Below are 231518 nucleotides of genomic sequence, written 5' to 3'. Positions count from 1 at the left end.
TGTACAGCACGGGAAAAGCAATCAAAATTCAGGCAAGTGGGATGTCACAGGGTAATAAAAACTGTAGGATGATGTGATCATAAAGCAAACTATGCTTAGTACACAGACAGATCATGCCTGCAGCAGTCCAGATCTCAACATTTTTGGGTAAGTTGCCCAGAAATTGCCCATTACATATAATTGAATAAAACATACTTTCTTTCACCTACTAGCAATTCTTGCGTGCAGCTTTCTAGGCCTTTGTCTTTAGGATTTATCCTGAAGGAAGGGGACTGTACAGAAGCTAAAGCCTTATACTGTTCCAGTTTGGAATGGTTTAGTATTAAAATCTTACAAACTGTATTTTCCTCAGACTCTCCTAATGGCAGTAAAAGGAATCAAGCAGCCACAGCAGAATCAGACTGTTCCAGAACACGTGCCATATGGTTTTCCATTAACTTTAATACACTGAGGCATGTCAGTCCAGGTAGAAAACTGAGCTTTCTGAAATAAGCCTATTTAGGTCAACATGTCAAAGAAATTAAATTCTTTTTGGTTGCAGTTATTTTTGGTGAAAACCTGCTAACTGTGAAAAAATTTCCAATTGTCAGGATTGAGTAGTGTGTTTATTTGAATCTGAGGTTCTACTCTAATGGAATTTTCTTATTTATTTATTTTAAAAAAATACAAATGCTGAAAACTATTTTAATTCTACTGTTTGGTTGAGCATATAAACACAGCTGTATGGAAATTCAGTGTGGTGGTTCCCACAGCAACAGTAGTCCCACCACAGAACACACAACAATATTCTTAATTTTCTTCTGAAACTGAAAATCTACCATTGTCTGTAAAAAAATTTGAGTGATTTCACATGCACAGTGAGAGATATATTTTTGAAGGAACAGAACTATGGAATTTTGAGCTTCAGTAGTCTTTCATTTCTCATCTATAATTTCCCATTAAGATAGTGTTTTGTACCACTGTATTTCTATAGAACATGACAACAGTTCCTTTACAGGCACTTATTTTTGTAGTATCTTGAATGTGGAGATCAAAGTGATTAATGGATTCCATTTCACTGCAGAAGTACTAAAGAGAATGCTTCCTTCGATGACTTCTGTAATCAGGTTTAATTAAACCAATTTTTTGTACTTCACAAAATGAGATTCATATATTTATTTGAATGTAACTATAGTCATTTAATTAAATCATTAGCAATCACAGAGATGACATTATTAGTTCAAGCGCACTTAGCGTGCATTTTAGCTTGAGGCAAAGCCATGGGCTAAAATCAAGACAGGCACCTAATTCTTTTTCCATTTCATTAACATAAAATCTTGTGAATGCAGCATATTATTATTGTAGCCTGAGTTGTAACAAGCTCTAGCAAATTTCCCCAAGACTGGAATCCGATGTGCTGGGCCTAAGAGCTTCTTGGAAGAGAGAGCTCCCGACAGGCACAGGTCATAGTTTAAGCAGGTAATAGAAATAAGGAATATAAAGAAAAACAGGCAGCTGCAGCTCCCAAACCTGCTGCTGGTCACAGCATATCTTCAGATGATCAGGTATTATACAGTAGTCAATGTGCCCTCCACCAACTCCACAGGACTTGTGAACTTTCCCTCTCAAACGCAAATTCACACTTTTATAGCCATTTGTTGTTTCCCTGCCTATATTTTGTTAAACTGAAAGGTTTGGCATTATTACTAATGTGAAAAACTTGAGAGTGAGGGTTAGTGTAAAGTTGTTGCTTTGTCATCTTTCTTTTATTCTGTGTCCTTATGCCATTGAGATATTCACTGGATTTCCCTTGATTTCAGTGCAATGGGACTGAAATAATAATGTGGAGGTGAATTGGATGCAGATATTACTCCTAATGAGCAGTAGAAATCTTATTTCTGCTAGATGAGCATCAGAAAAAAGAAGAATATCTTGTAGTGAAAGACACTCTAGAAAGACAAAATTGTTTCCAGTAGGGCTTTTCAGGACTGTATTGTATGGAAACTGTTGCCTCATGGTGTCTCAGTTCAGAGCCCCAGTGCCAACAAATGCCACGTGCTCCTGCTGGGCAGTCAAAATCTCCCAAACAAATGGTTATTAGGGCATAGAAGAGTTCCTAGAGGAGATGCAGTTTTTGTATTGCCACAGTCCAGTCCTAATTAGTGTTACAAAATGTGCTGTCTTTGAGGTGGGAGAGCAGATAAAGACATCTGAGAGACAAGGATTGGGGCCAGAAGCCAAATTGCAAAGTATTAGTGTGCTAGTGTGGGAATGATATTAAGAGGGTTTTCCTAGGAGCTGGAAAGACCCACAGGGAAAAGTGGGATACTTGGCTGTGGAGGTCTTGGACATGAGTGTACTATACTGGCAGTTTATTTCAATTCTCTCATTTGCAATTTATGAATAGATGAAAAGAGCAACTAAAACCAAAATAAAAGTGCAATTGCCTTTTTCAGTCTTCATTAGCATTCTCCTCTTGAACAGATGGGGCCTCACTGGATATTCTTATGTTAAGTTTTGTTTCATTCTGGGCAATATTATGGTTTTTTAATTATCTAGTAGACTTAATTTTATAGATGGAGTATCTGAATTGTCATAATAAAAAGCTTAGAGCTCGGAGAAAAACATCTTCTTCACGTCAACTTAAAATTCACCCGAAATTTATATTGTTTCTGAAACCAAGGCCATGCCTAAAAAAATACTCATTGTGATTTACAGACCACATCTGCTCTAAGACCATCACTCCTGTTTCCTTACCAGTTTAAAAATCAGCTTCTTTTCCAAAGTGGTTGCTGAGATTTACAGACACAGAACATGTTTGCAAAATTTGCACCAACCTTACTGTCTTCAGGTGCATGTGCTACTGCTCTTTATATTTTGCTGTTTGATTGGTCTGTAAGAGGGAGGAAAACACAAGGATTGAGATAGGCAAGCAGTAAATTTAGACTTTTTTTTCTTTCCCATTTTTGTTTTGTTTCGTTTTGTTTGTTTGATGTGATTGCAGTTATTTATATTCATGGACATGATTAAAAGTTTTTTGTGTTGTCATACCAGGTGTAACTTTTAAACAAATACTTCAAAAAGCAGAAAAATTCCGGAAAATCAAAACTACACTTGTGAAATTTGGCAAATATTTTCTTTAAGAAAAAGAAGTGGAAATGTTAAAATGTTAGATTTAATGTTTCATTATGAAGCTGACATCTGAGATGTCATTTGAACGTGTAGTTTAAATAATATCAGTAGGTAAATGAGGCTGTACATTTATAAGTAAAACATCTATTTTTGAGTCAAATTAACTGTTTTAACTGTCTTCCTTTTATTGGAGTCCAAAATAATGTTGGCATCTAAAATGTTTAACGTTGAATCAAATTTCTTTCAGAATACTTTTTTTTCTTTCAGCTATCAAACCAAAAATTATTTTCTCTGAGAGAGCAGGGAGATGTGATAACCATACACTCTTTGATGTTGGGAATGCAGGATGAGAAAGAGGCAGGAAAAAAATATATTTTTCTTCCTCATTTTTCTTATTACAGTTTGACCTTTGCGATTGCTGCAGCCCCATTTTATGGAGAAAGTGTTCATCATCGTGAGATCTGTTCTGTCAGTTATACCAAACACTGGCTTTTTTCAAAAAATCCTGACAGACATCCATAATTCAAAACACATAATAAAAAGACAACGAACTACTGCAGTGCTTGAGTTTTGCAAAGATACTTGACTAATACTTGCCCAAGTAAATGAAGATGGTGTGCAAAAGGCAGGATTTGGGACAAGATGATTATTAATCACTGTTTTACTAATAGACATTTTCTAGAAAACACGAATCTTAGATTTTGAGTAGCCTCGAGAGGGAGAAGAGTAGGAAGGTATCTTGGAAAGAATTAAGATTAATTCTGTCTTGGGGCAAGTGGTTAGAAGTCAGGTATTAGTCTGGAGTCCTGAGTGCCCAACACACTCTTCTTATATCATACAGACTATTGCAAAGACAAAAAATGAGGCTAAAATTAACCCACTGGGCATAGAAGAACTTATATAGGGTAATCCCACCTCTAGTCTCTCACAACTGCATTTTTGAGGACCAAATTAGTTCTGTTTCACATGGGAGCACCTATAAAAATGCTCCTGTTGTGAATGAGGGGTTAGGTGGCTTAAAGAATCACCATCAAATGTATTGGCAAGAAGTAGGTTTTAATATAAATTTGTGAAATCACACTTTAACAGAATTCTGTGGCAAGATTCTCTACTACTACTTACTTCTGTACTCTACTACTTACTACATAGATGAAGCATACAAAGGAAAATCAAATTAGAAGCAACTTTAAATTACTTAGATGGAGACTGGGGATGCAAAAGGGTAAGGGTACAAAGGATATGGGTGCAAAATGAAAGGGTGCAAAAGAGTTTAACGGGACTTAATAATTGTCTAATTTAATATTTATCACAGATAACTTCCATATCTACTGTTTTGAACAAGGTAGTGAAATGGGCTTAAGAGTTCATTTGGCCCAGTATGTTTAAATTGTGATATATATTTTGTCAATGATTTGAGCGAGATTTGTATACCAGCTCCCAGTATATACACCTAATATGCACATAACTATTAGAATAAGACCTGTGACTTTCAGCTGCTGCATCTTCCAGACTTTCAGCTGTGGATTGCAGATACTGCCTTATCTGGAACCTGCAACAATTAGAGCAAGTGTGACACCTTCTCTCTTATACAGCACAAAAATGTTTAATAATTTTCCTGCTATTTCTGGAGAAATATGTTTCTCTACAAAACTTTCTTTTTTTTTACAGAGGTTTTTTACTACTTATAGAGCAGTATATGATCTGTTAGTTTTTATGTATTTTTCATTTTTTATCTCCCTTTGAAGGTAACTGCTACGGTGAGGACTTCAGTGGGAGAAACTTTGTGCCAGTACCTGGGTAAAAGCTATCTATGGTTGAAAGACTGCAGTATCTGCTTTTGATTTGTTTTGCTTAGAGGCATTTGTGATTGTTTCAGTGTCCTGCTGCCCAAATAATGTAATGTAATATTTAAATCCCTGTTCTACTTCTCCTCAAGCTTGGTTTGAAGTATGTATTTGTATGGAGGCCTCAGGCTCACAAGCACAAAACAACAACAGGGAATCCAAGATATCCTTTGGCCATCCAAGGACTGGTCTTTGGCATCTTTGCATGGTTTGGTTCTTGGGGGAGAACATCTTACTTGGGGGAGCTCAGTACCAGTGGTTTAGATTACACTGATCCTACATGAGGCAGAGAAGGAATTCGATGCCAGACAACGGAGCATCAGTTTACCTTTTTGAACCTGGAGAGAGCCTGTTGCAGTGTGTTCTAGTTCAGTGTTCCATAATTGCACACAAACGTGGATATAGATGGAGAGAGTGAAGCTTAACTCATTGCCAATTTTTTTCTTCTTTCTCTACATGCAAAGGAATTCCACTCACAGAGCAGGTAGGCCAAGGGAAGAGAGCCATAGGTTCAGCTCAGGAAACTTGAACTCCAGCTGTAGTAACTTGTCCCATATGTAAGGCAAAGCACTTCTGTTTCTCAGGCTGTACTTTTCCAGTATTGAAAGTAACTACAGTGGTATTAATGTGCACTGCAAAGCACTTGGCACATTCCAACAGTGGGTATCCTAAGCTAGGTGTTGCTATTACTGGGAGCAAGCTGCCAGGGCAAATGGAGTGAACTGCTAGAACTCCAAGTTATTACTGGAGCTAAGAATGAAATGTGGTTCACTAGTTTTCAGTCCCTTTTTCCTATCTGGTATTTTAATGGCAAATATCTGATTTATGTTTCTGGAGCCTCTCTTCTGACCTGCACTGTTCTGAATCTGACTCTCCTCTTTCATTTTCTAGCCTGCCAACATGCAGGCTTTCTTCTTGAGCTACAGCAGTGCCTCTCCTGAGAGGCACGTGGCCAGCATGGGCCCCCAGACAAGGCTGTCTTCCTTGTAACTCATGTGGTTATTAAACATCAGTGAACCCCTCATGTTTCCCAAGGATCTATGTGGGTACTGAGGAGCCTTTGAAGAATTACTGTTGCCTCTACGAGCCACAAATTTGTTCTCTGTATGAAGCTATGGCAGAGTTGTTTTAATTCTGGATGAAAGGTCTTTTCTGCTGGAAATCTGGTATTGCCTGCCAATAAATAAGACAGAAATTCGGAATTCCCAGACTGTTCCTACCATATTACAGATCTGGCCTCTTCAGCTGTATTCTTGGCATTCTTCCTTACCATAAAGTGTGTGAACATCTTGTCATACTCACTAAACCAGGACTTTGAGAAACATACTGGAATATTCATCAAGGGAAAAAATGTATCTTGAAAATATGCACATCTTGAATAAAGCATTTATTTTTGAAAGAGATGGAATAAAACCCTTTCATCTCTTGTAGTCGATTTATTAATATTGTTTTTTTTTTGCCTTTCATAATGAAAAGGAGTGGGTTTGTTTTAGCTTTACTGTATTCAAATTACCCTGTAGATTGGGGACAGTTTTATTCTTAGTTTGAAACGTGGTATAGGGAGCATTCACAATGAAATCATGTTAATAAGTATAGCATTATTAAAGACTTATATAAAATAAAAGAGAAGCTAGCTGTTCCTTCTCTGTCTACTTTAAATCCAGAAAAATAACGTAGATACTGCTATGGTAACCAGAACTGAGTATTCTACTAAGACTAAATTTATACTGCTCCCCTTGTTTCTTTACCTTGTTTGTGGCTGTTGAATTTCAAGAACGTAAAGCTTTCAGATGAGGACTCCAGGGCCAAACTAACCCTTTGGTTTAAAAAATAAAATTAAATGCTGTCATAATTCTGCATGAGTCTTTTAGCATTTTTTTTTTTTTTTGAAAAGAGTTTTTCTGCCTTGGTTTTCCTGTTCACATTTCTGTCTTTCTTTGTAGTCCTCTTTGGCTCAGTGAATATTTAATTACATACCCAAATGAAACAGTTCCAGCAGGAGAGAGGCAGACTCTATAAAGTCTACTGCTAATATTATAGCTTCCTTTTAAAAAAATACACTGAATTTATAATTCTGGTGACAAGATATATTTGACCACGACTCACAAAGGTCTGATACTTCCCTCTCAAATGCCAGTTATGTGTTTTCTGTCCCTTCTAGCTTTCACACTAAAAACCTTTCACAGAGAAGAGTAGTTTTTGTTCCTGTTTCTATGTGGAATGGACCATTTAATCTGCCCTTGAACTTAATCATGCTGCTAAGTGCCACGTCACAGACACAGGTAAGAGCCTCTGTATGGTAAGGGAAACTGTGTGAACTCATATTCAGGGCACTGACCCAAACAGAAGGGGATATGAATCTTTCTCTCCCATGTTCCTCCCCACCAGGCTATTATTTTAAGGGGGAAATTCTAGTTTTTGGAGAGCCTGCATTTTCCGGAAGAAGAAAGTTCAATATTCGACCAGAAACAGAAATTACACATTAGTTATCTCAGCAGTTACATAGAAGGCCTAAAAAAAGTATTTTCTTCATTCAAAAGAGGGTAGTTAGATATTTCCCTCAGGACGTATTTGCTTGGTAGGTTACCTGTGTGGATGGAAGCTTTTACTTACTGGTACTTTCCAGTCAACCACTGTTCCAAGCCTCTTTGGACATGACTATACACCTTTTACCATAGAAGCTGATGAAAATTCCAGAGAAGTATGTTACTAGGAGGGGGCGAGGGGGTAAATTCTCTACTCTGTCTATCTGGGCTCCTTTCCAACTCTTGTTATGCACAATTGGAATAACTCCAAGTGGAGGACAGTAATACAACTTCTACTGTCTAAATATAGCTGCCTTATTTAAGGGGTTTGTACCTCATTTCCACATGTTACCTCAGCATTTAATAAGCACAGAGTGTCTTGGTAGGCTCCTGGCCAGCACTGTCCTCTGCAAAATGCATTACTAACTAGCAAACAGGAGTGTGTTAGCTTAGGTCTCTTAACTTCCTTACACAAGAATCCAGCTTGAACAACTGAGGTTAGTCTGTGCAAATATGCAGCAATTATTGTCCTCTTGTTGCTCCAGAAAACAGTCCACATTCAATTCCAGAACATACAGGAAGGAAATGCACCTGCCCCCTGACCATTTTAGTGGCCTTCCACAAAGCTCACTTCATTTTTTGAGTGTATTTAATTTGCTGTGTTGGCCTCCTAGCCAGCTGCAGGTAACAAGTCTGACTAACTGGTGTGTCTGCCCTCTATGGTACAGTATAAATGTGCCCTGGTATTGCCATATTGGCACTGGGAACAGATGTCTGTATCTGACAGCTGCTCCCTCGGGTGGTTGGAAAAAGGGCAGCCATCAGCTCTGCCTTCATTCCTTTGGTGTGCTCTGGTCCCATGCTCTGTCAGGAGTAGGCAATACTGGTAGTGGACAGGTATAATTTGCTTCTTAGAGGAAGTTGTATCTTTCTGTATTTGCCCTGCTTTCAGACAAGTGTTAATGCTGTAACACTGCTGTGTAAACTCCTGAATAACCCAGTACACGGCTTCTTGGATACCAATTGTTTATTGGGACAGGGGATGTGCCAAGGTTTCTATAAAATGATGTTGGCCAGAGGCTCCATATTTTGATAGTAGAGAAGCATGAGTCCCAAAGTCTTGACTGTTTCCCTTGCAGCTGGAATAACTGCTGCCCATTGTCTTCATTGGTAGCACAACAGCACAGAAGTAGTGGCTTTAGGGGAGGGCATGATGCTGTTATCTGTACCAACATGGGTATGTTTATTTTTTTTAGGTAGCCTGCTGGCTGGCTTAAAGTAGAAAAAGCAGTGAAAATTTTATCAGCTGAAATTTCTCTGTATGAGCGGTTGCACAGGATCATTTCTTGCAGCGGCACGGTTTCAGTGTGTGAGAAATCTCTGCTGCTCACTGAAGTGTGGTACTTGGAAAGGGAGTAACTCCATACCTTTAGAGGAAGAGTAACATCCTCCTCACCACCGAGTATTCCTGTTGTGGAATACAAATGAAGGTTTACAGCTGGTCATTCAGTAAAGCTTATTAGAGTGAGCTTCATTAGCTCTTTTGTATGATTTTGCTAAAGGCTAAGCAGTACTCTTTATGTCTTTGTTACTTTTTGCGCATGCTTGTATATAGTCTAAATATAGGAACCCAGAGACATGGAACTGGTTACAGAAGACACAGCTGTGGAGTTATTATTTACAATCAAATTAGAGAAAAAGGACAATTGAAGGGAACAGAGACCCCACTAATGACTGCTGGGAGCTTTGATTGAAATACTGTTTTTTCTTATAGCCAAATGTATCATCAAGAGAGACACAATTCTGTGTGGTGGCTTTATTATTGGAGTACTAGATTATGTTGTTTTTTCTTTGCCAAAATTTACTTTTTATCTATGTTGTTTTCCCTTTTATACATCTACTGTCTCATATTAATCTGTTGCTTTTATTTTTCTTATCTTCTTTCTCCCATAAATTGCTGGATTTCACTGTGGTACTCTAAAATGAAAAGAGTCTAAACCCAGCATTCCCCTTCCTTAGTCAAAACCAAACTGCAGAGCTGGTACCACAGAAATGAAACATCACTTTTCCAAATCAGTGATGTCAACCCATCATGTCACTGGCTGATGATGAGTCTCAAAGACTAACTTTGACATCCTAAGAAAGCACAAGTTCTGGGTATATGGTTATTTTAAGCTCACCTTCTTATTCTTCAAGTCTGTTGAGCAAAATTCTCCCAGATGCCTCTGTATCACCATGTTGACTTCATGCACATTTTTTCACAGCAGTATCCAGTGGTGCTCCTGTCCTTTAACACCCTCATTTCAGGTTGTATTTAACACTCTGCTGCAACCTACTGATGCTCCGAGGAACTACATATTGGGCAATCCGTCCTCAGCCCCACCCAAGCATAAGGTTTAAAATAATTGAAACAGTCCATTTTCAGCACTTGTGGCATCATTATTTGGAGGGGAATGTTCTTCTATTTTGGCATTTCTATATTTGAAAGTTTCCTATAATGCAAACTTACAGTGAGTTACTGGTTCTGAAAATGGCTGTCAAGTTTGATGAGCACAGCAGGATGAAGAGATTATAAAGCCACTAACATGCAGAATTGTTTCCTTCACTGTTACATGCTTTCCAGAGCTTCAGTAAGTTGTCAGAATTTATGCAGAACGATTAATAAAATCAGCTTTGATAACAGTTAGTAAACACTCACTCACCGTGCAGGAGGAACTGCTCTGTTAAGCTACTGAGAATGATAATATGTATAGAAGGTTAAGCAGAGTTCCTCTCTAAGATACCTTAATACTGAGGTGCTGGGGGTTTTACTTGTTCTAGCATGACGATTACTTTGTGCCCTGTTAGTGGTTTGTCTCCATAAGCTGTGCAAAGATAGACTGGAATTCTCAAAGGCACATAGCTGCTAAGCCTTGTTAATTCTAGTAGAAATGGGGAACCCAACGCTGAGCTGGTGCAAGAGACAGGGAGATAACTGTTCTGGCTGGACAGCTAAAGTGATGGGTGATTAAGAATATGACTGGTAAGTGTTAGGATAAGACTAACAAGCAGGATGTCTAGCAAAGATCTACCACAGATACCTCTACAAAGATGATAGGTAGATGAGGAAATATCCAAATTCAACTTTCAAATTATACTGTATGTGCTGATAGGGGATGATGGGAGCTAAAGCACGTGATTATAAGGAAAATGTGTTAAAGAAGGGTGACTAAATAAGTGGAAAAGGTAACTCTGGACTTGGCGCTTTGGATCTACACCCCAGTAGTTGTACTTTATGGTGTGTTTTTGAGTGACTAGAGCATCAGTGCTGTGTGTCTTTCTTTACATACTGTCTGCATGTTGCACCTGACTGAAGTCTGTCCTTGAATCAAGGCTCTCCCTAGTGGGAAGGGAAGGACTTGATGAAAGGGCAGACTCTAGAGTAGTGGTTGTTAGAAGGTCTTGGGCTGTGGATTATCCACTAATTATGTGGATTATTAGTGCCACATATGGAAGGTCCTTGGGATCACATTGCCACAGCCCAGTGGAAGAGGCAGGGTCTGGCAGGAAGTAGTGACACAGTCAGTGTTTCTGCAAGTCTCTTTAAATGCCAGTTTGCAAGTCACCAAGCTGGTCACACTCATTGCTAGTGGAGGGTAATCACATGTTCTGGGGATCAGCCTAGAACACCAGTTACTCTTCAAAATGAAGTCAGTGTTAGTCAAAGGATCTGGGAAAGCTCATAGTCTCCCAGAAGCTGTCCTAGTGTACTTCATTTAAATCAGCTCCCAAATTATAGACTATGAAAATTACTCCAGAGAGTTTCATGCTTTCTAGTCCAGTGTACTTGAACAGGAGCTGAGGAAAAAAAAATAGCATAGAGAAAACCTTGAAAGATAAGCGTTGCTCTCCTGATCTGACTTCATCAGTCTACTGAGTCACATTCAAGTTCAAGTCTCAGACCTCAAGAGGGAGCTCATAAATACTCTACTGGGTAACTTATTTTGCCTTTCACATTTGAACTAAAAAAATTTCTCATTTTAGGGCCACACAGATCACTAATCTTAACTGTAGTTCTTTGTCCTATGTCTAATTTTTACATGTTAAATCCATCACAGTGTTATTGAGTTGTGTGAAGACCTTTGGAATAGCAGAGCCCGATCTGGAGCTGATTTATGTTCCTACACACTCAGCATTAGTCAGAGAATGAGAACATGCTTCTGTAGTTCCTATAACAGACACCAGAAAAGAAAGAAGGAAGAGGCATTTTTTAGGTTTAGTCTGAAAGGAGAATGCAACAGTCTGCCTCCACACCAGAGAGGGGACACGGGCACTTCCTTCCAGTGATCCTTACCTGCACTAGTTTTCCCTGATTGTTGGGTCTGTCAGAAATGAGGGTGCTCAGCATTTCGTACAGGTCCACCTCACCATCTCAAGACCTAATGCTGGCACACTTTGACTTGCCAATCACAATCACCTCCGCCGATCAGACCTTGCTGTCGGCCCAGCAGTGATTTCCTAGGAAGAGCCCGATGTGATAGGTTTGCTATTAATTGTTGTTTGGCTCAGCCCACACACTGAGCCCACTCAAGATACGGCACATAACGTTATTCCTTTTCTGAAGACTGCCTTCAAGGAGCTGAAGCCAGCAGCCTGTACCTCTCTGAGGGGTTATATTAAGAAGTCTGTCTGGCATCGTGTTAAGTGTGGAAAGCAGTAAGTTGGATGGAAACATAAAGGAAGTGGTTTACAGACCATGTGCTCCAAAGGGAGAGCTCATGTGAGTGTAGTTGCAGGATCGTTGTGGGTCTGGAAGGCGGCCAAGGAGTGGCAGCCAAGGGTGGCTTGAAAAGTCCTGTTCTTCCCACAGTACTTCCATGCCCTGCTGCCTGCTTACATATCTGAGCCTGAGACGTTCTTTGCTCATTTTGGTATCAATAACCAAACCAAAGTAAACCAGTTATTTCCCTATTTGGACCTCCAAGTGTCTGTTCTGCACAGAATGGTCTGGAGGATGAAAAGCTCCCAAAGGGGAACAATAGAAGTTCAATAGGCTGTGAATGGCTTGAGTAAGAAGAACTAGGATACAGAGGTATGAAATACTGTATTAGTTCTGGGGAGTGGGAGCCTCTCCATAATATTCTCTAAAGGGAAGATGATGCTTTAATTTAACACTGGCAGTGGAAGATGGATTATCTGAATACTTGGAGGAAATTGTGTGAAGAGATGAGTTAAGAGCTATTAATCAACAAGGACTGCTAAATTGAAACAAATGCAATCCAATATACTTCAGACTGTCCTGGGCACCAGAACACTTACACAGATTGGGATCACAAGAAAATAATTTATGCTGGAGAAGTTTCAACCCAGGAGGAAATTATAAGCATATGTTTTGGGGCAGCTGTAACCTAGAGCATTGTGGAATATGATTCTTAGTAATTAATATTGCAAAAGCAAGGACACCAGCATCTGCAGTGCTACCTTTAGTATATTAGCAAATTACTCTTAGTAATAGGAGCACTCTTAGATAACAGAGGAGTTTGAGCCTAACGCTGGCAAATTAGTTATTAGATCAGAGAGAGTGTCCTGCTGATTAGACAAAATGGCTGAATACAAATAGGATAGACAATGCATTATATAGATGGAAAATACATTAGAAGAATGTTAAACATATGGAAAGCATTTTAAGACTGTGAAGGGGGAAAATGGCTGGATCAAATCTGAAGTAAAATATGTACTGTGTGAGGCATAAGAGTTTTGAAGTTAAAGAAAGACCTTAAAATTCATGGTTTATGCCTTTGTTCTTTTCTTTCTTTCTTCACTTCCTTATAAAATAACTGCTTTTATGGGAACACCCAGGTCACAACCAGGCACAGAGTAGTGTCAGCCTATGGCTGCAGCTGCGCCAAGTGTCTCTTCCTTCCCACTTCTGAAGCAGTAGGACTTCTCTTTCCCCCCTGTGCCACCCTGCACCCAGCCCAGCTTTCCCAATTAGTGTGATTTGCATGTTTTGCAAGCACAATTATATAGTACTTAGACTTCTACTGAAGAGCTGAGAGAGGGATGGAATTTCATTTTGGAAATAAGGAGGACTTTAAGTCTGTGAAAGAAAAGAATGCCTGCAAATTGTTCACAGGTGGAAAAAGATGTCCTAAAAACACAAAGCTTGTGGATAGACTGTTGGTAATGGCTTACACCTTCCTTAAGAACATGCAGCAAATCTGGCAGAGAAGATGATGTATGCATTTTTCTAGGCCACTGACTCTAGATAAATGTTCTAATGTTTGCCTTTCTGAAAAAGCAGTTGTAGTACCACAGACCATTGTTTCTTTCCCATTTTTTCTCTTGAAAACAGAGTGCCAAGTAATTTAAAATCTCTGTCTGTTTGGAGGATACTAAGAGTTAGCAGGAAGTGACACCACTCTGCCTGTTAAATTCCAAGCCTATGGGCTTTCCTGGAGGGTCTGCTGACAATCAGCTGCGTCTGAACACCACAGCAATTTAAAACTAGTGCCCAAAAAGGGATTTGCCACCCAGCATGCAACCAGCTGGGGCTTGGGTGACTGAAGTGCAAAGTTGTGATCCTGCAAACCCTGCCAAACTGCTGCTGAAGCATCTGAGCAACACAACCAGCCCTGCTCAGCTGGGTAATGGGTCTAATAACAAGTTCCTCAGAGCACATGGAGTGCACAGGAACAGAGTCAGCTGTGGCTAAGTGTTCGTGTCAAGACACTTTTCTTAAGCGAAAGATATTCAGAAATTCCTTGTCCTAAATTGTCCTCTTTAAACCATTTTGCCTTTTGGTATTTTGCATTTGGACTGATTGTGTAGAAAATAGTGGATTAGAAAAGTTTTTCCCCTTCTTGACAGATTTCAAACCCATGTTTCCCATTCCTTTGGCTATACTGTCAGCATCAGGAACTCCTCTCTCTTGGTGAAGCCTTACTATTGTACAAAACCAATTCAGATCTCTGAAAATACAGAAAAGAGAACATATACCAAAAAAATAGTGAACATATCCTTGTATTTTGGCATTCTACAAGAATGCAGAAGTATTCTATGTCAAATAGTACAGCTGCTTTTTTAACTGGATTTTGATCCTGTCCAAAGTAATTCACTATTGTTTTTGCAATAAAAATCCATGCCAAGGCTGAAACCCCAAAGTTCCACTAACTGGCAGACACAGAAATAAAGAATATCTAGAAACCCGAACACCTGTTAACTTGAAACATAGATATGATCAATGCTTTAGCTCTCAAGTGGCTGAGCTGTGCTAGATTCCTTTCAGCCCTTCTGTGCAATTTCCACTCATGGACAAATACAGTGCTGGCTACAAACTGGAGAAAAGTGTATGTGGTGGTCTCAGTAGGTGACATGCTCAATATTCCTTGTAAAACAGACAGATTTTGACCTTAACAGGAACATAACAAACTTGTATTGTTTGTTCCTTGATGCTATTCCTTAACACAGTTCTACAGAAATTGTTTTGTCTATTGCTCTATCTCCTTATTTAGCTACTTTGGATAGGTACATCACTGATTAGATGTTTCTGCCCATTTTACTACTTTGAACCTGTGCCTAACTCTCTTCTCCCCTCCAGGCCTCTGCTTCCACTCTGGACCTTTACCCTGTATTTGCCCTCAGCAGATGAGACAAAAACAGCAGAGCATAAAAATCTCACTGACCAACAATGGAATTTAACACCACTTAAAGTTGAAATACTTGACTGCTACTTCCCTACAAAATTAACATTCAGAAGACTTTGACTCTGCTGGTCTCCTGCTGCTGTCTAAACTTATACCAGTGCCCTAAGTGATCACATTTTGGCTTCTTGAGATGCCCCAGAGTCTCCCATTTTAGGCAGTATTGAAGTACCAGTGCACAAAAGTAATGCTTAGACCCTTTTAAGATTCACAGTTTTCATCCTTCTGACTTACTCACCTGCAGAGCACAGTCTGCCTGAAAGATTGAGGCATGGTTTTTGTGGAGAGCATCCCTCAGCAGTGAAAGGAAACAGCATGCGCACCTCATCCAGCAGCTCCATGGCTAGGGCATGCATCTGAAATGCTGGAAAGCCCAGCTCAGCTTTCTGTTCAGGAGTTCATATGAATCCCTCTCTCCCAGGATGAAGCCCTAATCTCTGTCTATGGGTTGAGATATTCAGCCTACAGACCAGAGTGCCTGCAGCACAGCAAGACATTACGGTCTGCAGCACCTTTCCACTTCTCCTGGGGATTCTTCAGTCCCTTATTACTGTGTGTTTGTCACTAAAAAGCAGTGGGGTTCTGGAGCTGCACTTGGACATGGGCACAGGCTGGGCAGAGGACGTGGGAGAGATGGGAGCATATGACCTCGAGCAATAGACTGCAGCAATAGAAAGCTGGAATACTGCTGCCTTTTAGGTGTGTGCAGCAATCAAATAAGAACTGAGACAGAGAGGGCCTGAAAAACTAGAGGTACTGGCAATTACTCAGAAGAGGAGAGGCATATAAATCTGTGAGGGGGTTTTGCATCTTGTTTCTTCTCTGTGCACTGTGTAACCCAGTTTGCCTGATCTGTCAAAGCATTTGCATTCAGGCAGTGAAATTTTCTTCTTTGACAGACCAGCTGACCTTCCAGGGCAGGGTCGTGCTATATCTGATATGAGGCACACTCACAACACATTACCACGTGACATTCTCATGAACAGACTAAGGCAGCAGGCTCTAGATGAAATCATCATTAGCTGAGTACACAGCCAGTTGAAAACTGTCCAAAGGTTAGGTGTCAATTGGCTGGCTAAAACAGAAGGACACTTCAAGAGAAAGCTGTCCTCAGCTTTACTGTAATTAACATCCTCACTGCTCATGTAAGAGTAGAACAAAGATTGTCTGTTAACATTTATAGACAACGCTGTGCAGGGAAGGGTTGCAGTGCTTAGATTCAGAAAATAACAGTATTCAGACATTTAAGAAATGGTCTGAAACTCATCACCTGGCATTCAGCCCAGGTCCAAAACATTGCATTTTGGAGATATTAGGGGTCCAAATACGAAACAGAAGAGTAACCAGGTAAGCAGCAGAAAGATACAGGCGTGTCTGGTACCTAGATAGGAGCACCAAGATGGTGATGTTATTGTAAAGGTAAATCTCCAAGTGATGAGAGAATCTAGAGAGCTTAGTCCAGGGAGAAAAAAAGGCAGAGGGTATGGGACATAACACCAACCCCTGGAGATATCCTTGGCCCTGCCTCCAAAAAAAAAGGTAAACTAGATGAACTTTCATGACCTCTATGACTATACGTGCCTTTTCTACACAAAGGCTTCTTTACCCAATCTGAGGCAAGTTGAGGTAAAAAGAGAATATAAAATGGAATAAATAATGACAAGTGAATTGGGGTTTTAGTATTAATGGATTATTAATTTTCTTTCTGATTTAATCATCTAATTGTAACTTTCACTATAGGTGGGAAACCATTTACAGGGATAGAGTTTTTTCTCCCACCTGTGACTAATCAGCTGGCAAAAACTCAAGTGTCACCCCCCAAAGCGAAATCTGTGTAGGGAGAGAGCTTTAAAGAGGGACTTTACAGTGTGAGCCTATGGGGAGGCAATGACTGTAATATCCATGGTTTTGTTTATGGCATGTGTTATGCCTGATTTGCATGCATCATTCCACTTCTGTGTAAGTGTGATTTGATGAGACAGTGGGCCTAGAAGTTTTAAGCTGTTGGGGTCCACATAAAACAACATTCAAGGACACAGTCGGGGACTCCCTGCATGTTAAACTGGGAGTTCAGAGAACTATAATTGTTAACGTGCCATTAGTCATAAATAATTACATTCTAGTCATAAAAGTAATCCTGATGTTAGCCCCTGATGTTTTTGTTATTATCTCTCAAAGGTGTTAATAAGCATCACAGATTCCTGTCATCTTAAGGCTGAGCAGGGAAGAAAAGTCTTATTCCAAAGTTGAAGAAATGACCTTAAGGAAGACAGAGCAACTGAGAAAACAGAGCAGCAGTCTAATTGTGATGGGCCCAGAGGTGCAGCCAAAGCCACCTGGACAGTGTACTATGGAGGCAGATCCTGATGCTAGAGACTTATTTTTAGATTTTGATATCTGGCTACTAAGCCTGCTGCTCTGGGAGAAATACACACACCGTAAATGCCTGTGTGCATATGCAGCATCAAGTCCCAGGTAGTACATTAATGCAGCCTGTAATACTTGTATTTTCTGATGGTTTTAGGGCTCCTTTAGGTGTTAGCATTTAAAGCTGTGTCTTTTTTCAGCTTTCTGAATGTTGTCTTCTTTTAAGAACTGTTGTTTATAAAACCTTCTCTGAACAGTACCTGCTGCTGGTAGAGCTTGTAGTGCCAAAGTGTTCCAGTTTTCCTGTCCCATCAACTCTCCAAATGTGGGTAGAATAATTTCTGTTTCCTTGTCTCTGGTCCACCCATGAGTCATTCCCAGTAGCTTGTTGCCTTATAAACTCATGAGCAACAGCAGGTCTATAATGGAACCTCATTTAGGCCTGGATGCTACAGTGACCCGTCACAGCTAATAATAAGGGTTAAGTAAGTAAATTTGAAAAAACAGGTGATTTATTATTATGGGCAAAATGGGTTTATTATGAGGGCAAAAGCTGGACCAAGAACATTCTGCATGACTGTTTCCACTGTAGGAGGTAACATGGAAAGCCTCCTTTTAAACTTGGTTTTCTGCACCTGGGGAAATGAGGGACTCTGTGTTCCACTGCACAGATCGTACAGTAAAAGGTATTATATATATATAAAAGGAGGTGGTAATTATTGTAAAAATCTTCTCTTGGATGTTATGGCTACATCTTCCCCCCCGCCACTTTAATTTAACATCTGTGGAAGTCAAATGAGAATATGTGTGTACATTTCAGGAGAGAGTTTGTCCCTCATATTGAAAATATACTTCAGTAGTAAGTAAGTTGGAATCTTTTTGCTTATGCAGCGGGGAATGTGAGAGTCCAGTGAAGTTAGTGGATTTTGTCCTATTAACTTTAATGAGATTTAGTCAGTCTCAATAACGTGATCGACTACATGTCGATGGTAACAGCGTTACTATCGACTAAAATCAAGAATCTGATAACAGCTTCAGAGTACAGTTGCAAGCCAGTTTTAACACTCTTCTCTAATTACATGAAGTATATAGTTACCCTAAGCAGAGTACTTCTTCTTCCACCTTGTTGAATGTGTTTATTTATGAGTACAGAAAAAGGAGAGATATGTTGGCACCTGCCATTGTTACAGTCCATGGGGTAGAATTATTTTACCTTGTCTGATGCTGGCAAAAGTTCCTGTTCAGATTTTCAGTTGGTCTCCATGGGTAGCTGTCTCCATAAGATGTTATGTAGCTATGGTGCCCATCTGTGCTTTCATTTTATATCAAATTACTTTCTAATATTAGGTTTTTTGTACTCTGTTACTGTTAAGAACTTTTATTTATAGATGTTACCATACACCCTAAAAATTCAAGAAATCCATCAGAAGGCATTTGATTCTCCAATGTGTAATATGCTCACACAGCCTGCTGCTTTCATTTGCACCATATGAGTTACAATCTGAACTTGACTGAGTTAAAATCTGAACTCCCAAATTGGCCTTATTGCTGGATAGGTGAAAAGGAATTTTGTTTAAAATAAAATTATTTTTAGTTTATTATGTATCTAAATTTAAATTAAAATTAAGCCTGTTGCCAATCTATTGTTGCTGTTTGTAAACATCGAGTGATTGCTTGAAGATGTACAAACTTTGTGTGGTGCAAGAAAATCAGACACAGTGGCAGGTTCTATACTTACAGAAACTAGATTAAACTCTGGATTTTTGCTTACATAAATTGGTTATAATCAGCTTCTAGGCAAAGAGTTTATATTTCAGTGATGACTGTTTCCTGCATCCTTGTGAGTTGTTGAGATTTTTTTTTATATATTTTACCTGTTTGTGACTACATAGGAGGGGGGCAGGGAATATAATTATTTCCCTTTTTATTCTACAAGCTCCTCTGTAAGGGAAGAACAAAGCAGTAAACTTTGGCAAAATAAACCCTAGAAAGTAGATTTCAGAATGCCTGTTTACATTTTTTTTCTGACACATGTTTATGGTGTAGCACTTTGTTCAATTCTTCTGACTCAGAAGTGGAGGTGGGACCAAGAGTGTTCTAGCTTGAAAAAGGCAGGTCTGTGGATGTTTCACAGAATGCCAGATTACATCCATTTAAGTGTTTTCCACAACTAAACCAGCTCTGGCAATAGTGTTTTTGCAGTGTCCAGATGAGATTACAGAGAGGCTGTGGGAGACGTCTTAAACTTTTCTGCATTTTGGTGGCAAAGTGAGTGGGGAGACTTGGTCTCACTGTGAGCGCTTGTGTGTGTAGCTAAACCAAAAGTGGTTTCAGTTACTTTGTGTGACAGGCAGGAGGAGAAATAGAGAACAAAACTTACCCCAAACCCACATGATGTGACCATGTTTCTACTCTGAGGAACAGGGCTTAAGAGCTGGTGTGTGTTTGTACCAGGGACTAGACTGCACTGGAGGCAGAGAAGCCTGATGTGGCTTAGCCAGATAGTCCTGGGGGCTTGGGCTGGTGCTGTGGGGTCCCAGTCATTTTTCTGGCATGGTGGTAGAACAGCAGTGTAAGAGGGAGCAGAGGAAAGGCCTCTGCTTTTCCTGTAACATTTGAGGACAATTCCTTCACCTGCACAGGTAGAATTCAATGGTAAGGAGAAGGCAAAGACACAGGGAGAAGCCACAGGCTGTGGTTTCTGGCTGTAGTCAGGGATGTGCGAGATGGTGGATGCATTCCCTGTTCAATCTCTCCCACAAGCTGAGTGCTCTGACAGTAAACTCCAGCAGGCAGATTTGCATCTGCTCTTCTGGTTTTTTGCTGAAGTGGAGCAAGAAAAAAAAATATATTCTTTCTCCACAAAGGAAGGTACTGAATCCTGTCCCACACATTTATCCTTTTCACTCCTGTTCAGCCATGCAGAATTTCCAGTCTCCAGTGCAGTTGTTTCCCACCAGGGCAGCAGTACTTCCCTATAGGCATCTTTCTGCATCCCAAGCAAGCACCACATGAAGTAGGCAGTGGTAGGCTCAGCCATTACTTCCTGCTGGTCTGAACTGGACCTCTACTCTATTGAAACCTTTATTAAAATGTCTGAACTATATCCTGGGCTTTCTGCCTTACTTCCATTGCCTGCTTCATTCTTTGGTTATGGTTATTGTCTCCCTTTTCATAGGAGTTGGCAGCATTTGCAGTGCCCAAGAGGTTTGGCAGAGGTAAAGACAGGTTGGCTGGTTTTGCTGTTTATTTTTATACCATAGACCTTATAGTCTATGTGCTCTGCATTTTCATGAAGGAAAAGACATTTGTGCAGCATCTGCTTGTAAAAAAGGAAGATATGACAAAGCATGCAGCTTTCACCCAAGAGCATTACCCATTCAATTATGGTTGCATTCGTGTCTCACCTCAGTTCATTTCCACTGGGAATTTGTACCTATGGGGTAGCAGGCCAAATGCATTTTAAAATAAAATTTAGAGGTCATGAGACCTATCCTATTTATCATTTCAGGCAGTAGAAAAATCAAGCAGACTGTGTGTTTAGAAAAGAAAAAGAAGGCTCCTGGAATGCAATCCTCAATGCCAAGTACACTTTGTATAGAGTATCATGGAAAAACAGCATTTAAAAATGGAAAGGTCAGGATTTTGACCTGGTTGACTTCCACAAATGGTAAAATATGCTTACTGTGGAAGAAGAGTATGTGCTATTGAGGTATGGGACATAAAAGTGAGAATTAATAGTGTGAAGACAGTTAATCTTGCCTTTAGTATCATCTATAAGTTCAGTGAAAAATGTGCAGGTGGAGCTCTTACTAAAAGTTTCAAGTTGCTCTGAATATTCCTAAATGAAGACTGTGATCACAGTCTAAGGAATTACCTTAAGCTTCTGTCATTTTATATTTAAATTTTCGAACAAAAGAGATGGCTCTAATGGTGCACACTTGTCAAGTGCTACATGGAAGAGGCAGAATTTCTACTTTAAAATGGAAAAGCCTGCTTGACCTGTAGTTTTATTTTTATATTCACTTTCACCAATGCAAAATATGACATAGCTCTGCTTTTCATGACAGTGGACCTCAGCCTATTTACAAATGGGTTGGTGTCGCAATTAAATCATGCATGACACTGTATCAGTTGTACCAAATGGACTCTCTGCAATGTATGTTTAATGTAATTGATAATGGAGTAATATTTTGAAATTGAGAACACATCAGTCATCCAGTGATTAAGCTAAACTTGAAATTGATTTGACATGATTTTCCTTGCAGCTTCCATGTTAGAATTTTATGAGAATTTCTAAAATGAACCAAATGACTCAGCAGAGAGAGGACGTGAAGAATGAGTCTTAGAAGGGCTGCAGTGCTCAGGGCTGCCATGCTTGAGAATTCATAACAGCTTTGCAGACTGAAAGGTTTAAACACCAAACTTGTTATTTTCTGCACACTTAAAAAAAGCACTCTGAATTTAAAGATATCTGCAGTCTTGTGGGTGCCAGAGCACTTGCAGGATGAGTGTCTTGTCAATCACTGAGTAATGCTTCTGCTCCATAAAGGTGCTTAAATACGTGTGAATCTTCTCCTAAGAGGCTAATACAGCTGTCCCAAATTCAAGGGTTTAGTTTTGCACAGCTGAAGTGAAAAGAACAATTCTTTTATGTTCTAGCTAGGTATTTGTAATGCTGTTCTTAATGCAGTGTTTGAATGTCTTATAAACAGTATTGCTCCTACACTTGTACCATATTGAAGGGGAAAGTATTGAAATCATTTATTGGGAGAATGATTTAGTGGGAACTACACAGCTGATCACAAAATGGAATACAGTATTTAGATGAAAACTTTTAGTGAAACTCCAGATCTGAATGAGGCTGATAAACAGTTTAGAATTATTTAAATCATTAAATTAGTATTAATTCCTTTTGTTCTTACAAAGATTTACCTAAAGCCATATCTATCCTTGTTAGTCATTTGGACCTTGTGAATTAAAGATTTGAACACCTTTAAACTACATCCATGGTGAGGATGTAGTCTTTCCCATGTTCCAGAGGAAAGTCAGACAAAGATAAATTCTGCAGAATAGGAATCAACTCAGGTATCCAGACTATTGCCTTAACCATTAGGTAGTGCCCTCTTTACAGTTAGCATTATACAAGTTTAAAAGCGGTCTAACAGTGCCACATAAAAACTGTCAGTAAATTTTATGCCTATTCACGAAGTAAAGCCACGTTTCCCAAAAGAAAACTGTTTTGGATGAACAAATACTTCTTGTCATACAAAATTTGGAGGTGCAGGATGGGAGAGAAGTGTGCCTCTGGAGTTCAAATATGAATGAGGTCAGATCTACGTGACATACTCAATTTTTCTGGTTACTTATGTGATTTCATGTCCTGGTCAGAGATACCATAAATATGTATCCATTGTTTCCATTGAAATTGTGTACTTGAATACTATGGTGGTCTTTCAACATAGCAGATTTTTTTTTCCCCTGCAGTGTTCTATTCTTCTCAACTTCTTATAATTAGCACTCTAAAAGGACTAGAATTCTGCCCCTGCAATGTAAATAAATATGTTAGATTTAGTTGTTTGTAGTTGAGGAAAAATATTCTGACCTTGCTGAACCTGTAAAACACCTACAAAGCCTGTCTTCTACAAGCAGTGTGTTTTCCAGTAATAAGTCTTTATAAAGAGGATCAATGTTTGCCTGATGTTTGAGGTTTACACTTAATTACCTACTTGATCCTGATTCATTAAAGACACACATATGTTAATTGATTAACAAAAACAGTTCCACTCAGTCAGTTGTAGCTCTTCAATGATGAACCTACATCCTTAAAAATCTAGCAGAAACAGTAAAATTTATATAGAAAGCATACATAGAGTAGATCATAGTAGGAAGCTTGAAATATTTAGAGCCATCCTGTAACTCTCTTACGTGCCTTGCTAAAATAGCCCTATTGATGCCAACAAAGGCAGGTGCCCGTGAGTGAGTTGTATGTCATGTTCTGCAGGTAGCAGAATCATTAAATATTGTGCAATGCTGTCATTTGTAACAAACCAGACGGAGTGGGAATTAGTTGGGAAGTGAATAGCGAGGTCTTAAAAGTTTCTAAATTGCTGGACCAATCTAAAAGGCACTTGCATTTAGAATCACCTTAAAAGAGTCAACTTTCTTATGGTATCAGTAGCAATGGAGGTTGCTAAATTCCATGTTTTGGAAATAGCTGCATCAGCAGATAGTGACACTTAAAATTGTACTATAAGCTAAGAAGGGCCACAGGGACAGGAGGATGCATTTCGTTGCACACAGGAAAAATTTCAAAGCCTAAGAGAAAATGAAGCTACATTATACAGTACATTTCTGGGTTTTGCACCTCAGATAATAAAAAGCCACAGCAGTTAGTTTCATTTTACAGTTACTGTGTGCTGATAATAGGACAGAACTGCAGTTGTGGTCAGCAACAGAAGAGGCAGCAGCAGGGGGAAGACATTATGTCAATGAAAAAAATGTTTGTCTTGAAATTTGTGTGCATCAGCTTAGAGGAATAAGAAATACAGTGACTTTTTCACTAATCAAATTAATGACCATTTAAGGGACAAAGAAAATATTTAAACACTACACTTGAGAGTAACCTGTTGGCATGAACTGGAATTCCCAGATAATGACATCAGATCTCTGCATTAGAAAACTAAGACCACATACTCGGTAACCTTGCCAGTACAGGTATATAAAATGACACATTTCTGTAATCTGCTTCAAAAGGCAGTACTAGAAATGTTAAATTACCAAACATGTTAAAGCAAACCTAACCAGAGTTTCACTATCTTTTGTTTTTCTGTATGGCTGTGGGAAATGACCACTGGGGGATCTGATTCTTTAATACATTTTTGAGAAAGTGAAACTATTGTCTATTCGAGCTCACACACAGTTGTGAATGAAAATAGTTTTCATGCTCTTGCTAAACAGAGAAAACTCATATGGTCTTGCTATTTAATGTAACTGCAAATGGAAGGTTTTGCTTCTGGTTAGCAGTGGTATTGAAACAAAATTTTTCCTAACATTCTTGAACTTTAAGCAAAAGTTCAGTTAGAAACCCAGTCCAAACAGTTACTGTCAGCCATTATATTCTATGCTAAAATTGCTCTCCATCAGTGATGCTACAATCCTCTACCTCCTGGGATCAATCTTAAGTAGTTGTAGGAATAGACTTCAAACTCATGTTGTAAGAATGACTTCTTTCTATAAATCCAGGTCTCCAGCCCAAGACTTACTGAATATACAAGGTTACAACTCTGCTGTTGTTGCCATTTTACTAGTACCAAATACATGTTTATCAAGCTAACAGTTTTTTAAAGGTGGAGAACTAACAGCTATAGATAGCATAGACACTTTTTTAGCAAAACCACACTAGGGGTTGCTCAAAATCTAATGGAAAGCCTCTTAATAAGTACAGTGGCCTTGTGTAACAACTGACTGAAATGTGAAAACTAAAAAACTTCTTAAATACAGAGGAACTGGGAAACAAACCAAAACAAGTACTTTTGCATAATAGCTATTTGGTAAACAACCACATGCATGTAAAATCCTGGACACTTGTGCTTTGCACTGTGTGTAACAATTTGAGAGGCAGCAGACTCAGCTCATCTTTGACAGAGCTCCTTTCCCAGACTAACACCAAATGTTTACTTAAGAGGAAGATAATAAAAAATGTGTTATATTTAATCCAACTGCACTTTTTTTGCTCTTTATTTCAGTATTTGTGGATATTTCTTGTTTTCCTGCAGCCTTGAAAATGTTTGTGGTGTAGAAACAGCTGGCTCTTTCATTTCTTGATGTCTGCTAACAGATCTCAGCAGCCAACTGCTCACTGAGACAAGTATCTGTATATTCGCTCAACCCCTAGCTCGCCCATGAGTAGTTGTGAAGGGAGAAGCATTGTAGAGCACAGGCTGTTATTGCCTGACCACAGACCTGACCACATCTGAGCATGAGTAACAGCACTGTGCCCAAAGCCAGGGATGGCCGGAGGTTCCTGACCTGGATTATGTGATGATTTTCTTAAAATCATTTTCCAGAACATACATGCACATGTCAAATAGAAGAAACCATTAATTTTCTTTATTCTTTCTCACCAATGCAATGTGCATTTTCTTTGCTGCCTGCAACAAATTGGCAGTCAAATTTGTCATAAATTACATCCTTGTGTTGAGGCAGAATGCTTCCCTGGTAACTGAGGCTACTTACTCTTCTTTTTTCTTTCTTTGCAACATCGGACTGCATTTTCCTAAAATAAGCCTTACATGGATTGTTTGCAAAGTGAATGGAGTCTTCTTTTCCATCTTGCAGTGGCTTTTTGCGTCAAATTTCTCAAGAGCAAGAAGACTTTTCCAATCCAGTAATACTTTCTTACTGAGCTTTAGCTCCAAGCAAATGTCATCTCCAAGTTATTATAACACCTGTTGAACAACAGAAACGTCTAGAATAATGTCTTTAATAGTTTTAAGCCAATTCTGGGGCACTTAACATTTCAGATAATTCACTTTATAGGGAAATATTTACTTTGCAGAGGAATACTTAAACTCTGCACTATGATGTCATGTTATCATTGCTGCATTATTATCTTCAGTTAACTTGGAGGACAGTAGTAGGAACCATGCAGAAGCTGCAGTGAATTCATATCACACTGCTACCTGCTGTGTCTTACAGCCAGCTGCCTCCAAACAGGCAGTGTGCTCCTGGGGCAGGACATAAGCCAGAAGTTCTTGCAACATTTAATTCCCCAATACAACAGTCTAACTAAATGTTAACTGACCCTCTTGGGTGTTATGTCTTAGCACCTTTCCAGCTTCATCAGAGCGATGTTGCTCTCACAGGTGTGCAGCATCATTGCCTTTCAAGGATCACAGCTGAAGTTCTTCAGGTTTGATTTCAATTTCTTTTTATAGGGATTGCCATGCAGTCAGATGTGTGATCTCTCATGGCTGTCTCCTTTTCCACGTCTGCCAGTGTTAACCGAATAAGGAAAATTCTGCACCACAGAGGAGAATGTAAGTGTTCTTGTGCAAAGACATTAAGACACAGCTCTCACAGCAATCCTGTGTTTTCCACATTGCAGCTTGGTGTTAATGCATAAAGCTGTATTCCTGCTAACAGAAGGTGTGATCACTCTGCTGGGGGGCAGAACTGTGACTATTGTGTAACTTCGGTGGGCTTAAATGGCTAAACTTAATTGTGAATTGGCTGAGTTTTCCCTACTGAAGAAATAGGCATGTCACGCCAGCTGGCAGGACTGGGAGACATCCAGCCTCACTCCGTGCAGGGTCTACAGCAACCCTTGCTGCCTGGAGGATGCTTCCTACCAGCTCCAAGGACGATGGGTGTGACCAGAGAGTTGATTTCTCATGGAACCAGGGTCCCGTTTCACACGGTGAGGAGGGGTTCCCACCTTGGCGAGCGGTTAACACCAAGAGTAGCTCTTGCCCTGTCGAACCAAACGAGCATCCTTTGGTGGTGACCACATACACGGAGAGAGAGGTACCTGCGCTGGCCCTTCTCGGGCTCCCGCCCCGGCCCCGCAGCTGCCCCCGGGGGCCCCCATCTCCCTCTGGGTGCGGAGCCGCCCCGGAGCAGCCGGGGCGGGCACGGGACCATCCCCGCGGCGCCGTCCCGGGGCCCGCCGCGCACATGGCCAGCGAGCGCGGCGGGGGCGCGACGCTCCCCCGGGGAGGGTCCGCGATCCCGGCGGCGGCAGCGGGAGGCCCCCGCCCCGCACACCTCCCCCGCGCGGGGGGAGCGGGAGGGAAACCCCCAGTTCCGCTTCCTGACGGCGCCGCGGCCCGGGCGGGGAGCGGCGGCCGGAGCGCGGGGCTGCCGGCGCCCATGGCCGGCGAGCGGACGCGGCGCTTCACGCGGAGCCTCCTGCGGCCGGGGCAGGCGGCGGAGCTGCGGCACAGCGCGGCCGCCGCCGCCGCCAGCGGGCGGCTGCAGCTGCGGGTGAGTGCGGGGGGAGCGCCCGGCGGGATTGCGGGCAGCGGGACCGCCCGGCGGGCACCGGCCCAGGTGCGAAGCGCGCTCGGGAGCCGACAGGGGCGCGGCACGGCGGCAGCCCCGGGGCGGGGGGCGCAGCGCTGGGTCCCCCCGGCCCGCCCGGAGCAGCCCGCGGGCAGCGCCGCGACAGCGGAGCCGCTCGACTGGTGCTGCGGTGCTCCGGTTCGCGCCTCCCCGCGCCGATGCTGCGGACGGCGGCTGGCGGCCCTCGCTCCCCTCGGGGGTGAATGCCAGCTGCCCGGCATACTCCCTTCGGCTTCGCCCGTTTTCTTCTCCTTTGGCTGCGCGTCGCAGGGGCAGACGCAGTGAATCCCGGAGAGCGCACTGCCCCTGTGCCAGCACAAGCGCCGGTGCTCGGGGGCCGGGACAGAGGCTCCGGCTGCCCCGGTGTGTGCCAGTCACGTGAGTTATCGGTGCTGCACAGCCCGTGTGTAACCATCGCTACTGAGATGCGTGTGCGCTCCTGGTGATTTCCACTGGAAACCCCACGGAGGAAGCCTGAAATGGCACAGAAACACTGACTCCGCTCTTCCTAGCAGCGTTCGTTTCTAAAACGCTTTGCGTTCAGCCCGTGTCTCTCCATCAGTGGAATAGCACAAAAGGGCTGTAAACTGTTACCACAGTATTTTCTCTTCCCTTTGCACACTTGTATGTAAGTCCTTAGCTGATAGGGATAAACGTTGAATTGTTAGGGTTCACAGAGAAATATTGACTAGCCTTTTCAAATCGCTAGGCATTTATGAGTCATTTATTAGCCATTTTTATATTAAGTTCCCTTTGGACTTAAAGCTATGTGAAAGGAGAGATATATGACTCCTTCTTAGATGATTAAGCATATTATTTCTGTGAATCATTTTAATTCAGATAGATATTTTCCTTTTCTAGTTTTTCAGGCAACACAGTTCATGAGATAGACTAAAAGGCTGAAAGAGAGAAAGTTGTAAGTGAAAGGTCATCATTCACCAAAGTTTACCCCAGTGCCTAAATGCAATGCATTCTCTGCGTAAAAGTACAGGAAGTAAGTTTCAACTGTATTCCCATAAAGTTAGTGGGCATTTTCCATCTGAGGTGTCTCACCCAGTACAAATGAAGAGCAGAGCTAAAATGACTGCTGTGCTTGGAGACAGCAGCCAGTTCAGGTTCCTACCTATCTGTACACCAAATGTGAGTTGTTTTCTTTACCTCACTGGATTTGAAGTGCTTTTGCAGTCAGCTTTGAAGGTCTTCATAAAGCATTCTCAAACTTGTGGCATGTGAAAGCTTAAAAGAGCTTACTTGTTTCTCCTGACTTCCCACAAATCTTGTATGTGATATCTTGTCAAATCCTGAAGTCTGTTCAACTGCACTGCCAACAGATTTTTGTGGTCCTGCCCTCTGGGCACAGAGGTCAGAATTTGGCCCATGGTCAAACAGGATATACTGTGCTGATGAAGTTTTGGTGGAAACTTTCTAGGAACCATCATGGTTGGTTTGGGCTCTTACCAAACACTGTGCTGAGTAGTTGTCCCCTAAGAGGGTCCATGTACTGGCTAAACTATTGTATTGTCTCATTGCATCTTAAATGAAATTCTGTTAGAGGTATATTTTACTCTGCTATGTCTCTGCTGCAAGAATGCAGAAGAATAACAGAATGAAATTGATGAAGCAAATCTGAATTTGATGGTCTGGTTCCCTTGAGAAGAGTGGGGGTTTTAATGTGTTGCTAACAAATCTTATACTGCTAACTTAAGAATATAGTATTTAATTACTGCTCCTGTATTTGCATTGTATTTTATTCAATCTGTCTTTAAAACATCGAGACTTCAGTTGTTGGGTGACAAAAGTCATCTGCCACTTCTGAGAGTCTAACTTCCTGTTGAGTGATGAAACATACTGGTGCTGGATTTCATCAGGGCTTTTGATTCAATATCTGAGGCAAATGCAGTCAGTTCTGCAAAGATGGTCTTTTAAAGATGTTGAAGTTAAAATTTGAAGATACCAGGCAAAATTCTGGTTTCAGTTATACCGCTCAGTGGGAGCACTTAGGGACTTCCAGATGTTGTGTTTTATTCACCAGCAGGCACGATGGTTCTGAAGTCTGGGTTCCTTGCTGTGTTGAATATGTACGGCTCTGGGGAACTTAATGAAGTTACCATCTTTTTACCATACTTTTTTGGGCTGCCAGTAATGTTGTCTGTGAAAGGCAAAGTTTTATGAAATACTTTATGCTGAGGATTCATGATGGATTACAAAGCAGCTGCCTTCAGGGTTAAATCTTTTCATGCTGCATCAGCTAAGAATGAGCAGAATTAACCATTATATCTTGGCTAACTAGGTTTGCAGCTTTGGGGCTGCCATGTAGAGCTGTGATGCTCTGTACTGGGCAGTGATTGTTGCCTTTGGATCCATAACATCTGGCCTCTGTGCCTTGCACATGGGACACTGGGTTGGTGCAGCCATTTTTGTAAATTGTTTTGTTGCTATTGAAAAAAGTCCCACAGGACCTGAAATTTCTGGCTGAACTTGAGCTGGCTTTTTGTACCAAATATACCAGATATTCTTGCAGAAGAGAAAAATTGGGTGTATTCAGGGAGGTGTATTGGTTCTGAATGCATCTTGCCCTGGATGTATCAGCACCTTATATTCCAGTTCTATTAAATCTGGCTTGTGTTGGAGTGTCCTGAAATTTGGCACAGCTGCTGTCAAGACTATGCAAAGAATTGGCCCCTACAAAGTAGGGGAAGTGTAAAGGTGTAATATGTAAAGAATTAAGCTTTCTGGTACTGCTTTTGCATATGCCCTGTATTGAATTGCAGCTGGACCTCTGTTAGTAGAATTTGAACAGCACCCATGCTCGAAGTTGTTCATGTCTTAGAAGTTTGGTAAGAGCCCAGGGATCAAATGTCTAAACTATCTTAGAGAAAAGTGTAGTGTTGTGTCTTTTAGCTCTTTTCTGTCTTCATATAGATTGCTTCTTCTTTTGCGTACTTTACATTTACTTTTGCTGATATTTATCCATTTAATAGGTGAAAAACAGTTGCTAGTATTCAGCACACAAATCTGTTTGTTGAAAGAAAAAGGTGTGATGATCAGGAAAAATGCGTTGGCAAAAGTAAGGATGTTTGCCATTGGGTGTTGTATCTGCAGTGCCCTGAAAGATAGAGAGTGAAACAGAGGTTGAGAGTGGAATATATGTGTGTATAGTGCTGGTGGGGGGTCATAACTGCAGTGCTTTGCCATAAGTGACACATTCTACATTAATTACCCAACTCTTCAGCAGGTGGAAGGAGTGGTGTTAGTGGTGTGTGGCAGTACTTCAGGTGGTTTCCATAAGTGCCTTGCTAAGCTTTCAAGTAGGAATAGCAATTCACCGAACTAGCCAGTGAAACAGATCAGTATCATCTAGAAGGTGAATAATTTATTGTATTTTGAAACTTGGTTGTGAAATTCTTTGTCTCTCCTAATAGAAAACGCTTGTTTGAAAGTTGCTTTATGAACACTCACTGCCACTGCCCAGGAGAGCTGAATAGCTGTGCACAAAAAAGGGAAATTAATATGTCTATAACTGCAGCAATGTTTTACTGGAAGTTTTTAAAATGGGGATGGGCCAGTCAGTGCTCCTTGAAATCAGCTTGCTAGCTGCTTAGCTAATACTAAACTTCATGTTATGCTATTATTTCCAGGTCTCAATTAATTTGGCTAAGTACTGCTGGCTGCAGTCCTCATCCTTTACATAAAGTATTGTGACACTCTTTTTATAAAAAAGCTGCGGCGGGTCTTGCTCTTCGTCTCTCTCCCATAGTTAAACAAGTTAATAGTAGTCTGGAATTGGGCTGTTGCTCCACATGTCTTTTTTTTGGCAGAGGTTTCTTTCCATCACTCTGCAGCCAAGCACAGAGTAGTGGTGTCCAATCGCTGAGTACTGGCAGTCTCTCTCAAGTGGAAGGCTGGATTACATGGCTCTCTCTTCCTTGCAAAATGGGTTTCTCTCCTTTTTACGTTGGCTGGGGCCGCTATACTTCCTCCCTGAAAGAATAGATTCGCTTAGTTTCCAGTGTGTATTTTATGTAGCATGTTCTTAGTTTCCAGTGTGTATTTTATGTAGCATGTTCTTTACAAATAAGAAAGTCTCTATTTGTAGTTGTATATTTCTAGTTTTGTATAGGTAATAAAGTGGTTTGTGACTTCAGTGGTGTACTGTAGTCTCTCAAGAAGAGTCGGGTATTGTTTCCAGTCTCACAAAGAGCAACCACTGCCTTAACAGAGCATACTCTGTAGGACCATGTTGCATGGCCTTGTTGCATGATCATGCTTGAATTGGACTTTCATGTTGTGAAAGAAATGACACTGAAAACCTCGTCTGTTGTGAAGCTACGATGTTAACTGAGCTATTTCAAAGACAGACACTGGGGCTGCGAAAGGCTCCCTTTCTTCTGAGGATGTTCTGATGTCTACTGTCCAGGGTTAACCCAAGTAAGGCATTTATACAGACAGTGAGTACACCACTCTATACAAAATAGACTCTGTATGCTTGTACATGGGTGTGCTGCACTGGTTTGGTTTGTTCAGGGCAGACAACTTGCCAGGCATATTTAGAATGTTAGCAACCTTCTGGGAATGTAGTGCAACGTGGAAGTACTAAACAACTTGTTTATATTTGAAATTTACCTGTGAACTCTGTTCATGAATCTACACTCAAAAATCTATCTTTCATTAATATCCTGTGCAATATCCCTTACCTGGTCAAGGACAAGGCCCGTGTTATTTGCAAGTAGTCTCCCTTCTCTACAATTTTTTTTTTTTTAATTATTTTGAAGTGTCCGATGAGTAATTTTGTAGCTGTTTTTTGGCTGGAGTATCCCAAGGACACTTCGTCTGGCCCTGGCAAGGATCTGATTGCTTTCAGCTGGCTGCTGGAACCCAGATGTAAGGGCAAACCAAGCAAAGGGCACAGGCAAGAATGCATCACTTGCACATTCTCCAGCTGCTAGGCTCCCTCCTCTGCAGGCAGACAAAAGGGGCAAAGTCTGCTCCTGAGCAATTCTGGGAACTTCATCTGAGACTGGTGCTGCGGATTAAATTGATGCAGAAATGAGGAAAAGGAGATAAGAGAGTCTCAGAGAGGGTGGAGACGGAGAAGGGAGGAAAATGGTTTAGAAAGAAGTTAAAGGCATTGCAGAAAATGGGGGAGAAGAGAAAAGACTTTGTGGGGAAAGAGAGACTGAAGAAGACAATAAAACGAAGGAAAGAAACAAAAAGAGCTGCAAGAAAGATACCTCAGGTTGGTGAATAACTTCTGTAAATAAGCCCTTAATATGCAACCGAGGGCAGTCATTTGGTAGGTAGGGAGACCCAGGCACTTGGATTTAAATGCAGAGTTTTTACTGTTGTCTTGCATCTGTCACTTAACTAACGCTTTGTTTTAAATTTGTGGGAAGTGAGTCAGCTTGAGTAACTCAAAATGCTCTCAGTTTATAGAAGTTGCATTAACTTTTTTGTTTTTGCTTACGAGGTTAAATGAGGGAACTTGGGAGGGGGAAGGAACAGGAGTAGAGAAGAGAATCTGGAAAATTAAGCCTTGTATTGGCTTTGGAAGAGGATGGATATGCAGAGAGGTTTAATATTGTTGTAGTTTATAAAAGGCAGTTCTGCAGTGCATATGTCACTTCCAGAAGTCAAAACATGTTTGTAACTTTTCTAGTACAAGGTCAAAAGCCTATGAAGTAGTGACACAGATGTGATTATTACACAAATAATGAAGACTTGCTTGCTGTGTGCATAATGTTTCCAACTTAGGATTGCCTGCATTTCACTGAACTCAACAGTAGTTTTCTGAATCTACATTATACTTGCTGTGTGTTTTATACCGTGTATTCTTATTGTAGCAAATGCCAACTTTATCCCTGTTTATGTTGATAAGAAAAAGAAAACACCAGGAGCTAACTGCCCAAGGTCATGCAATAAATCTATGGTAAAAACCATAGAAAGATTCCCTCTAAATTTATCCACATCACAGGCTATCCTACCCCTTATGGATGAATAATTTGCCTGGCTTCATAGTCTGCCCTGCTGTTCTCATTACTGACATGGGCAAATTTTTCCCTCTCTTGTAAAATATAAGAAAACTGAAGGCTGCCTGCCCTTTGTGTGCTTGTGTAGTTTAAATGACTTCAGCTCACGTTGTTCCTTTCTGGGCAGAACACAAACAGGCTCCAAATACCAGTGTAATAGGAGGGTATTGAGCTGCATTAGTGCTAAATGGTGATGTGTGTCAGTGAAGCCTTCCGGAGCTGGGAAGGTTTTCTCTACTTCTACTTCTCTTTTTTTTTTTTTTTTTTTTTTTTTTACTTCTCTTTTTTTTTTTTTTTTTTTTTTTTTCCCACCCCTTCCTTTCCATCCTCTCTTTTTTACACTGGGCACACAAGGCAGTAGTCTACTATTTTTTCTCCTTCATGTCAGTGGTGCATTATCACAACCTAAATGCATTGCTTAAGTATATTTTGAGTAGATTATTCATCATTTCTTTCACTAGTATTTTCTTCATGATGCATGCAGGAAGGACTTCAGTGTTGCTTCTTTGTTCTTCAGTTTTACACAGTGCTTTGCAAACACAAGGAGAGAGTTCCCTTGGAGCACTGGGGATGGATGGTACTGCCCGGCCTCTCCTCTCTAGCATGTACTCTGGGAGTTAATATACAGCCTCTTTGCCTGGGTACTGTAATGTTACTTTTCAGCTGGAACCCAAATACTGCATGTTTTGGAACACAGTGTAATGTTTTGAGATGACATAAGGTAGATGTGCTTTAAGCTTGTATAAAAATACATCAGATGAGGAAATCTGATAAATTTGTGACATGCGCCGGTTCATACTGTGCAAACAGCAGTGTGAACTGTAGCTACTGTCATTAGGATCCCAGGCAAATACAGGGAAATGGAAATGGATACCTCCTTGCAACAGGAGTCTTCTGTTGCCTCCATGAAACAAGATTTTATCTTTGCAGACTCAAAGAAAAAAAATCTCAAAAATTGAAAAAGATATACTGTATTATGTTTTAAATTACTAATTCACTCATTATTAAGCAACAATTAGCTTACTACTAGATTTTCTTCCCACTATTGTTATGGTGCAGTTGTGTATAATGTGCATTGTACAGAAGTTTAGTCAACATTGTCGTGATTTTCTTAACTCGAGTGTAGTTCCCTGCTTCTGACTTCATGTAGTATGGAGGAAGTACAAAGCAATTCTGTCACTGAGTATGAAATGGACTCTTCAGGTAGGAGAGTAATGTTTGTTGACTTAAAGCAAACATGATTTTAGCTTACTTTGACATGTTGACCTAAATTAAATGATGTAGATATAATGAAATTTAATGAAAGCAGTGGAATTGGATATGATAGAGGGGAAAAAAAAGCTTCCTTTTTCATGTATTACTGTTTATCAGGAGGAGTAGTACAGAAATGTTCTCTCTGAAGCTGGAATTACTAGTATGTTGAGAACAGCAAGGAGGAAAGAAAATCTATTATCTTTGGATTTTAGTTTTTGAACTCTTATCATCTAAATGCATTGCTTGCCCATGCACATTTACTGCTAGATGTACCTGCTTTGGCAATTTGGAGTAGGTTGATGTATGTCAGCTGATTTTGAGGAGTGTACTTTGAATTTACAGGCAAGAATGAGATTCTGGACTCTCAGGTATCTCATAACACATGCCTCTGCTTCTCTTAGGGCTAAGTTAAAAGGTCACCACAGAGGAAGCACAGTGGCTCTGCAGAAAAGGCCTAGAAACATCTTATTTCCAAAAGCTGTCTGAAAGCTCAACTAAGGGTTAAATGTGACTGTGTTTTGGTGCAAGTTCCTCAGTGATCTTTGTTCTAGATCAGGCTTTTCTCTTGTTTTGGGGTATGAGGTTGATATGGTTTGAAGAAAATGCATTTTTAAAGTGTTAGAAAGTTCTCCTGTGATCTGAGTTTTTGCCGGTCTCTAGGGCAATTTTGAGAGCTTTGTAAACTTTACGGGATTTCAAATGCTGCCCTCCCCACTCAAATGCCTCTGACTCCCAAAAAAATTGTCCATTAAAATTTAAACCATAGTTTTGTGTTTTGCGTGAGTTAGAGGAGTCCTTTAATAGTTGTGGAGGGTCACCAGCAGTTTTCCTGTGTCACTTCTGTGAACTGCTTTGTATTTCTTCTAATATCTAGGATTAGTTCTTCTTGCCTTTCTTCTGATCAGTTTTCTGTTTGCTCTGTGACTAGAATTAATGCAGTATAGGACCAGTAAAATGCTTATCACTTGAAAGCTCTGAAGGACAGCCTAGTTGGGATTAGTGTGGGCCTTTGCCTCTGTGGGCTTGTGATGCTGGGCACAAGCCCTGCTTTTCTTGCACCTCCTCAGTTCTTCCCCTGGTTCCCCTCCCTCCTGCCCATGAGCTGTTCCCCTGCTGTTTCCTTTCTGTCCTAGACCCTCTCTCTGTTCTCTCTTATGTCTGGTTTATGTTGGACTTTTAGACAGATCCAAGTGTTCGTAGAGTATTTTGATACCTGTGCAAGTATTTGCTGGGGAGTGGGGGGGGGGGAAGCGACTTGGGACCTTCTACTCCTTTGTGGAGTGACTGAGCAGAAGGAATTGTCTTCATCCTGGCTCCAGGGTGCTCCTGGCTCCTCAGTGTGGTGTGCTTGCTGCAGCTGCAGGGCGGGAGAGGTGAGCACACTGGGGTGCTCTGGTGTGCAGATGATGTGTCCCCTGAGGTGCATGGCAGAAGGGATGCAAGGAGAGGCAGGGCAAAGACTGCTGTGGCACCTTCTGGCCACAGTGGCATGTAACAAAGCCTGAAACTACTTTTACCATCCCTTTCTTCTTCTGTGAGACACTCGTTGCAGCTTCCTCCTTACCTACTCTCCACCCCCTGCCTTCTTGCCCTCTTAGCCCTGAGCAAGCTCTGGCAGCCCTGGGACAATCCAAGCAAAAAAGTCAACAGAACAGATGAGAAAGAGGCTGCTTATACCCAGATATTGTGCAAAATACATGTGCAGTTTGAGGGAGGGCTGGATGCCAGTCCTCCCTGTCTCCGTTCTCTCCCCTTTGGAAGCAAATACAGCACTGCTTTCCATGCTATGAGTAGGCACAGGAGAAAGGATTCAGGGCTTGTTGAGTCTGAGTGAAAGTGATGGTCTGAAGTCAGCCTGGGTGCTATTGATTGGACTATGCTGGTTTAGATAATAAGTCATCTTTGGAGTCCGTCCCGTGGAAGAACTTTCTCGGTTGCTGTGCAAGTACCATGGCACAGGCCAGGCTTGATGTCTTTTGTTAGGAATGCCTCTGTTGCATTTCACACGCCATAAATAACTTGTGGTATTTGTAGCAATCTCAGTCTCTCTTTGAAGATAGAATTGTACAGCCTTTCTTTCCTGGCTTCTTTTTTTCCTTCTATTTTTGTTAGTTAGAAAAGCCTCAAAAGTGGTCTCAAGTCTTAAAAGTGGTTCAGGGGCCTAAATTTGGCCGTCCTTGGGATCGAACTGTTTCATGGCTTTGAACTTAAGACTGTATGGAACGAAATACATGAAAGTTCATCGTACAGAACTACTGTGCATTGATAGGGAGAGACCTTGGTAAAACATGTTCAGGGTCATACCTCTGATTCTGTGTGCAGAGAGAAAGGGAATGATGAGTAAGTATTAAAAGCAGTAATGAGCAGACTTTGATATTTATTCTAGAATATCATGTGGTCTGTATCTTTTGTATTCACATATTTGCAATGCATACTAAAATATGTGCTGAGCTATCATGTTTGTATTGTCAGTATATAGGCAAACTTTTTTCCTTCCATTCATGTGTAGCAGGTGGACTTCCAGCAGTGGATAACGAGCAATTACAGTAGCAATGCTGGTCTGAAAGCAAGTTACTAAAAAGCATCTGCCTGTTTCAAAGCTCCCGTCTCCGTGAGGCAACAGTTGCCTTTAACATGAGTAACAGTCGGTTTTCTCTTGGAGCTGTGTGATTTCACACTGCTTCTGTTCTGCGGACAGCCTTCCATTAAACAACTAAAATTGCAAGCACTGGTGGAAACTAAGTCATGCAACATTAAGTAGGGTTGAATTATACTGGTCTTTGCAGTGCTGCATGAATTTATCCTATTGGTTCTCCAGAATTAGTGACAACTGTTTTGCAGGTTTGTTAGGAGAACCTACCAAACAGAAATTCAGGAGATGCATGAACAGAAAGTTAGCTTATCCTCTTTCCTGGTCAAATACTAACCTGTGGTTTAAAAGCAACATTATGAAATCCCTAATATAAACAAAAACCCCCTTGCAGTCAAGTTAGATGATTACTTTTCTTCAGGTATCTCTCAGAAACCTCCTGTTTTGTCTTTTTATGTTTCAAATAAATACCCAGTCATTACTGTGTTTCTGTGGAATTTGAAAAAGAATTGAAGATCATGAAACACACCAAATCCAGGTGGTTTAAGTCTGGTTTGGAAATGGAAGAAGATGGGATGATTATTTTGATGATTTTTTTTTTTTTTTTAAGTGTAACAATGATAGTTCCAGCTTGCTGTGAATGTTGGCAATGAAATATTTTTTGGCCTTCTATGTATCCTTTCTCCAGAAAGGGTGAGGGGAAAACTTTGCTGCGGAGTTTCCAGTGGATGTTACCAGTTACTTGTGTTGCACTAAGCAGGATGAGCAGTAGTACAGTGGGACACAAAAACTGACCTGCTTTGATATGAAGTTTATCTCCTTTTATTCTTTCATTTTTTTAAAGTTGTTCTTGCAGTGAAAACCCTTCAGATTCACTAGGCATGGCCTGTATGTTGCAATTAAATATTATTTTACTCTCATTTTTTTATTCGTGGATCTGCCCACTCCTTACTTTTCTGCCCTCACCCCTTCCAGTCTTCAGTCCTTGTTTCTCTTTGTGTTTCTCCCACTTGTCTCTGAGCCTCTGTTAATGCCCCTCTGTGCAGGGAACAGTATGTCAGTTGTCTGTCAGGCACCCTATCTTTGCTTGCCATCCACGCCACATTAAACCCACTTCTTCCAGGAATGCTCCTTGCAAGTTTTTCAAATGGATAATCTCTCTACTCCTTCTCTTCACTAAACAGCTGTCCCGTGCTGTTCTGCCCAGCTGCACCTCTTGCCCCAGTACTGGCAATTGAAAGTCTTTGGGTTTGTTAATAGGCCTCTCTCCCAGCTCCAGTGCAATGTTTTACATTGAACAAATGGGTTTGTATTGATAATGGCTAGTTGAATTCACTAGGTAAAATATAATTCAAATAACATTTACTCTTCTTGAGAGAAGAACCTTTCCCATGTCTGTTTCCTTAAAGGATTTCTGTACTAATGGTTCCCAGTTCAGTGTAGTGTGGAAGACAACTCTCTGTCTTGATGTGTGAATATATCAATAGATTTATATATATTTTAAAATTGACTTAGGTAAATAGCTAGCTGCCGGGGCTAATATTGGTTTCCTTTGAATAATGTGGCATGCTTGATTTGTTGGAGGTTTTAAGAAGAGATAACTTGTCATTTAAATTCCATGCTGATGGCTACTGAGATGTGCTAGAACAAGGTATAAGGGTTTCTCTCCCTGGTCTTTGTGCCCTGACAATTCTGGTTTCCTGTTTCCTACCACTACTTCCTACTATGTATTTTAGAAGAGCCTGATTCCTAATCCTAAAGGTTCCAGCAGGGATTCAGATATGAAAATGTGAGTTTCTTTATTGTGGGGAAGATTTTCTGCGATCAAGAATGGCAGTCAGCAAATTACTTATAAGTGAAGCTTGAAAAGCTGAAGTATGAATCCTGTATGGTGCACAGTGAGTTGCTGCTTAGTGTGTAACTGTATCTAACATTGCCCCCAGCAGCATGGCTCGAACCCACCTTGCATAGTTTGCAATTCGGCTGGTAAGCCTTGGCTGTGTCGCTGGTGTGGAGCAGTTCTGCTTTAGGAGGGGAGATGAAAGGAAGCTCCCTGGCAAGGAACAGCAGCAAAAAGGACCTTGCCATTTTACCCAGAAAAAGCAGCTGCAGTTTTACAAAAGGACACACATCAACTGACTGCTGACAGTTAAAAAGTTGAAACATTTAAAAACAAGAAGTCCTTTTATGTGTGGTTGTTAATAGTTTAAAATACAAGAAATACAGGAATTAAAGCTAAAGAAATTAAATTTTATTTCCTTATGTATGAAAATAAATTCCTTTTTCCCTCTCACTTGTTTCTTTCCTTGCCACCCTTTCTTTTCCTTCTCTCTTCCCCTCTTCCTTCCCTCTTTATTTATTTAGAGGCTTAGATATGTTTTCATATGATGCTACAGTACTTAGGTAGATGGTACTAAATGGGAATATTTAAGGAGACGATGATAATCTTTTCCCTTGTCTGTCAAATGTGGCTGTTAAGGGTGAGCCTTTGAATCACTAATGTCTGGAGCTGCTTAGAAATCCTCCTGTTTGTTTCTTTAGCTGTTTTTTGGGGGAGGGTGTGAGGTGGTTAGGTGTGTGTTATGGAGTGTGTCTCTTTTAAGTCCAGTTAAATGCTGGGTTTTGATTAAAAAACTTTGTGTACTGATGCAGCTGTGCCTCAAGGGGAACTCCGTGTAGATGGATGCCTTTAGTACCAAAAGCCTAGCTCATTAGCATACCAGTCTCCTCTAATTCTTGCTTATGAAGATTTTTTTCCTTTCTAAAAGAAAAATATGTTGAAATAATAGGCAACTTATGATTTAATTCATTTAATTGCTGTTATTTAGGGTAAAGAAGATAAGGCAAGAGAATAGTCTGATTTCTTTGGCCTGTGTCAGAGCTTCAGGTGTGCCCCATAACCAGTATGCCAAACAAATCCTACTGCCATTAGCTAACAAGGACAATTTAAAAAATATTTTTCTCTGTCATAGGGATACAAAAATAAACAAAAATTGAACCATGACTGGGGAATAATACATTCTCATTACTATTTCCATGGGTTCAGCTTCGGAGACTTTTTAGGTTTTTCATGTTTGTCTGTAAGATAACAGGAATATAACCTAGCAAAGTGCAAGTGCTAATGGTATAACTGCTTTTAGACAGTTTGGCAGGAAACACTGTTTCCTGTTCTGTTTGTTCTGTTGACTTTCTCATAAATATTAACCCGTCTGGGGCTTCAATGTTTGTCGTTACAGTGATACAGGCAATGTCAGTAGCAGCCAAATTTAAATGTCTTTATTCCTTTAAATAGCTTGAACAGGTTCTGGTAAAAAAAAAAATATATAGAATTACCCTGGAATTCTTTTGATTGCAGTCTAACATCTTCAGGTTTTTGTCTGCATTGTCAACTTGAAAGTGGAACTAGATTTACCTTTAAAGTATGGGCTCATGCTGGTGTGGTTTGCTTTTCTGAATCAGGTCAGAGCTTCCAGAAGTCAGGTATTACAGGCAGATCCCAGGTTCTTCAGCACTCCAACATCAAATAATAAGTGTAGTGCCATTTGATGTGCTTTCCAGATCACCAGATAGATTTATATTTGGCATAGGATGATAGATCCATCTTCTCTTACTTTCTTGAGATGAATTTTATCCTTGTCTCTTGAGACCCCAAGCAAGTGCTATCACAGGCCAAGGGCATCAAGGTCCCTTCCAACCCAAGAGGTGAACTACTTTTAACCTTTCACCATGCCTGTTCTCTTGGCTGGCAGTCATGTGAACCCTGATTGAGCAGGATGTCTTTACTTGGTTAGGGTAGTACCTCCTACCAGGGTGCAGCAGCCTTTTTGGGGTTGGCATTCAGGCTCGTGGATTTTTCAAATCAGATGCTGATATGTGAGATTTGAAAGCCAGAGGGTGCTGCTTCCCAGAGTGGTGAGATCTGCTGCTAAGTTTGTGCTGGGTGAAGGACATCTCTAGGTGTCTCTCTGGAAATGCTGTGGCTTCTATTCCCTGGTCCTTATGTGTGCCACCAGCACTCTGCCCCAGCAGCCTCCTCAGTAAATTGCCAGCCTGATCTTTTGTGAAGAGCAGTCGTGTTGAATTTAGCATTGCTACATCAGGAGTAAGACACTGATACTGCGAGTGAGTAATTGTAACCAAGTCTGCCCTTATGCCTGACAGTGTCTGTTTGGCTGTGTGGGCAAGCTTTATTTAGATGTAACTGTTCCTAATTTGCTCAGCTGCTTGACAAAAGCATAACTGACAGCAAGGTGAGAGTTCTGTTCACTGCAACTCTGTGTTACTGTGAAATAATTGTAACATTATGTAGAAAGTGATAAATGACCATTAACTTCTGACTTTAATTAGAGCACTAATTATATATTGGAGTAAATGTCAGCAGAAATTAACAATGGCTATCTCTGTATTTAAATTTTTATCTGAATTTTAAGAGAAAGTTGAGAATATTTTTCCTTGGTGTGTAAAAAGGGTATGTTTAAAGGGAATCTAGATGTATCATCATGTTTTCACTTGGATATTGCTCGTTCTAATGAAAGGTTTGGCAGCATAGACAGCCAGAGTGTTGAATTCCTTAAAAAAGAACAATAAAACAATCTTTAGGGTTAAAGTTCGTGTGTGTAGTCTGTAACATTTAAATAATTTACATATGCATTTGCACTTTTTCAGCTGGAGTTACTTAAGAATATAACCCTTTTGAATGCCCAGCTGTCAGCAGAAGAATGAGGGGGTGGTTCAGGAAGCTGGTCATCTATTTAAAAATCTAATTGCATGTTCTATGCAGGGAACTGCTTGCCTCCCTGAAATAAACACATTGTGAGTGTAAATAACTATGATTTCTTGAAAAGCATTATCTGGCTGATTTGTTCTTTATTTCCTGCTTGATTGGTAAGTCCTGAAAGACTAAACAGAGAAGAAGTCAATGTTTGGGTACTACCTAGAATTACTTGGATCCCTTGGAAGTTTGTTTGAGATGGGTCATAATAAAATAGAGAATGACATCACTTCTGTTATATACTAGATAATTTTCTTTTTAGTAATACTCTAAAATGGTTCTATAAGAACAGGATTTTTTTTATAAATAACACTTATTTTTTTAAAAAAAGTCAACAGCAGAATCTATTAAGACTTTAATAATAAAAACAAGTTACTTGCAAACAGACACTTCAATCAGTGAGAATGAAAACTCTGCACATATGTGTATTTATTTCATAATTTCTACTCATATTTTAATCTCCTTTGGACTTCAGTATTAGTCTTTCAAAACACACATGTTACTAATCAAAATATTATTCTTCTAAAGATTTTTTTCCTGAAATACCAACCAGAGAACATGTTTATAGAGACTGTGTTACAACTTAACAAATACAGGCCAAACAACTTACAGTTGGGCTGGTTTTGCTTATTTTGTATTTTATTGAATTAAGAGCCTTGTGGATGTGAATGTTAATTGTAACCAGCAACTAAGGTTCGTTGGTTCTAGATTTTGTATTATTTTATTCTCTTCTGGAGGTCAAGTAAAAGAAAGGGAGTGAAATCCTGACAAGAGACACGAAATGAAAACCACATGTTGTACAGAAAAGCTGTCCAGGGGACAGAACACCACAGCGTCACTCATGAGCTGCTACAATAGCTGTTACTGGGTTTGGTACAGTGAGCACATTATTCTGCTGTGAAAAAAGCACAGCAATATTTGTTTCTAAAAGGTGCAGGATGCTTTTTGGTTGGTGTTCGTTTGATTTTTTTTTTTGTTTGTTTGTTTGTTTTGTTTTGCCTTTTGAGGTGCTTTTTCCTTTCCATGGTGATAAGGGCAAAGCTGTGGTTTCCAGGCATTTCCCGAGGTGGGGTGTGAGCAGTAGCAGAGGAGCTGTGTGGGTTGCTCCAGGTGTATCCTTTCTGAAAGGGCCACGGCATCCCACTGAGCACTGTTGGTCCGAGGGACCTTGTCTCTTTTGCATGCTGTTGTATGGGTGGTCTCACTGCTCCCTTTTGGAACCTGGACTTTCTGACCAGTGTAAAAGCAGGAAGAATATGAGCCTCCCTGAGCTTCTAGGTGTGCTAAGAAAGGAAAGGTTTTGGGGCTAATCAACCCCCACATTGTAATCAAGAGAATAACTTCTGTTACAGCGTCTGGCACTATCTATTCACAGATCCCATTTCTTTTAAATGACCTGTCATGCGAAGGCTGATTTTTATGCCAGTAGGATTCTGTGTAGGTGGATTTCTGTGTAGAAATTCATCATTTGCCCCATGTGCTTTAGCCCAAGAAGTGTCATGGTTAGGAGACGTGATCAAACAGGGAAAAGCTGCTTGGCTTGGACCTGTCAGGTTTGGGTGGGTTTTTTTAGCAATGTGTAAACAAACAAACAAAAAACCCAAGGCACTTCTGTAATATTTATAGCCTGAAAAACTTTCAGACTCTTTATTTTGGAGAAAACTGCCATTGGATTCTTGGCACTGATAAGAAAAAAGAAGAATCCGAAGCCACATTATTATACTGCTAGTGGAAATAATCTGTATTCTTCCTGTGAGATCTTTTCTGACAGATAAAAGGATACATCTGCAGCTTCTCTGTTTGGGGGAGTGGGGTTACGGGGGAGCAGCACCTGAGACAACACAGTTTTTGCTGGGCCCTGTATGCCCAAATTTTACTTTGCATTTCCTTTCTTACTTTATCCACATTTTGTGCCTAATTTTCCATCTTGCAGCTGTAGAAGCTTACGCTCGCAAATTGAATGAGATTGTTCCTTTTGGTTCCTTGCTTCTGGCTGAACTCTTTGCATACGCCTCAAAGTGAAATTGCCTTGAAATAATAAGCAGGAATTATACAGCTGACTTAGAGTTGAAAGAAGCCTGATTGGGAGCCTCTTTTGTTCGTTTCTGTGTTAGGTTAGGAATGGAGCCTTCTGTGAAGTGAAATTGTATGGCCTAAATAGCCAGTTTATTGTCCCTTGCCTCTGGTCTTTGTGTCAGCCTTTGGTTTAAGTGGCTCTTCTGCTTCGGTTGTGTTTGGGGCTCTCTCAGGCAGGGCACGAATTTGGGATCTGGTTTGTTTGGGTGAATAAGCTGTGTTCTTACACACCCATGGAATAACTTAGTTTGGTAGGGGCTTATGGAGGTTGTCAAGTCCAGCTCCCTGTTCAAAGCAATTCCAGAGAGATGCAGTTACTCCAGCCCCTGTCCACTTCAGTGTTGAGACTCTCCAAGGATGGAGATCCCACAGTCTCTATGACACCCTTGCATTATATCCAGGACTACATTGAACTCAGCTCATGCTGGTGTCATATTGGTAGTTGATGATCATTTTGGCATTGGTCTCTGCTTTCAGCTCTTCCTCCTTTATTTTCACCTGCCAAATGCCCAGCTTGGAGCAGGAATTCTTACCTTCAAGGCATTTGATGTCTTGAATTAAAAATTTATTAAATTAGTTTGGAATGCTTTAGGCAACTAAGCTCCTGGCTCCTTGGGACAGCCCATCATTTTAGTGAGGAAGTTTGGAAAGGGCTTTCTTGGCTTGAAAATCCGAAAGCCTTCTGTGAACAGCATGTGCAGAGCTGGGAATTGCTGCTGATCTCGATCACATGTGTAGTCTGACTTGGAGGCAGAAGGTGTTGGATACAACTCTTGTCCTGTCAGTCTGGCTTCTGAGGGAGAGAAGAAGGGAGAGAAATAAAGTGTATCAAAAGTGGGAGGCAAGAGATGAGCCAATGTAGCCTCTCTGACTTGACTTCATATACAGGGAAAAAAATCGTGGGTTTTGGTTTGTTTTTATTTTTAATGCAGACAAATAAAAAATGTACTTGGCTCCCAGGCAGTTATTTTAAATGCTGATATACTAAAGAATGGGAGACTGTGCCATCAAAGTTAACTGTCTCTGCATAAAACACAGTTATGTGCTGGGGAAAAAGTTATTGTGACTCCAGGTAGAGACTGAGACCACAGGTCTGTGATGCTGCTGAAATTCTGTGTATGAGGACATCAGGGTTCCAGTGAAGGAGACAGTAGAGTGAGGTCTTGTGTCGTCTGTCTTGGCATAGAGCCTGGATGGCCATTCCTCAACATGTGCCATCCAGGCTCCCACTGAGTGCCACACTTCAGTTCTCAATTTGCAATCAATACAGTCCTGCTTCTCTAGCTTATCTGGTGTGGCCTGAGTTTATAGCTGTCTTGTGTAAGCTGTTAGGATTTGTGTGTGAAGCCTGACCCATTCATTTAGTTCCTGATCCCACTCTTTCTTGACAATAAGCCATTAAAATTTTTCTTTGTAAAACAATATGAAAAACATTAAAAGAAATAATTAATTTATCTCATTTAAATTCCTACCTCAAATTTTAAGGCATGTCCATTTTTTCCTACACAAGTGAGTTGTTTTAAAACTCGAGGAGTATATGAGTAGATAGGAGTGGGCCAAGAAATACCTTCCTTTGCAGGCTCTCATGTGACCTGGAAAAGAGAAATCTTTTCAAAGAGTTAGAGGCTGAAAGTGGTCTGGTTAAGGAGCAGTTCTGGTTTTAGTTATCTGTTCTCAGCTGGGTTTTAAGTAGAAAGATGTCATTGGTTTAGAGTGGAGGCAAATTTGAATAAGAAATACATTTTCTAACAAGATATCACAGTCCTAAAATTCTGCTTTACTCCACATTTAGGTGGTCTTTTTGAAAGTAACTACAGAGTCTCTGTATTTGTACTTGCTTTGTATTTTTAACCTGTATTTGAACAGAAATACTAGTTTTGGATTATGGCAAGCTGTGGCTCTTACAGAAGTAGAGAATAGGTTGCACATCCTGAAGATGAGGTGTCAGCCATGCAGGTTTCTATGGCTCTTGGCCAAAGTTTGTGAATGTGAGGGAGAGTTTTTCAGTGTTTTTTTAGGCTCTTTATTATATTTTGAAGAATTGGCATTTTATTAAACCACTGAGCTGTTCAGGCCATTTAACATAGAGAACATTGTTGTACAAACAACACCTCATCCAAACCCACATCTTGCTCTTAAAACCTCATTATTGTTTTTTCTCTATGCCAGTTTTGGTTTTCAAACTCTCTCCCGTTTGGTTAGTGAAACGGAAATTGCCTGGAAACAGGATCAGCTGCTGATAATGCTGTTTGAGGGGTTGTGTGCTAGTTGAATGTGGATCTTTCTGAAAGAAGGTAATAATTTGCTACTAGTTCTTTTGGGGAAGCAGTGGAGTGGTGGTTATTTTTTTATGGCTTATTTGTAAAATCTTTGTTTCAAAAGTTTCAGCTCAGCCAGAGTTGTAACTTATGGTGAAAATTCTTCACAGAGTTAATGCATTATGTTTTTATTTAACTGTGTGGCAGAGAAAGGATGAATTTTGGTAACTCCAAGTAATTCACTACCACTTTTATGAGATAATAAAAGTTCTTTTTTAAAACAAACAAACATTTTCTTTGTAAGTTAAGTAGTTATTTTTTCTGGTTTGAAGTCAAATGTTTATTTTTCCTGTTAGATGTTTAAGGAAACCACAACAATGCTCTTAGCTGCTCTTTGGAATATTGTGTTCTAGGTCCAGAAGCCACTGAAGTGCATTGAAATAAGGAGGTTTCCATCACCATCTATGGTCTGCAGTTCTCCCATTTCATTTAATCTGAGAATAATCCCACTGATCTCACAGAGGTTGAAATTCTGGAAAACTACCTATCAAAGTGAGGAGTTACTTGAAAACCAGCAGGGTGCTTCACCTGGCTTGGAAATAAGAATGTGAAAACTATTTATATGCAAGTTATAAATTCATTTCACTTTTTGTGTAAAGAGAGTATTCTGAGAAACCCCTTTAGGGGTTGAAGCTCCAGACATGTGGGATTCTAGACTAGCTTCTGTCATTAGCCTGTTGGAAATCCTTTCATCAGTCTTTTTTGTAATTTTTCCTCTATTTTCTTATTTGTCAAGTGGTTGCAATTTGTTGATGCCATCAGTAAACTGCTGTGGGATCTAATGGGAAAAACCTCTGTATTTTGGCCACATACAAGTGTGGTAGTAATTAAGAGTCCTCCACACAGCTTCTGTGTAATATTTTCCACCAGACATCAACATGAAAGAGCAAAGAAATATTGAGAAGACAAAGGCAGCAGTGGCACATGCAGTCATATTTCTGTGGTTATCTGACTTTTTTTTTTTTTTCCTCCCGTGTCCCTATGTGATGGTTTCCATTTTCAGCAGGTAAAGGCAGGAAACGGCACTTGTGAATTGGTCTTTCATATACTACTCCCTAGAGGGTGCCAGACACCTACTTTCTGCAGCCCAGTGCACTCTGCAGCCGGGTGACACTGCAGCGATTGTGGCAGTGCTGGGATGTTTCTGACTTGCATGGTGTGAGCAGCACTTGCTGCTGGAAGGTACGATGGACAGAAATGAAGTGACTGAATGGTTCAAGAACCTCTTGTATAGTTTTAAACATATACTCTCGTTTGTGAGTTTTTGCTGACTGTAACTTACTATGTTAGGAATTGTTTGTGTTGGTCAAGGATAACTTTGTGAGAAGGAAACACGATTTCAAAGATGAAAAAGCTGCGTATCATTCAGGAGTTGTGCTGACCAGTTACTGCAGCAGAAACCTGCTTTCCCAAGTCACTAGGGAGAAACTGAAGAAATACAAAGCCTATGTGCTGCTACTCTTAGTCACCTGCTCTGCTGTTTGAGACCTCAGTGGTTCTGATGTGTAACCATTTTGCAGCAACATTTTGAAATACAGTGCATGAATGTTTTGAAATGAGTGAAAGAGAGTATATTATGAGTGGAAGGCACAGATGCTACTTATGGCTTCTATCACCTGTGAGTGCATAAGCTTTCTTTGAAATATATGCAGGGTCCCCATGTATGCTTTAAAGCTTTTTTATTTTTTTTTTCTCTTCTCAAAACATGTGGTACTAGTGGTTCAACCTAGTGCTGCATAGCCTCTTGTAGGCCACTGGGCTGGATATGAAAGATTTGGGGACTACCCCTTGGAAGAGAAGACCAGGCAGCTCCTTGAAAATGGATTCTTGTAGTTCTCCAGACCTCCGTGAGCAGCAGACAGAGAACAGGAGGTGCTGTTGGAAATGCTGCTTCTGTGGCAGTGAGAGATACCCCTGTAACATGGAATCCACTACACTGCTCTAGGGCTACAGTCATTAGAAAAAGTGCATGGAAAGACCTGAGCTTATACTCAGGTAATGTGTACTTATGATTTTTCCTCAGGCATCAAATGTACAAGGAAAGGAGGCCCATTAATGAGCATTCTGTCATTAAGCAGACTGCCATGAAGACCTCTTGGAGTACTTCACCTGTCTGATCTGGGTCTCAGTGCTGGTTCCTTGGAGGCTGGTTAGGATTCCACTGTTTGTTTTTAAGTAGCAGAGCATTAAGAGAGACTTTCAAACGTGGGTGCACTTTCTTCCCTCTGCTTTCCTTGTAAGTGCCTCCAAGCCTTTATGAAAACAAATACTGGAGACAAAGACCTTCAATGTCTTTAAGGAAAATTCCTTTGCTAAGAAGATAATGTGTATCAGCCCTTTTTGGTTTTGGAGGGATGATGTGGGTGATGTTAAAATGCTAAAGTGCTGAGAGATGGCACTATAGCTCACCAAAATATGAGTGATCCTCATTTGCATCAAGGGAGAGACTATAATTTTGTTGTTGTATCTTGCTGCAAATGTTTGTCTGCTACTTGAATAGGCCAGACCTTAAGAGAAGTTTTACTATAACTGTCTACACGTGGAGCTGTGAGTGAGAGCCACTGGCTACATTGCTTTTGTACTGTTGGGATAGCACATCATCATCTGTACCAGAATGATGTATGTGGAATAGTAACTCATGTAGGACAGCCTTGAAAACCTGGAAGACTTGCTCTACCCTTCCCAAAAGAGCAATTCATACTTTAAAGCGGTCAGGGCTTGCAGGGGGTTCTGACTCATCTGAGTGCTGTGCATCTCTGTGTGTACCAGTACATCACCTGGACTAGAACCACCCCGAGCTCTCTCTGGTGGAGCTGAGTGAGGTAAACAGCTCACCTGGCAAGTTTCTGTGCTACCTCTGAGAGATTTTCAGTGAATGGACAGTGTTTTACCAGTTTATTGACCCCTTGGAGTTTAGGTGAATGTCCTGTGAGTTGGCTATGGAGTGCCAGCAGCTTTGTATAAACCCGCTTTACACCAGCAAGTACCTTGCTCAGCTGCACACTTGGACATCCTTTGGTAACTTGTAATGGTGGAAGGAGCCTTATCACCTGTAACAGTGCAGTTCTTGCTATTTGTACTGCTGTGCTGTCTTAGTTCCTGCTAATGGCTTGAGGCTTTTGTGGGCCAGACTGAACACACTGTTGTAAACAGTTCCAGGGGTGTTCCTGTTTATGTGGATGGCTCCTGTGCTCACCCGTGTCATTGCTGCTGTAGGATTGTCACACTACAAGAGCTTCTGTGTGACTTCTCAGTACGTGTCATGCAAACACATCTTGGAGAAGGGGGGCTTATTTTCCAGAGGATAAAAAAATAATATTGTCATCATGTCAGCTTAGATGAGTCTTTACAAAAGGTTCTTCTAACCTGCAGCCATCTGCCTTTCTTAAGAAGAATGCAACCCCCCCTTTGGGGTTAGAAGGAAGGATCAGTGTTTAATTTGTAGAGTCATTCTCTCACTAAAGGAACTCCTCCAAGAGCTGCCTTTTTGCCTTCCTGTTTAAAGCCCTCAGCTGAAGAGCAAAATACCAATAGGTTGTATCCTGTTCATTCAGATCACAGCAATTCAAATGCCACAAAGAGAAAGGAAAACTAATGGAATAAAGAAAGCTGAGGAAAGGAAAACAACTTTTAATGCAGTGTGCTAATGGGGTATGAAATAGGTGTGTAAGAAAATGTTTGGTGGCATCTTTAGGAAGCCTTGCAGCCTGCAGGAACAGAAATATGGAACACTGAGGAAGAAAAATAACCCAGTGCTTGGAAGAGAGCAGGGTTACTCTCTGCTGCAGACTTCCTGCTAGAGAAGGTTTACCTCTTCAGGCCCTGACTGCCCTTCTGCAGAGCTGGTATCTCTTTCATGTGGAAGCTGAGGCTGGATGATGGATAGCTGTTAGCTTGAGGATCCAGATGCCTTTGAACTGTGCTTTCTTATCACGGACTTTGTGATAAGAAGTGTGACCCACTTCTGTTCCTGCACAGCTCTGCTGTTACGCAGACACAGCCCTTGGAGCTGCCAAGGACTGGGTCACTGAACTCCTCTGGGTTAAAACAACCATCTTACCTGTCTAACTATTGTGGGTAGTTTTGTTTTGTTTTGTTCTTCACTGAGTTACCTTTAGTGGTCTGCTTTGCAACCTGTTACCATAAACCATCGTGCTCGTGTTACATGGCTCCTTAGCATAGCTAAAATGATGGTGGCTAAGAATGGAGTGGGAGTGAGTAGTGGAAGGCTTCTAGTGTGGGTATTCCTTAGCCCAGCATTGCTGCCAAACTCTTCGTAATGAGGAATTAAGGAGTTGCTTGCACAAAGGAGTATTTTGCTTCCCAGGGGATTTCACTGAATTTTGCTTCTGGATTAAAGTGCTAATTAACACAAAATAGTGCTTGATGCTTCACTGCAAGAGTAACTAACACTGTTGATAGTTGGTGTATAAGCATAACGTATGCTAATGAGATCCCTACCTTTGTAAAACAAAGCTGTTGATACTCTGTGTGTGTCTAGGCATTTTTAGTGGGCTGTAAGTTTCTGGTTTCTTTTCCAGTGATACCTCATATTTCTGTGAGATTTCCTTAAAACAGAAGGGGTTTTTTAGCTCTTCAGTGGTTTCTTTTCCCCTGTGCATTAGCTGTTTTTCAGTTCTTGAATTTTGATCAAGAGCTGGAGGCTACTTTTAGCTGGCTTTGGTTTGTTAGTTTACTTGCTTTCAGACTAAGTGTCATTTTTCTCTCAGAAGAGACAAAATGCCAAGACTGTGTCATTCCTCCTTGTATCTAATAATAGCTTAATCCACAAATAATTGTAATGAAGTCACTTGAGCCACTGGCAGACAATAGTTTGATCTAAAGACCACTGGAATGAATGGGATTCCTCATGGAGAACGAAGTGCAGCTTTGGTTCAAGCCCCAGGGTGCTATTCCATGTACACGTGCATGCACGTGTGACAGTGTTGGGCTGTGCTATGGAAACCAAATTTCATAAAATTCCCTGCCAACTCTCCCAGCTGAGCACTGGTGAGGAAAAGAGGATGCTGTACAGACGGGAGATGCGTTAGTGGCCCCCAAGGTGGGAGAGCAGTTGCCATAACAGCCAGCAACAGATGTTACCCAGGACGGTATTGCTGCTGCTGGAATTAGGGTAGGAATGGATGTCTCCCAGCTGCCAAGGGCATCCTTTGTGTGGCCAAGGTGTCAGTCACACTTCTGGAGTAGGCAGGGGACTGATGAAAACATAAACAATAGCAGCAGCAGCAGCAGGGTTGCTGATTTGGTGCAGAAATTACCCAGCTGTGCCACTGTGCTCTTGTAATCGCATTAGGAAAGTCAACCAAACAAGCATGATACGAGGCCCTCTCTGCAGGGTTTGCTGGTGGAGAGGCAGATGCATCCCTGAAGTGTGTGAAGTCTGTGTCTAGTGAGATCCAAGGGGGAGGAGCTGGGTAGGTGCATTGGCAGGGCTGTGGGTCAGTTTGTGCAGTGCCTGCCAGTGCTGCTATTTTCCATATGCACTCAAAGCAGTTTGCTCTAAAGAAATAAAGGCAAGAAATAAAGACAATGAGCTTGTTGCTTTTAAAGAACAAATCTAAAGGATTTACCGTTTCTGGGAAATGGTTTAATTAGAATTATGACGTCTTTTGCCAGATGCTGAGCAATTAAACTCTAGTCAACCCCAGAAAAGGTACTTCTATGAAAAATTTTCAGTGCAATTCCTGACTGGGGTTGTGAAGAGGAGTATTATTTACCAATATCTCATTAACAGACATTATAAGGTTGCTTATGCCGCCATTGGAATTTATGACAAAACTCTCATGGCCTTGATTAGAAATCAAAACCTTTTGATGCAAGGTAAATATGGTTTTGGGTGCACATGTAATAAAGTTATACATATTAGCTTAAAAGCAGCTGCTCTGGAAACCCTATTGGAAATTCTTAGTTTTCCTAATGTGTAGCAGAAATCCATTTTCTGTAGGTATTTTTAGTGCTAAACTTCCTTTCCTGTGCTATTATCTTACACTCTCCTGCATTAGCGCTTACTGTGTTTCCAGGTCAGCCATGTGATTGCTGAGCATCCCTGCCTGCTTTTTGAATGACTTGTCAGGCAGGAGCCAGAGAGGCAAGTTGTTAGTGCTGGCTGCCGGCAGCAGCTTCTCCCAGCCTGGATCCCCATTGATAACACACTAAAACACTCTCCTCTTCCCCTTATTAGAAAGTCATTGCTGTGTGGTTCAGTGTCAGACCCTGTCAGCAGAGCCCCTCTGTGCAGATGTAAAAATGTGTTACTCTGCAGAAGGCACACGTGTGTGGGTACACAAAACAACCCCACTGTTGAGAGGCATTTCAGAGCTGCACACTGCTGGTTCCATTAAGCCATGGCTATTTTAGCATGAGCTGGATGAAGCAGACCAGATTTCTGCTTTTTTACCACTTGTTACATTTACAACTCAAATGAACTTGCTGTGCTTCAGAAAATTGCAAAAAATGGTGAAAAAAACCCAGTCCAGTTCCCTCAGTGAGCTTAAGTATGTCTCTTTTTTTCTTTCTTTTTTTTTTTTTGTGGTAAAAAACCCTTAGGCAAAGTATTTTAAAAGCAGCAGTGCTGATAATGAAAGCTAATAACTTTCCAGCTATTTGCTGTTTTGCTACATATGACTTTTTTAAAAGGGTATTTAAACTGATCCTGCCAGTTGTTGTGGATGCCTCTGTGTGCGTTTAGTGAACAGCTGGCTCTTTTGAACTGGGAATTTTAATACTTTCAGTTCCATGAAACTGGAATTGGAGGAGGCGGCTGATTTGTACAAGGGAGGGAGCACATTTTCTCATGCGAATTCAGAAGCAGGGAGGGAGGGACAGAGAGGAAAGCATCATAATATTGCGTGTGTTTCTGTTTCAGTGGATCAAATCTTTCCTCTGTCTGCATCCAAGCTTATTTGGTTGTGATCAGATGATCAGGGCTCAAGGAAGCGATTGGAGAGCGAGCTGGCTGCAGCTGCACTGTAGGCTGTTTTCAGGGACAAGGAGCCACTGTTTTTCAAACACAGCATAAACATAGAAGTTATTTTGTAGGCTTCAGGATGCAGATATGGGTTGTGCTGCCAGCATTGTTCTGCTCCAAGCCTTTCGTTCTGTGGTACAGAGGAACTGTCCACATATCTGCAGGCGACGACGACGAGAGGAGTTGTCACATGAAATTCTGCCGCTGGATAGCGATGATGAAATGAGCAGACCCAGGACTCTCATCATAATGGTATGGTATACTTTAATCAAGAGGGAGAGGTGACAGAATTATTATTACAGATGTTATGTGATTATTTTTTTCCTGTATGTATTCATAGAGAAAGAGCATTGACAGGCAATTTGTCACTGTACATTAGTTTGCTGGTAGATTTGCTGTATCTGTTGTCAAACATAGCTGAAATGTTACTTTGTAGGTGAAGCTGTGAGCTGCACATAACCTCTGTGTAAAGTAAATATTCTGTTGTTTAATTGTTGGTGCGTTTTACTGCTGTTTGTGAGATAGGCAGCACTGGAGCCTGTAGTGTGGTTTGTTTTATTTCAGACTTGGAATTCCAAAGAGCAGACAGCTTAGGAAATGTTTACTAAGTCTGTTCATCATAAAAACAAAAACAAAGCCAAGAAAAACAAAACAAAACTTTACTTGCACCCAGGATGCAGTTGGAATTTATATTAAGTTGTATGCAAATAAACTCCCATATATCTTTGCCTCAAACAGTTTGCAGCAGTAAAATGTTTGCTGGATCATTTCTTTCCAATTTAGTGAGTTGCCTCCGTTCTTTAATGAAAGAGGGTTTGAAAGGCTCAGTCTTCGAGCGTCATTTTCTTTCTGAATTAAACTGGATTATTTTTATTTTGTGGTGGGAATATAATAAGCACTATAGGTTTATTAGGAATAAGTGACAGGGTTGTTCCTCATTGTAAATCGCTTTTTCAGAATGAGGAATACTGCTTAGTTACTGCTCTTCTTTGCCAAACACACATATGGTGAACATTTCCAGAACCCTGGAGTGGTTTGCGTCTGAGATGGCAATGATTTACTACTCTGTGGCTCTCACTTGATAAAAATATTACCAAGACACTGAAAATAATATTTTTGCCACTTTATCAGGACACATTTAAGTGGTAGAGATTTGGTTTTTTTCTATGTAAAATGTATTTTGATGAAGTCCAAAGCACACCCCTTGATACCCCACTCTCACAGAGGGCCATAACTTAGTTGTAAAGAGATGATGGTGGCATTACAGAATTTAATAGCTTTCCTGAACAGTTGGTTTGAACAGAGCATTGCTGCTCATACAGAGGTGTGTGGTGCAGTCACGGCAACTATAGTAGTAATGACCCAATCTCAGCAGTGCTTTATGTATCAGCTGAGGGTATTATCCAGTGCATGGGGGAGCCTAATGGTCATAATGAGGAAGGGCATGGATTTCATCATCATGAGGCTAATGTTTAAGCTCCTTTTGCTCTAAAAGTATCTGTATCTATACAACAAACTTTTTTTTTTTTCCACTTAATGGTTAAGTAAATGACCTCAACAGCATTTAAACAGATAAATGTCTCCTTCCTGGTAGTAATTTCAAGCATAATGAAGTGAGAAATGTCTGGAAGCATGTCTGAGTATGGATCATCTGTGCAACTTGCTCCAGTCATGGAAGAAAAGGGTAGTCTTGGGTGTTGTGGCAGCAAACACTGTATCAGCCTCCCCATACCCAGAAGGAGTTTTCAGCAGCTTGAATTGCAGGGTTTTTTTGGTAAGTCCTGGGAGATCAGGTTTCCAAGAGCTACTGCAAAGACCCCTGGGCTCTCAGGAAAGTGATGCTTTACTCTGCAGTGTGGAGGGAGCTGTGGAAACTTCCACTACCCTGCAGAGTTGAGGATACCCAAAGGAGGGGCATTCTGGTCAAGATGGTCTATCACTGGATGTGAGCTTTCAGGGATCCCCTCATGGCCTCAAAAGCATCCACCCATTGTACTAACAGGGGCTTATGTTTTCTGTAGCAGTGGTTAATGCACTGCTGTTTGTCCTGTCAAAAGGCTGCCCTTCCCAGGAGCTTCGTGGGATCATTTTCTCCCTCTCAACCCTTTTCAGAAGAAAAGGATGAACGGTTCAGCCCTGTCAGAAGGCTGGGGTAGGTGTAGGCAGGTGCTTTGGAGGAAAACTGCTGGGCTGGGGATGATCTGGGGAAATGGTCTTTCTTTACACATCTTTCTTTTTGGGATGTGTATTATTACTGCACCTCATTGTCTTGAAACAGTTAATTACGTAACAATCTAAATGAATTTGCTATTCAGCTTCACAGTTAGGCTTAGTAATGATGTGGAGACCTAGTGGGATGAGAAGAAAGTAGTGCTTCAGAGCAGTTTGTGGCAGAATGGATGGTCCTCTTTCTGGTGGAACTCATGTTACTTGAAACAGCAGCGTGAAAGAGGGCTGGAGGCCTTAATAAAACACGTTGTGGTCCTAACAGATTCGTTTTTTCCCCTTGGTCTGTTGTAGATCACTGAGGTTTATGTGTGGATAGTGCAGTGGAGGCAGTTATGTAGACGAGCAAAGAAGTGTTTAGTTCTCAGTGTCATTATGCACATTGTGCAGATGCCAGGAGCTAAACTGATCCCAGCAGGTTACTGTCTGAAGGCAGTGAGTAATTGGAGTGCCCAAAGAAGAGAGGTGAGGAAATCCCAAAATGCAGAATACCTGAGATGCATTGACAGGCCTGGGTGTGATTGCCAGCTGCATTTGGTTCCTGTCAGCTGAAGATCTGGCATTTTGTCATTTCGTGCCTTCAGATGAAACGGTCTTCCTCTTTGTAGCTTGTGTGCCACTGGCTATATGCTCACTGCTGAGAGTGTTAGTATTTGGTATTGATTTCAGGAGATAAACTATGCCTTCTATTCAAACAGCTTTTTCAAGTCACCAGACTGTTGTGTGTTCTTGCAAGTTTGCCTGTCCCGTGTGAAGCAAAAGTAACATCTTAGTGTTGCCTTCATGAAGAAAGCAACCCTGAATCAGAGATAACAGAAGTCTAAACCAAAATTCTTATACTAAGTATACAGCTCTATAGGTGTGCCCCATTTTGCTTTGTTAATCACTGAAGGGGAACATCCTTGTAGGATATTCTTCTAGGAATTGTGGTTTTGCCAGTGGGACTCCAAGCAGGGGATGGTGTGGGTGCACTCCACAAGAAAAGAAAGGAAGAAGGCCCACACACAGCCTCCAGCTATTGCTTAATGGCCACCTACTAATCACTGTATGAAACCTTTAGGCATCACAGCAGGTAGTTCTAGCATTCTAGTCCTTTCAGAAAGTGAGGATTGATGTCTTTATTCACAGACATTTTTTTTCCTCTTCAGTCTGTTAGTTTAGAAATCTGGTTTTACCCTTGGGCAAGACAGATAAATCATCTGTTTTAGAACTGGGCTGTCTTGCCTGGATCCACAAAACTGGGAGAGCTGTTCGAAAGAGAAAACTGAAAATGCTCTGACAATTTCTATTGTGTATCATCATCTCTTGGATGAAATCCTGGGTGTTGCCAGAGACATGCAAAATAAATGTCCAAACAACCTCTAACATGCTATACAAGTTGAATCAATTTGTTCAGTGACTCTGCATTTGATAGACCCTTGTTGTTTTCTGTGCTTTTAAGAGCATGTCTGCAAGAGCTAGTTTTCAAAATAAGTCCATAAGATGGTGAGGTTTGAGATATTAGAAACCCTTATAGAGTGAATACAAATGACTGTGCATGCTGCTTCTGCAAGAAAAAGGAGAAGAGAAAGATGCCTGGAGGAAGAAAATGTAGTACATGGGATTATGTGGAACTGTTTGGTGTTTTAAAGGAGGACAATAACATTCAGGTTGGTCTGCCTTTGGAACTTGTGACTTGAAGTTGAGCTATATCTAGTAGGTCATTCTTCGGTTTTTTTCATGTGGTTTATTATGAACTGAGGCAGCTGAGATTTGTGTGATAAGAGCAAAGCGTATTTGAGGATATAATCCTCCTCACCACCCCCACCCCGCCTGCCCTTGGAATAAACCACATAAAAATGTAAAAAATGTTTTGCACTTTGAATAAAATACTGTAACTTGAGCTGACATATTATTTGAATGCAGCAACAGCAATATTCATTCACTTCATTAATGCTACCCAAGCTGCTTCTTAGGCCACTTAGTTTGTAAATGGATTTTTACTCTTTTAAAAGCAGTAGAGACAACAGAAGAGAAACAAACAGAGAATTTTTCCATCATCTAGTACTAAAGTTTGCCTCTAGAATTGTGTTCTTTAATTTTGTTGCATGATCTGTGTTAGTTTTCTGCTTCTATGTGAAATAATTCAGTGCACTCATTTCCTCATTTGTATGCTTTTCCCTACTGAAGGTCTGTAGCGTATGCATGTAAGTGCTATCAATGGATGACAACTCTCAGAATTGCAAGATCTCTGACTCATGGCATACTGTTTTTGTAGGTAGGAATGCGTCTGTGTGTACACAAATGGGGAGGACTTGCTGCGGCTTTTGGAGGCAGGCATGAGACTCAGCTCTGGGAAGAGAAGGGTGTTCTCTTCCTGCAGTGTCTTGGAGAAAGGATTGTCTTTGCAAAGCCAGACTACCCAAGGCTGTGAAGTTGAAAAAAAAATATTTAAAATCTTCATATCTTTTTAGCTTAAGTCAGAAGCTTCAATGTGTAATACATTTTCAAGCAACAATAAACATATGTAGCTGCATTTGACTTTAACTTCCACTTTGGTGCTTGACCTCAGCAGGAACAGAAACAGACCCGTGTTTGAATAAATGAATAACTTCGGAGTGTAAAGAGGAAAAGTAGTAAGTGATGCACAAAATGCAGTTCTGCTTCAGAGCCGTTTTTTGCCACTGCTCTTGTTACCTTTGCAACTTCTTTGCCCAGTGCCCACCAGGCCTGTGAGTAACTGCAGTGATGTCCAGCCCTTCCCCTCAGCTCCTCTGCTCTGGTGGGGTCAGAAGGGCTCAGCACCATCACCAGCACAGCAGCAGAGAAGGGACAGTGTCCAACACTGCTCTTCAGAAAGATGCTGGGTTTGGTTTGGTGTTTACCAGTTTAGACAGCAGCTACGGCTCTGGGTGTGGTTTCTTATATACGGAGGGGAGTGAGCCCAAGATGTGGGTCTGTTTTCATTCTTGACTCCCAGGAACATTTAAAGTATGCATATGGATCAGAAAGAGATGGTGTTAAAAATGGTCTTTTTCCACTGAGCAAACCTTCTCCATTTGACTTTAGTACTCTGAGCAGCAATGTTTTGTATTGCTTTCAGTTCTTATTAGTGTTGCAGCAACATGTGTAGTATGACAGTATGTGGAATGTGATTACTGTGAATGTGTTAACCAAATTTCTGTGACAGCTTATGAAAGTGTGGACTGAAAGCAATAAAGTGGTGCAAATATCCTCCTACATAAGAGCAATTTATTCTTTTTCTTTTTTTAAAGAAAAAAAAAGAGAGAGAGAGAAACAAGCTATTTATTTGTAAGCAATGCATACCTGAAAGAGTAGGGTATAAATTAAAGAGGTGCAGAAAAGTCTTTGTAAGTAACAGTCCTTGGGAGTACTTTGGGAAGGCTTTGTGATTTATGCATTTGACAAAAATCACAATGTAAGATGTGTGTGCGTGGTCAAAATGCTTCTTGGCAGAGAAGAAAGTTGACCTATAGAAAGGCAGTGGCACTAGATTAAAGCCAAGAAGGCAAAGAGAGAAACAAATACGCACAAGAAAAGCAGGAAAAAACACATTTCAGGTTTTTCAGGCTTTGGCCAACAGCAGCCACACTGCTCTGTGTCATAAGCACATATGTAAACAAAACTATGCACACATATGGTTGATTTGTCCCAGTTTTGTCTGTAATGCTCTGCAGTTCTGCTTGGGTCTAGCTCTGATGGGCTGTAGCAAATGCAAGCTTTCCATATTTCCCTTGATCATTTTGCTCTTTGGATCATCCTACAGAGGAAGGTAGGAGTTAAGAAAAGAATCCCAATGGTCTGTTTAGTCCAGGATTTTGGGATTGTGTGATCTATGGTTGTAGGAACCTGGAGCTGTGTACCAGTGGTACCCTCATACACCAAGTCAGCCATGAGCATAGATTTTCCATTTATGTTTGTCTGCTTTCCTGTGTTTACCACAATATTAAATACTTGAATGAATTATAAAGAAAATATTAGCTCTGAGTAATAATTAAGATATTAACATGGATTTAAATGCCAAGTGCTAGGCATGGGATGAACCATCTAAAATTAACAAAATAATATCTTTGAAGTTCTGAAGAGTTCAAGAAGATGCTTTGAAATGTATTTCACACAGAATTTAGTAGAGGTATTTTGTTTCCTGCTGTCAGTAGACAGCGTAGTGTTGAACAAAAATATAAAAGATATATATGTGTATTTGGAACCAGCAGCCTTTAGGCCTGTTTTCAGAGTAATTCTATGAGTTTTTTATCCACATCTTGGGCTGCACAAGTAGTTCCAGACTCACAAATTGGTTCAAATAATTTGGTCTTTTGCTTCCCACAGTGAGGTTTTGGTGCTGGGATGTGTGGCTGCTCCAGGCATTATGCTGACCAGGCTGTGTGGGTGGATTGAGTTGATAGTTAATATCTACAGAAATGGACTAGAAACACAGATACTACCTACTGCAGGGTCTTGGCTGAGGAGCAGGGTTGTCCCACGCTGCTCAAGCTCCATTACAAGGAGCATAATCTCCATTAGCTGTGGAATTGCTGTCTGTAGCTCACAGGAGGCTGGTTGGGGCAGCATAGACAGTATGTAGAGCCAGAAGGGTGCAGAAATCCACCCGTGATGCTTGGTGCACACCCCTGGCACACCTCAGGTGTTTGCACTGCATTGCCAGCGTGGGTGCCTGTGGTGATGTGCAGCTGGAGCACTGCCCTGTGCCACAGGGCAGCTGGAGAGCCTCTGGCTGGGAAGGTGAGTGGCAGCCTGGTGGCAGCAGCGCTTGTCATCTTAACATGTGTGCTCTGTCCTTGGCTCGGGCTCTGGTAGATTGTTCTCTTTGGCTGAATTAGGGTGAGTTGCAGCTGGTTCAAGAAGAGTACAAAGGCACAGTATATTAAGCTCATGCTTTCAGAAAATTATATTAGTGCCAGTCTTCAGCCCTTACCTCTCACTGGCCTTAACTCACTGCTGGCTGCAGCACTGAGAGCTGGGCTGGGCTTTATTTTTTTGTGCCGTTGTCAATACAGATCCTCCGAGTAGCACTGAACTGGATTTAAGTGCATATAACTGAGTCCAGAGTCTATTTCAGACCTCTGGCTACGAACACGGGGATATTGATTTAGCTTGGAAACAACTATGCCCTGTAAGAGGTATGCTGAGTGAGGAAGGGAGCCATAAAGACACTGGGGCCCTTGGAGAACGCCGGCCAACCAAAAGTACTGCCAAAGTAAAAGCTGCTGGGAGAGGCAAAGGGAGGAGGGAGAGCTGTCGAGGCAAAGACAGTGTGTAAGAGAGGAAGAGTTTAGTGATGAAAGAGAGAAGTCAGGTGGAAAACGCAGTTTCTTGTCAACTGAAATTATTTAGTCACACTACTGTTAAACTTTGGTCAGATATTTGATTTTTGAGGGCTAGCTACCACTGTTCTATGTTGACATATCAAGATATTTTGATGCTGCTTTTTCTTCCCCCCTTGTTCTTATCAAAAGCTTTGCTTTTGCTTCACAGTGAGTATGCCTCTTCCTACTGAATTTAAACTCTCCTCCCTTGCCCTTCTTCCACTTCTTCCTTCCCAAAGTGGAAAACCATCTTCAGCTTTGACTTCAGCATAAAACACTCCATTCCCCTTTGGGGTGGACTGGAAATCTGAATGGAGTGTGACAGATATGTTCCTGATATTTCTCACTTTCATGAAGTTTCTTTTTTACAACAGCAGTCTTAATACACTTGTTCTAAACCTAGTTTAAATAAATCAGAATTCCAGATTAGGACATCTCAGACAAAGGCCTTATGCAAAGCTTCATTGCTCATGAGACAGAGATATATCTCTGAGCCTTTATGCTTCCTATTCTTCCATTTATCAGAATTATTTGGTTTTAATGTATGTGGAAAGTCTTTGTTGCTCCATAGCCTCTCCAGTAACCCCTGGGCAGCAAAGCAAGGTCACGTGGCAACAGGAGTCATTTCACTTCATAGCAGCTGCTGAACCATTCCACCATCAGCTGTGGCAGAAAGCTAAACTGGGGAGTAGATACTGTGAGTACATCTGCAGCGTAAACTGAAGTGTGATTAACTGTGTGCTGTGAAACCTGGTGTGGGTAGCTTTGGTGTTCTTATTTTTGTCTGTGCATCTTAGGGGGGTTGCCACCTGATTTCTAAAACCTCTCAAGAGATTCTGACTTCTAGATTACATTTCCTGAATCATCCAAGGTTTTGATGAAAGGCAGCACTGCTTCATGACTAGCAGATGACTACTGTCATCATGTGTATGAATACAGACTAGTTCTGGCTTGTGATACCTCCTGTACCTTAAGGGCAACGGGGCAAACACAGAATTTGGTTTCTAAGTCTTCAGCTTATCTCAGTCTGTCAGCTAGTATTAACTGGCAGCTCTACTTTTGTGAGGGGGGGAAAAAAAAAGAATTCTCTGCAGAATCAGTACTCAAGTAACTGCACTCTTGTTCACTGCAGTACTGTTGTGTTAGGAACACAGGAACAGGTGTGTTATCTTTAGCGTGTTTGGAGCCAAGGAAGATGAAGGAAAATGGACTGTCTAGGAAAGACAGGAACAGTTCCTGGTCTTTTAGATTTTGAATCACTTCCTTGAATAATGAAGGCTTCCAGCTTGAATTAGTGATTGGAGTGAGAAATACCATGGTAGGGAAAGGATTAGAATTCAGCATCAAAAAGCATGTCACATGAATACTTCAGGATGTTTTGGGTGGCAAAGGTCTGACATCATCTCAGGGCACTATTCCAAGTCTAATCCAGCTGAAACTGGCTCAGACCATGGACCCTGATCTCCTATGCTGAGGTGTGGTAACTATACATATGTGCACATATTTCTAGTCAGAAAGAAACTGATTCCTTCATTGTTCTGGGGCTCAATTATTTCAGTTTTGCTAGGACTCTTATTTTTAAATTCTGTAAGTAAATATATTCTATAAAAATGTGCTTTTTTTGTCCTGCTAATTTGGTGCCTCTTCGGAACAAAATGCTATTTTCTGTCTAAACAGAAAGAAATTGTGTGCAATATCTTACTTCAACAATTGCAGTCTGTTAATAATTATTGCCAATTTGTGGTTAGCTTAAAAAATAATAGATTCTCTGTGTGTGGTTTTCAATGAAAAATAGCTATTGTAATGTTTGTCAGACTTCTTTCTGCCTCAGGGATCACTCTGAATACAGTGTATGGAACCAAATGAATGGAATACTTCGTGCCTTTGGTGTTTGTTTTTCCTCACTTCTCATCTGTCAACTGCTGTGCTCATTTTCTTTTCATTAGCATTGATACTTGCTGGAAGATGAGATGGCCAGATTCAGTTCTCAGTTAAATGTGTGCAAATCCAGCAGAATAAGGTTTTGACTTCATGCAGTAAAGTGGATCAGAAGGGTAATTCTGTGCTGCTTGCGTGTTTCTCTTCCCAAAAAAAGAGATCGTGAAGTTAGAGTGGAAAATGTGTGTGGCCTTGCTGGATCAGTCAGTGGTTAGCTCTGAAACTGGGATGTTGGGAGCTGAACATCATGCCACCAATCATTTGTAACTTTCTTTGGCTTTTCAGTAAGTGTTTTGGTGTTACCTTGATGTTTTCCATAGGTTGTGACTTATAAGCTAAAATTAGCTTTTTCAGAGGGTAAGCCTTAACAGTAAAGAGATTAATTACTTAAGTGTAGATTCCTGGAACCAGATGCTCCACTGTCGTCTTTTGAGATGTTTCTCCCATTAGTAAATTATGTGCAAACATTCATTGCAACTATCTCTATAGGAGATCTGATCTTAATGGGATTACAGAGAAGTTCTGGAGAGAAACTAATCTTGGAATTGGGCCTATTCTTTCTTATTTTTGGATACTGTTGGCTTGAAGGTAAAGAGTAAGAAGTGCTCACACAGCTGATCTGCACTTCTTTCTTTTCAGTGCCTTAGCCCTTTCCCTGTCTGTAACCCATTCTCCCACATGCTTGAGGAGGAGCCTTTTCTCGTCTCCTTAGAGCTCCTAGAAGAAGCAATGAGGTGGAGTATCCAGCTGCCTGTTTGGTCTCTCCACCTGCCAGCTGGCACTTGTACCTGGCTTTGCTCATTCCAGCTGTGACTCTTTTGGCTTTTGCAGTGCTCAAGTCCTTCTAGATATTGACCACCATCAGCTCTTTGGTTCTAAACAATAGCACAGTCCTTAAGGAGGTGCAGTGATCTAAGCAGTTACCTAATAGCTTGTTTGTTGCCAGGAATGTCCGGTTCTTTTGGCCTTTCAGCCTTGCAGTTGGGTCTCCTTTCATCTTTTAACTGTCCTGTTATGAAAGAAACCAAGTCCCTCCTGGTCTGTCTGCTCCCAGGTGTTGTGCATGTGCTCCATAACACATCCTCCAGATGAATGTGAGCATCAGTGGGTCGGAGATACAGGGAGAGTAATCCCAGCCTTGAATCTGGTACATCCAGCTGGAAGCATTCGCTGTTTCTTTGCAGACTTTTAATGAATACATTTTCCAGTATTTCAGATGCACAATATGTTTTTTTGTTCATGATGCGTCTGGTTCTTCATGATGACCATTTGCCCCTTGTAGCACCTGATTTTGTTTGTGCTGACAGTGTAGCAAAGACGTCAGTTGGGGAAGGACTCGTGACTGGAGTGTTTGTGCATCTGTCACCTGCTTTTGTTCAGAAACTCTCTGACCAAGCAGCTCTGACAGATAGCATGCTCATTCCTCAAACTCTTGTGTAAATGCAAAATATTTTAGCAGAATGTATGGGAGTATAGAGAAAACTCATGAACACAGTTTGATCTGAAAAACTATTTGAAAATAATAGAAATGTTTGCTGACACGGGCTTAATTCTGCTTTTTATATAAAAGATAGAAGTGAATCCAAGCCTGGAATTGTACCAATATGTTTTTGCCTTTCCTCTCCAAATCTAATTGAAACTGTAAATATCGGTTAATAAAATGTAATTCTGAAACATTTTCACTGTATGAAAAAGCCAATTCTTGAAGAATGCACCAAACCAGACCTGCCCAAATGAAATGTCTGAGATATGAGTTGACATAAAAGTTTGTACCAGCTCCCACTGAGAAGTTTCTTTACACAGTATTTTTAAGCTGCCAAAAGCTTTTGTACATGCTAAGTGCTTGCCAATTTTCCTTTTTTAAATGAACTCAAAGGCAATTTTAAGTTACATGAGCCTGAAGAAAGAATATGAATTGGTGGCTAAACATTGCCTTTTGTAAATTGCATTCAAAAGACAACTGTATTTCTTGGAAATATTTTCAAAAAAGGATTTGTTCCTTGAGTCAGGCCGCGTCTGCAGTGTTTCAGTGTTTCAGGCAGAACAAGGAGCTGAGTGAGGAGGGACTGCGGCAAACTCTGCTTTATTTCCCATCCACATCCCTTTCTGGTGCTTGTTTATGCCTGGCTATAGTGTGTATTTGTAGGAAATCAGAAGTTAACCTCTTAGTGTCTGATTTCCTGAGCAATCATTTTGTTTCCAGCTCAAATGGCACTTAGTAGAAATAAGAGTCAGGATGTTCCAGCTATTTCTACAGTAAGAGGGGAATTTTTTGGACTTTCCAGAATTTCCATATTAAAAAAAAACCCTAGAACTTTCAAATTAAAAAAAGAACTCTTGGTACAGAGTCAGATTGTTGGTGACCAGTTTAAGGTTGATGATAAGGCAAGAGTGAAGGTCCAAAGAATTGTCTTTGCACGTTGGACACAAAGAGCAAGACGTGGGAGTGGGGAGAAACACCAGGGGAAGAATACTGGCTTGCACTCATCCCATCAGAGAAAATCACCCAAAGCAGGCTAAAGAGGAGGAATTACTATGATTCAGCTCTCTGCCTTGCAGAGGCTGGGACCTGGAAGCTTAGAGCAGCTTTACTGTGTTAAGAATGACATAGTTTTGGTCCTGTTTTCCAGCTCACTGAGAAATCATAAATAAATTTTGCTTTTTGATCTGTCCTTGGATAGAAGAGTTCCATAGCAACTTCTTGGGAGGGCTTTAATACCTCATACAATTCGAAACAGACTTACTGGAATTGGAAAATTACAGAGAAGGGCGAGGAAGATCAGCAAAATTAGTCCATGACTACATATGTACATAAAGACTAGGCCTGGACTGGCCTGAAAAATAACTGAAGGGATATGATGAAAGCCATAAAAATCAAGAATGATCAGAGGCTTTGCTAGCATTTTTTTCTTTCAACATTGAGACAAATGAAGTAGGAATCATCAAATTAAACTAATAGGGGGCAAGTTTGTGAGGAAAAAATTACAGAATTAATATTAAAACTGGATTTGCTTGCCACAAAATGTGTAAGTTTGATGGATGACTGAAAAAATTTCATGAGAGACAAGTCTTTTAGAACTAATGAATATGCTGGTGCCATCTCAGGCTGGGAACATGCATGAGTGCAAACTGAGAGTATTCAGGAGAAACACTGTTATACTGATGTGTTCTGTACTTTGACATAAGCATCTGTAGACTCACACAGGTGCAGAAATCTGGGTTAAATCCTACATGTTACAACCGTGCTTCCATAAACTGGAATTTAGTGTGACCTCCAGGTGAACATTTGTACTTTGTTTGCTACTGAAATAGCACTGCACTTGGCGTGGTCTTGCCTCCTACACATGGCAAATACGTGGGCTTGGTTGCTTCTGCTCCCTTGAATTATTTTGCATTTGTTGCAGGTTACAGTCCCTGTGTGTTGCAGGTTTGCTGGTGTGTGGTTCCGTGTCTGTGTGTCAGGACCCACAGCAGCCCACTGGATATTCCTTTGCTGTGAGGTTGGGATAACTGAAGGAGTAGAACTTGATGGATTATATTATATCTCTTTTTTGCCAGGGTTGGGTTATATTTAGTTTAAATGACTTTACACAGGCTTTCACGAACTGTAGGGCTCTCCCAGGGACCCTAACCACTGCTACTTCGGTATTTTCCTTGAGTTTTTTAACCTGCTTGTTTTGGTAATACTGAAGATTGAGTATTTGTTCTAAGTCTCAATTAGGATTAGCAGTTTTTAATTAAGAAATTTTTTTAAAAGGCATGGAAAGGTGAAACAATTCTCTGGGTCTGTGGAAAGTTGTGTCAGAGTAGGAAATACCATCTCAGATGTTGGCAGTGTCTATTCCACTATGCTGTTTTGTTTTCTGTGTTCCAGGAAAACAGAAAGAGAATGACAATGTCAAAGGGATGCAAGTTGTCTTTTTCTCCTTCTCATATAGCAAATTTAACTAATGTAAATCTGACTTGCAGGGTTTTATACTTCACTCCCTTTTTATTTTTTTTTTTTTGCTAAAATAAGAAAGTAATCTTGCTTATCTGCCTTTGAAATTTGTGTGCTTTTTTATCTCTTCCAAAATGCCATTATTTAACTTTCAGTTATAGGATCCAGCTGATGAATTATTACATGCAGTTGCTTTCTCAATTGCTTAAGATACCCACAGGCACTAGAAGAGAGTTGGCAGGAATCTGTGACATTGAATATATGTTACAAATATGTGGTATCAAACACAAAAACAGTTGTACAGTCAGCTTGCACACGTATGGAAGGGAGTGTGTTTTAGTACTTAAAAGAAAAAAAAATAAAAAACCAGTGAAGAGGATTCCAGGGTATTTTATATCAATATTATGTCATTGTAGATGTTGATTGTGACCTTGAGTAAATGAGTGAGTTGCCCAACCTCCTTTTGCTTCAGTTATTCCAGCTGGAAAATTGGGTGAAAATGTGGATTCTCTTTATAAACCAGATGTCTGCTCTGGGCTTTTCTTGGTAAAGAAAATGAAAAATCATTTCTGCAGCATAGCATAGACATGAATAACAAGGATTAAAATTGCAATCAAAAAAGCATGCAGCAGAAGCCCAAGTCACAGCTGCATTGATATGTCTGGAGATAGTGTAAATTAAGATGATTTAAATTATTTAATCACCTTTCCTGGCCCTTCATCACTATGTGTGTTGTTATCAAGGGCTGATTCCAATCCATGTAAATGAAAACAAAAGGGGTAATGTTTATTTGAAATTTCCCAGTGGACGAAAGTAAAGAAGAAATTAAAGTAATTGCATATTTTGCTTTTGTACACATCAGCAGGACAACATTGCTAATGGAAAGTTTATTCTTCCAACCTGATTGCCGGCGTAAGAAGCAGCGTTTTATTTGCTTAGAGAGAGTAAGTGCAGCCCTATTTCTACCCAACCTGTGCAAAGCCAGCCGGGACAGCAGCCTGTGGTGACTGAGCTCAGCTGTGCTCTCAGTGAGTCTACAGTGCCAGTGTGCCCCTGGGACTCTGGCACTTGCAAAGGGGACCAGCTGGCAGCACCACAGCAGTACCAGTGCCCCTACTCTTTCTGCTCCCCCCGTGGCTCCTGTCTCCCGAGGGCTGGCGGGGTTAGGTGAGGAACAGCCGCACACATGAGAGCTGTGATCGTGGTGTTCTGTAAGTGATAACATGTGGTCGTTGCTGGAGGCTTCAGGGTTGTCTCCAGTAGGTTCTCCAAGGCCCTTGTCAGCCTTGTGGCAAGGGAACGTGTCATATTCGTGTTGGGTGCAGGTGGGTTTCCAGCTTGAGAAGCTGCTGGAATGGTGCTGCTGTTCTTGAAGGGTGAGCTGATAGAGATACTGCAGTGGCAAAGACAGAGTGGGACAGTGTGTGCAGGGGAAGCAGCATTCCTAGGCTGTGGAGGAGGAAGGGACTGCTTCTGGGTCAGCCAAGCCTGCTTCCCAAACAGGAGGACAACAAGACATTCCATAGGAGCTGTAAAATCAGCAAAGGGGTAAATGGCTTTTTGAGCATGGACATTATTAATAAGCTCTTGTGAGTGCTTACATGGTTGAGGTGATGAAATGGCCCTTGAGCACGGCGTGAGATCAGGCTGGGAACTGCCAGATTGCCCTGCCAAGGCCTTCTCCTCAACCCCCCCAGGAACCCCTCCAGCCACGGGTGAATTGCTCTGGCAAGGCACGAAGAGACTGGCACGTTCGACCTGGGGACGGCTCCTGTCACCACCAGTTCAGCTGGAGGGGCTGTTTTAGCCTTTCACACAGGGCAAAGAAATACAGCAGCCTCTCATAAACGTGTTCTGCATGAGTGCACTAATATCTGGGGCATGAAACAAAGGTGAGGGCACGCAGGGAGGAATCGCTGAGATCAGCACACTGTCCAGCTGGGAAGAAAAGAAGTGGATTGACATAGGTGGAGTCTCTGACATCAGGGACTGATATCTGGAAAGATCTGTTAGCAGAGCTCTGACAGATATAAGGGCTGCTTTTCATGGATATTTATGCAGGGGGACTGTCTCCCTGCCTTGGAGAGCTCACCTTGTGTGCTGATGTTGTTTTAACTGTGATGAATTCCCAGCCCTTTGCCTGGTCAGAGCTAACTGTATGGATGTGTGGGCAAAATGCAAGCATCAGCTATTCTAAAGGCTTTGTGGAGTGTTTGTGTGCAAGGCTTGATGTATCAGCTTAAGTTGTTAGGCCATAGGTGGAGTCATATTTCTCAAAAAACAATGTCATTTGCTTGCAGTTGATACAGTACCAGAGTGACTTTGCAAATGGTTGCTTCAGATGTCGTTTTTCTAACTCAATTTTTTTACCTTTATGTTTACATTGTTTTGGTTTCGTATTTTTCCTTTATTTTTTTAATTTTTTTTTTAAAGGACATTTTCAAAGCACAGACCAACACTGAGCATTTAATTCCAAAATACGATCTCTTCTTGGTTTGATTTGTTTTTTGATTTTTGATGGGGGAGGAGGAAGAGAGGGAATGTTCAGTCTTTGACAATGGGATTGGGATGGAGGTCGCTAGTACTTTCTGTTGTTTTTGTTAGGTGCTAGTAAAAACCACCTATCTTTTTCTGGCCCAGTGTAGTAATTTGCTTTACCTGTCCACCATGAAGCTTTTGGGAAGTGCAGTTTTCAGTCACAGTCACAAACCACCCCAGAGCACACGCTATTGCCGATGCCTGGACAATGCAGGTAAGATGAGTGTGTGATGTCCAGTCATTGTCGCCTCAGCTTTAGTCTCACTGTCCCATTAGTAGATTTTTGGCACTTGTATCTGAAAAAACACATTCAGTGTGTTGCCACTCAGTACAATCAATTTCCTAGCGGGCACTGTGACAGCAGAAAGGACAGCACGTTGGATCTGATGTGTCTGGCTTTGTCCAAACATAACTCACTTCTGGCAGCATTGCCCTGTTCAGGTTGTGACAGACAGCGATGGGGGACTTGCTGGGGGATTGACACTGAAGACAAGATGAGGCATATACAAAAAGCAGCAATAGTATGTGTACTGGCACTGCCTGCATGCTGCGGGGTATGAACTGCGTTAATCTCATTATTGGCCTCAGAAGTTGAGTATGCCAGCTAGGTCTCCAAGTTTTGAAAAAATAACGTAAAAAATTAAAATTAAAACCCCCAGAATCTAAAGGGCTCTTTGTGACCCACTCCAGGGTACCTTGTTTTTCTTCTCCCCAGTATTTGAGCTGAGAGCTGCCTGCCCACCATGTGATAATGGCATGGTCACAAAGTGCAGGATTGTCTCTGTTTCTGCCCAGGGGCCGGGTGTTGGGCAGGGCTGGCATCCTTTGGTTTTTCTTCAACGACTTTATTGCTGTGGTTCTACCAAGAACTGTGACTTGCTGGAAATGCCACAAGTCATTCAAGGGAGGTAGGCAGGTTCTTATCTGCACTGTGCCAAGTGGTGAAACGTTAAGTGTGTTGGACAGATCTCTCCGTACTGGTCTATTCTGCAAAGACTGTATGAATGGCAGTGTCACTGTCATCACAGTGGTCTTAGTTTATACATGAAGCAAGTCTTATTATGAGATGCTTGTGTTTCATTTCAGAATTTAATTTTAGAATAGGTGTAATAGGCACTTGGTGCAGCTTGTTCCAGCAAAAGGAGTTTTCTTGCTTGTTCATAAAACTGTCTCTCAAATCTGTGAAGCAAAGGCCCGAGTCACGATTAGGTGTGTAATGACTGTGGGTGTGCAATTATTTATATATACACTGGCATAAGTCAAGACTATGTTTTTGAGTTGCACTGTTTGTACATGTCACCATTGCTTCTGGACAGAAGTCCTGAGCTGAAGTGAAGCATTCATTCCCTGAAATTTGCTATGAATTCGATGTTTACATGAGATTTTTTTTTCTGCTCTAAATTTGGTGGGGACAGGGAGAGACAGGGAAGAGGAATGTCCGTGTGAGCAACTGAAGCATCACTTCTCGATCCTTCTTCGTTGGAGTTGGTAGATTTTATTATTTTAGAAGTACAATACAGTGAATTCAGTATTTGCTATACAGCAACTCAAATATTCAACATGTTTTGGGGTGTCTTTTATGCTAGCTGAAGATAAACACTTTAGGAACTGAATTTTTTTTTATCTTTCTATGGCTGCTAGCAAAGCATTAGTGAAATACATTTCCCAATGACCTACTGTAGAAGTGGATTAGTTGCGTTCAATTTTTTTTACATATATTACAATTCAAACTGAAGTAAATTATCTAAGACAGTGAATAGATCTAGAAGGAAAATGAGAAGCTCTAGAGGAAATGTAGGAAAAGGGAATTTAAGGTTCTTTAATAACTTGTGACCCCTGTTAGAACACTTAATGCTAGTGGCTTTGCAACAAAAGGAATGCATAGCTATTCCTTAGCTGGAGTAGAGATATCAAATGTTACTATTTTTCTTATCTAGATATTATAAGTTTCTGAGAAATGCTGGGAGCAGATGAACATGTCCCACAAAGACAGCAGAGCAGAAGGCAATTAAACACTAAATTAACTACCTTACATAACTTATCGTTTTCTGAAAGGCTTCAGCACCCTTATTTTGACTATATGAATTGGGTACAGCAGTTCACAAATGTAAACCAAGGCTTGTGGTTTTCCTATGACCAAATACCTCTTTTCTTGGGATAGGCTGGGGTATGGATAATACTTCTTGCCTTATACATAGTAGTTCTGAATTTAAAAGCAGCACAGGAGCTTTATTCTTATTAACTGATTTTATTTTCATCTTAAACTACTCAGGACCTTTAACTGAAGAGGTAGAGAAGTCTTGAGGAGAAATTAGGAAATCTTTTAGTCACGCTGATGCTAATGAAGTTTGCTTTGTACTTCTGCTACAGGACAAAGCATTATGAGACACTTGAATGGTTTTGTTATTCCCCATTACAAGTGTAGAGGGATTTGCATTCAAAACAGATCTAAGAAAGTGGAGTCTTTATTTGCAGTTGTTTACTATTACTTTGGTTCATATCTCTGCGTGAATGCTGTAGCTTATTTGTTATTTCATTACTTCAACCTTTTAATGCCTTGGTGTTGAGAAAATGCAATGCTAACTGCCTTTAGCATTGTTCACAAAAGTCTGTCTGTCAGAGATATGGAAATAAATGAGGATTAATAGTATTAGGAATGAAAATCCTTCTGACAAAAGATACTCAGTGGAGTAAACTGGATAAGGACCAGCTGGAAACTTGAACCTAAGTTCATATTTTGTATTATTTTGGAGTAATACAAGTTCATTAAAGTTTCAGGAAGCACTAGTGACCCTTATCTCAGTGGAAAGGACAACCTGGAGGGGCCAGTCAATGCTGCAGGAGGCAGGAAGCTGGGAGAGAGCCTTCCCAAGTAAAGCAAAGATGGAGCTCTGCTTGTTCTGTGTGCCAGTTACAGCAAGGAATGGATAGGCAAAGGAGCCTCTGAGAGGAACTGATACCTGCCTAAAGTGAAGCCAGCAGAGCTGATGATTCCAGCGTTAAATTTAACTTCTGGCAAGGGCCTCTCATCTTGGCAGCCACGTTCACTGTGTTATATGAGAGGCACCAGGGCCTCCAGTATAGATAGTGTGGTAGTTTGAGAAAAAACAAGGGTGATTCCAACTTGGTTAATGTTGTGGTTCTATACTGGTAGCCACTTGAAATGTCTGCATACCTTGGCAAAGGGTTTCTGTTGTCCTTTCTGTTTTCTAGTGCTAGACACAGATGGTTTTTATCCCTAAGTAGGAGTACAGTGAAATCTGTCTTAAGCAGTCGCACAGCAGACTGGTAACAGTTTAAAGGAGGTGATCTTCTCAGAAGCAAAGCTGAATGACAAAGATAACAATGAGATGGGGCTTTAATTCATGAAGTTGTACCATGTTTTAACAGTGGGAGAGGAAAGCAAACTGATCAGACCGATGTGGTTTTATAGTGCTCAGGTCAGACACGCTGGGCTCGGTGTGACTGTTCTCCTGGCTCGGAAATCCAGCATATGGAACAATCCTTGGAACTTCTGCAGAGGTTTGTTACTTTGGATCAAATGTAATGCTGAATCAAATTTCTAATGCTGAGAAACGTGTGAAAGAGTTCATAGAATTCAGAATTATTTGTTAGAAAGAAAAAGAACAGAAAATGTCACTCAGGATAAAGCTGCAGATCTCAGAGTACTTAATTGAAACAAGTTGTGGAAAAGATGCTTATTGTCCAATTTGCAAAAAATCCAGAATGAGAAAGCAAAAAAACTATCACTTTGTCTTAGTTATGCACACAGATATTAAATAAAACTAAAAACCCAATGCATGCCACATAAAAGCTGTGTGTATAGGGGAGTGTAGCATTGCTGCTGCAGCAGGATGAATCCTCAGCTGGAACAAAGAAGAAAAGGTTCTGTGTGTGTGTATGAACATGTGTGGGCACTGAGGGGGTTTGTTCGGTTTTGAAAGACCTTTATGCCCTGCCAGCCTTCAGACAGCCAAGCACAGAGTGAGTCTCCTACCTTAATTAAGAATAGTTTGATTTGACCATGTCACTGCTCCCATTGCCACTGCAGTTCTGAGGCACTGAGTGAGGGGCTTCTAGCCTGTCAAGGTGCTGCTGGGATTGCCCCTGTAGCAGGGTAGCAGAGAAAAGGAGCTGCTGGGATTGCTGTGTAGGGTAGTGGGATGGGAGAGCTGCTGAGATGGCTCCTGTGTGGGGCATCTGGGGAGCAGGCTCTGTCTGGCAGCTTTACTTTCCCCTGAAGTGGAAGCAGGGCGAAGCAACCAGTTTCTTAGTTGCCAGGTTGCAAGCCTTTCTAAAACCAGGTTTCCACAAGACAAAAATGCATTTTGGATATACCAGCATATAAATTTCTCTATTTTCCACTTTTTACAACTGTCTGCAAATTTAGGAATTTGCAGGGTGCTTCCTCTTATTGATGTTTCCTGCCATTTTGAAAGGGGAACTGCTACCTTGGTCCAAAAGCAGAGATGGGCCCTGGCAGCACAAACCTGTCACTGTGTGCTCAGTGGTTGAAGTCTGCTGCCAAGGGGCTCAGGAGGAGGTGGCTGTTCTGTGAATGACTTTTTTTGGCTTGCAGATGCACATGAAGCAAGAGTGCAGTTGTTTAGGCTTTCAAATCAGAGAGGGTGGTGAGGAGAAAGGATGTGATGGTGTTTCAGACAAAGATAGATTTTCAGTTGCAGTGTTTTTTCTACAACTTCCTATTTCAATTTGCATTACAGGTGGGGGCTGGGTGTATTTATGGTTTAATGAGACACTCTCGCCTTAATAGCACAATATTATTCACAGGAAGAAATGAGTTATTGCTGGTTTTCTTCTTCTTTCTGTTCAGTTACTGTGGATACAGCATGTAACTTTTAGACATACTTCCCCCTTGAACAGTGTACGCAGCTTCCAGTTGTTGTGCTGAAGCTGCTGAAGAAAGGAGGTTAAAGGAGCATAGTTTTTAAAGAGAGATTTGTTTGGTGCTTAATTCCTGCGGATACAATGAGCTTTCGTGGGAGATTCAGAAAGGAGTCCAGTGAACTGCGGAAGAAGAGAAGGACCACTAGGCGAGTGAATCAAGGAGAAATTCACAGATTAAGCTGTGTGAGTATCAACCCCTTCTTTCCCCTGTTCTGCAAAATTGCCAAGAAATTGCAGGTCAAACACCCTTCATGCTACACAGAGGAAAGCGTAGGATTTATTTCTCGGTGTGTATGTAGGATTGACCGAGTCTCATTCAATCTGTGTGATGAGACTCTGAATGCTGGAGAATGATTACCAGAGTCTGAGACTGAAGCACAGGGAGTTCAGGAGTTTACAGAACTCAGGTGCATTTGGGAAACTTATAGACTCTCTGACACCTCACAGAAAGTGTCTGGTAGTTCCATGAAAATCCATAACGCTGCTTCTGGAGTAGAAAGTTAGTCTGTGCTGTTTCGGATTTCATGATCTCTGATGGGCATCTCTCAAGGCCAGGAAGAGGAGGAAGACACTGTCCTTCTGCAGTACAGGGAGCAAATGGAAAAGCTCCAGAACCCTTGGTTGAAAGCTGGAGCGAGATTCTGCCCCACGAGCTAGATGGCAGTTTTGCCAGTAATGGCTTTGGGCCAGGACTGAACCTCCTGAAACTCCACCATGGGCCCCTGTGAAGCTCACATTAACTGCCTTGTGCCTAAGCTTTACTGACTGAAACTAAAACTGCAGATAAGTTTAGGTAAAACGCTTAGAGCCTGCTGTTGGGGAGTCTTAGGCAAGTACTGGTTTTCAGTGTATTCTCTTAACTTGAGAGACTACTTTAAATCATAAAACATGTAATGGTTTTCCCAAGAAGAAGCAATGAATCCTTTTCTTCAACACAAGAGGTGTTTAGTTTTCTTCTGTAGTTTTGTACATCCAATTACAAACTGTGTTTGCATGTGCATGCTGAGGGCTCTTTCAAGGCTATTGTGCATGTCCAGTGTAACAGGATCAGTGATAATATGCCAAGGAAGAGCATTTTCATTAACTTTTTTAAATAGGAAGGAAAAGAACTTTGCAGTTGTAACACTTGGTCACAAAGATACTTTGTGGTTCATCTAGTAGGGTGCTTGGGTTTTGCTTGTGACTAGCTGCTATTTTGGACTTGTATTTTGTATGGAAGTGGATCTTTTTGACAAGGCTACTGTGCGGTGTAGTTCCTGCTGCCCTGAGCTATTGGCATACAGTCCAAGACACCATGTTTAAACTTCATGGTCTTGGGCTCTCAGAATGAATGCTGGTGGTGCTGCTGAAAGCATCTAACCTTGGCAGTTCACGGGACTTTGGTAGAAGCTAGGCACTGCTAGCTTGACTTCTCCTCTTAAATCCTGGTTAGAAGGGATTTTTTTCATTAATGTACAGATTCTGACTATACTTTAGTGCTCACCAGAAGTGGTTAAAGTCTTACAGGAAAGTATGGCTGGAAATAAAGCCCAAATAGTAACAATAAGCCAGCAGCCTGCCTGCACATAAAGAGAAATATAATTGTTCCTTTTTGCCTGTATCCTCTGATAACAGAAACTGAGTGTTCAGTTTAGTGGTGTCAAAGAACCTTTAACTTTTATTGATTCTTAGAAATCACAACAGTGTATCATAGTTTGACCTAAAACTTAGAGGCTTGTAACCCTGTGCCTGTTGCATTTAATTGGAAATAGGCAACGTGCCTTTTTCATCAGAGGCTTTTGGATCACACTGCATTTGCCCAGATGTGGATGGCTGCTGTGTGTCTGGGACATAACTCAGCTTTTCAGGGGAATCTGTGCTGATTTCTGTTCTTTTTCAGACATAGGATGGGGTCACTGTGTCATATTATTCTGTGAATGTATTTCTCAATAGCTTGTTTAGCCTTAGGAAATGCAGGCATACTTGGCTTTACTTTTGTGACTTGCAATCTATGTCTTTCTACCCAATATTTCATAATTGGAGCATGTTAAATCTTTGGCCTACAGGCACTTTTTGCTATCAACCAGCAGCCAGTTTCTCCTTCATGCATCAGTCCTCCAATGCTGCAGATTTCAAAGTGGTGTCACTGCCACTGCAGCTGTAAAGGTTTTTGTATGTGGGGACCTTACCCAGAGAGTGCATTTCTTCATATACTACACGTATACCTGTGTTCTCTGTAGATGGACTGTATCATTTTCTGGAAGCTCCATTTTTTGTAAGACAAATTCTCTGATTAGCTTTAATTGATTGTAGGTTGTTGACTGAGCTCAGTGTGGCTGACCAGATTTTGCTCTCATTTACATCCTGTGTGTGTAAATGCCTTGATAGCCAGATAATTGATTGGGTGGGGAGTTGATGTCAAGGAAACAATAACAATTTTAATGTCATGGTGAGAGATGAGTTTATAATGGCCATGTATAGATGATACCAATTTTTACAGATAAAGCCTCTGTGGAAATACAATAATTTACTCAGATATATAGCGTGAGAAATATCTCTGACTTGTGAAGAGATAAGTGACTATAGTGTAGGTAGAGAAAGAGGGTTATTCACTGAGTAAAATGAAGTGGAACAGCATATATGAGATTTTGCCCCATGGGGCAGTGACTTATTACTAAGTACTCTAGAAGTCAAATGGTATTTTTTCTAAAGTTTGTTTAGAGCTAATGCAAACATTTTTCTTGGTTGTTTTTGCTTCAGGGACTTCTGAAGTGGTTGAGCCCTTTTCAAAACTATTTGCTCAGCAGACAGGTCTAGGTCTTCATACATCTAAATTTTAGGTTTGAATTGAAAATGTACAATGGATGTTTGCTTGTGTGCTGCATTACGACTTCATCAGACATGCAATAGTGATCAAAGTCTTCAGCATCGGAACACGATAAGAGCTTTCCCTTCAGTCCTTGAAAAGCAAACTCTCCTATGCACTCTAAAGACAAAGTCTACTAAAAAGAAATCTTTATTTTCAAAGTAAATAAAACTGTTTTTAAAGACAATTTTGTGCTGTGCACAGCATTATGTAAAATATACCCCATTTTAGCAGCAGGTTTGTGCTGGATGATCCTGATGGAGGAGCAGGTGAGGTAGGATCACCCGGCATATCCTTCCTTTTGTACATTCCCTGAGCCTGTACACAGATGACCGTGGGTAGATCACTCCATCTCCCCTTTTCATCCAGTTTACGCAAACAGAGGGGACTGGTTTGCCTGTTGCTGTAACTAATTCTGTGTAGTGTCAGAACTGGGGTTCTACCTTTGCTAGGAGGGTCATCTGAGTGCCACGTAAGGGTAAAAACTGGGAGTATCTTTTCTTATATGTAGACTTTCCTGAGACTACAGTGACTGTATATGTGCAGTTATCTGTATATACCTCTGTGTGTGTGTGTGTGTGTGTGTGTGTGTGTGTGACAGACTCAGAAGTGCTGTCTACATAAACTTTATACTGGAAGCTTAAAAGCTTTGGTCAAATCCAGTACCTGCAGGTTGCAGGCTGGTTTTGTTAAGGTTTCTGCTTGCAGCCATGACTCTGTCCACCTGAGACCATGCTAGAAAAAAGCGAACATGAAGCAAAGCATGTTTACAGAACAGCTGACCTAGACTCACTTCAGCATCCCCTTTGTGGTGACAGGGCACTTCTCCTTCCCTGGGGTGCAGTAATCATTAACAAGGCAAGTGGCTGGGTAGAACACTCCAGCTCTATTGGCAGCTCCTCTCTGCTCTCCCACAGCTTCATCCCTTTTGCCCAGTCCCCTTCCACCACATCCTACCTGTCTGTTCAGATGTCTGCATGAAGAGGAGTGAATTGCATCTTTGGCTTTTGCTTGCTTTCTTTATGAATAGACTCAGTGTGGTACCTTCAAAGAAAGCCTTTTGTTGCTAAAACTGTACTTTTTTTTTTTTCCTGGTTAAGGTCAGGTAAGGGGAGAGAAAGTGGCTGAGTGTTGCCAGGTTAGAGGTCTGTGTAAATTAAACTTTAAAAAAAAACACCTTATGATGCTTTACAAAACTTTCTTGTTTTTCCCCTGAAGTGACCTATGGGCAAATATTTAGTCTAGGCTTCAGAAGTCCTCACAATTTAAAAGCTGTCATTTTTGACATTTTGAAAAGCCAACTGATTAAATTTAATTTTAAAACTTAGCAGTTTTATTAGAGGTCTTGTCAGGGGCTGATTTTAATAGTTGTATGATTAAATGAAACTTGTTTATCTCCTTCCTAAAAAGAGTTTCCAGATACTGCATAAACAGAGAGGACAAGTAAGTTGTTGTCTTGTTACCTTGAATATTTTCTGCAGACTGTACTGATAATTTTATCCAGTGCCTTAAGTGACAAGTGCTAGTCCATAAAGATATACATGCCTGTGCATATACATTCCAGATTCAGAAAGCACCACAGAGAGGCTACAGTGTCAGGTGCATAATCATGGATGAGAAACATAATTCAGGAAATGCTTATGATTAAGCAGAGAATAGCACAAACCATCCCCTCTCTCTCCCCAGCTGGATGCTCTGCTGAGGCAACCGTCCTGTGTGGCTTGAACATTTTAACTGTGAGTGGGATGGTGTTATGAGGCCTAGAACTTTTAAAATTCATAACGAAAGCAACGATAAATTCTAACTTGGGAAATAAGAGGTATTAGAAAGAGTAGGTCACTCCCAGTTGCCTGAGAACAGATCTCTGTGGTTTGAGCAGCCGTAACCGTGGTCGCTCCTTGGTCGGCTTACTGGAGAAGCTACGTGTGCCACTGAAGGTTCTGATGGCTCCAGCTGGCCCATCAGTTAAAATGAAGGTTTTCTGAGTTAGCTCATCCAGATGAGAGGTGTTTCAATTTTTCAAATATTTAACACGCTGAGTTCTCTTACAGTAACTTTTAAAGCTGGAAAATATACAACATAGATCTTTATAAGTTTTGACCCAAAAAACAATGGGAATGTAGGCAGTTAGGATTCATCCTACCCCAGCTGTATTTGTACAAAGTAAGTATCATTTAGTCACGCAGGTCCCTTATTGGTGTCAATCAGAATTTTTGTTGAATAAAGAGGCTTTAATGAATGAAAATTACTTTTCACTTTCATTATTCCCAGCAGGGTCTCCAACAGGTTTCGTTGCTTTTGCTCTGCCTGAGCTGATGGGTACTAGAGCGTCTTGGCAATTTCCGAATCACTAGGAATTGGGGGGTTGAATTCTTTGTAATCCCTTGCTGTTTTCTCTGTGGCAGAATTGTGTGGGAACTGGCAATCCCCTTAATGAAATTTATTGGCACGTTGGCTTCACTGCTGCCACTGAAGAGTGTATCAGTTGTGCTGTGCAGCCCTGACTGGATTCTTTCCAAATAAAATTCTCCAAGTTTTACTGAAAGTCATGACAAATGAAGCATATTGGACCTGACAAGTGAGTGTATTTTAGGCTGGAAGAGAGGGGTATGTAAAAAAAAATTTTCTTTGTTCCACTAATTTTAATAAATCTGTTGACTATGTTTCACACTGAGCCAAAGGAAGCCTTTGTAATGTGGCCAGAGAGTTTGTTGACTGTGAATAGATGCAGAATAGGCCAAGCAATCATAAAAAGGAGATCTGAATCAAAAAGAGAGGCCATCTGCCTGCTGGTTCTGGCTGTGCCTCCCTGTCCATTCCCCAAATACCTTTTGCAGACGTTGAATTGCCTCTCCTGTGCTTGAAATGTAAAATTTATTTTCCTTAAAGGAAATCTATAACACGATGCAGACTGCGTTGGGAGTGGAGAGAGGGGTTGAGAGCATTTTGAGTGGGTAAGACCTGTCACTCCCAGCTCAGCTGCTTGAGGGTGTTGGGGACACCATAATCCCCACGTGGCTGCTCTGTCTCTGCTCACTGGGTACAAATGCTGCCACGGGAGCCACTGCCAGGAGCACTCTGGATCTCAGGCTGCTCACCCATGGTCTCTGGTGGTGGGGGGGAAAAAGGTGCACTCAGTGGAGATATCCTTCCCATGGTGCCCACCCCAGGCACCAAACTGCTCTATTGTCTCATAGAGACATACCTTGGTCCTACAAAAATGCAAAAGTTTTGGTGATTCTATAAAAACCAAATTGATTTCTAGCCTCAGCTTAATCTCCTTGAGTATTTAGGATTTGTGACTGTCACATCTCAGAGCTGCTGGACAGTCTGTGTCACTAGTATGTCTGAAGACAGGGTTAAATTCAGCATTTACAATACACCTCCACCAAAAGTCATGGAGTCGTGGCTGCTCTTTAGCTTCATTTCAGACATGTTTGACAAAGAAATATTCAATTGAATTTGGCCTGCCCTGGTGGAATATAATTAACTACATATATTAACCATATAAAAAAAGGACGTGTTATGTCAGAGACAGAGTATTTAACTGGGGAAAGGAAGAACAAAAAAAGTGTGAAAATCACTTCACATTGATGCCATCCTGGAAAGTGATTTAATTTACTGTTGTGGGTTTTAGTAGAATTGGGTTTGGTTAATAATATTAAGAAGTCTATAAAAATAAAGGAAGGCAATGCTGTTATTTTAGTAAGTGGCCCTTTCTCTTGTAAGTCTGCCCATTTCAGTATTTCAAATGTGTAGTAGAATGAATTGAAATTTTAGACAAGCCATAGCTTGGATGAAGTATAAAATCAGAGTCTTGCTTGATCTTGACCAATCTGGCCATCATAATTGTTTTGACTCTCTTTATGAACATGCAGTGGATCCTCCTGTCACAGAGGTACTTTAGTCCAGGTAACTGAAGTCCATCAGCTTAAATTCTTTGTGTTTATCTGTTTCTTTAATTTTTTTCTTCCTGGCATGTGGAAGAGAAGGAATTTATTTAAACATCTATATTAAATGCAATAAATTTTAGATACTTTGGATTCATTGTCAGAATAATATGTCATTGAAGCATTAGAAAATCACAACATTTGGTCTACTTTATTTTTAGGATGGGGAAGTGCTTGGGATGACTATCCAGAGACTATTGGTCTCAGTTACATCATTTCCTCCTTTGGGGAGTGTTCACAGAAATAGGACTTTAGGAGGATGATACATAGTTATGAAGAGAAGATGGGTGTAAGCATCAGTGCACAATGACTGTGCAGCTGGCAGCAAGCCAGGTACCATATCTGATTCTGTAACATCATTTATATGAATATTTTTGCTCATTACTACTGTGGAAAAATAATGCTTTTGTACCTAGACCAGAAGATGATGGCAATGAAGCCATATATCACCGGTGGAATCTGGGCTGATTTACCTGTGTGAAATTAAATAGAGATTATTCTCCTGTGGTGTTGACTCCAATGTTCATTTAACAGCTTTTCAGTATCCCAAAAGAGTTTCGAAAAGTTGGCTCACCAAAATTCAAAACTACATGCCACAACACTGTCAGGGTGTGAAGTAAATGATACTGCTGAGATTGTTGTAGCAGGTGAGGAGTCAGAGAGTGCCTTTTTACTAGATGTATTCACAACTGTTTCAGCACAACTAAATTCATTACTCACTTGAGATGGAGAATATAAAAAGCATTATAAAAATCCAAGCCAGCATAATTCAATCTTGGCTCAGATTGCCAAGTTGGCCTGTTTCCAAAAAGAACAGACAAGTTAAATTGAGAAGAGGCAGCACTATGGTTATTAAATTAGCTTTAAATCAGCCCTACTCATTTACAGATCTCTGCTAGTGCTTGCAGGCAGAATTTGCTAATCCCAACATCACTGCTTCTGTCTGCCTGTGAGGAGAAAACTGAGCATCCATCCCGCAGCTTCTAGAGATAAACTAGAGATAACCAGCTGCGACTTCCCATCAAAACTGCAACACTAAGCATTGCAGTGCTGAGCTTTGCCAAGTTCAAAGTACCAGCTCTGCAAAGCATGGAGTCAGTGTCCACAGTACCTAGTCTTATGGTCTGTAAGAACATGCAGAATTGATGAAGAGAGGCGTCGTGTTTATTATATCAGCATGCTTGTTGTTGGCAGGGAATGGACTAGATGATCTCTGCAGCCACTGTATTGACAAGGATGCCCTATTACTTGCATCTCTGATTTATGGGAGTTGGCATAATACAGTATTGCATTTTATACAGGATTTTGCTGTAATGCCATAGAAGGAAGAAAGTAATTTTTATTGCATCAGTAGAAAAACATCACCGTTAATATTGATGTGCTTTGCTGAAAAGTTCTGCAGTAAATTTGATAATGTCACACCTACCTACATTTATTTCAGATGTGTAATCTTTCTCAAAAGACTTCTCTGTTAACATCTGTTAGAATGTTTCCCTCAGATCATGCCCTTTGCAGCACTGAGAGTAAGAGAATTAGTGCCGTGGGAACAGTGATGTTCATGCACTTGCTGTGTTTCTCTGCTTCAGGGTTTTCTTGAGTAGTATTCTTGTCTCATGTAAATGACCTTGTAGCTGCCAAGGAGAAGTTTTCCCCTGGAGTGTTTCAGCAGCTATCAGGAGTGGCTTTCTGAGCATTGCCAGTTTCTGAAGAGCAAAGCAAGGGCAATGTTACATAGCTTACCCTGCCTCCACCTGCATCCCAACATCTGTGTGATGTTAATTTTGAAGGAGATGTAGTTATGTTCACCCCAACCTTACAGGGATTTCCAGGGGGAAGAAGGAATACCTCTTAGTTCTGCAATAAGAGTAGTTTCCACGGCCATAGAGAACCTGCAAATGCTAGGACTTTTTATGGGATCTCCCCATATTTCAAGAGAAGTCTCGAGATTTCTGGGATTTCCCAGCTCTTCCATGGTCTTTGACTTCAGTAGAAAGGTGTCTATTTATGTCATTTGTTTACTTAATGATTTTTTGAACTTTTGAAAGCTGGCATTCATGATGTTTCCAAGAAGCATCTGACCAAGATTAATATTGTATTGACACGTCTACTTTGAGTGGACAGTTATGATATCAGTGGCATATCTGACTTATTACAAGTTGATATTGTTGCAAAACCATTAGCCTGGCAGTATCAGCTCTGGGAAGGGGGCGTTCTCAGTGTGATGTCACAAACTTTCTGCAGAAAATGTTCTTGTTTTAGTGAAACCACTGTACAGGAAAAATGCCTCAGTGAAACACTGGTGCCTCATAAATGTCAGTGCATGTATATTTTCACTTTTACTTTGAGTTTTCCTGTAAGTGGTTGCTATAAGGTTTCCTACTGAAGGTAACAATTACACTACTTACAAGTTTGCTTTCTGCTAAATTTAAACTGAATGAACTTTATTCAGACCTGGGCATCATTACCAAAATGAGTGGTACAGCATAGAGGTGCACTGGTGTTTTCTCTTCATGGTTTCAACTCCTTGAAGCTTGTGTTTATAGAGGAATATTTAATACATAGATACAATGATAGATTTAATGATGGAGAGTCTAAAACTCCTGTTGAAAGGATACTGCAGTGAGTTATATGTAATTTGAAAGGGAACAAGAACAAGCTGTGCATGGTGACATGGTCAGATGACCCCATTAAGTTCCTGTGGGAAACCACTGTCGTCAAACTACACACTGAAATCTCTCTGAAGAATATGGCAACTACTCAGCCCGAGAGCTTCTTGAGCAGGGCTGGATAATTATGTGTCAACTGGTGCAGACCAGGGCCAAGTATCTACTTGAGACAGTTTAAGGTGCTGTGGCTGGGGGTCATATGAAGTCTCACGTGTCCTAGTAGGGCTCCTTGTCTTACCTGAACATCACACAACCAGTGTGATGTCACAGAATCTAAATTAAACATTAAAGCAGTTTCTTCCCATGTTGCCTAGAGAAACTGTGGTTGCCCCATACCTGGAAGTGTTCGAGGCCAGGTTGTATGGGACTATTTGTTCTATTTCTTACTATTATGTGTTGGTCTTGCCTGTCTTTTACAATTCTTTAATATCTCAGCATCAGCAGATAGTGCTTTTGGCCTGTGAATGCTAAACACTAATGATTTCAGAAGTTTATTAACTCTTAAGCTGACAAGCAGGACTGTGAGAGTTAATAGACTGAGAAGAGAGGTAATAGACTGAACTGTTGAAGGAGCAGTTCTGACTTTTTTAATTGTCTCTCCATCCTTTGATGGAGCTTTGATGCTTTGAGCAGGGAATTGGAGTGGATGGCTTGCAGAGGACCTGAGTTGTTCTGTGATTCTAACATCAGCTGCTCAGCAATTGAATAACCTTCTAGGAACATGTGTATCCCACTGTTTTAATCTAATTTGTGTGGTTGAGTTACTGATACATAATTAAACTTTTCATAGATGCGTTTGATGCCAAAGGGAGTCTTGAACTCAAAATAGAAGGGTAACAGTGTTTACAAGAGCTGGAGAGAAATCTTGAGATGGCTGTGATGACTAAAAAAATGGAACTCTTTAGAACAAAGTCAAAAGAGAAGGACTTTTATATTTGAACCATTGTATGTATAATGGACCATATGTGGATTTTATATATGTATATACATATATAAAAAAATTCAGGTATGGTCCTTTATATATATATATAAAAAAAAATCAAATACAGTGGACAATCATGAGATTGTCTTGGAGAAATTTGTTTTATGGAGGTGTCAAAGCTTTCTTTTTCAGCACATCTTGGTTTTGATTTAGGGAAGAGGGAGGGAAACTTGATATTAATGTGGATAGCCCAATGCAAGAACAGTGGGTAAAATACCACTTGCTTAAGGTCCACTATTGCGTCAGACTGAAGGACTGTTCAGCAGAAGTGTTTCTGCATTTGCTTTTCACTAGTGTCCTTTTTCACTCTTATCACCTGCTTTTCCATCCCTCCTGACAGTTCTCTTGTCCCTTCTCACTCACTCTTTCTGATACTTACATCTTTAAATTAAGCAAATGTTGTGACTCGAATACTTGACTTCATTTGTTTAATGTATTCTAGCATGTCAGACAGGCTTCTCTTTTTCTATTTTTGGGTTGTATTTCAAGACATTGTGACTTCAGTTTTCTTTGGTGGTTCCTGTGGTGGTTTCTTACTTTACTGCTATTTCAGGCAATAATAGAGTACTATTACCATGATACTACTCCTGTTTCTGACAAGAAAGATCATGGGGGTGGATGCCAGATAGTTTATTCCAGGAGAATAATCTTGGATTATTACCAACTAAAACAATATGGTGGCATTCACAAGCTACCAGCAGTTCAAAAGGTGGGACTGTGTGAGACAGTGAAAAAATTAGTAGGTTTCTTATTCTAAAACATATTAGCTCAAAGTCGTATCTATGTTCATTTCAAACTGTGTCTGTCAATTTGCCTGCAAGTATTTATGGGGAAAGAGAGAGAATTCCTGAGAATGCCAGGTAAGTTAATGTGGTGGGTTTAGTCTCTGTAATGAGCTGACAGATTGCTCTGGAATTATCAGATGGAGAGAGGCTGTTACAACTGGCAGAACTTCCTTACTTCCACTCTCTTGCATGAGTTCAGCTACAACAAACTGAGAAGACTGGGGTGAGGAGAGTAATTATTCATGCTCTGGTGTATAAAAGGAAAAATATAGCAGATCGCAGTTTATGAGAGGGAAGGAAGGCAAATTTGGATGTAGAGAGTTTACTTGATTTTTATTTTTTTTTCCAAAGCAGGAAAAACCCAAACTCTTGGAGCCTCTGGATTATGAAGCTGTTATCACAGAAATTGAAAAAAGTATTGGGGACAGCCAGTTTAAGGATCTGATATTATTCCCTGATGATGACTTTTCAGTAAGTACAAGACAAATATGTGTTATTCTTTTCCTTTGGTTCATCTGTTAATTTATTTTATCTCCATTGCTAGAGGGAGAGCCAGAAGTTGTCCAAGGGCTCTCTAATATTTTCTTAATTCATGCTTAATGTTTACTTCCCTCCCACTGAATTCACTTGTTTTTGTTGGGTTTTTTCCTTTGACATTTTTATGTGCGTGACTTTACTATTCAGGATTAGATAAAGCTCGAAGCCCTGGTTGTTCCCAAATATATTTTGGGAACTCACTAAACATGTTATTCCATAACGTATACTTGTCTGTTTACTCAGCACAGTGGTAGTTTGGCCAGTGCTAGAATCTCTCCCTACTGTTATAGTAGTCTAATTTAGTCTAATTTAATCTGTAACTTCTGATCCCATTCTGTTTTGATGTATTTGGCCACTAGAGTCCCTGGTGCTGAGGAAGGCTCCCATGGGTGGGACACTGACAGGCAGTGGATCTCAGACCCCACAGCCATGGAGCTGCCTGACCTCATCCTGGGCTCTCCATTGCTTGTCCTGCCAAACTGCAAAAAAACTGAGAACCTGGAAGTCCAGGGCAGCTCTCCCAGTGGCAGTGTGGGGCGGCTCAGGAGGGCAGGAGTTGCCTGCTGGGCAGCTGGGGAGGTGCATTGCCAGGCAAGTGCGCGGGCATCGCACAGCAACTTCTTCAAAATCAACCCATCTTTGTCAAATATTTAGGTTTTGATGAATAGGCATTCTCTAATGGAAATACATTTCAATTTTGTGACCAATTGTAACTGCTGTGTGAGGGCCCTTCCCATCAGCTCATGGCACTGCTACTGTCCTTCGAGGCCAGCTTAATCTTATCAACTGCTTTGTTTTACTAAATGGCTCTATTTCCTTGGTGGCATTAGCTGAGTTAATGTGCTCATGGGATTGAGAGAAAACTAAACAGAATAGATTTCCTCATTATCGTTAATTCCTTTATCCATTTTGCACATTTGTCAATTTATGAAATTGAAATTCAGCATTACAAAGCTGACTAGACATACTGTGTGCTGTCACAAGGCCCTTGAGCCCTTTGATTTAGAGTAACTGAGTTCAAGTCCACAGAGCAAACCCTCTCAGTGAAAGAATCACATCCTACTGCTGAAGCTCTGTCTGTCAAGCATATTTTCATAGCCTTACTTTTATTTCATTTTGAGCAGTTGTTGCCTGGATTTTAGTAGCTACTTCTATTTTGTTTTGTCTGTGTTATGCTTTGCAACTATTCGGCATAATCTATTTAAATTTAAAAAAAATAATAAGTAAAAAGATGAAGACAGGTGAGAGAGGTACTTGCATGGTAGAGGTGACCTGTACTCACAGAAGAGCAGGGGTAGGGTCCATATCCTGGCGATAAATCTCTCTCATCTTTGTTATCCTCTGTCGAAGTCAGCGGCAGTAACAAGAGCCTCTGCCCCCAGACAGGACTGCAGAGCTTCCGTACCAGGCAAGTTTTCCAGTTGCAGAGTCTCTATTTATAGGCCTGCTCTGTCCTGCTGAAATATCACCTGTGTGCAAAAGTCGGGGTCAGCCATTTGAGTAGAAAGAGATCCACATCTGACTGAATTAGGAGGTGCTCAGGCTGGCTCTGAGTGGTATTTAACGTGATAATGCCCCAGGAAATGGTGGACACTGTTTAACTTATGATTGCACTTGCTGCAGACTTCGTGGCTCAGTGTTGATACAACCCCAATTTGGGCCCATAAAGTGAGCAAATCCTATGGACAAAATGGTCATGCCTTCCTTATAACTCTCCTGCCTGCCCAAAGCCCAGTTTCCATTTCAGAAAAAGCATGTTAGCTCAGCTTCTTCTGTTCCTGGATCTTGTGAACAAATTTCCCTTCCATTGCTGTGCTGTGAAACAATGGCCAGTGGACATTTCTGCAGCAATACATCAATACAGCACTTACACTGTACTTCTTGGTGGTAGTGAGATGGAGTTGATGGGCTTCCTGTTGTGCTCATAGAAAAGGCAAGCTTGTTAGTGATGCTGGTACTTTTGCATCCTCATCATTGGGTTACTGTGCTTCCTTCACCTTCTGTTCCCCATACCTGGCCACACTCTCCCTTGACAAATGGAACTGCTGCTGTCTGGCAGTCCTATTTCTCAGTTCTCTTCTACATGTTTTCCAGAAGGGAGGCCATGAAAGAGGTGTGACACCTGCCTTCAAATTGGTCTTCCTCTCATCTTTAACCTCTCACATCTTAGTCTTGCCCAGTTTCATTGTACTTCTACTCCTAAGCACTGTCATATTTTCAAGCAAAAAAAGCTGTATCCTTTAATGAGTATTTTTTCATCCTTTCTTCATGTCACCATCCTTTGGAATTCCCTAAACACTCAGCACCCTCTTTTTAAATCTCTCCAGAATCTCGAGTCTTGCATAAAATCATGGATACTCTCCCTTAGTGACAACAGGCTCAGCACCCCTTTGCTAGTACCTTTGCTTGTGTGGAGGTTTGGTAACTAAATATATGTAAATGGTATGTTGATAAATAGAAGTTAATTGTCTTAAAAAGGTAGCTTAAAGTATTTAATAGGCACTCCAATTTGGTATGATATAAAGCATGTTAAAACTCTCTGGGTCATGCAAATTTGTTCCTTCTTCTCTCCCTATGTATGATTCTTTTTAAATCTCTGTTCGAGGAATGGAACTCAGACTTTTTTAAACTGTGTGTAGAAGTGTGACCAAATGCCTGGTTTTGAACCTGCAATAGAAACAATAATTAATTGCCTAAATTTAGGACCAGGTGTAAGATGGCAAAGCTTGCCTGCATAGTGCAAAACCTAATGAAGTTCAGTCTGATATGCTTCTGACTCTTCTGGGCTTTTGAAAGCCCACCTGGGTGCCCTGTTCCCTCTAAGTATCACAGAGGCCTTAGAACAAGAGGGGCTGAGTTGTGCTGTTGCTGGTCCTTGCCATCACTGCAGGTGTGACTGTTTCCAGGCTTCTTTTTTTTTAGCTCTGAACAAGAAAGAGCCAAAATGTCTCTGATTTTCAGGTTGTGAAACCTCTGCTATCTAGATACTGTGCAGGGACAAAAGATGATCATTTGGATACAGAACTTCATAACAGAATCAGATACATCTTTAAGGGGAGAGAGCAAGAGTGGGAAAGGGCACTGCCTCTTCACATGAAACATGTGTGCCATAGGGGCAGCTTGAAGCACAGGCCTTGGAGCCTCCTTGGAAATACCTCTGTAACCATGACTTATTTCTGAGATCAGAAGGGTTGTACTGGTGAGATCACGGTTTATTTTCAGTAGCACATGAATTAGCTCCCACTTTCCCATGTGACAAGCAGTATCTGCTCATTCTTAGAGGAGTAGAAGTTGAGTCCATTACTCTCATGACTAATAGTACATGGGTGTTCTTGACGTGCAGGTTCACATCGTCCGGCAGGAGCAGGAGAGTGAGAGGTATCTACAGTTCTAGGGACGCACTCCAGCTGTTTAAGTAGAGACAGCTAATGCAGTCAGCAAAGCAAGCTGTGGGCAAAGCTTAGCCTCTCACACGGAGTGTGATTTAGGCAGTGATGCTGCAAAATCCGTCCTTTAAATGTGCTATGTGCTTGCTCTCCTTTCGCTTTGCCCCACACACGTACCTCCATGGTGAGGTCTGTGCTGGGACAGCAGACCAGCAGTTTGTCAGGGGGCCTCTGCACGGTGGTATTTGTACAGCATAGTTGCACCTTAGACTACATTTTAATTTAATGGACTAACTCATTGCAGGGTTTTGTAACATTAAGTAAATCTGTTTACTTGGATGAAAATGGGGCTGAGCAGCTTTTCTTTAGAGAGAGATCGAATCTAAACATTAACAGAGAGGGACGTGTCTGCCTGTGTGTGGTTAGCTCTCTTAGGAGGGCAGCCTTTGCAGGAAGTAAATACCATCATTGTTGATGCATCCGTCAAAAGATTTAACCACTGGTAACAGACTTTCAGACTAAAAGCTATTTAGAATAGATTCAGATTGAAAATGTTTGAAATGGCTAATGGAGTTTGAACTCCGATTTCAAATGCTAAATTCACCATGTCACTGGAAAGTAGTCACTGCCTGAAAACATTTTTCGTAATTAGTTGTCGATAAGGAGCAATATTAACTTCTGTGTTTCGCTGTAAAAGGTGGATGTAGCAATAGAAGGTGCTTAGTGAAATTGCATCTTATAACTCATCCAACACCTGGGGCCAACATCTTATGCAAATGTGACAGCCTGGCAATGCCAGAAATCATGGTTGGATATAGGATATTTATATAAAATAGATTAAAAATAATTCAGAAGAATTATAGAATTGAATGTTTTAGGCTGATACCTGCATTATTTGATTAGTTTGCATGCACAAATGATAGGGTAATTGGCCTCTGGTTTGAACAGAAAATTGCTGTGATTGCCTAAACATTAGAAAATTAGGCTGCATTCACAGCACATTTATAAATACTGAATTTTCTAAATAGAATCCTTTATTTTGTTGATGACTGATGCTATGCCTGATCAGCCTTTAAGAGCATTTAACTTTGGAAGTAATCGTGTATGAACAGGAAGTGCCTTTGTGGCCTTTTGCAGCTAAGTGGTTAAACATAACTAATTCTCAGAAGGGAAGTGCTTTGTAGTTTTTAACACAAGGTTAAATATAACAATATACAACATTTTCCATGTCCCAATTCTTTGTAAATAAGCCTGTGATGTTCTTTGTTAAAGTCTACAAACGCACAAGCCCAGTGTTACCTGATTTCTCAGGTTTGCACGGCTGTGTTTCTGTCTTTCAAGTGTGGTCTTCTTAAGGACAGTGGGGGAAAGTACCACAGGCAAAACAGTGGGGTTACAAGGCTTGTTCAGCTACAGTCTTTTTAACAGGCTGTGTAAGAGGAGGGAGGCACAATGGCCCCATTAGGTAAATGTTAACTGTCTTGCTCAGTGTGTTGATATCAGTTGACAATAAGTGTTGTACTAGGTAAAGAAGTTGACCTGCTGTGTCTGATCTATAAAAAAGATGCTGGAAACTATCTTCTATGTGGGGCAGATAAGCTTTACTGTGGGTGAACAGGACAGGTTGTTGGTGTCTTTGAAGCTTATTCACCATCGTGACAGGGTCAGTGTGAGGTACAGAGTACATCACATATCTCTTCTCCTGTGGCCTCCCACTCTGCCTTAGTCTGGGAACAACAGATCTTCAGCAGTGGTGTGTGTGCTGGAAGGACAGTGTGCGTGTTTTGTGGCTGCTGCTGCCGGCTGCAGGGTCCCAGCCCGGGGAAGAGCTCCATCTGATGGGCCACAGGGACACCCATGGGTTTTCAGCTGTGCTTGGGGATTGTGTCTTCTTGTGACTGCCTAAAAATCGGGACTTAAAATGTCACGTATGTGTGAAGTAAAAGTAACAAGGTGCATTCCGGAGATTGTGGGTACTGCTGGGAAGTCCCTAAGCAACCAAGGATTCAGACATCTGTTACTAAATGTGGCCTGAAAATTCATACTTCTCCATCTGCTGTCTCTTTTACTCATAGACTAAATGATTGTGTAAATCACTTCACATAGAGTTGGTAACACAGCTGGGTAGAGCCCAAGAACTCACCCTTAGGAAACTGTGTTTGGTTTGTTCAGAAGAACAGAATGTTTTTCACTTTCTGGTGACTATGAGGCACTGTCGTTATTCATGAGAGCCAGAGTGTTTTAATCATGTATCCTGAGCTCTCCAGATGAAACCAAAAAGTTTGGGGAATCCCATGATATTTCTGTCTCAGTGATACATACCTTTCTTTCACAATTACTCACTTAGAAAGGGATGGGGGGGAAATCAGAGTGGTCTGTGTAAGCTCTAAGGAAAAATGCAGTCAATAATCTGCAGGCAGTTGTCATGTAGAGTTTGGGTGCTTCAATTTATAGAGGAAAAACATCACCTTTTAACCTGAGACTTTTTAGTCTGAGAAGATAGGAAGGAGAGCCTCCAGGGGCACAGTAGACACTGCAAGCTGCTTCATGGTATTATTAAGCAGTGGTTCTTCATATTAAACCAGCTGTATGCCATAGGCCTTCTTCTGGAATTCATGTGCCTTTCTGTAGTGGAAGAGAAAATGAACTTGGGAGGTCAGACTTGTCTGGGTTTCTGTCTTGAGTGACAGAGTTACTGCATTGCAACTGAGAGCATAATCTGGGCTGCTGGGGTTTGATTTTGGTTTTTTTACCCTCTTATGGCAGAGAAAATAAGTGGGACACATCTGTAGCTTAGTTGAAAATACCCCAAAGCTTCCTCCTGTGAGCCTTTTGCAAAGTGGCTGCGTTGCCTGACCCCAGCATGGGAGCCCTGGGTCACACACAGGAGCACTGCTGGTGGCCCTGGCCTCTCGTTGGCCTGCTGGGAATTAAGGGAAGCTTGGCTCCTTGTGGAGAACTTCTGGAGATCCACTTCTCTGTGTGGTTTCCTGCTGTGGGGCCTGACAAACCAGCTCAGTCAGCAGCTGCTTTCAAAAAAAGGGACTAATCTGTGCAGCTCCTGTGGAGCCTAGAAGAAAGCTGCAGGCTGTGCCAGGAGTCCCTTGTCAGCCCTGCCCTGCTGCCTGTGCCCATGGGGGCAAGTGTCCCTCTGAGAAGCTGCTGCCTGGTTCCCCTTGCTTTTGACCATCAAACTGTCCTGTGACCCTCCTGTTGTTGGGAGGACTCTGCTCCTCTCTTCTTGCAAAAGAGTCAAAGCTTTTACTGCTGTCTCCATGTTCCTTGACTAAAAGGAATGAGATTCAGAAATGGAGAACACAAGTATCACTGTTGGATTTGGCATATATTTCAGGGAGAGGATGTAAGGAAGACTTGATGACTTTTATTATCAGAAACTTAGGAGACTGAAGCAAGTTTGTGTGGAACAATTTTATTCCCAGAAATCTGTTCGAACTCTGCTCTTGCTTGTAATTAATGCTTTAGTTGATAGTATTGAGTAGTGTGTGTGGGCAGGGTTGCAGTTGTTGGTATGCATGTGTTGTTGGCTGCATGACAAATTGAAAAAATGCAAGCCATGATAACAAGGTTCTTAACCTTTTCATGAGACAAAACTGCTGTTCTGTCACTTTGACTAAATTGCATATTTTTTGTTTATTGCCAGATAGACACAGTTTCACTGGAAATCAGGACACTGTATCCTTCTGTACCTGAAGATGCAGAACAAAAAGCAGAAAATTTATTTGTTAGAGAGGTAAGTATCTAGTGTGTATATCCTTTAATTTTAAACAAAACCAAGGGTTTGGGGGAGGCTTGCTATGATTATAATTAACATCTTTTTTCTCTCAGTATGCTTTCAGTGATTTGAATCATATTTGAATTTTGAAGGCCAGAAGGAGGGGGAGGGTTAACGGCATATCTGTAGTTGACTATTCTGAGATGCTTGTATCTAGAAAAATTTCAAATGCACTGATCAGCTGTCATTGTACTGTTTTCCAGCTGCATTCCCTGTCACTACTAGTTCACTGATATTGGTGTTGGCATTTTTACATGAGTACTGATTACTGGTGATCTGAGTGCTCTTTGCACTTTGAAAATATTGATATCTTTCAAAAAAAAGATAACTAATTGGCACTGGTTTAGACTCTTAAGAGTTATTACGAAGTGCATATCTCGTTTGGAGGCGTACACACAGCTATCTGAAGAGTAGGTACACCATGAAGGATGTGTAGGGGGTTATATCTATGGTCAGTATTTAGAGTCTGTTCTCCCTTTGCAGTAGAAAGTTGAACAAAAAGTTCTTCCATGACTGTTAGAGCCTCACCAGGAGTGAATAATTGCTCTACCTTTAAAAAACACCTATGGTTGTATTGTTTACGTACCTGATCTTGGATTGTAGGAGAAGATTGCTCATCCTGCTGCCTAAGGAACATGTCAGGTTGTCACCGGTATTATCACTTCAAAGGACATTAGAGATGCTGGTTACACTGTTCAGAGGAATCTACTTTAAATGGCTCCCTGAACCGTCTTCATCTTCCACTACAGATGTAAAATACACAGTGTGTATTAAACACGGTTTATGAAACCAAATTTTCAGTCAGCTTCTACAAGGAGTTTAATTCCAAGCATTTATAACTAGCCTATAATATGTACGTTCTCTACCTTTGTTTCACAGATTGGGATTTTTCATACCTGAATTTCTGATTTGAAAAAATATTTCATATGTGCTACAACTGCAAGAAAATGTGTAGAGGAAAAGTCAATTGAAGACAAACACAGGGTTTGAAAAACATAAAGTCCAAGACTAGGCAGAAATGTAGCTGTTGAATTGTATGCAATGTGACATTTTACAGGCTGGCTCTATTTCTTTTCAGCAGGTCTAAAAAGAGCAGTAACAATTTACTGCCAGCTCAGATTGCCTGAACTTTGCTGTCTTTCTTAATCTGACAGCAGGGTTAAAAGATAACATAGCTCATGGAATTATCTACCTTCCCAGAAGCCTCACTGCCCTTTCAGCACTTTGGGGTCTGCTTTTTACTTCAAGGTTCCACAAGATGCAAGGCCAGCATTGTGCTCATGGCTTTACAAAGAAAGTGGTGGGTCTAAAAATGGAACCTAGTACACAGAGTCTGGGAATCATTAAGCTGAGTACTCCAAGGGGGTGCTAATGACAACCTGGTAAAATACATATTGAGCACATCTATTAGCTTTCTCTGCAATACCAGTGAGCCAAGGAGAAGGGGAGAGAGGAGCTATGCAGTGGAAAAAAACCAGTACTACAGGACTAAGCCTGTGCATGTAATAGGAGCAGTAAGACCCTGTTTTAAAGTACTAATGCATATGTTCCATTTTGCCACAAAGCCAAAATCTATATATACGTATATATATATGTATGTATGTATATATGTAATAAATTAAATTCCAGGAAGAGGATGGTTTCTAGTTGAAAATTAAGTAAAACTGAGCATGGGGTTCTGTGAAGATCTGTGATTGTTGTCCACTGCAGCAATCATATGAATGTGTACTGACCCAGCAGAAACCTGTTGTGTTCCTAGTGGGTGTTCAGCACTTCTGGATGGATGTGCAGGAGTGGAGTTTGTGGCCTTCACTTTTTTTTTTTTTTTTTTTTGGAACCGTGAAAAAGCCAATGCTTTACTCATTGAAGGAGTCTCTTCTTTCTTCAAATATAGTACGGTATCATGAACAGTGGAAGTCCATCTTGTACACACTTTACTCTCTGTTGGTCACCTGGACTTGTTACAACCCAGAATCAAACGCCTAATTCCCAATCAGACTGGGGGGGGAAGATATACAAAGGCAATGTACAGCTTCATCTTGCTGAAGCCATTTTAGGAACAGTTGTCTCTGACTGTTCACTTATGTTACACTATCTCAGTGCTTTAGCAAGTTGAGACACAAAGACGTGGAGTGAGTTGGTAAACTGCAAAGGAAGAGTCTGCTCTTGGAGGTGAAACTAATTTTCTTTACATGGTGCAGTGTGAAGACATGGTACTGAAATTATTTCAAGAACTCAGATCCATGATCTCTTGTCTCGTTCTTTGTTGGCTTCCAGATGGTCTTGTCTACAAGGGCTGTCAAAAGTCTGTGATAATGCCTTAAAATCCTGTTTCTTCCTAGGTGTTCGTTTCTCACTGGTGACAGTAGAAAAGCTTTACTTCCATCTCTAGATCTTTCATTGCTAGAGTCCTTCAAGGATGAGGGGTTTTTTCCTTAGCCCTCACCAAGATCCATACGTAAGACAGCTTGGGAATTTGATCACATTTCCCTTCCTCAAGTGACTGTAAACAGTACTTAAGGAAGCCATGATGACTCAGTTGCCTGTGCAGTATCCATATGTGGACTCAAGAGAGCAGACAAGCCAGATGAAGGAAGATGAGGCTGATGTTGCTGAGGAAAACTTTCAGTATCGGTGGTGTTTGCTGTCAAAGGTTTTTACCTCTAGCTGTCTATTCAGTTTTCTTAATGCTGCTTTTAGATTCCTCAGGAACTAAAAACTTTCACTGTTGGAGATACTCAGATGTTATGGCAATGGGTAAGGCAGAAGAATTCATTTTAAATTAAGATGTCTGACCATCTATCTCTGTGTTTTTCTGAAACTGTAATATGAAAATTTAAAAAATAAAATGAAAGTGATAAACAGTCTTTGATAAGTATTTTCTGCATGCAAAGAGAATAAATATTTTACATCTTATGATTTATTAATATCTGAGTCCATTTGTTAATTCATACCGAATTATTAGCTATATTTTAAAGGTAATACTTTGTGAATTGGTTGTTCTTATACCTGTAGTTGTCTTAGGATGTTTTTCTTGTGGACTTTTCCACCTTAACTTTTCTTAGGCAGGAGGAGCCTGATGAACTAAATTAGGTTCCAAGAAAAGAGAAGTTTCCAGAAACTTATAAAGCCAGAATTAAATTGTCTTCAGTGGGTTGGGGTTTTTTTAAGTATTCCTGGCTTCCTCGAATTCTGTACTTTCATCATGCTGTGTCCTTCCAAATTCTGAAATTTCTTACTCCGAACAGAGTCAGCTGCACATTTGCTGTATTTATGCCAGTCAGCATTGTCCTCATGGTCCATAATTTTGGCAAATAGAAACATTCACTCCACAAGAAACAAAATAAAATTCTTCCTTTTAGAAGGAATTCCTAATATCACCCTTCCCAACTCTTTATCCTGAATATTTGGATCAAATGTCAATTCTTTGGATTTCATTTGGAAATATAAGGATATAGTGCATTTTGCAATTCAAAGTATTATTTAGTTTGAGGAGCTTAAGCTACCTAATGGCAACATATTCAATCCCATATTGGCTTACATCAAGTCAATATTTTCAGGAAGCATGTGGGCATGTGAACAGACATACCCGCTCTTGTGATATTTATATCTATAGGAATGAAATTCTAGGTAGTTATGAAATAAAAATCCAGAAAGTAAATAAATATTAGCTGTCAACTGTCCTTTATGAAATGAGTTTAAGCCAGATGATCCTTCTAGAAATGATAGGTGCTACTTGGATGAGTTTTTGGGAAGCCTGTTTGCAGAGGGGCTGGCCCTGTGGATGAGGAGGAGTGTGTAGGAGCTGTGCAGGGGCAGAAGGAGTAAGCTTCCTAGGTAAAAAACACAACATCAAAATGGAATAACAGTGTAGGAATATTGAAATTTCATTTGATGAATGATGTAGTTACTTTTGTTACATGTACAGTATTCATGTGGATGTCTCTGAATTTTCCTGTGAGGGTTTTCTAGATGTGCAAGTGGGAGTTGTCACTTGTAGTAACCTTGTAGAGCCCTTGCCATTCGTCTAGGGGATTTTTTATTTGAGATTTTGCAAGTTGGGTCTATAGGATCTGTAAGTAATTATTAAACATGAGTTTTATTAATCACAATGTTAGAAGAGCCACAGCCCCCTGTATAACTTCTGAAAGTTGTCCTGTGTCCATAAAGTTGATTTCTGAGGCTTTTTGATTTGAAGGCTAATCTGCATTGCTCTTACCTCTTTCAAAATTAAATTAAAATGGGAACTCCTGTTGGTAGATGTCACCCAGAAAGTTTTGTTATTGCTCCTCGCAGTGTAAATTTCCCCAACTTCAAAATCAAAGTTTTTTCAGTACTTGGGAGAGCTGTGGTGTCAGGAAATAATATGTTACTAAAGAATAGTCATTCTTTTGATAGCACAAAAGGTAAACACTTTTTAAAAATGTTTGATACTTTAAAACAATAGTGTGTTTTAATGTTTTGGTTTGTTACATGGCTCTGTCATTGGACTTTACTGTATGTGTGAACTGTGGTGTTTTGGGAGCAGTTTTGAGAGGTCCAGGTTGGAGGCAGCTCGTTGTGATGCAGCCATGCTTGTCATGGGCATAAGGAATCTGGGGTAGGCCTGGGTGGAGGGCTGAATTTCAAACCAGGGTGATCTCACCACCTTCCACCTTCCCAAATCCCAGCACACTGGCTTTGGTTGTTACAGCAGAGGTCAGAGGAGGGAGGAGCAGTTGGGAAGGCTCTATGAGCAGAGCCATGCATGTCACGGGAAGAGCACAGAGCCATCCTGCAGCTTTTCCTCTGGCACTGTGTCCACAGCTCTGGAAGGTCTTGGCTTTCTGTTTCCAAGCTCTTGCATAGGCTTGCCATGCCCTGTTCAACATCTCTTGTTTTCCACCTCAGAAACAGCCCCTCTTCCAGAGGGAGTGAGGGGGTAGAGTTGCCCTACGCATGGAGTTCTTCTGCAAGAAGCCCAGTTGTTTCATAAATTACTTTTATCATATATTCATCTCTATTTCTGAAGGCCACATACCTCGTGCTATCTTAGAGAGCATGTAAGCAGGGGTGTTGCCTTTAGATGTGTCAAGGTGTTTGCTTCATTTGTATTTCTCTCACTTCCCATTCCCTTTTTTTTATATTTTTTTTTTCTTTTTTTTTTCCCCCTCCAAAAGGTTCATTTCCATTGCAGGGTAAGTCTTTTTTAGTGCCTTTTTCCCAGTGGTAGCCATCATGCTGTCATCACCAGAGCCAAAGTTAAGAAGTTACAGGTGGAAAAATCTTGCAGGATTGTCTGTCTCTCTAAGGAAAAATTAAGCCCTCTGGGCAGCAAGAAAAAAAAAGTAAAGACCTGAGTTTGATAGGGCCCTTGGGAATGGGCTGTGCAGCCTGCCTGGTTAACAGAGTTCATGTAAATGTGTGCCAGCCCTCCCACATCCCGAAGCTTCCATTTCTCCATCTACATTTTTCCTCCCCCACAGTTCACTTGAGCTCAACAGACCTTGCGTTGGTGCCTCTGCTCTTTGCCAGAAACATTAGGATCCAGCTGTGGCCTCTTGATGAAATTTCTGCCTCTAGAAAAGTTTTTCTTACTCCTCAATTCAGGTTTCCAGATACTTTTCCTGATTGTTAAAATTCCATTTTCCAATAATAATTTCCAATTATAAAAAATCTTTGTAAGTCAGTACAGTCAGCAGCAGTATTTCGAGTTGGGATATTCTGAAGAGAAAGTGCTGTATCCTTTTTTTGGTGTTAATTCTTAAGCTAGATCTAGTTTCCCCACAGCAAGCTAGTTCAAAAACAGTGGTAGCTGTTGCATTGGGCTGGCTTGTCTTCTGTGAATTTACTGAATGATACTTGAATGTGCTGCTTTGTCCCCTTTGATTTTTATTTTGATTAGCTTTTTCTTGGAGGAGCACAGTAAACCTTTATAGTTATAAGCTAAAACACTGTGGCCTGCTCTATATGTAATTTACAACTGCTTTTTTGAACACATCAGCCTATAATGATTGCAATAAAAGCCTACATTGAAAATTCTCTCTGGGCTTTAATTGCATCTGTAAGTAGAATATTCAGTAATGGATGTACCACAGGAGAAAAGTAGTCCTTTCTGTAGAAGGTTCAGTTGGTTTATGTTTGCTAAGGAGAAAGTGAGTGATGTGTGAATTGGAGGGTCTGTGCTCACCCTCACAACATTCAATGAGCTTTTCACTGGCTTACATAGAACAGAGCGTATGTTGCTCTTGTAGGAGTATTCTTACAGGCCAGGTGACTATCACAGCGTTTTAACACAAATACAAGAGTGACCAAGTCATTTTATGAAGAATCACAAAATAGAAAGGTTGAGGTTTAGTGGGCTTTTTTTTTTGCTCCTCTACTCAAAGGCAAAGTGCAAACAACACTGGAGTGCGGTAGGAACATGGTTGTCAGGGTTAACTTTGGGCCTGACCCTGCCAGGTGCAGAGTGAGTCAATTATAATGCCATAATATTGTGTTCATTCTTGGAGAATATGTGATTATATTGTCTAACAGTCACACTTTATTCTACATCCTATTAGATAATGATTGCTTGTGTCAGATGAGAAGGTAGGTACTAGATCCATGTGGAATGTGTTTACTGCCTTTGGTTGTGCTGAGCTGCTCAGTTCAGTGTTGAGGAGGGAGAGAAGTGCCTATAAATGTGCACCCACTTCCTTACTGCCTTTTCCATACTCTAAACCAAAGAAAGATGTCCTAGAAGACCGTGAATTCACAGATGGCTTCCTAAAACAATTTGTGGCTACTTACTCTGCATAATTTCCACAAGACTTAAAGACTTAACTGGTTTGTTAACCAGTGCTAAGTAATTTAGAAAGCACCACCATTAAGTTCTCAGCCCGTCCCAGATTTGTTCCAGCAGCCTGATAATCTCCTCTCTGCCCCTCTACCCTCATGGGCACTTCAGAAGAGTGGGAATAGTCATGTTTGAAGGAGTCCTGTCCCTTTATTGCCTCTTCTTCTACTTTCTCTGCATAGCTTTTGGCTTTTAGATACCTTTGATTTATCCTTTAATCCATTCTGTTTGTCTCCTGGAGTCTCATCTTTCCCACACCTTTCTGTGAGATTGTCTTTCCCATTTCCACCTCAGATTCCTTTCAATGCTGCTACTTCTTTCTCTACTGTAGATCTCCATCCTTGTCCTTTCTGACATGCCTCCTTTTCCCTATGGTCTTGGGCAGCAACTTCTGCTGTTATGTTGTAGGCTGTATCTCTCTTTCTTTCTTTCCATCTTATGTGGGCTGGTGCAAATTTTCAGGTGGAGTGTGGGGAGAAAATAATACAATACTGGGGTAAATTCTTCAGTATACTGTACAAATACCAGGTTGCAATTTACACTCTGTATGAAGAATCACTGGAAATCCTGGCATTGTGTCATTTTTCTTGTAGTTGTGTACCTTAGCAGTAGCTGTACATATCTCATGCATCTCGTTGCCTTTCAAAATGTCATGTTGGCTTTAGCTGCATTGAAAAAAGTTCTGCATCTAGTAAATAGCACAGTTATTCTGGTCTATTTGACAGCATAGCCAAGCCCTTCAGTATATTTTTTTGTTCAGGTCTGTTTTCCTTATTTAAGGGAGATTGATATACTAAGAGCAATTTCCAAAGGTGAATGCAAAACCAGTGAGAAGTTATTTAGATAATAAAATCTAAAAGATGATGAGATGACTGAGCAAATTCAGTGTGGAAGGGAAAATGAGACTGGTGAAAAACAATAATCCTATTAATATATTCCTGAGTGTTATTAAGAGGTTAAAGATCAATCCTTAAGGTCAGAACAAGAAGCAGAGGGCTTGTGCTGCAACAATAGGGAATAAAAGGAGTAGGGCAAATGTATTTACAGTGGAAGACTTAGGTAATGAAACAGGATGCAAACAAAAAACGTATAATCAATGTCCATGAAGGAAGTCAGGCCTGAACTAGGTAGTGTCTTTTAATGCAGTAAGTATATAATTTAATGATGCTTCCTAGAGAGCAGATGAGAATCAGTAAAGCATGTTAAATTGCTATCAGCCCCCTCCTCCATCTTTTATGATTCAGTGCATTTGATTTAAAAGGGAAATTATGCTTTAAAATATGGAAACATATGACTCTGGCTTTCCTTTAAGAACTGTGCACCCAGCTATAAAAGAGAAGAATATGTTCTCTAGCACAAAGGACTCCCTGAGATCTTTATTAGTTCTCTAGCCTTCTTGAGTCTAAACACTTGTAGTAATTTTATTGTTGTTTTTTGTGTTTCTTCTCTTTAGGCTTGTAAATACTACAGTTCCCAGTGGCATGTTGTGAACTACAAATATGAACAGTATTCAGAAGACTTTCGACACTTACCACAGTAAGATCTAGCATAAGTTCTTCCTTTTTTTTTTATTTTTTCTCTTTAGGTTGGTGTCATTTGCTAAGCTTTGCCCATATTTGCACTTTCCTTTGTCTCATAAGCTCTGCTTGTTTTACTGTGTTTTTAGTGCCTTGCATCTTTAAAAAGGGGAAGAAAAGGTCCTTTAGAAAAGTTCAAGACTCTGCAGAATTCAGTAGTATCAACAAACCCCATTAGTGCTGATTCAAATCCTTAGAACTGTATTTGCGTATTCAAAGCACAGTTGATATGGGAAAGGTGGCTTTTTGTTTTCCTTAATAATGCATAAATGTCACTCACCTTCAGCTGTGATTAATTCTCCTTTTAGTTACCCTGTGTAACAGAGAGTAGGATTTCAGTGTTTTATAGCTGCACTGTACAGAACTGGGTGCAGTGTGTGCAGCACTGATGAGGCTGTAGAGATGTGCAGGTGTCAGGGTAGGTGGACTTCCCTCCTGTTCTTGGAGGCAGAACATTAAAATCAGCGTAATGGTGTTGGGAGGAGCAAAAACAAGTTCCTTGACTTGAGTGGAAAGAAATTAAGAATCTGGTGCTCATTTCTACATGTGTGAGTTTCTACCCATGCTCCTGTTTCTGGAAGGTTTGTATTCTGTGCACTCAGGATGGTTTTGGGAGTAGTTAGCAAAATCACTGAATGCCAAAACGAGCTGTGTTACTGCTTCCTTTCCTGGAATTTGAGTCATTAAAATCACATACTGGATGAAAAAGTTTTTTGCATGTGCATAACACAGGAATGGGTGCTCCAGGCTTGGGTTGGATGGAAACTAGTATTAGCTATATTGCTTCAGGAACTGATAAACCGATTCTTATGACCCCTTTAGATGCTGTGTTCAGAGGGTTTTGTGCTTCAAGCCTTCCCTCAGACCTGCATTTGCTCTTGTATGTTGGTATTTTTATGAACAGTGGATGTGGTAGTACAAAAAGCCATTAAGAGCAGTTTTGCTAATCAGAGATTATAAACATACAATTTCTTAAGTACCCGGTGTGCTGATTGTTTTAGAAAATTAATGCATTTAGTGCTCAAGAAAAACATTTGCAGCACAGCAGTTTTTTACTTAACCTGAAACATCTTCACTCATGAAATATGCATTTGACAGATGTGGTTGCATTACTCTGCACAAAAGTACATTTTAGCTGATTACATACATCCTCTTTTGTGAAGGGTATTTTAATATGGTGCTTAAATGTGATTTGCTTTCATGAGTTCGTGCTCCAGGGATACTCTGCTGTCTTGCATCGCACTTTTTTCCCCCTTGCATAGAGGATTGTAATGAAGCAAGATCTTGTTGTGTCTTGTATCACAACATAGCACTTAAAAGTGATTTGGATACCACAGTGGTTGATGTTTCAGGCACAAAGTTATAGCATGTGTGTCTGCATTTTTTTTGCTGAAAGTTACCATGGCTTTTGAGCTTAGCCTACCTTAAATAGAGCTAATTTGAGGTCCACCTCGTTTCATACCATTCCTAGCCTCTTCAACCTTGATTTCCATGTACATGTTATGAAGTTTGGTGTTCTAGACTAAATCTTCTCTTGAAAAATAAAGTGGCTGTATTGTCATTGTATTGTATCTCACTGTTTATAGGTCTGGATGCCCAGTTTTCACAGTGTTTTGTTTGATTTGTGCAGAACTGCTGTTGTACTGTCAGAAATCTGAGTATATTCTTGTATCAGTTCCTTTATAGGAAGTTGTATTGGGGAACATTGGATGCCTGTTAAGTGTTTAGCTTTGCATCATGGGAAAGGAACATCATTTGCAACACCAGATCTAACTGTGGCTAAAGTAATTCCATTCACTGAGGGTGTGCTAATCTCTCCTGTGGGCTTTTCCATTTATAACGAGCAAACTGGACTCAGCAGCCTTCGGCAATGCTGGAGGACTTCGTACTTGGCTGTACTTGAGGCCATGCTGTGTTGTTTCACACAGTCATACAACATGTCAAGTAATGGCTACATGATGTAGCAGATTTTTATCAAAGATATTCTTTCTGAATGCTGACCTTTTCTGATTGGAAAGCAGTTGCAGTGTGATGCTGACCACCTGGGGCAGGCACTGAGTACTCAGTGTGTCCCTGGTGTGATTCCAGCAAAGCTGTGGCACCGGGGAAGAGCTCAACACCATGTGCATGACACGACCAAAATATTTAGCTGTTGCTTTAGTTTTTCTCTGAGTCTGTTCCTCCTTGGAGATTTTTCTCAGGTCTTTCTACCCCTTAAATTCCTCTCTGTGAACTCTCACTACCTCTTTTTACACTGTATTTTATGCTTTGTGCTGGTGTGTTCTTGCTTCTTGAGCAAGTGGAAGAGTAGAGGAAGAAAAGGAGTTGCTTAGTGTGTGCTGTGGTGACAGTCTGTCTGGGAACAGAAATAGTCATTAGCAAGATTTTTGCTGTTGTTCATAGAAAACCTGGAATGTTTGGTAGATATTTCAGGCCTGGCACCTTGGAATTCCGCATCTTTGTATAGGTCTGAAGAGGCAGTAGGCAGAGAAAAAGAGGGTATACTGAACAGGATCGTGTGCTTACCATGCTTTATCTGCCTGCCCTAGAATGATGATTAGGATACCCAAAAGGATTCCCATCCAAGGAAGGGAAATATCTTCTATGAAGAATGACACAGAAGTCTGAGTGGATGAATGTTTCATGGGTGGTTAGAGAGATCTGACACCTGAAGCAGCAGTGGTCTGTCCTTATCTAAGTCTTTTATAGCTCTGCCGAGGGGACAGAAGGATTTCCTTATTTCAGAGAAACTCCCAGTGTACCCAGACTTGTGGAAGGGCTGTGGTTCCATGGGACAGGCTCACTGTCTGCACATGGAGCAGCAGAGAGGGGCAGAGTGAAGGCTCAGCACCCCACTAATCCAGGAGATTTCTGACTCCTTCTTTCAAAGGGATTAGGGATTGGGGATTTGTTTTGTTGGTTCTTTTTGTTTTTAAAGTAGCTGATTACTTGTCCTGATACTGCTACAGGTATCAGGGAGTGCAGTGAAGTTACCTGTCCGTGTATGGCCAGAGGGCATTGGTAAATCTGCCTACACATCACCTCAAGAGCATTGCAGTGCACTTTAGCTCTGAATAATGAATAAGACAATGGAATTTTTGTTTAAAAATGTGAAGGCTTGCATGTTGTTTTTTTTAGTAAAAGTTGGGATTTGGCTTGGGGTTTTTGGTTTGGAGTTCTTTCGAGTGGGAGGGAGTGTTTGTGTAAGGATTTTTAACAGCAGTCCTTGGTTGCACTAAAAAACATGCAGTGAATTTCCATCACAAATATTCTGAGTATTAACACTTTTACAGATGTGAAAGGTGCCAATAGATTGTAAATGTTCCTTTTATTCAAAATATTGATCAGTTGTTTACATTAAAATGCAAAACTGGAACAAACTGAGGAAAGGATAAAACACTCCTGTGTTCTGTGTGTGCTTATGGTGGGGTAGGCACATCAGGAGAACACTGGCTTTGAAATGGGAAAGTGAAGACAAATAGATATTGCTCATTACTCTGATCTTCCAAATCTGTAACTGAATTATGAAGCTATGTAGAAGCTTTAAGATGAAAATTCTAATGTTCTTTTTGCTTATAAAAAGCTATCGAAGACTTCAGTGTCATTCATTTGATAGCCTTAAATGGGATATCTCTTTGGAAGTTGTTTCAGATTTGTCACCCATTGTGGTGGAAGAGCAGTGAAGAGAACAGGAACTGGTATTTCATCATTTGTTTAGAACAGTTGCAACTTCATAGTTTTGGGGAAAAAAAAAATAGATGTGGCTTAAGAAAGAAGCTGTATTTTAAAACTAGTGATTTTTAAAGGAGACAGTAGGATCACAGCAATAGGTGTACTGACATTGCCGTGGGAGCTCGGGATGGTTACCTCCCTCAAATAGCAAGTACACAATTATTTTTAATAAATAAAATTTTTTCTCCCCTCCCAGAAGTGAATGTAGACCAGAGAAACTGCCATCACATTCCTTTGAAATCGATCATGAAGATGTGGATAAGGATGAAGTATGTATTCTGTTTTTTGGTGGTTTGATTTTTTTTTTTCCCTGGGAAAGAGTTATTTATTGTTTTAATATCAAATGAAGAATGATAATTGAGGCTCATTATCTTCTATAAAGTATTTCATATTTTAAATAACTCTGAAATTAATGGAATGGCTTTGTCCCTTATTTCATCCTGTGCATGGGAGGCATATTAATAACATCTTATTTTAAAAGGAATGAGAGGGTGATTTGTTATCAAGCAGATATTCACACATTACAGTTGTCTTTCGTCTTAGAATCCAGAAAGCAAGTCCATGCAATATTAATCATTTCTTCCATACAGGATACAACATCCCACTCATCTTCAAAAGGTGGTGGTGGTGGTGGAGGAGGAGGAGGATTAGCAGCCGGAGTTTACAAGTCTGGATGGCTTTATAAAGGGAATTTCAACAGCACTGTAAACAATAGCATTACTGTTCGGGTAAGGAGACAGCATTATTCTTTCCTTATTCCAGTTGGATTTATATCCCCCACAGAAGCACACTTGTTTTCCATTATCATTTAGCTGTTTATATCTCATGTTTGATTACATTATTTTTAATGATAGTGAAGTAATATTGTGGTGTCTGCAAAACAGTGCAGTCAGGAGTTGCCTATTATGTAAACCCTGTGAGTAAAATATCAGTGAAAATAATTTGCAGCACAACAATTTTCATTTTTCTTTTTTCCCGCCACTTCAGTCATTCAAAAAGCGCTACTTCCAGCTGACACAGTTGTCAGATAACTCATATATTATGAATTTTTATAAAGATGAAAAAATATCGAAGGAGCCAAAGGGATGTATTTTCTTGGATTCTTGTACGGGAGTTGTACAGGTAAGTTCCAGTTTGTTTCACTGTATTGTTTGGGGTCTTGGCTACATTTTAAAAGGCAAGCAGAAGAACACGTACAGTAATGAAATAGTGTCTCATTAGCAGTTTCAGGAAACAAGAGCACCATTGATTTTGCTCTTTAAATTGATGAGAGTGCTCAGACTGACACATTGCAAAAGCACAGCTGAATTATGGTAGCAGATCATGCTTATGCTCTTTATGCATGGCACACATGAGAAAAAATACTGTGAAATGTTACTTTTCACTGAAATTATTTTCTTAGATGTCAGATTTTACCCTATGCTTACTAAGAGCATGCTTGCCTATTGTGGGGTAAAGAGATTCAGGTTACAAAGCATTGGCTGTTGGGCAAGTGGAAAATTAATCTTGTATCTTGAGCCTTTTTGAAGATCATCACTTTTGGAGGTGATAGAGAGTCTTAATGTCAGCAGGTAGGACAGAACCTTGTTGTTTGTTGTGGCTCGGAAAAATGAATAGCCAGAAATGTTTAACACAACCTTTTTTTTTTTTTTTTTTTTTACTTCTGCTGCCCCTAAGATTGAGTTCTTAACATTTTTCCTCCATCTTGTTCTGCCTTTCCTATAATTCTATTAGTATATCTCTATTTTTAATTTTTTTTTAATTCTAAACAAGATGTTATCTTGAATAGTATGTGACTATTGATTGATCTAATCCAATGTGCCACTGAATAAGGAAATTCCTTTTTTTTTATCTATACTTTATTCTTTACTGCTTAACCAGTAAAGATTGGTAACAGTGCTAAGTGCAGGCTGATGTGAAAGACAGTTGCTTTGAAAGACACTTTTCAGGTAGTGCAGGGGAAGACCCCTGATAAACACGAGGTTTTGTCGGTTGTGAAGTCTCTCCTTCATCCCTAAACCCTTTTGAAGCAAGAAAAACAATCGGTCAGTAACTCGCTCTGCGAACAAATACTTGCTCACAGTCCCTAGCAGTCCCCAGCTCTGTGGGCAGTGACCATTCCCCCTGTGTAGTTCAATAGGGTGTTTCTTTTCCCAACAAGGTATGGAAGAGGATGGAGATAAATACATAGCAAGACAGTGATGTTTGCTGGTACCGGTCCATTGGCTTGAAAGACCCTAATAGGGAACTTAGAAATGTAGCAGAAGCTGTAGAGGATATTTTTATACAGAAATCCTGTTTAGAAATTACTGATTGCTGCTGCTTGCTGGCAGCAAGTGCTTTCTTTTAAGGGAGGGTCTCAGCCAGAGCTCTAGTCCAGCCCTGAACATCTCTGTAGTGTGGTTTTACTTACAGATTTAATGCTGTCCCAGTGGATGCTCATTCTGCTGTGATGGTGTGTCTTGACTGCAAGATTTCTGGCCTTTTTGAATAACATCTGAGAAAAAAGCTCAAAAAACCTTTGAAATTCCCCTCCTTCTGAATTTTTGACAGCTACCTTCTAAATCTGCAGTGTTCATCCAAATTGCCCCAGACTGGTTGAACAGTGTGTTCTCCTCTTGCCCACCCGCAGACATTCATTTCCGTGCTTATTCTTTGATTGACACTTAATATGGAATGCACAAATTTATGAGCTATCTTCACTAGCAGGAAGTTAAAATCTTAGCCAAGGGGGTACTAGGTTAAATATGATCAGCTATCAAAGTCCGTGATGAACTTAGAATCATAGGTCTGAAAACCAAAACCTGGCTTAGAGCTACCATAAACAGGGAGGCCATATAATGTGGAGAAAGAGTTAGGTAAAACTGAATATTTAGCAAAAAAATGTGATACAAAAGTTCTAATTTAATAAGTTTTAATACCACTATAAATTGTTTAACTCTGTATGAATGACTTTGAGCTCCTGTTTGATAGAGGTTGAATAGCTAAATTGTAGTAAACATCCTGGAGAAATCATCTCCAGATAAAATACTAAATGCTCCCAGAAAAATTTTGTAATTTTGGAAGAATGACCCTGCAGGCATTAGGCTTAGCCTGATATTTCATTTATAGCTCATTCATAGTTTCTTTTTGAGTCTTGTATTATTTCCTCCTAGAAGAAATTTTTAAACTTGAAATTAAGTGTTGAAGATTACAGGTCAGCCTCAAGGTCCACATACCATATGGAAGGAGTTATAGAGGAGCAAACTGAAAAATGGTACTCTTTTTTTTTCCTGTTAACTGATCAGGAAGAAAATAGTTGGCCTTAGATTTGAAACAAAGACTTTGCTGTAGATCTCATCTGCTTGCCAGAAGTCTGAAGTGCAGATGGAAAAGTGGATATTGAAGTTTTCCTGCCCTGATGTTCTTAAGATTCAGCATGTGAGATGTATTGCTGTATTAGATAATGTCTGATAGTGTTTCAGTACCTGACTTAAAAGATCATGGCCATGCTATAAGGGGAAGTACATAATATAGACAGTAAATGTATTCATTTTAAATGTTCTGTGTACTTTCTGGAGATAAATTGAAACATAGCATTTTTATTTATAGATTGTACATAAACTGGTGTACGTAATACACTTTACAAATAATCTATCTTTTAAAAAAAGGCCACTCCTAAGATTCTTGGCATAGTTTTGTTCAACTTCTAGCTCTTGGTCAAGGCCTCATGTTATATATGTAGCAGGTTTTAGTGAAATTTTAGTTCCTGTTTTACATTAGTTTGAACATATGATTGGAGAATTAGAGTGATTTCAGGATCAAGAAAAATATTGAACACCCAAGAACCAATTGCTACAAAACCCAACTCTATTTTTAACCCTGTGTTTGATGAGCTAAAATTTATATCCCAGAAAGAATATTCACCTCCATAAAGTACTGAAGAGGAAAGCTATTTCCTATTAAGAGAATTTCCAGTAGCAGAACTAAAAAATAACACGCAGGCACACATATACACACACAGAGTCCCAGGTCAGTTTGAAAAGCCAAGATCTGTCTGACTCTGTTGACCCAAGTAGCTCCAGAAGAAGTAGTTCAATCTTAACTGATTCCTGATCTGGGTCATGACCTGCAATATAAGAACTGGAGCAAGTGATTAGCAACAGATTGGGTAGGAATCTTCTAAATCATCTCTGCTGCTGGAAAAAAATGTTCATGGAACTTGATTCTCAGTGTCTTGAGTTTTCAGTCTCCTCCCCTGCTAATCAGTATCAGATTTTGCCTCTGTTGCTCTTAAATAAAAGTATCACTATCATCTCACCATCTGGCTTAGAAACTTCTTAGAACCTTGTTGATATAGGACCCTACAGAAAAATAGTTACAATATGCAGAATTACAGGAGACCACTGTCATTTTTTTTGGGACTGTTAATGAAGAAAAATAAAATTGAGTGAAATGGCCAGTTATTAATTTTTTTTTCCTTTGTCACAATCACTCCAAGGTTAGATCTGTCAGCAAAGTTGTGGCAGTTTTGTGGAATACTGAAATCAAAATGGTGGCAGTGATGTCCGTAGTCAGTAGTTTTAAAAATTCGATGAAGTATTCAGGGGTAGGATTTGTCAGTGTTCTTTCAGATTTAAGCAAGGAGGAAGATGCAACTGCTTCCTTAAGACTGAGAGATATATGCCTCACTGATTTGATAAATGTGAATAATGAAGCACATTGTATTAGATCACATCACTTTGTTTAATTTTATTGAGCTGTTTCAGTAACTAAGTACCTGTTAATTCTTATGACAGAAATTAATGGATTAACCATCTACTGCAGGTAAAATCCGGTGATGCAGAGCAGAGCTCCAAACTCAATCTATTCCCAGTATACTGGGCATGTGTTCTTGTTCTGTACTTGAAAAGGACACCATTGCAATGACTGATCAGTACTATACCTCAGCTTTTGCCTTTTGTAAAGAATTGTTGAGATCCCCTTAGTTGTTTTTAAAATCCTTCTAAAATAAAGGTAGAGGTGGGAAGTACCCATTGTAATCTTTTATTGTGCAGGAATTTGTCTTGTTGCAATCTTCTGGAAAGTCCTGTTCCCACTGAGCAAATGTTTGCATGACTTTGGTTTGTCTTTCTGAGAGTCTGGTGTGCTGGTAAGGTATAGGAGACTTGTTCTTTAGAGCTGTTCTCTTCAGACAGCTTTGACTTGTGTAGCAGTGCTATACTTTGCCTTCAAAGGTCTTTTATTATTCCACTTGGGAGGTATTCCTTTCTGTGGTATTGTCCAGTCTTCCCTTTTTATGGCTAAATAGAAGATGTATGTTTGGCCACAGATGCACAACAACTCAAGAAAAAATTGACTTAAACTTATGTTAATATTGCACTACTTGGATTTTCTTTAAAGCCACAGAAGTTTGCCTGAATGTTATTTTTAAGAAGTGGCCATATACAAGTCCATCTTATGGATGCCTTTTTCACTACCTTTTTATAATGGTTCTAGTGTTTATTTTTTCTTTTCCTTTTGTTCCAACAGAATAACAGGCTTAGGAAACATGCCTTTGAACTGAAAATGAATGACCTCACATATTTTGTGCTGGCAGCTGAAAATGAGCAGGATATGGATGACTGGATTTTCACTCTCAACAAAATCCTGCAAATAAATCCAGAGGGAGCCATTCAGGAGAGGAAAAGTGCAGATCTCACTGATCTGAAACTTGGTAAGAGTAAATAGTCTCTTGTGTTGTTAGGGGTTTTTTTAATCAAATGCAAAAAATGAAACTTTCAGATATCAGTATTGAATCATTTTAACTGCCTGAGTCTGTAATGGATTCTGTACCTGCTGCTTCGTCAGAAATCAATACCAGTCTTGGCAGTCCCTGAGCAATGTCAGCTAACTCCCCACAGATCATTTTCAAAAGGCTGGAGGGGAGGTAAAACTGCTCCCCACAAAGTCAGCAGGAGCAACGTGGCTCTGTTTTGCATATACAGCTCTTTTTCAAATTTAGTCCTTTCTGTCAGTGATCTTGCTAGTACTTTGTGTTTTACTGTCCTGGGAATCTGAAGGTTTTAAAGAGTTTTGTGATGGAGAGAGGTCAGATTATTTCTTTTTCCAGCATTATGTTTTCTTTAAAAATATGGAGTATTATAAAAAATAATAATCCCAGCTGTGGTATATTGCTCTTTCCTGAAAGTTTATTAACTTTTCATTTCTTGCTTTTTTGAGTTTGCATATTAATATGCTTTTGCTGTGGAAGAAAGAATTGGATGTTCTGTTATACTGTACTCTTCATGTGGCAGTAACTCATTCCTCCACGTAATAAATCCATGTTCAGTTTGGATGAGCCCCAGCTGAAATTCTAAGACTGAAAACACTTGAAACCTTAATACAGATTTGAACTGTGTGTGCTCTGAGCTGAGTCAAAGCTTCAAATCCACATGCATCTGACTCTTAGGGAAGTTCAGAGCTAATTGAACTCCTTAGCCTGATGTTTATAATAAGGTCTGATTTCGGAAGGACAGGATGCTCTTCATATAGCCAAAGACATTTTTATAACTTGGAGGCAAAAGAGTCTTGCACTTCAGAATCAGAGAAGTACTTTTGAAAATCCCACCCACAGGGGATATTAATGAAACAGGAAGAAATATGTGCATAAAAGGTCAAAAACACAGGCTAACAGAAAACAGAAGTTTCTACTGGTAAAAAGACCCTAGTAACAAGCAACTGGAATGTGCTATCGGGTTAACTTGTCAAAAGGCATGATGCTTTCTTGGCAGAAGAGCCCTAAATGGCTGTAATGACTTATCTCACATGAGGCTGAACTACCTCGTGAAAAGAGAGCAGTCCCTGGTGAGCTGAGTAAAGCACAGGGCTTGCTGTACAGTGCTGTTTTCTGGATCCATAGATTTGCAGCTCACAGAGTCAGGACTGCATCCCTCTCGTTCCCAAACCAAAGTCTTTTAGTTGACATAACCCTTGATGTTGCATCAGAAAAGACTGAGAGAGGAAGGTCTTTGTTGTGGGCATGAATGTTTGTCGTGGATGAATGTCTTGGATGTTTCATTGAATAGAGTCAGGCCTCTTGTTTGGAGGCTTAAACATAGACTAAGTTACAGTAAGCAGCAGTGGGAAGTGGGGTTGAGGAGGACAGAAGTTTACATTAGTATCACTTCCATTTGTTAGCCTGATGAGACTAAAAGGCATGAAAAGAAATAGCATGAGAATAGGTTCTTTTGTTCTTTTAAACGCAGTGGTAATAGCAAGAATAATAAAACAATCTTTATTTTTTTTCTTCTCTTCAAGACCCTGCAGAAGTTTCTGTGAATTATGATTGCTCTCAGGAAGAGACAGATTCTTCAGAGAACACCTTGCACCCAGACTTTGCAAAAGTAATGGATATTATATTTATCTTTACAAGTTTACTGGAAAGAACTTCCTAGGTGAAAAATGCCTGCCAATAGGTGATCATTAATATTATGAAAGGTTCAAAAACATAGCACAGCCCATTGCAATTATTAGAGATACGACAAATGACCGGAATAACTTTCTTTCTGAACAAATTATTGTTTTGTTTAAGTGAGAAAATCTTCACTAGATGTAAAGAGGTGCTTCACAGAGAAGTTCAATTTAGACCTATGAAGTCAGTAAGGGTCTGGTCCCTGCAGTTATCTGTGAAATACTGCTCATCTTAAATGCACTTCAGAAGAGATTGGCCCTTAGAGAGTCAAGATTTCCCGTGTGACTAGCAAAGAAACAAGCTCTGAACTGCTCATTGCCTTCTGTAACTTCATTGAAAGGCACATGTACTGTCAGGGGAGGCATTTTGTGCTCTGGATCTCATAAACTGCTTCATGTGGATGAGATAATTGTCGACAGTGCTAAGAAGCTTTTTAATGAAAAGCTAGATTGGAAATGCTTCACTGCTCCCCCTTCTGCCCTCCCCTGGCACAAGTGTTTTTCTATGGGGCTTGTTGCTGGGGTTTTTTTCCCTTCGACTTGCAAATCTCTAAAATAATTTTGGTGCACCAATCCACCATTCTGACCTTTTACCCAATGGATAGCATACACGAACATGCATGAACTTGAATTATTTATTTGATCTATTTTGGGATTTCTTAGAAGTATCACGGCCTGAAAATCCCTACTTCACAAGCAAAGAGTGCTTCAAGGCACTTTGGGATAACTGCTGCAGAAGCGGGAAGTGTCGTTACAAGTGAAACATTGATTGTTCATTTAGAAGTCTAACAACTCTATGGATTTCTGTTCTTGTGCAGAAAACTAATTTATTGTCTGTCACCACAGTATATCACAGAAACAGAAGAAACAGTGAAAGCTTCTCGAAATACAGAGCGACTAAACCTTTTCTCTTTGGATCCTGATATAGCAGTAAGCGATTTTTAAGTTTGTTTTTTTTTTTTTTAAATTCTTCGAACTTTTAAAGTACAGGTGATCTAGCTAACTGGGTTAGCTAAGTCACCAGAGTGGATTGTAGTTCAGCAAGCAGCTGGGTATACCCAGGACTTCAGCTTTGAACGGAGAGGGAAGCTGTCTCTAGTCCATTAAGATTTCTGTATAAGCTCTACACATATTTGTTTGCAGAGTGGTTGAGGATGGCAGTGACCTCTGGAGGTCATCTAGTCCAGTTGAGCTAAGCTTTGAATTAGCTTAAAGCAAGCATTAAAGCAAACTGAAAATATTACAAGATCAGAACCTTCTCTAAGACTGGCAGTGTTACAAGAACAGTGTTCTTACTGTTATTCTTTACATGGAATTTGATTACACAACCATAAATTGATATAAAAACCAGTGGGAAGGTACAGATGAAGGTATGCATAATGTTTAGTGTCAGGATTCAAAGAACATTATTTCTTGCACTGAATGTAATTTAAATGGAAATTTTATTTTAGTTGAACAGAAGGCTTAAGTAACAATGGGATCACTATATATTCAAACTTGAACCTGTTATCAACAAACTGTAACACCATTATTAGAAAATATTAATCGAATTGAAATAGTGGTGTGGTATATAAGTAAGGGTAAAGGACGGGAGAGGTCTGAAATCTCATTCTAAAATTTGGCATTAAAAGTCTGAAAATAGGAGGGTGTTTAAGCTGTATGAAGAAATTAAGAGCTAAAGTTTCAGAAACAGTAAGTAAACAAGAAAAAAATCTGTTCTAAAATTAGAAGAAACCTAATTTTAATTCCTAATTCTGCCTCTGACGTTATTTATGTCCTCAGGCAATCTTTTTGGTTTGTTTTGTAATCTATAAATTAGAAATAACACTCATTTACTATAGTAATATGAAGAGACCAGCAGTGGCTTTTTGAGGTTTTCAGGTGCTTCTTCAGTGATTGTCAAGACCTTTAAAAAACTTACTTAGTTCTGGAATACAATGCCTTTTCCAGTGTATAACAAATTGGCCAACTTATTTCAGGCACTGAATCCTCAGAAAAAGGAGTTTCCAGGGACAAACTTGGTGATAAAGCCATTTGAAGAAAAGCCTGCAAAGAGGATCCTGATAACTTGCAAATCCCTCAGTTTGAACCTCCAGGCCTGTGTTACTGAAAATGAAAATGATCCTTCAACCAACGTAAGCTTTTCTTATTTCCCTGTGATTTTTCTCTTTCCTTTTTTTTTCCCCTCTCTTTCCATGCCCTTATTACTTTGGAAAGAGAAAGGGAAGGGAAACCTGTATCACACACACACAGAGCATCCACTCCTCCTCCCCTGACTATCCCTTTGGATTGAATAATGAAACTGATTAACTTTTCATTAGACATTTTGATTTAGATTGCAGACTTTTAACTACATTTCAGTGGAGAATTAAAAATCATTGAGGGTTCTTAACAATTGCTATAACAAAAACAAGTTTAAACTGCCAAGACCTATTTATCAGTTGCTGGTGAACTGGGGATTTTTTTTTTTTTTTCAGAGAGAGACCAGGAATGAAGCAGATTAAATTACAGAAGAGAAGGCAAAATAGAAAGGACAGGATGCTCATCTAGTGGAAAAAATCCTGCTAAAACAGGACAAAACAGAAAATTTTGCTTATTCTTACTGTAAGATAAAAAGACAGGGAAAAATGAGATGTAGATATCAGTCTATAGCTTTTAGTTCTCCTCTGAAGCAGGAAAATTTTGAGACATGAATGTCCTGGCAACTCAGCTTTCATATTACATATGAGACATTGATTTGTTTGTTGATTTGTTTGTTTTTCATTTGAAGATGACCTCTACAGCGAGTCCCTGTTCAGCATGTTGTGATCAATACCTTTTTTTGGCAGGCTGGAATAACTGTTTAAATAAAGTGATGGTAACTGTACCAAGGGCATGCAATATTCAGCACAGAGACTGAAAAGACATAAAACATTGTACCTGCTACACATTGTTTTTTATCTCCAAAGTTCTAAGATTCTGATTTCTGGACAGCTCCGGTGGTGCTATTCTGAGCCTGATGTGTTCTGTCAGAACCACGGATGCTCTTTGGAGGTTACTCTCAGTCATAGGACTGAATGCCCTGGTCCTATGCCATAGAATAAATGGGCACTGTCAGAGTGGTTTGAATGCTCTTGGTTTCCCAGCAAAATGGAACATGTGTTTCCCACAGGATAATACACCCACGCTTTTGTGTTGAGCCAGTAAACATTTTTCATCTACTTACGTTTGTCATCTTTGTGCCTCATTCCTGACGATCCCTGGAAAGCCCACCCTCACTCTTCCTTCTTTTATAGTGACTCTGAATCTACATTTTAAAAATCCTGTAATGTGTTTTCTGGGGCTCTATTAATTTATTCTAACAATTAATTATCTGTGACAAATACGTTTGGTTTTGATTCTGTAAGTTTCTAAAGATATCAATTCCTATTCTGGCACCCTGTTAACAAACTATCTTTAAAAGCCCCTAAAATCACATGATTGAAACTAATTTGGGTGGGGGTGTGTGTGAGCCTGTGTTTTTAATGCATCTCATAATTTGTAAATATTTATTTGCTTTCTTTTTTTCTAGTTGTGAAAACCTATTAAAGGATAGACTTTACCCTCATCCTCTTAGTTACCACTGTATTATGTTTCTGGTATTTTCTCCAGGTAGAGCCTTTCTTTGTGAGTGTGGCACTGTATGATGTCAGGGATGGCAGGAAGATCTCTGCTGATTTTCATGTGGATTTGAACCACCCCCTCGTCAGACAGATGATTTCAGGTTCCTCCTGTTCATTAGAAAATGGCACAGTTGAAAATATTGACTCAAATGAAATGGAAGAACCACAGGTCAAAGGGTTCCCAGAAGAATGGCTGAAATACCCAAAACAGGTATTCCACATGTGACTTATTTTAGTTCTGTAGTATTCATTTTCATTGGAGAATTTTTGTATGCTACCAGTGGTTCTTGTTTTCAAGAAAATTCTTTTTGTGTGTCAGTGGAACTTGTATACAGATGCTTGATTTCTGAGCTCCCTGTATAAACTTTAAGACTATTTACAATCAAAACTTTGATAGAAGTTAGTGTCTCATTTGAAGAAACCACCCATATTTCCTGTGCTCTTTGGGTCCATTTGCTGTCCTCTCCTAACCAGTCAAACAAAATCACAACTCAAAACAACACCAAGATGCTGCATTAATCTCAAAGTGCTTCCACATTCTCACTGCTGTAAGCTGTATGCTGAAACACTAGGTATTACCTTTTTTTCTCCCTTTCATTCCCCTGAGGTATGACTGATTTAGGGTAGCTTTTAAGTACTGTCCAAGAGGAACAGTTAGGTCAGGCAGTGCTAACATGGTCACACTGCCTTTTGACTTGAGTCAGTCTGTTTGCAAAGTGCTGCATGAGCATAAGCTTCCTTCAGCACTAGCACAAAGATTTTATTTTCTCTCTGGCTGTATTGAATATGTAGAGATAATAATCCTTAATAATGCCTTCTGAATTTGCTTTGTTATTGTTTCCATCAACAGGGAGCACTGGCAGTATTTAGTTTCTTCAGTATTGCTGTAACTTTTTAACTGTTTCCCCTTTTATCCACAGGCTCTTTTCTCCATAAGTAATCCTCATTCTGAGATCGTACTAGTGGCAAAAATAGAAAAGGTGCTTACAGGAAACATTGCCAGCAGTGCTGAACCTTACATTAAGAATCCTGATTCTTTTAAGGTAATGTAACAGGAACATCACTTCCTTCTTTGTAAGCTGCAGCCTGTTGGAAGCTGAAGGCATTCCAAATTGTGCCGATGAATCTCAGCAGTGTGTGGCTGCTGAACAGGACAAGCTCCCAGGAGGCCCACGCTTCAGAAAGCAAATGTCCAAGTTCCATTGACTAAATGAATGAAGGACCATTTTGTCTGCAACATGCAAATGCATTCATTGTACATTGCTATGCCAGTTATGACTTGGCAGAGAGGTATTCTTTTTCAGCAATCTTTTATGAGCTAGGGAACTTTGTACACATGCAAATTTGGGGTAGGCACCTGTTTGTCTGTGAGAGCAGGCACTGCACCTGCATTGGGTACATCACAGAAAACTGGAATAACAACTGTAATGCAGTTCTGACTAAGGGAGTGGTGACAGGGTTTAGTTTGACAGCAGCATCATACTTGTCTTGTGTTGTCTTTGCCGTGCACCTGGAATCTTTGTTATGGACAGTATCAGGCTGAATTATTTTAGGGACACTATAGCCTCTTCAGCAGAGGAGTACCAGGATGTACTCTGTGCAGCATTTAAGATGTTAGAATGATATTGATGAAATAATTCACACTTCCTTTTTTGTAGTGTGCACAGAAGGTGTTAAAATCCAATAAGCAGTTCTGCAGCAAGCTGGGGAAATACCGTATGCCATTTGCTTGGTCAGTGAGGTATGTATTTGCTCTTTTCATGATTTTATAAGCATCTTATAGCTTATTCTGTCCCTGGATTTCTGTCCTTTTGTTCTTTTCCACTTTTTCTGCCTGAAGCTAAGCAAAGCTTTCTGCCTGGTCCAGGACCCCAGAAGATCCTGCAGCTTTATTATTTCATTGCCCTATTTTTCTCACAGCTAAACGTCAGTTACTTTCTCATTAAATGTTACTGTGGGGGAATCTTTTCTTCAGATATGTAGTGAAGTTGCCAGGGAGTAGCAAAGGTAGCTGACAGAATACCAATTTATCGTGAGCTCCACATTCATTGAGTGCTAAAAATTACCAAAGAGATTTCAAAGTCACAGTCCTCACAAGAATTTCCTGCAAAGATAATTATGGTCTGAAATATAGTTGCAGTGGCTACTCAGAAAGTAGGTGCACAGGTATGAAGCTCTGTTCTGGTTATGATGCTTGTCAAGTTTTAAGAAAAATCTATCTAAGGATTTGAAGTGCCTTGGGGGTGATGTTGAGGGATTGTGGTTCAGGTAGTCTCGCATTTTTTGTGGTTAGTAGGTGATGGAGAACTTGTATTTTCTTGTTTGGCAGGTCAGTTGGATTTTATGTCAGGTCAGTGACATAACTGACAATAATGAATTTTTGTTCTTCCTCTCTCTCCTCCTGTGTAATTTCTTGCTGGTCTCACCTCAAGATTGAGGCACTCCTGTGCCTTTTGATCACCTTTTACCAAATATGCCTTTTTTTCTGTTTGTTCTCCCTTCAAATTTCCATGTAATTCCTTTTGCTCTCCTCTCCCTTTTTTCCTTCTCAGTCTTCTGTAATTTCTACAACTTATTGCTGCCCTGGCATGAGAAAGCTCCCTGACTGAGACACTCCTTTGTGTCCCTGTGACAGCTCTCCCTTCTTTCTGCCATGCACAGAGCAGGGACTACAAATTTTTATATTCCCTATAAAAGGGAAATCTGTCAATTGCCAAGTGAAAACATTCCTTCTCCTCTGTGGCTTCTGTTCTCACAGTAGCAGGCCAGGTGGAGAGCTGCCTGAAGTTGTAGGGAGAAAGAAAGAGCAAGTGCTAGGTGAAAAAGTCACATTGTGGTATCGCCCATGACTATGAGAGAGAGCTCTGTGTACCTCCAGTGTGGAGTGTGGAGCACCAGGATTGCACAGATTCCCATGACATGTGTGGGGGAAAGCTTGTGATTTTAGAATATGGTGCTTAGATTGCAAAGAGGAAAACATGCTGTGAGGTATGGCCATTTGAAGAGTTCATTTATTTTTTATTGACATACTTTTTTGTCAATATCCAGTTAGATAGGAGAGGTAAGTGCATGCTTGCTCGAGTGAAAGGCAGATAATGTGTTCTGATCTGTCATCTCAAGCTCAAGGATACTCATAAATATTTACTACTGTGTAGCCAAAGGACCATTCATCAAAATCATATTGATGAGTTGACAGAGCCACTTTCACCTTGTAATGGACTATAAAATGGCAAGAGGTGCAGGCTTGGCACCAGACTGACTTGAGACTTCTTATTAACTCTGTCCTCCCTGCCTGTGGTCTGTGGTGATGTCCTGCAGCTCGGTCCTTGCTGTAGCTATCTTTAGGTACAACAATGATTTTAACTAGTTCAGGGTCTGGCTAGGCACTCGTGCATGTGGAGAAGGCTAGAACATTCTTTCACACCTTCAGCAAATCTTGCTGAGAATAAAATACAGAAAGGTTTTCTCCTCTTTTTGAAAGAAGTGCATTTTTCTTTTATAGGATTCTGCAGGTGTCAATCCCTAGTTGCCTGTAGAACTGTAGCTGCAGGTCTGCATTTGCTCTGCCTAAGGGAAGACTTAACAGACATGAGTGAAGTTCTGCTGCTATCCCTGTGAGGGATAGCACCATAAATGCCCGTCAAACTAGGGTGCACTGAGAGAATTCAGATTCTGCACTCATTTACGTCTGCTTGTGTATTAACATTACTCAGAACTGACTTTGGTAAAAGAAAAGTATAATTTGGCCCTATAAAATCTATTTCTATTTCCACATCTTGAAAATAGAAGTTTCCACATGAGGCTATCGCACTACAGGGGAAAAAACGGTTTGGCTGTGATAAATAGCAAAACCCTGGTTTGGAAATGTGTTTTCCAGCTAGTTCATTCTGGCATTAACCACACTCCTGTTTTTGTGTGGAAATTTTCCCTCCTTTAAAGCATTACAGATGGCCACAGAGTGATTTTTACGTATACATTCAGCAAGCCAAAATCTTGACAGTTGAGTATTGTGCATGAGACTGAAACTCTTAATTAGCTCATGTGGCACCAGTTTGTTAGCCTTGCTCAAAAGTATGACTCAGGGTTCTTCTCTGATTTCTCACTGGAGTTGGTGGGATCTGGTGTCTGTGTTCTCTTGCAGGTATAATTACAGTATGTGTTAGAATTACAGTGTGTCAGAGCCTCATATTCCTGCCAGAACTGCCAAAGTTTGCAAATATGTACCTGAGATACATATTGTAGATGTGGGGGGAAGTTTCATTCACTGAGATTAGGTTTTACACTTTTATTCCTTCAAACCTTCTCCACCCTCGTAAGCATCATGTTTTAGAGCCTAATATTTGAATCCTTCAGTAGCTTGTGCAGCTGCCGATTCAGTTCTCAGCTGGTGTAGGTTGATGTAGCTGAAGGCAGTGAGGCTGCATTGATTTCCAGTAGCTGCAGATCTCACACCGAATGTCTAACCCTGGAGGTGAGCGATTTTTCCACAAACCATAAACCACTACTTCAAAAGTACTTCTTTTGATGTTAAATTATGAACAATGTATTGGTTTTCTGTGCTCAAAGAATTTTTAGGATTGTGGATTATCAGCTAACAATGTCAGAAGAGTAGAATCATATAAGCACTTTAAGTACTGAGATGATGTTTCAGTTTCTTTAGTGTAATCTATTTATTTGTTTTCCCCTACATTACCACCCTTAGAATCTCTCCAAGATTTTATTTGTGTGAAATTTTCCTTATTAAAATATCTCTAGTAATTCTTATTAATTAATTAATTAATTCTTATTAATATCTAGTAATTCTTATTAAAATATCTCTAGTAATATCTCTTGCCTGACAGTAAGACATTGTTACTCTCTTAGACAAATATCAGACTCCTGGACTGTAGCAGTTTCTAATGCATTTCCTTTTTTTGGTGTGACAGTTGTCATTCTCAAATGCTTTCAGTATGTTCACTGTGACAAGGAGCACTCTTGCTCCACATGCAAGGATCTAACAAAACATGGGACTGTGGTTATTTAGCTGCAGCTGTAATACATTGAGTACTTGCTGCTCTGGCAATTCTTCAGTTTTGACGAACCCGGGCAATGGAGACACCAGTACAGTTTGACCAGCAGAAAGTCATCTAACTCTTCTCTGAGGGCATAAAATACAGCTTTTTAAGGAGGGTTATGTTGTTTTCCATGGACATCTAAGTTGCTCATGTAGTAGTAAGAACTTTACATAAATGGAGTATTGTGTGCAAGTTGGAGAGATGGAAATACTTCGCTGTTTTGTAGTGGTTTCATGACCTTAATTTTGTCCTGGGTGCATTATTTAGGCTGGAATATGCTGCTGAACTGATGAGGAGCAGTTCTAGAGGTAAAGCATATGATACCCAGGGAGCACTGATGATGAAGAGCAATAGTTGTGGGCAGAATGACTCTGTTAAGCCCTTCTGACTCCAAACCAGTGTGGCCAGAAAGAAGGAGTGGATGATTGTGGAATGGTATGGGTTGGAAGAGACCTTAAAGATCATGAAGCTGTGTCCTTGAGCCTCCTGAAAGGCAGTGCTCAGTACCACTGATCCAGAGTGAGCTACTTTCAGGTTTTTTTAACTTTTACACTAACATCCTCAGCCCTTCCTTGGTGAGCAGTGCTGAGCAGTGGTTTGCTTGGTGTCAGAGCCTGCCCTGGAATTAGTTAATAAGCTCCAGCAGAGCCTGGGTTTGCTCAGCATCACACTGCAGAGCCCAGTGGCACAGCGGAAATCACTCACCAAATGTTTTAGTCCTCTCTGTTAGTCTGGAGGTGGAAGCAGTGCTGAGTCCAAGAAACATCATAGTGTCACCAATACTGTAATAATTATTAAAGCTTATCTTTTTTCTTTTCTTTCCTTTTTTTTTTTTTGACAGCAGTTTGATAGGATTTGTAAAGTAAGTGGTGGCTGCCAGAAATTAGGTCTGGTTTCTCATTAATAACTTAAGATCTTTGACACAGAGTGTTGGTGTGGACCTTATTTCCCTCTAATAGCTGGAGGCAAAAATCTGATAGAGTTGATTATTCTCTACAGTTGCAAAGAAATGAAATAGGGCAGCTTCTCTCAATTAAGTTAAGATACAGTGCATTTATACTTATACTTGGAATCCTCTTCCAAAGGTTTGCTCTGTTATTTTGCATCTGGCAACAATTTGTCTTGGCATCAATTCTTCTTCTCACTGGCAGTGGAACAGAGAAGTAAATTAAGGAAGCAAGATTGGCCAAATGATTCACAGAACAGCACTTAGTGTCAAGAACATTTTACTTTTGTTAAGCAATGTTTTTTCATACTACAGTTGAATCCAAGGTTCGTTAATTTGGATAGCTGTTACATTATCCGGTCCAGCCAGCATGTGTGATACTTGGGGATATACAAAGGGCACTGGAATGTCTTAATTAAATCTTGAAAGTGTCAATGAGCAGGAATGGAAATATCTGGAAATGTTTTCCTGTGCACACAACAGCTGATATTTATTGTTCTCAGTTATAGATTTTTAACACTTCATTTGGCACTTTGTAGCTGGTTCACCAAAAATTCAGTTGGTGCTCCACAAACCTGTTTTGTGAAGAAAAGTAAGCTGCAGTGAGTTGGTGTCTTGCTCCTGGAGGGCACAGGACAGAATTAATGCATAGGAACATTCATTGAGGTCTCTAACCTGGTTCTGCAAAAGCATTTCTTTGTGTGGTAGGATATGGCGGTTGGGATTTGACAGCTTGCTATGATTTCTCTTATTTAAAATTGTAATGATTTTCCTTGGATAATAACTTCTTGGACAAAGCTACCTATTGAGGTTGTGAATTCTTCAAAATGTTTCCTACAAATGAGGAGTCAGGCTCTTTATTGAAGTGAGGAGTCATGTCCTTGATGGGTGGGAAGGATGGTGAGGTGCCATCAGGTGCAGGGTCCTGGCTCTCAGCCGGGGCTGGTCTCTCTGGGCTGGAGAAGGCAGCCTTGCAGCCAGGCCCATGGAGGGCTAGTTGGGAGCAGAGAGCTGCCTCCAATGAGGAGCTGCGCGCTTCCAGCTTTCCAAAGTGAGACTAAGCTACAGAAGAGGGGGGAAAAGTGGTGGATGTGGAGCTAGATGGTGATCTGTGCCAGCACTAAACCCCAGCGACTCCTGGCTGTGAGCGGTGCCACTGCACTGGCGTCAGTGGGGACCCTGCATCACGTGAGATCAAACCAGGTCTCAAGCCTTTGCAGGGCTGGGACTGCACATGGAAGTAAACTGAAATTGTCTGTGCTCCTGCAAATATACAGCTCAGCAGGGCTTCCTTGTGTGAAGATCGGCAGGGAGCCCTTGAATTTGTGTAAGAATTGACGTCATAACCTCGTTAAAAGATTACATGACAGTTTCAAATGTTCAAACATACGGGTGAGTGCTTATGAACATGTCACTTTTCTTTCTTTATAGACCAGTGTTTAAAGATAATCAGGGAAATGTTGACAGAGACTCCCGATTCTCACCTTTATTCAGGCAAGAAAGTAATAAGATTTCCATGGAAGATTTGATGAAACTAATAGCAGAATACAGAAGGTAAGGAAAAATGTTTAATTTGCTTTAAAAAAGAATAAAAACTTTATAAAGCAGTGCAGAATAATTTTCACTGTTTTTTTTTCTTCATTTAACACAGAGTGCCAAACTGACCATATTAAATTATTTTAAATTAGTGTTTTTCACATTAAGCTATTACCTGCCAAAGGGTGCTTTAGGTTGGACTTTCCAGGAAAACTGAAACGTCATTTGGCACATTAATAAATGCTAGTATAAGCTAAAGATAGTGTTTCCTTAAATTAGCTTCTGTCAGGGGAGAAGTAACTTACTTTAAGTAAAGTAACCTACTTTACTGCAGGTGAAGTAACCAACAAAGGAACATTATCTCAGGGGAAAAAAAATGAAGAAAATAGAAAAAAGGAGAGAGAGAAGTTAAAAACATTCTTTATAGGTTTCCCCACTCCTTGCTTTTGTTTTTTTGAGTCTCCATTACAAACTGAAGAGTGGACATTGAAAGGAAAACCATGTCAAAATGTTTGACAGTGTGTAAATCAGCGAACAGCAGTTTGGCTGGATAGTCTTCCACACAGGTATAAATCAGGTTAATCCTGAGAGCCTATGTTTATGCTGGATAAGTGACATGAGAATTGAACCATGAATTCCTTCTTGTCCCTTCTACTCTAAATGTGCCTAAAAATGAATTAATCTAAATAACTTCTGTTCCATTTGTATTAAAAAGATCACAGAAAGATTGAATGTCAGCTACAGGGAATGGATCAAGCCCACAACTTGCCACGCCTTCTGACTGGTCAGGAAACTTTACTGAAATTCTCTTTGCCCTTAGCAGTCACCACTGCTGTGTTTGTCTCTCTAAAGCATCTCCTAATAAGAGAAATTTAGCATCATGGTTTTGGCACTTCTCAGATTTCTTGGGCACAAGGAATACATCTTGCTCCCTTTTCATGGCACTTGCAGAAGCCATGTTGCTGTGGGCTCCTCTCATCCCAGTGCTCATTGAATTCCTTTTAGGGAACATTTGATTCAGATTTTAGAAAGAAAAAGTAGGTGAGTTAAATCTATAAGGATTGGTTCACCAGTTTTTTCCTCTTCTACAAAATAATATTGCTTGCAAAGAGAAGGCAGGAATGAGAACAAGGAAAAAAAAAACCACAAAACATCATACTTCTTTTCTGCTGTTACATTTAATTTTAACTTAATAGCCAATAGATGTATGTGAAATGTGTTTAATATATATTTCTATCTTAAATCAGGGTCTGGTTTTCATTTTAAATCAATTCCTGTGGTGGGTCTCATCTCCATTGTTCTAATTTTCTAAAATGTTTTCATTTCTGTCCTTGCAGAGCAGAGAAGATTAGCAAAATACAGACCATACCTGGCTGTTTGGAGATTGCAGTTGATTGTGTTCCTTTGGAACATCCAAGTAGGATTCCACTTTAAAATTAATTATTGTAATTAAACAGGACATTTTCATAGGCCTTCTGTATATAATTGCTGCCTCGAGACAGGTAGAAGTGCCTGTTGAGTAGAAAAATGTGTGCAGAGGATTGTTCTTGATTTTTTTTTTTTTAATTTAATTACACCATTGTTTGTTTTATTTTGTACCTGTTTTCAGTGTCTGTGAAAGAGAGGAAAGAGAAACCACGCTACTCTAGATGGCACAGAGCTGCTTCTCCCCAGCCTGTTTGGGCTGCAGAGTGCCTGCGTTATCCTGCAATGGGCAATATCCTCCTGTGCTAGTTTAGAAGGAAGTAAAATTTGATGGAAGGAAGTTAAAATAGGGTTTGAGGAAGGAATCTGTATGCAGGGCTGTCAAATGGCTTTTCCCAACGATAGCTCAGGACAGCCCTAAGTTGGTGACCCCTCTCAGCTGCTTTCACTCAAACAGCCCTTGAGTTCTCACTGAAGTTTAAATGTCTCACTGATTTAATGGCAGAGGCAAAGAAAGTATTCTCTGTCCATTTTCAATCTCTCCCAGTCTGAGTGGTGGGGTGCTTATTTTCATCTTCTGTTTCTTGATCTGATTTCAGGTATCCCAATTGCATCATATATTTAATCTAGTTCTGCACTACTTGTTTTTTCATTTTATTTACTATGTTATTAGATAACAGAAAAACTTGAATGAGATCTTGAGCTGTAAAATTGATTAGAAGCAGCATCACTTCAGTATATTCTGTTGAAACTGTTCATATACCAATTGGGCTGTTATGCCATTAAATGTCATCAGATACTGTGTGTGTCAAAAGAGGCTTCCAATGCTGTACTGCTTAACTCAAGTGAGATAAACCATTTAAGGATGATATATTGCAATTGTTCTGATGTAACATATAAATTTAAGGCATGATTTGACCTGTTGCATCTCATCATTACTCATTCCTTGCAAATTAAGGCAGGATTTTGCATGTTCCATATCAATATTACTTATTCTTAGTAGTAAGACTGTAAAAACAAACATAATATGTGATGGTTCTCTTTTCTGTTCTTTTGAAGACTGTGTAACTTCGTCCTTTATTCCAATCAAACCATTTCATAATATAAAGGAGTATCAACCTACAGTGGAAGTTGAGGAGTTTGTGCAGGAATCAACAAAATATTCTCGACCTTACAGAGTGTACAAGAACCAAATATACATATATCCAAAACACCTCAAGTATGATAGCCAAAAACACTTCAACAAGGTACAGTATGTGACTAATTCAGGCCAACAGTGGGTAGTAGGGTACTGCATGAGCTTTTGCTAGAATGAAGGAGGACTTATAAAAGAGGGGAAAATAGTGATTTCACTCACTTGGCTTTTCACTTTTTCAGTTTTTGCAATCATAAAACACAGTACAATTTTAATTAATTGAATCTGGGTTAATTTTAAATTGTATCAGTGATTCAAAGAGAGATCATGTGGTAATACTTTTTTCCCAATTTTCAGAAGGGCTTTATTTTAATGAAATAATGTGTGCAGATAAAATTAATCTGGCTAATATTTGTAGTTCTTAAGTGAAACCTGAGCACTACTTATATTTTCATGGTGATTGAAAAATAATTAAGGACAAGACATAGGTAAGTGCTGGTCACTTAATAATCTGCTTCTACGCAGTCATTTTGAGGTCTGGCTTGCATTTTGCCAGTTCTTCTGGAGATATTATTTCTAGTGACACCACTGTGACTTAAAGGCATTATAAATATTGATCACCATCTGCATGTTTATCCTATATTTTGAAAAGACCTAATTTCAGCCCTGTAGTTTGCCTGAGTTTTTATGGGTATCCCATTTCTGATCTAAGCTTTAATGCATTCCTGTCTTTCCAGGCGAGGAATATAACAGTGTGCATTGAATTTAAAAGCTCTGATGAAGAAGGAGCAAAGCCACTAAAGGTGAGCTACAAGAGTATATTCAGAGGACACTGTTTCTGAGGACATTACTTATAAAACCCAGGAATAAGGGCCATACTGATGGAAACAGTTAAAGAGTGAATGTTGTCGTACATCCCTCTGCATCTGTCCTGTGGTTCTGTTAGATCCCAGCTTGACATGGTGATTCCAGCTTACAGTGGCACTTTGCAGTGCCAGCTTTCTGACTGGTGGAGGGCAAAGAAGATGATATTAGAAAAATGAACCTTTTTTTACAGTGCAGCTTGCTTATTCTAGAGTTTAGCATTTATCGTACAGTTCTCACTGAGCTCAGGACACTTGATTGAAAAGAGTGAAGCACAAACTTAGAAGGCCCTTAGACTTAATTCTTAACTTCTGCTATTACCCAAGAGCTATTGTGTAGTATAGTTGTGGTCTAATTTCCCCACCAATATGTAAAATTGCCATTACTCAGTAATCAAGAGCCCCCAGACAAACTCTGCCAGAAAGGAGATTGTTAACTGGGATAGCTTTTATAACACTGAAAAGTCAGTAAGGGCACTGTATTGTGTATTGAACTGCATAAACATGAAACAGCTTTTGTAAAGGTTTTTGCAGAAAACTCTGATAACAGCAAAGAAGAAGTCTAATGAGTCTGCATTGCTTAATTGAGCATAGGGTAATTTTCACAGAATCAATGGACTTTTACTGGAAGTATGTATAAAAAGTCCAGGTTTGATCACTTAAAACGTTTCCTTTTAATATTTGATCAAAGTAACGATCAATCTTTCATGACACTGTTTTCAATGTGCATGTGTATTAGATATACCAAGACTAGTATCTTCACAATGTAATTAAACCATGTTCCTTTTATCAGTGCATTTATGGGAAGCCAGGTGGATCATTATTTACAGCATCAGCCTACACCTCTGTGCTACATCATTCCCAGAATCCTGATTTCTATGATGAGGTCAGTCTGCTTTTCCTTTCATTAAATGTCTGCCAGTCCTCATGTTTGCCAATGAGACAGAAAAATATCTGTAAAGAATGCTTCTGTTACAACTGCTTGTGTGTGTGGATGGGCCTGTGTTATGTAGATTGACATGCAGTCTCACATTTTGTTTTCCTTTCTTAAATCGACTCAGTGAATCATTCCTTTTGTAAGATGTTCTGAGTACAGTTAAGATGCTGTAGAATTAATTAGGAACAGTCCAGCTCTCTAAAATGCACGTCTGGATTGCATTAAGGGTCCAGCTGCATCTCTGAATTTAATGGAAACAGTAAACATTATGATGAAGTGTAGAGCCAAGTGTCAGAACAAATCCCTCTCTGAGATATAAGATCTGCATTGGGGCATTTTTGTTGATCCAGTGGTCTGAACAGAATGTACAGTGACGTGTAGTGGCTGCAGCAAGTCATTTAGCTGGTGCTTTTGAGGGTAGAGCTATAGAATAGGGTTCATATGTTGGGCTTTGCCAAATGTTAGTCACACATGCACCTTTATGTTTCACCAACACTAAGTATTGATTCCCCAGACTTTCTGCAGGTGAACTTAATTTCACCCTTAGAGTGACTAGTGTATTTGATGGCCTGTGAATGTTATGTGTCTGTCATGGGTTTTCCACTACTGCTTTATGTGTAGTGATAAGACTGGCAAACAGCATAGTGTATATAGCCAGCATTTTCCAAATTTTTCTTAGAAAAACTTCCCTTTTCAGTAAAGATTTACTTTGATAAAATGGCAGAGCCAAGATCAGCAGTTAATGTACAACTACATGTGATGTATCAATTGTAAGATTCATGTTTAGGAGCTGAGTGAAACTTAAAGCATTACATTTTCAAGATCTTGAACTCCTTGTAAATCCTTTACAAGACATGTCATGGGGTTTAACAGATCTGAAGGTGCCCTTCATGTGATGCTGGTGAGCCATTTGGTTTGGGCAGATTACTTTCAACTTGAACAAAGAGCTGAATTCAGATGTTGATAGCCCGTTTGCCTGGAAGAGCACCTGTCCTAGATGTCCCTAGTACAGCAAGTGCAGTCTTTAAAAGAATGTAGTATGTTAAGAAAAAAGTTGTCTTGATCTCCATGTCTGAGTGCCCATTTCATATGTTTATGCCCAACATAAACATATGTATGTTTATGGTTTTAGATTCTTACCCATAAGCTGATTCAACACTGGAAGCATTTGTCAACAATTTCTAACCCTTACTCTAGCTTGGATAAACTTCATCATAGCTCACAAGGACAAAGGGTCTTTTTTTTTTTTTAGTTCCTATGGTAATATTTTTGATTACTTTGTATTTTTATTCAAATAGATTAATAATTCCTCAAGTCCAGTATGTAGGGATTCATGGATGGTGTGATACAGAGTTTAAGACTGAACAGAAATCATAAATAAAAGTTTATTTCCTTGTCAGCCTTTATTACTTGGTCTTTGCCATGAAATGATGATGGAGTAGCAGAGATGTCATTTGTGTTTTCAGATGGTCATCCTGTAAATATGAGCATGGTGATGGCTATTTATGACTGCTGGAGTGCAGGTGGTCACTTCTAAGCAGGGTCCATCACTCTTTAGTTCTGTCCTTATTCATATTACACTCTTTCACCATAAATGAAAATATTCATCCACAAGACAAAGTGGAAAAAAACTGTTTAAAGTAAAAGTGATAGATGATCATCCTAAAAAATTTCCTTAAGAGAACATTTATTACTATGGGACAAACATTACCCAGTAAAGGCAGGCTGTACTTAGACCTCTGCGTAGAGAGATTTGTCACTCATTTAGCCCATCTCTGATGCCTGGTTTAATCAATTTTTAACCTAAAGTGAGGTGTAACATTTTACATTTCAGGTGAAAATTGAACTTCCCACTCAACTCCATAAGAAACACCACATTCTGTTTTCATTTTATCATGTCACCTGTGACATAAATGCAAAAGCTAATGCCAAAAAGAAAGAGGCTCTGGAAACACCAGGTACCTGTAGTAGAATTACTTTCAATTATAAATATAAATGATGTACATTCAAATAAGGATTGCAAAATTTTTGGCTGGATATTATTGTCTTCCTTTGAACTTCAGAAGCTCGTTTTTTCCAAAGAGTCATGTTTATTTGTTCTTGTGCACAGTGGGATATGCTTGGCTTCCTTTGCTGAAAGATGCCCAGTTAGCTTCCCAAGAACACAACGTGCCAGTGGCAAGCAGTCTGCCTCCCAATTACTTGAGCCTTCAAGAACCAACTAGTGGAAAGGTATTAATTCATCCTTCCCTATTATTCAAATGGTGCAGAGCATTTATTTTCACGTTTTACATGAGATCAGATTTCCATTTGCATTTACTGGGATGTGTAGACAGTAAATAGGGTATCTGTCTTAGAATATTCACTTGCATATCTCTGAGTATAGGAAGTAATATATGTAGCAGTGGACTGAGTGGCATATGCTGCTGATTCACAGGTGTGTATGGGAAAAGTGTATTTTACAGCTATGTGTTCTACAGTGTTATACCTAAGTTCTCCCAAATGTGAATCAGAGTGGTCAGGAATAACTCTCTTCCCAAACTCAAGCCATATGACATTTATTCTCCAGCTGATGTGATCCACAATGGTGATTCATTCTCCAGTTTTGTGGTGTGATATCATATTTTCCCGCTGATCCTGCCCAGCTTGGATTATTTCTGCCTCCTTGTGTTTGTTTTACTATTGTCATGAGGACAGGGTGGGGCAGTGATCTGGTCCCTTGAATGAGGGACAAGCATTGGGCTTGTGTTAAAAAATGGGTTTGTATTGCAGTAATTCTGTGTTTGTGAAAGCACAGTAGCCAGTAGAGTTCATGCACACTCGTGTGCAGAGCTATGCACTGAGAATACTTGAATAAGTAGGAAACTTGAATAAGTAGGAAATAGGTGGGGAAATGTTATTTTTGGTTTTGTTTTAATAGCAGATCGGCTGTGATGTAAAATGGGTAGATAATGGGAAACCACTTTTCAAAGTCTCTACTCTTGTTGTATCGACAGTAAATACTCAGGTAAGCCAACCTTCCTCTTAGCTCTGTTATCTGCTTACAAATAAAAAGTGGCAAGGAATGTCTGAAAGGTGTTCTAAAATCTTGTATGAATTTGTTTCTATAACATTTAACGGTTATTTCAATGTAGAAGGGTGAGATGCCAATGATGGAATACACACTTTAGGGAAAAATAAAAATTGCTTAAGGTCATACCAACAGAAAAATGGTGGAATATCAGTTTAAATAGCAAGAAAATAAATTGTGAGCACCAGAAAGAAAAAAGATTCTGGCCTTTGGATTTCCTTAAATTGTGAGGAAAAAAGTAATCACTCACAACAGTGAAAAAACAGTGGTCAAAGCACCTAGAAACAATTTGTATATAGCAAGCCGTGCTGGGCAATGGGTTGGACTAAATAAGTTGATTTTCTTTCAGTGCCTCACTTCAGTGGTGGGGGCATGGGTGTGTTGTTCATGGGTATCACAGATGATTGCTGTAATCAATTTCTGGTGCTGAATTCTAATCTTTGCTATAACACACATTAATGTGAATGTTTATCATTTTAGGATCCATACCTGAATAACTTTTTCCATCAGTGCCAGGAAAGGGAAAAGGATCTATCTCAGCCTCCTACCTCAAACTTTGTCTATTCTTGTAAGGTAAAGTAACCTATAGCATGAAGTGCACCATACAACTGATTTAGGGCTTTCTCTCAACTCATCCATTGCTGCACAGCTCTAAACAGGCTCACCAGGAGGCAGTGGGTCAGTGACAGCTCTGGTTTGATGTATTTGATGTGACAGATGCATTTCTGATCACAGAGCTGCCTCCCATCCGTTCTCATTTAGAGCATGGCTGCATCTGCCCCACCAGCTTTGATAATCCAACCTATGCCAGACCTCAGATCCTGTTAAAGGATAATGTAATGTTGCTCTAGGAATGAATGGGAAAAGAAGTTATAGTCTGTAGAGCTGCAATATTCCTGCTAATCCTCTCTTGCCTTAAATAAATTCTATCCTTACCTCCTCTAAAAACCTGGATGCTATCCAAAGGACTGCTCAGGGTATTTTGTGTGTATAAATCAAGGGTTCTTGTTGCCTGTCAAGTTCTGAAATCAGAAGGAACATACCCTTTCTGCAAAGATGAAGCGAATAAGCAAGAGCTGCATAAAATGTTCCTGTATTCAATAGAGGTCAAAAGCTTTGAGAAGGGAGGAGTATGACAAGCAAATTAGAAAAGCAGCCCGTAAAAGTAAGGCCATGATTCTTTGCCTGTTCATGAGTGCTGAAATTCAGAGTTCTTGCTCTCTAATATGCTTACAGAACATGAACAAGCAGATAAGCAAGAAAACTGAAGGGTAGATGTGACATTGTTCCATCTCTGAACTGTGACTCTGAAACATCATGCATATACATTTTTTTATATTTCCTTTTAGCAGTCTGTAAAATTTAATAAGTGTTTTGGGGTTTAGATGTTACTGTCACGTAGGTGCTTTCCCCCTTTCCTTCATTGTTCATATTTTCCTGTTTGAGTGTACCTTAATCAGGTATAAGCTGCTTGGGAAGAGATTTTTGCTTTAGTAAATAAAGAATAAATTCCAATAAATCATGGTCATTCTCTGGGCAAATCCATAAGGGTGGCCACTACTTTTGTTGGTAGATGCAGGTAGACCTGAAAGGAGTGGCTTTGTTTTCAGATACTGTCTTGATGTAAAGAAATTATCAAGAGGCATGTTCACAAATCGAAGCATCAGTGTTATTTAGAGGTTATAGGTCTACAGAATGAAGTCCTTAATTAATTTCTGGGAAGCCATTGAGCATATTAGACAAAGTTTAGGAATCCACAAAAGCTTTACAACTTTCTAGACAGTAGTTGGTTACCTAAACTACCGGAATTGCACTGTTCTTTATTTGCTGTTTGCAGTTTACCTAATTTCAGTAATTTTTATAAGAAAACAAATACAATCTTGTATGCAACGAGAGATCAACTATACAATATAACCAGAGACTAAGTAATTGTCCCCAGAATATTTTGCTTTTATTTATAAATCACTAATACCTTTGTTAGAAGTTCTGGAATGATTTGGAAATGACTGAAATAAAAACCTAGGAGAAATTCAAAGGAGGGTTTTGGTTTTTTTAATTAAAAGCTCAATATCTTTCTTGAATAGAAGAGATAATATAATGTCAGTCCAGTCAGGTTAGCTTGTTAATACTACTTTTTACCACTGTGCTTTTAGCAAAAGTATTTTAGCCACAAGTTCAGTTTATCAGATCTCTGCATTAAAAAAAAATGAGTTTTCATGAAAATAGGAAATGCATGTGTTTGAAAATAGTAATTAACTTCTTTTATTGCCCTGAGATACTTATCCTTAGTGAAATAATGAAATTGATTTGGGTTTCTCTCTTTTCTCTTCTTTTGCCCTTAAGTCAGGGTAGGAAAAAATACTGGAATTCTGAAATATTGGGCAATACCTACAGTTCCGTTGATGATCATATTTAAAACAAAGTCCATTGAGAACCAGTTCTCAACTCAGTTGACCTGTTTTCCTACTGCTACCAGTGCATGTACTGCACTTTACCTGCCAAAGCAGGAAACCTTCATGGCAGTTGTCAGCTTTCATTGCCTGTATTGGAAGTCCCTCATTTTCTTTCTTGTATCCCTTACAGAATTTGCTGAGGATTGAGAAGATCCATGTAATTATGAATTTTCTTCCTATAGTTCTGAATCAACTCTTCTGGGTTTTGGTGCAAAACAGTGATGATGAAGTTACAACAGCTGTGACCAGGTATCTGAATATTTCTTTCTTCACTCAAGGATGCAAATGTAGATGTCAGTCCAATTATAGCTGCTCTATGACATTTAGACTTCAGTAGGTGAGAATGCCTGCTTGCCCCTTAACACAGGGCTCTGCAAATAATGCATGTGTCTGACTGTGATACCAGCCAGGAAATCCTTGACCATGGTGGACACATCTCTCTAACCAGAGGCAATTGTAGGTAAAGTTCTCATTTCTAAGGAGCTAAGTGCTTCCTGACAAAACTGGTTTTCAACTTTGACTTATGTTTGGTTCTGAGGATGTGGCATTCAGCATAGAAAGAGCTTAGCCTATTGCTGCATCCAATACAGAGTCAAAACAACCAGGTCACACTGTTCCAGGGCATTTTTTAATTAGAATATATCAGCGATAACTGAAAAGCAATAGAAGCATTTTCCAGTGAGCGGGCAAACAACTGGAATGATTGCTGAGCCTCTCAGCCTTCGCATAATGAAATTGTCTTTATTGATACTGTTAATCAGGGTAGTGGGAAAAAAAATACTAGAGAGATTATTATTGGTCTCTGCAGGAGGGCAGAAAGTTGCCTTCCATTTACTTCTGGCCATAATGGTGTTTGGGTTGTACTTCTGCCAGGAGCTAAACATGGGGACTACAATACTACTAGTAGGAAAAAATTACAACTGTCCCTGCAACCCTGTTGGACTAATCCGCTGTCAGTATACTTTATTTTCTTCCACAGACTGTGCTTCAGAATTAGTTCCTGAAGAAAGATTAATTAGGAAAACTTAAAGGAACAAGGAAGCAGAATTCCCCATCTTAGCCTTGAAAAGCTAGAGTTTCAATCTGCTTTATCAAAGGATTGTGGCATTTTTCAGGGCAAAGTCCAGTTTAACAACAGCTAGGAACTAGGATTAAAAGAACCTTTCCTGGTAAATGTGTGTGATTTCATCAGTGCACACTGTTTTCAAGGGAGAGAGGCCATCAGACCTTTGTTGGGCCCCCTTCGTGGCCAACAAATGAACTGATGTTTAGGCTAGAGAGAATGAAGATTTTAGTCCCAGGTAACAATTTCAATGTCAGTTAACTGACTAGAAAAATGCTGTAGAAGGAGCAGCTGTTTAAACTATAGTTTTAAAGATTACATGGAAAAATGGAATGATGATAATTTTTTTATGCTTCAGATTTTGACTATATGCATCTGGCCAAAAAAAAACCAAGCCAAAAAAACAAAAAGGAGAAGGATCTCAGTGTCTTTTGCTTGCATGTGTGGTAGGTTTTGTGCTGGTAGGACTGATGTCAATGGCAATATGCATGTCTGTTGTGTGTGTCATTCATTGACATGTCCTATATATACCCACAGTGATTTTGTTCTGAATAGCTTGAAGCAGCTTGTGTTGAACTTATTAAAGGCAACAACAACAGAATGAGAGCATAGATTGGCTTATGTGCTGGGCAGAAAACATTCCTTTTATACTCTTATGGTTATTTACTTGTCTGGGGGCCCAGTCGTGTCATCATTTCTTTGTCACATCTTTGCCAGAACTCATTTCGGTTTCAAAGCAGAATAAAGGCTGAAGGATTGAAATGGACAGAATTCATTCTGTCATAGCTTTTGTGTTTTGCTACAAGTTTTACTTCTCCTACTAACAGCAAGAAATTAGATATATTAAAAATACTGACTTAAAGAGAATTATAAAGCTTTTGATTCCAGTAATAATTGCCAGGAATCACTCAAGTCACCAAGCTAGTCAAAAGGGGTATTTGTATGTGGACCACAGTCAGGCATATTAATAACCTATTTTAGTCACACAGTTACTATGCATACCCCTCAATTTGAGATATGGTTCACTAATATTTGACATTTGAGTATCATGAACTGTTTCCTAGCCATCCTTTTAACATAAAAATTAGATTATAAAAGAGTCTTTTCTATATTAAGTACCCTGAAAAAATGAGATCCCAATAATCAAAAGGAAATTGTGGTCAAGTTGAAGAAGACTTCTTGACCAGACTTGTGCTTTCTGAAGCAGGATGATCTCAAACAAAGATGGCCCAGGTACAAATTGAAGAAGAAACTTTGCTGAAGTGCTTGGTCTCAGGTAGTGCCATGTCTGCTGTTAGTAGGAACTCAGGTTTTGAGAGTGAGTGCTGGCATGACCCAAGCAATTTTCTTCCCTGTTGCAGACTCCCAAGCTGATCTGCAGATGCTCAAAGCATCTATGGTCACACCCAGTGTCCAGCCTCTCCCTGCTGTGCAGTAACAAGAGGATGCTTAGCTCAGCCTCTTGTGCTGGGACTGGGTCCAAGGATATGGGCAAACAGTGCAGGAGAGGGGCCTGCTCGGGCTTCAGCCCAGGCTTGTGTTTGTTTTTGATGAACAATGACATCATATGCAAAATACCAGAGAATTTACAGAATTAAAAAGATCTGAGAGAACCAAACAAGTAGCACTCCCAGAGAAAGGTGCTCTTGCCTCTCTGTTTCACTAACATACTCTAATTTTTGTTATTCCTAAGTATCCAAGGTGTGTATAAGCTTTAGTTGATTAACATTTTCTTTTGTTGTGATGACAGTACATTATCCTTAAAACTGGGTGCATTTTGTTTGGCCAATGCATATGTAACAGCACAATCCATGCAAGTGGAGAGCCCAAGGAATGACTGGGTTTTTTTCCAGGGGACAGTTTCTGTACACGCCATTCATCATTTGGATCACATCCTTCATGGACTGTTTTACCTGAGCTTACAGTAACAGGACAATGTGATGCACCAGGTGGACTTTCTCTGCCTTATGAACCAAAACAGCTCAATTTTTTTTCTTTCTTTATCTTGCAGAGTTCTTACCAACATTGTTGCTAAGTGCCATGAAGAACAATTAGACAACTGCATCAATTCTTATGTGACGGTATGGTTGCTGTTGTAATGTTAACTACTGGGGGTTTGGTGGAGGGGTTTGGTGGTTTTGTGCATTTTTTTCCTATTTATTGATTGTACTTGTTTGTGGCTTTTCCTGCATTTGCATCATAACTTTCTACCACTAGTGACTGTGTGACTGTAGTGAGGAAACTAACTTAAAAACTGTTCCTTTGACGAGAATGAGGAGTTGCTCAGGTCTCCTCTGCCTGGTGCAGCTTTTTTTTCCATCAGATACCAAAGTTGAGCAAGCACAGGAGCAGGAAGCTGCAGTGCACTCAACTGATAACTAGAACTTACATTTTAGAAGCAAAACCTGGTGCAAATACACTGCCACTGAACTGCTAGGAGTGTAGTTCACCTTAGTGTCAGTCTTTGTGAAATGGTGCTAAACAGAATTTTCCACCATGCAGGGTTTGAGAAGGAAGGAAGGGGAAAATAACCACATGAAAGATCATGAAACTTCAGCCAGATAGATACTAGCAAGAGATATTTAATGCAACACTCCTCTTGACTGTGATGGGATTTATCACTATGAAGTATCTGGCCATCTATATTATATAGGTACAGGGCTACCTTCATTGCAGTTGAAAAGGGTCCACAAGTAATTTTTATGAACTAGGTACTTCTTGGTGCTTTTCCTGGTTGCAAGGTGGCTGCATGTCTCTTAGGAATCTATAGCTTTTTAACTTCTGATTATGAAGTCATGATTTTAGTTTCAAGATCCCATGTTTTTGCATTTGCTCTTGTACATGAATTCTTTTCTCATCTGTGGAGTTCAGATTCTCATAACTTTTCCCTGTTTACTCAGCTTTTTTCATCCATTATTGTTTTGAAGAATAGGGTATATTTAGAATAAATATGGCTATGTTCTGTGTAGGGAGTTTGGGTCTGGAGAAGCTGTAGTATAACTTAAAATAACAAAGGAGTGGCCTCTTTAAAGATGATCTCCTTGTTTTCTGTATCAGTTGAATATCCATTAAATGAATATGAATAATGCTGTTGGCCAGAAAGTTTCTCATCATCAGTAGATTTGGGTAACAGCTTTATAAGCTGAGAATTTTATGAAGCAGCGTGTTTTTAAGTAGAAGCATACATTAACTCCTGTTACTGGCACAGGCAGAAAAATCCATCAGCACTTAAGGGTGTTACACTTATTTTTTCCCTTCACTTGCCTTTATTGTTTTCTCTCACTTTTAGTTGCAGGAGAGAGGGCTGGAAAATTTTATTGTAGTCATACTAGATGAATCAGTAATGAGAAAGTTGTAAAATCTCTGATTATTATGTTTATTAACTTATTTGTGTATTTCAAATAGCAACATAGAGGAGAATTGCAGGTTGTTAGAAGAATTGAAGTAGATATTGCCATCACTTTGTCTCTTGACCTGCTCTGGTCAGTGATGACAGAACTAATGGAGGTTGTGATAGCAATGAGAAACCACTCACAGTCATGGAAAGAAGCTATGAGAGACACACAGTATGATGGGCTTCTGGCTGTAATGATATCCTGCTTCACTGTGCAAGAAGTAGTTTTCATGAAGTACATTTCATTTGTGGATGATGAGTAATATACATGACATAAGTTTGGAAGGAGGTGTTTAAATTAATTTTAGGAATAAAGTAAAGGCAAATACATTCCTGATAAACTGGAAGCTTTAGCATGTTCGTGGGCAGAATAATGAAAATAGTTTAGGAGTTAGGTTGCTAAATGTGAAAACAGTTCAATTTCAGTGTTTACAACTGTTGGTTGATATTTCCATGGTATGGATTTACTTTCATACTTTAGGAATGTATGTGTTTACAGATCATGTACCTCAGCATCTGAGTAGTTCAATTTTAGTCTCAAGTACTCCAATTCAAGCATGGAAGAATTCTGCTGAGGTCCAGCAGAGCTGTTCAGGCTCCAAAATAAATAACCCGTGTAACATTTAAATATAGTTAATTAAATAGGTATTGAAACCTCATCTACTCAATAACTTTTAAAAATTGCAGTAAACACTTACTGAAAGAACCAGCTAAATATCTTTGAAACTACAGGTGATTATTAAGCTACACCATAAGTTCGTGTAGCCTGTTTTCCCATTTCCAGCTGCAGTCAGAAACCAATAACTGTAATCGCTTTTTTTTCCCCATCTGTAAGGAAACAAATATCTGGTTTACAAATGCTGTTTTGGGAATAAGGAAGTTGAGAATTGTGAGTCACAATGCAGTAATAATGCAAAATTACACTGACTTTAGTAACTGGACCCAGAAGTGCCAAACTGCATAGGGAGAAGCTATAGCATCTGCTATGGAAACAAGGCTGCATACTAATAAGATATTTTCAAGGGATATTCCTTTCTTTTGCCAACCTGGTTGTATTGAAAAGGTATTTGGTCCCAACTGATGCACTGTTGGAGCTCTTGCTTAAGGGAAGGCACAGTGGTACTGAATTGTTAGCTTAACATGTTGAATAAAACTCATAGTAGATTTATGAGTTCCGAGCAACTCGGTAGATAAGTTCCTTTCTTGAGGGCTTGGTTTCTGAGAGGGGTATAGTTTTCCCCTTCTATCAGCTCCAGTGGGTGCTCTACACCTTTCAGGATGAAGAGTTGTTACCAGCTCTGACTAGCTGTTGCCACTGGAAGAAAGGAGCAAGTGAAAGGTGGCCCTGATTAGGTGGGTGAAAAACCCTCCATACTTCCTCTGCTTGCTTAATCTTTTCTTTCCTGGTGAGCTGGCTTGAAAGGCAGTTTAGACATGTCAGGATCCTATGCTCTATTAAAAAAATAAATTCAAGTGCTGATTTTAATAAAAATTTCCTCTTGATTCACATTAAGCTGAAATCAACAGGAAGTTGTGTTTGAAACTGGGATTTTGTAGGGGAGCAGTGTTGTGCCATTACTGCCAGGGAAACTAAACTTTATGTGAATGGACTGTTCAGTTGAGATATTTTGGCAACAAAGATTGCCAGCTGTTGGTTGTATATAAATAATTTATCGTCACCGACTGAGGGGTTTTTATATTTGTTGTAATGCACATTTTGATAATTTTTATTTTTCCTTTCTTCTCCAGTATGTGTTCAGGACCAAATCATTTGATGGAAGAACTGTTCATGAGGAGCTGTCCAAGAATATGACTGGTCTTCTGAAATCAAATGAACAAGTAACAGTGAAACAGGTTTTAAAGGTGAACGATAGCTTGAATTAGCACATTTATAGTTTTACTACTGGTCTTCTGCCTGAAACTCACTTGTCTCATTTCTTTCTCCTCTCCCCTTTCCCTGCATGAGCTTTTTGCAAACCACATCCTGCAGTGATTCAACAGTTAGACTTAGCACACCTGCTGCAGGTTCTCAGCATAACACATTTCTCAGAATGTGGTTTGCATAATAAAAGTTCCTTCTGTCTGTTACAGCTCTGTCTGAGTTGGAAACCTAATTCTTACACAATATGATGTGGGCAATTACTCTCAGGATGCTTTGTTTTAATTTTTAATTTGGAAGATGCAGGGAAAATATTCATCTGTATGTAGGATGTTTACATCTGATTTCCTCTCATAATCACCTTTGATTAACAGTTACCAAAATAGAATGATTGAGGTTTCCTGAGGTTTCTCACATCAAACCAGGTCTCAGAAATTCATACATGTGTAAGGCCCATCACTGAGCCTCTCAGTTATGGTACAAGAGCTAGCTAGTCCAGCTCAGGAATTCCCAGTGGCAAAAATACACTCACTTGTTTAAAAAGAACCAGTTCTGATTTCCGGTGCTGAGCCACTGCAATAGCAAAAAGTGGGCTGAAAAAAGCAGAAATGCTAGCCTGCAGGAAACCTGGGCCATCCAAAAGTACTTGTGGTTGGGTTTGTTTAGGGGTGGCTGGGGTTTTTTTGCAATTTGTAAGCTTTTTGAGTGTATTTGTCTCACATATCTGAGGATACAGATATCTGTATCCCACCTATTCACTGTTACAAATGATACTTGAAGAACCACTCTGTTCATGTTTTAAACAAGTACCATCTTATTCTGTGCCAAATTCCAGTCTGCTGAAACTAACAAAGCAGTTTTATTCTCTGAGATTCTCTGCATCACACTTTTCTGCCAGTTACCTGCAAACAAACCATGAAGACAGTGCTCAGTAGGAATGGGAAGATTATAGGAGTGGTGCCTGGGGGCTCCTTGTTGCACAAAACCACAATGACAAAATGCTGATGGCTTCAGCTCTCTTAAGGACATAATCCAGTGTTACTCAAATACATGACACTTAGATTTTTAAATTTACTTTTCGCATAGTTTTTATCATTGTGCATTACTGAGACATGCAATCCATCTGTAAGGAATGGTAATGCATCATAAAGTATTTATTCAAGTAATCATTTTTCATTCACTCTTTTCCTTCTTTTGAACAGCATTCCTGGTTCTTCTTCGCAGTTATCTTAAAATCAATGGCACAGCACTTGGTTGATACAAACAAAACAAAGGTAAGTATATGCATAAGCTCATCAAGTAGGCAATCCTTCTCTTAGGGAAAATATAAAATGCAGAATCCTGGGAAATACACATATTTGAACTTTTCTCCTTGACTGGTCAATAAAATAAATGCTGCTATACTTTGTAAAATATTCAGTTTACCTAAAAAAAAAAATTATATTACCTGCTAGGCTCAAACCTATTCTTGACTGTACAAGAACTGAGGATAGGTTTCCTGCTTTCTTGTGGACCAGATTTTTCTGTTTGGAGTTTATTCTCAGAATAGATCCGTGGAATTCTAGGAATACTTTTCTTCTATGTTGAATGGCCTGTGCTTTAATGTCTTCATTGTTGGCATGAATGTACTTTCAGGTTTAATGTGCAGCATCATACACTCTCAAGTTGATGATCTATTCCCTGCTTAGGTTTCTCGAACTCGGAGGTTTCCAGAATCATTTCAAGCTGAGCTGGATACCCTTGTGATGATTTTAGCAGACCATGTTCTTTGGAAGTACAAGGATTCTCTTGAAGAAACCAGGAATGCAAACTACAGCACTGCCAAATTTCTCAAGGTGAGATGTTTTGTCATTACAGCATGTGCACTTATTTACCCATACTTAATGCAAACTAGAAACTATTCTAGTCCAGTCAGAGGGATTAAAACCAATTCTGAGTGAATGATGGCTCAGTTTCCAAGTTCAGTGTTGGATTGTTTCATTTTCTATGGCCTTGGGTCTTTGAGATTGCAAAAAGCTTTATGTAAGTCTGCTTTAAATCAATTGTAATTCATTTCTGTGTATGAAGTTTTCAGCTTTTACAGATTCTTAAATTACGTTCAAATGGGTAAAAAGTTTGGTAAGGAATGAGACTGTAGTTAGAGTTGAGCTGGTATTTTTTCTTTAAATGCTATAGCCCTGAGTGACTATGGGTGGATTAATTGTTCCTAATTGAGGAACCATGTTTGAATGTGTGTGGCAGAAGGCTCAGGGCTTTTCTAGTTTTGCAGAGTTCAGGAACTGCAGAAAAGGAGAGAACTGAAGATTGCACTCTCTATCTGGTAGGCTGACTCTGCAAGTTAAAAATGTCAGTAACTGTAGAACCAGGGCCCTCAAAAACCTTTACAACTTCTGTCAATATTTAGTCCCATCAGTCAAGAAGAGCTTGTAGTAGTACTTGGTCCCAGAGAGAGAACACAGCTCAGACAATGAGTATTGTGGCTGGACTGATTCCTCACAAGTCACTGCCCTGTTGCTGAGAGAGATGTTCAGGTCAGTTCCCATCATGTGCCACCTCTAACAATGGAGTGGTGCCACATGTGAATGACTTTCATTAGGTAAGCTTTCTCTAGTGCACTGTGATGGCTATTTTAGTCTGTGGACACAGTAAAAATGAAAAGTTTGATCAATTTATTGTTACTGAAAATAAATGTAAAGATCAAGGCAGATTTGCCATTTCCCTGATTTTCCTTGCCCTGCTGAAGGCTAACCTCATCTGCACAAACAATTCAACCAAAAGTGAATAGCCAGGTAAGTGAGGCCATGTACTGCTCCTTTTGCCTATAAAATAATACTTCTTTTTTTCCCCCACTTTCTTAGCGCTGTTTTACATTTATGGATCGTGGATTTGTGTTCAAGATGGTCAACAATTATATAAGTATGTTTGGAGCTGGAGATAGCAAGGTATGGTTTTGATTTATTTTTTTGTTTGTTTCTGTTTTTTCTAAAGTGACTGACTAGCAGAATATTTTTATATCGAAATTATTTATGATTCCATGACTTCACCATGCTCAGAACTCAAGTCAGTGAAAACATTTACTGTAAATATGGATTAAAAGCTCCTGGTTTCAAGCCACCTATTCCCCTTTTCTGGAAGTAAATAGCCATGTTCAAACAACTACTCACTGAGACCTGTAAGAGCAGACTCTGCAGATTGCTCAGGACAAAGCATTCAAAAGGCTGAATTTAAGCTTTGATTCCTTGAGAGTACGTTTGTGGTTTGGTCCATAAAGATCAGCAGCAATTGGCATTAATTTTCTTTGAGGAGGATGAAGTAAGAGCATATGAAAGGAGTTACCGTTGTGTAAACTCAAGTGAGACTGTAACCATGAATGCTGTGTTCTTACCTCATTGATGATGCAAGAAGGCCAATCTGCTCCAAATAGGTTTGTGCTTGCTATGAGGAAAATTCCCTGCAGCCTGAATTTCTTCTACAATACCCGCAGTAGTCACTGATATAGTTTGAACAATAAATTTCAAACAGCGAGAGGTCCCCAAATTATTCAGCTTGACTCCTTTGCTCTTCATCCATCAGGATGAGTCACAGGCTTTTTCTCTTCCACACCAGAGTTTATAAGCTACCATACCAGAGCATATATATAGATAACAGAATGTATTCAAGATATACAATTTGAATGACTCATCTTTCCCTAGAAAGTTTACAAAACTTTTATCCATCAACTTCTTATAATTCTTTAGTGGTGATCTGGGCATTTGTGGCTAGAGTGAGATTACTTCAGGTCTGCTTTGCTTTTTACTATAACCAACTTCCTTCTGCTCTCAGGTCTTTCACCTAATCTCTGGAACAGATGTAGAATGGAGTCTCTCAATTATTGATGTCATAGCCTGAAGTCTATAATTCTGTAAATAATATTATGCAATCTGAAAACTGTTTCCACATTTCAAACTTCCCTAAAGACAGTCAACCACAGAAACAGATGTTTAATTAAAAAAGCCCATTAATGGCCAATGGAAAAGCCTGAGATTAATCAGTGTGCAGAGCAGCACTTAGCACCTCCTTGGCAGTAAGTGTGTGAGCATTGCCAGAATCCCTCCAGGTCCATCTGCCAGGGTGTTGGAAGCAGAATCACTGCAGAGTTGTGACAGATGTACTGCTGGAACAGGCTTTGTAGCACTTGAAAACAATAGTCACGAAATAAAACCAGAGATTTCTGACCTCAAGGAGAGAGAGGCCTTGCATCATTTTCATTTCAATGCCTAAGCAAGAGTCAGTCTTCTAAATGTGCTGCAAGATTTCTTTCTGTGTGTCTTTTGCTTCATTAACTGGATTGTTTATGTATCAAAAAGACAGTCTGCAAACTGACCTCCCTTTTCAGAAAATATAACAGTGTATATTGTTACCTGAATATTTTGTTGGTGCACCCATCTATAGCAGTACAGTTTGAATTAATTGTAATTCTGTTTAACAGAAATATCCCTCATGGTACTCCATATTTTGACATTTAAGGATTGTTTTGAGAAATATTTATTCAAAAGTTGAAATACCTCGTTAGAAACCAGTTCATTGCTGTGTTCCCTCAAAATGTCACAGTTCCTCTTGGGAAACGCATTTCAGATGCTTCACTTCTTTATTTGCCATTAGCATGTCCAGCTGTGTTCCTGATGAAGTGCAAGAAAACATTTCAGGGAAAAATTTCCTACTATCCACTACTTGGTAGACTCTGAAAAGTGCATGTTCCAGGTATCCTAGCCTGACAGTGGCAGCAGAAATGCTGCAATTTAATTATAGTGCAAATTAAAAGACTTTTACAAGTACTTTCTAATGCTAGAGCATTCAGGGTAGCCCTGAATAACTGCTTTCTGCCACTGAAAACAGCGAGCTGAGAAGATGGAAATAAAAATTTGTTACTGGATATCATATATTATCTTTATATCCCAGTGTCACATCATTATAGTAGGAATGATAAATTCTTGAGGTAATTGTAAGGCTCCACAAAAGATCATGGATGGCTTCTTTGGAGGGAGATACTAAGGAAATAATACCAAAACTATATATTACCCAAATCCCTTGGAGCTGGAACTCACTGGCATCAACAGAGGAAGTTTTTACTACTGTCAGTAAGTTCTAGATCTGACCTGTTTGGCTGAAAGTTTGTATTTGACTGGCGAAAAAAAAAAAAAAGGAAGTGAAAGAAAATAAAAAGAGAAGTCATAACTATGATGGTTCAAAATTTCTGTGAACTGGAGAAGATACTTCACTATGATTATATACTATAGTATATGTCATCAGAAGACCCAGCGTAGCTTTAAATATACCTTAAATATTTAGTTTGGATCAAGCTTAGGTTTATTAGTATGTCTTCAACAAAAAATCATAGTTGAAGAATCCAAAAAGCTTGTTTGTCTGTGACAAGTTCTTTTGATAACAGAGATGAAAAGCACACGTTATTTGTGCAGCTTGGCATAACAAGCAGTAAGGTTTTGTTGTTGGGTGCAAGTGTGAAGTTTGAGGTAGAGATAAGTACTAGTGGAGCTCTGTCTCACCATTTCCCCTGTTTTAATCTGAATTGAGGCATTGCCTGTTGTGATTTTCAGACTTTACATCAGTTCAAATTTGACTTTCTCCAAGAAGTCTGTCATCATGAGCATTTTATCCCTCTGTGCCTGCCCATAAGGTCTTCAAACATTCCTGGTAAGGTGCCTCCCGGGAGAGTTTCTGTATGACGGCAAATTATTGGGAGGTTCAAAGAGCAGATAATAATTAACTCTCTCAAGTGCTCTCATCAGGCTCTGAAACCTCAGACAGTTTTTTGGGTGTGGTACTTAAGCAGAGTGATTAAAAATAACTTAATTTCAGTATGCCTGTAGATAAATGCAACCTCTGACAGGCCAATGAGGGGGTTGGGAGGTGGCTCTCGCTGGAAGTTTTGAGGTGCATGTATTGGACTCTTTGTGATGACTGATTTACTAAATCAGTAAGGCTACTGCATTAGCCATGGGAGGTGGTGAACGAGGGAAGGTTTTCAAAAGGTACAACAGAAAGGGAAGAAGCTCAAACAATGGGCTCGTCTTCATTTTACTTCAGTTTGCAGCATCAAAAAAATGCGTTCGGTTCTGACATACAGCTTTTTTTTAACAGTAGAAGCTGCTTAATTCAAATTTGAGTCAAATTTTTAAAACAAAGGCAAAGCAAATATGTTTTTTACAATTAATAATTAAAAAGTGCATTATTTTTGCTTATTTTTTATATTCATGAAAAATGAAGACACTGTGACACCACCAGAATCAGCACAGGAATATCGAACATCAGGTATGAACAAAATGACTGCATAAGTGAGCAGAATTGTACATCAAAAGCTTTAAGGTTTACATTGACTGCTGCCACAGCATTTAGACAAAAATTATTTACCATTTTCAAAAGTGGAATTGCTCTCAATCTCTGTGGTTTTTAAGAACCCTTCCAGCTAGGATATGGGACCAACAATTTGTGCCTCAAAGAAATTAGTAGTCTTATGAGCTAAACATTTGAGATTCTCATGTGGGAATTTATATATAAATAGTAGAGACTGCATGATTTTGATAAATAATAATATTAGATTAATTCATTCTGGGAAGTGAGGGAGCAGAATGAGGCAGTCAAATCAAGAAATCGAGGTTTAACAGTAGATGGAAAATTTGAAAAATGGCAGGGAGAATGCATTTAACCTATATATTAATTTAAACATTCTTGTCCATTCTGTTCCAAGATATTCCAGAGTACACACTGACTAATGAATTTTGCCGTAAGCATTTTCTAATTGGAGTCCTGCTGCGGGAGGTTGGTTTTGCCTTGCAAGAAGACCAGGATATCAGGCACTTAGCTTTGGCTGTGCTTAAAAACTTAATGGCAAAGCATTCATTTGATGATCGATATGCAGAGCCGGTAAAGAAACTGTTTATTCTTTTCATTTGCTTGTTCACACAATAGCTAAACATATTTAGCCACTGGTATATGTTTAGTAGTTTCTTGAGGATTATGTTGTATATTTCCTTTTCAGGCAAAACAGGCACAAATAGCAAACCTGTACATGCCACTCTATGGAATGCTTTTGGACAATATGCCAAGGATTTACATGAAAGATATGTTCCTCTTCAATATCAATACTTCCAATCAGGTAATTCGTGTGATTTTTTTTATTTTTTTTTTTTTTTTTTTGGAGCACTGAAATGATCAAACTGAGCCAGTCTAACCCAGTCAGTCTGGTGAGAAGAGGTCCAAGTTTATGCTGGTCACAAATTAGCTAACAGAATGCAGTTCTGAAAATGCTGATATATTTGCATCTGCAAAGTTTCATTTGGAAAGTCTCAATTTGCAGAGCACCTGCAGGGCTCTGGGAGTCTGTACTGGCAGGGCTGGGAACAGCCCCAGGACACTGGCTGTCACAGGGCTGGAAACTCGAGCCTAGAAGGTTGGAGCCCCAGCCAGTCCCAGTACATTTACGCTGCTGCTGAGGGCTGAGGATGTGTCCTCAGGCAGGTCCCTTGGCAGGAGACTGGGAGACCTTGATGCAAAGAAAAGCTCCCATTGCCCACAGACTCTTTGCAGGGTTACATGGTGGACCCAAAGCCAGTACAAAGAGGGACCATGAGCAGGAGACAGAGGGAATGCATACAAGTAACTGAAGGAGGGAAAGGGTACAGAAACAGCTTTATTAACACAGAAAATGTCCATATAAACTGCACATCTGGAGGAGTACGTTTGTTTGTTTCTTCAAAGTTTAGATGTGTTATAATCGTAGCCCTGCTTTAAAAACTAAAAGCCAGTTTCTGCAGGGGTGTTGTGTCTTTCAGTGCTTCCAGCAAATGAGCCCATCTCACCTGAGCATTGCTAATGGCAATTAATTTTCCTTTCCCCGTGCTGTGTTAGTGTTTCAGAAGCAAACACAGCTAGGCTTGCCCGGTCCTTTACAAATTCCACTATGAGAGGGTTTCATATTGCAAGTAACTATTTGGCATATTATGGCGAGCCTTGATCCTTCGAGGCTGTCGTGTCTAAACAACTGAAAGTAGGTTCTCAAACTCAGCATCTGAGCCTACTGAGTGTGCTGTCATTATCAAAGTTGTGAGTGATATCACCTACTGGACTTTCCTCTGTTTCTTTCAAATACAGGGATCTAGGGATGACTTGAGCACAGCTGGAGGATTTCAGAGCCAGACAGCAATGAAACATGCAAACTCTGTGGACACGTCCTTTTCCAAAGATGTTCTGAACTCTATAGCAGGTACAAATAACAGATTGAACACACATAGTCAGATTTCTGTGTACCTCAATCCATCGTGCTTTCTGCTTAGTATTCATGGAGGATGTCATTAACCCATTCTGTACAATATTTGGGGAAACATGGTATGCAATGTTTCTCTTCCCTATGGGTGTTTCTGGATTGATTTTTATTTCTTTGGTGAAACCGTTCTTCTTACACTGCTTCACTTTCTCTCCTGCTTTGGAATGATGCCAGTATTCAGGCTCTCAGAATTCCCTTTGCCCGAGTTTATTCTTGTAGTCTCTGCCTGATTTAAGAATAGTTCCAAGGTTTCTCCTGGAAAATCCTGTCTCTTGGAGGCAAATTTTCTTAGTTTTTCCAGGCTTAAAAGAATAGTAGAAACACAACTTACTTTGTTCACTTCCTCCAAACCCCATTTCAAAATTCAAGGAAGTGAATTCAGGCATCTTTCCACTGATTTTTGTGGCTTTAGGTTAGGCCTGGCAGAATGCAACAGGGCCTTTTAATGCCATGAAAAATGGAAACTGAATCATTGTACTTCGATTTGTTGCATGTTTTCAGTACTAAACATACCCATCAATAGCTTTGCTGTTGGAAGATCAAAGCCCTTGTCTCAATCCAGCATGTGACACCTTTTAAGTTTTCCATTTTTTGTTAGTTTTTGTATCCATAAATGTTTTAGTTTAGCATGTTTGCTATGACTTTCATTTACAGCCTTTTCATCAATAGCTATCTCTGCAGCAAACCATGCTGACTCCAGAGCTTCCTTAGCAAGTCTTGAATCTAACCCAAGTACCAATGAAAAAAACAGTGAGAGAACTGACACGTGTGAAAAGGTACATGTGCAAATGTTGAAAACGCTTACCAGAGGTGGAAGTCTATCACTATACTAAACAAGGCCCCTTGCTGTCACTTCAACAGATCATGAGACCTTTGTCTTTGATTGGATCAACTCTTCGTTTTGACAAGTTGGATCAAGCTGAAACCAGAAGTCTTCTTATGTGTTTCCTTCACATTATGAAAACCATTTCGGAAGGTAAGAAAATGTGCACTCACCACTTAGTTTGTTCTGTTGTAAAATACTGTGAATGCTGAATTCAATCACAGATTAAATTAAAATAATTATCAGTGTGTTTTACAGGCTTTGGGGCAAGTTTATTTTGCTATAACAGATACATAATATATTTTAATATCTCCCTTTAGATGCACTGATTTCCTACTGGTTGCGAGCACCATTCTCAGAAATAACGGACTTTTTCAGCATTTTAGAGTAAGTTTACTTTGTGGTTGTTTGATTTTAATGTTGAATATTCTAAAGTGATGGCTGCTGCAAACAATTTCTCTTTGGGTTTGTCCACCTAGTGGAATAGGCTGAGATGTTTTTCGTAAGTATGAAGCCATTAATAGACATAAAATGTGTTGTTTTATCTTTCAGAGTTTGTCTGCAAAATTTCAGATATCTAGGAAAACGCAACATTGTAAGGTAATTCTCTAGTTTCAGACTGTATGCTATAGTATTTAAATATTACAGCATTATATTAGACTTAAATGAGGTTAACAGTGTATCTATGAATTTTTTTCTGAAATCATCAGTTTGTCACACTGAAGCCAATGTATGCTTCATTTTTTCTTTTATGGAAATAATGTTATCATGGTGTTCTGGATGTCTGAGTGCATACCTGCTACAAAAGATGAATTACATGCAATGATATACAACCATTCTTGCATTTATAACTCAAAATGCTAGGCCTTTCTCAACAGTATTTCTGTTCATATGCCAAACAAGGGAACTTTGAACACTGGATTTCTATGCAAGTCATGGAAAGAATAGTTTTAATGGGCATAAATAAGTGTTTCACAGCAATAAAAAAAAAAAATGTTCTGCCTCTCCGTACTCTCTGACAAAAAAGGGGGGTTGTGTTCAGCCGTGAAATGTGACATGCATACTTTATCTCAGTTGATGTTTCATTTTTAATTTTATGTTACCTCTGGTGAACTGGTCTATATGTCATACAGTGTAAAAGTTAAAGGTCGCCAAATAAACCAGTTCATGCTCCATGGCAGGTTTTGTCAGGCCTGCATTTATTCTTCAGGGACGTGGCAAAAATCGATGTCACGTTCTGTAACAGATTAACAGTTATTTTCTCTTAATAGGAAAATTGCTGCTGCTTTTAAGTTTGTTCAGGCCACCCAGAATAATGGAACCCTGAAAGGTTCGAACTCCTCTGGCCAGGCATCGGGGCTGCTCTCCCAGTGGTAATGTCACATTGCATTACTAACTTGTGTAAAAACAAAACCTTTGTTGTCACCCTCCAGCCCTCATACCCTGCCACAGCGTTGACCAAAAAGAGGCTGACAAAACATGTAACATATTTCTGAGCCTCCAAAGCTGTAAACTATATGAGTCTCTTTGACTTCAACTTGACTTACAAGCTGCTGTTTAAAGTGTTATGTTCAGAAGAATTCTTAGTTACTATCAATATTGTTCAGTATTGCAGAAACAGTAGCTGTTGTTTTCAGCTCAGATCCTTTAAAAATTATGATAATCATTAGTATTTTAGTTCTAAGCTTCTCATTATAAATTAATGATATGTTTGTCAGCATCAAAGAGGATTAAAAGAACACATGCATATGTACACATATTTTTACTGTCATTGTCAGTTTGTCACAATTTTTTCACCTAAGAGTAGCTGTATCATTTCTTTCTCAAGCAGGATATATTTTTCTTATATTCTGAGCTAACAGAACTCATCTCAGTTTCTCTTCAGCCTAAGACAGTTTTCTAAACATCAACCAGCTATTTAACTGATGCTCTATTTCAGTGCTCAATGCGTGTTTTGTTCCCTGTGATCTCAAGAAATCACAGTACATGTTTCTTTTGTCCACCTCACTGACTTTCTTCATCTTTTTTTCTCTGAAAAGTTCTGCATCAGTTTGTTTAACTCAGCCTGTGAGAAGTACTGCAGTAACTGACACGGAAAAATTCCGAACAGGCATAATAATATATTCTTTGTTTCTGTTTTTAATGGTACCTTTCAATTTCAGGATGCATTCTACTTCAAGTCACGATGGCCACAAGCACCACAGATCTCAAACATTACCAATAATCCGTGGCAAAAATGCACTTTCTAACCCCAAACTCTTGCAGATGATAGACAGTAGCACTGCAAGTAAGTACAGAAATTATTTCCTTCCCTCTGGACTTCTGTGGGGTTTAGGTCGGGCTCTATATAGACCTTTTTATGGCAGAAGGTTCTTAAAATTATGAGAACAAAGTTGTCTATTCCACTTTTCAGTTAGGTTTCTCACCTCCTTTGAGGATGAACAGAAACAATGCAAGGATATACTCACATCTCTGGTGCAGCCAGTGAAAGTTGGCTCGAATTCCCCCTCCTTTCATCTCCTATAAGCAGTTTTCTTCAAAATACCCCTTCGATTAAGTGTGCAGTTAGAACCCCATCTCTACTGTATGATACTTAATGACCAGACTGAGAATTAAATCATCTTTAGCAACATTTAGAAGATTGCTTGTCATCTTGCTTTTTATATGTTGCAGGTACCTCCAGTGAAACAGACATTGTACAGTACGTGGACACAGAGGCAAACATTGCTACAGAAGTGTCCCTCACAATCCTCGACCTGTTGTGTCTTTACACTCTGAATCACCAGGTATATTTTGCTGGTTTTGTTTTCTGTTTGAACAGGTACCATGTGGGATATGTGGCAGAATGAAGCAGGCACACAGAAAACTTGGAATGCCTGGGGCAGCACAGGATAGGGAAATAAGACATGCCAGTCCTCAGTGAAGGTCTTTTAGAAAAGAATTGACTCATAGTATCCAAACTGAATAGAAGGATGTGGAAGAAGAACGCATATCCAGGGCTATGTAAAACCCTGCTCTGCTTGAAATTGTCATGCATCTACTAATACAACACCTTTTCTGACTCATGGTTATCCCACTAGATTTCAGAGATTTTTGACAACAGATTTCCAAGCTGGTTATTATCTATATCTCTTCAAGTCAGCAGATAGATCCTCTGCTTCTTTAAAAACTGCTCAGATTGCTTCAGCAAGCCCAGATGACTTGTTGGAGGTCTCACAGCCACAATACAGCAAACAGGTCCTTTTACATTTTCGTGTTCCCTGTCTGCTACCCAGCCCTTAAATACAGTGTGTACAAACCACAGGCATAGAAAGTGGTGTCCTTGAAGAACTACAAGGAAAGAGCCTGTAGCAAGCTGGAAAAGCCTGATCTGCAGAGATTTTTACGTTGAGAAAAGCATCTCCGTGGGACCACTCCAATGTAAAGTCCAGCTGATCCTGCTTCTGTTCATTCACTTTAATAACCAGAATGTCCTATCTGTGAACTTTTCAGAGGCAGCTCCAGCAATCTGATTGCCAGAATGTGTTGATGAAGAAAGTCTTTGACACACACATGCTCTTTTTGCAAATCAACCAGTCAGCAGCAGCTCTCAAGCATGTCTTTGCTGCCCTACGGCTGTTTGTGGGCAAGGTAACTATGGTTTTATCCTGTTAGTTGTGCCTGTTAATATGTTACAAATACAGCTTGGGGGCAATTGGGTACTTTGAAAGAGTTCTGAACTTCACTGTATTAATACTTATTTCTGACAAAGATGATCTTATTTATTGCTGATTAATAGTAAGAAGTTCACAATAGCTGAAAAAATTAGTTCTGGTTTTGAAAATGAAAAATTTACTAAGGAAGAGAAATTTTAATGTAAATAGATAGCATCTGGCTGTATCATTGACTTTCCTGCCTCTTCCACTTATGGAAGACAGCTTGAAACCCTAGAGATCCACGGTCTTCGTGGCAGGTACCTGATTTGCAGTATCCAGTGGTGAATGACTGCTGCTGTCCCCAGAGGAACTAGCAGGAGAATATTCCATACACTTAACCAAAAGTTCATCCAAACTAAAACAGTTTTACAAATACGTAGTTTTAAACATAGAAGAGTTTGGGGGCAAAAATATGCTTATGTGTCAACCTGTTTCTTTGCTTGTATTGCACATATGTAAATGATCATGGGCAATTTGGCACTGGGTGCCAACTGCAAAGGCTGCACAATTTCCAAGTTGTAGACTTAGATGAGATCCTCTTAAAACTAAGCAGAATGTAGCACACAGATAACAATTGCTATGGGAAAGCGAGAATAAGCAAGGCTGGCCTCATCTCCTAAATGTTCCTATGAAACACAAGAGTGTAGATCAGTGGCCTCACTCTGGTTGTTATCTCAGGGGAAAGGAGGAGGAAATCATGTTCTTCTAGTAATACAGCTTGAGGACATGGGGGAAACATGAAGTAAACCATCCACAGACAGCTTTAAATTACATACCAGACAGGAACGGAAGAGCTCTCTGCATTGGGAGAATAAATATATATCCAGAATTGCCCTTTAAATTTATCCTATAGATTAGGGGATTGAATTCTCTCTTCATAGTTCTGTGGGAACAGGGATCACATGTGGTTCCTGCAGCAGAACCTCTTGGGCAGTACTTCAGATCTGTGGCCAATATGTATGTCCTTCACCTCTCCTCACTCTGTCTTCTGTTGCACTCACCCTGTTGATAATAGTAGGTATGGCTTGGAGAGCCATCCTTCACTCTCTGTTGCCTCCTGCTGTTCAAACACTTGACCTCTGGAAGTTCACTGACTTTGCTACTCAAAGAGTATTTTCCTTTTCCTGAACAACTTTTACAGTAGTACAGAACTCCCCCCTCCTGCTTTTCCTGGTTAGCTATTCCTTGTGGAGAGGCTGCTCTGCTGCTGTGCTTGCTGTGTGCCAGCTGCTGTCTGGGTCTTTCCTGGAGGCCAGTTTGATGGCATATGGTGTTTGTATGAAAATCCGTGTGCACCCTTACTTAATCTTAATTTGCACGTGGGATTATGTTTAGTCTAAACCCTGGTGTGAATGACTATGGGAGAGCTGTTTTTACTGCAAGCTTAACAGAAAAAATTGTTAACTCCGAATAACTGCACCAAGGCCTGAGAGTAGTGCTGAACATATTCACACATTTCTTTTCAATAGTTCCCATCAGCATTCTTCCAAGGACAAGCAGATCTCTGTGGTTCCCTCTGCTATGAAATCCTGAAGTGTTGTAACCACAGGTCACGTTCGACTCAGACAGAAGCATCTGCTCTTCTTTATTTTTTCATGAGAAAGAACTTTGAATTTAACAAGCAGAAATCAATAGTCAGATCCCATCTACAGGTAAGCAAAGTGTGAGATCATCAGTATTTAACTGATGTGCACTGGTTTTTATCATTATTTTTATGCATTGAAGCAAGGCAATTCTCAGTGGCAGCTTGATTTTCCTGCCAAGTGTGAAGTTGGACTGGATTCTCTCATGTTTTTTGGGCTGCTCAGCATTGTCCAGGGAGAGCCAACAGCTGTGAATGTGGCCATGTCACCAGATAAATGGCTATTCCTGATTCACATGCATTGCTTACAGCAGTGAGAGCAGAGCTGAAAAAGAAACTAAACAGAATCCTGATAGCACAGGAACAGAAATGTAAAGTCCATTAATAACACGATTACTCTGCAAAATGTGAGCAGTTAGACACATTGGAAAGATTATTCACAGTCCTTGCCGTTGTATATGCTATCTTTTAAGACAGGTATCACAGTGCACTAGCCTGGTATATGAAGTGATACTAAAATAGGGGTTTAAAAGTATTCTGAAACTCTGATTTTCTTGGCTAATTGCATCCTGTGTTTGCTCCCCCTGTGCAGCTCATCAAAGCAGTGAGCCAGCTGATAGCGGATGCGGGGATTGGCGGATCTCGTTTTCAACATTCACTTGCAATTATAAATAATTTTGCTAATGGAGACAAGCAGATGAAAGTAAGAAACATTTTTTTTCAATCACTGCCTCTTGCAAAAGGTCAACAATTTCACAGGAGCAAGTGTTTCAATGAATAAAATTGCTGGCTCTTTTTAGCCAGTGATTTATGCATTCATAGTGTGCCTCTCTCAGGCAGTCTGAAATTCATGAAAGTTCTTGTGACTCAGAAGCTTAATAACTGAAAATAGTTTTCTTCAAACAAAAAGGATTTTTATTTGAAAATTGTATTATTTGTTATTTATTGCTCATTTTGTTCATTTGCCTGATGTCAGAGATGTCCTGCATTGTGAAACGCAATTGCAGTCGACAAACAATTTTTAGTCTACAAACAGTCCCTTTCCTTTCTTCAGTAAGTGTGTAGCAAAAACAGGCACAACCTGAAAAAGGCACTTACCATTTATATGAGTTACCACTGCTATTATAATCACTGTCTATACTAAAATTGTTGAAAAAAGATTCTGGTTTATAATTTTTGCAATTCCTGTCCAAACATTTGTCAACATGCATTTTGAATTTTGTACTTTGGAGGTGTTGTTCCTTCTCTGAAGGTGACTTTAGCGTAGCTCCACTGAGGTTAATAATAAAGTTAGTATAAACAAATGGGTAGATAATTAGCATAGGTAATTTGATGTCTTATGTAATAAGATGCAGTTAACAATTGTATTTGTTTTCAAAGTCCAGCTTTGATTTCACAGGACTGCAGTCAGTCACACTGCTTCTGTGACATGCTCATCTCTGTGTGACATAGAGGAGGGGAGCATTTAGTTTCATTTACTTTTTCTGGATGTTTTTACTTTTAAACAAAGCAAAGGAGGGAAACAAGTCTGAAAACATCAAGAATTTGTGTACAATGTGTATGTACTGTGGAACTGTGACTCTGCTTCCAAGCCTACTGACTTAGGGAAAGGTACAAAGGTCTTCCATAAGCAGAACTCTAGGTCATTCAGGGGTGCTGCATGTGACTCTCTGGATGGTTTTAGTGATGTGTTGCTTATCTTCCCCAAAGAACGTTAATTTCCCAGCAGAGGTGAAGGATCTGACCAAACGCATCAGGACAGTTTTGATGGCCACAGCTCAGATGAAGGAGCATGAGAAGGACCCTGAGATGCTTGTGGATCTGCAGTACAGCCTAGCAAATTCATATGCCAGCACACCTGAATTACGTAGGACGTGGCTTGAAAGCATGGCCAAGATTCACGCGAGAAATGGAGATTTATCAGAGGTAAAGTACATACATGAATTTATCTTTAGGCTGAGATGTTCTGATGAAAAGGGTTTTGAAAGACAGACAACAGCAGTCATTTAAGAGAATCATACAGTATCTCTCACATACTTTAAATTAGAGGAATACAGGTTTGAAAAACACCCAGAGATGTGATTTGCTCATCCCAGTTTACCTGATCATGACTACCTGAGATGTGCTTGAGCAAGACTTGGAACTCTCTGACAGGGAAGCTGTGGGCAGTGTCACTTTAGCATTTCTGCTGTTAAACCCTAATGGGCACGGCAGCTGTAGTGTAGCAGGGGTTATGAGCAGTGAATAACTTACATAAAGGATTTTCTTCTCCCCCACTATGGCACAGAAAAGAGGCTGTGTTCATAATGTGTTGTCCTGTTCATCAAAAACATCAAAAATAGGTGACACAAAACTTCACTATATAACCTGGGAATATCGTATTTATTAAGTAATCTTAATGGTTTTCTTGAGCAAATCTATGTGTTTACATAAGACACCTAGTGAAATTAATGCTCCAGAAGGATTTCATCATTTAATCCTTTATTTTCTTAGATTAGTTTTGTCTTCCCTTTTCTGCATAAAGACCTGGCAGTGATGAAAGTATGTGCTCCTTATCACATGTAATCTGTAAGTCATACAGTGCACTTTAACATATCCATGTATGTTGGTCTCTCCTTACAGGCTGCTATGTGCTATATTCATATTGCTGCTCTCATTGCAGAGTACCTGAAGAGAAAAGGTAAGATCAACGTATTCAAAGCCAACTATGTATCTATAAACATTATTCTTGAAAATAAGTTTTGGCTGTCCTGCTTTCCTTCCTTATATGTAAAGTATTCTTAAAGTAGCTTGAATTCTTCCCAAATATTTTATTTTTAAAATATATCATAAATGCTAGTCTTAACACTGGAACAGTGAAAGTGTGTGTTTTGTGTAAAGAGGATTAATTAAATGTTTAGCAAGCTAGTGCTAAAAGAGAATGCTTCACTTGTTAGTCTGTTTTTATTACATATGCATGTATTAACACATACCAGTAGCACTATACTAATACCATCTTACACTATCATAGGTTACTGGAAAATGGAAAAGATTTGTACCTCACGTATGCTCCTGGAAGATGGTCAAGTCTCTGATAGTAATGTGTTACTAACAACTCACAATGGAGGAAGTGAGTGCTCTAACCGTGCCTGTTTATGGGTCAAATAACATAACTAGGAAGTCAAACTATTGTTCTGCAACTGATCTGGAAAAATACCAACCAAAGCAAAACTATTTCTAGTGCATGTTGAAGGCTGTAATAGAAAGCAAGTAGTGTTGGAAACGTGTTCCTTTCCTTGTGCTCTTTGGCTGGTTTGATGGATGGCTCAGAATGTCTCTGGTTATGGGCTTTTTCAGCATGAGAGCAGTTTGCTCTTCATTGGCAAGAGAAATCCCTCTTGGGTCAGTTGGTGTTTAGCATGCAAATCCACGTCCAATTCCTTGGCTATCCAAAGCTGGGAGGGCAGGGGGATGGAATTAATATCTGGTTATCCGTATGTAACTTAAGGGTTTTTTTAAATCTGTGATGCTTATTAGAGAAATAAAGTGCAGGCTTATGTTTTTTAATGCTTCTATGCCAATGGCTCTATGGTTTATGAAATGTGTATTTCACAGTAATTCTCTGCATGGGATACAAGGAATTTCCTCAATGAGCAATTTCTAGGGTCAAGGGCAAATATCTGGGGAAGAGATAACTGTTAGTTTTGGAAAGACCATAGTTTTTCACTTGGACTTGTCTGTGGGCAAGATGAAAAAATACATCCTTTTAGAGGGAAGCTTTCTGTGAAGAGCAGTATTTCTGACGTAGTTCAGTAGTGGTAAAATACTTTACCGGAATAACAGATTACAGCAGATGGAGTGAAGAACTTGGGTCATATTAAACTGTTTTCAAAACTTGAAAGAGAGATGTAGCCTCCTGTCTCAGTGTGTGTGGGTTAGCTTTTTTAATTGAGCCATAGTAGTATTTTCCTACTTTTTAATTGAACGTGAACTGTGCCAGGAGTTCATCATCTGCACTGGCACATTTACCTTCTCTGTTTGAGAGCAGTAGTGAAATCCTAGTTGGCCAGACTTCCCCTGATCTGTAACGTGCAGTGCCTGTGCAAGCTGTTTCTCTTGCAACCATTGCACTAAGGCCTTAGCTTAGCAAATGCTCAATGTAAGCTCAGTTTCATTCCTTGTGAGCCTTCCCATCCGCTGCTTCTGCCACCAGCCTGAGCTTTCTAAAAGGGAGTTTCTCAGCTGTGACAGGCTGTGACAGCCCTGCTGGCCCTGGGCAGGACATGACCTCTGCTACCAGCAGCTCGAGCCCAGCAAAGGCACAGCGTGGTCCAGAACAACCATGTCCCCATGGGCATTGGTGATCCTGGGGGACTGTGCAGGTCCCAGAGTGTAGGTTTCACCAGTACAAATCGTGTTGCCTCAGCCTGGGAGGGTAATTCCTTTGCGCACACAAGTGTAGCTTCGCAAGGACTGCCAGCACTGCACAGCTCAGGAACCAGAACGCCAAAGAGAGGAGTAACATTGCATCAGGAAAATGTTATCATTGCCCTTTGCCTGGAAAAGTGGATTTATATCATTGACAAAATGTATAATAGTGTCATAAATTCAGTCAGCTTCATTTGTGCTTCTCATTACTTGAGCTGTGAAAAAAGTAACTAATCTAGTCAAATAAAATCAGCTCTGTTTCAATGGCATCCAGTAACTTCTTGAATTATCTGGTTATTCAGTCATTAATTGACTTTGTTATGACTTGCCCTTCAAGGCTTATTTTCCATGGGATGGCCTGCTTTTCTGAGCATTACCCCCAACATTAAAGAAGAAGGTGCTATGAAGGAAGACTCTGGGATGCAAGATACTCCCTATAATGAGGTCAGCAATGTTAACATTTATATACCTGTTCTTATTAACAGAGAGTGTTAATTCTAGCAGATGCCTGTGCATGTGACAACAAATTACAGTGAATGTACTCACACAGTATTAAAAGGTACAGAGCTTTTGAGTGAAATGTCACAGCTGTTGTATTAAGCAGCCAGGACTGGTGTTTAGCTAACAAGAACATGAAGTACCAGAAATGGAAGTCAGAGCAGGGGAGAGCCCACAAAGCAGACCCATTCTTCTGCATGAGATGTCAAGTATTCAAGTATTTTCATGTTACTGTTATATCAGGGTTTTTTTGCTACAGAATGCTAGGTCAGAAATAACTGATTAAACATCGTGTCATTGCAATAAACCTTAACATAGAAGTTCCAGAATAAAAATGAAGTATTGGTTATGTGCTTTGGTGGCATTACTGTTAATTAAATGCCACCAGCTGTCAAGTCATTGAACTATTTGTATTTGTGAAATTGCAGAATATTCTTGTGGAGCAACTGGAGCTGTGTGTTGAGTACCTGTGGAAGTCTGAGAGATATGAGCTTATTGCTGAGGTTAACAAGCCTATCATTGCTGTTTTTGAAAAGCAGAGAGACTTTAAAGTAAGTTGGTGTTTGGTTTGCGTTTTTTAATTATCCTAAAGCAGCAGAAAAGATCAAAATTTTTAAGGGAAAAAAGAGTGCTCTCTTTAAAAGGAATGTTTTCTTTCTTCCTGTCTGTAATTTCTCCTTTTAATGCTTTGTGCTGTGAGAAAATAAAAAACTCTGATATCCTACCTTTCTCTTTTCAGCATCAATATAACAGTAAATTAAAAAAAGAAATTCAAACCTCTTGTCTTAGCCAGTGGATGTGATTTTTTTACATGGGTTTTAAACGAGGAGCACATTTGCATCGTATTTAAGTTTAGAAACTGCTGATAAATTGCCTGATCTCTTCACAGTTTCAGAGTTTCTTGATTTCTTATTGACTTGGCAATTTCAGTACATAATGGATAAACAGATCATCATCCCATTTACTGATTTTTCTGGGTTTAAATTTAAAGAAAGCCAAAGTGGTAGGTAGCAATAAGGTGTATGCTGAGTAAACAGGTCCTCATATTTTAACTTAGGTGAAATTTGGGTTCACTATCCTAGGAAAATGCAGCTTAGTGGTAATTGTGGATAGCATATCTTTCCATGGAACTGGGAGCTGATTGGAGTTGTTGGCACCTTGCTCTCACCTGCATGACTGACACTTGGGTTCTCTGACCTCTCAGTAGGTCTGTACCCCTGCCTGGTAAGTGGGATGGTTCTCTTCCTGTGTGACCCTGTACCCAAAGGCATCCAATGCCACAAAACTGGTCAGAAGATGACAGAAACCTTGAAATGAATCTTTAGTGGCTGCTAACAAGGTTAAACTATTCCCTTAGCATGTACAGCCATCTTGGCAAAGATTTGGGAACCTGGTTAAGGCAAGCCGTGGTTGTGCAGAGCTGTAGTGGCATTTTCCAAAATATACTCTCACCTTCCCTCCCTCTGCCTGTTTCCTGGTGTAGAGGCTGTCTGATCTGTACTACGACATCCACCGCTCGTACCTGAAGGTTGCAGAAGTGGTGAACTCTGAGAAACGTCTCTTTGGGCGATATTACCGTGTGGCATTTTACGGGCAGGTAAGTCAGCTTGTGTTCTTTTGTACCCACAGGTTCCCAGGTTTCAGCCCTGTTCTTCTGTTCTTCTTTTCCTGACATATTTCAGGGAAGCCAAAACAGGCAAGCCCTTGGTAGAAGGGGTAGAAACTGCCTTGTGGGTCAGACTTCCCAGCAGGATTTTACTCAGGAGAGAGAGCACTCGGTTGCTTCTGTCTAAAACACTGCTGTGGATTTAGTGGTGTAGTGGAGAACAGAGTTACTTGTATGTCAACTTTAGTTCTTGACTTCATCAGTCAAAACTGAGACTGAGGCAGGGCAGGATTTTTCAAACTAAAACATAAACAAAACCAGATAAGACATCTTTTATATACGTCACTCTCCTCTAATAGAGCTTAAAGCAGAGCACTATGTAGTAGATGTTTCATTGTATTTCTCTCTGACTGACTTCTTCTTCCAGGCCACCTCTTATTTCTGTGCGGTGTACTGTAGAATAGTTTTATTCCCTCTGCTGTGCTTCAGCACCCTTGAAGCATTATTTTGTGCTTTCTTCCACTACAAACCAGTGTAGAAATCCAGCATGTTCCTTTAAGTCCTGGTTTTGGCAAGCATACAATTTCCTGTATTCTAAAATAATAAGGTGTGTAAACAACAGACTGATGTGAATCATTCTGTTTGCTAATTAGATTTTAATGCAGAAATTTGCTCTTTTCTCCTTTTGATCTTATTCAAGGCTGTGGTAAGTCTAGTTCTTTTGCATGTTTTGTTTAATTCTCCTCACACATCCTTCATCCTTCCCTGTACTCTTATTTAACATTAACTTTCCTGTGCTCTCAATTCTTTGGTTCATGGCAGATGAAATAATGTTGTTTCATTCATTGTTGCATCCTGCAAACTAACTTTTGTTTGTTCAGTTAGCTGAATTACCAAGCTGTATCTGTTGTCATGTTGTGTGTGCACTGTGGGGCCCAATGCTGCATCATCTCATCTCAGTGGAAGTTTCCCTCACCTTCACTGGGAGTGGGATTGGACTCTTTCTTTCTCTGTTGAAAATCTTGGAGTAGCATTAATGCTGTTTGAATGCAAGCCTGCTTTCCTGGCCTGTGCAACAGCTCCAAAGAGGAAGGCTGTTGTGTCAGTCCGAGATCCATGGCAATGGTAACTGGAGCACTCTGGGCAGGCTGCAGCCACCATCCCGGTGGTCCCTTGTAGGAGCAAGCAAATGGAGAGTCAGAGGGAAGTGGTGGCTCCTGGCTCTTGAGACAGATTAGCAAAGCTGGACTTGCCAATTGCAAGGAGAAAGTGAGCTGCACCTTAGGAAGGGCAGAGTTTCCCTTATACCTGATCTTCCTCCAAATTGGGAGCAGCACAGGGGAAAACGTGACTCTCCTACTTGCAGCTTCTTGCCAGGGCTTTCCCAGGGGCAGTGGCTCTCCCAGGGGGTAATTTAACTGAAGCATTTCTGCTGAACTGGGTTAACATCTCTGTTACAGTGCAATGACTTTCCAGCTGCCAGTGCCACAAGGGCAACTTCATTTAAACAGCTTTAGTGCTCTAAAGCGTATGACTTTGTCACAGCTGCGTGTTGCTCCGTCTGTTCCCTGGTGCCCCCGGTCACTGAGCTCTGAATACAACAAGCACAACTTTCTCCTCGCCCTTTGCAGGAGAGATGTTATGTGGCAGAAAGTGGGACTGCTCTGTATGGCTCCTTGCAGAGACATAGTGACAGAAGTGTGTGGCAAATAATTAAAGGTAGATCATTCCTATCAGTGTTACTTGCGCCTCATTGACCAAGATAAACAGGAGTGGGTGTGGAGAGGTGGTTAAGGAGGGCTTACCTGTACACAAAGCACCATGGCACACATGGGAGCTACAGATGAAGCTTGACCTGGAAGGAGCGACAGAGGGAGCAGACTGTTCCCATACACTGGTTGTGCCTGCATATTTTTTCCCTTTGAAAGGTTTTGTGTATGTATTTCTATCAGTCCCTTTTTCCTGTGTGCCACTTGCTTCCATATTGGCTGTGCAGGTGGGAAGGTATGGGGTCTTTTGGTCCTTCTGTTGCCAAGAGTATTGCAGGCCTCCATGCTGAGATCAGTCTCAGTGCCCAATCCATTTAAAACACTAAAAGCAATTCCCTTTCTTTCTGCTTCTGTCAGACTTTGCACACTTTCTCCCAAAAGCTAATAGGTGCAGTTTTTACTAGTATTACACAGTTAAATGGATGTAAAGCAATATGAATCACTTTGCTTAGGCCACTACAAAAGGAATGTCAGAAGTAAACTCAGTATGCAGGTATGTGCAGGTATGAGATTACTTTTCAGTCATACACATACACTATTCTGTAAAATAACCAGGGGCAGATACATATGTAAGAACATTCACATTAAAAATATTATTAAATATATACACTTATGCAATAAACAGTTTTTTCAATTGCATCAATACTAAATATGTAAATACATATGTTTTGGAAAAATGGAACACTGCTGTTCTTTAACTGAAACAAAAGCTGCAGAGGAAGCAGATTAAAGGACAAGAGAATAACATAAATACTGTTTGCAGGGAGAGTTTTGGGGGTTCTTAGTTGAAAAAGAAGACCTGCAGGTGTACCTGAAAACCATTCTTCATGCAAAGGCAGAGACAGTATTTGGTTGCTGCATTGCTATTGCTGCAGGGACCCTGCACAAGGATGGTTTGAATTAATGTGGTCCTCAGGGAGGATGCAGTTGACTGTTTTCACCAGCAAGCTTTATTGGCCAGCTCAGAGAGCTGGATCTCATGGCAGCTGCTGTTTTAGGCTGTGAAGTCTGTTAAGGTCCTTTGGTGACACCATCTCATTGCACCCCCAAGTGACCACACTAGCCAGCACATATGATTTTATTCTCAGATGAGTGAAAAGTCAGTATCTTTCTTGAATTAAAAACAAACAAAAAAAAAATCTGTTAAATATACTGAAGAGCTGAGAATTTATTGTGCTGATAAGCAAAGCCACTCAAGACTTGTTTTTCAGAGCAGTGTTAGGTTAAGGTAGAGCTGAGCGTGTGTGTGTGCAAGAAACTGTAGAAGTTGGGAGGGCAGAGTTTCATAGTGTTAAGCTGAACTGCAGGTGTATGTCTGAAGAGCAGATGATGTGCTCCTTTTCCAAAAGTGATAGAGAACAGCTGTAGCTTCCCTTACCAAGGAGGGCAACATCCTCACTTACTGTGGGAGGAGGCCCTCAGCTGATATAGACAGGGAAGGAACCATTAGATGCTAATTCTTGGCAGGTAAAGCAGAAGGCTTTTCCTCAGCATGTCAGCTCTGGGAATGGTGTGTGTTCTTCCAGCAAAGGGCAGAGAAGAGTCCAATTTACTGTGAGCACCAAGGACTGTGTCTAGGGGTGTGTGGGGAGGAAGAAGAGCCTTTTCAGAGCTCCCACAGTGATAGCCCTGGGTCACAACTTGCCTCACTGGAAATCAGAGCACAGTGGAAACCAATAACCTACTGTCCAGGAGGTCATCTCCCTTCCATTACCTTCAGCTGTAATAATTTTCATCTGAAAGGCTGCGTTGTCCTTGTAGGGCAAAACCAGCCAGTGTGAAAATAATCCAGGGATATGCATCAATAATGTAACCTTAGCTGCTTAATATTTTGAAATCCTGAAATTGGAGGATATTTGGCTTCTGAAAAGTATTTAATCTTACTTTCAATAGTCTTTGCCAGACATATAGCATATGGCAGACGTGATTATTTATAGCTCACAATTAACTTCTGCCTGTCACTTAGCCGAAATACTGTGGGGAATATGTACTTAAATGATGTCTCTTCCATTAGAAATGAGACTAAATCTGTTAGTTGTTTGTTTTCAGGTATTTTTTTTAAGTAGAACTATTAACACAGATACCATCTTAGTGTGCCATGAAGCATCAGCACAGAGATTTGGCACTTACATATAAACATTGTGTTCCAGCATGCAAACATAGACTGAATCAGGGTTTAAGAGCATAAACTATATTCTAGCTTGCTATGTGATTAATTTGGAAAACATGAGGGTTTTTGTTGAAAACACTGAATGCTAAAAGAAAACAGATGTCTTTTGACAGAAACAGTCCTGAGTAGAGTGTTTAAGTATAGTTGCATCGAACTAATGAGGTTTTCCCACATAAAGCAGTTTTGCTTGGGTGGAAACAAGATGAGAAACCAGACTATGATCCTGCAGATCTTTTCTCAGTGAAATCAATAGAAAGTTAATTGCCTGCCCAGCTCAGTAGATGTTTATAGGGTGTCAGCTTTGGAGCTTGAGATTTGTTCTCTAATTACCTGTGAAGTTCTTTGTATGCCTATGGAATTTAATTGATAATGTTGTTAAAAGTTGTGCAATGTTAAAAGGTCACTGTGAGACTGATTAAGATACTGTCAGATGAGCTGCTGTTGCAATTAGTCATTGGTTTCCAGTAATGCCCACAGTGCTCTTGGCACTGGTCTTTTATTGCCCCTTATCCTCCCTGGAGAATAAGCCACAGATACACTTATTTGTTAATCCCTATTGAAATAAAGTTTAGGGGTGGGGTTCAACAAGCATTGAAATTTTCAGCTATTTTATTTTAATTCAGTATATTTTTGTGAAGATTTGCCTAGTCAATAATTTTAGTGGCCAAAGTTGAAATACACTGCAACATGAAACGGCTGGATTTTGCATGAGTACCTTCCAAAGAGATTTTGGAGGTATGTCTTGACTTCATTAATTTCTCCTTCTCTGTTTTTCAACAGATGGCAGTTTGCCTAGGTATATTGTAGAAGTAGCTGTCCAAGCCACATCATATTAAGTTTAAAGGGCCTTGGGTCTGACATCATTAATGCAATCTGCCTTTCCACTTATCCCTGCAGCTTTGGGTGTTTTTGTCTGGGTCACTTTGCATTAAGGTGAAAGGAGGACACTTTGAGTGCAGCTGCAGTGGTACATATCCAGATTTCAGCAGCAGCATATGAAATCCTAGGAGGAGGGCTGGTGCAGCTCATGGCATTGGGATAAATCCAGTCCTTGTTAATGAGGCACCTGCTGCTTTCTGCTCAGCTGGGAGAGCTTCTCCCAGGGTGTTGATGTACATGTCCATCATGTGGCAGTTGAATGTCTCACCTGCAGGGGATGCAATGCTGTGTAAATTTCTTCTGAAGCCTGAGAGGTTCTTGTTCAGCACATCAATTGAACCTTTTATTAAAGCTCTGCTGAGTCCATCCAGTATATTAAGTAATGACCTTAACAAGATTGAACTTTTTTTTTGCAAAGAAGCATAGTCTGTGTGTCTTTTTTGCTTTTCTTTTTCTTTTCAAATGTAAATCATTTACTGATTGTCTCTGAAAATGCTACAATTCTATATGACCTTTCAAGATGCCACCAGAGCTCCTCTTCAGCTGTCCTGAAGAGATGCAGACCAGTTCCCAGTTGCTCCCCATGCCATGGCCACAGGCAGCAGTGCCCAGCTTTTGCCTGCACACATGGCTCCCAGACAGGATGTGCTGGGTGTGTCATGCTGCACACACCCCAGCTGGGCTCAGCATCCAACAGAGAGCTGTTATACTCATGCGCTGTTAGGACCAGTGCTTCTTAAATAGTTAATTTTTAACCAAATTATTCAAATTTAAAGAATTTTTAATGTCCACTTTTATTCCATGAGGGTTTTGTCATCATACACATATCAGCAATCTCAAGAAAGCCCTTTACTCTTTAAGCAGCTTGGTCTCTTACATGAATAAATGTGTAGGAGTTATTTCCTGGGTAACTTTGGAGGCTGCAGACCAGTAAAAATGCAGACATCTAGAGATGTGTCTGCTAGGATTGGAGAGAGGTAAGCTTTTAATTTAGGTGCTGGAAGTGGCCTCCTGGATGCTCTGGTGGGTATACAGGCAACCTTGATTCCTCATGTAAGCACCTTGTTTAAACTTTGCCCTGCCTGTTGTGTTCACTGTATCCTTCCGTTTCTTTCCAAACAGGGTTTTTTTGAAGAAGAGGAAGGTAAAGAGTATATCTATAAAGAACCCAAATTAACAGGCTTGTCTGAGATCTCTCAAAGGCTGATGAAACTTTATGCAGACAAGTTTGGAATAGATAATGTGAAGATCATCCAGGATTCCAACAAGGTATGAAAGGCATGCAGTTTTGCACGAGGGAGAGAACTGAGTATTGATGGTTCAGATTTTGAGAGCTGTGTTTAGAATGAATGTCAGCTGAGTGTATGTGTAAAGTACTGTGAACTAGCTTGATGACCAAAATAACCTTACAGCATGGCAGGTGCTATATGGAAATGACAGGGTTATAGCAGGGCTTCCCAGTCAGTAGCAGATGAGCAGCCAGATGTTTGCTGCAATGCAGAAGCTGGTTTTTTTCTGTCTCATTTAGCTTTCATCCACTTTTGTCAATGGCTAAATTCAAAGGTCTCACTGTTCTTCAGGGCCACTTGGTTAAATAGCTTTGTATTCATCTGTGATCTGAATATTACATTTAGAAGTCTCAGTTTTTATCAGTATAGCTATGATAGATAAAAGCATCAGCAATGTAACGGATGCACTGGAAGCTCATCACACTGAACATTATTATGTTTGCCACCTTTACACAGGTCAACCCCAAAGACCTGGATCCAAAATATGCCTACATCCAGGTGACGTACGTCACACCTTTCTTTGAAGAGAAAGAAGCCGAAGATCGAAAGACCGACTTCGAAATGCACCACAACATCAACCGCTTTGTGTTCGAAACGCCGTTCACGCTGTCGGGGAAGAAGCACGGGGGGGTGGAGGAGCAGTGCAAGAGGCGCACAATCCTGACAAGTACGTTTGCTTGGCTGCTCCCTGCCTCCCATCACACCTTTCCCAGCTAAGCCCAGCAGTGCATGTCGAATGCCAGGTGTTCTGCAGTCAGTGGGCACAGCATGTGGTACAGGATGATAAGTCATCTTTCCAGTGTTGGCAATGTGCTTTCTTACAGACCTGCTGACCATCCTAGGGAAAGTTATTATCATTTGTGGAGTCATCAGCTGCCTTTTTTTTCCTTATAATTGGCATCTTAACTGTTCTTGCAGTGATGTAATTTGGGAGTGGTTCTGCTGGAGGCAGCTTACCACTCAGAACCATTGTTCTTTTAATAATAAACAAGTCAAAGGAAAAGACAAGTAGGGTGGCTGTTCTGCTAAGAAGAGTAAAACTTAGCAGATAGAAATTTTTGTTCAAAATGGGAGTAAGATACATCATATAGAATTTTTTTTAAGTGAGAGGTAAGATTTCAATCAGTGTTTTAAGACAGGAATGTCAGGAGCACTAGATATACCTGCTCTTACTGAGTCATATTAAACTGAATATTTTTAGTTTCTTATCATGATTGAAATCTCTTTTTAAAGAAGCATCTTTCTTGAGACTACTACTGAAACCTGACATGCCTGAATTTTGATGTAGGAGAAACTGTCTGAGGTGGAGGCGTTGTTCTCATGGGCAGCCGTGGGCAGAGAGGCTGATGTTCACAGCAAAGGCTCCCAAGCAACAGAAAATCCAGTTCCCCACTGACTTCAGTGCATCTGCTTCCCCCAAAGGACAAAGTGAAAAAAGCTGCTCACAGTGCAGGCATAGTCACCTAAAAGTTTTGTTCTGGCAAGTCAAGGAAGAGGTACTGATGTCTGAAGCTGTCTTGTTACATGACACAGTTTTGCTTGTAAGAAGAAGAAAGGAGGAATAGCTTGTGTGGGGGTTTTTTAAGTGCTTGAGCAGCAGTAGGTGTTTTGAGATCTATATTGAAACAGGTAGTTTCACTGACTTGAAAGTGCAGCTGTTATGGTCTGTCTGGCAAAAACAGAGAGGGTTGTTCTTCCAGCAGATTATTTTCCCTGGGTTATTATATGCTGTCATCAGCTCCTACTGCTCTCAGCCTGGCTCCATCTTTGGCGTTAAGCAGGAATTTGATGACCTCTGTTTCTCCCCTGCTTTTCTCTCTGGCTCACCTCAGTGCTTTTCTCTAAAGGAAACATCCTTTTCTTTTCTTTTTCTTTTTTTTTCCCACTCTTGTTTGATAAAATCATGTTATTTTCACTTGCTTCCCAAGCAACCTTATGTGCTTTTAGTTTGAGAAGTGAGGCTTACTGGTATGACTGGAGGAGCAGTGAAACATAATTGTGCTTGAGTGGCTGGAATGGAGCCTGCACAGCATCTCTGCTCAAGAGCCTGCTGGGCAGAGGGCAAGTGCAGTCTGGCTGAGGTCTTTGGTTCACAGGCTCTCTGCCATGCCTGGCTGTGACTTGTGCTTCCAGCTCTGGAAGTCCTGAGTTTCCTGCTCTCCAATGAGACAGCCACCCTGTAGACTGGAGCTCATTTAGGTCTGAGCTGACTGAAAGCAGATGCTAACTGGAGAAGGATATACATGGAGTTTGGGAGGCCTTCCAGGACAGCTTAGATTAGACTTAATGTGCCACAATGGTACCTGTGCCAAACTTTGAGATCCATTGAAAGGCTTTGAATGGACGTAAAGAATTTTAAAGATGAATAATTCCTCTCTCAGCTCTTGCAGAAGTATTTAGGTTTAATATCAAAGGTAACTCCTTACTACTTTAAGGATGATGTTTTAGTAGTAATTCATCTGTGGGTGAGTGTCATGGTTTAACCTCAGCCTGCAGGTACGGCCCACGCAGCCGCTGACTCAGTGTCCTCTGGTGGGATGGGGGAGAATCAGAAATGTAAAAGTGAAAAAACTCATGGGTTGAGATAAAGACTGTTTAATAGGTAAAGAAAAGCCGTACACACAAGCAAAGCAAAACCAGGGATTCATTCACACTTCCCGTGGGCAGGCAGGTGTTCAGCCATCCCCAGGACAGCCAGGTTCCATCACGTGTAACAGTGACTTGGGAAGACAAATGCTGTCACTCCAAATGCCTCTTTCCTTTCCTCCTCCTTCCTCCAGCTTCATATGCTGAACATGATCCCATATGGTCTGGAATATCCTTTTAGTAAGGTGGGGTCAGCTGTTCTGGCTGTGTCCCATCCCAGTTCCTTGTGTACCCCAACTCCACTTGCTGGTGGAACAGTGTGAGGAGCAGAAAAGTCTTTGGCACTGTGTAAGGCCTGCTCAGCAATGACCAAAATATCCCTGTGTTATCAACACTATTTCCAACACAAATCCAAAACACATCCCGGTACCAGCTACTGTGAAGAAAATTATCCCAGCAAACACCAGCACAGTGAGTGATACCCAATTAGGCCAAACTAGAGGCTCCTGCCTCTGACTTGAAACATGTTTAATGGGATGTTTTGAGCTGTTTGAAGTTCTGTATGGGCTTATAATTTGGTGCTTTAGCTCAGAAGAAGAAATTTGTGGATTCTACAGTCTCAGCAGTGAGAACCTTTTGCCACCTGCTTTGTGACAGAGCTTGGTAGCAAACATTGGTGAATTCAAAAGGAAATGCTCTTCCAGCACCACGTACATCAGAATTCAATTTGGACCTGCTGTGTCACTTCTACTCATTTATTGTTTAAAACTTACATTTTATGGATTGATGAAGAGTTTGGCAAAGTCAAAAGTTAATCCTTTGACTTTATTGTTTTGCTTTCTTAAATGCTCTCTTGTTGGGAGAATTCTCTGATATATTTCTTTCCTTTGAGTAGCCAGCCACTTGTTTCCTTACGTGAAGAAGCGTATTCAAGTCATAAGCCAAACCAGCACAGAGCTGAACCCTATCGAAGTGGCAATTGATGAGATGTCCAAAAAGGTCTCAGAGCTCAACCAGCTTTGCACAATGGAAGAAGTGGACATGATCCGACTGCAGCTCAAGCTCCAAGGAAGTGTCAGTGTCAAGGTAATGACAACTTGCCTTCTTTTTTCTCCTTTTTTTTCAATGCTTTTACTTAAAATTTTATGCTGATTATTATAATTTCAGATATGTTTTGTCTATTTCATATATTTGGTCATCTCTTGTGTTCCAGTGCTGTTGGATCCCGCTCTAAAAATATAAAGAAATGGAAAGCTTTCCACTAGTGTAGATCACTGCTGGACATATGTGCAAATATAACTACTTCAGTCAAGTCTTCTTTAAATAAATGTTAAGACCTTTCTAAAATGATCATCATATGTCACTTGAGAAAATACAGCCCAACACACAGCCAAGCTTGCAGATTCTTTAATGAGAGTTTTGTTCAAATTGGCTGCGTCATTTTCAATTTAGGAAAGTTGGGACTGGGGAGAGAGGTACATGTATTTCAGGTACCCTCATTAAAATGTCTTCAAACAAATCTGTAGCTGTCTAGATGGTTAACTAGCTGGGGACTTACCAAGGCCAGCAGGGATCTACAGCTTGTATGAGGTTGACCAACTCCCTTTTCTTCAGCAAAACTCTTCAGCTTCCATCCAGGTTACAAGAGGAGTTAGGTGATATTCTTCTCACAGGCTTGGTTGCCTGAGGACAGTCTCCAAGCCTTGGAACACAGGAGGCATGACAATGGAATGGCTTGCTACCTGTACCTAAGCTGTGTGTTTTTCCCCCAGGTAAATGCTGGACCAATGGCTTATGCTCGAGCTTTTCTTGAAGAGACAAATGCTAAGAGATATCCTGATAATCAAGTTAAGCTTCTGAAGGAAATCTTCAGGTAAACGTTAATTTTAGGCTTTTCACCCCCTGCATAGCACATAGTATGCTCTACATAGCATGAGTAGATGTGGCACAAAAAATTAGGCTGAATTGAACCAGCCTAACTTACATCTGCATTTACCCTATCTTACAAATCATTCCTAAGAAAACATTAAGTTTTGGGCTATCCTTGGAGCCTACGTTCCTCTGAATCTGAGATTGAGTTCTGAAATTCACTTTCAATAATGTGTACTTTGCAAGGGAGAGAAGAGATACGGTACTGTCAGTATATAGATATAGATAGATAGTTTTTTTATTATTATAAAATTTGTATGGTTGTTTTTTGTGTTTTTGTACTTGTAGGCAATTTGCTGAAGCATGTGGACATGCTCTTGATGTCAACGAGCGCCTTATTAAGGAGGACCAATTTGAGTATCAGGGAGAGATGAAGTCTCATTATAAGGACATGCTCAGCGAGCTCTCTGTAGTTATGAATGAACAGGTCAGATCATCTATTTTGGTGCTGTTTGGGCTGAACAAGGGTGGCTGATTGTGTCTTCTAGTGGCAAAGGAAGCTGTAGAGCAAAATACTACAATGCAACAGTCACTGTGAAAACAGTTTACTCGTTTGTCTGTTTGTTTCTTCCCCTCTCTCTTTTTTTAAATCCAAGTATATTATGTATAATGAATCTGATCAACAAAGATCTGTCTTCTACCTGTATTGCTACATATTGAAAAGTTGAATGTTCATGGGGCTAAATGCTGACTGAGGTTGAGAGGCATACAAAGACAGTCAGTTTAAACTAGTGTTTAATGCTTTGCTTGCTTTGTCTTGTGATGTATTTAATTAAAACAGTAAATTGCTCTTAAGATGTAGCTTATAACTGGAGGAGGTATCTTTATAGTTTCTATTTATATTCAGCTTTCAAAGAAAGTTAATTTTTAATTTTTTTTTTTATATTTGAGTACACTATCAAAATAGATGCCATGTATTTCAGCTGTTAGCGGCTGCAGAAGGATGAGCACACATGGCTACATTATATAAAGTGCATCCCAAAATTCTGAACCGGACTCCAGTGCACACTTGCAGCTATTGTACTGCTGTGTCTAGGCAGATTTTTTTTCATTATGTTTTTTTGGTTTTATGAAATATTGAGTGATCCTGCATACTAAAGCACAAATTAAACGGTGCTTAATTATATCTCTGCATACTTATGTGTAGGCCACCTTAGATTGCATCTGAGAAATAGTTCCTCTCTAGCAGTTATGCTGCATTTCCAGGTGCCTGCAGCATCCATAAGCACTGTATGTGTAGAGTTACTTGGTTTAACCACTGGTATCAGTGATGGCATCTCACAGAAGTGTCTTAATTGGCACCCCATTATACCATGCTGTATTATTCATTTTCACATATGAGGATAATAAGGATTGATCTGAATTTTTCACCCATTGTTGTGCTTACTGTGGAATGGAGCAAGTTTTTCACTGGGTGTAAAGCTCATAATTTCTTGGAGGTTTGGTGTGTGCCAGGGTGGGGGTCGAGCTCAGTGGTGGTTACTGTTCTGGGAGTTGTGCTCCCTTCTTGTTTAGGTGTATAAAGATTTGTGAACTTCAAGCATTCCAGTGATTTTATCATAACTAATATTTATCACTGCTATATTAAGGATGTTACTTGTTGCTCAATGTTCACGCCTCTCTCACGGAAGTTATTTTGGTCATCCAGTCAGTGTGCAGAGGCAGTACCATATGTCCCGTGTGAACTACTGCTCACCACAAGAATGGAAGATGAATGTTCAACTCAAACGAGGCATGAGCAGCCCATGAGTTTCAGCATTCATAAAACATTTGGGGAGTTCTATTAAATGCTTATACTTGTATTTATATCAGTGAGCTCTGAGTTTTCTTCACATAAATGAAAATACTAAATGATACAAAATTACTTGTACAAAACAATGCTATTGTGTAAAGTTAAGAGTTCATCCATCAAAAGTCAAAATTGTCATCTGTTTTACCAAAATCATCTGAATTTGAAAGTCCACACTGAAAACCACTTGCAGTCCTGTGGGGAAGCCTTAGAAGTGCCAGCCCAGTTTTTGTGGCAGCGTGGCTTGTTGTAGAAAACTCTACTGCTCTTACAGAGAGCACATGAACTCCCTACTTCTGATCTGAGCACTGCCTCAGAGAAATCACATGCTATAAACTGTGGTTGAAATATTTATCTCGCAATTGGAAAGCTTGAGGCTCTCTTGCAACTGTGCTGTGTGCTTTACAGCAGAACTATTTGCCATCTTTCCCATTGTCATACTCAAGAGAGCTTTGTTTCTCACCTACAGACAGAGACTCTTTCATCACCATATGTTTTTCTCTTTTTTGTTTTGTTCTGTTTTTCTTTTCTGACAGCTCTGTCATGGTCCTTGCTTATACAGCTTCTCTTCTTCCCTGTCTAACATTTCCCTCAATACTATAGCCAAAAGTGGTATGTTCATTTTTCTTACATCTATTTTTTTTCTTTTAATGTCATGTACTTTCCTCACTTGCTGGTTTTTCTACCGGGTGTGTTTGTTTAGTTTCATGTCTAATGACTCCCTTGCTCGGGGAGTTACAAAAAAAAAAAAAAGAGTGCCACTGTATATGTGTGATGTGTTGTCCATGAGCAGTGTCGAGAGGCCTGTTCTTTAGGATCCTATTGTGAACTTTAGGGAGGCCAGTGGGGCAGCTCAACAAGAGCCTCCTAATGCAAAAGATGCCCACGCTGCTGTCTCAGGCACTGATGCTGAGTGGTCAATGTCAGCCTGAGTAATAACTGTGGTATTGACCCGCAGCCCTGCCCGGGGATAGCTGGGGGTTGATGGCATAAGGTTACGCCCGGAGCTTTGTGAAGGGGAGAGGTTTCTCTTCCACTGTTGATGCTGCATGTGAGTTTGCAAAGTGTAGATGACTTCTCAGTTGTGTTTGTATGAGAGTAAAGCAGTTCAGAGAACCCCACAAAGCACCACTTGGCAGAAGCCAGTCACTCCAGTCTGGTCCCATTTTTACCCCCAACAAAGAGAATGTCATCCCTGTCACTGCAGCCTCCATTTACTGCGCAAAAGTCCTTTTCCTCTGTCAGATCCTTGGCATCATTGTGTAATAAATAAAAAGTGGGAAATCCTTGGTTAGACAAGGGGCACTTCAGACACCGGGCTATTCAGATCTCTCTCACAGTTGCTTTTTTTTCCTCCTTTTTTATGAAAAGATTGCATACAAGGAGGACTCAGCAAAACATCAAGGGATGGAGCGCACATATTCGCGAGTCATCCATAGAGTCAGCTCGTCTGTGCCAGCAGCAACCACTCCAGCAAATCCTGATGCTTGACTGCGGCGTGGGGAACATACGGCCTCAGGAAGATCTGGGGTGGCAGGGTTGGGGTTTGTTCTTTGTTGTTTGGGTTTTTTTTTTTTTTCCTTTTAGATTAATAGTACTGAAAATTAAGTTGATCACGGACAATACCAGGAAAAGGATTTGTGGGTTAAGATTTTAATTTATTGGAAGTCTTCAAGGTGTTATTTTTAAAAATGCGAGCTTGAGAATTTTTTTTTATTTTATTGCCTGCCCCAATATTTGCACATTCCCTATCTTTTTTTTATGTTGTTGTCACTTTTTGGTTTTGAGCAGCCTTTATTAAGCCAGGCTGATTACAGAATTCCCATTGAACAGATAGGTACTCAGCAAACCCTAAGTTTGCTATAAATTATAATATATCTAATACTAAGTCCTAGTATACATATATTTTAAAGGTCAGAGTGGATGTTTTATAACATTTAAGTATATTGCAATTGTAAATAGAAGATGTGTAAAATATGTCATTTTTACAAAATTTAAAAAATATCTTTTTAGTTAATTATGACAGTACTAAGAATATGGATAACATTTCAGTTACCATTATATTAAAATATTTGTGTATGTGTATAAAAGCGTCCATAAAATTTTTTCTTTGAAGATCTCTGCATTCCTTGATTCCCATGTCAGTACTCTCCAGAGCAGTGGAGATCAGGATGCTTTCTGCATCCCTGCTGTCTGTTGTGTTGTGCATGCTGATAGGGACACTTATGACCACCTCCAGAACATGGCTTCACATTCTTTCCACAGCCCCAGACTGAGCCCACCCTGGGAAACAGCCTTGGTGTAGTTCTCCTGCTTGAGGCCAAGAAAACGCTGATTTTCCTTTGAAGTTTGTAGTCCCAGATTTTGCTCAGAGAGCACTTTGGGAAACCATGTGCCTCTAGTGAGATGTTTGTTTTGGTTTCTGCATCATGTTGGGATGAGGTGGAGCAGTTCTGCCATCTCTTAGAAGTTCCCTTTAACCTCAGTCTTCTCACACTCTTTCATGTTCATTCATAGAAAATCCCTGCTTTCAGGGATCCCTGCTCATTGTGCTTATGTGTTGGGATTCCTCTTTCCTAGGCATGCAGTCCCCATGATTCTGTTAAGCTGTTTTTTTTTTCTCTTTAGCTCATTTTCCCTGGAGAAACTCTGGGGACTCCCCAGAGGCCTCCACAGGTTCACGAGTATTTGTTCAGGGCAGAGGTCTGTGCTATGTCTTTCTACCTGGGGTTATCAGGAGGATTTTTCTGCTGCATTTCCTCATTCTGCCCTCCCGTCTCTTCCCATAACAGCCCCAGTTTGCAACTGATGAATCTCAGCTCAAGTTGTACTCTGGCCCTGCAGGCCAAGCCAAGGATGGCATCTGAATTCACCCCATCTCTGTGCAAGGTAGAAGTGCCATCAGCCAGCCTCTGCCTGCTTGCTGGTGCTTCCAGCACTTGCTGCTGTCCCACTGTCAGCAGATATGGGGTTTACAGAAGAAATCTTTGCTAAGGGTTGAAACCCACATGGTGTCCTTGCCTGGTGGGGGATGGAGGGGAGAGGTTGGGACAGACCCCGTGGATTGGGATGGCCCTGCTCCAGCATTAGTGCAGAGACAGCCTGAGCCCTCCCCTGGGAGTTGGTAAGAGCCCAAGTTCTCACCTGTGCTCTGCACACCAGCATCAACCACGTGGCTGGACAGGGAGCTGAGCTCCTTGCTCATCCTCACCTGGACAAGCCCAGCTCTGCTCTTTGGACACTGCGCTCTTCAAAACCAGCAGTCTACTGAAAGGAATGATTTCTAGCCCAAATTTTAACTTGCTTTGTACCATATATATAGTGATAGATAAAGTTACCTGCTTGTTTGTATATATGGGAGGAACCAGCAATCAGTGGTGATGGCAGGAATGCACTGCACAGAGAGGTAAGTGGGCATCAAGTCCTCTTGTCCCTTGGTTTGTTGGTCTCCCTGGACTCATTATGTGTTTATGATGATTTGTGTTTATGGATGGGTACTTCAGAAGCCATCAAGGTGATTTGGAGACAGACTGTCTCTAATTAACATTCACAAGAAATGAGCAACTACATCTGTTGTTGGGCATCTTTGGGAATAACTAGATTGCAAAAGCGTGGTTTGCACCAAGGGAATGTTGCAGGATGATGCCAGGCTGATCTGAAGCCAAACTGTGGTCTGTAAAGCAGAGGTAAGGAAATCCCTGGATTATTTTCTCAATAGCTTGCACACGAAATGAGTTTCATGTGTAAGTCCAAGGGCTGTTGAGTTTGGTTTATTTTAAGCAACCAGCTCTGCAGGCCCCTCTGGGTTTTGAAAATCCAGCCCATATTCTGGGGTTACCTTATTGCTGGTGTTAAGAGATGCGCATGCTTGAGTGTAGCTGGGTCCTTGTTCCAGGTGGCTCTTCCTCTCTTGCTGTGTTCAAACACTTTAAACTTAGTGGGGTGAAAGCAATTAGCAAAAACATTAGCTTTGAAACAAGGCTGCAGCAGGGAGAGAAAACAAAGTATCAAACCATGAATGGTCCCAGCGTTTGAGGGGAGAGAATGAGAGAAATGCAGGAGGCATGTCAGGCTGTAGGATGATTACAAAGACAGGGTTTGGCCTTTTACCACGATAAAATTCAGTGACACAAACTGCAGAAGTCAGATGTGTAGGCACTGAATCCCACATCCACCCTGTCCATGGCACTGTAGGAAAAGGCTCTTCATACAATTGCTGCTTTTCAAACTCATAGGATTACACGAGGTCTGCACCTTTTTTTTTTTTCTGCCAAGAGCTCCCCTTTGAGGCTCCTTTTGTCCAGGGCTGCCACAAGATCATGGTCAGTTCTTCTCAGAGTGATGGTTTCTCCAGTGAATTGTTTTACAGTTTATTCTTACTTACACTTATTCCTGCAGCTGGAGGAGGCTCATCCCCCTGCTGCTGCAGGCAAAGCTGGTGAAAGATTCCCTTTCATCTGCGGAAGGAGATCTTCCCGTGTCAGACTCAAATCGAGCTTCTTTAAAAACTTTTCAGAGTGCAAAAGAAATTATTCATGTTTGTTACTTAGTGGAAGGTCTCTCGACACCCCAAAAGGAGTTAAGTGTTATACATATTTTATGTTTAATCACATCTTTAGTGACACCCAACCACAACCAAAGGCTTAAATTTCAATTAGAGGGAGATGTATTAAATGTTTAATAGGAATCATTCCTTGCAGGGTAATTATATCTTAACATTCACTGGAGAGATGTTACACTGGCAACATAGTGTTCATCTGAACAGGAATAATTTTTTTTAAAACTTTATTTTTGTATAATGTCCAAATGAGAAATGGGAGATGATCTGTACCATCCTGACACACTGCCCCTGTGCTGGCCATTCACAGGCCTGGGTCTGGGAAAAAGTGAAATTACATCCATACGTAGCTTTAAATGGGGCTTTTTGGCTCTCAGCATGAAAAGTGTTGTTCTACATGTGCTGAGAAGCTCCAGGCTGCAGTACCTTTTACTTCAGTTTGAACATTTTTTTGAACTGGTAACCGACTACTCAGTATGTCAGCTGTAAGTAATGGGAAGGTGAATCTTCAAGACAAAGTATATCTTTAAAGTATCTGCTATAGATTTGAATGCATTTACCAATTTTTAACAAGTTTGGTATGCATGCAAAAGATTTTTCTCATAATATTTAGATAATCACAAAAATAATCAAGGCCACACATTTACAACAAGCAAATTAAAGCCATGAAGTGAGCTTTGAACCTAGGTAGTTAAAATGAACCTAGGATGTTAAAATCAAATACTGAATGAGAACAGAGAAATGGGATTTGGAGGAAAGCATTCAAAGCTGTAGAAAAAGAAAAGAAAAAAAACAAACAAACAATGTTTCTTATTTAAGAGAATTGTATAGAGATAAATAAAATTAATCCAAAAGGCCAAGCCCATGTAGAACTGTAACCATGACAAGGAAGAACCTTCAGCTTCCCCATCATTCCATCCCCTCTGCTTTTGTTTGAGCAGGAACCACTTGGCATGGACCTCTTGGCCCCACATGGGTTTCCTGCTCCTTCTGCTCCTTTCCTGCACCTTGGCTGTCTGGCAGCCACAGCATAGAATGGGCAGGGGTTTTTTTGGGTTTTTTCTTTGTGATTCTTTTGCTTTTGCAGTGGCCCCAAGTACATACATCCTGACAAGAAGGGTCAGGGCTCCCTCTCTGGTGAGCACACTCTGTGCAACAGCGGAGAGAAAATCTGCTGTGGGTTTTTTGGGCTGCGAAGATGCAGGGGGTCAGCTCCTGTGCAGCAGAGCACCCACTTGGCTTCGGCTCCCAGGTAAGCCCTGTGATGGGAACAGCCACTCTGCCTGCACTGCACAGAACACGGCTCATGAGAGAGATCAAAACGTGAGCACCGAGTTAGGGACAGTGGGTCAGGACCTCCCAGAGATCAGATGTGCTGTAGCAGTGCATTTTCCAAGTTGCAAAGTCTGGGACATTCAGATTACAAGGCAGCAGGATCATTAGCCCCTGCCTCATTACAAACCCTGTGCAGTGGCCATCCACATAGCCCTATTCCCACTGCCTCCCTCAGGGCTGGGTCCCATCTCCCCTGTACTTCAAACATAGAATCCCTCTTACTGGAAAACACAATGGAAATTATTTGCTAATTAAAACTGAACAGAATAATTTGAGTTGGGAAAAGCAGGGGAAATTTTGGGAAATGCCAAATTGATGCTCTTGTTTCAAAATGACTTAAATCGGGAGTGTGCTGGGTTTTACGCCAAATGAGGCTGATCCCTCTGGCTGTGCCCTCCCTGTGGAAGCCCCTGGCAATGCTGCTCACCCCAGCAAGGGGGGGCTGCTAAACCAACCCCTCTTCCTGGTGCAGGCAGCAGCATGTACAGCAAAAAGGAAAGGGACACTCGGTACCATTTTTGGAGCAGAGGCTGTGACAGGACAGGGTTCACCCTGTGGTTCCCTCCCTGGAGGGAGTGGAAAGCCAGGTGGCCACCGAGACCAGGGTGGGCTCATGGCCAGCAGCAGAGGATGCAGGCCCCAGTCTGGGTGCCCACAGCTCTCCCACAAGGGGCCTTCTAGCATGTCTTTGTTTGCAGTCTGCAGAGTGGCAATGGGGAGGTGGTGGAGGAAATGAGAACATTATTATTCTTTTCAGGAAAAGTCCAGCACAGTTCCTTAGTGAAATATTAGCTATGGAAAATAGCAAGTAACTTTCCTACCTCCCAGGCATGTGTTGGAGTATTTGGAGATGAGGGAAAAAGTAAAAGTAAAGTGAAAACAGCAGGGTTAGGGGAAGGCTCTTGCAGTGTCTAGTTTGTCAGGCAAGAGAGTGGCTTTAAGGCAGAATGGTAGAGGGCTTACCTTGGAGAGCCTCCTAGTTTAGTAAGTGGTACATCTATTCCATATGTTTAGCCTCAAGATGCAAAAACATTGATACCTGAGCAGTTCTGGCTCATGGCACTATGGGAGGAGTTGCTGCTGCCCCTGCAGGGATCCCAAACAGAGGTTTGGGATCAATCCTGTGCAGGCATCCACATCCTATGCCTTCAGGAGCATCTCCAAGGCACAGTGAGGTGAGATTGAGAGTAATGAGTGTCTGTCTTTCAGTAATGAGTGTCCTTCAGTCCTTCAGGAGTCGTAGCCCACATGGGATATGTGCATGGTTGCTTCTAACGCTTTCATTAAGTTGACAACATACAGGTATTTTTGGAAAATTTTCAGTAATGCAAAAGTGCAATCATAATTACTGCCTTTTCTGTCCAGGTTGCTGAAGTTCTTCATGTGATTCTTAATTACGCACTAAAGCATCTTGAAGTTCTCAGTGTAAACAGCATCAGAGTATGAACATCTCCCCCTGAACAGCATCAGAGAAATGCACGCTTCCATTTTTTCTGATTAATTACCCCCCAGCTTATAGAAACTGCATTTCAGGTGTGCTTTTTGAGCTGTGCTCCCCATGTGCTGCTTCAGTTAACTATAATCACTCATTTTTGTTGGAGAACAGCTGTGAGGGTGTTACTTGCCCTGTGATGTCTTTTTGTGACCTGCAAATGCCCTATAGTTCTGAGTCATGCTTTAGATGTTTTTGCACAGATTAAATATGGCATGATACAGCTACAGAGATTCAAATATCCTCACGTACATTTTATATGGTGTGTTTTGCTTGAGAAAAGAAAACTGAATAAAAAATAATTATTAATAATTTGAATTTTAGGCTGGATTTTCTGCTTGGGGCTGCTCTGTAATCAGAAGGCTCTTTCCCATGAGTGAGGGCTTGTTTTAATTTGAAAGCCATCGCAAGCTCTGTGCAGGTGACTGTGGGCCCAGTTGCAAGCTCCTCGTTATGAAAATCTCCAGCTGAGCTTATAGATTCTCTTGCATGAGGCACGGTTTTGTACTTGGTAGCATATGTTGTGCTTGCAGGGAGCTGGCATAAAAGAGACTCGTTGTGATTATTCCACACTAACTTGAGGATCCATTTAAAGGGACAGAGACCCAGAGCCTTGGAAATGCAACAAGAAGCCCTGAAGTGCCCTCTGAAAAGTCTAAAACTTTTCTCTAGCCTTGCTTCACTGCCAGCCTAGTCCAAAACCATAGCCAAGGTTTTCAGACATGACTCACGTATCTCGGTGTTTCCATTTCCCATGTTCAGGTTAAGCCTGGTTTTTCGAAAGTATTGAGCATCCCCTGCTGGAATTCAGACCCCTTTCAGAAACCTTCAGTGCTCAAAATCAAAGCAGCACTAATAAGATATGAGGCTGTATACATCAGCCAAGAGGCTAAATGTGTTGCACAGGCGCTTGGCTCCCTGCAGGCACCAAAGCAAGCAGAGGATTCTTTTAAGAGTGCTTGCGTGGGATTTTCTGCATCCATGTGGGTGTTAAGGCACAGTCAGGCAAATGGTCCTTGCAAAAGAAAAAGGGTGCTTAATAGACATTAACAAGGTAAACAATTACCTTTTAATAGACCAATTAATAACTTTGTGCCATTGTTACCTAATGAGATTTTGAAACCTGAGAATGCTTTACACATATAACTGTTTTTTGCCATCTTGTTTTGTTTCTGGGAGGTTGTGCAGCTTGCTCTCCACAACTGTCTCACTACACCCACTGTGAGCAACAGTCACTGCTCAGACATGGTTGAAAGGGAGCATTTAATTAGTCATGAGTGTGAGGCAAGGTCTCATTCAAGCATAGAAAGCAGCTAGGTTTGTGGGCTCTCATGCTCGGCTCCACGTGAGGCTGGTGAGCGTTTCCACGGGGTCTGCCCTCACCACTCCCCACTTCTTCTCCAAATGCTGCTGGTCATGTCTGTGCCCCCAAGGCAGCCCGTGTCCCTGTGCCCCATATCTCCCTCCCACTTGGTGTGCTGCTGCACTCCTTCCTCCCACTTCAATGTCAAGGACAGAGCATTCATGCAGACTTGCAATTGCCTTCCTGGGCTCATCCTGCCAATCCACTGGGTAATTTTCATTCTGCTGCCCGAGCTTGCTCAGAAAACAGCTTTGGACAGAAGTGACATGAGTCAGATGCTGTTCATGCTCTGTTGAGACGTGGGTGGCCGGTCAGGAAGGCGGCTCCCTTGCGGGTGGTGGGGCTGGCTGCAGCCCAGGCCGTGGATATGCCAGTAGGGCAGGAGCATCTTGCCCTCGGCTTGGGCGGCTTCGTGGATGGTGCTCTGTGCTTCTACAGAGCTCTGCACACAAGGGCAAATTCTCAGCCCTTTTACACAGGTGAAAAAGGAGTTTCCTTCTATGTGTAGGTGGGCTGTGGTTCTGGGGAACACCCTGAAGCAGGGAGGGCAGGCACCTGCTTGTTGGCATGGTAGCACTGGCACACTCACACATGGGTGCCCCGATGCTGGCATACCTCACCTTTGAACTTCAGAAGGGGTTTAGGAATAGCAGATTTCAACTGTGGAATAGGTAAGATCCAAAATTCACACTTTTCGGAATAAGAATGGATACTTTTCAGGATTTGCAGTTGTGGGAATGCACCAAAATGGGCCTCCAGGTTCCCCTTTTGTCTGCAAAGCAATGCTGGCTCAGAGGAGGGGGAGGTTTTCCCAGCTAAAACTGGGGGTGCTCCAACAGCCCCAGAATGAATCTAGTCAGCACATAATTAGCTGATTGCCTTGGTGAAAGCCTGAGGCACTACTGCAGAAATTGGTATGAGTTTCTGTACCTGCCTTCACTGTGGAAACTCAGCTCTGGGAGGAGCCCAGACTGACCTGAGGAAAGAGCAGTGGCCCTACAGGGATGTACCTCTTGGCTGGGTGAAGGCAGGCTGGGCACTGGAGAGTCCATGGCCAGTGCACATTAGGAAACTATTAAACACAGACGTGACCAGCAAACTTTAGACGCTGAGCTGTTTATCCAGTTATTAGAACATTTCCCATTTGTGCTGCAAAATCTATTCTGTCAAATCCTTTCCTCACAAGAAGGATGCATTTCTTTGCATGGCTGAGCATTTGCAGATGAAATGCATTCAAAACAAGCTGTGACCTGGCCTAGCAGAGCAGCACCTCTGGGGACACTGATGTGGCTGCCAGCATGCAGGGCTCAGGTGAGCAAAGGCCTTGCAGACTGTGACACATGTCCCAACACATTTAAGCTGTTAAATTTGAGTGCATGGAAGACAACACATTTGATACGAGCATCAATCTCAAACCTGATGCTAAAACTCAAGCAACAGTCCTGGCCAAGTAAAGCATAGGGATAATTTCAATGTCTAAATGTCTAAACTTCGAGAAGAATGAAAAGGGAGAAATGAAAATTGGAAAATATATGAATTTACCTCTTAAATTTACCACTTACCTCTTAATTTACCATTAAAATGGAGAAGCCACTGAGAATTAAACAAGGAGAAGGTAAATATGGGATCAAATTTTGGCATTAGACCTATTCAGTCCTTTCAAATGTACAGGAGCAAAATGATGAGAAGTGCATCAGCAAAAAAGAATCAGCACACAAAACCCATTTTTTTTGTTAATTTTTAAATCAACTGAAATATTCTTTTTTTACCTCCTTAAGTTGTACAGTCAAATTCAGAAGAGAATTAGGCTCTTTTGCACCACAACGAAGTGTAAAACATGTCAGAAATCAAGCAAGGACTCAGGTCACAGGGATTTCTTGCACAGTGGCCATAGGAAGGGTTTGGCACAGACCTTGACCAGAGCTGCTGTTACGCTTTTGCTCGGTCATTTTTTATAGGATGCAAAAATCCAGTGCTGCTGACATTAAAGACTCATAACAGCAAACCTCCCCTGGAGACTCCAGCCCTGACAGAGATCTGGGCTTCAGGCTTGATGCCAGGATGATGGAGCTGTGAGCCATCTCTCTTCCCCAAGATTTCCTGTCTGGGCCAAGGGGCTGCTCTGCTGCTCCCCCATCCTATCCCAGTGAGGCTGGAGATGCAGTGCAGCATTGCTGGTCCTCAGTCAAGATGCCATAGGGACCAGTGTGATGTGGTGCCTTGTCGTAGGCAGGGGTGAAGGTGCAGCAGAGGCATCAGAGGGAAAGCAGAGCACCATCAGGATGGAAATCTGTGAGTTAGGAGGAGTATGTTGCCAGGCAAAAAGGAAGGGTGTTTGTTTATTGCTCAATAGTAACAGAGAGAGCCTTTCCACCTCCAGCCACATTCAATCTTGTCCATCTCCTCCTCCTAAAGACTAAAGTCTGTGACAGCCCAGCCACGCTCTGCTCGGCACATGTGGTGGGAAGGGGCAGCCTCAGCAGTCCCTGCTGCCCTAGTGCAGAGTGTGGGTGTCACAGCACTGATTTTGTGCATGTTTGTGGCAGCAGAAGCCTGGTACTTGTGCTCTCTGTTGGTCAGGTTTAGCTCTGTCTTTTTCCACAGGGACTCCCTTGCCACTGGGAGGCATGACACACTGCACTATGTCATAGAAAGTATCCCTACACCTGCTGTTGATTTTTCAAGGACAAAGTGTTGTGATTTGATTGAAAAAAAATCATCTCACTAGAGTAGAAATGAGTCCTTTTTGTGTTTTTTTTCTCTCTAACCTCTGGGGAGCAAGACAGAAGATTTGGTAAGTGAGATGATTATAAAAACTGTTCACTGTTGGTGGTGGCTGTGCAGGTGCTGTTTTCTGCTGATGGCAGTTCTCACACTGTACCTTCTCCATTCTCAGCACAGCCCTTCCCTTCTGCAGGGAGCTGCAGAATATCAAGCAGAGGCAGCATAAAGAGCTGAGCTCCCCACAGTTTTGCATGAAGTTGCTCCAGAAGGCTTCTGTGTTGTGTTCACAGGTTTTCTGCTGCAGTACTGCTTGGTATGCAGTTCGTACAGTCCACTGAGCACATGCACGAGCAGCCACATAGAGATATTGCTATGGGGTTCCTTGAGTCCAACAGCTGCCAGGAACTCTGTCTTTGGTTATTCTTTCTAGTGGAGATGTTCAGATATGACTGAGGGTGAATACAATTTTACCCAGGTCCATGTCTTACCACGCACAATTTGCTGAAGCAGTTCAGGTGTGAGAAATTGGCCTTTCTGTTAAATTATTTAAAGTTGAAGTGTTTTACAGCAAAAACCACACAGCTGTAGATGTTTTTAGTAGGCACAGAAAGGCACAGTGAAGATACACTCAACCAAAATCTGCAGCCTGCAAGTGTGCCACTGCTAAGAGGTATTGAGGACGTTTCCCACCTGTGGCACATGGAGTGGCAGCACCTGGGAGCTGGTAGGGCAAGCACACATCTTGGACCCTGCTGAATTTACAAAAACAAGATTGTGTTCACAGAGCTCTTTCTGCTTACAGGGAACACACCAATCAGCCCAGTCACAAAGGTAGCTTTGCCAGGTTTCCCTTGTCCAAAACTCCTGAGTCATCTGGCCCCCTGCCCATCCATCCCTGGGCAGGAGTTGCAGCAGGAGCGGCTGTACGAGGTTACAAGCCATTTCCTCAGAAGTTCCTGTTATATCAAAAGGTCTGTGCCTGCTCCAGTTCCAGAGGAGCAGCAGGTGTGGGATCAGAGGAGCAGATGTCTTCAGCTACAGCAGGGGTAAGCTAATTGCTGAGTCGGCAAGTGTCCCCTGCCCAGCCAAACCCGCCTGCTGCAGGATCAGCAGCAATATTATAACTACACTTGGGTGCTGTCACTGCTCCAGTACCTGATTTGCTTGCTGGAGAAATAGACCCATAATGGTCACTACGCATTGTCCCCAGCACAGGGACACCCACACTGTTATTGAAGCCTGGGTGAAGACTTTTTCTAAGCCCAGCTTTGCCTGCTTCTTCCCATCTGTATATTGTCATGCCCACAACAACATGCACCTCTCTAGGAGGGAGATAAAAACTCAGCGTAAGCTGAGGCCTCTTGCTGATGTGATCAGGGTGGGCTGAAGCAAGGACTGCCACATCCCACCAGGAGCTCTGCCAAGGTTAATGCTGGCAAGGCAGGCCCAGACAGCCCGGCGTGCCAGTCCAGCAGCAGGCAGGACAATGTTCAGGGCCTGATTTGCTCCTCCCCTCGCATAGTGATTGCATGAGAGGTCGTGGGTGCTGTGGGCTTCATCTGCATCCTGAGAACTCACATTCATTTTACCCCTCTGCAGGCAGCCTGAACTATGGAGAGCCCTCTGGAGAGGTTCCCAGGAGGTGACCAGCAACTCTCGTGGCTCCTGATCCCCAGCCTTGTGCCTGTGTCACTGGAAAAATCAGCACAGGTGAGTATTCCTGCAGGTTGTACAGCAAGTCCCACCTGTCCTTGTTAGGCACAGCATGTGGGTCAGCAGGGGAGGGAGCACAGCATGACCTGCAGGAACCACTTTGTCCTTATGAAGCACTTTTTGAGGATGCTGCTCCAAGAAGGGAGCATTACCCACCTGGGGACATATACCCCAGGGCAGAGCTCCTCACTCCCATCTCTGGTTTTCTCTCAATTCCAGCAGTTTCTTCCCAACATCCCAGTAGCTGCTGGGCAGCAGCACTTCCTCATAGACCCAATGGCTTCCTCATGATAGCCCTTCTGGCACACCCTCTGGAAAAAATAAAACTGAGTCATCTCTTTTTTAAAGCATCTCACAGCAGTTTTTCTTTCCTCCCCCAGCCTTCAGCAGCAGAGCGGGGAAGTGCACACAGCTGAAAGGTCTTTTCTTCTCTTTAAAATATTCTTGAGTCACTGTTGAGGTATTGGGAATATCCTCAAAGCAGAAGGTGTGTTAAATTATTTTCCTGCTGACTTTCTGGCATTCTCAGTTTTGTATTTTGAAGTAAGTTTTGGGGAGTGGGAAGAATGTTCCACATGTTTTTGCATTTTATTGCCAGCAGAAAGATGGTTTTAGGGACTAGGTGATGAGAGAAGCACAGAGGATTGTGTTTCTCTTTCTAATGCAAGAATCATGCCTGATCTGTCTCTTGTTACACTCCTGGGATGCTGGTGCAGGTGCTCCACTTCACTGAGCCTCCCTAAGTGCCCAGAAAGGGCCTGGGCTCTGCTGCAGCCTTCCAGGAGAGCTTTAGTGCACAGCTTTAGTGCACAGTGTCCATCACCACTGTTGGCATATGTTGTTAATAGTGGGGGTCTTGCACTATATCAGCTTTCATTTGGAAATTTAATATTCCTGTGAGAAATTGCTAATTCTTTTCCAGATGCAAAGAGCGAAAAAGAGTAATTTACCCTGTGTTAAAGGAGAGAGGAATCACTGCCCCACAAAGGGCAACCCTCCCTCTGTTCTGTGGAGACGATCACTGGCCTTTTTAGATAAACCAAAGGAAATGGGCTCTGTCCTCCTTGGTACATGAGGAGAAGACCAAAGCCCGAGGCAAGCGAGGGGGCGGGCGGGTTTCCGATGGTGCATCAATACCGCGTTGACAGTGATTTGTGCGGGGTGTAAGAGGCCAGCGCTGCTCTGAAACTCGAGCCCCCGAATGAATAAATCATGAGCCCTCTCTCAGTAACCTGACAACTCGGTCCAGCCCTCTCAGCGCTCAGATCTGGCCCGTGCTGGGCATGCGGGGAGGGACTCCCATTGTCCAGAGGATTTAAGGGCAGGGTCTGCCTGCCTGTCTGCAGGGCAGGCACTTTGCGGGAGAGCAGGGAGCCTTCTGCGTGGCGTGGGACCATGGAGGGCAATGCACACCTCCTCCAGGTCATCCGCAAGATGCGTTCCCAAATCAACAAGCTGGAGAGGGAAAACAGGGCCCTAAAGGGAGAGCTGCAGGTCTGCGGGCAGAGAGCTGTGCCACCGGAGAGAGAGGCAGCGAGAGGAGGTGGGAACAGCGATGTGAGGAGCCTCGCCAGGGATGAAGAAGGACCTGCTGGCTCTCCAGCATCTCTGCAGGGAGCCATCCCAGCCAGTCCTGCTCCAGCACCAAAGGAGCAGACAGGTACCAACGAGTCGGGGCTGTCTGGGGCTGTCCATGGCACCCGTGAGTGCTGCCCATGCAGGATCTCCCAGCCTGGCTGTTACATGTCTGCAGGGAGTGAGGGATGAGCTGCTGGTTGTCTGTCTGATCAGCTCCGTGAAAGTGCTCTGGCCGCCTTCTGTGCTCGCACCTCAACCCACCATAACTAGGTGTCTTGCTCTGTGGTCTTTTTAGGGTGCTACCTGCATCCCCCATGCTGAGCTTAGTGGAGTATTTTACTGCTGCTCAAACAAAGGATCCAACTCAAGGAGTTCAGTTTTTCTTTATTTAAGGAGAATTTGACTTACTGCTTTGGGTTTTCACAGGCATGGACAATCCTGACCATGCCTGTCCCCTCTCTGCTCCAGGCAGAAAAGGGCCAGCAGTTGTAACCATGCCATAACCTCTCTTGCCTTAGTAAAAGATGAGAAAAATGCTACAAATAATAACAAATAATGATGAGTTGGCTGCATACATCATGCCAGATGTGCAGTTTAGTTTTGCAGATAACGCAGTTCTGGCTGAGACAGAGAGGGGCCAATATACAGGAATACACACTCTTCACAGTTTTATCAGAGGAGAAAAACAGAAATATTCCTCCGTTAGAGAAGTCTAGCTGTGACTTCTGGAGGATTTAATGAATCAGGAATTTAAGCAAAATGTTGTTTGGTGAGAAGTATCGGAGAAATGGCCCCACAAGTTTTCACAGAGACAAATCTGTGTGAATGAATAAAATGAGAGGCTGAACAGCACTAGTGGATTGATGTGAAGCCAGGTGGCTGCTGCCAAGCCCCCTGACCCAGTGGCCAGGTTACCAACCTGAAGGCCTCTTAAACCGGGGCTGCTGGTGGCCATAGATGTCATCAGTTTGGGAATAGCAATCTGGAGTTCTGGCAAGTGGGAAAGCTGCAGCTCTTCCTCTTCAGCTGCCTTCTAGGGGAAAGAGTGAAACCCAAAGGGGGCTGTCTGGCCTTCTCTGCCTCTCAGCCTCACCACATACAAAGCTTTTCTGAGCCCAAAGAAAGTGATTCAAAATAGAATGGTAGAATATTTGGGGTTGGCAGGGACCTTAAAGATCATCCAGTTCAAACTTCCCTGCTATGGGCAAGGACACCTTACACTAGACCAGGTTGCTCAAAGACTCATGCAACCTGGCCTTGAACACTTTCAGGGATGGGGCATCCACAACTTCCCAGGGCAACCTCTTCCAGTGTCTCACCACCCTCACAGTAAAGAATTTCCTCCTAGTATTCAATCTAAATGCCCCCTCTTTTAGTTTAAAACTGTTCCCCCTTGTTCTGTCACTATCTGCCAATGTAAAAAGTCATTCTCCAAAAATATATTGAGGATATCTGAATTACTGTTTCCAGCTCTGCTTTTTCCTCTGTTTCTCAGATACTGCCATGACTGTGAGACGCTACCCCCCCACCTCACCAGCTCCTGCTCCTTCCAGTGCCAGGTCCCACAGGGCCAGCAGGAAGCCTTCAAGCAATGGGCTCCCAGAGGTGCCAGGCAGTGCCTGGCCACCAGCCCCTCCTGCTGCAGCACAGCTCATCAGGGAAGAGGAGAAAGGGCTTGAAAAATCACCATCCAGCTGCTGCTCCTCCTACAGCCGCTCCAGGAACATGAAGCTGTTTCAGGAGCACGTCTATAGGTGCAGGTAGGCTTGGTTTGCCTTCACAGCATCACAGCTCTAACAACATATATGGACATTGCTCTGGGTCTTAGTTTGTTATCAGAAAAATCTTTGTTTGAATGTATATGGGCAGACTGCATGTATAGACTCAATGTATATTGAGCAGACTGGATACTTCTTTGGGGGAAGTTGTCCAGCTCCTCCTTGCAATGTATGAAGTTTGGCAGTGGTAACAGGTTAAATTTGCTATAGAAAGGAGAGGCTAAGGGAGAGAGAAAAGGGTTGAAATCTTCACACTGTTAAAGCCAGGCAGAATTTTGCAGATTGATGTGATGTTCTGACAAGCTAAGCTTGAAAGGGATTTTTAAACTTGGGAAAAAAAGCATGGAGATACTGGGGAACTCTGAACTATGCCTTTGGAAGTGTGATTACTATGGCTCATGGAATTAGATGTACTGTATTGTATTTCCCCTGTAACTAAAGCATTACAAGTTAATGCCTCCAGCTTTGAGAAAAGTAGTCTCAAGACGGCTTCTAAATTAAGTGACAGGGTGCTGGACAAGCCCTGAGCTCCTCTGATCATTGATGAGAAGATTTCCAACACAGGACAACAACTAAAGCTAGTAGCAGCAGTAATGAGACTGTGAGATATGATAGCTGAGTCACCTCCTGGTGCTGATCTGTCCACCCTGGGAATCCACGTCAATTCCTGGGTTTAGCCTGACCATGCTGTGTTCAAAAGCCATATAATCCAAATGGCCTCAAAGCATGTGTCTGAGCAGGGAGAAGTCCATGGGTCTGCCTTTGCGTGTCCTGGGGAAGGGCTCCAGTGGCCACCCTCATGGGCTGTACACCTGCAGTGGGTTGTGTCACCTGTGTGGTTGTATCTGTCCACATGGCCCACCACAACAGCTTTTATTCTGTACCCCCTTTAACAATATGTCCCCAGAGCAGACCAGTGCCCAGCCCCTTGCACTCCCTGTGCAAAGGCAGCTCGGAGCCCAGCTCCTCTCTGAGAGCCTGCAAGGGACAACGAGACCAAGCTTCCAGAGGCACCTGGGTTTTCTAGTTAAGGACATTTCAGGGTCAGATGTTTTACAGCATTTAGACACCTAAATTTAGTCCCTGGCAGTGAACTCATATCATTTTCAAAAGCACCATGACCCTGCAGCTCTGGATTTCTGCATACGCTCCACTGGGCTCAGGGAAACTCAAGACTCTGTGCACGTGAACGCTCTGAGAGCTTTGCCCTTGAGCCGGCTCACGTGGAAGGCGTGTGTGGTGGGAAACACAGGGTCAGCGTGCAGGAGCAGAATTGCAACGGCAAATCCTGCTGCTTGCTCATAAAGGGAAAGAGTTCTCAAAGCAATCCAAATAGCAGCACAGATCTGTTACATCTATTGCCTTGGGACCTACTGGTTACCCCGTGGCCACAGGACGGTGCTGATGATTTTATCTCCACCACTAGAGCTGCCTTGCCAGGCTGAACAGCAACAAGTGTGGCACCGTGACTCATGTCCTCTCACTGCTGGCTGCTTTAGGAGAAGAAACAGCTACAGAAGGAGCTTTTTACCAAATGCCCTCAGTAGGCTGCGTAATATCCTGAAGCACGAACTCTGTGTTTCTTACACCAAAAAAAATCTAATATCTTTTTTAGTCTTAGTGGTGGATGCTTCCATTACATCCCCAATGGTCTAACACAGACACCAATCTTAGTTAACTTTTCACTAGTAGGATAATTTCTAGCAATGAGTTCAGCAAGCTTATTAAGGTTAATTTTTTACAGGGATGACATTTTTGCTTCCCAGCATGCTGCTTCATGTCAGGTTTTCCTATTCTTCTTGTAGCTTTCTCACATTTTGCTCCAAGGCTATAATCCTGTATTCGATGCTGAATTTTTTTGCTTTAAAATTAACTCTGTAGAAGTATCACCTTGAATTTATATACAGTGCAGTTGTATCCAAGTAATAACAGCACTGCTAACAAATCATCGCTAATTGGCATGTTTAAAATATTTTAATTCCTATGCCAAAGTATTATTTATACCAAGGGATTCCTCTTGTGTTTCATAAATAAAAACCGTTAAATATTTGAATGTAGGATTAGAGAAGATGAGAACTGTTTTCAGGGCTATTATAGTAAAATCACAAAAGGTACAAGGCCTGTTTGGTACAAATGTCACCACTGGGGTGTTCAGGTTTGGTGGTTTCACCTTCCAGTGAGACAGGTCTCAGGGGAGAAGGGGCAAGGAAATCATGGAGGTCCTCTGCCCTGTAACCATCCCAAATATTTTAATATTGTCATAATTTTCCTTCCTTGTGCTCCATGAGCGCCTGAGTGAGCTGACAAGCATCACAGAGGACAATCAGAACGACAACCAAAGCTCTGCAAAACTGAACCAATTTACATGCCAAACCAACCTGTTTTGGGACACATAAAGGAAGACGTTTCTGCCTCTGGTGTAATTTACCATGTGCACACTTGGAAACCACTGTTCTCACACCTGCTGGCAGTAGCTGGGTGCTGATGCATATAAACATCAAGCCACTAGAGGAACCCCCCGCATCCATGGGGGTGCATGTGCACCCTCAGGGTTCTGTGTGCACACAGCTTTGCACACACACATTGGGCACTGATAGACAGATGTGAGACTCCATGGAAGAAAGCGAATGCTTCCAGCAGACAGGCAGGCAGCACAGGCAGGCAGCCCTGTGCTTAGTCCTTTGGGAAGCCTGTGAATGGCATGAAATCCTGCCTCCATGCAGCACGCAAGGGCTGAAAGCATTTAGCGTTTGCTTGCTGGGTTGCTTGGAGTTTTTTTTTTTAACTTTCTTTGCATGTTTTATACATTTGCAATCCTCACAATGCTTTTTCATTTTTTTCTCCAGGGGTAAAGTCAAGGCTGTGAGTTTCCTCTTACCAATGCATATGTCACCATGTGCTGAAAAGCAAAGTTCCCTCAAAAGCCCGGAAAATCAGAGCACAAAACCTCTGATGACCATCGCTGAAAACGATATGTGAGCCAGTGAATTTTTAAAGGGCTATTGATTCCCTGAGATAAACTGGCCTTAAATGATAGCTGTGTGTCAGGTTCCTCTATTGCAAAACGCTTTGGCAGGATGCCCACAGAGCATCACCCAGCCTGTGTTTCGGGTCACAGCCCGACATTCAGCACGGAAATGGAAGCCGTGGCAAAGTCGGCTGGAAGCCCATACACTGTGATGAAGCCACACAAAGCAAAGGTACCTCCACACAGTGCTTCTGAGCAACACACTTCAAGGACCCCTTACCTCAGGACTGATGTAAACAGGCTGTTGAAGCTGGTTTTGATGTGTTTGCCGCAGAAATCATAATCTTTGTCGCTGCTTGTGTTTGCTGATTCCGCGGACAGGAAAGTATTTGATGCAAATGACAAAGTAAGAGCTACTAAGCAGCCTGTGAGGTTTTCTCTGTAGGTATAACTTTCAAACTTCACAGTACTAATAAGCAAAGTTAAGAAAGCATTAGAGAGTCAGTTAATGTCACCCTGAATTTCTGCAAACCTTGGCAATGACTGTTCATGTTCATTTGAGGTTCACCTCTAAGGGAGCACAGGGGAGCGTTAAGTACCTATCAGTATGAAAATGTGACTACAAATCTCTTTCTGGCGTGGTGTGTTTACCCAGATGGAGACTAAAGGCTGTACACCAAGCCAAAATAGGAAGAATTGTGAGTATCAGAATTTTTCAGGAATGCCTTCTCAGCACAGCTCGGATCAAAAATCACTAGCAGAAAATCAGGAAACAGGTGCAAAATATACGTGAGAGAGAACTAGAGATAGCTTGTAAAAAATGAACAGTGCTTGTTAGTTTTAGTCATATGAGTAAAGATAGTGTCCCATTTTATTTTGATTACAAGTATTTATGGAATCAAATACTGCACATTGCTATTTCTTTATGTACAGAGGGAACTGATGATTGAATTTTGTATAGAGAACGCATGAAGAGTAGATGTTTGTACTGATAACTTTATGGAAGATTTTCATCTCCTTGTCTGATCTTAAACTCTTCAGTTTCCTAAAGTGAAAGCAGAGACCTGGTGGAAAAAAAATCCCTTCTAGATTTTCCATGAAGTTGTATATTTGTATAAAAACCTGTGCTCCTTTTTTTCATTTTGCAATTCATCATGTTTTGTATATTCAAGTACACTTTTAATATATTCTCACCACTGAAGTAGTAATTTCAATTTCACTGCTATTTTATTTGTGTATTTTTATGTTCAGCTTGGGTCCATAGAGAGTTGCATTGTAATATCAGATGTAACAAATTAATGACTTCCAGTAAACGAGGTTCCAGTTTGGAAAGTTTACTGAACAGCCCATGTTAGAAGGCATTACAGGGCAGCGTTTTCTAAATGTTTTAAAGAAAACATCATTGTCAGAAACGAGATACAGCATATGTGTTCAGTTAAGCACCTAAATCCAGTTGATTTCACTTAGCAAAGTAACAAACAGTCTTTGAGAATCTGGCCCCTGGACCTTTAGGTACCCAAGCTTTTGACAAATAATGTTTGAACACCAGATTTAATGTGATTTTAGAATCCATATGCTTTAGACAACTTTCAAAAGTTTCAACTCTTAATTTTTCTGAGCCTCAGCTTCCATGAAGCAATAGTAGGAATTGTCTTCTCCCACACTTTTTACATCAGTTCACTGTAGGTGACTGACACTAAGAATGCATACTAGTAAGCATGTCAGAGGTAGTGGGGTGCTGATGTTGCACAAACAGATACAACTTTGTGTATGGTCAAGAAATTAGACTCATTGGACATTTATTAGAGGTATAATGGTCTTTAACTTTCATATACTTAAAGGGGAAAAAAGAACAGAAAAGATGGAAAGGAAAAGAGGGACAGGAATCAAAGTAGTCATTGAGAAATAGCAGTTGGTATATTAATGGATTTATTTTTTAATTATATTTTTGCAGTCTTTAGCAGTGCCCACAGATTTAAGAACACATAATGATACACAGGCACATGAATTTTCAGAAGCAGCTGTGCAGATTCGACCTAGCTCTATATCTCCAGGAGAACCAGATTGTAGCAGAGGCCACAAAGAAATCACTTAGCACATCATTTTTACCACAGTACAGCATGAAGTAACTTACCATGGAGCACTCAATGGCAATTAAAACATTCCAATATGAACCATAGATGGTTCAGTGCAAAAAGGGCAGGTATAAGCAAAGCGAGTGTTAAAAGACAGAGAGATGCTGGCAGCAATTACACCATGGTCCTTTTCTTTCTTCTTCCCAGGAGGATCCATACAAGTTCAGAGGAGCTCTGAGCTTCTACCTAAAACTACTCTGTAGTTTAATATATCTATATTAAACCCCAGAATATATACTAAACCCTACTCACTGATGGTCAGGCTTGTTGGACAATTTCTGACCAGAAATTCCTTTTCTCAGAGAGGTGGTCAGTGGTATTCAGCCATGCAGGTGTGGGACTGCAAGAGCAGCTGAGACAGCAGGATGTTCCCTCCTGGACGAGCACTGGACACTGAGAGATGTAAAGTCCTGTGTCACACTTGGGCTTGGGACTAAAGTAGCTTTATATTTCCATAGTGAATGCCAATAATGATGGAGTCCACCACTGCCATTTGTTAAATGACATGTTCTCCACTCCATTGGCACAACTAGTCAAGAGTAGTGAAACATGTCTCTAGGCTGGAGACAAAAGACTCTCATCAGAGATGGTTCTAGACTTCAATCAATGGGATAGTGCTGATTTAACTGTTATTTCACATTTGTGTCATTGTGAGAGAGAAATTGGGTATTATCTCTCTTTAGGAAAGTCTTTTTAAAGCTACGGTTGTAATACAAGAGCACAAATCCATGAACAGGGGGAAGGACTTACTGAGGATGAAGGTGAAATTTAGATATTGTGTGTCTGAGGGTAACACACAGTCAAATGCTTGAAATCTTGATCCCCAACTTAACAATTATAATCCTTAGATGCAGCATCAACCTACAGTAGATCTCTCCCTTGCCAAAGAATGAACAATGCCCAGATAGCAAAATCCAAATAAATAAAAAAGCTTGCCATTCATAAAACTGCATTCTCCATGAACAGTGCTGCTCAGCTGTACGGTGGAAAGTGCTCCTGTTGGAGGGTGTGCCTACAACAGCATTTCAATCAGAGTCAGGACTACACTCCTGAGTGAATTTCCTGGGCAAACCCACTTACCTTACTTTGTTTCACATTGTAGAGTGGTCTCAGAGCAAAAAAATGGATCTTTTCTGGATGAAACTAAGTCAGAGGATGTGCTTATAAGGTGCTCCAACAGCTAGCAGGTATTCAGTGCATGGGACCACACCAGAAAACCCTCTGAAATACTTGTAGTTTGGACAACAGTACTGATGGTTTCACTCTACGCATCCTCCTCTAGTGGTCTGCTCCTGCAGACAGAGCTGTAGAGCACCCAGACTAGGGAGCTACTGTCTCAGAGATTTGAAAAAAAAAAAAAAAAATCTAACCAGGTGAAATTTCATCTTGTTATACTATAAAGAGGAGGAGATGCCTTTCATCAGTCTTACCTCTATCTGGCGTTTAAAGAGCCTCGCTCTTGCCGTGGACACAGAGGTGGAAATATGATGCTCCAGACTGTTACAGAGGAGCAACCACCTTCTCCAGTGAGTTCTTGCTCAAAGTTCAAACTGGTCTCACGCTGGCACCCTTAGACAAGGAATCCAAGCCCAAAGGTAATAAATCAGTGTGCAGGATGCATCTCCTGTCAAAGTCACCCACCTAGTCCAAGCTCCATTTATAGGAGTGAGAGCACAATTTATGATGCACTGAATTGTCCACAGCTGTTATATCCATTGTATTTTTGCTCCTGTGTCTGAAATCCCTGACAGTTGAACTTCAATTTTTCTCTGCCATTTCTGATCAGGCATAATCTAAGAATATATCAGCATGGAAGTAATTCAGCTGAGCAGCCTCTGACACCAGGTAAGTGATGTTGATCTTCAACGCTGTTGTTCTCAATGACGTTAGCAACATTAGTTCCAGCACTGACAGGCTCCCTCTGCAGTCTTGAAACTTTACTTTTGTTTAGCTGGATTGACAAAATGAGTAATAAACTGGAAACTCATCTGAAGGTCTCAAATAGTGCACAGGCCTTGAGCAGTCCTCCAGTGTTGTGACAAATTTGATGCTACATAACTCCACCATTTACATGTCCTTCTGCGCCCACCACACATGGACGGCTGGTTCAAAGGTCACAGATGCTTTTTTTACTGTTGGATGCTATCAAGTACATGCTATTTTCCTTTCAGGATGCAAAAATACAGGTTGTATTAGATCTATTCTGCACTTCTACTGCATAATTCCTTTGCCCAGCAAAAGACCTGTTAAGAGATTAAGCTGTTATCACAGTTAAAACGCAGATCAAACTCTGCTAACCTTCCACGGGGAAGTTGTTGGCTGTGCTGAAGTCAAGACAGATGGTCACTTCAGGGAATGTTTCCTTTATGGCAAGTGCTCATTTGAGTAGGAATATTTCTAGCCGGATGAGTCACCCCTTTCTCGATTGCTGCATCAGATACCAAAAAGTGCTTTTTACACGGGGATATTCAAAGACATGGCAGAAGCTGAAAAATACATCTTCAAAGCATCTTGCAAGGGTTTCCTTCTCCAGTGGGAGTATTATACAGCACGTGTAGATTGTTTAAAAAAAATAACCTCCACTGTTTTATTTTTACTGAAAACTGTGATGAAATGTTCTTTTTTTTCTTTTTTTTTTTTTTTACAAAATCACGTGGTGCTTGATATAAAAAAAACAGTCCCACAACAGCAAAATGCAGAAAATCATAATAATTTTTTTCTGTTTAATGTAAAACTAAAAAACTTAGAGTAAAGTGCAAAAATTAGAGCGAACATTTCTGTTCTGTGGCTCTTCAGCAGCAGGTTTGACTCTTCCCTGGTTTAGAGGACGGGGACCATCATCTGCATGCTGGTTGCCATGGAGACTCCCATCGCTTTTGGAATCACAAGTTTTGCCTGAAAGGAAACACTCCTGCAGTGTGAGTTTTTAATGACCATAGAGGTTTCTGTTTGTCAGCACATCATATACTAGATTAACTACCATGTCTAAGCAGGTGGGAGGGAAAGGAGTAAAATATTTTCTAGTAATTAGTGACAACATATTTAGTCTGTATAAAATCCACAAAACACATAAATAGGACTACAAGACTTGCTGCATTAGATTAGGCTGTTATGGCATCAAATCTGTTATCTCTCAGTATCAGCTACTTCAAAGGAGATAAACTTTGGTCACAGAACATGAGCATGGGAATAAATCCTTGCGACTCCTGCAGGAGACTGGCCTGAGGACTGAGGTCACTCTTTCTCAGGCTTGACTCGATAAGCTTCCCCATAACTACATGTTTTCTAGGAAAAGATGTGTACATGAACAATTGGGTCTGCCCATGCGAAGAGCTGTCTAACATTTATCTGTTCTATTTGCACTGCCAGAAGGGCTCTGGGGTTTTACAGCACTGTCAGCTTCTTTCTCCCTAGTGCACAATTAACACCTGGGATTGCTCCAAAGGTGAAATTTGTTTGACCCTAAACAGTGTGCAGAAGGGTTTAGTTTCACCAACGTGTATATGTTGGCATGAATTTCTGGCTTGAGTTACAACAATGGTTATTCAGAAAAGGAATATAAAGAACCTGCAAGATTAAGCCTCAGTTACTTCCTAGTTCTGTTGTCTCTGAAATGATAACTAAATAACTACCTGTTAAATCTGCAATTTTCCTTTGATTTCTTCTTTGGAGGCTGTTTTGGGCATCTGTGGGACCATCAACATACTTCATTGCAATAGCTGGGGTCTGGTCCTTCTCTGGCTGAGTCTGAGTAACTGAAAGAAGAACAGAAAAGGGTATTTAATTGTGTTGTATTAACATTCATTTGGTCAAGGAGGAAAAGATATGTGAAGTTGATCCTACCTGGCTGATGAGAACTTGGTATTGTTTCAGTCCTGCCTTCTTGAAAAGATTGAACAGATTCATGGCCAGAATCTAAGTCTTTCATTGGCCTTCCCATAATCTCATTCTCAGTTGCAGTTTTATTTCTAATGAGGAAGTATGTATGCATTTTCCCTTTGCCTTTTACTTCTATTTCTCCTCTCTCAGTAATCTCGAAATTCTTGTATTTTAGGCACCTATAGTATCAGAAACAAAATGACACATGAAAATTCAAGATTAGCAAAAATAACATTGATATTTTAAAAGAGCTAAGTAATGAAATCACAACAGTTTGGGAAAAACAAGTCTTGATTTGTGAACAACTGAGGGTTTGTTTCAACTGTTTATTCAGGCCTGCTGTGGTTTTATATATTAACATATACGACCTGATCAAAAATCAATGGATCACAAAGCCAAATATTTCAGAGTGGTGGAGGGTTCTTATTGACCAGAAATTAAGGACTGAGGCAGCCAATATCAGCTAGACAGAATTATCTCCAGTCGTTTCATCAGAGAAGGCAATCAGGTCTGTCAAGCATGATTTACTTCATTTTACATACAGACTTGCTACTCCCAATTGCCTCCTTCATGTGTCCAAAAATGGATTGAAGAGGACTTGATTTTCACTGGGACTGACACGAGCATGATCAGCTATAGTTTCACACCCTGTCCTCCTTGCCATTTTTCCACAGAGCTGTAACATCTGTCTCTCTTCAGCTGACAGTCTTGACCTTCCAAAGGTGACAGGCAGCAGCACTGCAGTGCCATCACCCAGCTCTCTCATTACCTCACATCCCATCTGCTCCCATACCTTTCCAAAGACCCCTGATCTGATCCTCTTCCAATATTGGTACTTCACCTACTCCTTGAACCCTGACTCTTGGTGCAGGGACCTTGAAGACCTCATCAGTGACTACTGAGGCAAGACAGGCCTTGAGTAACTCAGCCTTTCTTCAGGGCACTGTCTCTAAATCACCTGCCACAGCAGGTCCACATTTCCATTTACACTTCTCTGCTAACACAGCAGAAGCTCCCCTGACTGCCTTTGAACTTTCCTTGCCCATTTCAATGCTAGCTAAGCTCTCACTTTCCCAGTATCATTCCTGTGATATCCTGAGACAATGTTGTTGTACTCCTTCCTTTGCAGTTTGTCTTTGCTTCTCCCTCTTGCATACAGATTTTACACATACATAAAATTCTTGAAAATTTAATTTTTACTAACATGAGTTTCAGGAAAGTAAATTACTCACAGCATGAAGAGGATAGTTGTTTATGCAGTTAATCCTTGGTAAGTGTAAATAAAACTGTTTCTCTACAAATTATTGTGCTCAATTAGAGAGATTTTAAAGCTTTTATTATTAAATGTTCTAAATGTTCTGCTTTTCTAGCATCGCCTTATCAGGACTTCCAACTAAGTTATCACAATTATTTTTTTTAATATTTTGCTCTCTAGGATGGAGACTCTCAAATCTCTGTCCCCATATATAAGTACAATTGGAATAATCAGAACAAATAAAACTCTTTACAAGCATTGATTTTCCTTTATAACCTGCTTAAATTGGTGACTAAGGCAGCACCATCTACACTGCAGCTGTCAAAGCAATGGTTTTTAGCACTGATTTTAATAGGTAAAGTTTCCATCACAGTTACTCACTGATAGGCACTGGAGCTCAGATGTATTTTACTGGGCACACCGTGGCTCTCCATCCGGGAAGCAATATTCACTGTGTCTCCAAACAAGCAATAACGAGGCATCTTTTCTCCAACAACTCCAGCCAAGACAGGACCTGTATGGATCCCAACTCGAATCTTTACAAAGACATAAAACACCCCCCAAAAATGTCACTTGTTGTTTAACATCTTTCTTAATGCTATTCAGCCACCTAAAAGTTCATCTCAACACAACACTGGACACCAGTAAGATATCAAATTTCCACACGGAGAGGCTCCTCATGGAAAATGTACCCGTGTGGGTCTCGTTCAAAGTCACAGAGGAGTCAGAAGCAGCTCTTTGAGGTCCTGCTGCAATACATTAACTAGAAGCCCAACCCAAAAAGCAGACAGACACACATGCATCTTTGCATTAATGACTTACTTGGATAGGATTTCCAGAAACTGGGTTCTGTACTCCTTTAGCTGCAATTATCATCCCCAAGGCAAAATTAGCAACTCGCTCAGCGTGAGTGGGAACAGGCACAGGGACCCCACCTACCACCATATAGGCATCTCCAATTGTCTCCACCTTTAATTGAGAGGGACAAGCACGTGAGCATGCCATGTACATCTTACTCAGGTTAGTGTTTTGCTGCTAGGGTCAGCACCAACTCCCCCCTTCTCCTAAAAGATGTTTCAATCACCAAAAAGCTTTAGCACAGGTGAGTTTCCTTGTGACAGAGATCCTCTCCTTCACTCCACACTAAAAATTTCACTGCACTGTGTCCCTGCTTACTTGACCAAATTTAGATATCAGTGAGAGAGACCCTAAGGAGTAAGGGTTGCTGTGCAAGTGTCAGACTGTTTGCCTTCCTCTTACCCAGGAAAGATCTATATGCAGAGGGCTATCCCCAGGCACAGACTCCTGAGCCAGGTTATCTGATAGATTAATGCTATTAATTAGCTCTAATTCACAATTAGTGCTGAAAGCATATTTCTTATTTAAGAGAGATTTGTTTTTTTAAAGTCACAATAAAGCAAGGGAGACTATTCACTGGTGATTAAGGGGTTCACATGAACTTAAGGAACCTCCAAACTCCAGGATGTCAGAGAATGCAGTGTGAGCTAAGCAGTTTGGAAGCATCCTTCCTTACAGCCAGCTGTTTTCCAACAACAGCTGCAGCCTGCAACAAAAATGTTGAAGTGTTCATACTCCTTCAGGCATCCAGTCTCCTTGAAGTGCATGATAAAGGACCTGAGAAACACTTTGGATTTTGTCTCTGTATCAGAATTTTTGCTGGGAATAGGACAGGCCTGTTTGAAACAGAGAATTCTCAAATGTTTAAAATTCGCTGCAGAAGATTGTTACACGGTGAGGAAATTTTCTAAACTGCTCTTACGAGACTTCACTGTCACATTTTACCATCAGTAAACAAGACAACTTTTAGATTAGACTAACTGGATTTCTTAAAAAAGAACATCAATAGGACAGTGGAAACATAATTTAATATTTGGGTTTGTTCACTAACCTAATGACTTAAAACTGTTCACTACATCAGTCTCAAAGAATGTGTTCCTCTCCATGCCTTCTATAAGATAGCCAAACCCACAGTAATTTTCTGTAACAAATTAAAAACAACTGTAAAAAGCTACTAATGCAAATAGATACCCTAATTATTTTTCAGCTGTAATAGGAGATTTAATTTAAGAAGATTTATTCATAACTTCAGATGTTTATAAGCTTGGGCCAAGTTTCTTTAATCAATTTCACTATTCCAGTTCTCAACTCCCTGTAATAGTAATCTTGTCTTCCCCCTCTGTACCCTGGTAACCTCCTTCAATATTAATAGGAGTTATATACAGGCATCAAAAGGAGATTATTATAGTGACAGATCATTTACTCATGATGGATGATTTAGACAGAATACCATGCTAATTTATCCTCAAATCTGTGGGCCATATCCTGGATGCTTCAATTATTGAATACAATTTCCTTGCTGAGGCAGAAATGCCTCTGATTTCCCAGTACAATTTATGGTGGAATGACCTGCGTGCCTTGCCTGAACAAGGAATGAATTAGATTTGGATTTCACCCTTTACTATTTCTGCCTTCCTAAATATTTAATGTATTTGGGACAGACAGAAACTTAGGACCTGCTCTTCAGCTCATCAAATCTGGGTAATTCTGGAGATGTTAATAACTCTGACAATTTAGGTCAACCAGGGCTCTGATCCTTCCAGCATGGTTTGGAGACCACAGGTGTATTATAGTCTAGATCTAGTCGGTGCTCTTTGGGGTCAGCAGGAGATCGATATCACTGCTGAAGTTCTCCATGAAATTAAAAAAAAAAAGGTCTAGGTATTATCTGGGTATTGTTTATAATTTTATATTTCTCCACCAAAGGAGACACTTAATGACATAGTGACCTATTTACAACAGGTTGGAATAAAGGAACTAAGAAAATTATTCAAATTAGTCCATAAACCAGGATATCCTGTCATGTTGAATAGTTATTTGAGAAAGGTGAGAGAGAGAGATGTATGAAAGAACAGCCATTCTGGTATAAGTGTTGTGGAAAGAGATTTTAGACCATGACAGACCTTACATTCCTGTCCAAAACATTTAAACATAATTAATCACCTGTTTTTTAGTTTGTGTGGCCACTACAAATAGGCAGTATTTTATGGTTTATAAAAAACCATGCCAGGGTGAAGAGGACTTAATTGCATTTAAAAACGAAAAAACAAAACAACAAAAATCTTTTTTCCCAGACTATTTCTAGAGCCTTTATCAGTCCGTACATACCTTGTACACGTCATGCACCGTGGTCAGTCTGTCAAATCGCAGGTACATTGAATTTAACATGAGAACTATCTGAATAGGCTCACATTGGGCACAGATGTTGGTAAAGGTCACAACATCACTGAACAATATAGTGCACTCCTGGAACTCCCCTGTGAGCAGAAAGACCTGTGGTAAGTACTTGTAATGGCTGGACAATCATATCATCTGTTTGAGACTTGTTTGCAAAGGTCATTCTTTTAAGACACGACCTGTCAGTTGTAATACTCATACAAGTGTTCTGAGATGGAGAAATGTTGATATAAGAGTATATCAAATATAAGAATCATTACACACCTCAAACAATCCAGGCATTTGAATATATCACATACAGGATATACTTAGCTCTTTACCTCTAGCTCCCTGTATGTGCTTACTAAAGGGAATTTAGGCATATTCTTGCTATCCTTAATAACAATGGGAATCATTATGATTCTGTGTTTATAGGTAACATAGGGGAACTTAGAGAATTTTCTAGGAAAGACCAATTTCTTTATTCCTGTCATTTCTGAGCCCTCGTTTCCCTGTATATCCATGTTGAAAACAAAATCTTGGATTACTGTTGAAACACTGAATTTTGTTCACTGAATGGGCAGCTGCTATCACCTTTCACCTCCTAAGGAAAAAATCTGGTAAATAGTTTCCAAAGCTTTCTTTGAAAGAATAGACTATCTTTTCATTATCAGCAAGATTAAGGATCTGTGGTCCTCCTTCTACCTATGAATGTCACCAAGCAGAGAATGTGCTCCACAGCAGTGGCAAAGGGGCTGTGCCAGTGTCTCTGTCACCATCTCCTGACCCATGAATTACACACCACAAATGCATCCTGTTCATTCACCTGCCTCAACTCGCTTCCCCTCTTTCAGCTGGTTGGCCACGTGCTGGGGAAGCATAGCATAGAGCAGAGCTTCAGTCTTCTTCTTCTCTTCCTCCAGGTGCTTTGACAGTATCCGCAGTTCCTCCTTCTTCCTCTCCAGCTGGTTAGAGAGCTCCATCTCTGCCAGCCGCTGCTGATTGAGAAGGATCAAATCCCTGGTCACATCGTGAGGTGCAATGTCTGCAATGTGCATCTGTCGCTCCTCCAGCTCGTGCAAAGTGCGAAGCAAAGGCGAGCAGAGATAGAGCATGCACTGCAGGGACTCCATCCACATCATCTGCCCTGGTGGAGACAAGCCATGGTAAGAGCTTTCAGCAGCGTGGACTGTCACGTGACGCTCAGCATTACTGGTGTTAATTTTAGGGGATGAGTTCTAAACTCAGTCAGTCGGAATCACGCACAGGGGAACTGAGACTCACAGTGACTAAGTGAAATATCTGAAATTTAATCTCATGGTGGGTAGTTTTTGCCCCAGTTAAGTCAATGGCACTTTCCTTCCTGGAAGCTGGAGCTTTCAGTCACTATCATAACCTAAATAAGCAGTTACAAAAACGCCTGAAAGATAGAAGGGATTTTTGGTGGGGGATCGAGTTTTTGTAGGGGTTTCTTTGTTGAGATTTATGATTTTGATTTTGAAATATTTTTATTATTATTGTTCTTTATAAGTATACTTATTCTTCATAAGCATCACTGGTTTCTGAACAGCAATCTAGGAATTCCTATATCTTTCTTTCTCTCTCACCTCATCCCCAGGGCAACTGGATGAACAGCTTGAAAACTAAGAGGATTGAAACATCAGAGATACCATGTGAATTAACCCCCTGCAGCATAAGAGAAAGTACAATTGTGTCCAGTTCAAGTTCCTTGTTTTGGTAGCATCAGTTTTTTCAAGACCTCCCTAAACTCTTAATCTTTTTTCTGACTCTCAGGAATACCAGATTTGACACTCGTTATGTAAAGGTGAAAGGAGATAAGGGAAAATTAGGACATATTACATAGTTCAGAGAAGCAAAATTGAGGTCACAGAACACTTAAACCAAACGTCATTATAGTTAATTACACAAAGCAAAGGATCATTCCATACTCAGTCCTCTCAGCAAAAATAAAGCAAATACATTACCTTTTTTGCTAAGATAATTTTAACTGCTAAACTCTTACATGACATTGGGGGTGTGTGTGAAGGCAGAAATCGGAATCTGAAAATGTGACTACAAAAAAAAAAGCACAGCTAACTAATCTATTTTTATCCACATTTGAAACCCAGCCAGTAGCAAATAACCCCCCTCAAAGGCATAAATTAAGAACTAATCATGTATTCACATGTGGGTTTTGCAGCATTAGAAAAATGCCATATTTCTAAGCCTTTCAAATGGGAGCAGAGTTGTTGTTTCTGACCAAAACCCTTCAAAATCTGGTGAGGTAATAGCAGAATTTGTCTACAAGCATCTACTGTTTCTCTAAACAGAATCATCTAATCTCCTCACTGCCCAAAGGCTATTTATAGGACTTATGTGAGGTCAGGAGTACACAGAAAGACATCAGTTCAACTCAGCATAATTCCTGATTTAATATGAACACTTACGCATTGACAACAGCAAAATACCTCTCAGCTCTAGCATTGGCCGTTGTTTCCATGACTCTGGCATCATCTCTCTTCTAGTCTGGAAAACAAATTGGCTGTTGATGAATTTCTGGATGCTGGAGATGGTGAAGGGTACTTCGGGGTGAACGATCCTGAAGTACTGATCCAAGGAGATGCCCATGGTCTGAACGCCAGGTACAATCTTTTGAATGCTCACCCCAGCTTGCTTCACTCTGAGCTTAAAAAGAAAATATGGACCATGTGTTATAATTCGTGTCTTGTTGGGTTCAGACCAAGCTACAGCTGATCACTGCTTATACATGTACACACACTTAGTCTTGCTATAGCACATGGCTTCTTTCTGAGCAAAGTTTCTACCTTGTTAGTGTATTACTACAAAGCTCTGAATGAATGTCCTTTATAGCAAGACACCAAAACACCTTGGCATATATTGATCTTCTAATGGATGCCATGGGCTACTTTCTCTTAACCATTGGTGTGTAAAGGTTTAGTTATTCTCTTTTAGCCTGCTGACCATACATGAGCTCTTAATTTCCTCAGAAATGTCCTGCACTGTTCATCAGCAGTTATTGAAGCTCTGACCTAGCCACCAACAACAGGTGTAGGACTTTCCACCTTTGCACATTAGTAATTTTATTTAAATTATGCAGACCAGACATCTTGAAAGGTTTAAGAGTCTGAATTTTGTCTAATGTGGGCAGTGGCAGGAAGCAGATTATGTGCTCTGGAATCTCTATCAGCATGATGCCAAAACATGTTCCCTGAGGGGCTGCTTTCTTCTGCTGTCCTATCCTCACCTTCTCCTCTCTTTGGAAACCCGCCACAGGAAGCCCTGCCGAGGGGTGGCACAGTATGTGTGCACAGGAGAGGAGACTCAATCCTCCCCCAGAAGGTAAAGGGATTTTTGGGTTCTAGATGAGGTTGCACACTGCTCAACTTAGTAGGTAGCTGGGTTTTCCCAGTATTTGGTAACAGACAGACTGCTGCAATAAACCTTGTTGGCATATCTGTAGCTGTTTCAGACATGGTAAACTCAATAAAGCCAAAGGAGATTCCTATCTGAAATGATCCAGATCCAGCTGTTATGCTTATTGCATGTCTCTGTACAGAGTGCTTCTGCAAATCCTACAAATGAGTGTACACTGCACGCAGAGCACACACAGCAGTGCACTCTAGGACAGTCAGAACAGAGGGAAATTACTATTTGGTTTATGCAAACTAAAGGCCTTTACCACATGCTTGTCCTACCTCTTTGTCAAAAACCATATGGAAAGGAAGTCCATTGCAAAATGTTTTTGTGTCAATCCAGAGGCTCTTGGGATAAACAGGATCAAATCCTCTCAGGAGCTTACCTGTGACAAGATAAATACGTATTTTTTAATCAGGCTGCACTACTTTACTTTTTAGAGCTCAGTGAGACAGGACCCTCTATCATAATGAGTGAAGACAAAGCAAGCAGCGTGTGGGGCCAGAAATACACACACATCTGTGCTAAATGCTCTGCAGTTCAACCCACATCTGATTAGCAACTAATCTGAACTGGCTAAGAGTTTAAAACTTAACCACACAAAAAGCACAGAGCACTAGATGCATCAAATTATGTGGAAAAAATAAGAATAGGTGAACAAATGTAGACGTTGCTGCTCTATGAGTTTGCAGATGCCATAGCAATATAACACAGCTATATCTCACAAAAATGTGCATGGAAACGGACTTAATACACTTTGCTAGCTACTAAGGAACACTTACAGAGAAAAAAAACAGCATAATCTGGGTTTTAGTCTCCCATACAATGAGCTCGAGTCCATACCACAGAGACCAAATCACTGTTTCGTTTCTATTTTACTTACCCTGAGATTTTTTTCAAAATGGTGACAAATCTACAGAGGTTGTGCTTACTAGTAGATACTTTTGCAAAAGGAATACAATGGGTAAAATAATCAAATGGGTTCATTTTTTGAATGAAGCACCAAAACCTTTGAACTTCACAGCATAAACTTGGATTCTCCAGTAACCCACAATAATCAACAGGATGATTATTTCAAGTGCTCTCTTTCCCCCAGAAGGTGGCTATGACAGTTACTCTAGTAAATTCTGCTGAAAATAATTCTCAAGTCATTCAGGAGACTGGTGCAAAATATTATAAATTTAGAACCCAGCTTTTAGACGTCTTACTGCTTTGGGGAAGTCAATGTGAGTTTTTCATTTATCAAAGTCTGCCTCTTGATAACTCTCACATTCATAGTTAAGGGATTTTTTTTTTTAGTAATAATGCTATTCTAAAATTTTATTTTAAATATATATTAATTTCTTACTCAATATATCTGCCCTTGTAATGCATGTGACACTGCACCAGATGATACCAGGTTCGATTTTTCACTCCTCCCGGAATCTAGACAGCTTGGCAATACTGAGCTGGATTCTCACTCCTTCTGGGGAATCAGAAGATCCAAACTGAAAAAAATCCTTTCCCTTTATGAATATATATAAACTTCTAGTATATAAAGGTATGAACAGAGATTACCAGATTAGCAGTAGATTTTTGGTAGGAGGAAGTAATTTGGCTTTCAGAATTTACTACAGTTGATAATTTTGGAAAGGAGTAGCATCTACCACATTAGAAACATGTTTTTAAATTCATCATCTTTAAATCAAGTGACATGAAAAGGAAGAATCAAATGCACCACACAATGACATTTTATAGAAGAATACTTTTTAGATGAAAGCCCTGTTTAAGAGACAAGAGTGACAGTCATATTCCATTTAAGTATCTGTCATTACTAAGCATGCTTATTATCTTCAATTTTCCTGTGATTATCAATGTCTAACAGAAAGAAACTTAACCAGAAACATTTTGAAAATTCACAGAGGAAATATAAATGGTAACTTCCAAGTGGATGGGTGGGTGGGGATAGGGAGGCTTACTGACTTTCTTACTGAAGAGACTCAGAAATGATGACAAGTTCCCTCTGAACAATTTCTCACCTTTTCCTAATGCAATTATTCCTCTTAATGTTTTCCAGTGACTTTTCTTAACAGGACAGACAGAGTTTCCTCTGTCTCCCACTGTATTCTTGGCTTTTTCAAGGTCCTGTTGAAATAAATACAAAGGGAAATTAAATTTTCATTTTAAATATATTTTAACAATATATTGATAATGAACATTAAAATACCTCTTTATTCAGTTGGCTCTCACTTTGTTTTTCAGAGTCAACAAGACATTGAGGTGAGGAAGAAATTTCATTTCTTTCCTTGCATGGAAATACAGGGTTTTGAGTGACAAGAAAAACAATATGTTCTTTTTTCCCAGTTCTTTCCTCTTCTTCTGTTTGATTGACTATTTTCATTGAAATCTCAATGTTAAAAAAATCCAGGGCTGCTGCACCAATGATTCCTGAAGGGGAAACAAAAGACAAGGTATTGCCAAGAACAAACCCTATTCATTTTCCCTTTTAGGGGGTCCATGGTGGAATTTCACTGCATCAGAAATCACTTTTCGAAAGGACTCTGGAAGAAGAAAGCAATGTATGTCATTCTTACTATCACCACCATGATGAGGATATGAACACAGGAGGTAAGCTTTAAAGTTACTGTATTTTTTGCCTTGTCTGAGGACAAATGCTTATTTTCACTAGAAGCAGCTCAGTAGGATATCTGAAGAATGTGTTCAAGTAGTCATATAGCAATAATACGAATTCCCATTAACCCAAAAAATGCAGGGAGTCTAGAGAGATTCTTCTATACAATCTATTTCAGTCATTGCAGAATATTTTATTTTGAAAGGAAGGAAATGTCTTTCATGCAGATGTACAATCAGTTCTCTCATTTCTGCCTGGGTATTAGGCAAAATACTGGACAATGACATCAAAAGCTCTGTTTGAAATTCCAAATAGTTCTGTGCTTTCAATATGAAACAAGTTTTGATAAAGGGGGAAGTCTTGATAAACTTTTAAATTCAGCATCATCTGTGAAAGAAAGGAATATGATCACCTCTTACAGATCTATAGCTGTTTAACCCTTGCACAAGTACAACTGTGGAGATTCCTGTAATGCTGGTAGAAGATTCAGTTTTGAGCAGGGTTCAGTAGTAGTTTTACAGATTGCACATTCTACAGGGTGGATGAATGTCTTCAAATCAACTGTAATTTCTGTAATTTCTTCATTGTAATCTAAGGAGCATGAGTCACTGAGAACTAACAGTTAGACACAACAAACACCATGAACTTTAATTTTTCTTCCAGGAAGGGAATTCTGTAGCAGGAATGGACACTTATGGCCTGGGTTGTCTTGTCATAAATTTTGATGGAAGCTACTGGGAGCTAGGAGTGATCAGGCAGTAGGGAAATACTGAGTTTAGGTGTCTGGAGACTAAACTCTACCGGACTTCAATTCCATGGCCTGTCCTTAGCTGAAAAAAGACTCTGAAATCTGAGCAAAATGTATCTGCAAATATATGATTACTCTGTACATAAACTGCATTACCAGCTGATCAGTAAGCTGAATTTTGTCTCGTTACCTGGTACAATATGGCACAGACCTCTTCTGTCTGAATAGTAGTGTAAATGCATTGACCCATCTTCATTCTTTTCTACTCTAAAAGATGGTGCATTCATTTCCTGAGGAAAAAATAAACAAAATCAAAGCCTCAGCATCTTTTTCTGATAAAGAATACTGATGCATTCCACTTGTACAAAAGTATTCGTGTCTTAATAATATGAATAAGCTGAAAAACAGAGAATTAAATATTCCCACCTGTGAAGGAAAATCTGCTATGCATTAGAGCCAATGTACTAAATAATACCTAACCTTGAGGACTACTCAAAAATTGCCCTAACATTTTGGAGCAATCTGTTTCAGAACACAGGAGAACACGTTATAGTGTGTTTTTTCATTATTCACTATGAGATGCTGTTCCTTGTGCTATGAACTCTGGCAGAGTCCACCCATACCTGCTCAGCAATCACTACTTGGACTTGCCTGGTAAGATAGGGACAGGTAGCTGTGCAATGCATCCAGGTTCTCTATGAACTCATAGAGATTTCCACCCAGTGTCCTCAGCATGTGGTCATAGCCTGAGCGCTTACAGAATTCAAAGAAATACTTTCCAAACTCTCTCAGAACCAAGTCAGCAGGAACACCTGGCAAAATAAAGATACCTAATAAGAAAGGCTTGGAAATGCTGTCAGGTGGACTAAGAGCAAAGGCAGAATATTTGCAACACAGGGAGGGCATTCCAAAGGGCACAGGAGACTAAACCTGGGCTGCAGTGTCAGGCCTGAGCCAGGACAGTTTGTTTTTGCAGCATGGTGACACATACCTAATACTTTGCAGGCTTTGTCGACAAGCTGCATTGTGATCTCATCTTTGTAAACCTCAAAAGTCAAGAAAGAATCCTGGACTCCAGCCTGCAGTCTGCAACAGAGAAGACAATAGTCCTGTCTCAGCAGTGCTGGAAATATAACATGCTTGGGTGACCCAACTGGCATTTGTTAAGCACTGTTTACTGTGAACACTCCTTAATCTCCTTCAAGCGTTATAGTGGAACACACTGCTTCCCATAATGATGTAAGATTAAAATTAAATTGCTTTAAATTAATTAAATTGCTTTAAAATGGCTAAATAGTGGTGTTCACCCCTCCATTTCTGCTATTTTATGTTATGGTATAGCAGTAAACTCTTTCAAGGATTCAGGCATCATACTGTGGGGTACTAGAGCAACCAGAATCTTAGTTCGTTTTCTGTGGCTGGTGTTTTGTTTTTTTTTATATTAGCTTCAAAGATCAATATATGTATGTATTTAAGTATCATTTATATATCTTTATATATTGGAAAATACCATATAGTTCATAAAGTAAAGACAAAACCAGAGATGGACAGGTTGGATGGGCTTTGAGCAACCTGATCTAGTGGAAGCTTCCCTGTCCATGGTGGGAGGTTGGAACAAGATGATCTGTGATTCTATGATTTCGCTGTGTTTCTGAAAGTACTGGAATTAAATTGGCTTTATATCAAGGATGGCATCTTTTCAGTGTAATTACTTCTCAATATTGTCACAGTGAGCTAGTGAGTCTATTGCACGATTGTCTATAAGACTAAAAGTCATCTTTAATTATCTGATATGACAAATTAATTGGGACAAATTAGTATCAGAGTATGAAGTGTTACAAGGCAAGAAACTCTTGCTTTTGCCCTGCTAGTTACTTCTAATAATTACTTGAGATACACATCAGCTGCCATTTACATATGGGAAATTATAATCCCCTGGTGCTGAATTCCTGAGCGTTTTCTTTCAATGCACTACAATTATTGGGAACACATTACCTTAATTTTTCCCATGTTTCTTCACCATACTTTTCAACCACCAAAGACTTCAGGCATGTGTTTATAAATCCATACTGTAAACACAAACACATGAAATGGAAAATACATTACTGATTTTTTAAATGCTTCCCCAATGTGCCACCTATTCCAGATTCCACCGCTAATTTTATATTGCAAAACATAAAGTAATAATGTTTGACAGCCATTATATCTTTCAGTAAACAGCACAGCCTTTACCTCAGCATTTCACAAGCATTCATCAAAACAGAGCCAACAGTCCATCCTGTTTTGGGGAGAAGGACCCGGGGGCTCCCGCAGGTCAGTGATGCGCCGTGCCGTGGATGCAGCCCGAGGAGGGCACAGCAGCCACGCACGGCTGTCGCACCCGCGGGCGAGGTGGCTGTGCCGTGGCTGCTGTTCTGCGTTAGCAGAGACAGACCCCGCGCTGGAGATGGCGGGGAAATATCCCCGACTAGCCCTGTCAGCGCAGCAGCAGCCCAAGGGTGATGTGCACCGAATCCCCCGAAGTCCACTGGTCAGCAGCATCCTGCCCGCGGCAGCAGGCGCTCAGCCAGCGGCAGCGACGGACAGAGGCTGTCTGGCTGTCTGTCTGTCCGTCCGCGGCAGGAGCTGCCTGTCTGTCTGTCTTTCTTTCTACTCCCGGCATCACCTGCCTGTCTGACTGTCTTGTCTATCCCCGGCTGGAGCTGTCGGTCCCCAACAGGAGCTGCCTGTCTGTCTGTCTGTCCCCGGCAGGCGCTGTCTGTCCGCCCCGGCTCGCCCGCCGCCCCCCGGCCCCGCTCACCATCCTTTCGCCGCCGCGGCCCCTCCGCCGCCGGTCCCTTCTCGCCGCCGCTGCCGGCCCGGGGGGGTGGCCCGGCCAGGCCCGGCCCCGCCGCGCTCACCGGGGCGGTGACACCCGGTGGCCGCGGGCACAGACGCGCCGCCGGCGCTCGGAGCGGCCCCGGTTGGTGCGGTGCCGGGTGCCCCCCGCGCCCCCCGCGGGTCTGGCTGTTTTCCCGCAGAAAACGCGCGGTTTCCGCAGCTGCCGGTGTGTCAGGAATTCCGAGCGCAGCCAAGAAGCATCCCGGTGCCGTGGCATCGCCGGCACGACGGCAGGTCACGGCTGTCCCCCCATCCCGGTTCCCGCTGCTGGAGGTTGCAGCGCGCCCTGCCAGGATGTGGTGCGACCAGACCCGGCTGGATCACCTGGTCCCAATCTCCTGAGACCCCGCTGGGGCAAAGAGCCGGGAGAGTGACAGGAGCAGAGACGGTTTCTTGCCAAGGCTTTCTTAGGACTGCTAATGGGGGAGGCAATAGGCACCGCTGCCCAAGGACAGGAGGCTTGTAGGAAGAAGCAGAATCTTCCATTCAACTCAGCCCTGCGTTGCTAGTTGCTACCACAGGCCTGACAAGAAGCAGGACACGAAGCTCCCTGCATGTGACTGCCATCATCCAGGCTGTGTCTGCAGCTGCCCAGCCTGTCCAAGAGGAAAGGACAGCAGCAGGGGTGTCAACAGGAACACAGTGATTGGTGTTAGGTGCAATGAATTCATGGGGTTTAATGCTTGGCAGAGTTACCTCATTTCCTAGGTTTATTTTTGGAAGAATTGTTTGTAGGTCACTTTTGAGAGTGGGTCCTGAGAGGACAACTATTTGGGGAAAAACCCTCTCCCCTTGATAAAGATGAGCTTCTGTCCTCTGTCAGCCAGACTGGGACAGGCAGCCCTGTGGGTGGTGGAAGCCCTGTGTCACCCACCTCGTCTGCTGTTTGGTGCAGAGGCTGTGGGACACTACAGGGGACTGTGTACTGAGCTAGGGCTCTGTGCCAGTCTGGCAGGGAGGGTTTTTCTCTTGGTGTGGAGATTCCGAGGCACTGTGCTCATGGCTCTGTCTGTGGTTGCTCAGTTCTCCAGTGCTGTACGTGTTCAGCAGGGACATCAAAAACCTGGGTCTAAGTTCTACACCAGGCACGGGTGCTGCTTTTTTAGTGATCACAGCCCTTCCACCAGGCCTGTGCTGTCCCTGCCATCCCACAGCCTCTGCTATACTCCCCCCACCCTTTCTGTCCCACACACATTGGTGACTCTCCTGTGACCTCAGTGATAATAAACCTCTTCTCAAAAGCTGTCCCCTTTAGCCAAAGCCTGGTTGCAGCCAGGCCCAGGGGAAGAGAACTAACAAAAGTCTGTGCCCTGCTGTATTCCTACAGCTGTGTGTAGAGGACTAGTTTATCACAGAAACATATACACAAATCCTTCTGTATTTCCTGGACAGTATCAAATATTTATTTAAACACACACCTGTTGGAGCTAGCATTGGCCAGCACAACAGATGACCTATCTCCTGGTTTTCTGTCCCTACAGTGGTTCTAAGGAGCACCCACATCTGCTGCAGAGCAAGAGGTGGTCCTGGACCCGCAGTCCTATCCCCATCACTCACCTGGCTGGCAATACCTAAGGGGAATAAACACCACATCATCTAAGAATCCTATGGGTATGCTTATTGCCTTCGATGTATAAATTAATTTCTATTATACATAAATAAAAGTAATTTTCAAGTTTATAAAATATGAGTCACTGGGGGGATTTGCAATTACAGTAAGAACTTTACTGTCTTCTCTTCTAGTACTTTAGTATTTTTCTAGTACTTTTCTTTTTCTTATTGTAGGCATCACACTTAAATAAGCAATCCAGTGATTTTAATAACAAAGATTAGCCACTATCAAAAAGGTTTGGAGATGCAATTCAGATAAGCTATCCAAAATGTACAATAGTACCTGTAAGCTATATCTATATTGCATGAGGTAATTCATACTGGAATTCAATTTATTATTGGTTTTGCCCTTCTTTGGTTAGTGAATTGTCTTTTCAGGTCTGTTTGTCATTATGAGAGAAATTTGGATAAAGAATCTTTGACCAAGGATTGTTAGTGTGCATCATGAGGCTGCTCACTCTTCATAGTCTATGGTCCTTCATGTGCCCTTTGCTACCTCTGTCATCTCTAGGTGGATAACAGAAGTCTTCCAAGTAAAAGAACAGAAAGTAAGAGAGAAAAAAAAAATCATAATACACTTCTGGTGTAACTCTTTAAAAATTCTTTATTCCTTTGGCACAATGGAATACTTCCTAGAATTTTGAGATCAGCAGCTATCTCTGTGTATAGTTACCAGTCTTTAACCAAAGACAGAAGACCCAACATGTTCCTGTATCTCAGCCCACTCTGTGTAAAATGAAGACAGCAATACTCCCCTTACCAGTCTATTGCTGTGCTCTGGTGATGGTGTTCGTGGTCTCCCTTAGTGCAGTGCATTCAGATGTCCCAGACTATACTGGACCTTGTTGCAGTCATCTGGCATTGACACAAATTGCCACCTGCTGCAGCAGAGCTGGTATATTTGGGTATGTAAAGGAGAGGTTGGAGCAGGATGGCTTTAGTTTCAGAGGGTTTCTTGCTTCCCAAGGCATATGGGGTGGATGGGAATAGGTTCAGAGAGAACTGTGTGCTGGAATTCCCCTGGTCCCTCTCCTCTTGTGAGGGCACATGATGCCTTCAGGTGTAGTATGGCTGAAAAGTCCTCCATGGGCTTCACCTGCACATAGCCTATCCTTCCTCCCATAACCCACTCAGCGTCCAGTGCTAAAGAAGGATGTCCAAACAGCAGGCTAAGGACTGTGCTGCAAACTTCCTGGCAGTCTGTGAGCAAGTGTGCCTTATATTTTTTCTGCCTTTGTGGCAAAAGATTCATTAATTTGGAAATGCAGTGCTGTGGCCTTGCAAAAAAGATACTCATTCATACCTGACAATTAATTATATCAAGATCCCATTTCCCCTGGCCTTTTGTTGTGCATGTACCCAGTTCTAAACAGCATCCTTGAGCTCTGGGTAGTTCAGCAAAATAAATGGGCCATCTGCAAAACTGTATACACTGCTTTTTCAATTAGATGAGAAGTGAAAATATGCAATATAGCAATTTATAGCTTCTGGTTACAGCCTTGGAGAATGCAGTCATAGACCGTCATGGTCTGTCTATGCAAGGCCATCCTCCTTTTTCTTCTGTTTCTCTCTGTCGTGTGATCATTATCAACAACTCAAAGCCATATGTTAGTTGCCATGGTGGAGGGGCTGCTCCCATAACCGTCTGAGCAGAGCACATTCTAAACATTGCAGTCTGGAGCCCAAAATACCACAGCAGTAACAGAATCCTTTCTCCAAGTGGTTGCCAGCACTCTCTCCTACAGAAGACCCCTAAGGACGCAGGCCTTTTCAGCATACTTCCTTCAAACAGAGCCTTACATCCGTTGTTCAGATATCATGTGTACACATTTGTCTTGAATTAGCCTGCACAGTGACTTTTTAGAGACTCAAAGGGAAAAAGAATCTGTCCTTCCACCAATGGGAACCAAAAAGGAAGTTTTATATATATATATATATATGTATTGGTAGGCTTCCAGTACTTCACGCTACCAAACCATGAAGACAGCTGATGCAGAGCCTAGATTAGGAATAAAAATAAACACAGGAGATGTTCTGCCCTGCATATTTTGGATGGCTCCAATTTTCAAAATACATATTTAAAACCCCCAACAGTTACATTTGAACTCTTATTAAAGAGTCTGGGCAAAATTTAAATAACTTTAATGTAGACTAAACAGCAGTGAAACTGTGCTAGTATAGACTTTACCTTCAAGAAAGCTTTCAAAATCCCAGCTGTTCTGCTTATCTGTTAAGCTGAGCTGGAGATGGGAGGCCAGGTCAATAATATTTAAATCATTTTTGCTGAACTGACGGGAAAAGTCACCAGCTCAGGTCCAAAACCTATTCACAGCACACTGCTGGGGATGGAACTGAAGAAGTGAAGGATTTGCTCTGAGAGCTGGATAGTCTTTGGCATCATTCCCTCTCCCTCACCTTTCCACGTGTGCTGCCATGGAGCTCTGCTCTCCCATTGTGTGATCCACCCTGATGCTTCCCTTCCCAGGCACTCCTCCAAGCTGGGGGGAGTCAGGGCTGCAGCCGTGAAAATACGCCTCGTGCAAACGAGAAACTGGTGCAGGAGGTACATTCGCATTAAACTTTCTGGTTAAAGTCTTGGTGCATGTTCCTCTGGGTATTTTCTTCAGCTTGCCTCTTGTATTGCTACTTATTTTCAAGAGCTAGAATCCAATATCTTTGCTTTCTACACAGAAAATTGCTCATTACTTGTATTTTCCCCCTCTGATTGCTAGTTAATGAAATTTGTTCCACCTTTAACATCATTGCCATGAGCTACAAAGAATCATTTGTCTCAACTGCCTGGGGCCAGGCTCGTTTCTGCTGCAGCTCACAGACGGCATAGTTATCCAGGAGACTGCAAGAATGCAGTCAAGAATAATGCAAAAATGGGTAAAAGCCAAGGCTCATCAATCTTTGGTGCTATGCTATGGCATCTGTATTGTACTCCGAGCCATGTAGCTCGAACACATTAGCATATGGAGCTGTTCGGTCACTTTCTGGCATCTTGTTCCTTTGGAAAAGTAACTGCAAATGTTAACGTGTTTGTGTCAAATGAAGAAATAGCACAGTACCGGCCTGGGCAGGCCATGCTGTTAAACAAGGTTGTAGGTGAGGGTCTGTGGTGTATTTCCCTTCCATCCCAGCAGCATCCCTCCCCTGTGCTTTAAAGAGAGAGCCTTTCCCATAATATTTATGTCACCTACCATCTGCTCTGCAACTCAGAAAACTCCAAGGGCCCAGTTCAAGAACCCAAAGCAATTTACCAGCACATCCCTGATAATGTCAAAGTAACAAATGGTAAATGCTGTCTCTAGCTTTATTTGGATTTTGTATTGTGAGACGTTGCTCCTTTAGTTTTGGAAATGATAATCCAGCTATTCTCCATCACTTTATATCAAATATCTGGGGGATTGTGCTGAAGAGGTGGACCCAGGTTTCCTGTGGCTGCAGATATTAAGACCTGTAACTGTTAAATTGCAAATCTTATTAAATATGTTGATAGTTTTACTTTACTTTATGCCCCAGCCTCTATCACATCCAACCTTGTTCCAATCAAACAGCTCTGCCTTCCAGTGAGCTTTCTCCTTGGCTACTCTTTCCCACCAAACCACCTACCACTGATGCTCTCTCGGTGCTTCAGATGTAACATTCAGCTTCCTTGTTGCTTTTACTCCTCCAAGTAATACTTTGGAATAGTTCTAATTATACAGCATGCTTAGATTTCACACACCATTATTAGCAAATACATGTTTACTCTGGCTTTCCTCGTTTCAGCTGAATCTGTGAGCTATATCCCATGTAATAACTTCGACTGAAAAATACTTGGATCCATTCTGTGCAAAGGTGAATTTATTATCCTTTTTTGTCATTAGGGACAAATTCTTCTACACTTTAGGTCTGAGTTTTCAGAGGACTACAGCTCCCATGATCCCCAAGAAGAACTGGACCTGAGCTTCAACAGCGATGCACTTTGGGAAGAGGAGGAAGTACACAAAAAAAATTCCCTTGCTTAAGCAAGAGAAGTAAAGTATGAAGGTAAGTAGGGAATCCTAAATAGGGAATAGTAAACTCTTCTGGAAAATTTAAGTGGAAATCTGTGATGGTAGTGCAAGAGAGTTCCAAAGGGCTGAGAGAGGCAGCTAAGGAACTCTGAGGAAACTTGATTTGTCAAGTAGAAGGGCTATTAACCAGGAGTTTATACATGTTTAAGGCAGGATGGCTGATGAGTTAAAAGAATGAGAGTTCTAAGGAAGAAATTCAGATTCTAGTGAAGAGAAAGGAAGAGGAAGACTGAAGGCACGAAATGCTTGCTTCTGTGCCCACTGTGTGCCCGTTGGTCTTTAGAGGCACAGTGGGATGAAGGTTCCTATTCCTCCTGCACAGGGAGAAACGCTGTGATCAGGAGTGAGGAAGGTGATAGGTGCTTTTTGACTGTTAGAGCAGCCTTATTTTTTGTAATGGGCTGTACAAGGGGTAAGGGCTTAACTGGAGAATAAAGTGACCCACCTGTCTGTGGTATAGGGTGAGCTGCTGGGATAAGAAACTCAGATACAGACTAGCTGATAGCAATTAGTAAGAGGTAGTTGGAGGTAGCCCTGTGTTTCCTGTGTCTCTGCCTACAACTGCAATCTCCTTTTTGATCTCTCCTTTCGAAACTGGAGGTGTTGCTGATGATCTAACCAGCACCTGACTAGCCAGACATTTGTACTTGGAGGGTGGCTGCATCGTGTGATGGGGGAGTGGCTGTCACCCTGGAAAATCCTTTCAGAGGATTACCTCAAAATCTCCATAATTTTCCTTTCAGCCTTAAACCACTCCCTTCCATCCAGTCCACAATGAACAAATTTGAAAGGCCCAGTGTGTTGAGATGGTGTGCAGAGAGAAGAGCCAAGCTCTACGCTATCAAGAAAACCTGAGGATGCACTTTCTGATGTTTATTGTCTATTCTGATTTCACTGTGTATTTCTACAGAGTGAAATTATATTGTAATTCAGTAAAGTCCTCCCCATCTCCCCCAGCTCAAAACAATATAACCAAACCAGTCAGCATTAGATGTTTAAAAAGATTCACCACACTGTTTAAATTGTTGGTCTGACTTCTTCTGTGGCTGATTACACTAATCCTCAGGAACAGAAAATACCTTTCTGTAAAATACCAATAGTAAAAAAAAAAAAGTCTTACTAGGTCAGGCTAGCTACTGAAAATGCTTTGCACCTTTCTGACCTCTGCTGTGGCTATCTAATAGCTCGTATGGATTAATTCGGGGACAGTAGCAGTCTTTATTCTGTTTTTGGATTTGTGCTTGGTTTTGCACTGATATAAATACTAGATAAACTAAAATTGAGATTTTGAGGTTTTTAATGTTAATCGTGGAGCTACATCTGTTTGAGATTGATTTCCCTTGAGATTGATTTTTCCTCTGATAACTTCTTTTGCCAAAACCAGTGTTTTCCCATCTTGACTTGAACCTCTTGGTTTCATTAAAACTGGTTTTATATATCTTTGTATCTTTAAGTAAGGCTAGAGAATAAATGTCTGTCTTATTTTACGATGAATTATTTGTTGGAAGGCTATTTTGTTTAGAATAAGAATGTGTATCTGCACCCCTGTCTAGTCTGCTTGAACTAGTTCTGCCCCAGATGAATGAAGCAGTTTAGTTGTAGCTACAATAAACTTGACAAAGAGTGTAAAAGCTGTCCAAGAAGCAGGATAAATCCCTTGAGCTCATCTCTAGGCCACCAGTAGGATCAGAACCAGTTAATTAGTGTGTGCCCCATGCTCCAGTGTAGATTTGTCACACACTGAGAAACTGGCATTGTCCTCACAATGGACATAGCAGAAAGCTTCCCAAATCCAGACATCATTGGCCTTTTAAAAAACGGTTTGCAAGTACAGCTAACACCTTAGTGCTGTGTGAATGCCAGCTTTGCTCCTCTTTTTTCCTGATCAGGATGATCAGTGATGCATTCCCTGCTGAAAGCAGGGAAATCCAAATCCTGGTCTTTCATGGAGCGGGGCAGGGGAAACAAGGCTTACAGTGGGACCTGGCTGTGGAATTAATGAAGTGGGATGATGTGTACCTGCACGTGTAAAATGGGAGCTGCACTGCAATAGGAACTACAGCTCAGAAGTGTAATGCTACCTCTGGCTGCATGGAATAACATGGATTCAGCAGCACCCTGCATTTTGTCTGTGTGACCAGCAAGTACCCTGCAATTTGTTTGTGTGGATGGAACCATTCCAAAGTGTGCAGGATCACACTGCTGCTGGAGCACTTTGTCCTCCCTGCTGAGGCACAGCAGTGCCTGCAGCCCCTCAAGGAGCTTACTGGGGCTTTGCTCACCTCCTTTCTTGCTGCTTGGCTAGTTTCTTCCTTTCTTTTCTCCCTTCTTTTCCCTACTCTAACAGAGTGGGAAAAGTAAAGTTGTGTGTTTCCAAAGCACTGCAATGCACACAAACCAGCTCTAAGTGAGCCTTGACTGGAAAATCTGTGCTGCACAGCAGGGTCATCACAGCATGCACTGGGTGTGAGCTGATAGGAAAGACTGCCAGGCTGGTGAGGAGCCAAAAGGACCAGGCATCCTAATGGTACTTTGTCAGTGGCAGTGTTTGTGAAAAACAGATTAAAACTAATTTGCGAGTTAGTTTTAAAATATTAATTTATTTTGCTTGATGGGCCTGGACACTGCATAAAGTCAGCATCAGTTACCAGAGTATGCTGTAACCTCTCTTCAAAGCCCTGCACAAGTGGTACTTGTAATGCAGGTGAACAGCGGTGTCCACATTTTCCGAAGGGAAAACAGAAGAGCAGTTCAATGGGGAATAGAGGAGATGATCCAGCATGTAACTCCAGAGCTGCTGACCGTCAGATCTGTGCTCTTTTGTTAGCTGAAATAAGCAAGTACAAATGCAAAGCTGGAGAGATGTGAGTTTCTAACTGAGAAGCAGAACGACCAAGCAGCTAATTGGGAGGAGGCTAGCCCCAACTTGTACAGCTGTTCTGTCCCAACAGCTTGCCTGATGGTGTAATACATCAAAACCAACAATAATCCTGCTGTCCAGTAACGTGTATGGGCTAGTTACTATAATCTGAACCGCAGATGAAAGCAGAGATGCAAGAAGGAACATCACAGGTAAAGCCAACCCAAATCTATAATGACAAGTCATTCAAAGGATTGGTCATTGAGATGACAGACTCTGACTTACATGGGCTTCCGCCACTTACCAGACTTCCATTTGCTGCCCATAAGCCAACAGCTTCATTCCTTGTTTTGCCCTTTGGCAACATCCAGCTACCAAAATTTCTAATGCGGTTTTATGAGTGGAGCTTGCTGGGGTTCTCAGGCAACACCTCTTTTCTCACATGAAAGAGTGATCTCTTCGATGGGATCAAAGAGAAGATATCATTGCCTGCTTCCATGCCTAAAGTGAGAGAATTTTTAATTGAATAAGAAATACTTATATCTTTTGAGGCTGTTTTTCTAATGTTGGCTAACATCCTCAGCTATATGCCTTGGTTCCCATGCTTTGGGGAAAAGAGGTGGGAATAGCAATGGAATATTCTGATGCCAAAACAGTGACTGGCCCCGAGCAGCGAGGTCACTGCTGTCATGCAAGCTCCCTGATCTTTGGGCTCTTGTGAGAAGTACTGCTTATGGAATGACTGTCTGAAAATCCATCCAATGTTAAGGATTATTCCTTTAATTCCTGTGTCTTCTTGCACGTTGCAAATATTTCCTTGCACAATCTTTTAGAAAGGGAAAATGATGCAGAGCTCTTGAATAGCCATCCAGTACCACTTTGTACTCAAATTAATCCTGAAGAATCTTTTGAATCCATGCATGTCACCAAAATATAATTAAGATTACCCAACAGAGGTCTTGATTCATAGGACTGGGACTAATGAGCACCAGTAAAGTACAAATTGTATTGGGTAATCTCTGTGTTTGGACACACAATCCTTCAAGCCAAGTCATTCTCGTAGGCCTGGGAAATCCTTGAATGAAAATTTCTGCCATTGCCACAGGTCTTCATTAAAATGCAGAGCAAAATCCTCTGTGTTCCACCCACTGTGTAATACTGAGAAGAAAACACTGTGAGTAAAAATCCTGCTCTAATGGTTAAATTCCTCCCAACCTAAAGCAGACATCTTTTTTCCTTATGACTGCAGATACAAGACCTTGGATGAAGCTCCTGTCAGCATCTGAGTCTGATCAAGCACTGTGTGCATCTGACAGCCAGCTTGGCACCACCTCACCACATGCAGCAACTGGGCTCCAATGGATTTCATGTGCAAGTAGGCCTGAAAGGCATATTAATTTTTAATTAAATGTTGAACTTTCAAGTTTAGAAGGCCTCCTCAAGGTATGTCTCACTAATATGTATGAATGAGGAGGTAGTTCTTAAGCTATGTATTGTTGGTAAGCATACTAAAACTCCCTACTGAGAATAAATATATACATACATGTGTATGTGGGGGGGTGTATATACACACATATATATATTTTTAAAGTAAGACATCTGGCACAGTAGCACCTTTGCAACAAGGAGAGCCTCCTGCCTCGCTCTGGTTTGCATTCAGTGCTGCAGCAGTTTCACAGACCTTGATGGCTGGGGCAGCTCGCCCAGGAGCAGGGAGTTCCTGCTGGTGCAAAGAGCTTCAATCACAAGGAAAAATCCTAAAAATAATGTCATAATCTAATGCTGACATGCATGGAAAGAGCTTGGCAGAGTTATGTACAGGACTGATTGGTGTGGTATAGCTTTCTATGCAGGGAAGGCTGGCTTGCTTGGGGGTTTTTTGGTGATGAATATCTAGGAAAAAGAGAAGTGGAAGAGGACACAATGAGAGAGATAGAAAGTGTTAATGGTTTGGGCTCTGGAAACATGTGACTAGAAAATTAATGTTGTTCCCTATGGAAAGAACTGCACCTGTTTCATCACATGTTTTTTTCAGCTATTTAGCCCTCTTCAGATCACATGAGTTTTTTCGGAGTTTGGCAGAAGGTATGCTGAGCCAGACTTTGTTGTACCTTTCTTCTTTCTGGATGCTTTCTTACAACTGGAAAATGTAGGAAAAAAAGCAACTCTGGAATATCATAGCATTTCTTCTCATAGGCATCTATACATGTTTTCTTGTTAGTAAGCACTGCATGTCACTCTTTCAACAGCCCAGCACTGTATTTACTGGAACCCAAGAGTGTGTGGTAATACCACAGCTCCTGTATATGATGCACCATTACACAAAACTCCAGTAAACAAGTTACTTTTAATCATTTCTCTCCCTTTCAGAAGTGCATTTGTATATCCCCTTCAGAAGTGCATTTGTTCTCTAACCCATGGTGAAAGAGTGTTTGTAATATATTATTAAGAGTAACAGATGTATTTGAATAAGGGATGTCTGTTAATTGGGATAAATCCTAGAAGTCAGAGTAGTTCTGAAATGGGAAAGCAGCGTTAGATAAAAATTGAATTTAAAAAAAAAACCCAACCAACCAAACCAAAACAAAACAAAAAAACCCCAAACACATGCCACTCTCCCTGAGTGAAAATCTACAATTAAATGACTCACCATTTTAACTAATCAAAAACTTCTTTAGACGTGTTTCTGCTATGGCCACTGGCCCAGCATTGGGCTGATTGATGGGGCTTATGCAATGATTTTTAGGACTTTCCAGTCTGGTCAAAAATCTTCCCAACTCCTAATAGTCCAGCTGGCCCTGAGATGGAGTGGGGGATGTCTTCATAAATCCTGCATTCAAAAATGCAGGGGTTTTTTGGCCAATGCAGTATGTGTAAGTCTTTGGTACTTTTCCAACTACTCACTTAAATAAGATCATGTATTGAGCACTAGGTGTGAAAGAAATATACGTCTTTAAAAGCTAACAAGAAAAGGATTTTTGTTTGTTTAATTTAGAAGCTGGCATTATGCCTCCTGCTCTTTACAGTTGCTAATAGTCAACTTCCATCTCTGCCAGGCCCTGAGAACAGCAAGAGACGCTGGGAACACAAGAGGACAGGATTTACACCTTTCCATTTGGCTGACTTTGCCTAATTTGGCAGAGGAAAACTCTTTGGCATTCCTGGTTTTAAGAAATCTGCAAACTAAGAGAGGTTTGCTGAACTGTTGCCTGATGTCTAGGAGTTGCTAAACTGTGATAGCATTTCATCAACAAAATGGCTAAAATAGCACGAGTGTTGCTCCTGTTATCTCTAAAACACCTCAGGACAACCCTAGAATTTACTTATTTATATTTTCCTGAACAATCTGGTACTGGAGACAAGGTTTGCAGTTCACAGTCGTCCCACACGCACTTCAGTAATGCACACATTTGTTAAATTCCTGTTCTGCTAAGATGCCTACTTGATTTAAAAAGTAGGAAGTCTTTGAGGAGGGGAATTCTTGAAGGTCTTTGGCTAAGGTGAACCCAAACGTACAGTTGTCCTGCTACTGGAGACATCAGAAATGTCCCTTATAATAGCCCTTAAAGTAAAATGGAAGGAAATTTCAAGCAGTATTGACCAAAAACTACAATTGTATAATTTGAAAAATGCCAGAATATTTTGTTTGTTTGGTATTTTCACCTCCTTTTTGTTTTTTTTTATACTACACTCATGAAACCAATAGAAAATAATGAAGCATATAACTGAATCCATATTACAGAATGCAAAAGGTTTCTTATAATAACATGTACCTATCCCTAGTTGTTATAATTTCTCAATTAAAAGAACCAAAAAAGTTGGTGAGGGAGATTATAGTTAAGCAGTTTGTAGGATTTTTTTTCTTTTATTCCTCCACTCACAGCTAGACATTGGAAGAATCCCATTGAACTGAGAAGATAATTATATTCCAGAAATAATTCTTATTGCCTGTCTTAAAATTACTACTAGTGTTCTCTCTCTGTATTGAAACAGAAGTGTTTTACAGATTCAGATTTTTTTTTATGGTGGTATTGAACTTTCTGTTTGCTCAAATTAAGAAATATCAATGGTATGTGCAATAAAAATTGATTTTCAAGAGTGCTATGTGCAATGCAGCTCATTTGAGGAATATTGCTTTGCTTGTGCTATATGGGCAGAATCTGCAGGCTGTCTGACAGCATTTTAAATGGAAGTAGTGATTTTAGTAATGACATGAATAAAACATCTTCTAGCCATGAAGCTGGAGCCAAATAAACCTTAAGATCTGGCCACAGCTGATTTCAATCCCTAGAAAGAATCTGGGTCAGAGAGAGACACTAAGGAATGTGATTGCCAACATGAGTATCGCCTGGAAAAGGTGTCACTGTTTTCTCAGTTGTTTTTTTGTTTTGGTTTTGGTTTTGGTTTTATCAGCACAGCAGGCTTGTGTAAAGTACGTCTGTAACAATGAACTTCTCTTAATACACTGCATTCGCATTAGGAAGATTTTGCCATACATCTGATCCATCCATCCTGGAAAAATAGTCTTGCATAAAGATTTTTATTCTAGTGTATGTAGCTCTTCATCCATGTTTTCTTCTGCATTTTGTCTTTTAATGTCTTGAAAAACTGTAGCAATTTCATGGGAGTGGGTCTGTGCTACCAATTATTATCCTCTCACCAAGGACATTCTTTATTTAGGTATTTCCTGAAGGTCAAAAAAATAACTCATTGGCATCAACAGTTTGCTTTTACCTTGCATCCATGTCATGACTGTTAAAAAAGCCAAGCTCAACACATGTGGGCCTGCTTTGCCAAGCCCACTGGACTCCCAGAGATATATGCATACATAGGGGTTCTCATGGATGTTCACACCAGGTTCAAGATATCTGGCATGTGATCTTTTTGGGTTTTTCCCTCATTTGCTTTAGGTCTCCTTTCAGACTGAAAGTCCAAGAACCATAATCCCATTCCTGAAAACACACCTTCCTTCCCACCACACCTTCCCCATAACCTGCCTTACCTGCATCATTTTCAAGCCTTTTTATTTATTTTTTTGTGCTTGTCTAGTGCCAGATATAAGTACTGTTTGTTGGTTCTTAGATAACAGGGTAGTAAAGATAGTAGCAATAATCTCATGGTTTAAAGAGGCACAACTCTGCCAAAAAGGTGTATCCAGAGAATAAATGCACACTATGTTTCAGGCGAGTTCTGCTGGGTCAGATCAAACAGCTGACAAAGGCAGGCTTGCACTAACCAGTATGCTTTGTCTCAGGCAGATTAGGAAAACAGTAGAACAATTCCAATTTAGTGAGCTACAGGGAGAGCTTTGGTTTCTGGGAATGTCCATCCAGATGCCTGGCATCTTTAGCCTGCAGAACCAGGTCTGGAAGAGGATGTTTACCAGCTGTCTGTAAAATAATGACTGTTTTCTGAGGCTACAGTCACATGGTCATTGCAGAAATGGCTTTGTGGCACTTGAAAATGTCCATTCCCAGCCGTAAACTGGAAATTACCCTTTTCCTGGTACAGCTTAGATGTCAGAACAAATCATCTGGGCACTCATCATGTGTTTCAGTGCAGAGGCAGCAGGTTAGTAAGTGCTGGTAGGAGTGATGTGAGTTTACCCACCTGACATTCCACTGGAATTTAAGCACCAATTTTTTTATACAGCCCTTTATACTCTGTCACGGGGCTGACTGTACAGCTGCTGTGGAACGATGACAGACGCCTGGATGTTGGTCACATCTATAACTGGCACTGCTGCTTCTCCACTAAATACCTGACCCAAGACTGAAGATCAGTCACTTTGCTGCACGAGGCTTTCTATGGCAGTGTAAAGGACCTGGAAGGGATGCAAACTACATCTGGCGAGAGGCTTGTCCTCTGCAGAAGTAATTTTTGAAACAATGCATATATTCTAGAAGAAAAAAACTCCCGTGTGGGAAACCTAGAGTTTTTACTTGGATGTGAAAAGGCCAAAACATCATGTGTTTTAAGTATGCAAGGCAAGCAATTCCCTGTCACTTAGCAAACAGGAAACGTCAAAATAGCTGAGGCGTGAAAGTCACTAACAGCCACAAATAATCTCTGGTGAGTGTAACCATGAAAAATGTGAAATGTGTTTCTCTCTCAATCATCAAAGCAACTTCCTCCAGTCCCACAGAAACTGAATTGGTAGTTGGACACTAGATCTCATAAGAATAAAAATTTGTCAGCTGTCTCAGACATTCTCTACCAGCATTGTGTGTGCCACAGCAAAGCAGCAGGTGAATGCTCCCAAAAGGCTACATTACCCACCCACATCTGTAGATGGTGCCAAGAGCTGCTGATGGTACTGCTACTGAAGTGAGTGCCTCAGTAAATCCAGAGCTTCTGGAAGAACGTGGCATTACTGGCTAGTCCTGAATAAACTCACCCCATTTGGACTCTGACTTGGTATTTTGCAAGTTACTAAGCTTCATTTGACAGGTTAAATAACGAAGGATCTGTCACATATGTAGATAAATAGTTGTAAGGAATAATTATCTTTGGTGTTGCATTGTTTTTGATCTTGCTTCAGTTTCCAACCAATTTGTTGGGATGTCTTTTCCTACTTGATTAAATGGCAGCACTCTTACAAACCACTTTCCCATGTGGGTGCTGTAAAGCACCAAGAGCAGGTCACCCCTAACCTTTTGGGTTGCCAAACAACACTAACCTTTTGGTAGGTGTTGGTGTAATATGATGATACTGGTGCAGCATTTTAGCTTTTACTTGGGTCGGTGCACAATATTTTCTTCCATGATTTGTGACAGAAACTATTTTTGTTTTTTTCCCTGAAAATTTGCCTTGAGTGTTTTGAAGCATCTGGCTCTTTGAGGCTGTCTTCTGACACAATATGAACCCACGTGTTCACCTCTAAGAGCAGGTTGTTGTGATGCGATAAAAAAACTTCTGAACCTGAATCATTTGTCTAACCACACCGCTGCAGCTTTCACTGTTGGTTACAACTACTGTACCATGATTTTTTTTTCTAATGTGAGCCTTGAACAAAAGGTTTGTTCCAGCCAGATCTCCTGTCACACTACTGAAACCTCTTTAAACTCTCTACTTGACAGTGAAGCAGTGGTTTCACAGCTAGAAAATGGGGCTGTAACCTGAGTCTGCCTGTTCTTGGTGTGAGAGCCTCCCCTGTTGTAGCTGTCACAGTGTAGTGAGGTCACAGGTATTCATACAGCTACAGTGTACTGCTCTAGTCCCTGTTTGACACAGAGACCAAGGCAGGGTTTGAAAGAAGCTGATGATACTGTTCTTACAGCAGTTGCTGCCATAAGAGAAGCTGCAGTGCAGGTGAATTACAGGCCATTGCTTGTGTCTTTTGCAGTCACATTGTGCAAGATCGCTGTCAAAGACACATCAGAGATGTGAGTTTGCACTTGAACTGAGGCTTGACTTTGTTAAGAACTTCAGTATTATTCCAACAATCTTGAAGTGGGTCAGGTACTGAATGGGAAGCCAGTGCTGGTTGGACAGCATTAATTTTGGTTATTATGTGCATTGTCTGGTTAGACCTGTTTTTGAAATGTGCCACTACATGATGTGCTCATTACAGCAACCTCATCATCTCTCCTGCCAGTCCTCAGCACGCTGCCTGTAAACAGTCCACTCTGAGTCTGCTGGTGCTGGAGGCAGATCTTGTGCAACCGGTGGTGGTGGAGCCTGCTGTTGAGTTGGCTGGTGGGCTGGAAAGCAATACAGAGCTCTGAGGGAGAGCTTAGGTTAAGCTGTGCCCATCAGCAAGAGTTTTGTCTGTAAGTTAGGTCGGTAATAAAGATAATAGTGTTGAGACAGTACCTCAACATCTCTTTTTCTTCCTGCTCGCAAAAATATTTGAAAGTAATTTAGTCTGGTTTAATTTTGAAGCTGTTGAGCTGTTTAGGCTGTCATATTTCAGCATTTACTCTGCTTGTGGTGGCATTTAAATGCAGCAGAAATTAAATTTAAACACAGCCCAGCCACATGTTCCAGGCAACAAGTTTCCATGAGGGAGCAAGCAAATAACTATGTTGCTTGTTTTCCTTCTTGTCTTGCCACTCCACTGCCTTTCACTGCACCTCCAGGCCTCTCAGCCACCCCTACTGCCTCCAACATGTCAAAAAATGTCAAACCAAACAAAAAATAAAACCCAACTATGCTCCTTTTTAAAGCAAATAAAATGGTGTGTATGTTATTTCCATAGAAGGAAGAAATGAGGAAAAAAAACCAAACCAAAACAACAATTCCAAACTTACAGATCTACCTATATTCAGGTAGCTTTATTACGGTGAATTGTACCTCTGCCTAATCCTCTGAAGCAGTGACAGAGGAAAATAAAAACAAGCTTTTTCTTTATCCAGGACATATAGGAAAGAAAAGAAAAAGTTTCTAAATGGATAGAAATTATGTGAATCACTATGCCTTGAAATCATTCTGTTTCTTCAAAGAGAAATGTAATAGTGTCCTGGTAAATCATGTTTCTGAATACTGATCCTGTTTTTACAGGACCCTATTGTCCTTGTACCTGTTGAAATCTAGGAAACTTGTACACAAATCAATCAGTTTTGATTTACAGGGGAGGATTTAGGGCACTAAAAGTATACATTTATCTGGCTGTCCTGCGCTTTTTTTGTTCTTTCACTGATTTAGAGTAAAATTCTGCTTTTGGCAGAATCCTCAATATGATATATTAAAAGCCACTGTGTGGTTCTTTCATTGTATGCTTGTTTTGCTGGTGTGTATAAAACGTATATATATATAAATATATATATGTAAATATATATATATATATTTCTCTTCAGATTGCAGGAATTGTGATGAAAAGAATGGTTTGTTTACTGAATCTCCCAAATTAGTAACATGGGAAAGTGAAGGAACTGTCTTATACATACAGTTACTGTGTCACATATCAGTCATGGAAAGTGAAGGAACTGTCTTATACATACAGTTACTGTGTCACATATCAGTCATGCAAATCTCAAAGCAACCATCATATGCAAAGTGATGCAGGCACTTACATTAAAAAAAAAAAAAAAAAAAAAAAAAAAAAAAAAAAAAAAAAAGCGTGGAGGCCCCTCCCTCCTCCCTCTCCCCCAAATTCTGGGCTTTACAGAGAGGGATCTCACTGTTTTCCCACCACATAAGCAAAGGTTATTTAGCTTCTTTTTTTTTTTTTTTTGGAAGGGGGGGAGTGCTTACAGTGAGTTCAAGCCCTGAAATGCTTACCCCTGTGTTTGCAGTCAGGCATGTAGGTGCTCTGCAGACCAGGATGTGGTCAGTCTGTTTCCTGCTGTGATAGAAATACCTTTTTTTTAAGGCTTTTGTATTTCAGTGGTCAAGTATCACTGATGGTTGCAGGGGTGAGGAAATATGTAAGAAAGGCCTGAGAATATGTATGTATGATTCCTTGGAAAGGATGGTTACTTTAAAAAAAAACCATGATTCCTGGCTTTGGTGAAATTAAGCCTTATCAAGCAAAACGTCACCATTTGAAATCATATTCTTTTAGGTATATAGAGCACGTTTTTCTGGAAGTTAAACAAGAGCTATGTTCTTTTAAAGGTTCTTAAA

The 231518-nt window shown here is 40.8% G+C and overlaps 3 protein-coding genes across 19 annotated transcripts; 2 read left to right on the top strand and 1 right to left on the bottom strand.

The window, feature by feature from the left end:
• Nucleotides 1-27378: 27378 nt before the first annotated feature.
• Nucleotides 27379-175850, top strand: DOCK10 (dedicator of cytokinesis 10). 16 transcript variants are annotated; one of them, XM_039380553.1, is made up of 58 exons: nt 27379-27516; nt 86077-86193; nt 93307-93396; nt 101709-101791; nt 105761-105833; nt 106155-106292; nt 106552-106686; nt 111076-111259; nt 112843-112928; nt 113842-113925; nt 114975-115130; nt 116626-116847; nt 117557-117679; nt 118295-118377; nt 124068-124190; nt 125510-125589; nt 126657-126844; nt 127470-127535; nt 128389-128481; nt 130367-130490; nt 130643-130764; nt 131453-131539; nt 132083-132175; nt 134186-134304; nt 137130-137199; nt 140262-140375; nt 141594-141665; nt 142080-142226; nt 143250-143333; nt 145986-146082; nt 146656-146700; nt 147137-147312; nt 147428-147544; nt 148540-148651; nt 149366-149487; nt 149573-149687; nt 149855-149921; nt 150087-150134; nt 150806-150907; nt 151697-151821; nt 152208-152320; nt 153027-153164; nt 154699-154881; nt 155404-155514; nt 156522-156737; nt 157434-157491; nt 157822-157920; nt 159556-159662; nt 160145-160267; nt 161200-161313; nt 162023-162028; nt 167263-167409; nt 167886-168096; nt 170911-171101; nt 171788-171888; nt 172233-172371; nt 174270-174345; nt 175105-175850. In XM_039380553.1, the coding sequence occupies exons 1-58, from the start codon at nt 27403-27405 to the stop codon at nt 175170-175172; spliced, it is 6597 nt and encodes a 2198-aa protein (XP_039236487.1). In that variant the 5' UTR covers nt 27379-27402; the 3' UTR covers nt 175173-175850. The 16 variants fall into 16 exon arrangements, with proteins under 16 accessions (XP_039236487.1, XP_039236486.1, XP_039236490.1 ...); XM_039380552.1 differs by having other exon boundaries at nt 86074-86193; XM_039380546.1 differs by lacking the exon at nt 27379-27516 and adding an exon at nt 53551-53869.
• Nucleotides 175851-188313: 12463 nt separating this feature from the next.
• LOC114003890 (putative coiled-coil domain-containing protein 195) lies at nt 188314-193310 on the top strand. The gene is made up of 4 exons (XM_039380543.1): nt 188314-188620; nt 189992-190005; nt 190147-190256; nt 193121-193310. Exons 1-4 carry the CDS (start codon nt 188314-188316, stop codon nt 193251-193253), a joined length of 564 nt encoding a protein of 187 aa, XP_039236477.1. The 3' UTR covers nt 193254-193310.
• A 1840-nt stretch (nt 193311-195150) lies between these two features.
• LOC114003889 (guanylate cyclase soluble subunit beta-2-like) lies at nt 195151-213727 on the bottom strand. Of its 2 annotated transcripts, none has more exons than XM_039380562.1 (16): nt 213340-213727; nt 212535-212608; nt 211531-211625; nt 211191-211351; nt 210730-210829; nt 209387-209607; nt 209199-209304; nt 207462-207565; nt 206214-206430; nt 204572-204892; nt 203698-203846; nt 201334-201480; nt 200893-201047; nt 199221-199435; nt 199010-199132; nt 195151-197620 (listed from the first exon to the last, which is right to left on the bottom strand). In XM_039380562.1, exons 1-16 carry the CDS (start codon nt 213340-213342, stop codon nt 197589-197591), a joined length of 2223 nt encoding a protein of 740 aa, XP_039236496.1. In that variant the 5' UTR covers nt 213343-213727; the 3' UTR covers nt 195151-197588. The 2 variants fall into 2 exon arrangements, with proteins under 2 accessions (XP_039236496.1, XP_027607059.1); XM_027751258.2 differs by lacking the exon at nt 195151-197620 and adding an exon at nt 198072-198272.
• Nucleotides 213728-231518: the final 17791 nt, after the last annotated feature.

Source organism: Pipra filicauda, unplaced genomic scaffold (assembly GCF_003945595.2).
Source record: "Pipra filicauda isolate LSUMZ 115617 unplaced genomic scaffold, ASM394559v2 scaffold199_size1391877_pilon, whole genome shotgun sequence".
NCBI lineage: Eukaryota > Metazoa > Chordata > Aves > Passeriformes > Pipridae > Pipra > Pipra filicauda.
Note: the sequence above shows the minus strand (reverse complement) of the source record. Positions and strands in the feature narration are given on the sequence as shown.

Coding starts and splice junctions, on each gene's coding strand:
- LOC114003889 (XM_027751258.2), bottom strand. Junction 199,133..199,220: donor ACCAAGTTCTCATCAGCCAG/GTAGGATCAACT, acceptor TTCTTCTTTCAG/TTACTCAGACTCAGCCAGAG. Junction 198,273..199,009: donor GAAAATTGCAGATTTAACAG/GTAGTTATTTAG, acceptor GTTTCCTTTCAG/GCAAAACTTGTGATTCCAAA.
- DOCK10 (XM_039380545.1), top strand. CDS start 53,705: ATGGGTTGTGCTGCCAGCATTGTTCTGCTCCAAGCCTTTCGTTCTGTG. Junction 155,515..156,521: donor ATGGAGACAAGCAGATGAAA/GTAAGAAACATT, acceptor TCTTCCCCAAAG/AACGTTAATTTCCCAGCAGA. Junction 157,921..159,555: donor AACAACTCACAATGGAGGAA/GTGAGTGCTCTA, acceptor TTGCCCTTCAAG/GCTTATTTTCCATGGGATGG.
- LOC114003890 (XM_039380543.1), top strand. CDS start 188,314: ATGGAGGGCAATGCACACCTCCTCCAGGTCATCCGCAAGATGCGTTCC. Junction 190,257..193,120: donor GAGCACGTCTATAGGTGCAG/GTAGGCTTGGTT, acceptor TTTTTTCTCCAG/GGGTAAAGTCAAGGCTGTGA.